This window comes from Stigmatopora argus, chromosome 12 (assembly GCF_051989625.1).
Source record: "Stigmatopora argus isolate UIUO_Sarg chromosome 12, RoL_Sarg_1.0, whole genome shotgun sequence".
Taxonomy (NCBI): Eukaryota; Metazoa; Chordata; class Actinopteri; order Syngnathiformes; family Syngnathidae; genus Stigmatopora; species Stigmatopora argus.
The window spans coordinates 851728-1132786 of record NC_135398.1 but is presented as its reverse complement, the minus strand read 5'-3'; the positions used below and the strand labels follow the sequence as shown (position 1 = coordinate 1132786).

Below are 281059 nucleotides of genomic sequence, written 5' to 3'. Positions count from 1 at the left end.
CAATTTGACACACGTGGTTTAACACTACTAGAAATGAATTGGATGGCTATTGGTGTTAATGGCTGGCCTTTAGATGAGTTCCAAAATCCCAATAACAAGTGCGTTGTCGGCCTCCCTCAGGCTTGCGACCGGCTCCTGGCCGCCCGTGTGGACAGCAAAATGAGGGGCAAGAAGGTGCACGACGTCCTCAACCGGCTCCACCTGGCCCTACCCGCCAAGAGGGACGACAAGGTGAGACCACTTGGGCAGCAGAGACCCCCTGAAAACGGCGGCGGCCACACTTAACCGCTGTTTTTCCTTCCGTAGGAGAGGCCGCCGTTCATCCCGGAGGGAGTTGAGATGCGCAGAAGAGCCATGGTTGTGGACGGTCCCAAACGCAAACTGGTAGGAACAATAGCCATCGCTTACATCGTTAACAATCCCATTTGACGGGGACGTTTGGCAGCGCCCGTTTGAAATGATACCCTATTTTCACGTTGTTAGTATTTAACTGAAAAGGCCGTGGAAAAGGTTATCGGAATAATCGGATTGGATAACTTTATTCATCCCGTATTCAGGAAATTTCGTTGTCACGGTAGCAAGAGGGTGAGAATACAGACACAGCAAAAGATATTTTAGACATAAATAGATAGGTAATAAGTAATTTAATAAATAAATACATGAATAAATATATAAATAAATAAGCGTGTTGCTTAGCACATATATACATACATACACATAAATGTAAATAATAATTGCATCATGTATTTTGCCCCTTGTTTCTAGATGGTTTTTCCCTATTTCTTTTTTCATCGCATTGACCTATAAAACGCTTCTATTTCCGTCAAAAGCTTGTCACTTTAAAATCTCAAATTCGACTTTTTTTTCCTCTTGTACTTGATCATGCTCTGATGTGGATCAGTACGTTTCCCTCCTTATTTTATAGACTGAGTTTGAACACAAACAAATATTTTCCGCTCGACTAGGACGCACAATCAAGGCATTTTTAGTTTAGCTTTTACTTTTAGTGGCAATTTTTCCTTTAGTTTGGACAAAGGAACATAAAATAATTGCAAGGCAGGAACAAAAAAAATGGTGACACGTAATCCCAAATCTTTTTTCCAGGAGAAAGATCTGGAGCAAGAGTTGGGCGACGACTACATTTTGGATCTTCAGAGTGAGCATCTTGATCACGCGTCGTCCTCGTCATAAGAGACGAACCGGTTCGCCTCGGTTTTAACCGGCGGCGTCTTTGTCCCCGTCAGAATATTGGGACCTGATGAATGCCGAGGAGAAGCAGGACAAGATCCCCGAGGTGTGGGAAGGCCACAACATCGCCGACTACATCGACCCCGCCATCATGAAGGTCAGTGGTCGCCCCGGGGACGGAACGCCGAGCGCCGCCGGCTCGGAGAAGTCAAACCGGCCTTCGGTCGACAGAAACTGGAGGACCTGGAGATGGAGGAGGAGCTGAAGGAGCGCGCCGGCGAGTACGACTCGGACGAGGAGAGCGAAGACGAGGAGATGCGGGAGATCCGAGCCATGGCCCGGCAGATCCGCGAGAAGAAGCACCTTCTCATCTTGAGGTCCAAAGAGAAGGACGTGCACCAGCCCCGCATGCCCAGGACCGCTGCCAAGGTGGGATAATCGGTGCCAAGCGACCACGACCAACAGCGGGTCGCAAACATACATAAAATCTGTGTGCGGTCGATTGTTCGCCGGTCTTTTGGTCGCTCCAACCGCGACAACGGGCGACCAAAAGACCGGCGACCAATCGACCGTGTACCCAAAATATCCGCTTTCCCCGCAGGTGGAGAGGAAGACGTTGGAGAAAGAGATGGGCGACCTCGGCCTGGACATGAGCGACAAAAGCGACGTGAGCGTCTGCGGCGACGGCCGTCTTTACAGGGCTCGCCAATCGGCGCTCCGTTTCTGTTCTTATTTTTTTCTCTTTTTTTGCAGAGTCACTACGCTCAGCAGGCCCGCCGCTCTCGCAGCGTCACCAGGAAACGAAAACGTGAAACTTCGCTGGCGGCGCCGGCGCTTTCCAAGACGCGCAGCCAGAGCGCCTCGCGACCTCCTCGAGACCAGTCCGGATTGCGAGACGCCAAGGTACGTTTCCTGTCGCCGCTGATGGGGGTGGGAGGAGTCAGTATATATATATATATATATATATATATATATATATATATTTTTTTTTTAAAAGGCTGCGAATTGAATTAAAAAAAATCAATGTGCACAATATTTAAGCACTGCCGGTAGCAAAACATTATGCTAGCTGTCACAGGAAGCTAACGTTAAGCTAGCATCATTGAAGCCTGATTCCATTAGCAACTAAAACTTTAAACCTCATTATACCTGTATAATGACAATAAAAGCATGCAATTCAATAATGTATGACAAATGGAAATATTTCACATTTAAATGTGCTTTTTTTCCCCCTCAAAAAGTGCCGCAGTTTCGGCATTCTTTATTAACATATCCTCAAATTTAGTTGAATTGAACCAGAATTTTGAAATCAACATGTTTGTGAGCGCAACCAATCTTGAAGCGAAAACGCCCATCCTGACAGAGCAAAAAAAAATGAAAACTAGCACTCCTATTCTTCATCCTCTGCGAAGAATGACTAAAATTGCGGGGTCAAGCACAACCATTGAAACTTTGTCATTAGTGAGAGTTGAAGCGAGCGTCTTTGCTGGCGTTTCAGATGGTGAAGAAGACCAAAAAGATGATGAAGAACTCTCAGAGAGGAATGAACCGCGAAGGCAAGAAGGGCGAGGCCGACCGTCACGTCTTCGACCTGAAGCCCAAACACCTGCTGGCGGGAAAGAGGAAGTCGGGATCCACCAGTCGCCGGTAAACGGGAGGTTAGAAGACCCCAGCGCCAGGCCGGACCACTTTTTCAATTCCATATGGCCATCCTGGGTGCCCAAATTTATTGAATATATCACCACAGAAAACACTAGGGGAATACATCATGAGATAACAAAAATAGTACTATAAAAAAGGAATATTGGATTACAGTAAACAAAGAAATTGGAAAAAAATATAGGAAATTCCTCATTTGGAAAAATTGCCATATGAATATTTTTTTTGTTTCTATTGTTTATGCTTTCTTGTTTTTTTTCCATTTTGTGTTTTGCGATTTAATTTTTTAGTTTTTTTTCTCGGGGGGCTAGTCATCCAATCCAGATAGGATTGGACGTCTATCATAAATCTCTCATCATAAATTGAGTACTATTTTTATTCATTTGTGTATTCCCCAATGCTTTATCTGGAGTGTATTTAAATTGAAATACAGGCATCAAATGGTTAAATTTTATTGTCGTTGTTGGGTTTTTTTGTTCAACAACTTGAGGATGTTCACGGTTGCTTTTCTTCACGTTGTTTCTACAAATGTGAAAAATATGACAATGACAATACAGCAAATCCCACTCCATCTTGTGTATTCCCATGATTTCTTTATTTCTTATTTTTGATAATGACAATTTGGTTAAAAAATGCCTAAAATGTTTCACAAGCTATTTCACGAAATATATAATCTATCAAATATTTTATTCTAGATACATCTATCATCTAAACTAGGATAATATGGAAGATATTTTCCTTATTCAATTGGATGCCGAGGCTATTCCCAGGCTGTCCTAAAGGTGGCGACAGAGCACAGCAGAAGCGACTGCCTCCCAAATGGAGCGTCAATTTAAAACAAAACATTTTAAAAACCTCTTTTTCACCCGATTCCAATCTTGAAAAATGGATCGAACATGATTGGGCTCAATTTCCCATCACGTGATCGAACATCCCTATTATTATTAACCCAAAAGAAAAATACAAACCGAATTATTGACTTATTATTGATGTATTTTCATTCAAATAATTGTACTGATTCATATCAATGGCTGTACTTTTTTATGTTAAAAATGGACTTTTGAAGCTTAACCAATCATGATTCAGAACTTTGATTTAAAATAAAAAAAAGTTGAAAAAGTTGGAACCCTCGTGTACAGGAACAATCATGATAATTAGCCTCGGGATTAATGCGTAAGGGTTGTTTGGCCGTATTTCACGGTCAAATTAAGGGCCTATTGAATACCTTTACACCCTGAAATATTCATTTGCCGGCAGGGTTGAAATCCCAGTAGGCGCACCAGATGGGCGATTATAGCCGCTATCGGCTCGCGAGGACCACCGACCGACCTTCTTTTCATTAGCGTACGTCCAAATTTGGGCCGGCGGGATCCCAACCGCGCCTCCCCCGCGCGGCCAATTAGGACCAAGTGTTTTGGAAAAGTGTATTTAGCTCAAAACCAGATAAAGCAGATTGTTAATCAAGGGTGTGCAAACTTTTTTTTTCTCCGAGGGCTGCTTTCCACACCAAAATAATCAGAGGATGCATGAAATTCTTCCACTTTTTTTGTTAAACGGCAGATTAGAAGGTAAACAAATAAATCTGTGCGTCGTTAGAATTGGCGGAATTAGCTTTCTTTTGGTATTGACTGTAATAGCTCGAAAATACACATTTTTGGTTGTGGAAACTGCAAAAAATGTTTTTTTCTTTGCAAAAACCAGTGAAAAATTGTGGTGGCACAAAAATGTGAATATGTGAAAAATGTATATCAGCAAGAAATGCAAATTGGATTGGACATCAACTCATGATGAACATATTTAGAGCGTTTTGAATTAGTTTTTAAGAGTCACCTGATTAGTACAGTCATAGCTCTACTTACAAATGCCTCTTGGGACGAAATTTATATGCAAATAAGTGACTCGAGATATGATAGAACGGGCTCTTGCCGCCACCTGGCGGACAAACGTGGGTATCACATCCCATTATAACGACGCAGAGGGAACCATTTCAGCAGCGCAGGGCACATTATTATATGCTTTATTTATTCTAAGACATTAATAAATCATTTCCCTATAATTTTCTCTCATTTTTGTGTGTTTCCTCGCATATTTCATATAAAATTGGGACACTTTGACCAATTTCAACGGGTTTAGTTGGTAATTGTGTAAGGACCGTGGAAGGAATGAGAGAATTTACATATAAAGTACACCTCTACTTACGAAATTTTCAAGTTACGAAAATGTTCTGGAACCAATTAATTTCATAAATTGAGCTTTGACTGTATATAATTTCCAATGGCGCTGAAAAAACAAGGTTTTAAAAACTGATTTCTGTCATTCTTAATGAATCAAAATGTGCTTTTCTTTGAACAACAATACACTTAAATATTATTTATAGTCCAACGAGTTGCCCTTTTTTATTCCCAATGCACATTTCCAGCTTGAAAAAAAACACAAATAGCGCCAAATTTATCAACGAGGTGCCGAGTGGACTGGTGGCAAAAATAAGCCGTGATTAACCGGCTATCAAAATAATGCTTTGTGGCATATGGACACACACACGCGTGTACGCGTGTATTATCTCCCCCTGCAGACGCGGATGACTCGTGACATTTCAACGTGGAAAAATTGAGATTTTATTTGACCAGTAAAACCAGCACATACGAACCCCCCTTCCCTCCACTAAACCCACACACCCACCCACACACACACACACACTCAATTAACCCCAGTCAAGTGCCGCCTGAGGGGAATGGAAAAAAATAAAATAAAAAAGCGAGCTAATGCTAGCCCGCAGCGTGTTTGTCCAAGATGCGTTTTGCTTCATTTTGCAGCCATTTTTCATTTTTCAATCTGCACATTTTCAATCACAACCAGCGTTTATTCCCAAAAGTGCATTGGCTGTCTAATATTGTCCAAAATTGAAGAAAAAATACATTTGAAAGGGCCATCTTATTTTTTTTTTACCCAATTCCGATGCTCTCAAAATGAGAAGATCCGTTTGATGTCCAATTATAGTCATATTGTTGCCCACACTTATTTTGCAATGGTAAAAAAACACTAAATCTGATATTAATAAAATATTTTTTTCTAGAAGCCATGAGAAATTAAATAGAAATAAAAGTCCTTAAAAAGCAGAAATGCTGCTAATACAACAGGCTTAATATTGCAATGGACAATAGAAAAAAAATGAATAAAGTTGAAAGGATACATTTAAAAATATCATAAATAAAATATAATTTTCCAAAGCGATGATAACAAAAATCTTAAAAATAATTTTGCAAAAAAAATCCCAAAAATACAAATCATGAGCAAAAAAAATACAAAGAAAGTACCATGTATTGTTTTGGAAATGTTATACATTTATTAATTCATTTTTTATAATTTTAAATCTCCTATCTCAACTCTTTGGACGCCATTTACGGCAATAGACGTCTAATCCGTTTTAACTTAAGCTTCCACAATAGATTTTATTTTTATTTAATTTTAAGAGCTACATTATTTGATGTATATCATCCCCCATGGTGCTTAAAGAGCTAAATAAATAAAAATATTTTTTTTTGACTAAATTTATAACATCCAGACAACTTTTGTGTGGAAAAAAAACATCCTGCTGGCACTTAAGGGCGAAAGCTTTCTCCTGTCGCCGGGTGTCAAAATGCGTCCGAAAAGAAAGCGTAAACAGAAACGGCGCTCATAAAATGCGGGATATAAAAAGGCGCCGTTTGCCTTGAGACATTTTTTACCTTTTGACGCTCCATTTCGCTGACCTTCCGCTTTTTGTTCCCCCTTTTCTTTTTTAACGTTCGCCTTGTAACGGCTCAATCTGGAGCCCCCGATGGCTTTTGATTGAAAAGTTCCGGAAGGTGACGAACGGCGGCGACCTTGGTCGCCCGGCCGCCGTTGGACTACGGCGGATGTCTTTATAGCTTATTTGGCGACGGCGGGCGAGACTTCCCGCCAGGCCATCTTTAACGCAAAATCAATAGGCTTATCGCTCAAGTCGTAAAAGCGGGAATGAGCACTTTTGACGGCGTAAAAACGGGGTTTGCTGGTTGCTCGTTCTTTTGTCTTTAGCTCGAGAACCTTCCACGAGTGGGTTTATGCGGGGTACTCCGATTTCCATGTACCAAAAAACATGCATGCTAGGCTAATTGGATGCTAACTTGTCCCTGGCCATGAGTCTGATTGGTTGTTTGTCTTGTTGTGGCTTCCGATTGGCTGACCACCGATTGAGGGTGTCGCCCATAGTTGAGTGGGATGAGCTCCAGCACCCCCCGCGGTCCTTGTACCAAAAAATATGCATGCTAGGCTAATTGGATGCTAACCTGTCCCTGGACATGAGTCTGATTGGTTGTTTTTCTCGTTGTGGCCTGCGATTGGGTGACCACCGATTCAGGGTGTCCCCCATAGTTGAGTGGGATGAGCTCCGGCACCCCCCGCGGCCCTTGTGACGATTCGTTGTGGCTTAATTGATCAATGTACTGAATCAGATCGACGTATCATTACACAATAGCTGTATATGTAATTAAGTCTTATATATATTGTCTTAATTTTTTATGTATATACGTATATATCGTCTTAATTTTTTATGCATATACGTATATATTGTCTTCATTTTTTATGCATATACGTATATATCGTCTTAATTTTTTATGCATATACGTATATATTGTCTTCATTTTTTATGCATTAGTTTTTCTTCCTTCTTATACATATGGCATATTTACTCAAAAAGTGAATGTTTGTTATTGTAATCATATGTAAAATCTCAGATTTGTCTTTTAAAAGTCTTCTACATGATGTGTAATAATCATAAATCTGGTTTTGAGCAGTCAACACTAAGTGCGTTTAGAATATGAACCATAATATTTACATAAATACATATTTACACGTAAAATTTGGTAGGTATTTAAAAAAAAAAAAAATTGCCATATTTACTGAGCATTTCCAAGACACACAACAGGCACAAAATATGTCTTAATCTCATTTTTAAATCCATTTTTTATTTATTTTTTGTTTCTAAATGTACTGGAATGTAATGAAGAAACCCGACCGCCATTTTCCCGTTTTGCACCAAAGTTAATTGATTCCCAAGTCTCCATTCATATCTTCCTTAATGGATGCAGCTTGTGAAGCTAATTAATGAGCAATTATGAGCTAACTGGGTTCATTGACGAGCCCCGTTAGCGCTTGCTAGCCTCCAATAAATGCTTATTAGCCACTGTGCGTTGCTAAGGAGCGCGACGCTTGTTAAGAAATCTGTAATGAGCTTCATCTCGTTTACAGTATCGGGATCACGTTGCCTCGTGGCTGCCATTTAAAGCGCTAAGCGTCTAAATCAGCTAAAGTGGAAGGCTTGGCAACAAATATACGCCGTCGGCTGTCGTCAATTTGCTGTTCGCCAAAAACGCCAGCATTTTCCGCCTCCCAATTACCTATCCGATACGTAGTACCTTTTTAGCATGTAGCATTAGCATTTACACAATAAACACAAAATCAAATCAAGTTGTATTTACATCTCATTGACTGAATTGTGTTCATTTGCTGCCACGCTACCACGCCTAAAAAAATGGACCTCTCTGAGGGATAAACATCACAAACATGATTGGTCACAGGGTAAATCTTGTCCTGAAGCACTAAATCTAAACTTAATTTTTATGATCATTTTCCTTATTTACATTAGCATGTGGCATTAGCATATCTCACCCCAAAATTAATGATGACAAACATTAGTTTTGAACTGATTGGCTGCCTTTACATCACAAACATGATTGGTCACTGGGTGCATCTCACCCAGAAGAAAAGGAAAACTTAATTTTTATGATAATTTTCCATATTCACGTTAGCATGTGGCATTAGCGTGATTGGTCACAGGGTAAATCTCCTCCAGAAGAAAAGCTAAAGTATATAATTTTTTCTAATCTTTTCCCTATTCACGTTAGCATGCAGCATTAGCATATCCCACCCCAAAAAAATAATTATGACAAACATTAGTTTTGAACTGATTGGCTGCCATTGAAACACAAATGACAAATGTCAACCAATCCGGGTCGTCCCCGGTGCCCGGCCCGATTGGGAGCTCCGCCCTCCCTTTGATGGATGTTTCTCATATGATGGCCATTAAACATATGGAAAATTTCCAATGACAAAATCCATAATGTGATTTTGCGGCATGTCAGCTGGCGTGGGCGTATCGATCCTCACAGGTAACTAAATCCCCCCCTTGGTGGAAGGCCCCGAGCGCGGGCGGCGCTCAGATATATCGCTCTCCGTCGGGTGGCTTGAGCTTCCTGTTTAGCCCGCCTGTCACATGAATCAAGCCAATTGTGCCACGGCGGCGGCGACGGCGGCGGCCTCGTAAACGCAAGGTCGCCCGGCGCCGACGCCCGATGGATGGACGGAGATATAAAGGCCTCGTATAGATGGCGGCGAGGCCTCGGATCAGCGCAAACATCACCTTGAGCTGGCTCCGGCACCCCCGCCCTCTCTTTTATCACTTGTTGCCATGTCGGTGACGGACTGACGCTTTACGCTAACGCTAAAACACTCAAAATAGTGAAGAAAATGGGCACGCAATATTGTTGACGTCCTCTCTCTGTAAACTCATTGGCTGCCATCGACGGCATTAGATGTCCAATCTATTTTAACCGAGTTACTACTTCAATGCGCACTATTTGCAGACAATCCTGCCAGTTTAAATGAATTAAAAGTCGATTAGAAGTGACCCGGATGAACCCCAAAATCATCAGAAAGCCACTCAAAAATCAACCAAAATGATCATATAAGAGGCCGGGAATTGAACCTAAATTAACAGGATGTGAGCCGTGAGAGCAAAGCATCCCCACCAATGTTCCCTCTAAGCTGCGCGTGTGCGCAATTGCGCACTACTCTCGTCTTCTCTGCGCACAGCAAATCATATGGAGCGCACAAAATAAAATCCCAATTTTTATTTTTTTATTTTTAATGTTTTTATTTTATTTTTTTTAGCTGTGAGGACGACGCTTGAACCACTCATCCGCGGGGCCGCCCATTCATAGATATTAATCATTACATTTAATTATTACTAAATCATTTATGTGTAGTAGACATGCACCAAAATGGCACTTTATCAATGTATATTTTATAATGTATATTTTGTTTTCCTCCTGAAAATGTTTCTTAAAAATTGTATTTCTTCTATAATTGATCAATATTATTACAAAATGGAGAAATAATGTCTGATGAAATTGAATTGAATGCTTTTATTGTCATTATCTTATGGTACCAATATAAATGGAATTTTGAAAAAGAAACCATTATTGATTCAATGATTTCCTACTATGGGCCGACTATGGGTTGCCAGCCAATCACAGGGCACGAAGAGAACAACAACTACGCAGCTCATTAAGTTCAACTGACTTCAGGTGCTCGGGCTGAGCGCACTGTATCTCGGACCCACTGCTCGTCAGTCAGGTAAAACAATGATTATAACATTTATTTTAATATCTTACGAGTTGCTTACTTGTTATAATGAACAAGTGCGCGTTTATTTTGAAGTGATGAGTTGTGCGTTTATTTTGAGGAAGAGCTGTGGTCGCCACGTTGTGCTCCGGTAAGCAAGCAAGCAAGCAAGCAAGGGTTAAGGCTAAACCTCAATGCTAAATTATAATGTTATTTCGCTAAATTATGTCTTGTTCGCGTATTCAAAAGAACGCTCTTAACGTGATGATTATTGTTATGGGGTTTAAACCGTCTTTTTTGTGTAAATATCACGCTAATTAGTGATTAACACGAGGCTAGCGCTAGCCGCGAGTTGCTAATCGCTACGCTAGCAGAGTTCACATAGTGCGACTAACTGTAGTTATGCTTTATTGTTGAGACTAAATGAGCGGCTAGTTCAGGTAATGTTCTTACTCCTATCATTTTGTTTGTTTAAAACACTTATTTGTCGGTGCGAATGGGCTAACCGCCATTTCAAGTGTTTTGCTCAATTATGTTCAATGCGAATTTTATTGAATGACACATTCATTGTATGGCCTGCACACGTTGTAGTGTATGTACATCACTAGTGTCAAAGTGGCGGCCCGGGGGCCAAATCTGGCCCGCCGCATCATTTTGTTTGGCCCGGGAAAGTAAATCACGAGTGCTGACTTTCTGTTTTAGGATCAAATTATAATGTAGTATAGATGTATATTAAATTTCCTGATTTACACCCTTTTAAATCAATAATTGTATTTTTTTTGTCCAGTTTTTAGTTCAAAAATCATTTTGTAAAATCTAAAAATATAAAAAAAGCTAAAATAAACATTGTTTTTGATCTATAAAAAACTGAATATTCAGGGATTTTAATCCATTTATTTAAAAAAATCTAAATATTATATCTAAAATGGTCCGGCCCACGTGAAATCAAGTTGACATCAAATCGGCCCGCGAACCAACCCGAGTCTGACACCCTTGATGTACATGATGGAAATAAGGTTGTAAGTCAGGGGTGGCCAAACCGGTCCTGGGGGGCCGCTGTGGGTTCAGGTTTTTCTTCCAACTGATCTAGAACGGGCACTTTGACCCATGAGATTTCTGCAGAAAAAGAGAAGCACCTGACTGCAGTTCACTGATTGCACTTGTAGGACACCAGATTGGTTAAAAGGTGTCCTCTTGATGGGTTGGAATGAAAACCCGCACCCACTGCGGCCCACAGTGGAATAGTTTGGACACCCCTGCTGTAAGTGTTTGTTTAGAGAGGAGACCAAACCCTGTCCCTATGTGTCTTTTCAGCTTTGGCCCAAAAGTTCACGCATGGACATCTTCTTCCTGGTGGACAGCGGCTTGACTCGGAGCGTCCTGCGGATTTCTGGACACTTTTTCCCCCACCGGGTTTTGGACCTCTTTTTTCCCCCCGGCAGATTTTTGGACACTATTTTTCTTTCCCTGTGGACTTTTGGACACTATTTTTCCCTGTGGATTTGTGGACACTTTTTGGACACTTTTTCTTTCCTTGCAGACTTTTGGACACTTTTTGGACACTTTGGACACTATTTGGACACTATTTTTCTTTCCCTGCGGACTTTTGGACACTTTTTCCCTGTGGAATTTTGGACAATTTTTCCTGTGGATTTTTGGACACTTTTTGGACACTTTTCCCTTGCGGAATTTTGGACAATTTTTGGACACTATTTTTCGTTCCCTGTGGATTTTTGGACACTTTTTTCCCCTGTGGATTTTTGGACACTATTTCTTTCCCTGGGGAATTTTGGACACTTTTTCCCCTGTGGATTTTTGGACACTTAAGGACACTTTTTTGGGGTGGGGTGGGCGCCGGGGATGTGGCGGCGGTCACGGGACGCGGCGGAGGTTACGGAATGTGGCGGAGGCCACGGGACGCGGCGGAGGCCACGGGACGCGGCGGAGGTCACGGGACGCGGCGGAGGTCACCGAATTTTTCCTGTGGATTTTTGGACACGATTTTTCTTGCCCTGGGGAATTTTGGACACTTTTTCCCCTGTGGATTTTTGGACACTTATTGGACACTTTTTGGACACTTTTTGGACATCATTTGGACACTTGGGCTATTTTTCTTTCCCTGTGGACTTTTGGACACTTTTTGGACACTATTTTTTCCCCTGTGGATTTTTGGACACTATTTTTCTTTCCCTGGGGAATTTTGGACACTTTTTCCCCTGTGGATTTTTGGACACGATTTTTCTTTCCCTGGGGAATTTTGGACACTTTTTCCCCTGTGGATTTTTGGACACTTTTTCCCTGCAGATTTTTGGACACTTTTTCCCCTGTGGATTTTTGGACACTTTAGGACACTTTTTTGGGGTGGGGTGGGCGCCGGGGATGTGGCGGCGGTCACGGTACGCGGCGGAGGTTACGAGACGTGGCGGAGGCCACGGGACGCGGCGGAGGTCACGGGACGCGGCGGAGGTCACCGTATTTTTCCTGTGGATTTTTGGACACGATTTTTCTTGCCCTGGGGAATTTTGGACACTTTTTGGACACTTTTTCCCCTGTGGATTTTTGGACACTTTTTGGACACTTTTTGGACACTTTGGACACTATTTTTCTTTACCTGCGGATTTTTGGACACTTTTTGGACATCATTTGGACACTTGGGCTATTTTTCTTTCCCTGTGGACTTTTGGACACTTTTTGGACACTATTTTTTCCCCTGTGGATTTTTGGACACTATTTTTCTTTCCCTGGGGAATTTTGGACACTTTTTCCCCTGTGGATTTTTGGACACGATTTTTCTTTCCCTGGGGAATTTTGGACACTTTTTCCCCTGTGGATTTTTGGACACTTTTTCCCGGCAGATTTTTGGACACTTTTTCCCCTGTGGATTTTTGGACACTTTTTCCCTGCAGATTTTTGGACACTTTTTCCCCTGTGGATTTTTGGACACTTTTTCCCTGCAGATTTTTGGACACTTTTTCCCCTGTGGATTTTTGGACACTTTTTCCCCTGTGGATTTTTGGACACTTTTTCCCGGCAGATTTTTGGACACTTTTTCCCCTGTGGATTTTTGGACACTTTTTCCCTGCAGATTTTTGGACACTTTTTCCCCTGTGGATTTTTGGACACTTTTTCCCGGCAGATTTTTGGACACTTTTTCCCGGCAGATTTTTGGACACTTTTTCCCCTGTGGATTTTTGGACACTTTTCCCCGGCAGATTTTTGGACACTTTTTCCCCTGTGGATTTTTGGACACTTTTTCCCTGCAGATTTTTGGACACTTTTTCCCCTGTGGATTTTTGGACACTTTTTCCCGGCAGATTTTTGGACACTTTTTTCCCCTGTGGATTTTTGGACACTTTTTCCCGGCAGATTTTTGGACACTTTTTCCCCTGTGGATTTTTGGACACTTTTTCCCGGCAGATTTTTGGACACTTTTTACCCGGCAGATTTTTGGACACTTTTTCCCCTGTGGATTTTTGGACACTTTTTCCCCTGTGGATTTTTGGACACTTTTTTTTCCCGGCAGATTTTTGGACACTTTTTCCCCTGTGGATTTTTGGACACTTTTTCCCTGCAGATTTTTGGACACTTTTTCCCCTGTGGATTTTTGGACACTTTTTCCCCTGTGGATTTTTGGACACTTTTTCCCCTGTGGATTTTTGGACACTTTAGGACACTTTTTTGGGGTGGGGTGGGCGCCGGGGATGTGGCGGCGGTCACGGGACGAGTTGGAGGTTACGAGACGTGGCGGAGGCCACGGGACGCGGCGGAGGTCACGGGACGCGGCGGAGGTCACCGTATTTTTCCTGTGGATTTTTGGACACGATTTTTCTTGCCCTGGGGAATTTTGGACACTTTTTGGACACTTTTTCCCCCTGTGGATTTTTGGACACTTTTTGGACACTTTTTGGACATCTTTTGGACACTTTTTGGACACTTTTTGGACATCATTTGGACACTTGGGCTATTTTTCTTTCCCTGTGGACTTTTGGACACATTTTGGACACTATTTTTTCCCCTGTGGATTTTTGGACACTTTTTGGACAGTATTTTTCTTCCCCTGCGGACTTTTGGACACTTTTCCCCTGCGGAATTTTGAACAATTTTTCCTGTGGATTTTTGGACACAATTTTCTTTCCGTGTGGAATTTTGGACACTTTCCCCTATGGATTTTTGGACACTATTTTTGTTTACTTGCGGACTTTTAGACACTTTTTGGCCGGGATTCTTGGGTGGGGTGGGTGCCTGGGATGTGGCGGCGGTCACGGGACGCGGCGGAGGTTACGAGACGTGGCGGAGGCCACGGGATGTGGCGGAGGCCACGGGACGCGACGGAGGTCACCGGACGCGGCGGAGGTCACGGGACGCGGCGGAGGTCACGGCCAGAAGGTGAGAAGGCTGGCGGGCGGTTCCCGCCTGCCATCACCACGGTGTCGACCAAGGTGCGTTTGTCGTTACAGGGGCAACCGGGAGATCCAGAGGTCACCGGACGAGGCGGAAGCCATGGGACGTGGCGGAGGTCACCGGACGCGGCGGAGGTCACCGGACGCGGCGGAGGTCAAGGCCAGAAGGTGAGAAGGCCAGCGGGCGGGTGGTTCCCGCCTGCCATCACTACGTTGTCGACCAAAGTGCGTTTGTCGTCACAGGGGCAACCGGGAGATCCGGAGGTTACCGGACGCGGCGGAGGCCACGGGATGCGGCGGAGGTCACCGGATGCGGCAGAGATCAAGGCCAGAAGGTGAGAAGGCCGGCGGACGTGCGGTTCCCGCCTGCCATCACCACGGTGTCGACCAAGGTGCGTTTGTCGTTACAGGGGCAACCGGGAGATCCGGGCTCACGAGGCGCGAAGAGGACGCCAGTGAGTTTTTAATATTTTCCCTCTTTCCCTTCTTATGCCGTGGTCCATTCACGATTGGACGTCTATGGTTGTCGATGGCACTAAAGGCGTACTTACGCCGTTGTGTGTTTTTCTAGGGAGATCCAGGCTTCCCCGGTTATCCTGGGATCACGGTGGGTGCTTTCTTTGGCTTTGGCCCAGAGGAAGTCCCGCCTTTTGACAAAATAGTGACAACGGTGAGGGCCACGCCTACTTTTTTGCTCCCAGGGCAAGAGCGGCGCACAGGGTTCCTAAGGGATGCCGGGACGCAAAGGCAACTGAGGTCGCGAGGTGAGCGTGCGCTCAAAAAGGCTGATCTTCGCCTTGATTGTATCTGGCCGTGCGCCCCCTGCAGGGTAACTCGGGGAACACCACACTTCCACGAGGACCGGCGCAGCTCGCCGCTGCTGGAGGCCGTGGGCTGCCTGGCACTGGAGCGCAACGACAACCGCCAGCGCCTGGGCGGCGCCAAGGCCGCCGTCTTCTTCTCCGCCGGTTCCACCGAAGACGCGAAAGAAGTGCCGATGGCTGTCATGGAGTTCCGCGAGCTGGACGCGGTGCTCGCTGAGGCAAGTAGGCAAGCCTGTTGGCAAGCCCCGCCCAGCATTGGCGTTTGACCGTCCACCCGCTCGAATGGCGTTTTGCTTTCAGCTGGACGAAAGCGGGAAGTCGGTCTTCACCGTGCTGGGGAGGGACGTGGCCGCCGACTTGAGGAAGTTGAAGATCTGCGTCATCTGTTACGGTAAGTAGCCGCGTGAGATTTGGCCTGCTTTTGGTGGGGAAAGGGGCCGCCTGAGTCCACTGTCTTAAGATGGCCGCTTGTAGGGACTTTTTTTTTACATTTATCGCTCTATTCGGTGGATGTCCATAAGCCACGCATTGAAAAGTGAGAAGAGTCAGATGGCCGTGTGTAGTAAGGCCTTTTTTCTTAACAAAAAGACCATGTATTGTAAGGCTTTTTTCTTTTAAAAATGACCATGTATAGTTAGGCTTTTTTTTTTTTTTAAAACGACCATGTATAGTAAGGCTTTTTTATTAAAAAAAAAACATAGTATAGTAAGGCTTTAAAAAAACCCGACATAGTATAATAGTAAGGCTTTTTTCTTAAAAAACGACCATGTATAGTAAGGCTTTTTTCTTAAAAAATGACATAGTATAGTAAGCCTTTTTCCCCTAAAAAACGACATAGTATAGTAAGGATTTTTTTCTTAAAAAAACGACATAGTATAGTAAGGCTTTTTTCTTAAAGAAACGACATAGTATAGTAAGGCTTTTTTCTTAAAGAAACGACATAGTATAGTAAGGCTTTTTTCCCTAAAAACGACATAGTATAGTAAGGGTTTTTTCTTAAAGAAAAGACATAGTATAGTAAGGCATTTTTTTTTAAAAACGACATAGTATAGTGAGGTTTTTTTCTTAAAAAAACGACATAGTATAGTAAGGCTTTTTTCTTAAAAAACAACATAGTATAGTAAGGCTTTTTTCCCTAAAAAACGACATAGTATAGTAAGGCATTTTTTTATAAAAACGACATAGTATAGTAAGGCTTTTTTCTTAAAAAAACGACATAGTATAGTAAGGCTTTTTTCTTAAAGAAACGACATAGTAAGGCTTTTTTCCCTAAAAACGACATAGTATAGTAAGGCTTTTTTCTTAAAAAACGACATAGTATAGTAAGGCTTTAAAAAAAACGACAGTATAGTAAGTAAACAACTTAAACTTAAACCTAAACTTAATCTTAAAGTTAAACTTAGTATAGTAAGGCTTTTTTTCTTAAAAAACGACATAGTATAGTAAGTAAACAACTTAAACTTAAACCTAAACTTAATCTTAAAGTTAAACTTAGTATAGTAAGGCTTTTTTTCTTAAAAAACGACATAGTATAGTAAGGCTTTTTTTCCTAAAAAACGACATGGTATAGTAAGGCGTTTAAAAAAAAAAAAAAAAAAGACATAGTATAGTAAGGCTTTTTTATTGAAAAAATGACATAGTATAGTAAGGATTTAAACAAAAATGACATAGTATAGTAAGGCTTTTAAAAAAAAAAAAAAACGGACAGTATCATAAGGCTTTAAAAAAACGACATAGTATAGTAAGGCTTTAAAAAAAAACGACATAGTATAGTAAGTAAACAACTTAAACTTAAACCTAAACTTAATCTTAAAGTTAAACTTAGTATAGTAAGGCTTTTTTCTTAAAAAACGACATAGTATAGTAAGGCGTTTTTTTCCCCCCCAAAAAAGACAGTATAGTAAGGCTTTTTTATTGAAAAAATGACATAGTATAGTAAGGATTTTAAAAAAAATGACATAGTATAGTAAGGCTTTTTTTAAAAAAAAGGAGAGTATCGAAGGCTTTAAAAAAACGACATAGTATAGTAAGGCTTTAAAAAAAACGACATAGTATAGTAAGTAAACTACTTAAACCTAAACTTAATCTTAAAGTTAAACTTAGTATAGTAAGGCTTTTTTCTAAAAAAACGACATAGTATAGTAAGGCTTTTTTTCCTAAAAAACGACATAGTATAGTAAGTAAACAACTTAAACTTAAAGTTAAATTTAGTATAGTAAGGCTTTTTTCTTAAAAAACGACATAGTATAGTAAGTAAACAACTTAAACCTAAACTTAATCTTAAAGTTAAACTTAGTATAGTAAGGCTTTTTTCAAAAAAAACGACATAGTATAGTAAGGCTTTTTTTCCTAAAAAACGACATAGTATAGTAAGTAAACAACTTAAACTTAAAGTTAAATTTAGTATAGTAAGGCTTTTTTCTTAAAAAACGACATAGTATAGTAAGGCTTTTTCCCCTAAAAAACGACATAGTATAGTAAGGCTTTTTTCTTTAAAAAACGACGTAGTATAGTAAGGCTTTTTTCCGTAATAAACAACATAGTATAGTAAGGCTTTTTTTTTTAAAAAAACGTCATAGTATAGTAAGACTTTTTTTCCTAAAAAACAACATAGTATAGTAAGGTGTTTTTTTCCCCCCCAAAAAAGACATAGTATAGTAAGGCTTTTTTATTGAAAAAATGACATAGTATAGTAAGCCTTTTTCCCCTAAAAAACGACATAGTATAGTAAGGTTTTTTTCTTAAAAAAACGACATAGTATAGTAAGGCTTTTTTTCCTAAAAAACGACATAGTATAGTAAGTAAACAACTTAAACCTAAACTTAATCTTAAAGTTAAACTTAGTATAGTAAGGCTTTTTTCTAAAAAAACGACATAGTATAGTAAGGCTTTTTTTCCTAAAAAACGACATAGTATAGTAAGTAAACAACTTAAACTTAAAGTTAAATTTAGTATAGTAAGGCTTTATTCTTAAAAAACGACATAGTATAGTAAGGCTTTTTCCCCTAAAAAACGACATAGTATAGTAAGGCTTTTTTCTTTAAAAAACGACGTAGTATAGTAAGGCTTTTTTCCGTAATAAACAACATAGTATAGTAAGGCTTTTTAAAAAAAAAAAACGTCATAGTATAGTAAGACTTTTTTTCCTAAAAAACAACATAGTATAGTAAGGCGTTTTTTCCCCCCCAAAAAAAGACATAGTATAGTAAGGCTTTTTTATTGAAAAAATGACATAGTATAGTAAGCCTTTTTCCCCTAAAAAACGACATAGTATAGTAAGGTTTTTTTCTTAAAAAAACGACATAGTATAGTAAGGCTTTTTTTTCCTAAAAAACGACATAGTATAGTAAGGCGTTTTTTTCAACAAAAAAAAAGACAGTATAGTAAGGCTTTTTTATTGAAAAAATGACATAGTATAGTAAGCCTTTTTCCCCTAAAAAACGACATAGTATAGTAAGGTTTTTTTCTTAAAAAAACGACATAGTATAGTAAGGCTTTTTTTCCTAAAAAACGACATAGTATAGTAAGGCGTTTAAAAAAAAAAAAAAAGACAGTATAGTAAGGCTTTTTTATTGAAAAAATGACATAGTATAGTAAGGATTTAAAAAAAAAAGACAGTATAGTAAGGCTTTTTTAAAAAAAAAGGACAGTATCGTAAGGCTTTAAAAAAATGACATGGTATAGTAAGGCTTTTAAAAAAAACGACATAGTATGGTAAGTAAACTACTTAAACCTAAACTTAATCTTAAAGTTAAACTTAGTATAGTAAGGCTTTTTTCTAAAAAAACGACATAGTATAGTAAGGCTTTTTTTCCTAAAAAACGACATAGTATAGTAAGTAAACAACTTAAACTTAAAGTTAAATTTAGTATAGTAAGGCTTTTTTCTTAAAAAACGACATAGTATAGTAAGTAAACAACTTAAACCTAAACTTAATCTTAAAGTTAAACTTAGTATAGTAAGGCTTTTTTAAAAAAAAACGACATAGTATAGTAAGGCTTTTTTTCCTAAAAAACGACATAGTATAGTAAGTAAACAACTTAAACTTAAAGTTAAATTTAGTATAGTAAGGCTTTTTTCTTAAAAAACGACATAGTATAGTAAGGCTTTTTCCCCTAAAAAACGACATAGTATAGTAAGGCTTTTTTCTTTAAAAAACGACGTAGTATAGTAAGGCTTTTTTCCGTAATAAACAACATAGTATAGTAAGGCTTTTTAAAAAAAAAAAACGTCATAGTATAGTAAGACTTTTTTTCCTAAAAAACAACATAGTATAGTAAGGCGTTTTTTCCCCCCCAAAAAAAGACATAGTATAGTAAGGCTTTTTTATTGAAAAAATGACATAGTATAGTAAGCCTTTTTCCCCTAAAAAACGACATAGTATAGTAAGGTTTTTTTCTTAAAAAAACGACATAGTATAGTAAGGCTTTTTTTCCTAAAAAACGACATAGTATAGTAAGTAAACAACTTAAACCTAAACTTAATCTTAAAGTTAAACTTAGTATAGTAAGGCTTTTTTCTAAAAAAACGACATAGTATAGTAAGGCTTTTTTTCCTAAAAAACGACATAGTATAGTAAGTAAACAACTTAAACTTAAAGTTAAATTTAGTATAGTAAGGCTTTTTTCTTAAAAAACGACATAGTATAGTAAGGCTTTTTCCCCTAAAAAACGACATAGTATAGTAAGGCTTTTTTCTTTAAAAAACGACGTAGTATAGTAAGGCTTTTTTCCGTAATAAACAACATAGTATAGTAAGGCTTTTTAAAAAAAAAAAAAACGTCATGGTATAGTAAGACTTTTTTTCCTAAAAAACAACATAGAATAGTAAGGCGTTTTTTCCCCCCCAAAAAAAGACATAGTATAGTAAGGCTTTTTTATTGAAAAAATGACATAGTATAGTAAGCCTTTTTCCCCTAAAAAACGACATAGTATAGTAAGGTTTTTTTCTTAAAAAAACGACATAGTATAGTAAGGCTTTTTTTCCTAAAAAACGACATAGTATAGTAAGTAAACAACTTAAACCTAAACTTAATCTTAAAGTTAAACTTAGTATAGTAAGGCTTTTTTCTAAAAAAACGACATAGTATAGTAAGGCTTTTTTTCCTAAAAAACGACATAGTATAGTAAGTAAACAACTTAAACTTAAAGTTAAATTTAGTATAGTAAGGCTTTTTTCTTAAAAAACGACATAGTATAGTAAGGCTTTTTCCCCTAAAAAACGACATAGTATAGTAAGGCTTTTTTCTTTAAAAAACGACGTAGTATAGTAAGGCTTTTTTCCGTAATAAACAACATAGTATAGTAAGGCTTTTTAAAAAAAAAAAACGTCATAGTATAGTAAGACTTTTTTTCCTAAAAAACAACATAGTATAGTAAGGCGTTTTTTCCCCCCCAAAAAAAGACATAGTATAGTAAGGCTTTTTTATTGAAAAAATGACATAGTATAGTAAGCCTTTTTCCCCTAAAAAACGACATAGTATAGTAAGGTTTTTTTCTTAAAAAAACGACATAGTATAGTAAGGCTTTTTTTCCTAAAAAACGACATAGTATAGTAAGTAAACAACTTAAACCTAAACTTAATCTTAAAGTTAAACTTAGTATAGTAAGGCTTTTTTCTAAAAAAACGACATAGTATAGTAAGGCTTTTTTTCCTAAAAAACGACATAGTATAGTAAGTAAACAACTTAAACTTAAAGTTAAATTTAGTATAGTAAGGCTTTTTTCTTAAAAAACGACATAGTATAGTAAGGCTTTTTCCCCTAAAAAACGACATAGTATAGTAAGGCTTTTTTCTTTAAAAAACGACGTAGTATAGTAAGGCTTTTTTCCGTAATAAACAACATAGTATAGTAAGGCTTTTTAAAAAAAAAAAAAACGTCATGGTATAGTAAGACTTTTTTTCCTAAAAAACAACATAGAATAGTAAGGCGTTTTTTCCCCCCCAAAAAAAGACATAGTATAGTAAGGCTTTTTTATTGAAAAAATGACATAGTATAGTAAGCCTTTTTCCCCTAAAAAACGACATAGTATAGTAAGGTTTTTTTCTTAAAAAAACGACATAGTATAGTAAGGCTTTTTTTCCTAAAAAACGACATAGTATAGTAAGTAAACAACTTAAACCTAAACTTAATCTTAAAGTTAAACTTAGTATAGTAAGGCTTTTTTCTAAAAAAACGACATAGTATAGTAAGGCTTTTTTTCCTAAAAAACGACATAGTATAGTAAGTAAACAACTTAAACTTAAAGTTAAATTTAGTATAGTAAGGCTTTTTTCTTAAAAAACGACATAGTATAGTAAGGCTTTTTCCCCTAAAAAACGACATAGTATAGTAAGGCTTTTTTCTTTAAAAAACGACGTAGTATAGTAAGGCTTTTTTCCGTAATAAACAACATAGTATAGTAAGGCTTTTTAAAAAAAAAAAAAACGTCATGGTATAGTAAGACTTTTTTTCCTAAAAAACAACATAGAATAGTAAGGCGTTTTTTCCCCCCCAAAAAAAGACATAGTATAGTAAGGCTTTTTTATTGAAAAAATGACATAGTATAGTAAGCCTTTTTCCCCTAAAAAACGACATAGTATAGTAAGGTTTTTTTCTTAAAAAAACGACATAGTATAGTAAGGCTTTTTTTCCTAAAAAACGACATAGTATAGTAAGTAAACAACTTAAACCTAAACTTAATCTTAAAGTTAAACTTAGTATAGTAAGGCTTTTTTCTAAAAAAACGACATAGTATAGTAAGGCTTTTTTTCCTAAAAAACGACATAGTATAGTAAGTAAACAACTTAAACTTAAAGTTAAATTTAGTATAGTAAGGCTTTTTTCTTAAAAAACGACATAGTATAGTAAGGCTTTTTCCCCTAAAAAACGACATAGTATAGTAAGGCTTTTTTCTTTAAAAAACGACGTAGTATAGTAAGGCTTTTTTCCGTAATAAACAACATAGTATAGTAAGGCTTTTTAAAAAAAAAAAACGTCATGGTATAGTAAGACTTTTTTTCCTAAAAAACAACATAGAATAGTAAGGCGTTTTTTCCCCCCCAAAAAAAGACATAGTATAGTAAGGCTTTTTTATTGAAAAAATGACATAGTATAGTAAGCCTTTTTCCCCTAAAAAACGACATAGTATAGTAAGGTTTTTTTCTTAAAAAAACGACATAGTATAGTAAGGCTTTTTTTCCTAAAAAACAACATAGTATAGTAAGGCGTTTTTTCCCCCCCCAAAAAAGACATAGTATAGTAAGGCTTTTTTATTGAAAAAATGACATAGTATAGTAAGCCTTTTTCCCCTAAAAAACGACATAGTATAGTAAGGTTTTTTTCTTAAAAAAACGACATAGTATAGTAAGGCTTTTTTTCCTAAAAAACGACATAGTATAGTAAGGCGTTTTTTTCAACAAAAAAAAAAAGACATAGTATAGTAAGGCTTTTTTATTGAAAAAATGACATAGTATAGTAAGCCTTTTTCCCCTAAAAAACGACATAGTATAGTAAGGTTTTTTTCTTAAAAAAACAACATAGTATAGTAAGGCTTTTTTTCCTAAAAAACGACATAGTATAGTAAGGTGTTTTTTTCAACAAAAAAAAAGACAGTATAGTAAGGCTTTTTTATTGAAAAAATGACATAGTATAGTAAGCCTTTTTCCCCTAAAAAACGACATAGTATAGTAAGGTTTTTTTCTTAAAAAAACGACATAGTATAGTAAGGCTTTTTTTCCTAAAAAACGACATAGTATAGTAAGGCGTTTAAAAAAAAAAAAAAAAGACATAGTATAGTAAGGCTTTTTTATTGAAAAAATGACATAGTATAGTAAGCCTTTTTCCCCTAAAAAACGACATAGTATAGTAAGCCTTTTTTCCCTAAAAAACGACATAGTATAGTAAGGCTTTTTTTTCCCTAAAAAACGACATAGTATAGTAAGGCGTTTTTTTCCCAAAAAAAAAGACATAGTATAGTAAGGCTTTTTTATTGAAAAAATGACATAGTATAGTAAGCCTTTTTCCCCTAAAAAACGACATAGTATAGTAAGGCTTTTTTTTCCCTAAAAAACGACATAGTATAGTAAGGCTTTTTTTTCCTAAAAAACGACATAGTATAGTAAGGCGGTTTTTCCCCAAAAAAAAGACATAGTATAGTAAGGCTTTTTTATTGAAAAAATGACATAGTATAGTAAGCCTTTTTCCCCTAAAAAACGACATAGTATAGTAAGGCTTTTTTTCCCCTAAAAAACGACATAGTATAGTAAGGCTTTTTTTCCTAAAAAACGACATAGTATAGTAAGGCTGTTTTTTCAAAAAAAAAAAGACATAGTATAGTAAGCCTTTTTCCCCTAAAAAACGACATAGTATAGTAAGGTTTTTTTCTTAAAAAAACGACATAGTATAGTAAGGCTTTTTTTCCTAAAAAACGACATAGTATAGTAAGGCGTTTTTTTTCCCAAAAAAAAGACATAGTATAGTAAGGCTTTTTTATTGAAAAAATGACATAGTATAGTAAGCCTTTTTCCCCTAAAAAACGAAATAGTATAGTAAGGTTTTTTTCTTAAAAAAACGACATAGTATAGTAAGGCTTTTTTTCCTAAAAAACGACATAGTATAGTAAGGCGGTTTTTTCAAAAAAAAAAAAGACATAGTATAGTAAGGCTTTTTTATTGAAAAAATGACATAGTATAGTAAGGATTTTAAAAAAAATGACAGTATAGTAAGGCTTTTTTTAAAAAAAAGGACAGTATCGTAAGGCTTTAAAAAAACGACATAGTATAGTAAGGCTTTAAAAAAAAACGACATAGTATAGTAAGTAAACAACTTAAACTTAAACCTAAACTTAATCTTAAAGTTAAACTTAGTATAGTAAGGCTTTTTTCTTAAAAAACGACATAGTATAGTAAGGCGTTTTTTCCCCAAAAAAAAGACATAGTATAGTAAGTAAACAACTTAAACTTAAAGTTAAATTTAGTATAGTAAGGCCTTTTTCTTAAAAAACGACATAGTATAGTAAGGCTTTTTCCCCTAAAAAACGACATAGTATAGTAAGGCTTTTTTCTTTAAAAAACTACGTAGTATAGTAAGGCTTTTTTTCCTAAAAAACAACATAGTATAGTAAGGCGTTTTTTTCCCCCCCAAAAAAGACATAGTATAGTAAGGCTTTTTTATTGAAAAAATGACATAGTATAGTAAGGATTTTAAAAAAAATGACATAGTATAGTAAGGCTTTTTTTAAAAAAAAGGACAGTATCGTAAGGCTTTAAAAAAACGACATAGTATAGTAAGGCGTTTTAAAAAAAAAAACGACATAGTATAGTAAGTAAACAACTTAAACCTAAACTTAATCTTAAAGTTAAACTTAGTATAGTAAGGCTTTTTTTCTTAAAAAACGACAGTATAGTAAGGCTATTTTTTCTTTAAAAAAACTACATAGTATAGTAAGGCTTTTTTCTGAAAAAATAACACAGTATAGTAAGGCTCTTTTCTTTTAAAAAAACTACATAGTATAGTAAGGCTTTAAAAAAAAAACGACATAGTATAGTAAGGCTTTTTTAAATGACCATGTGTAGTAAGGCTTTTTTAAAAAGCTGATCATTTTTGTGTTTTGACAGAGGGCGTCCTACCCACCGCCCATGAGAAATTGAGAAATCCTCACTGATCTGCAAGTTGTCGTCGCCATCGTCATCACTACGGTCACGCGACCTTTGTCATTCACGGCGTGCAGTCAGGAGTCCGTGGAAGAGCTTGCCGACCGACCGCGAGAGCACTCGGGACAGACGCACATCGTACCTACCTTCGTCCCAGGTTGCAATTCGTCTCGTAACGGTAAAGATATGAGCATTGCAGGATGAATATGTGACTGTCATCCTGATTGGGTAGCGCTGAGTAATAATTGTATTTATAAAAGACGCATTGGACAACGAGGAGGAGGAAGAGGATGGGGTGCAGTCGACCGACCGACGCCGACTCGTCAGGTAAAGGCCGATCGGCCCGCTCGCCACACCCTGTGACTGCCGTCGGTTTGAGCCCTGTCTCCGTCCCCCCGGCAGATGCGGACGAGGTAGACCGCCAGACCGACGTCACCACGTGGTTCTTCGATGGCCGGAAACGAAGCTGGTCCTGATGTAAAACGGCGCCCCACTCCATCTCTTCATCGTTTGGACGTCCATCACCGGCAACCAGTTGAAAAGGATCGGGACTGCCAAGTGGATCTTGATGTCGAAGTGGCGCAAATGGACTTTGGACCAATAAAACCACTTCGGTGGTTTAAACAAAATACTTTCAAATAGCTAAAGTTTTTGATTTTATTTTCATAGTACAAATGTGCATTTACTCCACAGGTATGTAGTACAGGGTGTTTCCAAAATGTTTGACCCCATTTTGTAGGCCAATTATTTTGACCATTTTACCTCAAATTTGCACAGCATGTGTAGAAACATTTCAAATTTTAGTTTGTAACGTTTGGCATTTCCATCTTTTCAGGTTAACAAATGCCGTTCACTTGAAAAGAAAAGACAATGCTCGGATTCGGTCACCCAAAATTGCAGCCCTTATTCATCAATTTTGCAAAGAAGGCAACAACTACAAAACAAATTAGGACTTGCCATCAAAAATGTCAAACATTTTGGAACACCCTGTATTTGTGGGCTAAACTCAATGAAAAATGTGCACTAAACAGGTAAAGGTTTGCTTTGTACTAAAATTATCACATCAGATCTCATGTCCTAATTGGCCTAATGACATTCTATCTTAAAAATGCCCGAAGTTAAGCAGGATCAGGCCTGGTTAGTGCATGGATGGGAGACTGACCACCTGGCAATACTACCTGTTGCTAAAACTTACTCTTATGTTACCATGTGCTCGCTTAGCCTGTGAGAAGCATTGAAATCTGTAATATACACAAAGTCTCTTAGAAGGCCGTGGCCTGACTGGTAAGTCATAACCCTTGGAACCTCACAACTTTGGCTGCGTGGGTTCAAATCCCGGTCGGGAGACATTTTCCCTTAATTGTTTCTATCTATTTGTAGTCAAGACCTTCCAATAATGACAATGTCAAGTGTGGCCAATGTGGCGTAGAGGTTTGTACACCTGACTGCCGTGTGGGCAAGCAGGGTTCGAATCTCGGTAGACGCTGAACCATTTTGTCATTAAATAAGACTAAGTCATCTTTCCTTAAATAAGAGCACCCAATGACCATGTATAGGCGGGCCGCCTCGTGGTGTAGTGGGTTAGTCACCTGCCTGCGACCAGGGTGTCGAGGGTTCACGTCCCGGTGTCGCCAGTCGACGACTGTATGGTGTCGGCAGTCGGCCGAAGGCCGACTGTCGAACACCACCAGGATCCCCCTCCCCCCAACTGTCTTCCGGTCAGCCGAAGGCTGACCGGAACATAATTGTTTTGCTGAAAAAAATGACTAAGTCTTTATTTTAATGAAAAAAGGTTCATCCATATACTGAACTACATAGTGTAGTGATCAGTCAAACGACACCGGGATTCGAACCCCGACTGCCCACACGGCAGTCAGGTGTACAAACCTCTACGCCACATTGGCCACACTTGATATGTCATTGTTGGAAGGTCTTGACTACAAATACATAGAAACAATTAAGTGAAAATGTCTCCCTACCGGGATTTGAACCCACGCGGCCAGAGTTGTGAGGTTCCAAGGGTAACGCCCTTACCACCTATGCCATGGGTCCCCAATAGAAATTGTATCTCTTAGAGATCCTACTGCTTCACAGGCTAAGTGAGCACTTTAGCACTTGCGCTGATTCCCCTTGGTAACATAAGAGCTTGCAGCACTTGGTATTGCCAAGCCAGGATGCGAACCCACGTGGTCATGGCTATGAGGCCAACGCTGTAACCACTCAGGCCACGGGGCCTGTCTTAGATCATTGAGTGCGAGCGAGCATACTCCAACACGCAAAATGCCTTTTCTTTTCAAGTAAACACCATCTGAAAAGATAGAAATGCCAAACGTTACACACAAAAACTTGAAACAGGGTCAAACATTTCGGAACACCCGTATAATGAAATTTAAAGGCGTTTTTTTTTTTTCAAAAAGGCTGAAAATGAAACATGGGCCAATAAATGTCTTAAGTTTGTACCTTTGGGATGCAGAATGTTTATTTACTACACAGTAGTGGCTCCAGAAAAAAGGCCAATTCTAAAAACTTTGTCCGTCTCGTCTTTTCGACCCCTTTAGCGTTGTTTTACCTCGGAGAGAGGAAATGAGCGTCTGTAAAGCTTTTTCCATAACAGCATCGGAGACACCTGTGCTCGTGTGTGTGTGTGTGTGTGTGTGTGTGAGTGAGTGAGTGTGTGTGTGTGTGTGTATGTTTGTGTTGAAGTTGACAAGGCCACTTGCGTAAGGCATTCAGAAAGTCAACAGTGCACTTTTCTTCCCTCTCGCTTTTGTTCGGACGCGTACAAAACAAAAGGAAAAGTGAAAGCGTCTTCGTCGTTAGCGCTTTGAGGCGAAACACCCCGACAAAAGGAAAGGCGGCGTTGTCACGGAAACAAACCGGGAGAAAACCTTTCGCTTTCCAAACGTCAACGCGAGCGCGAGCTCGGTCGATCGGGAACGCTGGAAAGAGACGTTTCAATCCAAAACGGAGTTTAACACGAGCGTCCAATCAAGTGAAGCGGGAGGGCTGGCAGCCAATCATTAAGGTTGGTTGGTTGGTGTTGAGTTAAGGGTCAGCGGATTTGGGGGAATTTTCAGGTCAAGTCCTATTGATAGAGGAAAAAAGATCTCATTAAAATTTTGCGCCAGCCCTCCCCAGTTGAAAAATCATTTTTTCACAAGACAAAAAAGGTATTTTGTGAAGAAATTTTTTGAATTTCTTTCCAGCGTCTCCCTCCCGTTCACTCTTTCACCATCTCCATCTTTTTTTTTTGCATTTTTTTCACACAAGCTACGTCATACATTGCACATTTATTAGCTGCACCCTCCCAAAAATGGAATAGAAAAACCCTCCTCCCTCCTGGATTTTTTTCTCTTTAATAAGCACGGGGCCGTAGTTCCACCTCCAGGCCTCTGGAGGGCGCCCAACAAACAAAAGGACCTTCCTCCGCTTCCCAGGCGTCCTTTTCATTCACTCGTCCACCATGCACGGCGCACTTTAGCAAACCAGCGCGGACGTCCGCAGTCCAAACACTCTGTCGTCGCCGCCCCCTGAAAAGTCCCAGGATCCTCCTGGGATGGCGCCGTACAAAAAGCGCGGCGGCGGCGCGCCATACGCCAAGCGCCGTCTTCTCCGGCCGGGACTTTGCGGAACATTCTCCGTCCGCTCCGGCGCGGCGAGGCGTCGGACGCGGTACGGCGTCAAACGAATAGCCCGCGTGGACTTCCTGCTTTTTGCCGCGCGGGTCGGGAAAGGTCCGGCCGACTGGTCCCGCGGGGCCTCCCGCGCCGCCACCCTAGACGTGCCGCTTCATGTGCAGAGCCAGGTGGTCCGAGCGGGAAAAACACCTGAGGAAAGAGGGCCAGAGTTAGTGCCGGCCCGCTAACATTTCCACTTGTTTGAGAGGTCACGTTAGCATGTTGCAGAACAAAGAGAATAACTTCTACATATGTTAACTCATTGGCTAACATTCGCAGTGATAGCCGTCCAATCCATTGGAAGTGGGAGGGTTGTCAACAAATGCTAGTCAGCGACTCATTTAGCATGTAGCATGACAAACGATGATGACAAAATAAGTTGTATTTTGTACGCTTTGACAGTCTATTCAAATGGATCGGAAAGCTACAAGTGATAAACTCATTTAGCATGTAGCAGTAGTATGTCACACAATAAATGAGTGGACAAAATAAAGTTGTATTTTGAACTCTTTGACGCTCTATTCAAATGGATCGGACGGCTAGCAGTGATAAACTCATTTAGCATGTAGCATTAGCATGTCGTGCAATAAACGAGTGGACAAAATAAAGTTGTATTTTGAATTCTTTGACAGTCTATTCAAATGAGTCGGACGGCTACCAGTGATAAACTCATTTAGCATGTAGCATTAGCATGTCGTACAATAAACAAGTGGTCAAAATAAAGTTGCATTTTGAACTCATGGCAACTTCAAATGGATCGGACATATCAGAGTGGAAAACTAATTGAGCATGTCGTCCAATAAACAAAGATGACAAACTAAAGTTGTACTTTGCTTTTTTTCAGCTTTTTTCAGCTAATTTTTTATCAGAACAAAAGTCGAGTATAGATGATTTCTGAAATGACACAAGTGAAATTTCCCAGCAGCCCAATTTTGTTGTTTAAAAAACAAAGTTGTTATTATGATTCTTATTTTGAATGAATGGCTTACCTGTCGCAATGGCTGCATTTGAATGGCTTGGCTCCGGTGTGCTTCCTGAAGTGGCGCGTCAACTCGTCGCTACGCGCAAAACGCCACTCGCAGCCTTCCCACGAGCATCTGTACGGTTTTTCACCTGTCCGGCAAAAAGAACCAAAATGGCATCAGACGAGACCGGACAAAATTGATATGATAATAAACTACGGCCCTTATAAATCACCACGTGATGCAAATGTCCAACAAACGCTTAATGTTAACGTCGTGAACCGCGTTCGCCGCACGCAAAACTACTAGCCAAGACATTACGTTTGTTATTATTAATTAGCATGACGATTGAAGAGCTAATAAGTTATCTGAAATATCAAAACTGAGATTTTTTTACTAGTGCGCTTCTAGCGACACTGTAGCTCCTCACAGGGGGTGCTGGAGCCTATCCCAGCCGACTTGGGATACCGTGAATGTGCCAACTAGCCAATCGCAGGGCAAAACAAAATAAACAACCAATCACTTATAGCTAGGGACGATTTAGAGTGCTAAATTAGCTTAGCATGCATGTTTTTGCAATGAGGGAGGAAACCAGAGAAACCGGAGAACCCGGAGAAAGCTCAAGTAAGCCCGGGGAATTCATGCAAAGTGAGGAGTGTCCTGGCATCGAACCCTCGAACCCAGAACTGCGAGGCCGAGGCGCCAACCACTCATCCTCCGAGCTGCCTCCTTTTTTTTTTTCAAGCTTCATGCAACGTCTATTTGGCCGCCGGTCGGAAAAACAAGCCGAGGCGCGGCGGTATGCGGCTTACGTAAGGCGCTTCTAGCGGTGGGGTTCACGTCGGGGGCCGAGCTCGCAAGGATGCCGGGAATGCCGCTTACTCCGCTAATGGGCGGCTCTAAACAGCTCGCTGGCGGGTCAAAGTTGACCAGTCTCACATATACAGAACGGCGGGCCGGCGCCCAAAGAAAAGGTTCTTCCTCCCCGCCGGCGAGCCGTGTTTGCACGATAAACATTGCGACTTTGGCAACACACAAAGGACGCTTTTGCGTCCAAACGTTGGAGTTGAACTTCAAAACAAAGCGGCCCAGCCAAAACAGCAGGTGACGCCGATTCCTTTGACGCGCTACTTTAGCATTTAGCATATAGCGTCGGAAGGCAGCAAAAGCGCTATTTTCGACGACGACGAATACGCGTAAGTCATTCGAAATTAGCATTAGCAAAATTTCAATTAGCAACAACCCTATAAACGTGTGGAGCGGAAGAACCAAAATGGCAGTTGACCCCTTTTTGACATGGACATTAGCATTAGCTTAACTTTCAAAATAATAGCCCAGCGTTTTTAAGCATGACATTGCGTTTCAAAATGTGTTGTCATGGTAAGTTAAATTGGTGACCCAAAAACGTCAAATTTCTACATTTTTTTCATGTAATGCGATGGGAATAAAACATTTCTTGCTAGTTTTGCTAATAAATAAATATTAAGTACTTAGGAAGCATAGGCATAGGAAGCTCCGCCCACAATTAAATGCAGGAACGTTTTTTTTTTCACGGCTAACTGTGGGTGCTAACTGGTGGGGTGAAATTTTTCCCCCCCGACGCAAACAAAATGGCGATTGACAGTCGCCAGATAAAAATAAAAAAATATATATTTACCCGTGTGGGTGCGCTGGTGGGCCTTGAGATGCGAGCTCTTGGTGTACACCTTCCTGCAGCCGTTGAAGAGACACCTGTGCACCCGCCTCCTGCCGTCGGGCGACGCCTCCCCGCCGGCGAGGCCGGCCTTCTCCGCCCGTCCTTTCCCCACGGGGCGCGCCGGCCCGCCCGGACCCTCCTTGGCCAGCTCGGGCGAGGAGGGCGGCGTCCCCATGATGGCGGCGCAGGCGGCCACGCTCAGGTCCTCGGGGCCGTCGCCCAGGAGGAGGTGGGCGCCAAAGTCGTCCGGGCCGGGCGAGACGGGCGAGAGCTCCCCGGAGCTGTCCGACGCCTCGCTGCCGGCGTCCGAGTGGAAGCAGCGGGCCACGGGCTGCTGCCGGCCCTCCCCGTCCGTGGCCGTTTTGTCGCCGCAGGCCAGCAGGAGTTTGCTCCAGAGCTCTTCCCGGCCTTCAAAGCGGAGCTCGGACGCGGACACGTACGGCTCGGCCTGGAGGTAGCGCTCCAGCTCCAAGCATGTCTAAAAAACAAAAACAAAATACAATAAAAAATCAATATTAAATAATAATACATCCACAAAAGCACAAATGTCAACACTCCAACATCATTGGACAGATGGGTCCTCGCTATGTGGAGTTTGCATGTTCTTCTCGGGCTTGCGTGGGTTTTCTCGGGGTACTCCCACATCCCAAAAACATGCATGCTAGGCTAATTTAGCACTCTAAATTGCCCCGAGCTATAGGATTGGTTGTCCTTGTGCCCTCCAATTGGCTGGCCATAAATTGAGTGTGTTCCTTACTGGGGTAAACCCATGTGAGGATAAGCGGTTCAGAAAATGAATGAATGTTAACTTATATTTATTTACAGAAGTCCAAAAAGTCAAAACTACAAGTCATCTTTATAGCTGTGTAAAAAGATTGAGTTTACAGTGCTGCTTTTGAAAAAAAAAATTGGTTAGTTTTAGGTTGCGGCACTACTTTACGCATTTAACATTTGGGGCAGGTCAGTTTAAACTAAATTTTTTTAGAAAGCCATTCATAATTTCTGTATTATTTTTCTGCAAATTATAAAAAATGTGCGATGGGAAGTTTTTCCCATATCGCTCCGTACGAGCAAAAAAAATAAAAATAAAAACAATAGCGCTAAAAGACGGAAAAGGGCCCGAAGATGTGGCGAATGTTTTCCCAAGCAGGAAATGATGTCGTCCCGCTTGACGAACGTTCCCGAGCGGCGTCCGCGGGCCGATGTAGATCTTTTAGCGCCATCAATTATTCAGCGTAATGTGGATTTAATAATGCATCGGGAAGCAGGGATAGAAATAACATGGAGACCACCGAGGATTTCAAAATGCCGTCCAATCATCTGTCAAGGCTGACTTTTCCAGGACGTCCTATCGTTCAACTAAAGGCGACTTTGTCACCGGTCGACGTCCAATCCATTCCAAGTGGGAGGGTGGCTGAGATTGAGCATTCCTTCAATAATAGCTAATGCTACACGCTAAATGCCTTTTTCGCTAGTTTATCTGTTGCAGAAGTCCGATTCATTTGAAGTGGCAGGACGGCAGCGGATGAACGTGCGGCACATCTAATTTTTTATTCATATTCATTAGGCATTTTAGTTTACTATTTATGTATGATGATTAAAAAAAGACAGAATTGTTCAAATGTAGGCTATGGGCTAGCTACCAATTTAGGATGTCTTTTCCAAAGTTGACCGGGATGGGCTCTAGCACCCCCGAGATCATTACCATGTTAAGCGGTTTGGAAAATGAACAAACGAGCGAAAAAAATGTAACATTAAAGTGTAACATTAAAAAGTGTAACGTTAAAAAGTGTAACGTTAAAAAGTGTAACATTAAAAAGTGTAACATTAAAGTGTATCGTTAAAAAGTGTAACATTAAAAAGTGTAACGTTAAAAAGTGTAACGTTAAAAAGTGTAACGTTAAAAAGTGTAACGTTAAAAAGTGTAACGTTAAAAAGTGTAACGTTAAAAAAGTGTAACATTAAAAAGTGTAACATAAAAAAGTGTAACATAAAAAAGTGTAACATTAAAAAGTGTAACATTAAAAAGTGTAACATTAAAAAGTGTAACATTAAAAAGTGTAACGTTAAAAAGTGTAACATTAAAAAGTGTACCATTAAAAAGTGTAACGTTAAAAAGTGTAACATTAAAAAGTGTAACATTAAAAAAAAGTTTTTAAATGACCAAAAAATAGTCACTTGGTGGAAAAGGTTAAAGGTCAACTTTGGAATTGCTATCAGAAAGGATGAATTTTTTTGTTGATTTGATTTGATTTTGAATGAAAACCAAATCAAACGGGAGTGCGTGACAACTCTGCACGGCCGTCTTTCCCAGGAACTTGGACGCCTGGTCGAAAAGTGGCAACTTTGATTGGCTTAAAGTGATGGACGGACGAGCGAGCGAGAGTGATGAGTGGAAAAGCGCGAGAACGGAGATTGCGAGTGCGACTTCCTTACCTGCTGCCAATACTCCTCCAGGGACGGCAAAGCGGAAAAATATCCCGTGTCGTGCACGATCTGCAGCTCCTGGAAGATGCTGCACATGGGGATGACGTCCATCTCGGCGCCGGCACCGGCCGGTTGCTTGTTGACGACGACGTGCGTGCGTGCTTGCGTGCGAGCGAGCGTCGGGAGCGTGCGCACGGACGGACGGACGGACGTGGCGTGGCGTGGCGCTGGATCCGGAGCGCGGCGCACTCTGACTCCACTTGGCTCCGGAGCGCCGACTCTCGCCCGCCTCTCTCTCTTTCTCTCGCTCTTCCCGGCGGAGGGCGCCGCACGTGACGGCGTGCGGCCAATGGGCGGCGGGGAGCGGCGGGCCGCCGCCGAGCCGGCCAATGGCGGCGCTCGGTGGGCCGCCGAACCCCGAGCGGCTCCCCGGAGCTATTTTTAGGAAGCTATATAAATGGAGGGAAGAGAAAAAGAGAGAAAGTGTGAGTGTGGAGACGGCGGCGGCGCAGGGCGAGCGGGACGAGCGGAGCCGGGATCGGACGCCGCGCTCTGTCCGGCTCGGCGGGAGATGGACGGCGCTCGGATTCCGACCGACGGTGGTCTCCGAATGTCCATTTTGGCGTGGAAAATTGACAAAACAAAAAGCGCTTTTAAGGGAAGCCAAATGAAAGAAAAGTCTTTCAAAACAAACCAATGTTATATTACATACACAAACACACACGTAACCATAATAAACATTCTCACAACATTGCAACGCTCGCCATGAAAAACAAACTGGAGAACATAAAAAGACTTTTCCTCCATTCTTTGCGATTTAAATGTTAAAAACAGTAAACAAATCACGAAATGTGGATTCTTTGAAATTTACTGATATTAGCGTCTCGTTTGATTTGGATCGACTATTCACGTTTGTTTCAACTGGGATGGCGAGCATTGAGAAATGACTGTCAAACCATCCCTGCCGACTCTCCCTGTCAAAATGGATTGGACTTATGTCACCATCAATAGAAGCCAATGAGCAAAACAAGGCTTTGGGAACCTTTTTGAAAGAAAGAGAGAGCCATAAACAATTGCTATTTTCAAATATTATTAATTGAGAGCTATAATCACAATTGAAAAGTCAAAACACATGAAAATGTGTGATTGTTTTTAGTCATTTTACAACTTTAAAAGTACAAAAAGTCTCTGAATTATTTTGACGACATTGTTAAGCTGTTGCTAATCAATGAATGTCAATGAGTTCAATGAGAATCAATGAGAGAATGAATGCAGAAAACTCAAATCAATGCCACAGTGCCGACGTGACGTTCCTATTGGTCCGTTTGGGACTCGGCTCCCTCACCACCGGTTTCCATATTTTAGCTCAGAGCCATATGCACCCATCAAAAGAGCCACATGTGGCTCCCGAGCCATAGGTTCCCTACCCCTGAGCTAAACGTTTCCTAATTGGACAGAAAACATCCCATCAATGTTATCCAAATACCATCCAATTTTAATCCATTACAGCTATCCAAATACTCTTCAATCAATAATATATAACAATAAATACTTTTAAATCCTTAATTTACGTTATCGCTGTTGAATCTACTCCAAATTTAAGATATTCCTGGCAAATAATCCAAATGTAGCGAATGCTTTTTACCCGAATATCAAAAAATAAACAAAAAATGTGATTTAATAAATAATCGACTTAATCAACGACGATCTTCACCGGTTGGCCGTTTTGACTTTGCCGACTTTGACTTTTTCCATTTGTAAGACGGTTAGACGTGCGTCCGCTCGCTAAATATTCATGAGAGGCCTCGCTGATTTATGTCGCAGATTTGCGTCTCGTTAGGACACGTCAAACGCGTTGGTGGGAAATGTCACGCGGCGGATTTAAGGAAGGCGCGCTTGACATTTTTTTTTTTTACACACTTTGATTTGGTACCGAACAAGACGGGAAAAGCAAACCGACCAAAACCACAAAAAAAAAACTAACAAAAAAATGCAACAGAAAAGCTAACCTAAGCATAACGAACCACTGCAATAATTGAAGACAAAAATGAGGGGTTTTTTTGGAGCCAATTACGTAAAACTAAACAAAAAAACTGCAGTTTATACAAATTTATTCATGAATTCGACTCAAGAATGACAGCATTTTATTGAGATTATTTTTAAAAGTATTTTTATCTTGGGGAAATAACTCAATTCCTCCAAATTGTATTCAATTCTACATAGTAAACTTAATGCTAGTGCTTTTTTTTCTCCACTAAAATTTTATTTTTTTAATTATTTTTGTTAGATCGGCGGACATCTTGGATTGCTAACTATCACCGAACAAAATCTCCATTTTTTGTGCTCACCAATTTTTTTTAAACGACGATTCAATAAGTTTTTCAAAATTATTTTTGTTCGATCGGCGGCCATCTTGGTGTGAATAAAATCTAAATTTTTGACGGTCGCACGTCGCAATATGGACGCCGACCGGCGTTCTTTGTTTTTATGACAAAAGTAGTAAAAGGCGCCACTTTTTTCCGCCGCGAACTTTACGACACTTTATCGTCTCGGAGTAATTAAGAGCGCATTAAGTTTAACGCGCGCTGCGCAGGGCGCGATTCGGCACCAAAATGCGCCGCAAAAATTGCCTCGTAAAACATGTTTACGTTTCAATAAATGCGCCGTCGAAAAAAAAAAAAAAAAAAAAGAATTATGGAAATCCGTATAGGTGGGCGGCGGCTTTTGCAACATTTTTTTCTTGTTCACATTTCCCATGTTTTTTTTATTATTATTATTTTTTTACATATTCGTTTTTTGGAACCGACAAGGGTCGCGGGGGGTGCTGGAGGCTATCCCAGCAAAGAATGTTTGTCCTGGATTGGACGTCTAGCGTCACCAATGGACGATAAAGGGTACAACAACAAAAAACACGCCATTTTTGACATGCAACGTATAATAACGGCAAATAGGACGGCGTTGTCCTTTTGTTTTAAAGTGAAAAAGGAGGGAAAGTGTTGTATAAATTGAAGTCATTTGTCTCAGGCGAGACAAGAAGAAGAAAAAGAAAAAGAAAAAGATGGCGACCCGCTGAACTTGACATTTAATATGGCTACGACAAGAAGGAGAAGACGTAGATAACTTTGTTGTGGCTATTAATAAACTGTCCGGCCGCCATTTCCCGTCAAGACTTCCTGTCCGCACCTCAACAACAGGATGGATGAACTGTGCTCGCGAGTGGCACAAAGTTGCATTTTTCACTCGCGAGTGGCCATCGGCGTCCAATCGCTTTGAAGCGGGAGGGATGGCGTCCCATTTCAAATGGATTTAAATGCGATCAACCTATTTAGCACGTAGCATTAGCGTGGTGCAGAAAAAACAATGGTGGCAACAGAAAGTTGTCTTTTGAACTCATCGGCCCTCGGCGTCCAATTGGCTCGAAGCGGGAAGGCTGACAGCCAATGACATCACGGCCAGTTCAATTACGCTAAGATATGTTGACTAGCGCAAGGATGTCAGACTCGGGTTGGTTGGCGGGCCGCTTTAACGTCAAATTGATTTCACGTGGGCCGGACCATTTTAGATAGAATATTTCGATTTTTTTTTTAAATAAATGGATTAAAAGAAGTGGATTAAAAGCCCTGAATATTCAGTTTTTATAGATCTAAAACAATGTTTATTTTAGCTTTTTTTATAAATATATTTTTAGATTTAACAAAATGATTTTTGAACTAAAAACACTGAAAAAATGGATTAAAAAATGACAATTATTGATTTAAAAGGGGGAACATTAGGAAATTTAATATACATCTATACACTTTATTTGAATTTGATCCTAAAACAGAAAGTTGGCACTCATGATTTACTTTCCCGGGCCGCACAAAATGATGCGGCGGGCCAGATTTGGCCCCCGGGCCGCCTCTTTAACACTTGTGGACTAGCGCTTAACTAATGATTGACTCGTTTAGCACGTAGCTTTAGCGTAACACGGAACAAATAAACCCGACAAAACCAAGTCAATCCGCCGTCCAATCCGTTTGAAGTGGCAGTTCGACGGCGTCAAAACGGCCGTCGGACTGCCCCACATCCAACGGATTGGACGTCTCGCCATTTCAATTCGCAGCGCGAGGATGACGGGACGCCACGCGATGTGTTCAAGCGGGAGGAGCGGCGGTGGGAAATCCCAGCGCTTTCCCACGCGCGGCAGCAGCTGCGAATGCGCTAACAAGTGCCAAAAGACCCCAAAGGACCCCAGAGGACCTCGGGCCCAACCCCCGGCCTTCCCACTACAAGCCTATTTTTTTTTCCCGTCTTCCTTCGCACTCCGGGGGGAATCCTCCATTTCCACATCCTGTCTAAGCGCTAAGACTTATATTTTTGGACTTTTTTCAAATCATTTTGTTCCCAATTATATGTACAAAATTGAGGAGAAATAACTGCCCTTAGATTTCCAGGCCTGGACGCCATTTTGGCTCAGCCATTTGGTATATATATGTACATTTCAATCAAAAGTAAACAAACAAAAAGTCAGGAGAGGACGCGAGTCTGCGATTTTTGCTTTAAAGCCGACATTTTTCAATTTTATTATCAAAGATTTTCATCCCAAATTTGTTTTTGAACGTGAAGACAATTGGACTAAGCAACATGGACTTTTGTAGACATGTCAATCAAGAAGAGACGCATTAAAAAAATCTGGAGAAGCCATGCTAAGTCCGCCATCTTGCTTTATAAGTGGACATTTTTTTGGGGGGCCTTTTTGAGGTGCTTCCAAAAGTTCCCTTCAAAGACGAACGAGAGCGAGTGAACGTAACCTTTGCGTGGAAACGGCGCCCTGGCGGGTCGCCTTCCTGACATGTGACTGACTTTGTGTCAAGAAACGGAGGCAGAATGAGCGACGTTTCGCCCGCCGCCATCCATCAGCGGGTGCAAATTACAGGACGACCTTGGCCCGGCGACAACCCGTCGCGCGTTCGCCGTTTGGCGGCGGCGACGACCCGGGCGCCGTTGGCCGCTCGATTCACGGTCGTTGTCAACATGGCGCTAGCCACGCCGCAATGCTAACTGTCGTTTTTTTAGGAGTCTGGTTACGTTGTTATTTTGTTATTTATGTTTGTGCTTGTATATATATTTTTTTTTTCTCCGTTTGTCAACGTTTGTAGTGATTTTTCCTGCGTCTTTGATTTTCTTTAACAACAAAGTTTATCTCATAAAAAAATATTTGGATCGTTTTGAAGCCTAACAGGCATTTAAAGTCATTAAAATTAAAAATAAGAATTGTATGAACTAATCTAAGTCAATAAATGAACTCATTGGCGACCAATCCCTCTGGAGTGGTTGTTTATTTGCTTCCCCTTTTAAATGGATTGGACATCTACGAATGATTAGCTAAGTTATTTAGCGTGTAGCATTAGCATGAAAATGAACAACTATGACTATGATGAATAACGTGACACCAGACAAAAACGACAAAACTCATTGGCCGTCCATTTCGCTTGAATTGAGACGACTGACAGCGAGCGAATCAACAAATGTACAGTCGCCGCCAACCGAGCGCTAATTAGCATCCCGATCACGCGCTAGCCTCGGAAAATTAATTTTCCAACTCCCGCCGTTGCGCTTCCAAGCGACGCCATTCGACGCCACGTCGCTGCCAAAGAGCCGACCGAGCGGCCGTCTGTCGCTCGCGGGACAAGCCGCGCCTCCAAAATGCCAGCGCACGCCGCTACCGCCGCCGCCGCGTTCGTCTGTCGCGCGCCGGTGGCCAAAAAGCCCGAGCGTCAAATTATTCCGAACGGCTTCCCGGATGCCAACTAATGGCTGGCCCTGGCAAAACTGGTCGCCGTCCACTCAAAATGCGCGAGCGACAAGCTGTCCTCGCACCTGCTTCCGATGATTTGACGATGGCGGACATTGTCATTGGCTGATTGGCTGGGATGGCGTCCAATCTGGGTCAAATTGGATGTCAATGGCAGGGAACGACTTCATGGGAAGTTTGGATAAAAAGCTTAAGAATATCAATAACAAAAGATTTGGAAAAAATTAGATAACAATTATGATAATTATGATTAATTATTATAACTACGTCACAGGTGCGCTTCAACTGGAAGACGATGCGATGGCGATGACGTCGGCGACGCCCCGGAGCGTCGTGAGCGGGAATGAACTTGGCGGCGGCGACTTGGGAAATCCCGTAAAAAGCCGCTCCTCCCACTTTCGCACGGCGCCCAAAACCACCTGACGCACGCCGTTGGAGGTCATAAAGCGACGAGTGTAGACGGGTTTTAGCTCATGATGCCAAGTTTGAATGAATATTATTATTAGTATTTACTATTTAATTAAATAATCATTCTATTGACTAAAAAACACAATCCATATTTTTCATCGCGTTATTTATGGTCGCATATTACCAACAAGAGTGTCATATTCCGACGAAAGCCATCATCGTAAATAACCGGCTCACGGCGTGACAGCGCCAATCAATTGGACAGCTATGAGCGTCCATCTCTGGGGAATTGCAGAGCGCGGGTGACAATGTTCGAATCCGGCAAAGAATGATATTAAAAACATGAAATGAGGTCGTAACAATTCTCCGGGAAAAGCTAAACAACGGAACGGTGATGCATGATGGGTAACGGCTAAGCCGCGATTGCCACATCAGCCGTGACAAAAAAGGACGATTTTGATGACTCGGACGCGCCGCAAATGCATCGTTTTAATCTCGGACGCGCCGCGAACGCATCATTTTAATCTCGCCCCCGTCCGTGCCGACGGGAAGTCATAAAAATTGGATGGAAAATAAAAGCGGGAGAGTCGATAATGGGGAAAGATGTAAAAAAAACAACAACAAACATTTGCATTTTTTCCACATTGAATTTGATATAAATAAATCGATATGTTGGCCGAGCATGCACGGAAACCAGAGTACCCAAAGAAAACCTAGACGCAAGCCCGGGGGAGAACATGCAGACTCCACACGGTGAGGACCCACCTGGCCATCGAACCCTCGACCCCAGAACTGCGAGGCCGATGTGCTAACCACTCTACCAACTGACATATATATATGTTTTTTTCCCTTATCCTATTCTCTCCATTCGCCGGCATCCCTCCCACTACAACAGGGGTGTCAAACTTGGTTCGCGGGCCGCGTTAACGTCAACTCGATTTCACGTGGGCCGGACCATTTTAGATATAATATTTAGATTTTTTTTAATAAATGGATTAAAAGAACTGTATTAAAAGCCCTGAATATTCCGTTTTTTATAGATCTAAAACAATGTTTATTTTAGCTTTTTTAAAATATATTTTTAGATTTTACAAAATAATTTTTGAACTAAAAACACAGAAAAATGGATTAAAAAATGACAATTTTTTATTTAAAAGGGGGAAAAATCAGGCAATTTAATATACATCTATACTCTTCATTTTAATTTGATCCTAAAATAAAAAGTCGGCACTCATGATTTACTGACCCGGGCCACACAAAATGATGCGGCGGGCCAGGTTTGGCCCCCGGGCCACCACTTTGACACTTGTGCACTACAAAAAGATGGGACGTCTACTCGCGATAAACTAAAAACGCTTAGACGGGTATCTCCGTCACTAAGAGTTACCACGGTACAGTCTCGTGCTACCGATCGACCGCCGGGGCGCTAGATAGCAAACCCCGCCCCCCTGTAAAGCGCCCCCGGGCCTAACGACAGTGACGGCAGGCCTTCAATAATCTGGCGCGTGCGGTGGCTTAATTATTAATGGCGTCTTAATGAAGTGTCCAAACTGACAAAACAGGTTCATAAGAGCGTCCGGGCTAATTGGCTTTTCCCTCAGCGGCCTGACGGGATGCATTTTTCTCATCTCGCGGCGACGGCGACCACCACGACGCCGTCATATTTTGGAACGCAATCAAGCTAAGATTTTAAGGTAGGGAGTTAAGCTAATGTTTGGCTAACCAATTAGCTGCCACCATTAATGAATGGAATGACCTGCAAGTGATTGTTTACTTGTTGACTACCTCCCATTTTTTTCTTATTTATTATTATTTTTTTGTATTCCCTATCTCAAATGGAAGAGGTCAAAGGTCAGGAAAAAAAATGACGATAACTTAGAAAGGAATGAAGGGATACTTTAGTCAAACGAAACGGCGGAAGAGGTGATGACGGTCATAAGAAAGAGGTCAAAGGTCGGAAAGGAATTTGGCCATCGCTCAAGAACTCATAAAGGGATTATTATAACATTTGCAGAAGGTTTTAATAATATGGAATCGGTGATTCGGCTTTACGGTCGTGGGGTCAAAGGTCACACGGATAAAAAACGAATGCGGAAAGGGTTATGAAATGTGAAGAATATGTTTGTAATATAAAACAGAAGGGGTCATGACACATAAAGGTAACGATATCAAAGGTGTCCAATCGCCCTTATGCTGTGAATTGAGCTGACAACCCTCCCACTTCAAATGGATTGGACGTCTATCAGCGTGAATGGCAGCCTGCCAGTTAAAAACGCCACTTTATTTTCACTCCATTGTTCATTCGGTGTCACGCTAACGCCGCAGGCTAACGCCGCAGGCTAACGCCGCAGGCTAACGCCGCAGGCTAACGCCGCAGGCTAACCCCGCAGGCTAACGCCACACGCTAACGCCACAGGCTAACGCCACAGGCTAACGCCACATGCTAACGCTACCGCTGCACGCTAACGCTGCAGGCTAACGCTACAGGCTAAATACATTCATCGCGGGTCGACGTCTAATCCATTTGAATGGGCAGGGTGGCTGCCAAAGGATTGGACGTCTATCACTGTCACTGGCAAAAAAATTGGTGGGAGTAGCGCGAAAGCTAAAAAAAATAAAGCACATTTGTAGCTAACGTGTAATACGCACAACAGTAATTAAGGTGATTTTTTTTTCTACGATCCGACGTGTCAACCGGGGCGCCAAAATGATCGTGGATTGGTCGGCTATGAAAATAATGATTGGCGTCAGTTTGAAAAATGCTTTGAAAATCTCCTCCAGTCGGGCTTGTTCTTTCTAAGCTCCAATTCTCCGCCAGACGCCGTCGCTATCAATCTCCCGCCAGCCGGCGACAAGCTAAACACCGGCAACATATTGGCGTCCAATCGCCCCCCCCACTCCCCCCTCGACATGTTTATTGAATTATATTTCTTGCGAGCGTCGGCGACGGCGGTGACAGCGGCGACCGATCGATACGCCGGCGAGCCGGGCTAACAAGCGCCCGGCTCCGCGGCCGGCGCGCGCTCGCGCTCGTCGGCGTCCGCTCTATTTACAGCCTGCTTTGTTTTAACATCCATTCAGGATGAGTGGAAATCAATTTTTCATTTGGACTTAATTGCGCGTGTGCGCGGCGGTCCGGGCCGAGCCGGACGGACGGGACCGGACGCCCCGCGAGGGCCTCGCACAGGCGCTATTTTACAGCTAATTACGCGTCTGCCGCTCGAGGCGAATGTCGCGGGGCTTCGGGGAGCGGTCGCCGGCGGCTGCAAGCGGGCACGGTCGTGCGATGCTAAAAAAAAGGGCCGCCACGGAACTACTGGAAACATTTATTCATTCGCTGCCAACCCTCTCGCTCCAAATGGATTGCACGTGTACTGATGAACTCATTTAGCATGTAGCATTAGCATGTGGCGGAATAAATCATTGCACAGTAAAGTTGTTTTTTCAGCTCGTCGAAGAATAAAGAAACATTACAAAATCGAGTTGTTTTGAACTCATTTAGCATGTAGCATTAGCATGTGGCGGAATAAATCATTGCACAGTAAAGTTGGTTTTTCAGATCATGTCGAAGAATAAAGAAACATTACAAAATCATGTTGTTTTGAACTCATTTAGCATGTAGCATTAGCATGTGGCGGTGAAACATTCTAAAAAATCAAGTTGTGTTTTAAACTCATTTAGCATGTAGCATTAGCAAGTGGCGGAGAAACATTCTAAAAAATCGAGTTGTGTTTTAAACTCATTTAGCTTGTAGCATTAGCATGTCGCGGAATAAATCATTGCACAGTAAAGTTGTTTTCAGCTCATTAATGACTATTACAAATGCAAGTTGTGTTTTGAACTCATCTAGCATGTAGCATTAGCATGCGGTCTAATAAACAGACATTATAAAATCAACTTGTGATTTGAGTTCATTTAGCATGTAGCATTAGAATGTCACGGAATAAATGATAGCATAGTAAAGTTTTGTTTTTTAGCTCATTAGTGGTAATAGGTGTCCAACCCAAGTGAACTAGGAGGACCGGCAGCAAAAGAAGGCCTACTAGCGTGAAACTCATTTGGCATGTATCGTTAGCTTGTCTCAGAATAAAAAACAACAATTTACACTATCAAGTTGTGTTTTCTACTCCTTTAGCATGTAGCATTAGCACGTCGTTGAATAAACAATCATTGCAAAATCAACTTACGTTTTGACTGCATTTAGCCTGTAGCATTAGCATGTCATGGAATAAACAATCATTACCAAATAAAGTTGTATTTTCAACTCATCGGTTAGCATTGAGGGCCATCGACGTCCAATCTATAGAAAGTGAGAGGGTTGGCAGCAAATGAACAAACACTCCCCTCCCCGTCCAACGAATTGGACGTCTACCAGTGCCAAAAATGCGAAACTATAGAACAAAACGATTTGTGGTTCTCGTATTGAAACGCTCCAAATGTTCTTTGTGTCCCAAATTAGCCAAAATGGAGGCCATATTTTGGGATGGAACCTTAAATGCAAACTCCATTGTATTTTTGGGCTCTCCCAGGGAAACGTTTAGGAGGCGCCGTAAAAGGCTGACGAGGAGCTAAGTAAGTATTTTGCCGGGAGCTCCCGAATGACGCTGCCGAGTCCCGTAAAACCGGCCGCGCTGGAAATGAACAACGTACATCTTCTTTACACTGAAACGCGGCGGCGTGCGTGCGTGCGGCGGCGGCGGCGTATGGACGGACGGCGGGCCGGCGCAATTATGTTTGCACACTTGAGCAATATAATCCCGGCGCCCTTTTATGATGTAATGCGGCGCAATAAGTCGGCTTTCCAATTAAAGGTCCAATCGCTCTCCCGACGCTCGCATCAACTAATATGTTCGGAGACCGACGGCCCCGCCGTCCAACAAGAGAGAGAGAAAAAAACGCCACTTTTCGTACCGCCGTGCGCGAGAAAAAATGTCAATAATAGCGTTTGAAATAAAGCAGAGCTGTCCAAGTCAGTTTGGTGGGCGGGCAACGTTCAAATCATTTTTTTGTTCATTCGATTATTTTCATTCGGGTATTTTGCTTTCCTCTCACATCCCAAAAACATGCACGCTAAGCTAATTTAGCGCTCTAAATCACATGTGTCAAAGTGGCGGCCCGGGGGCCAATTCTGGCCCGCCGGATCATTTTATGTGGCCCGGGAAAGTCAATCATGAGTGCCAATTTTGTGTTTTAGGATCAAATTCAAATGAAGAGTATAGATGTATATTACATTTCCTGATTTTCCCCCTTTAAATCAATCATTGTCATTTTTTAATCCATTTTTTCCGTGTTTTTAGTTCAAAAATCATTTTGTAAAATCTAAAAATATATATAAAAAAGGTCAAATAAACATTGTTTTAGATCAATAAAAAAACTGAATATTCAGGGCTTTTAATAATAATGAAAAAATGTCAATAATAGCGTTTGAAATAAAGCAGAGCCGTTAAGTTAAGTCGCTTGTTGCCATTAACGCCGCTAGACGTCTGATTGGCTGGGAGGGGGCCAATGAGTCAAAAGAGATTGGCGCTGAAAGATAAGTCTTTAAGTTAAAGCAACTTTAAATGAATTGGACATCTATCCTTGTCAAAGGCTGGCCGTTTTGCATGACTTTTAGGGTCATTTTAGGGCACTTGCAGGTCACTTCCTGTCGAGTGGAAATCCGGCACTTAAGTGAGTCACCCTCTGAAAGTTTGATATGATTAAGTGGGCCGGCCGCCATGATGTCATGGAGCGCCTGCCACGCGCAGCTCGATAAAAATCATATTTAAAACGCAAAGGCCGAGGAGGATGATGTCACGCTCTAAATTAGACTTGTCCCGATCGCATACTTTGCTAATTCTTACTTATTTATGACAAAACAGTCACTTGTGGATCATTCGTTCATTTGCCGAAGAAGCGCTTATCGCGGGGGGTGCCGGAGCCTATCCCAGCTGACGGGGGACACCCCGCCCGACTGGGTGAACAGCCAATCGCAGGGCAGAAGGGGACAAAGGACGACCAATTGTAGCTAAGGTTAGGCAATTTAGATTATTATTGCCTGAATATAAAGTCGACGCATTGACATTAAAACACAGGTGTCAAAGTGGCGGCCCGGGGGCCAAATCTGGCCCGCCGCATCATTTTGTGCGGCCCGGGAAAGTCAATCATGAGTGCTGACTTTCTGTTTTAGGATCAAATTAAAATGGAGTATAGAGGTATATTAAATTTCCTGATTTTCCCCCTTCTAAATCAAATTGTATTTTTTTAAATCCATTTTTTTTTGTTTTTAGTTCAAAAATCGTTTTGTAAAATCTAAAAATATAAAAAAAAAGCTAAAATAAACATTGTTTTAGATCTATAAAAAACGGAATATTCAGGGCTTTTAATCCAGTTCTTTTAATCCATTTATACACAAAAATTCTAAATATTATATGTAAAATGGTCCGGCCCACGTGAAATTAAGTTGACGTTAAAGCGGCCCTCGAACCAACTCGAGTCTGACACCCTTGATTTAGAGTCTTCAACTAGCTATCTTAGCCTAGCATCCATGTTTGTGGAGTGGAGTCGTAATTTAAATCATTTAAATATCCTATTATCCGTTTGTTTTGGCGACCAGTCAGCTGAACAACATCTTGTGACTTAGACAGTCGTCTCATTCAAGCGCACAAACACAAAGTGAGCTTTATGGCGGCGCTCTGTTTTCCGACGGCCTTAAATGTCCCGCCGAGAGCGGCGAAAGTCAAAGATGGCGCCCACGAGCGGGAGGGTTTTCTAGAAAGAAATGCCGTCAATGTTCCGATTGTCGCATGGGAGAATCGGGCCGGGGGGGCCAGGGAGGGTGGTTTTGTGGTCAGGGGGGAGGGGGGGGGGCATCTGGACTTCTTTTTCAGTCAAGTCATCCGGCCAAAAGTGGAGAATGCTTTCATTCAAAGTCGGCTCAAAGAGCGCAACCACAACGTGGAATAAAGCCGTCCGTCCGGGGTCATCCTCAACGACGCGCCGTCGAGGATGACCGCCGATCGAAGATTTGGGGGGGGGAGGACGGACGGGTTGACGCCAGAACGGGAAAAACGTGTGGTTGTAGTGTCAGGTCAAATTTGAACTCATGAATCCATTTCTACTGGTAAATTCCTAAGTTATCGCCAAATTCCTTTTCTGAACTCTGTGACCTTTGACCTCTCAAATTGGAACCACTTCACTCGTCACATATTACAAACATGTCCTGAAAATTTCATAATACCCCAGTATTCATACTTGAGTTATTGCCAAATTCCTTTACTGACCTCTGACCTCCTCTCAAAAATGTAAACACATCATCCGTCACATATTACAAACATCCTGAAAGTTTTAAGCATTTATATTTTACTTAAGTTATCACCAAGTTCCTCGTCTGGCCTCTGTGACCTTTGACCTCCTCTCAAAAATGTAAACACCTAATCTGTTACATATTACAAACATCCTGAAAGTTTAAGATGAATAACCCCAGCATTTATACTTTACTTGAGTTATCACCAAATTCCTTGTCTGACCTCTGTGACCTTTGACCTCTCAAAATGGAACCGCTTCATTCATCACATATTACAAACATTTCCTGAAAGTTTCGTAATAACCTTAACATTCATACTTGAGTTATCACCAAATTCCTTGTCTGACCTCTGTGACCTTTGACCTCCTCTCCAAAATGTAAACACCTCATCCGTTACATATAACAAACATCTCCTCAAAATGTGACAACAACCCCAATATTCCTACTCGCGTGATCGCCAAGTTCCTTTTCCTGACCTCTGTGACCTTTGACCCCAAAGGACAAACATCCAAAAAGTTTAAAAATCCCCGCCTTTAGTCATGATTTTCTACAAAATCCCTTTTCTTCTAAACTCTTTTTTATCCCCCCCGTTCCAGCCCGGCGCCCAAACGGCGCCGTTTTTCTTCGGGATCTTCGGCGACGGTGCCAGAGATGCGGAGAAGACAAAAAAAAAGGGGGCACAAGAAGCCCGGCTGTGTCGTTTGGCAAGAATGCCGCCTCGGAACTGCATGACACGCACACGCAACAATGTGCGCGTGTGTGTGTGTGTGCGGGTGTGTGTTTGTGTGTGTGTGCGGCGGGGTGATTAAATTGAAGCTTTGTGGTGCAAGGATGCGCCGTCGGCGTGCGCGCGCTAAAAATGCTAGCTAGCTACAGCATGAAACGGCATGATTTGGGAAAGAGTTGCACATATTTCTTCCTGGAATAAAGTATGGACGGGGAATAAAAGGTTGTCCCACAATGTATGGGTGTCACAATCAGATCCCAAGTAGGCAGGACCAGTTTATTTTTTGGTCCAAAAGTTCACTGATTTGCCGCTACTAGACGTCAATGGCACTGATAGTTTTGCATCCGGTCAGTTGAAATGAATTGGACGTCTATTATTGTCAATTGCAGGAAATGACTTCATTTTGTGTCACGTTCTTGTCATTTTAGGCGACTTCCAGAGCACTTTGGGCAAATTTTGGATCATTTTCTATTCCATATTCTTCTTGTAGACTTCCTGTGTGGCTCCAGTTTTTTTTTACCTAGGTCTACAATGTCTTCTGTGTCTTCGGAAATTTCCTGAATACAGGATGAAATAAAATTCTAATCCAATCTAATCTAATCTATTGATTGAGAGGTACTTCTTGTTTGTCACTTCCTACTGATTTTTGGGCATTTCCTGTTGCTTTGTGAGGCATTTTGTTTTAAAAAATAGAACATTTTTAAATCATTTTAAGAAGTGAGGTTAAAGACACGTCCAAAGACACTTCCATTGACGGCCTCACTTCCATTTTAGGGTGCTCACGGGTCACTTCCGGCAAATTTGGGATCATTTCCTATTCCATATTCCTCTTGTGGACTTCCTGTGTGGCTCCAATTTTTTTTTACCTAGGTCTACAATGTCTTCTGTGTCTGTCTTGCTACGGCAACCAAGGAAATTTCCCAATAAAGTTCTAATCCAATCTAATCTATTGATTGAGAGGTACTTTTTGTTTGTTTGTGACTTCCTACTAATTTTTGGGCATTTCCTGTTGACTTCCTGTTGCTTTGTGAGGCATTTTAAGGTCCCTTATTACCTCACTTCCTTTTTAGGGTGCTCCCGTACATTTTGAATAATTTCCTATTGAACTTGAGGGATTTTACCGGATGCTTCTTGTTCGTTTGTTGGTTGCGGATGATTTCTGGGCATTTCCTGTTGGTTTTGAGGCATATTTAGGTACTTTCTTAACTGATTGGCTGCTGTTTGTTGTCAGAATGAACAATTGCGATGGCGGATAGGAAACGGAGCAAAGTGCAGGAAGCGTTTGATGATGAGCGCATGATGTCGGGGTGCTACGTGTCCCCTCCCCCGTCCCTATCACCCCCCCCACGACACCCCCGGCGCACTCTTCTGAATGAATTCACCAGAGCAATAGAGGCATTGTGCGGGCCGGATACGTACTGTCAGCTCGTGCGCCAGCCGCAGGCTTGTCCGTGGATGTGTGTGTGTGCCAGAGTGTGTGTGTGTGTGTGTGCGCCAGTGTGTGTGTGTGCGTGTGTGCACTGTACGCCGCATGTTGTTTTCCCAAAACGCGCCGCTTAAACGAGAAACGAAACTTAAGGCAGTGAGACCACATCACAGTCTTTCTATTCAAATAATATTCCGATTCAGAAATTTCTGCAACGGACTGACCTGCTGGATTCGAACCCAGAACCCCAGAAAGGTGAGACCAACGTCCTAACCACTCGGACCGTCGTACATACTTAAATATAAAGAAATATTTGTTGAATTGATTTTTCTTTCTATTTTGTTTTCAAAAATAGAACATTTTAAAATCATTTTCCGAAGTGAGGTCAAAGACACGTTCAAAGACACTTGCATTGACGGCACCAAACGCCATTGGCAACGGGAGGGAGGGGCCGAGACTAGCGAGAGCGATGGGCAAACGTCAACGTGGGCGCAAAACAAATGAAAAGACGGGAAAAAGCATCCAATTGGCGAGCAGATGAAATGCAAATGAGATTGACTTTTTGGTGGCGAAGACGTGCACGCCACCACCGCAGTAATCAAAGTCTCGACGCTCGTTCTCATCATCAAAGCCGCACGCACGCTCGCTCAAAGCGGGAAAAATTTCATCTCCAGATAAAGATGGCGAAAAAAAAGACCATCGACCGGTAAATCCCCCAAATATAATAATACATATGAAATATAAGATATTTGTAGAGAGTCTCATTTAGTTTTTCAGACCCACGCGATTCAACGTCAATGGCAAAGAAAGAGCCACGGCGCCCCCGACGTACAAATACTCAGCGAAACCCCCCCCCAAAAAACAAAGACGACTTCCCGTTCCTCATTTCCATTGACGGCAAATTCATCATTGGCGCAAACGCCTTTGATTGACGACGACGTCGTCGGTCGTGGCCCGGATTTACGATCATTTTGTATTCATTTTGCCACACGGATTATTTATCAAGCCTCGTGTTTTATACGCGCGACGCGATAACGTCCGTTTACAAGACTCAAACACAAATCTACTCCCCGTCGAGCCAACTAGATTTCAAGGGGACCCAAAACGGTCAAAAACTTGCCGCCATTGACGGCGCTAGACGTCCAATCCAAGTTGTTTCGTTCATTTTCCAAACTGCTTATCCTCACAAGGGGGTGCTAGAGCCTATCCCTGCTAACTACAGGCTCGGTGGCCAGCCAATCGCAGGGCACGAGGAGACAAACAACCAATCACACATAGCTAAGAGCAATTTAGCATTTAATTAGGCTAGCATGGATGTTTTTGGTATGTGGGAGGAACCCAGAGTACCTGGAGAAAACCCACGCGAGCCCGATGACAACAAGCAAAATTTACACAGTAAGGACCGCCCTGGAATCGAACTCTCGACCCAAGAACTGCGAGGCCGAGCCGCCCTATTTGATGTTTGTCCCTTTAAAGCCCCCCCAAAAACTGTCACCTTCAACACCGCTGATCCTTGTCAAGGACAGGGGTGCCGGAGCCTATCCCAGCTGACTTCAGTGGACTACATCGCAACATCACCACCGCATGGAAATCGAACCCCCAATTATTCGGATATCCTGGATTACCAGGTTAGTCCGTTCGGCGTTCATTCCAGCGCTGTCGCCGGTCGTCGCCAAGGCGACGACGTCAAGCCGCCGAATCGATCGGCCCGTTTTTATGTCCTCCCGGCGGGTCGCCGACAAAAAACAAGACGGCTCAGACCCAGGGTGGCCAGCTCATCGTCCATCGATTGACGCCGCAAATCCCCAGGCGACACTCAACGCCTCGCCCCGACATGTGACCTGACAAGTGTGCGTGTCTGCAGGGGGGGGTCGGGGGGGTGTCGGGGGGGCTACCAATGTCTAACGTGAAGGTATCCAAACAACGGTCCGCGGTCCAACTCCGTCCCGCCGCCCAGGTTTTTTTTAAAATATCACTCAATACGACCCCAGCAAGAAGCTTAAATCCAGCCTACGTTTCACTTCTCATCTTTAACACTAGAGGGAGCTAGTCAATTTAGTCAAAACCTGACAATATGATAAATCAAAAACGTGTAAAACCTCCTCGGTAGGAGCGGGCTGGCGGACGAGTGGTTAGCGCGTCGGCCTCGCGGTTCTAGGGTCGAGGGTTCGATCCCAGCTGGGTTCTCACTGTGTGGGGTTTGCATGTTCTCTTCGGGCTTGCGTGGGTTTTCTCCGGGTACTCTGCTTCCCTCCCAGATCCCCAAAACATGCATGCTAAGCTAATTTAGCACTCTAAAAGGTCCCTCGCGATTGGATGTTCGTCCAGAAAATGAATGAATTTTCAGTCGTGTAAATATTCATTCATTTTCCGTTCCTCACGTGCGTCGCAGGGGTGCTAGAGCCTATCCCAGTCGACTGAATGGGTGTCCAGCCAATCGCACACACTATGTATATAAACATACATACACGTGATAAGGCAATATTAACAGCGATAGTGATAAACATCAAATCCATTTGTTAGCTACGTTAGCCGCCAATAACGGCCATCGATGACAGTGCCAGACATTCAATCCAAAAATGGCGCCGGACCACGGAAGCATCGCTAACAAAGAGCCTTACGGTACGTTGCAAACGGCTAAAGCTAGCGTCCGAGCGGGTACGGGCGCGAAACGCCTCAAACGGCGCCTCGTATATCACGCGCAGAAAAAGTCATTAGCCTCAGCGGAAATCGATAGCCGGTGCGGCGCAGATGAAGAGACCCCCCGTGTGCTCTTCTGGGTCAGCTTACGAGAGAAGCGCATGTCGCAAATGATATCATTTTTTCTCTCCACCCCCGCCGGTCAACCACGGGGCCGCCGGGTCGACGGCCCGACGCGTTTCGAGGGCGACCGCTCGTCAAGCGAGGTTGTCCTATATAAGTCGAGCGTAAAGTAACGGTTTATCGTCTGAAAATGACGTCCACTGGGGCAATGTTATTTTTGGGGGAGAAAAATCTAATGGAGGCGGATGGCGCAAACGAGAATGAATGCTAACAGAAGAACCCTTACCGTCGTTTCCATGGCGGCGCCGCAATATCGCGGGTTGTTTGTCCAGCTCTCGGAGAAGACGGGGTCATCGTTTTCTGGCGATCCGTCGGGACGCCAGTTGGCTTCTTCTTCTTCTTCTTCTTTTTCTTCCCCGAGGAAATCTGAGGGTGAAGCCAGAACAATTGGTTACACTTTTAGCCGCACTATTCCATTTTGGCCGAGGTGAAATTGCTTCCCCGACAACGTGCCGGCAAACAAATTCAAAGTTTTCTGATGGAAATTCACGGTCGACAATCACGATCGATTTATGCAGTAACACATGAAATTTGGGAAGTCTATAGTGAGGAAAAGTTTGCAATTTTGAGCATTGCATTAAAAAAACATCTTGGTAAGACATGCTACGAAATGAAATATCATATAGAAAATGAAAAATGTGGTAGTTAGTTTTATAATTAAGCCATATAAAAAAATGCCCACTTATTTCAGCAATTCTGGTTGTGACATCACAACCAGAATTGATGATCATACCTCACCGTGACCGGACGTTTGGTCTCCCAGAAAAACGCTTGTGACTGGTCACCCACACTTTGACACTGGCGGACACACCCACAGTCGCGCATTCTTGAAGGAATCTCCCGAATGTGGGAGTGGGTGCAGATGTTGGAAAAATGCAAACACACCCAAACAAGTCCCGAGTGACGCTCTACTTGCGAGAAACTAGATTAAGAGATGGAAAAAAAAGGAAAAAGACCCACGTTTATCATCGCCGACGCCCCTGCAAGAGTTGACGGTGACTGTAAAAGTGATTGTGTGGAGGGGGAGGGGCACTCTGGAGGAAATGAGATACCCTCTGGCCATGTTGGGGCAATTTAAGCCACTATTGGATGGATTTCATTTAGCTTCTCCGCTGAGTAGCCGGTTAGCCGGGTCAGCGGGGAGGAGCCGGGAAGACCGGCGAGTCGACTCATGGGCTGATGGATGACCAACGTAAGGAGGGGCGGGAATTGGACAGCGGGCGGGCATGTGGAGACCCTTCCTTTCCCCCAGGGCCACCGTTGGGATGAGTGTCGTCAAGATCGCCGGGCGTGGGCGTATCGCGGGCTGAACACGCGCTAACGAAGCAAAAAGTCGGAAAATTAGGACCAACGGACCCAAGGGTTATGCTATTATGCACACACAAAGGACGCACCGTTTTTAAAGACGCAGCCAGGCATGGCAGAACATACACCAGCTTAAACATACGGACACACGCTAAAAACACGTTTTTAAAAAGGCAATGGAAGCAAAACTGAGTTGGGTTGTACTTTATGTAGCCATTTTACAACGTACTCACGTCATCATCACCCATTTTATGGTGATAACAATTTTAGTATTGGATCCATATATAAAGCGCACTGGATTATAAGGCGCCCTGTCTATTTTGGAGGAAATTAAAGACTTTTATGTGCGCCTTATAGTCGTGAAAATACAGTAGTTTTTTAAAAAAATATTTAATTTGGGTTTTAAGTATTAACTCATTGCATGGGATTCTAGTCATCCCATTTTTCTTCTGCATGGCCCCCGTATACGCTCACACATGGCGTGGGCACATCAGCTGATAAATGCCAGTTAACCACAGACGGCGACAGGCGTCCAATCCGATCGGAAGTAGGAGAGGCTCAATGTGATCAAACAAAAGGCATAAAAAGGGGCCAGAAAAGACCTTCTACAAAGGATCCATCACGTTATTTACGGGGCAAATTCAATTAGCGCGCCTCCTCCGCCGCCGCCGCGCCCGCCCTAATTCACGGCGCGCAAGGTCGAGGGGCGCGGTGCGGCGCCGCCCCCCGCCCCCGCCGTTAGCCCGCGCCCTTTGACCTGGCGGCCAAACATCTGGTCGCGATCCGCCTCCCGTCGCGGCGGCTGGAAGGCCAGGGGGAGGCGGCTTGGCGTAGATAACTCACGCCGCAATCAAAGCGCCGTCGAGCACTTGAACGTGTTAGCCGCCGCTGTCGACGGCGAACGACGCTTCCACTGCCGCGCCAATCGTTCATTTTCCAAACCGCTTATCCTTACAAGGGTCCCTTGGGGTGCCGGAGCCTATCCCAGTTAGCTTCCGACACCCCGAATCAGTGGCCAGCCAATCGCAGGGCACGAGGAGACAAAGAACCATTCACTCATAGGTGGGGAGAGTTTAGCAAACAACTAGCCTAGCATGCTTGTTTTTGGGATGTGGGAGGAAACTGCAGTACCCGGAGAAAACCCACGCAAGTCTGGGGAGAATATGCAAACTCCACACGGTCAGGATCGAACCCTCGACCCCAGAACAGTGAGGCCGATGTGCTAACCACCATCCTCCATCACCTAAAAGTGTTTGGAATAAGTGATTATGGACATGCTAATGCTACATGCTAAATGAGTCGACCACTCGTTTATCGCTAGTAGCCGGATTTAACTGGGAGGGTGGCAGCCAATGAAAAACGTTCAAATTCCCGCCATGACAACAAATTTCAGATGGAAAAACAAGCCAATGATTGCCTACGTTAATGCTACGTGCCCAAATGAGATGATCGCTAATTTATCGCTAGCACATGTCCAATCTATTTGAAGTGGGAGGTTGGCAGCAAATGAAAAAACATTACATTTTCCTCCATGATAAAAAAAAGAATCACATGAACAAAAAAAAAAAGGGAATAACTACCCACAGGCTAATGCTACACGAGCCGCTAGTTTAGCGCTAATGGACAAGCAATCCTTTTTAAGTGATGCTAAATGATTTCCAGACATACAAAAAAATGTCAGGGCGATTATTACGGAGTGGCACGCCGGCGCGCGGCGTCGTTAGCGCGAGCTAAGATTGCTCGTTTGTTGCGCGATAAAAGCGTGGCGCGCGTAGTAAAAGCAGATTGATGGCGATTAAAGGCGCTGCCGCGTAATGTCTTACGCTGGAAATGAGCGCAACACCTGCTCAAAGTCCGGGAAAGCCACTTTTTACTGGGCGCTAAATCAACAAGACGCTTCGTCAAGGTCGGGCAAAGCATGGGCAGCTCATTTATAATGAACATGTGGAATCAAATACTTAAGATTTTCTGCTTTTACCAATTTTGCATTCACATTTTCATTCGCTGAAATGGCCGCAACCCGGATGTGATCCAAAATGGACCTTTAAGTTAACTCATTGCCTTCCATTGACAATGACAGATGTCCAATTCACTTCAACTTGCCGTGGAGGCTCATCTTTCAGTCAAAATGAATTGGACGTCTACTGCTGTCAATGGCAGCCAGTAGGCAATTTTTTTTGGCCCTCCCCAAAAAACGGGTCAGACTCACATGATATCTGCATGGCATTCCATATATTCATTCATTCGTTTCTGCCCTACCGTTTATCCTCAGAAGGGTGGCGGGGGTGCTGAAGCCAGCCAACTACAGGCAGTATCCTGAACGGGTTGCCAGCCAATCACAGCAGTTTGACCTAAAACAGAAAGAAACAACATGAATATTTTCAGCGTCAGCAAGGGAAATTTTGAAAATGGCGTCTAACGTTGTTGGAAATGATAAGTTGGACAATTCTAATCATGTTGAAAATACATTTTTTGCAATGACTCCATCCCAACATATAGGTCACATATACATATTTACGTTCCTATTTCTATACATCGGCGAGGCCTCGGGGCGAAATGTCCGCGCGGGGGTCCGGCGCCCGTGTGACGCCCCCTTAAGTGCGGGGCATCTCGCCAGCGTCGGACCGGCAAACTGACGCTTCTCCGGCCGCCGGGCCTCCCTGGCGTACACGCGATGGGATTTGTGTCTGAAAACATTTACGTAAAACTTCCGGCGTCCAACAAAAGTTTACGTCTTGCGGCCAAAGATGACTTCAAGAAAAATAAGGAAACACAAACAAAGTGTTACGAAATGTAAATGAAAAACTCGCTAGGATTTCCCAAAAAACAAAAATATAATAATTCAAATATGAAATGGTTCGAGGCAGCACGTTGCACAAGTGGTTCGCGCATCGGCCTCACCGTCCTGAATTCGTGGGTTCGATCCCAGGTGGGTCCGCACTCTGACGGAGTTTGCATGCTCTCCCTGGGCTGACGTGGGTTTTCTCCGGGTACTCCCGCATCCCAAAAACATACATGCTAGGCTAATTTAGCACTCTAATTGTCCTTATCTATTACTGATTGTTTGTTTATCTCATCGTGCCCTGCGATTGGCTGATTTTGGGTGTCCCCCAATAGTGAGCTGGGACAGGCTCCAGCACCCCCCTCCCACGTGACAGAAAATGAAGGAATTAATGATTGAAATGGTTCATTTCTAGGTACCAACGGGACTACTTCGCAACGTTGCTAACAAGGCTAACCACTAATAAGAGCTAGCATTGGCATTGGCTGTTGATTTGTCAAGCCCCTCCCCCTCCGATGATGAAGGAGATTGTCTGGACTATCGACAAAGCGTAAGGCGATCGTCACAAATTGCGTCTGCGCGGCGTCATTAGCGTGTCGCGTTTCGGCGGGTGGGGCCACCAGACAAATGACAACCACAGAAGAAGAAAATCCATCCGGCCATTAAGTGAGGGAAGGGGGCGTGGCAACTCATCGACCCGGGCCGTTAACTCGTTGGCCGCCATTGACGGCGATTGACGTTTGAGTCGTTCAAGCTAGGAGCTCGTTAAAAATCATCGAGAAAAATATCCCAAAATGTGGGCCGGACCATTTTAGATATAATATTTAGATTTTTTTTAAATAAATGGATTAAAAGAACTGGAGTAAAAGCTTTGAATATTCAGTTTTTTTATAGATAAAAAATAATGTTTATTTTTACCTTTTTTTAAATATATTTTTTAGATTTTACAAAAATATTTTTGAACTAAAAACACAGAAAAAATGGATTAAAAAATTAAAATTATTGATTTAAAAGGGGGAAAATCAGGACATTTGATATACATCTATACTCTTCATTTTAATTTGATCCTAAAACAGAAAGTCGGCACTCATCATTGACTTTCACGGGCCACACAAAATGATGCGGCGGGCCAGATTTGGCCCCCGGGCCGCCACTTTGATATGTGCTCTATATGGTGAGGACCCATCTGGCATCGAACCCTCGACCCCGGGACCACGAGGCCGATAACTCGACCGCTCGATTTGAATCCGCAGCGAGAAATATTCCGATTCCGATATGGTATTGGAAGGTATTTCAACGTACGCGTTTGCGCGGGTGGAACACGTCGCCACGGCAACCACGTCTGGACAAACAAAGGGATTAAGTCATCGAAGACGATTCCCGGCGTTATTATTAAAAAGACTGTCTCGTATTCCCCGTCCGCTCGCTCTCATTGTACCGGTTATTAACTTCACATTATTACATACATATGTCCAATCTACACAACACACAGGAGGTCGGCCACCGCGGACGGACGGACGGACGGACGGCGCCGGCGCTCTCCGGGTCCAAGTCCCGAAAGCGTCGGCTCGTCAAAAGTCGTCGCGCCGGCCGCCGCTGACTCGGCGGCGTCCGGGCGCTCCCCTCGCCGCGAGCGTCGTATAACGGAGGGGAGGCGTTGGGTGGCCTCCCGCCATCGCGCTTTACGACGGCGTCCCAAGTCGGGCGGCGTTTCGGTGGCGCTGGAAATGGCCGGCCCCCTCCCCCGCGCCCGTAAACAATCGGGCGGGGTAATGGAGGCGTTAATGCTAATCTTTACGGCCCAGCGCGACCCCCGACGCCGATTTAATTAGCTGCGTCCTCTATACGTGGCTTTCCCGCCGCGCGCCTCTCGGCCGCCCTATCCGCGCTTAACGAGCTTTTTGGGCAATTTAGCTCCGACACCCCTCAAATTGCGGTGCCGGAGGCCGCCGTGCTACGTCGACAGAAAATAGCGTTTGCGGGGGTAGCGAGAGCCTCGGTGGCCGTTGACGTGCAATGCCCTTTTACCATTTGCGGCTCTTTAAAAAAAAGTGAACAACTTTGTTTATCTTATTGGTTGATTTTGCATTCATCTTTCACTAGGCATGCAATCTTTTTTGAACGCGAATCAACTTTACATGAGTTGGACGTAAAAAAATGGCCAGTGAATGAATGTTAATTCAATTGATTGGATGTTTAGTGCTGCCAATCAGCGGCCTACAAAGATGTACAGTAATCCCTTGAATATCGTGGTTAATATAGTGCAGACATGGTCGCGATAATCGAAAAATCGCGAGGTACGGTCACCCTTATTAAAAAAAAAAAAAAACAGTCCTAGTAGCAAGAGTGGACTTTAACACTTTAAAATACAAAAATATAAAAAACTTGCCAATCTTGCTACTAGGACTCAAGTCAAATAATAAATTAAACAATTATAATTAATAATAGAAAAAAAATCACGAAGTAGTGAATTCGTAATAAGAGAAATCGTGCTAATTGAGCGATTACTGTACCAGTAAAATAAATAAATATATATATACATACATATATATACATATACATACATATTCATACATACACATATATACATATATATATACATATATACATATACACATATATACATATACACAAATACACACATATACACATATATATATACATACATATATATATATTTATGTATTCATATACTTATATATACATATACATATGTATACATATATATATACAGACATACATATATACATACATATATTTATATATACATATGTATACATATATATGTATATATATGTGTGTATATGTATATATATACACACACACACATATATATACATATATATACATGTGTATATATATATGTATATATATATATAGATTTATTTATTTATTTATTCCCACAGAATGTGGAGCGCCAAATGTCATCCGTATTAAAGGTCCGGCGCCCCGCCGCTTTCCGTCCCAGAGTGGGCGCCGTGCCTTTTGGGCGAGCAGGTCAGCGTGTCAATAGTGTGCAAAGTAGCTCGTTAGCATTTAGCGCGCAGGCTTCAGGTTCACTTAGCGGCAAACGTCGCACCGGGATCGGCGGGTGTGTAAAAACATAGGTCACGTCACGTCACATTGGAGCATTTTTAATCTGCAAGTACCCTAAAAGCGCCGAGGAAGTGACCCAAAATGGCCGCCTGCCACTGACAACGATGGCCGTCCAATTGGATTCAAAAGGCGACTTGTCGTCAAAGTGAACCAGAGTAGCCCCAAAATAAAATCTGCCAAAACAGTCACATTTCCTTAGTTTTAGCGTTGCTAGCCCCAAATGGATGGGACGTCTATGGCCGTCGATGGCACCCCACGAGTTATGCGGGCGGCGACTGCTTTGGTTTGGCACGTCCTGGAGCTAAATCAGCTCGTTTAGCGTCATATGCCATAATACTCCATAATATGCAATAACACGCTACGCCACATTATGTTTATGGCGGCAATAACGTAAGGAGAGCCCAAATGATCCGAGAGACGTTAGCCGCCGCCGCTAATGGCTCCGTGCGTCCTCACCCGCAAATTGCGGCTATTGACGTCGGCCGGGACATGGGACAAATTTGTCATGAATTGCCAGAATACCGTATTTTTCAGAATATACGTGGCAGGCCAAATTATGAAAAAAAAGTGTGACCTATAATCCGGAAAATACGGTAATCTATTTTAAAAAATTCTGAAAAATTGGTGAGAAATTGTGATTTTTTTTTTTTTACAAATTTGTAAATTAATTGCACATTCAGGCATTTAAAAAAAATCTTATTTGGGTGTTAGCACAACAAATTTGAAAAAATTATCACACAATAACTCTATTTTTTTTGGGAGTTGGCCTTTAGAAAAAGCAACATTTACAATTAATCGCCGGACAAAATTGCCAATTATTTTATTAAAAAGACGTCCATACATCTAGCCGTCCCTCCCAGTCCAAACGAATTAGCCCCGCCCATGTCAGCCATCCCCAATATCGACGGTATCCCGACACGGTGACCCCCAAAATTGCCCTTTCTCGTCTCAAAACGCCACTTTCATTTTTTTTCCCACAATTGAACTTCCTGTTTAGCCAACAAAGCGTTTTGCCTTAACACAAAATCGTCTCGAAGAAAGGTCAGCAAAAAAATGGACGTCAAATTTAAAGCCATTAATTAGGCGCGGCGGCGGCGGCGGCGGCGGCGGCGGCCACCTTGGCGGCAGACGTCCTGATTTACGGCGCCATTTCGCGTAAATGACAAAAGATCAAAGCTCACCCGATAAAAGCGCCGAAAATGTCACAAATGATGGCAGAGGACGGACGTTCTCGTCTTGGCCGCCGCCCACTTCCTGTCAGGTGTCCGCCGCCTCGCAAGTCTCGTAGCGGCGCCGAAATCCGTGGGCTGCCATTGACGGAGATCCACGTCCCAACATCCTTTTCCCCTGGGAGATGGACAAAAAAAAAACGTCACTTCCTCTTGTTTTGAAGGCATTTATAGGTCACTTCCTGTTAATTTGGGGTCGTGGTCCCAGCATTCTTTATCAAATCTTTTTGTTTTGCTTTCTTTTAGTATTAAAATGTATAATAATGGCTATTATGAGCCAGATAACAATCAAGCCTACAATATTTTACCGTATTTTCACGACTATAAGGCGCACTTAAGTCTTAAATTCTGTCCAAAATAGACAGGGCGCCTTATAATCCACTGCGCAGTGACTGCTGGGATATGTAGTTCTGTATACATCGACATCAACACAGCTTTACGAAGCGTGGCAGGCAGCGCCGGGCTAGTTACGCTAGCTACTAGCTAGCTACTATTTGCGCTAACTGAAAATTGCTTGCTTTGACGGGCTTTGGCCTTTAGTGATGTATAGTCTGTCAGTGGAAAAGTGCCTTTGTCGTAATATTAAGAGGCATTAGGAGAATAAAAAGTTGTAAAAATGATGAGAGTAAAGTCACTTCTACTTTACGCCAACTCTTTGAGTCGTTTGGGCGGACAAAACAAAAGACGACGTCGCAATTAGCGGGACTCATTAGCTCTCAGGAGTCTTCGTAAACAACGGCCAATGGGATTTTCTCTCTCCTCTTTTTTTGCATTATTGATTGGGAATTAATGGCGGAAGCGGCCGTGGCTAAAAGCTTGAGGGACGCGACGGCCTCCATTTCCACGTCGCCCGGATGGACATTTAACCACGGCGAGAGACGCCCGTCTTTTTTCAACCGTTTTTGAACTGCGTGTGCTACAATTTTGTACCCAATTTTTTTCTTAAAGCACAGCACTAGGTAAAAAATGGATTGGATTGGATAAGAAAAGGGGGGGGGGGGGGGGAGCTTTGGCTTTTTCTCCCCTTTTCACGCGCGCTGGAAACAATCTGGCAAAACAAAAGAAACGAGAAGGAAAACTTTCAAGGGCGCCGGAGCACGCAAGCGCGCCAACAACGCGTGCCATTCTCCAACGTGGGGGGAAAAAAAATAGAAAATATCCAGGACTATTGTTTATTTTCCTGAAGGACTTTTTGTGAGTGCCTGAGTGTGTGTGTGTGTTTTATTGTTTGTTTGCTAGCATCAAAGCTAACAATTCCTGACCCCAACACTTCTAAAAAATAATAACATCCGGCAGTCAAAATTTTTGATCCAAACAATACAAGTCTGACAGATTGGATGCCATTTAGAAAGCTAAATTAGCCTAGCATGGATCTTTTTGGGGATGTGGGAGGAAACCAGAGTCCCTGGAGAAAACCCACGCAAGCCTGGGAAGAACATGCAAACTGCACACAGTGAGGACCATTCATTTTCTGAAATGCTTTATCCTTACAATAGTCGCAGCCAGGGGGTGCTGGAGCCTATCCCCGCTGACTTCGGGCCAAAAACCACGAATTGGCGGCCAGCCAATCGCAGCCCACGAGGAGACACAACCCATTCGCGCTCACACTCATACCTAGGGGCAATTTAGAGTGTTAGCCATCTAGCCTAGCATGCATGTTTTTGGGATGTGGGAGGAAACCCGAGTCCCCGGAGAAAACCCACGCAAGCCTGGCAAGAACATGCAAACTGCAAACAGTGAGGAGCAGCCTGGGAAAATGTATTTAACCTGGAAACAACATGTATTTTGAATTCATTTGGAGTATTTTATCTGCTATCAAATTGCCTTATGTGGATATTTACTTATTGTTAATATTGTACATCTGCTGCCGGACTCCCACTCCCAACCGATTGGACGTAAAGCGACACTACGGCAAGTCTCTGGGCTTCGACATCGTCCGCCTCGACCAAACGAATGGTCTCCTCGCCAGCCAATCAAAGGACGGCGCCATTAAAGCCCGTGTGCAAATGAGTCCAAACGAGACGGCCTCATTTCCTGCGCCATTAGATGAGGATCTCCTCCCATACAAACATCTTTTTATGATCTCCCCGCCTTTGTTTCGGAATAACGCCGACTTGCGACGCAATGACAATAAACACGTGAAAATGCCTGCTTGCTTTTGGATGACGTCACTTCCTGTTAATGGCAAAACAGTGTTCTAACCAATGGCGATATGCGATGAAAACGGTGTTTTGCGCTTTTTCAGATCATTTTTTTAAAGGAGAAGATTATGCAGCTGCCAAAGTAAAAAAATGTAGTTTGTAGTGGCAGAAGAGAATTTTCTGATATTTGTAAGCTTTTTTTTGAAGATGCGTATTAAAATGAAGCTCAATATTTTCAAAACGTTTCAGTTTTCAATAAAAACCCGCACAGCAAATCAACGACGACTCGCCATTTCGTTTTAGCCGACACACGTCGACGCCGTTTGGGAAAAAGTCGTTGAAAAGGAAGTGAGCGTGCTACTTTCAAAATAAAACAAAATGCAAAACTCAAGTGACTCATTTTCAAAAGTACTCGTCACGGTAACTTACATTTGAATATTTTTCCATGTAAATTCCTGAAAAACAAAAACAAAAAAACGTTTTGATACCAAATGCGTATTTTTGTAGTTTGATAAAAACTACGGAATGAATTGGCAGCTTTGGGATTACAAACGTGTACTCGGTCAACTCCAATTGGATGATCATATTCAAAAGTAAGATATTTCTAGTACTGAGATTGTAAAAAAAGGTTGTAAAAAAACATGTTCAGGGACAACGGCTGTCTTCTATTTTGGTTGCAAACGCAAAAGTCTCTTTTCTTCAAATGTCACCGTGATAAATTGCTTCACTCTTTGGTTATGTATCGCTAGTTATTACAAATGGAAGCGGGTCCTTTGGGAGGGATGTTATTCCCTCAAAAAATGCTACATTTTTAGGTACACCTGCGGAGTTGTAAACTTTTGCCCTTCGAATTTTTTGTGGCTTCCACTTGGCGGCTGCGACAAATGTTTCTTTCCAAGTCTGCGGAATCCATTAAACCTTGTTTCCGTCAAACGGGGGGAAAAGGGACGTATTTTCATCGTGGCGGAAAACAGGGAAACCGCTTTACACTTCACACGCTATGTACGTTTCACTTTTAGTTTGAAAGTAGTGCCTGTTTGGCACTTAGCCACTGTCAACTGGGGCTAGCTAGCCTTGTGCTTATCGATAATTAGCATGATATTTACTGATTGTTATTTTTATATGAATTCTAGAACAAGGCCTGTTTTAGAAAATTAACATATTACTAGAGGAGAATTTAGCATAACAATGAACCTAGGGAATGTAACGCATGAACTCTAATTGCTAGCATAGCGACTGTCAACACGTGCTAGCTTATGGATAATTAGCATGATACTTACTGATTTGTATTTTTAGATGAATTCTTGAACGAGGTATATTTTAGAAATGTAACATATTCAAGTAAAATTTAGTATTGCAATGCATCAAAGTTTATTTGCTAGCATAGCGATGAGTCACTCTCGACTGCTAATTAGCATGCTATTGTTGCGATAGTTTTTTAAATGAATTCTCGCAAAAGGCATATTTTTGAAAAGTAACATATTAGAGTACAATTTAGCAATCCACAACGCAGTGGATGAAGTCTATTTGCTAGCATAGCAATTATCCTGGTGAAAACCGCTAATTAGCATGCTATTTACCGATTGTTTTTTAAATGAATTCTCGCAAAAGGCATATTTTCGAAAAGTAACATATTAGAGTACAATTTAGCAATCCACTACGCAGTGGATGAAGTCTATTTGCTAGCATAGCGATTAGCCTGGTGAAAAACTGCTAATTAGCATGATATTTACCTCAGACATTCAGCCAATCCAAACGGATTGGCCGCCCTGGCGCCGTCCGCGGCGTCCAATCCGTCACGACTCGTCGTCGCCTGTCGCCGTGACATTTTCCAAACGCGCCTTTTGTGTTTGGACCCAAAAATAGAAGAAGGCCAGTTTCCTGCAGCGTCATGAGAAGAAAAAAATGGAAATGTCAGAGTCGATAGCGGGCGGGCGGGCGCGTTCCGACTTTTACACGTGTTCCACGCCGTTTCCCGGCAGCGTCTCGGCAGATTGCGTTTCGCCGCCACGCGGATCTACTTGCATTGATCGGCGACTAAATTCAGAATCCGAGCATGCACGCCGCATTTTTCAGCCGACGGCCAACAATCCCCGGGGGATCGGCGGCGCTTCTGATTGCTTCATTTTTGACTTTCCCGCTCCTTAATTTGTCTCCGGGGTAGGGGGAGCGCATTCGAGTTTTGGGTTTGAACCCAAGGGGGTTTGTGGGAAAGCGCTCCTTCTTCACACCAATAGCGAGCGGCGTCCGATAACACAATGTCATGCGCTTAAGCGTGTTCACGAATTTAAAAGGTAGAATATAGAAATATGTATTTGGAACACAAAGGATCAAATTCAAATGAAGAGTATAAATGCATATGAAATTTCCTGATTTTTCCCTTTTTAAATCAATCATTGTTATTTTTTTAATCCATTTTTTCTGTGTCTTTAGTTCAAAAATCATTTTGTAAAATCTAAAAATATATTTTAAAAAAGCTAAAACAAACATTGTTTTAGATCTATAAAAAACTGAATATTCAGGGGTTTTAATCCAGTTCTTTTAATCCATTTATTAAAAAAAATCTAAATATTATATCTAAAATGGTCTGGCCCACGTGAAATCAAGTTGACGTTAAGTCTGAGTCTGACACCCTTGATCTATACTCTTCATTTGAATTTGATCCTAAAACAGAAAGTCATTTACTTTCCCGGGCCACACAAAATGATACGGCGGGCCAGATTTGGCCCCCGGGCTGCCACTTTGACACACGTGCTGTAAAGGGTTAACCTCAATGACGAGTGACGAGTTAATAGTAACGTAAACGGCAGGAGTGCTCGTAAACGCCCCCCCCTTTTTTTTTATACTCTTTTTGACGAGGCGCTTTGGCTTGGCCCGGAATCTCGGCGACGACGGATTGATGGATTTTTCGCCGGAGGCGGGGAGGGGAGGGGAGGGGGAAGGAGAAGGAGAAGGGGAGGGGCATCTTTTTCAATCTGCGTGACGTGGAATCCCGGAATCAGACGCGAAGCCGATACGAATCTCACAGGTCTGGCTTCTCGGGTTTCGCGCCAGAACTAAACGCGGATGCGGAGAAGCCGGCCCCCGAGGCCCGACCGCCGCGGGAGACGGCGCCCCCTAGAGCGGGCGAGTTTGCGGAATGTTACGCAAGCGGCGCACCACGCAGATGTCCCGACGCTTCACGCTGAAGCGAAATTTGATCTTCCCCCCCCCCCCCCCCCCCCCCCCCCCGTCGGTGTCCAAGGCACAAAGCGCGTGTCCTTGAACGCACCGTGGCGGCGGCGGCAGACAAACGAACGCCTTTCGTTCAATAGCGTTTCTGTTTATTAATAGAGCGCGTTTCGTGAGTCATGTAATATTGGACAAGAACAACGGATTAACCCCGTCATGCCCCAATTTAACAAATAAAGCGTTAGCCGGATAAATATATATATATACGTTTTTGTTTTTGGGAAAATGAATCTGAAAAATACCACTAAACCTAACCCTCCTAAGCCCCAAAAAATGAAAATATTAAATGACAAAAATGAATACAAAAAATGGCCATTTTAAAAATGAATACAAAAAAATGGCCATTTTAAAAATGAATACAAAAATGGCAATTTTAAAAATGAAAGACTATTTGATTAACAAATAAAATGGAAAAAAATCCTCTAGTTGTATTTTAGAAATGTTAAACAATTTTTAAAAAGTTTTTTTTTTTACATTTTCTTGTTTTTCTTTTTTTTGTTTTAATTATTCAATCTATATAAATATATCATTTTTTTAATAATTTTACACAAATTCAAACACAATGCTCACAAATCAATTTTCCCCATTCATGGATTGACATGTAATGCTAAATGACTTTTAGGTTTTTTATTTTGGTACAGTTAAGATATTTAGAGTGACAGTTTAGCATTATCATTTCCACATAAAATAAAATGTTTAAAAAGCCACCATTCAATGAGCCTGCAAAAAAATCCACCGCATTACGGCGATATAATAACTACATTTCCCTCATCCTACCACGACGGAAAAAAACGAACATGCCATCCTCGACAGTAAACCCAACAAAAAAGAAAGACAGAAAACAAAATTCAAGCGAGTATCCGTCGCAATGCTGACTGCGCAGAAAACGGCGCCGGCGAACCAAACGTCTCGTCTGCATTCCTGCGGCCGGCAGGCCGGCAGCATCTTCGGGAATGTTTTCGCCAAAAGCGGAGGGGGAAAAAAAAAACGGAAAAAAAAAAAACAACAACAGCCGCGGCCTCCTAATGAGATCAAGATGGATTAGGCGGCGCTGTGGCGTAAAAGGGCGCATTTTAATCTGGTTTCCCACCTGGCGCGGGGCATTAAAGTCACGGCGTTAGCCATCAACCTCCGCGCTCCGCCGCATTACTGACACACGGGGAACTTAACCCCGCGCGCCGGGCGATAAAACAGAACCGTCGTCGACGAGTAATCTAGGCGGAAGAGAGAGAACGTTCTCGCCGGACGACGTACGGAATCCAGTCAAAGGGAACGCTGCGGTCCATCTTTAATACCAAGCCTGATGGAGCATTAGAGCGCGCCGCCATTTCCATCAATAAAAGTGGCAATTCGAGTGTTAATGTTGACAAATTTTGAAGGGGGGGGGGGCTATTTGGGGTATGTCGCCGCTTTGACTTGTCATTTGTCAGACAGAACCGCCGGTGGAAAAAAATAATAATAAATCTGGTCCTCAAAATGATTGCAAAATATTTCGCTTGCAGGTAGTATTGTAGTTTTTTTTTTTTTTTAAATGCTTATTAGGGGTGGGCGATATGCTCTTGAAATTATATCACGGTATTTTTCTAAGACATTTTGAGACGATGATGCTGAAAAATGTCATTTCTGCAGCAGTTTTGTGCAATTATGAAAGGATTGGACGTCTCATGCCGTTAATGGCGTTGAGAGTTATGGGGGAAATAAACACTGTGTTTCTGTTGTTATTCATTTCAATGCTATTAATATTGCTTCAATGACATTTGATAACATTACATTGAATAATCATTTTGTTTAGATTGAAATGAAGTAGATCAGAAATCAACATCACATTAAGCTACACGTTTATATCAAATACAGAAATGTAAACTTTAAAAAAATGAAATAATTAAAAATCGCAGTGAATTCGCGATAATCGAGGGATTACTGTATTAACATTGTGGCCCAAAATGAAGAATTAATTTTTGTACTTACCAAAGCGAGTCTCTTTCCCAAGCTGTCCCAATACTTCTGACCAACTCAATACTTGGCTTTTTTTCCCGTTTTTAATCACCATCATGGCCCTTAAACCTGCAAACACACACAAACAAACTCGTTTTTTTCCACCTTTTACATTTTGCCCTCGTCCCAATACTTTTGTTCACCTCCACTTCCTCAAATGTTAGCAACACGTCATTCCAGTTGCATTATTTTATCGTCTAAAAATATGCAACGGCTATTAATCGTTGCCCTCTAGTGTCTGGGAGTGGATTTTTTTTGCCCTTTTTTTTTTAATCTCCCCGAAAAAGTGGGTTGTCGTTTTTGTACGGTTGACGATTGAAAAGGAAGACGCGAGCAACCTCGCCATCCACGTGACGTCAGCCGTCCCTCCCGTAAATATTTATTGTTGTCCGTGGTCTCAAACCATTGCGATGGAATTAGCATAATGGAGCATTATCTATGCTAATGTCCATCTGTGAGTACGCGGGTGCGTCAGTCGTAATGTAATGCCTATCCTAATTGCGTTGCGGTGCGTTGCGGGGAAGCGAAGATGCGCCTTGGAAAATGTTGCCGTTTGGACGTGGGAGCCAAAACGGAAATGTGACAAGGTCAAATGGACGTGTGTTGGTCTCTTAGGCTTTCCTTTCCAAGTCCCAAAAAAAAGTGTCCAATGACACAGGCTTACGCTTTAAAAAAATGTGGCCGCCAATTTTTTTTTTAATTCCTCAAAATTCGCCAACGTTCCAAATGATTGGACATCCGGCGCCGTCAATGGCAGCCCAGTAATTTGATTTTATGCTAATTTAATATACAGTCACAACCACTAAGACGACTCTATAGATAATTAGATATATTGATATTTGAGCACAAAAAATGCATGCTGTTTAATGTCAAATCAAAAATTAAATGGAGTGGGAGGGGCATCCTAATTATTGCATTATTTTTAGAGAACACAATTTTTCTGGAACAAAAAAGTAAGTCAATAAATGTTTGAAAATATCTCCATTTAATTATTAGATCGACTTAATAAAGGAGTAAAGAAAATGAACCTTTTTAAAATTGAGAAAAAAATTGAAAAAAAATGGATATACGCTTTTATTTTTATTTTTTTAAGTTTAAAAATATATATTTTACATAAAGACCATGAAAAACATAAGTCTTTTTAATACGTGTATTATTTAGAGGCTCAGAAGCAGCATTTTTGAATGTGAATATATTATAGATTGACTATATTAAGAGCAATAGATGTGGAATCCATTGGGGGGCGGGGCCAGCAACATTTTTCTCCTTTTAGTACACGCCCACACGGTGGCACTTCCCCAGCTAATTTTCTCTTTAATTGCGTATCAACCCGACCAACCCCACGCACGCACGCACGCGCGTGCACAAAAACGGCGAGGCGCCGGCGTTCCCTATAAAGTGTGGCCTTCGGGGACAATCTGGAAATCACGCCTTTCCTTTTCCCAAACGATCGGGGGGCCCGTTAAACGGCAAAATCAATGCATCAATTGCGGCGTCGCCTTCGGGAACCATTGGGAATCCGAGCGCCGCCGCTGTCATCGTCGTCGATCCCGGGCATTTTTCCGCCCCGACGATCGTCGGCGCCGACGCCGTTGAATATACTTCTTTACGGGTTTAGCTCAATTATCTGGCGACAGTCGGTCGGAAATCACGCCGCGTCTTTCCCGCCGGCGGGCGGGATGTTTTACGGTCCAACCGGCGGGAAGGAATTACGACCGCGGCCATTTTCCTTCGCAACCCGGAGTGAGACGGCGTGGGTTGGGGTACTTCAATCAACCTTTTATAGGTAGAGCAATCATTCAATTACTATTTTTCTTTTTAAAATCAACTTATTGGGGAGAAAAAACTGTTTTGTCCTGAAATTCAACAGGAAGTGACCATAAAATGATCAATAAAACCAAAGATAAACAACAAAGGGACTGAAATGAATAGGTAGTCATCCAAATTTATGTCTAAAATGTATTTTTCTGTGTCTGTATTCTCACCCTCTTGCTACTGTGACAACAAAATTTCCCGAATACGGGATGCATTTTCCAACGCGCGCGGGGGTGCCGGGGCCTATCCCGGCTGACTATGGACACCAGGCGGGGGATGCCCTGAATCGGTGGCCAGCCAATCACGGGCTACGAAGAGACAAAGAACGACTTAGAGGTAATTTAGCATACAATTAGCCTAGCATGCATGTTTTTTTGGGATGTGGGAGGAAAAGGGAGTACCCGGAGAAAACCCACGCAAGCTCGGGGAGAATATGCAAACTCCAGGCCCACCTGGAATCTAACCCTCGACCTCAGAGTTGCGAGGCCGATGCACTAACCGCTTAGCCATCGCGCCACCATTTTGGTTCTACTTTTTTTTTTTTTAATTCTGTGGGGCAAATCCTTAAAAAAATAATAATAATAAAGTTACAAAGTGGCCTTTCCTTCCACTTAGCGCAAGAAATGTCCCGTGCCGTTTCGCCATAAATCAAAAGGAATCGGAAATCCGACGGCGGCGTTTTATAAAGCGGGTTAAGAAGAGGCCGTAAAACGACGTGAGGCTAATGGAGCGGACGCCGCAAAAGACGAAAGGAACAATAACAATAAAAACATGAACGTTCCCACAAACGAGGTGCGTAAAAAAGGCCGCCGGTATTTTACGGCCGCCGCTTTCAACGCTCCACCGGCCAACGTGGGAGACGTCGGATTAGACGCCCGTCCACGTCGAAGATTGAGTTCAAAGTTTTGCGGCTTCAAAGTCAGGAAAAAAAGGTCTGAAAAGGTGAACAACGTTTTGAGGTTAAAAATAATGTTTTTTTTTTGTGGAGGCTGGTGTCATTATTTGATTGACTTGAAGGTTCCAACAAGGCACCGTGTCACTGGCTACATATTTGAACTTTAGGAAAACAAGCCTGGGGGGTCAACACGGCACCCCCAAATATCCCATAAAGCCTCAATACTGACCTTTTCTTTACGTTTTGAAACACTTTGGATTGACGGTCAAATCTTGGAAGAAATCTACCGTCAAAAAAAAACTGGGAAACTGTCTGTCAAATTTACCAAGCGGAAAGAGAACAATAAAAGTAAAATGATTATTTGACTGGTTATTTGTGCACTTCCCTACTTATGTTGTGACTACTTTTTATTTCATTTTTTTATTATTACTTATTTTATATATAGTAGGGACGTCAAGTTTAGTAGTAGCATAGAAAATAACTATGAAAATGTACCATTTAAAAAAAAAAAAAAAAGATGTTTACTATAATTTAAAAATAGATATATATATATATATTTTTGGGGGGAATTTTCCAATTGAACGTAAGATTGACTATTTTTTTAGGAACATAAAAATGTAATTTTAATTTAAATATATATATATTTTGGGGGGGGGGGGGGGGGGGGATGGGGGATTTTCCAAGTAAACGTAAGATTTACTATTTTCTTTGGGAACACAAAAATGTAATTTTAATTTTAAAAAATATATTTGGTCGGTTCCAATTGAACGTAAGATTGACTATTTTCTTTAGGAACATAAAAATGTAATTTCTTGTCATATTTTTCGGCGCCTGCTTAATGGCCGACGCTGATAAAGGAAGTAAGTTTGTTCTGGTCGAGGCGGATTTCATTGGAGCCCCGACGCTAAAGATTGGCCCGCTAAAGTATCCTTTGGTCGGCTTTAATTGGCGGGATAAATTCCTGGCGCCCCCCACCCCCACCGAGGAGACCCCGAGAGTTCAAGTCTGTAATTGAGACACATTAACGCGGAACACCTAACAGACCGCCTCAATTAACACGACGGCTAATAAAATTATATTGGAGCGGGAGGGAGGGTTGTCTTTTCTTTTTTTTTTTGCATCGGAGAGAGGGCTGCAATTTTTATTGCTATTTTTTTTCATTCTTTACGGGAATCCACCTTCCTTCCATTTTTTCACTATTCACACAAATAAAAGCGATTGGACGCCATCAAAAAACGTCAGCTGCGATTTCTGCACGGGGCGAAACAAAACTAGTCAAATATTGGAACTTAATTTTAAAAAAATATTTTTTAATATTTTTTAATATTTTTAATTTATTTTATTTTATTTTATTTTTTTACATATTTTGCGCTTTGGAATGAGCATTTTCAGGTTATAAAGTCTGAATTGAATTTAGAGGAATTTATCACAAGTAGGCATCCATTTCATTCCAACACAATGTTCGTTTCCCTCAAATATTTTATATTCAAGTTTTACAGATATACAATTTTGTATTATGAAATGAGTATTTGTGGTTATTACAGGGCCACTAAATTGAAGTGAATCTAAATGAGTTTAAGTCCAATTCAAATCTATGGCTAATGTCTAGGGCGGCTATTGAGTTAACATCTAATCAATAAAATATAAGCGATTGGATAGAAAAGCACCACAATGGCATCTAAACTAATAAATGTTTCGTGACGGCAATTTTGAAGAGTCCACTTGTGGCAAGTAGCATCGATTTGGCGAGTCACTCCGTCCAAATAAAGTCAGAAAAAAAGAGTTTTAGGAGGCTTTTGTTAGATTGTGGCGCCCTCTGCTGTTCGACTACAATAAAGCATCATTGGACAGAAATATCACTACTTTCGAATTTTACCATTCTTCATGCTTTTAAACTTTTTCATTCACCAACAAAATATCTCTATCAGTAAAAAAAAATCCATTATATACTAAATGGTTTATTTTGTATATTTTATATTAATTTTTTTATGACCGAGGCAATAACGACGACATCTGGATGTATCTCAATAACTAAAAGTTGTGTTTAGAATGAAGCAAATTTGAATTTGAAAAATGATATACATCATAATAGATGCGATCAGCTGATCGGAAATGGCCGGGCCTGAGCTCTAGGGGGCGCCATCATACCACGACATTTTAGAAGTGACCTTTGGAGCAAATCCCAGCTACCGGCCAATCACAGGGCACGAGGAGACAAATGACCTGTCATGCTATGCACAATTTAGCGCAGCAATTAGCCTCGCATGCATGCGTGTGGAGACAAAGGTCAACCAATCATAGCTAGGGTTAGGCAATTTAAACTGTTCATACCTGTTCTTGGGATGAGGGAGGAAACCGGAGCACCCGAAGAAAACCCACACAGGGGCTGCTCAACCTCCACGCAGGAAGGCCAAAATCCTCAATCCCAAAACTGTGTGGCGCACATGCTAACCACTGTACCAGTGTGCTGTCTGAAATGAAAATGATGACATCATTACATTTTGACATGGTTTGGCATGCATTTCAAAAAAAAAAAAATTGAGTTTAAACTGACCTGCCCCAAATTTAAATGTGTCAAGTAGTGCCGCAACCTAAAACTAAACTTTAAAAAAAAAAAAAAAGCAGCACTGGTAAACTCAATCTTTTTACGCACATAAAGATGACTTGTAGTTTTGACTTTTTGAACTTCTGTAAATAAGTATAAGTTAACATTCATTCATTTTCTGAACCGCTTCTCCTCACAAGGGGGGTGCCGGAGCTAATCACAGGGCACGGGGAGACAGATAACCAGTCATGCTAGGGCAGGGGTGTCAAAGTCATTTTTTTGTCGCGCGCCACGTGGTAGTTTCGATGACATCCGGAGGGCCGTTATGTCACCACTTTGACACATATGTGCAAGGGACAGTTTAGCCTACTATTAGCCTAGCGTGCATGTTTTGGGGACGTGGGAGGAAAGCGGAGTACCCAGAGAAAACCCCCGGGGGAGAACAACATGCAAACTCAACGCAGCGTGGACCCACCCGGGATCGAACCCTCGACCCCAGAACTGCGAGGCCGCCATTTCCACCCGCACACCCATGGGAATCTGTCCCATCACTCTTGCACGAAAGCAAAAGGGCGAATATACGGGCGACAGCCGATGTTTACACGCGCGTTGGCTGCGTTTATTTGGAAACAAATTTGCGGCGGGCGCAAATCAAAGCCGACGGCCCGGTCGGGTCCGAGACGGACGGCGTCCCTCCCCGCCCCGTCGTCCTCGCCGACCGCAAAAGCCGTCCCGAAAAGCCCGGCCTTGTCATTAGGGCGCCGCGGCGACGGGCCTCGGGGACACGGCAGGCTGGCGCAAATGTCAGCGGGGCGTCCAAACGCACTTTATGGAAAAGTTGTTGGACTCGAAAGCCAACATTACGTGGCAAACGCCGCCCAACTGGGGATCGGTCGGGGACAAACGCAAACGTCTGCGTGCCACTCGGGGATCGGGGAAGGACTTGTGTGACCTCGTAAAGTCCCGGAATAGAAAGAAGCGCTTCCAGGGTCCAAGTGATGTCACCCAAAAACAACATTTGGGTGAAGTCATCTTTCATGGGCGCATTTTTGGGTGGTGCCGTCGAAAAGCACTTTGTTTATTTGTTTGACGACGCGAGACCAAAGTATGTGCGCAAAATGGCTGCCTGGCCACGATTTTGCCGCTCTAATATGCTCATTTATTTTACTTGTATATATTTGACCAATTCTTTCAACCTAAACGGTCCCCCAGAACAAAAAGACTACCAAATTTCAACTATACCGTATTTTCACGACTATATGGTGCATCATATTTTTAGCCACAGTGTCTGTAACGAGTGCTATTTCTGTATTTTAAACACACAAAGGACGCACCGTTTTTTTTAGACGCATATGTTATATATTATATATGAATATCGAACCGCAATAGCACTGGCTACCGGAACTCTATTTCCGGTTTCCGGTGCGCAATGACTGCTGGGATATATAGTTCTTGCACGCTACACCCACACGCTAAACCACGTTTTTAAAAAGGCAACAGAAGCAAAAGTGAGTTGGGTTGTACTTCATTTAGCCATTTTACAACGTACTCACGTCATCATCACCCACAAATCCATCAAAGTCCTCATTTTCTGTGTCCGAATTGAACAATTGTCCAAATGTGTCATCGAAAACGCCGAGTTTTATACGTTCGTCCAGGCGGCCACAATCCATTCGCCAATAGTAGCTAGCTAGTAGCTAGCGTAACTATTCCAATTCTGCCTTCCATGCTTCGTAAAACTGTGTTGATGTCAATGTATACAGGCCACAATCCATTGGGTGTATTGACAAAAGAACTACATATCCCAGCAGTCACTGCGCAGTACTTTTTCGACAGGGAAGATAGTAGAGTTGGGGGCTGCTTGCTATAATTGTGAGAGATGGTGTACCCTATCGACTGATTTATTTGATTTTATCGTGATAACAATTTTAGTATTGGTCCATATATAAGGCGCACTGGATTATAAGGCACCCTGTCTATTTTGGAGAAAATTTAAGACTTTTAAGTGCGCCTTATAGTCGTAAAAATATGGTAGTTTGTCAAATATTTCTATTACAATAAGACCAATTATTTAACGGTGTTTGCCAATTGGAGGGTATTTGATACATTCATTTTTAGCTGATTGATAGCAAACTGCTTAAAATGTATGTATCAAATAGCCTCCAATTGGTGAATACCGTTAAATAATTGAAACAAAAACATAAAATAATACGTTCAAAAAATGTCACTAATATGAGTTTTGACTTTTATTTGAAATGTATGGCCACTGTTTTGGCACGCTATCTCCGGAAGCAAAACTGCCAACAACAAAAAATGTCCTTTCCGTTTGACTTGATCCCAAAAAACGTTATCGCATTTGAAAGAGTTTTTCAAACTTTGCCGGCTTGTCGGCGATAACCAACGAGATGCGGGGAGACAAACGGCGGAGATAAAGCGGCAGCCGGCCGGCTTTTTGTCGCGTTTTTGTTTACATACCCGACTGACGAATGGCCGAGACGAGAAGGCGGGCGGGAACGCCGACGGGATGCGGCAACTCATCTTCTGCCAGCCGTCACCCCCACCAGGAAGTCACCTGCGTAGGTATTCATTTTTTTCTTAAAAAAAATCCATTTATTATTATTTTTTAATCAGATAACTCACATTTCTTGAAGAGTCGTGCCCTCTCCGAGCCCTCGAACGCATCGTTGGGCGAAGCCACGCTCCAAAATGCCTGTAAAGTACAAAACGTTGAAGAAGAGACGATGTTTACAGGGTCGAAATCACAATGTTACACACCAATTAAATCTCAAGTCAAATATCATAACTCTTGAAATAGTGCAATTCAAAAATATGACTCAATGGAAAACAGGAGTGGAGACTCGTTGAGTTTATCGTGCGACGAGACACGATACGAAATTTAAAAGTGGGCCGGAGGAGGAAGTCCCGAAGAACACGACCCTGGGGAGATTATGGTGACATTTTATTTATTTATATACTTATTTATTTATTTATTCATTGACTTATTATTTATGTATTTATTTATTTATACATGTATTTATTTATTTATATACTTATTTATATACCTATTTATTAATTTATTCATTGACTTATTATTTATGTATTTATTTATTTATACATTTATTTATATACTTATTTATTAATTTATTCATTGACTTATTATTTATGTATTTATTTATACATGTATTTATTTATACTTATTTATATACCTATTTATTAATTTATTCATTGACTTATTATTTATGTATTTATTTATTTATACATGTATTTATTTATACACTTATTTATATATTTATATACTTATTTATTAATTGACTTATTATTTATGTATTTATTTATTTATATGGATATCTATTTATATATTTATACTTATTTATTTGTATATTTATTTATATATATATTTTTGGTGTTAACTTATTCATTACCTATTTATGTCTAAAATGTCTTTTCCTGTGTCTGTATTCTCACCCGCTTGCTACTGTGACAATGACATTTCCAGAATACGGGATGAATAAAGTTATCTCATCTAATCAAATTGACCCCGCTGAAATACGGCAATCCAATATTGCCGCAGGGGACGATGACGCAATTAAATGAGTGCGCACGTATGTAGAAAACCAGTTGCAAAAATCATCTCCGCTTGATTTGAGTCACAACGGCAGCTGCTTTCGTTGTCGTGTGTGTGGGTACGTGTGTATGTGTCCCCGAATTTCCCTCAATGGGTACCTGGAAAAAAAAAAAGAGCGGGAAGTGTGGGCGAGCGCCCGCCGCCCGCTCGACACCCAATACGCAGGAAATGCGAACAGCTGCCGCTCGCTCGAGAGATGCCTTCCAGCGGGAGGGAAAAAGGGGGAGGGGCTGAGAGGGGGGGGGGGGGGTGTCGTACTTCCTGCTCGGTAACAGCGCTTTATATTTTGACAAAAGTTGCTGCTGTCACGAGACTAAATTTCACATTACGAGCATTTTTTTTATATGAGTTAGCAAGGAAAGTGCAAAAAAAATGTCCTCCATTAGCATTACAAGAAAAATCAAAAAAATCCAGAAAATATTTCTAATGACTTGTGGGAATGCATTTTAGTATTTGGATACTTTAATCAATTTTGTCAGTTCTGTGTACTTTGCGCAATTTCTTATCCGCAGTCATATTCGTTCTTTCAGCCCCTGCCCTAAGATGGCCGCCAATGAGTTTGTAGGTAATTTTAAAATGCCTTAAAACACCTGGAAATGTCCCCCAAATCAGCAAAACGTGAGCAACACACAGGAAGTAGCCCGGAATTGTATAAGCAACCTAAACTATATAGATAAAGTAATCCCTCGAATATCGCGGTTAAATGGCCGCGATAATCGAAAAATTGCATAGTTGGGTCACCCCTATTATAACGTTTTTTTTCTCCAGCGCTGAGTCCTAGTGACAAGAGTGCCTTACTCGTTTTAGCATGGATTTTCACATTTTTATGAACTTTAATATATATTTTTTAATAATAGCAGAACAAAATTGCAGCAAAATGAATTCCCGATAAGTGAAGTCGCGATAATCGAGGGACGACTGTATTTTTTAAATTAAAATTCAGGTGTTGCAGCAACACATGTACACAGTCAAGTATGGGAAGTATAAAGTATACAAAAATATGTTTTAAAAGACATACAATGTATATGCATATAAGTGGAAAACTATTTTTTATTTTTTTTTAAACGTTCCCATTTGATTGTAATATCCAATCACGTGATGGAATTTGGGACGTGACTAGTTTGACTTAAAAAGCAGTTTTGGCGGCTAAAAAAGACCCCTAAACGTTAGCGTACGCGGTCGAGTGCGCTCGCTGGCGGTTTAGCATTTCCTGTCCGCGTGAATGACTTTTTTTTTTCCATCCACCTTCGCGTGTGGCCTTCGATGGCTTCCGGACATTGGACCACCGGCCAAACGGCAGCGGAGCGTCCGAACGGCTCGTAGCGGACGGACGCCTTCCGAGTGAAGGAATTTGAAAGAGAGATAAAAAAAAAAAACGTGTCTGCCTTTTGTTTTGTTTTTGTGACTTTCAAGCGCGAGGATGAATTCGGTGAGCCGTGAAAGCGCCGACTTGTCTTCCCCCGGCTGTTTACATGGCGGCTTCCTGTATCCCACTTAATCAGCGGGATCTGGGTGTCTGCCCGGTCTGGCGCTGGCTGCAAAGGAGGCGCAGACTAAACTCCCGGACGGACGCAAAGGTCCGAGGGGGGGAGGCTAGAGAGGGGGAATAGCCAGACTTTTTGTTCTTTTGCTCGGTCGGGGGCGGGGCTATAGGGGAAGGAAAAAATCTTTTTGTGCGCGTTAGCATCGGCGGATCCAAGAAAAGGCCGTTTGTGGCCAAGACGTGCGCAGACTCGCCCCCGTCGCCCTTCTCTCGCCATGTTAGCAATTTCGCGCCATGGCGCGCGTGCCGATAAGCATCGGCCGTCATTCCAGCGTTTGTTTACTCCACGCCTCCGCGCCGGCTTCCTGGAGGGGCTTCCAGAATGTTTTCAATGGCATCGTCTTCATTCAACAGGATGTCCGCCTCCCGTTCTCGTCATTGACGGCGATAGACGTCCAATCGAGCGACCGTTTTCGTTCTGGCCAACGGCGTCCGCATTATCGGCTCAAACCAGCGCGGTCGCGTTATCCGCCAGCCGCGCGCGGTGGATTAATTAGCCGCTAATTCCGAGTCGCGGTAGATTAATTAGCCGCTAATTCAGCGTCGTGGGCGATTTTCACGCTAAAAACCCCGCGGCACCTTAACGGGGTTGGCCCGAAGCGGGAGAGGGGAAAAAACGGCGAAGATGGGGGTGGGCGGGGCCTATCAATTTAATTCAATTGAGGCGCCCAAAGAATTCGTCGTTTCACCATTTCATCGTCAAATTCCAGGCACGACTGTCAGCCTTTCCGCGCGCTAATCATATTTAATGGCTTTTTTCCCCTCTCTTTTTGTCGGTGACGATTTGGCTTTTTGTGGGCGTGGCCCGCCCCCTTTTCTTTAGCCAGCTCATTAGCGCCGCTTATTATCGCTCGGGCTCAGCCGGGCCACAAAAGCCGGGCTCGGCCTTCTCGCGCTCCTCCGGACGGCTTCGACGAACGTCAAAGCCCCCCGAGAGCGCGGCGTGTATGCTAATCACCCCAGAGACCACCGCCAATTGACGCTAATTGGTTAGCTTCCAATGGTGCGGGGGGCGCAGAGGCTTATCCCGCACACAATGATGCACGCAGGAAAAGTCTTCTCTTTCCTGGGGGCTCTCAGGTTGAATGAGCGGGGGGAGGGGGGCTCACTGGAGGGGTCCGCATAATGGACGTGACTCATGAATGAGTCTATGACACAAAGCTACAAGAGTTTGGGGACAAAGCCGCTAACTTTGAGCTACTCGCCCGTTAGCTAGCGTTTGACCCGTGACGCGCCGCTACGTTTTGGGCGGAGACGTGACTCCAAAGCGGCTCGGCGGCGTCGCAGCTCTGAGGTCCTGGGTTCGAATCCAGGTCGGTCCACTTGTGCAGAGTTTGCCTGCATGGGTTTTCTTTGGGTACTCCAGTTTCCTCCCACATTCCAAAAACATGTATCCTAGGCTGATTGGACACTCGAAAATTGCCCCTAGCGACGAGTGATTGGTTGTCTGTCTCCTTGTGGTCTGCGATTGGCTAGTCACCATTTCAGGGTGTGCCCGCCTGGTGCTCAGTGTCAGCTGGGATAGGCTCCAACACCCCCCGCGACCTTAGTGAGGATAAAGCGGTTCAGAAAATGAATGAATGAACTTGACTCCAATAGAGATTGACTGGGAGGGCTGGCGCCAAGCCACGATCGTGTCAAGAAAGCCACAAACCAGATGGCGAGTCATTTTCTGAACCGGGGTGCTGGAGTCCATCCCAGCCAACAATGGCAGACACCCTGAATGGGTGGCCAGCCAATCACAAGACACGAGGAAACAAACAACCAATCACAATCACACCTAGGGGCAATTTAGCTTACAATTAGCCTAGCATGCATGTTTTTGGGGATGTGGAAGAAAATCGGGAGTACCCAGAGAAAACCCGGGGAGAACATGCTAATTTCACACAGTCAGGATCGAACCCTGGACCCCAGAACGGCGAGGCCGACGTCTCCCGCCGTCGCTTCGGCCTTGAGAAAAAAACCCACGGCGAGCGCGGTTAAGAACATTGCGTCCGTGTGGCGTCCGTACGGCGCTCGAGGCCAAAACCCAACAAAGCCCTCATTGACGGGCAACGCAAAAAAAAAAGCAGCAAAGTTGATCCCCGGGGTTTGTTCCAGACGACTCCCTCTTTCTGGCCGCTCCGGTTTCCCCGCTTCCATCGGAAGGCCCGGCGTATCGCCTTTCGCCAACCGAGGCGCAGGTGCCCCTCCGGCTTCGATTTCAGGGCCCCCCCCTATTTTTTTCTTGGTCCGCTTTAAATACGCTCCACTTGCCATCTGCCCGATCCGGTCGCTAACGCGGCCGGCGGCGCCCGTCTTGGGCGCTGGGAAGCCTCCGCTTTCAGTCGCTTTGTGTAAAAGCAGACAGAAGTTGGCGGCGGGCAGGAGCCTCGGAAACGGTGTCCCATGACATGACACAAAAAGTGTCAGAATGAGGGGGGGGGTATTCTGGCTTGACGTTGTAACTCATTCATTATGTATATACAGAATTAAAATTTTGTCAATTCTGTGTACTTCTGTGCGCAATTTCTTATCCGCCCGCAGTCATATTCGTTCTTTCGGCCCCTGCCCTAAGATGGCCGCCAATGAGTTGATAGGTAACCTTAGAATGGCCTAAAACACCTGGAAATACCCCAAAAATCAGCTAAAAGTCATCAACACACAGGAAGTAGCCTGGAAATCAATGGGAAATGACCCAATGTTCCCTTTTGACACCCCTGAAATAGCCATGCGTAAACATTCCTAAACAACTACTAGCAAAAACAAAACAAAAACTTAAGATGCAAAAGCATCTTGGGCAATGAATGAGCAAATACAGGGACGGTGGGACAAAGCGGGTGACAATTTGGGAGGGCGGCGGTGGGAAGAGGTCTTATGGCAGGCGGGGGGTCTTTTGTGGCTGGCGCATACTTGCCATTCTGCTAGCTAACTTGATTCTCCGACCGCAAGTAGCCACTTAACGTTCACACAATAGACGAGCTGTTGTCATTCCGCTCCTGGAGAGCCGCCGTCCAACGGAAGGAAGGAAGGCAGGAAGGCAGTGGCTGTTTATTTGGCAGCCAACATTGACATTTGGCTTCTCTTCAACCTTGGAACGGAGGGCCAGCTTTTATTGACCTATATTCAAATGAGTGTCCCGTCCAATTAAATAGCTGATTATTTGACCTTCTTCCTTTCTAGTGGTCAAACAAAGGGGTGTCAAATTCCATTGGTGATGAGGGCCACATTCAGGTTTATTTTTCCCCAAAAAAGTTCCCTTACTGCTCGCTGTTGACGGCGTTTGACGTCAATGGCGCTGAAAAATGAGCATCCACTAGTTTAATTAAATTAGAGATCTAATAGTGGGCAGTGAGTTCAATTTGTGTCACTTCCTTGCCGTTTTAGGGTACTCACAGGTCACTTCCTGTCAATTTTGGAACATTTCCTATTGATTTGGAAGGACGCTTCTTGTTTGTTTGTCACTTCCTGCTGATTTTTGGGCACTTCCTGTTTCTTTTGGGGGATGTTAAGGTTCCTTATTACCTTGCATCCATGTTTGGGTACTCACAGGTCACTTCCTGTCAATTTTGGATCATTTCCTATTGATTTTGAAGGACGCTTCTTGTTTGTTTGTCACTTCCTGCTGATTTTTTGGCACTTCCTGTTTCTTTTGGGGGGTTTTAAGGTTCCTTATTACCTCGCTTCCATGTTTGGGTACTCACAGGTCACTTCCGGTAATTTTTGGATCATTTCCAGTTGATTTTGAAGGATGCTACTTTTTCGTTTGTCACTTCCTGTTGATTTTTGGGCACTTCCTGTCGCTTTTGGCCCATTTTAAGGGTTCCTTGTTTACTCATTGGCAGCCATTGGTCGCTCGGTCAGTCGGGCTGGCACATGTGGCGCCCGCGATTGCGCCACTGTGCAAGAATTCACGCTAGCGGACAGCTGCACTTTTAATCAGAGCGACGGGATTAGATTACGAGCCTCGGGCCTCATCAGCTGGGACGCGCGGGAAATGGCCGCGTGAAAAAGAAAAACAAAAAAACTGGCACGGAACGCGCCACTTTTTACAGGGAGGGGGGGCCGGGATTGGCTCATGTTGAGCGGGGGAGTTTCCGTGTTGAAAACAAGCAATCCGTCTTCATCAGTGCCATCGGCGTGACATCGGAACAATCCGGCGCTAATGCGCTCGCCGCTATTCCGTTTCCCCTCAGCTGCCATTTTGTTTTGCTGTCGATCGCAGCGGAAATTTCTTCCTTTTTTTTTTATTTGACTGATAATTAGCCTCATTGACGAATGAAACTTTTTATGCGCAAATGATGATGGTGAATGGGAGGGGCCAATGAATGAATGTTCATTTGTTGCTAGCCTTCTAAATTCATTCATTACATTTAATGATGAAAAACAAAAATAAAATGCAAAAAAAATGCTATACATTTACATATGTACAAGTATATGTGTTATTATTTATGTATTTAGTATATGCATCATACTATATATCAACGGTGTCAAGGGTTGGTTCGTGGGCCGCTTTAACGTCAACTTGATTTCACGTGGGCCGGACCTTTTTAGATAGAATATTTAGATTTTTTTTTTTAATAAATGGATTAAAAGAACTGGATTAAAAGCCCTGAATATTCCGTTTTTTATAGATCTTAAACAATGTTTATTTTAGCTTTTTTTATATATATTTTTAGATTTTACAAAATGATTTTTGAACTAAAAAAACAGAAAAAAAAAGATTAAAAAATGACAATAATTGATTTAAAAGGGGAAAATCAAGAAATTTCATATACATCTATACTCTTCATTTTAATTCGATCCTAAAACAGAAAGTCGGCACTTATCAGTTACTTTCCTGGGCCACACAAAATGATCCAACGGGCCAGATTTGGCCCCCGGGCCGCCACTTTGACACATTCTATATATGTACACTAGGTTTTGGCATGTATATACAGATATAGATGACATATTATATTAATTCATGGACTACATTTATAAAACGAGCTGCAGATTGGACGTCTATCGGAGTCAACGGCGGCCAAAAAAATTCAAGCGTGTGCACGTGGGCCAGGAAACAATCAGCACAATTTAATAACGCCGCGAACCCTTTTGGAGGCCGGTTTGTTTTCTTTGTATCATCTTGCGTTGGGGTTTCTCATTTTGAAGGCCAAGTGGACCTCCGTGATTGCCAAAAAAGAAAACACCTTTGACCCCGCCCCCTTCGGCCCCGATTCCTCAAAGGTCACGTCGCTCTCACGAGAGCCGCGTTAGCGCGTCTGACCCAATATTTATTGATTCGGGCGTCCTCTCACTTCCTCTCGACTTCCCGTGGCGTCCGTCTCCGGATAACGTTCGTTCCCGGCCGGGCTCCCGTTTTAATTGGCTTGGACGTCTACCACTGGTAAACGCGTCGGTGGCCAGAAGAAGAATGGAGCCATTTTTTTTGTTTTTAACACATTGGCTGACGACGGACATGCTATATAGCATCCAATTAGCCTAGCGTGCATGTTTTTGGGAAGTGGGAGGAAATCCGAGTACCCGGAGAAAACCCACACGAGCCCGGGGAGAACACGCAAACTCCACACGCTGAGCACGCGCCCGGGATCGAACCCAGAACGGCGAGGGCGACGCGCTAACCGCCGTGTTATCGTTTTCAAATGTAACTTTTCCAGATGTTCGGATGGAAAAGGCGCACAGTCGTCGTTAGGAATTTTGACAGCTCGGGAGTGACGAGGCCAAGGTGACAGCCGTCTGTCAGTCAGCGGCACGTGGGCGCTCCGCGGGGCGCCACCCGCAGCTCGCACGCGCGCTCTCCGCCGTGATTGACAGCCGACGCGTTGGCGCGCTTATCGTCATCTTCAAACGGGAAGATTTTTCACAGGTGACGGAGTTCGCGACGACGCTTCTTATAGCCGGTCCAAAACGGGGTTTCGAAACGACAAACGCGCGGGAAAAAAATGTGGCGACACGTTGTAGCGCCGGCCGGTTGGTGTCAAAGTGACGGCCCGGGGGCCTTTGTCCGGCCCCACGCATCGCGTTGTGTGGCCCAAAGGAAAGGCAAGTATCGATTTTAATGTGTCGCGCTAAAATTTGAATGAGAATTATAAATAGAGGGAGAATATTATTTGCTTTTTTTTCAGTATTTTGCGGAAAATTAAATTAATTTAAAAATATTGACAGTTATTTTTCTGTTAGTTTTGAAATACAAAAATGTAAAAAAATATTTCCTGTTTTCCCTTTTCATTTTATAATGCACATAACATTAACTAATATTTGTGTAAAAATGTACTCACTGATGATGTAGTGGTTCATCTGCCTGACTTGGGCCCAAGTGGCGTGGGCTCGATTTCCGCCCCGTGCCGGAGTGATTGCCACTCAGACTGGCGACCGGTCGACGTGGGGGTAGGCTCCGGCACCCCGTGACCCTGACAAGGATAAGCGACATTGAAAATCAATGATTCAAAGATTAAAAGGCAATAATTCATATTTTATATTACTATTAAAATACTGTTTTTTAAGTTTTTTATTTCCACCTTTTTTACTAGAAAAAAAGTTGAAATAAAAAAATAAAAACAGTATTTCTTCACTTCTCTAACTAAAAATCAAACAATGTTGACTCGATTCCCCTTTTGTTTTTAAATGGAAGTACATTTTTAAACACAACAAAAAATGACTTCAAGATAAGAAATACTTCATTTTCCCCCGTTTTTGACAGAAAAAACATGTACATAAGGGGAATACAAATCAAACAAATACAATGCCACGCAACACGGTCAGCAAAAAAAAAAGTGTAACGCAAAGAAATGACGTTCTACAACTTTGTATTTACGCACGGCTGGCTGTGGCATCTCGGTTTTTGAGGGATTTTGGGCTGGGGGGGACGGACGGCCGTTTCCTCTGGCGTTTCCTCGCGTCCTTCCGTCGGATGATTTGTGCTTTTAGCGTTTTAGCAGGCGCGCGGGTCGTTACGCAAATGAATTGACGGATGGCGTGATGAGAAAGACAGTCGGAGGAGGCCTGCCGGGATTTGGCCGGCTCTGCCAAAGTCTTTACCGTCGGTCGGCCTCGACAGCGGCGCCGTCGTCGGCCCGGGTCGGGTCGCGCAAACCCTGCGCTTTGCCACCTGCGAAGGCGGCCGTCCTATCTGGACTCGGGGGGAGGAGCTCGTTTCAAATTCTGGGGATTGAACGGTACGACAGCATAGCAACACAGAAAATATGACGAGAAAAACCCCTGGCGACCCCTGATAAATTGTTCCAAGGTTAAACGCTAGACCAGACAAAGTGCGTAGCGTTAGCGATAACAGGCTAGCTAATCGTGTCCTCGTAGGAAGGCGGCAGATTTCACGGAACGGAACGATACTATTGGAACAATGTTAAATCGATCTCACGAAAGAGTCCGGTAATCCCTCGAATATCGCGGTTCACGTAGACCAAACATGGCCGAGATCATTGAAAAATCGCCAAACACGGTCACCCAGATTAGAACTTTTTTTTCCTTCAATGCTGAGTCCTAGTAGTAAGAGTGGCTTCCGCTTACAACTTTCAGCGTGGATTTTCACATTTTTATAAACTTTAAAAATAAAAATAAAAATTAAATAGCAGAAAAAAATCAAAAATTGAATTATAGCTGAAAAAAAAATCAAAATTAAATAATAGCAGAAAAAAAATCACAAATTAAATAATAGCAGAAAAAAACACAAATTAAATAATAGCAGAAAAATATCTAAAATTAAATAATAGCAGAAAAAAACTAAAACATTAATAATAGCAGAAAAAAATAAAAACAAAAATAATAGCAGAAAAATAAAAATAAAAAAAATATAATAGCAGAAAAAAATTAAAAAAAATAGCTGAAAAAAATAAAATAAATAGCAGAAAAAAATAACAAATTAAATAAGAGCAGAAAAAAATTAAAATTAAAATAACTGAAAAAAAAAAATACATAATAGCAAAAAAAATTAAATAATAGCAGAAAAAAAAAATTATAGCAAAAAAATAAAAATTAAATAGCAGGAATAAAAAAAACTCGAGCAGTAGTGAATTTGCGATAATCGAGGGATTACTGTCGGTCACGTTTCAGAAGGCTAATTGCTATTGGCAGGACCGGCGAGAGGCGGAGCTTATGTCTTGACAGGGGTTTCTTCGGGATAACTCAAGAACGAATAAAGGTAAGGTTATCAGACTTTCAGGATGTGTTTGTAATGTGAAAGGGGGGAGGTGATTTCATTTGGGGGTTGTGAGGTCAAAGGTCAGACAAGTCCAAAAAGGAATTTCCCGGTGAGCTCAAATGTTCTGGATAGGCGATACAAGAGAAAGGGTCAAAGGTCACACGGGACAAAAACCACGGCCATGCATTGAATTGAATTATGTCACAAAGATGCTGCTCTGCTATTGGTCGGGGTCACCAAGACACCCAGTTCACAACCTGCCATGCTTAATTCAATCGTTAATTCTATAAGAATAATGTATTTTGCACGCTGTAATTGGACGGGAAGAAATATGGCAAAGCAACAATTGGTTATTTATTTGTTTAGTGTTGTTTTTCTCTAAAGTGTGGATTTCTTGCGAGCGCAAATCCCGCCAAGTTTGAGTCACGAGTCGCGCTGCGTGAGACTTTCGCGACTCGGAATCAAAAGGACATCTTTGACGGCGACACGCTCGGCTCCTTGTTGAAATTTCCGTGCTAATAATAAAGATCAGCAGGCGGCAAACTGCCACTTTAAGGCGGCTCAGCGGTGAAAAAGGGGAAAGAAAAAAAAAGAAGGGGGCCACGTGGATCGGCGTCTCTGCCTCCTCCGTCGAATTTGTGTCATCTTCAAGACGTGGGGTACCGTCGTCGTCGTCGCGGCGGCGTCTCATCCGAGCGAGGAAGGCGTGCGTCTCCGCCCACTCGCCACGGCAAATTTTCCCTGGGCTCACGCCTTCGCTCCTTTCAATGTACTCTCGTTAAGGAGGTGATTGACAGCTGACAAGCTTTTGCATGATTCGCCGCCATCAAGGCAGACCGGTTCGGGGCGGAAAAGTCACTTTCATCAAACAATTCCTATTTGAATAGCATCAAAAAAGGGAGACGTGAAAGAAGAAAAAAATATATATGATGATGTCTTTGCTTTTTTAGCGCTGTTGACGATGACGGGCGTCCGATGCTACGCTACTTAAAAATGAAAATCATGTCAATTTGGAGCGGAATTAAAAATGGATTCAACGTCCATCCCTGTCAACGGAAGGAAATCTATTTTTTTTTTTTTAATGTAATTTTTCTTCTGCCAAAGTTAACCGACCAATGTGTGAATCCCGTGAGATGAATTGCCATTAATCACGTCATCATTAACAAGTTCAAAAGGGTTCATTCGACGTGTTCATTTCAAATTAAGAGCCCTGAAATTAACATCAAGTCACCTGAAATACTGAAATCAACAGGAAGGCACATAAAATTGCCCAAAAAAGACAGCAAGTGACCCACTATTGCCTGGAAATCAACAGGAATTGAGCCAAAATCAACATCAAATCACTTGAAATTAACATCAAGTCACCTGAAATGCTGAAATCAACAGGAAGACACATAAAATTACCCAAAAAAGATAGCAAGTGACCCACTATTGCCCGGAAATCAACAGGAATTGAGCCCAAATCAGCCAAAATCAATATCAAGTCACCTGAAATCAACAGGAAGGCCCATCAAATTGCACATAAATGGACAGGAAGTGACCCCAAATTGCAATTGGCCATGTCTAGTATTGTTCAAGATGTGTGTGTGTTTGATTGATGGGTGGGGTGTGTGTGGGAACCAGCACCCCCGCAAAGCCCCCCACCCGCCCAGAGTCAATTTGCAATGCAGATAAATATGGAGTGGACAAAAGATGCTGGTCTGATGGCAAATGTCATTCCCATTTTGATTCTCCGCCTCCCCAAAGCCGGCCCTCCTCGACCCATTAGCGGAAGAAAGAGAGAAAATAAAAGAAAGAAATAGGGAGCTCCTTTCACCATTGTCGTTGACGCGGACGGAGGGTCGGCATGAGAAAGGGAAGAAAAGGAGCCTTGGAAATTCCCCGAGAAGTCGGCGTTGTTACGCGCGCTCACGCCGAGTTTCAATTTGTCACATTAGCTCCGCTGGTGGCGGCTAAATAAACACGCGCACACACAATCATTGGTTACAAAAGACGGGGAAAAGGCTTTCAAATTGGACTTTCTGGAATGGAGGAAAAAAAGCGGTGCCCAATTCCTTTGGGTGAGAACGCAACCAAAAATACGTACACTAATACCCCAATAGTCTTTAGAAAAAGAACATGGTGGAATATTCTAGTTGAAAAGCTCAAAAATGGAACATGCTCTCCAACGTCGACGGCGCTAGGCGTCAATGGCGCTGAAGGATGAGCCTCGGCAGCCAGTTTAAGTCAATTGGACAGTCAATAGTGGGCAATGACTTCATTTTGTGTTCCTTCCTCGCCATTTTGGGGTACTTCCGGGTCACTTCCGGTCAATTTTGGCTCATTTCCTGTTGATTTTGGGGGGACCGTGCCGCTTCCTGCCGATTTTTGGCCATTTCCCGCTGACTTCCTGTTGCTTTTGGGGCATTTCAAGGTTGCGTATTACCTTGAAATGCCGCAAAAGCAACAGGAAGTCAGCGGGAAATGGCCAAAAATCGTCAGGAAGCGGCAAGGTCCCCCCAGAATCAACAGGAAATGAGCCAAAATTGACCGGAAGTGACCTGGAAGTAAAAAAAGGTGTTGCTTATTCATTTTTGCTCACTGGTTAGCAAAAGTTAGCATTAGCTTGCGCTATGCTAGGCCATAAGAAATTGAAATCATTTTAATTGGGTCAAACTCAAATACGTCATCCTTCTCCCTATATACGTTCCATATTTTACTTTTAATACACATTTTTCCTGCTTTATATAGAAATAAATTGAATTTATTTTCCTTCATTGGTCGCCGCCCACTCGGTTCAAACGGATCGGACTCGTTCCCAGCCGACGTCGACGGCGACCGGTCGTGCTTTGAGTGGATTTATTTTCTCGGCGATACGAGAAGGCTCCGTTTTTGTTCCCACCAAACCGACGTTTATTTTCGTCTCGACCGATCTGCGCCAAGTAAATCGTCTCAAAATGAGATCCGCGAGACGAGACGCGTTCCGTCGGCGTGACGACTGCGCGCGCGTCCTCGTTATAAGGCCAAACGATGATTGACGGCCGGAGTTTGGCAAAGAGATGTGAGACGAGGCGCGCCGCTTGTTCGTCGACTCCCTCGTCGCGGCGGCTCGGTCGAACGGAGTTCAGCTTGTCACTCACTCAATGTCGCTTTCGGCAGAAATAAATGACGCTTTACGTGGAATAACAATAAGAATAGTTTGGTATGGCGGCGACGATCCGGTCACGAATGGAGGCTTTCCACTTTAGAAGAAGCCGGGAAATGAGAATCAATGACAAGTGGCAAAATGGCTGACTTCCTGTTCTGTTTTGGCCATCTAGACTTTTCTGTGTATTCTGTTATCTTAGATTTTCGACCCAAAAACTTTGGTGAAGGACAGATTTTTTGGGGGGAGGGGTTTCCGTGAATAAGATTCTATTCCATCCAGGGGGGAGAAACTAAGGTATGGATTTGAGCCGTGTTCAGGCAAGGTTCCTTCAAGTCCAGGGCTGGGCTTACAAAAAAAAAGGCTTTGGTTTGAAAGCACGCTTTTTAAGATGGAAAATTCCACACGAGATTTAAAAAAGGTTAACGACTCAAAAATTAATCTATAAACCTTTTAATCTATAATTTAAAAATTAATCTATAGCAGTTAATCTATAGTTAACATTTGCCATTAATATCATGTTAACTGTTAACAATGGTGGAAAAAAGGTGACAATGGTAAGATGGTGTTTAACAAATAAAAATGGGCAATTAATCACTAATTAACTCATTAAAAAGTGCAATTAATCTATAGACCAAGCCATTTGACCTGGGACGGGCGAATATATGTATAAAGCACACACTTCATATACATGTTCAAGTGAAAAGATAAATATAATTACACTAGTGAGACAAGTTTTGCATAAATGGAAAAAAAAAACAATTTTGCAGAAATAAATCACAACCAAGGGAGCTCCAATTATCACTATTTTTAAATACATTGACCTAAATTTACGAGAACTAAATCACTAAGTCACTGGTAGACAGCCTTAATATGAACCCCGAAAAAAACCCACCTTATTTTTGTTTCGTCGTGTATTTTGTACCTCGGAATTGTAAAAGATTTTACGTGTCATTCAATGAAGGAAAATGGAGGCGCGTTGGAGAAGAACAATGGAGCGTAATGGGGACGCTGACACGGCGACAAAGGGGTTAATGACTTTTTACGCGTTCCGGGGATTCGCTCTAAATGTAAATAAGCCGGGTCGCGGCCCTAATTAGCCCGCGGGGGGCGACGTCGTTCGCTCGGCCGCCGCGTGGAGGGGAAAAAAGAAAAAGAAGATGAGGAAGAAAGCAAGGAAGCCGATTGGACGATAAGAAAAGTCACGGCAAAGTGCCAATATGTTGCTCATGCCTGATCATTTGCACTCTTGGAAAAGTGGGTGGCAAATTTAATCGCACATTTGCAGAATATGTTTGTCATTGGAAATGGGAAAAAGTGAGGTCAAAGGTCAGAAAAGGAATTTTCCCTCCCATATTTAGTCACTGATTAGCTTATTGACATTTCCTGGCCGGATCGATGCGTGATTGGTTTTGGAATGGCAGCGGCGGCAGGCCTGTTCATTAACTCCTTAACGGAAACACGTGGCGGCGCCCAAAAAAATGGATGCTCAGGAATTGTGGGAAAAGCATTTAACGGCAGTCCCACGGCGGGCGCACAACGCGGCCCCGCTTCTCGGCTAATCGCATTAAGCGTCCCCGACTGGCCGGCGATTTGGACGGAATCTCCCGGGGAAGGAGCTCCTTCCTGCTCAATGCGCCGTTTGTTTGTTTGGTCGCGTGGAGGAGGAACCTTTCCACGTGGGACGCCGCCGCCGCCACCGCAGATGTTACCGTCATCATCGAGGTTTTGGTCGGAAGCAAGGAAGGAAGGAAAGACGGCAGCTACAGCCGCCGTTTGCGCAAAAGGTTGAATGGAGAAGATCGCCTCTTTTTTTGCTTACTTTTGTGAGGTCATTTACGTTTTATATTACAGATGTTTTAAAAGTAGAAATTTAAGAAATAAAATATATTTTTTTTCTATTACAATAAATCAATGGGCTCATCTTTTTTGTCTATTAGTCAACTCATTCATTGGTTCATATAAGTTATATCTGTTATGTAGTGTTTAATATTAGAAACATCTGGGAATTCTTTTTTTTCCTCATTAAAAAGGCATTAGAAAATTAAAATAATAAAAATACAATAATTATTTAAATTGAATATTTGAAGAATTTAAAAATTAAATATTTTTTAAAGGAAGATTTTTGGTGTTTGATTTATTCATTTTTTATTTGGTTTATAAATTTCATATTTTTTGTTTTAAAAGTAGAAATTTAAATTTGCTATTAATAGCAAATGTTTTTTATTCATTTATTTTGTATTTTGTTTATAAATGTCTTAATATTTTTATTTCTTTATTTAATTTTTATTTTGTTTATAAATTTCTTAATTTTTTTTGTTTTTTAAAATGTCTTCATTTTTTATGTATTTATTTATTATTTTGCTTATAAATGTCTTAATATTTTTATTTATTTATTATTTTGTTTATAAATTTCTTACTATTTTTTATTTATTTTTTATTTCGTTTATAAATTTCTTGATCCTTTTTTAAATTTCGTTTATAAATTTCTTGATCCTTTTTTAAATTTCGTTTATAAATTTCTTAATATTTTTTATTTATTTATTTTGTTTATAAATTTCTTAATATTTTTATTTGTTTATAAATTTCTTAAATTTTCATTTATTTATTTTTTCCCAGCCTGGATACTTTTTTGCACGTCGTTACAAGAAATGAGTTTCACGTCTTTTCTGCCAATGAAAAGGCTGCTAAAACAAAAATGGCTGACTTCCTGTTCAGTTTTGGAGACTTTTCATTTCAAATGTCATTTTACTGGTGTCAGGGGCTGAATTGTTTTCTAAATGGCCACGTCGCAAATTTTCTCCAAGCAAAACGACCCAATTCCTGTCAAGTGCAATGAATTTTCAAAGTCAAAACAATAACAATAACTCAAAAAGCCAAAGAGAGGTCACATGACTGCACTTTGCTTTTGTCCGGGAACATTTCTGGCCACTTTGTGTCCTACATGAGAACGCGCACCCCGCCAGAGGATGGGGGCGGCGTGGGGTCGCTCCCGTATTCATGCGCTTTTTCCCGCCGCCGCGTTCGCGGCCGACCCGCGGCCTCGCCGTCAATGGCGGGCAGCCCAGGCTGTTGACTAATGGCCCGCATTCAGCGCTAACAAAAGACAAAGTCGACGCGCCTTGTCGGCAGGAGCGTGGGCAGCGGGGACGGCGGGTCGGGGGCGGCGCCTATTGTGCTCTTTGACTGACGGCGGGTCGGCGAGGGGGGAGGGCCGGTCACGGGCCGTCGATTGCCCCTGAGAACCAAGACTTTTCTACCTCCAACCGCCATTTACGCGAGAGTACGCCAGCTAACTTTGGTACTACGCATCAACGCCATTGTACTATTTACGAGACTACAGAAAAAAACCAAATTACTGAACGATTTCGATGGTTTCTCCATTGGGTGTCATTATTTGGGATCAAAAAACTTCTTAGAATTGCCCTAAAACTCACCGGATTGGATCCAAATGTGCAGGAATCCCTCAAAATGAACGTATAGTAACCCCCAATCAACTGGAAGTGACCCAACAGGAAATGACCCGGGAAAACCAGACTAGAACCGAGTCGTCAATCATTAGCAAGTAAGCCAAAATCAACAAAGTGACAGAAAACGACCCAAAATGAACAGAATGCGACTTGAAATCAACAGGAAGCGACCTGGAAACCATGGCAAATGAACAAGGAAGTGCCCAAACGCATAGAAAGTGATGCCCATCAACAGGAAGTGACCCGTAAAATGAAGGGAACGACCCAAAAGGAACTCAATGTCGACCGGCTCAAATGGGAAGGGACGTGAATGACAGGCAAAATGACCTAGCTTGTAGCCAAAGTGCAAAACTGGAAGGCTCCCCATTGGAGGGATTAGGACGCCATTGAATGGGGAGCGACCAGAAAGTGGGAGGGATTTGCGTCTAAGTATCTGCTTACATTGGGCCCAATTAGCGGCACAATGGCGGAGGGATTTGCCCAGAATCAAGTGGCGCAAATTGTCAACACACGTGTTAATTACGGTTGAAGATGAGGTCCCAAACCGTCGTTATCGGCTTCGAGCGAAGGAAGGAAGGAAGGAAGGAAGGAAGGAGCCTTAATTGTCTTCAAGAGGATGACGAGAGCAATTAGGCCGTTGGCAGATGGCTACCAAGGACCACCATGGACCACCCTGGGGCGGACCGATAAACTCGTATACTTCTCATTAAGCATTATTGGCAACTTTGACAAAAAAAGGGAACAACTGAAGAAAGAAAACTTGCTCTTTTAACCTCTGCGTTGGGGATTTCCGATTAACTTCCTGTTGATTTTGGGGGCGTTCCCGAGTCACTTCCTGTTGATTTGGAGGGAGTTTCAGAGTCACTTCCTGTTGATTTTGGGGGCATTTGCGGGTCACTTCCTGTTGTTTTGGGGGCGTTCCTGTTGATTTGGAGGGAGTTTCAGAGTCACTTCCTGTTGATTTTGGGCGGCATTTGCGGGTTGCTTCCTGTTGACTATGGGGGCGTTTCTGGGTCACATAATCTTAATTTGGAGGGCGTTTTCGGGTCACTCCATCCATGTTGATTTGGGGGTCCTTTCCAGGTCACTTCCTGTTGATTTCGGGTCATTTCCTATTATTTTTAAGCAATTTAAGTTTACTTTTGTTTAAAATAACGAGTGCCCAGAGTTGAAATTTAAGCGTCACAGAAAATGAATGAATGAACAATGGCCGCTAATGGAAACCTTTAAAAAAAGTTTTAAATAATAAAATAACAGTCCAAATGAATGGAAACGTCTATTCTCATCCCTGGAAGGCAATTAAGTTAAATTTGGGACACTGGGTTGTCAATTTTTGAGTATACTTGGTGTTTATTTGGGGAGTTGGTTGATTGCCAGGTCACTTCTTGTTTATTTGGGGTCACTTACTGACATTTTTTAGGACATTCCGGCTCATTTCCTATTCATTTTTTCAACTCGTGTGGAATTTATTTGTTTTCTCATCAGAAATAACGACCACCATTGAAGAAAAAAAAGGAACAATCCGAGTGAATGGCGTTCAAAATGAGCGTTTTGAGTGTCTGCTAGGCTTTCACAGTAGAATTCCAAACCAGGTTGAGATCTTGAAATTAGATAGAGGATTTCAGAAGAAGGTTTTCAAGCTGCCCTGCCTATGTGTGTGTGTGTGTGTGTGTGTTTTGTGTGTGTATTGTGTGTGTATTGGACAATGGCAACACTTCCTTTTGAGTCCTAATAGGACCGGCACCACCGCACCCTTATTAGGACCTCCTTTCAGACCCCTCCTTTAGACTACTGTAAAACTTGCCAGGACACAATGGCCGCCCGGAGGAGGCTCGAGCCCGGAGCCCCCCGTGAATGGACACTTCAACCCCCCACCCACCTCATTCCAAAGCCCCCCTTTTGTCCTTGGGAGCAGGGCCAGGGGAAATAAAAATGTTTTTATTGAAGTCATAATGAGGCCCCTTAGAAAGGCAAAAAGAAGAGCGGCAAGAAAGAAGTGCAGGTACAAAAAAAGGGAAAAGGAGGTAAAGAAAAACACCTCGGCCGTGAAAAGGGGGGGGGGGGGGGGACACCACGGGACTTTCTTCTGGGGTGGACTTTGTTCTGGCCTGGGCAGGACGTGGGAAACAAGATAGCGCTTCACTCTAACGGAAAGGTTTTGGTTCGCTAATCGGCCATTTTGTGGGTACCGTATTTTCTCGCGTATTAGCCGCCTCCGCGTATAAGCCGCAAACTTAAAATGGTTGAATTTGACAATTTCTCTGGTATAAGACGCTCACTGATTCACAATTTTTACCTAAATATTCATGGTTTTAATAGGAAGTACAAATGTGTTACTTTGAAGGGAAAATATTAAGAGAAATCAATGCACGTGGTAATTCTAAGATACTGTAAAAATCGATTTCTGGATTGCAAATTCCGAAAAGGTGTTGCCAGCATGTAGACAAATTTAAAAAGGAAGTCATGTGAGCATTACAACCAGGAAGTGCGTCCGTAGCGGTCTAGTTTGTCATCCCTAGCTAAGATGGCGGCGCCCTGAGCGAGCAATGGCAGACTTTTTTCACGTTTTATGCAGGCTCTTTAACCAAAAAAAAATGGCTGAGTGTTAAGACTTACCATATGCATGCATATACATCTGTGTATGTATGTATGTATATATGTGTATATGTATGTATATATGTGTATGTGTATATGTATGTATATATATAAATATATATATGTATGTATATATGTGTATGTATATGTATATATGTGTATATGTATGTATATATATGTATGTATATGTGTATATATATATATCACTAACACGCTTATTTATTTATATATTTATTCAAGTATTTATTAACTTACTTATTACCTTTCTATTTATGTCTAAAATGTATTTTTCTGTGTCTGTATTCTCACCCTCTTGCTACTGTGACAACGAAATTTACCGAATACGGGATGAAAAAAGTTATCCAATCCAAGATACATTTTACACACCCAATAAAAGTATAAGCATTGAACTTTAGTCCCATTGTTCCTCACCCAAGCAAAGCAAAGCAAACACTGTCAAATGTCAATTGGCACTTTCTAACATCGTCCCGTTCGGCTTTTAAAAGTTGACACTTTTTACACAAATAAAACAATTTCCAACCCGCTTGAAATATCAGCATGAAATTTGGTAGACACGTCACCTAATTTGTAGGCCCACAAAAAAGTCAAGTAAAGTTAATGAGTTAAAATAACAAGAGAATGAGTATAAACAAGTATAATGCAAACATTTATTGCTATATAGCATATTTGATCATATTTCTATTTGCATTGACACTATTGAAAGAAGCATTGCCGTAAAAAAAAGGAAATGTTCAACAAATTACGACTAAAATAGCTCAATTTATTTGCTGTATAGGTTTATTTATGGAAAATAAATGTTTGAAATCATTTTAATTAGTTTGCAACCTTATTTTGGTGCTTCACAACTTAGAAAGGGGATTTGTTATTTTGATATTTATTACGAGTAAACAGTTGCGATAGCTTTATATAAATTGGGTGGACAAAAGACATTTAGTTTTAAGAAGGTGTCGAATGTTTCAATGTTTAGAAAGTTAAAAATTGTTCCTTTCTCACTCGTTAAAGCCCACCGATAGCGGCAAAGTGTTTTCAAGTGCTTCCACGCCTTTTCCAATAATCATTATCCGGAGTTTAGGAAGGTGTTTAGCTATTAGCTTCCCGACGGGTCAAACATTGACATCTCGTAGCGCTTCGTCTTTTGCGTTCGTCTGCCAAAATTGAACCTGAAACTGCTCGGATGACAACAACTAAGCCATAAATCCAACACTATCGGATAGTAAATTGCACTATTAGGTCACCTGTTATATAGCGTCATGTGGTATAGTATGAAATAATAAAATAGTGTGATAATGCTAGCAAGCGTCGATCCTGAAAGGGTGAAACGCATGTCAATCTTCAACTCATATTTTTATAATGCAATGGAATTTTTAGTGGGGGTGCAAAGGTCTACAGCGACTCTTTCGATGGGATTGAAGGTCATTTTCTGGTGTGCTATAATGTCATGGTTGATTTTATGACCCGGTGGACAAGCCCTCTAATTGCTTTAACTCTTTATAGGGCAGTTTAGCATTGTAGATTATTTGTATTTTATTTTTTTCTCATGAATTAGAAACGGCAAACTACATTACAAAATATTCCAGGGAACGTAGCTCCATGATTTACTTCTTTAATAATATAATAATTCATTCTATAATGATCAATGGGTGACTATTTTAGGCCTTTTTTATGACAATATGCCAAAAATGAACCAACACCAGAGTTTAAAAACACAGATGAGCGCTAAGCTAAAGTGCAAAAGACAAAATGGCGAAGAGGACGGAAAGTCCGACATGGTAACCCGAGGACGATGGCGCGATGAACGTAAAAACGGTCGATTTGTCACCGTTAATGGCAGTCAATGAGTCAAAGGCGTAGCGAGGACGCTAGCTCGCGCTGGAAGGGAATTTCTATTCAAGCGGTTTGTTGTTTCCGCTGTGTCAGTCAAAGTAAACGGAGAAGCAGATGCGAGGGAGTGTTTACGAATCTTCTGGCTGTTTATCCCAATCAATCTTGTTCTTAATTGGTGCCACGCAAACAAACAAGAGTAAATATTTGCGAAGACTCCTCTTTTCCTGTCCAAAGTGAGGCCCAGACCAGGTGCGTTTAAAGTAAGTATTTTCCGGACTTTAAGGCGCACCTTCAATGAATCGCTTATTATAAAATGTGTTTCATATATGAGGCGCACTAGATTATAAAACGGAGTAGTAGTACGGTAATCCCTCGAATATCACGGGTAATGTAGAGCAGACATGGCCGCCATAAAAAAATTTAAATTGCGATGTAGGGTCACCCCATTATAACTTTTTTATTGATTTAGAGTTTTAGTGTGGATTTTCAAGTTTTATGAATTTAAAAAAATGTTTTTCGACAGAGCCATCTAGTGAATCTATAACACAATCCCCTACTACTAGTACTACTACTACTACCACCACCACCATCATTACTACTACAGTAATCCCTTGATTATCGCGACTTCACTTTATAGTAAATCACCACCTTGCAATTTTTTTCTTCAATTAATTATTAAAAGATGTTGTTTTTAATTTTATTAAAAAAAAATTTATATTTTTTTTTTACTTCAGTGCTGAGTCCTAGAAGCAAGAGTGGCTTCTGCTTACGAGTTTCAGCGTGGATTTTCACATTTTTATCAACTTTAAAATATATATATATATTTTTAAATGTTTTTTTTTTTTTTATTCATAAAAATGCTGAAACTCGTAAGCGAAAACCACTCTTGCCACTAGGACTCAGCACTAAAGTAAAAAAATTAAAATAAAAATATTTAAAAGCTATTTTTTAAAAAGTATTTAATAGGAGAAAAAAATCGCGAGATGGTGATTTTGCCATAAGTGAAGTCGCGATAATCGAGGGATTACTGTAGTAGAAAATTTAAGTCTTTTAGCTGCGCCTCAGTGCGTAAAATATATAAATGTCCACTTTAACGGCAAAATCTGCCTTGTTTCCGGTTACTTTGGCAGTACAGGAACGTGACTATTAATTGTCCGAGCAGAAGGCGAAGAGAAGTTCGGACTCTTTAAGAACACTGCGGGCTTTCTCCTCTCGTCGTCATTTTCTAAGCTTTCCTCTGCTTCGGCCCGAGCGCCTCGTAAAAACAAAAAATAATAATAATAATGAATGAGAGGAAAAAAAGCAAAGCAGACGTCCCGAGCGTGTTTCATGCCGACGGCGCGTCACGGTCGCCCGAAGAAAGAAGTTAATTATAACGCGGGCTGGCACGCTCTGGGCTTGACGACGCCCCGAGAACAAGCGCTAATTTACAAGGCTGGCCTTAACACCCCAAAAGCAGCACCACCCAGTCTGCCACACGTCAAGGTCTAGTCCCGCTTCACCCACAAAATATGCTCCGAGTTTCTTTACGATGGAAATAGGGCGCGTTTTGCTTTCATTTAAAAACAATAATAAACAAGTAAACATATTCGGAATACAAAAGCTGGAAAAAAATATATCCTTTTTGGGAGGGATCGGATTATATTTTTTCAATGTTCATTTTCTCATTAAATATAATACATTTTTAGTTATTTCATTATATTTGGCATTATTTTTTGTTTAAATAGGAAAAAAAAAAACTTGAATCAAAAAGTAGTAAAAAGCAGTACATATTCTCTTTCTGAGCTAATATTTAAAAAGCCTATTAAAAGCGTATTTTTAATTCCCAAAAATATTTTAAATAAAAAACGGTAGTGTTCTAATTTTTCATGTTTTAATTATGACAGCATATGTAAATAGTCATTTTTTTTATTTAATCAGAAATTTTTTTTTATATCAAACCAAGCAAAACAAATTTAAATAAAAGGGAAATAATTATACCAATCTATAATAAATTCTGAAATTAATATTTTAAATAAAAAAGGGTACTGTTCTAATTTTTCACATTTTAATTATGAAAGCATATGTAAATAGTCATTTTTTAAAATCATGGGAAACACTCTTACCAATCTATATTTAATTCTGAAGAAAAAAAAATGGAATACAGACACCTAAATATGTATTTTTTTTGTTTTATCTCAAAAACCAAAGGCAAATGTTCGGTCATTTCATTTAACATTTAAAATATTTTTTTCTGTTTATCGCTACCAGACGCCCTATCGATTTGAACGGGGAGAACTGGCAACAAAAGAACATTGGCCGCCAACCCTCCCACTTCAAATGGATTGGCCATCTACGGCTAGGTGGCCAATGGCAGCCAGCAAATGAAATATCAACAAGCACAAAAACACAATCATTTGATCCATATCTTTGTGAACATTTTTCATTTCCCCCGCATAAAAATCCCCACATTTCCCACGCGGTCCAACCTTTTTCCGCTCACGTTTTCTGTCAAATGTTTCCATTTGGGGAGACAATCGGTCGCGCTTGTTGCGCGTGTCCGTGCCAATGTTTACTTTGGTTATTGAGCGGAAGGAAGGTGAAGCAATACGCGCGGGTTGTCTCGGGTTAGCCGCAAAACTCACCTCCGTTGATTGCGGGTCCCGCCTTGAGTAAACACACGCACGCACGCACGCACCCATGCACGCACGCCGCCACGGCTCGGCGGGCGCCAATCCAACCTGCGGAAAGTTAAAGGCAAGTTGTAGTAGGCGAAAACCAAAGTCAAAGCAATAATAATATACAGTGGTACCTCGTCATACGACCGCTCGTCATACAAAATGCTCGTCTTACGGGGGAAATCTCGATCGAATAATTCGCCCGTGATGCGGTCAAAATTTCGTGACGCGACCAAGCCAGGTGGCAGTGGCATTTTTTTTTTGCATATCTTTCGTGTATAACAGATATCTACGAGCACGGAACGATTAATTCAGACGAGTTTAAAATCAGTATAAAATCAATAAAGCAATAGTAGGGACGGACAGGAGGAAAAAAAAACATTTACTGTACAAAACATGTCTGGTTTATGGAAAATAGCCTGCCATTGACAGTGATAGATGTCCAATTCATTTGAATTCTTCCCACTTCAAATGAATTGGACGTCATTGGCACACTGACCGACGTGGAAACTCTTCAAAGAATGTCTCGGTTTTTGTCCGAGGACCCGGCGGTCAAATGGCCATTTATTATTGTTATCATCACTATTATTGCTTCATTCGTGGCTGTTATTATTTCCAGGAAATTTCAAAACGTGAACGTCTCCAGAAGCCGTGAGAATACAAGCACCCCCCCACCCCCCCAACCGATGTGAACTTTGAGAGTCCTGGGAGAAACCAAGTGGGTTCAGGAGGGGTGGGGAGTTCTGGTATATGAACGTGGAAGTGGAAGTCCATTTCCAGACAAGGTATGGTGGTATGCGAGGGGAGGGGGTGGCAACATGTAACCCGAACTCCCGCAGGATGCAGAGTGTCGGGTTGGATTCCCAGTCGGCCTCCGGACCTGGTCTATCAGCCTTGTTCATCAAAAATGGCTTTCCTTCCCTGAACTTGAAGGCAAACTACTTTTTCTTTGGAACTGGAGGAATTTGCTTGTTAGATCCACTTCCAGTCCAGGTTCTGCCAGTTCTTGGTATTGGTCAGGGTCTTGGACAATCTCTTGTCGGGTGGATTAAGTCCTGATTCTGGTTGTGTAGCTCGTTTTGCTAACCTGTCTGATTTCCTAAAAAGATTTAGCGTTATCTAATAACGGATGTTCGGGGTTCCGAGTCGCTTCCTTTTGATTTTGGAGCATATCCAGGTTATTTCCTGTTGTTGGCTTTTTGACTCTGGCAGTTGGTTTTGGAGGTTTTTGGGGTCACTTCCTGGTTAGCTCATTGGCCGGGATTGACGGGACCATTTTGACTGGGTGGGGTGAACAGGGGACTGTGATTGGGGGTGCAAAACTGAGCAAAACGCTGTAGAGCGGGAAGTCCACTGAGAAAGAAAATCTGGTTTTGAGGGCCAGATTGGAGCAGCGAGTGGGCCGCATATGGCCCGCGAGCCATACGGTGAAACGTAGCTGATTAACAGAAGCAGTTAAGGGTCTCGGGTTTCCGGCACGAGTTCCATTCGGTGAAACACTAGTCAGATACGGGGAAATTGTCTAAATGTACTGGTCCCAGTCCATTTAAACCCCTGAAGAAAACATGTTAAACCTGTCAGAGAAAGTGGAAGTTATTGAAATGCAATTAAAATGCTGACATGAACAAAAGCCAACATTCACTCCAGCCACATACATTAACTCAAGCTAATATTAGCCCCAGAGGCGCGTGGCTAAATAGCATTAAATCGCAAAGACCGTTACCAGACACTCTGGCGTCTGACAGATAGCAGCTAATTAGCATTAGCCCTATTTTGATCGTTATAACGATGACTCATGATCATCTTATAGTTTTGCCGCAAAGCGCCGTTGTCGTTGCGCGAGCGCCACGGAACGAAAATTGCGCGTTGAGTGGCGTGGGGATTCCAGCGCGGCGGAAGCGATTGCGCCGGAACAAGCGCAGAACATTAGCGTGACGCCACGTGTTCCGCTTCCATCAAGACGGAGCTGATAAAACGTGGTCACGAGTGCCACGCCGCTCGTGGAGGAATGCCTGCTCGCCTCTGCCGTCTAATTATCTTCATGGGCTGCTGATAGCCTAACTTCATCGAGAATATTCATTTTTATTTGATTAAAAAAAAAAATCCTTGATTTTCTGGCTAAAAGCCATCTAAATATGATGGAATATTAGACTTTGTAGATGCTAACGGTGCCACTAGGAACCTAGGACAAGGTACTTGAAGTAGTACTACGATATTTCTCATATTGTTCCAAGTGCAATGTTGGTTTAGTTTTACAATAAAGGTTCAAATCAGAAATATGCTCCAAAGATTTCATGCATTTGGGCAACATTTTGGTCTCGTGGACATTTTTTTGTTGATTCCTTTACAAAACAATGCCATATTTCTCAAACGATACATCGATTATTGGCGGCAACATATCGCTAAACGATTAGGATACAAAGTATCGTGATATTTACTACACCATATCGGTATATATATTCACCTAGTAGATGTTATCAACATCCTTAAGTACCGAGTACTTGTTGTACTTGCTCAAAATACTTTGTAGTAACTTTGTAGGAACTTCTCAATGCCATATTCTAGCTAGTACTTGCAAGGAGTGGTTTTAGTTCTTTGCCCGCCATTCATGTCCATCGGCGTCCAATTTATGCCATTTGAAGTCTACAAATGTGGTCCTGAGTGCGAATGACTTTAATTAGTTCTTATCTGTTTGTTTTCTGTTAGAATTATTATGGAATATTCTATATGTGTTGTAAGCATTTTTCAATAAGTAGTAAAGCTATAAATCAAGTCATGAACCATGGACACTTTTCCTCCACATCGTCTCCTCAAGGCCCCACAGCTCGAGGACACATTGTTTTCACACACGCTTTTCGGCAGAACACAACGGGACTGTTTTGACGGGACTCCAGCAGAAGATGGCGATAATCGCATTATTGTTTGAAAATACGGCTTTGCTTTGTTTACCTTGAAAGCATTCCTCACACTTGTTTTTCTAACCAGCGAGGGTGTTATTGTACTGATTACATAACCATGTTTTTCGAGTGTCGCGATTAAATACAATGATTCAGTTACTGCAATTCAGAATGCACTGGGGGCTAAGACGACGCCACATTGTATCTCCTTGCAAGTTCGCCGCAGAGTTTGTTGAAAGATGTTTTTCCTTTTTTAATTAAACATTACTAATAATGATTTAAAAGGTTTGAATCATTATTCCAACATTTGGTCCTTCGAGTAGCCGGGGTCAACAAACCGATAGGGAATCCAGACGCTGCGGTTTAATATCTGGAGTGACCGTGCACGGCGAGAATCCCTTTTCCAGGCTGGACTATTTCTCAGCAGCGCCTGTTTTCTAATCGGTTGACGACTATCCTCTTGGTAAGCATCTTTCGACATTTCTGCCGAGTCCGCGTGTGATGGCTGCATATTGTTGACGGGTTCCGAGTGCGTGAAGGGCATCACACGCGAAGGCCTTATTTTGAGAAGTAAGGCTCGCATCCTGGGGATAGCGATTTTAAAAAACCCTGTGGATACTAGTCACTAGCAGGTAGACACGGTGTGGTCTATAAACGTCTGCCGTGTACAAAAAACAGGTACTACGGGGGCACACAAATCCGCTCCAAAAATGGGTAGTGGAAACAGTAAAACGGCTATTGACGATCCAAAGATGCGTCTGCCGTGTAAAGATTGGAAATTTGTTGAAAATCAAAGCGCTACAAGGGTTAAACACCTAAACTTATGGATAAATAAATATGGATTTGCTGGCCAGCTTAATATGCATAAGATATTGATACTGCAGGATAAAATACGTGCTAAGCATGGGGGAAACCTTAGCAAAATGGAGCAGGAGGGATATAATGATACCTATTATTGGTTTATGATACATGGGTTAAATCAGTTGATAACGGTGGGACTGGAGACACAGAGGCTGTGTTATTCCACAGAAAAGAGGACGGGGAGACTGGCCCGGTGGGGAAGAAATGTGTTGTTGTTGTTGGTAAAAAGGAGGGCCCCCTCCGACAAATATGACCAGGTCGGGAGGGCCCGTGGGGGACATGGGGAGAAAACGCTATCTCCCCAGCCTGGGGCGCCGCCAATGAGTGATGTGTTTATTGAACAATATCCCATGATCGAAGTTGCTGATACTAATAGGGGCAAGGAGCAGGCTCCTACTAAATTTGGATGTTCGAATCCAAAAGCTGATGGTGGCCCGTTGTGTCATGACGGTCGTAATTTGAATTTGAGAAGTGCATGAACTGATTGATCGGGTTACGGGGAAGTTTAAAACAAAAGTTAATTATACCGTGATCAGCAGAGCTAAGCAGAGGAATGGTGAGCCTTTTGCAGAATGTCAAATCAGGATGACGGCTTGTTTTAAGGCCAACAGCGGCCTCGCTGAAGACCACGCGGTGGGCAGCATTTATCAGGAGCAGCTAAAAAAATGTGTTGCATGCTCATTCAAATGTGTTGCATGCTCATTCAAATTATACTTATATATATTACATATATCGCGTGATTGCCTGGACAAAAATGTCTCTAAAAACAAGGCAGGCCTGCTCAAAATGATTTGAATGAGGATTTTGAACATGAGGATGTTGAGCAAATTTTAAACCAGATATCACATTCTTTGGGATTGAATTCAATTGGATTTTTTTTGTGTGATGCTGAAAGTTGTAAAATGGCAATTAAAATGGTTATTTCAAAGAATGAAATGGCTTATTGTGGCTTATCCTGGTTTCGTTCCCGTCTGCTAGCGGGAATATTTTGGTTAACAGAAATACAAAACAGCAAATTAAATGTTTAGCGGGGTTGCCAAAACTGCGTTTTGGTCAGACTCTAAACTTGCCGAATAATGCTTTGATTGCGGGGGGAGCGCTCTGTTTTGGTGCGGCTGAATATTACAATAATTGGCCTTGGGGGTGCTGAAGCAAACTTGAGGGCAGAAATGGGTTTTGCTATGATATAGTTGTGCTTGCAGCATATTGTAATTTAGTCTTCTCTAAAAAATAATTGCTCACAGGAGGCACAGGAGGGGGACACAAAGAAAAGAGAGCACTTTGGAATTTGTAAACAAAAGATAAGGCTGCTGCTTCTGCAGCGAGCGTGAAGGTCACAGTCAGCGGGTAAGGGCGCGCTTCCGTTTAAACATTTCAGAATAAGAACAAAACATGGTCTGCAAGGGATGCAGAGTTCCGCGATTATCTTCGCATTTATTTTTGGGATTTAATCAGAAATGTCTTTCGAGGTGATAGAAATTCTGTTTGGCAAAGATTGATTTGGGAAAAGCTTTGGAATTAGGAATAATACTGTTATTATTATTTTCTTTTTACTTTAATATAGGTGATTGGCTGGGTTAAAGAAAAATGAATGGATTTTTTTACAATATTATGGCATATTGGTTACAATTTGTGGGTCCTTTATTAAGCATTGAAAATTGTAATTAGGAAATGCCTAGTAAAAGGTGGATTTCTCTAGTTTAATTATTGTAGATTTTTCTTGTGGTAACAGGGAGCTATAAGAAATGGCTCTTATCTTAAGTAAACATAGTATGGGGTGATTTGCAATTTATGTCTTAGGTATTAAGGGTTATTTGGTTGTTAAAGAAATCAGACATGAAATTAACAATGCGGAAATGAGAAATTTCATGGCATTCGTCCAAATTGTTAGGTAAATTGAACCTGGCTGGGGTAGATAAGATAATTGGTTAAGGATAGGCATAGTTTCCCTAGAAGAAACATGGAGCGTCTTTAGGTGCACAAAAGACTTTCCTTGTTTGACCTGAAGGGGGCGTATGCTTTGCTGTAGGTCATATTGATGACTATTGGGACGTTATTACTGTCTATTGCTTTAGGGGCATACAAATTAAGCATTGCAATTATGGGGTTAATACACCTGAATGTTACGGTGATAACGATTGGCAATAACAAGCTTAGATAAAGGGGATTATCTACAACAAATTCAGGTGGGGCCTTTCATAGTGTGAAACGAGTGATGAAATAATGTCTATGTTTTAAAAATAACATCTCCAAATTATAAAATATCAACCTTGGAGAAATGCTTTGAGTAGATGGGTTGACTAGAATGGGCAAAATTCGATAACATTGAAAGGGGGTGAGATAAAGTTTTTACAAACGGTTAAAATACAAAAAGGGGGTGTGTGTGTGTTTCAATGTGTCACAACTTTTCCGTTATTACATTATTGGCGAATAGATGGTTAATCACAGCCACTCGCAGGGCAGTCCACATGCTAACTGACTGGGATAAGGGGCGGTGGCAATTGAACAAATTTCTATTTTTAGATATGTGGCATGTGAAACTAATACATTAATTATCTAGTTTCTTCAGGCAGCAATCTTGCGGTTCGAGGATCTACTAATGCGGAGTGGATCCAGACCTTCCGGAGTGTGGAGTATTCCTGGTGTCCTCAAGAATTCGTAGGTTTTCTCTGGGTACTCCAGTTTTACTCCAACAAACCAAAATTGTGGATGATTGGGGGAGCACTCAAAGCAAATTCCTTGATTATGAGTGCCAGCGTGGATGAGTGTCTGTCTTTTGTGTTTCAATTGGCTAGCCACCAAGATATATCAATATTCTAATATCAAGGTGGAATATTTCTGAAATCGCTGATAAGCCTTTCGAGGACGGCGGTGGCAGAGTAGGACAGAAACAAAAAGAAAAGAATTTCGCCAAATGAAATTTTTTGATTTCTGCAATGGGAAATTTTGGGAACCTGGGGGACTAAACAAAAACAAAAGACTTATCTGGGAGGGCTGCCATTTTGAGTCATGGTAAATTTCATGCCTCAAAAAAGGGGGAGGTTATATATATTCAATCTATATGCAGATATATGGCAAAAACACGGGCGATTCCCCCTTATGTCAAGCTACAAAAGCTACGTATCTAATTCAAAGGATACACATGGAATATGTGTGGTACATAACAGTCCTAAAACAGATTGGGGAAACCTTGTTGCAGAAACTGGTCTAGATTGGCATGCTTGGATGACACACGTGTGCGAAAAACCATCAGGCCTTCGATAAAATTAACCCATACGGTGGGGGCATTACAAATCATAATTCAGACTGACAAATTAACTTGTGGATCTTTGTCTGACGTTTTTCCTAAGTCCATGGGTAAGAAGGTCGTCGGAGATGGAAACACCCGGATCCGCCATAGTAAAATTAAAATCTGAGATGACCAGAGAATTCATTTCTGCAACGGGGAGTTCCCAAACGGGAGGCGGTAAGAAATAATTGGTTATTGTTGATGGAAAATGCAGCTATTATAAATCAAACCTGTATCAAACCTGTATAACATGTATGGGGGGCCGACCTCTCTTAAGAGTAGTACCCGCGCAAATTACCCCTGATTGTGTAAAGGAGATAATGCAAAATTTTTAGTGTTATATAAAGGTCTCATACTACAAGTTCTGTTTAGAAGTGTTACACAAAAGAGGAAATAATTTATAATTAGAATTATACCAATATTTATTACAATAATTTATACCAATTATTGTGGCATAAAGGCTCATTGAACTGTACTCATATATTGATCTTGGATTGAATCGAATTTTGCCAGACTGTAATATCTGTACATACTGTATCGTTTTTCAAAGAATTGATATTGACAAAAGATGTAAGCCCAAAATGTATGAAATGGAATAATGTCTACCCAGTTACAACGGCAGCAAAGGACAAGCCTAACTTTTCAACACATGTCGCGTTTAATCATTTTACCTGCTTAGTCCTCACAGGGCACGGACCGGCACTGGGAGCGATAAATGTGACGTGGTGTGCCCACGTCCTAAAACAGACTACACCCCTGATTCCACGTTCTGACCTATGGTGGTGGTGGGGTCAAAACAAATTATACGACTCCTGCCAAAATGACAGCAGGACTTTGTGCCTTGGTCTCACTGCTATTACCAGTGTCTGTTTTTCCATCTACAGTAGAGGAGATACAATTGGCTGCACAGAAATCCGGTATGATGGCGGGCCCCTCGCGACGGCGTCGCATGGAGAGAGGGTGATACATTGATGCGATTGGCATCCACGAGGATGAGTATAAGTTGGCTAATCAGATCGCAGCAGGTTGGGAGTATATTTTTCTTTTAATTACTCCAAACAAAAATGTTGATTGGATAAATTACCTGCATTACAATGTCCAAAAACTTGGAAATTATACTGAACAGGGATTTGTGGCGATAAAGGAACAACTAGCAGCCACCAGCCTAATGACGTTCCAGAATAGCATAGCAGTGGATATGCTGCTCGCGGAGAAAGGGGGCGTGTGTGCAATGTTCGGAGATGAGTGTTGCACCTACATACCGAACAACACGTCACCCGAGGGGTCCCTCACCGACGCCATTGATGGCCTGCAGACCCTCAACCGCAATATGAAGAAGCATTCTGGAGTCAGTGAATCCGTCTGGCAGCGCTGGTGGCGGGATATGTTTGGAGAATATCGGAATTTGGCTCAATCCGTTGCAGTTTCCGTAGCCCTTTTTGCTACGATTTTGACATTGTGTGGGTGTTGTATTATTCCCTGCTTAAGATCTTTGATAAGCCGACTTATAACCACTGCGATTGCCCCTACAAATTCCAAATTGCATGAATTATATCCCCTACTGAGACGTGCTGACACTAACAGTGAATTTCAGGAGCATGGTAATTACGAGGATGGATTGGACGAAAATGATCTTATTTTCTGTTTTTCAGACCTGCCGAACGAGTAGAGCCTAAGCGGGTAAAATTAAAACAGCCAACGGTGATATCCCTGTTATTTTGAAATTGTCATAAAATGAATAACAAACATATAGTAAAAGGAGGGAATGTTAGAATTATTATGGAATATTCTATATGTGTTGTAAGCATTTTTCAATAAGTAGTAAAGCTATAAATCAAGTCATGAACCATGGACACTTTTCCTCCACATCGTCTCCTCAAGGCCCCACAGCTCGAGGACACATTGTTTTCACACACGCTTTTCGGCAGAACACAACGGGACTGTTTTGACGGGACTCCAGCAGAAGATGGCGATAATCGCATTATTGTTTGAAAATACGGCTTTGCTTTGTTTACCTTGAAAGCATTCCTCACACTTGTTTTTCTAACCAGCGAGGGTGTTATTGTACTGATTACATAACCATGTTTTTCGAGTGTCGCGATTAAATACAATGATTCAGTTACTGCAATTCAGAATGCACTGGGGGCTAAGACGACGCCACATTGTATCTCCTTGCAAGTTCGCCGCAGAGTTTGTTGAAAGATGTTTTTCCTTTTTTAATTAAACATTACTAATAATGATTTAAAAGGTTTGAATCATTATTCCAACATTTTCTTTCGGGCGAGGTCGGGAAACTCTTTAAACACACTCACGCGCATTTGGGGTGGGCCATGTCGGCGTAATCATCTCGCCCAGCGTGCGACCAATCAAACAATTTGCTCGGCAGTTAAGACAAACAGCGGATTCCCTTTGCAGCGAGACCAACCCCTGCGGTGGGTTAACAAGAGCACATTAACCTCATGCACACACATTGTAAATCAGGCTGTAACTTGATGTCAAAATCAGCTTGATTGTGACTGTAAGCTGCAAATTTTAGATAAGACACAAACACAAAACTATATAATTGTTAGACTACTTTTACTCTGAACAAGCCCTGATGTTTCTTTTAGGGGCGCAACTATAGATTATTTAAGTAATGGATCAAACTATCGAAAATATTTAATATTAGGCAATGTTAGGAGATGTAAAACAAATATTAGTACCAAGATTTCATTTATAAAAGAGCTTTACATCCAAAATAATACAATACAAATTAAAACATTACTGTGTATCTTCAAACTCTAATCTCATGGCGCTCAGACAAACACTGGACAATAAATTTTACGTAAAATATGAATAAATTATACAGCGTGTCAAAGGTTAGCACATTACCTTAACTTAGCCGTACATTTAGCATACACAATGTACGTAACTACAGCATCTGCTATCGTAACGATTAGCCCCTGTCAACTAGCGATAGCCAGGTGCAGGTAAACAAAAAAAGATTCGTAACCCCTACAATAACAAACACTAGAACTCCAATTAATTTCTATTCTCGAACAAGACGTGGGTTGACACAATAGCACACAAGAGCAGAATTTAGCACTGAGCCTTGTTTAAATTATACAGCGTGTCAAAGATTAGCACATTCGATGAGCCCGTCGCGACTAGCGATAGCTTCGTACAACTTGCTAATTAGCATATGTATGTAAATAAGAAAGATTCCGTAACCCCTACAATAACAAATACTAGAACTCCAATTCATTTCTATTCTCGAATAAGACATAGGTTGAGAAAATAGCATGTAAAAGCAGAATTTAGCATTGTGGCGTATGCTTAAATTATACGGGGTATCAAAGGTTAGCACATTCCTTTAATCTTGCCGCCCATTCAGAATGTAGTTACAGCATCGGCTAGCATAGCGATTAGCCTCTCGCGGCTAGCGATAGCCTCACGCAAATTGCTAATTAGCGTCATATGTTATGCACATCGTTGATTCCATAACCCCTACATGAATATAAACACTTCCAGAACACCAGTTGACTTATATTCTCGAATAAGACCCAGTTTGACAAAATAGCATGTGATAGCAGAATTTAGCATCGAGGCGTAAGCTAATAACGTGGCTTACTTACCTGCGCTTGACTCGCCAACCTCAGCCGTCACATCAACGTAAATGAGCTCTTCTTTGTCTGAATGAGTAAACAACTCGTTAGACATTCATATGTATTCAATAATCATTGTTTTATACGATATTAGCGTGGCATTTCGTACCGGAAGCTTGCTTTGTTGGTTCGTCGTGTTCACGGAAGAAGCGACGCAAGGCCAAGTTCGACGAGAAGCCACTTCCGGTCCATCCCTGGACGAAAATGGGATTGGACGTGTATAGCTGTCGCTGGCAATGATGCATAATCATTCAATGCCAATCGAAAATGATTTGAGGCTTATCACTGACAATGGCAGTGAACTAGTTGAACACAATCTAATTTCACCACACAATAAAAGTCCGTCAGAATAAGTCGTCGAAACAGGAAGTAGCGCTGTAAACATAAATACAACATGTTCTAAACAACGCTTCTTGAGGAAAAACAAATATTCCCTGAGATTTATTTTCTCTTTTTAAACAATGGAGGGGAAGGGGAATTGTCCACCCCCTGGAAAAAAACAAACAAAGCCAAAACAGTCCGATACTTAGTTTTCCGATTGTTCGTGAATGCATCCTTTCTGCATTTGTCGCGCGTGAGTTTGTAGAAGTCTTATCCTTTTTTAACGACTGTTGACTTTGCTAATGACATTCCAGGCTAATAGGCCGATTGTATTCATTGCGCGTGTGTATTGGACCTCCGAAGCTGCAGTTTGATTGACACGGCCGGGACCCTCCTCGGTGATGTCTCCGCCTTCCCGACCCCCTAAGTCCGTCCCCCTAGCAGGAGCTCCCCCCCATCCCTAACTTCCCTTAGTCCCTCCCTCCGGCTGGCCCATGTATAAAGCTCCGTTGCCCGCCCACCGAACTCCCACACTCGCTCGGCGAACTTCGCCATGCACGTCCGTTCTCCATCCGACTGAGGCGCATTCGCCCACCCGCCCGCCCGGCCATGTCCCGGGGGCGGCTCCCCCGGCCCAGCCGCTCGCTCTTCTTCCCCTTGTTGTACCTCCTGACCCTGGCGGTTCCCCGGTCGCGGTGTTGGGGCGCCAAGCCGCTGCAGTGCCAGGAGATCTCGGTGCCCATGTGCAAGGGCATCGGCTACAACCACACGTACATGCCCAACCAGTTCCACCACGACACGCAGGACGAAGCCGGCCTGGAGGTGCACCAGTTCCTGGCGCTGGTGGAGATCAAGTGCTCGTCGGACCTGCGCTTCTTCCTCTGCAGCCTCTACACGCCCATCTGCCTGGAGGACTACAAGAAGCCGCTGCCGCCCTGCCGGAGCGTCTGCGAGCGCGCGCGCGCCGGCTGCGCGCCCCTCATGAGGCAGTTCGGCTTCCCGTGGCCGGACCGGATGAGCTGCGAGCTGCTGCCGGAGCAGGGCCGCCAGGACCAGCTGTGCATGGACTACCAGCAGGATTCGGCCAGGAGGAGCAGCCCGGCGCCGGCCACCGAGCGCCCGCTCAAGCCCTGGAGGAAGCCGGGCTACAAGCCGGGATACAAGCAGCACAAGGTGCCCGCGGTGTCCAAGTGCGCGCCGTCGGGCGACCCGGCCTGCGCCGCCGCCGACGCCTGCCACAGCCCCTTCTTCACGGCGGAGGAGCGCGCCTTCACCAACTTCTGGATCGGCCTGTGGGCCGCCTTGTGCTTCGCCTCCACGCTGACCACGGTGGCCACCTTCCTGGTGGACATGGAGCGCTTCAAGTACCCCGAGCGACCCATCATCTTCATGGCTGCCTGCTACCTGTGCGTGTCCACCGGGTTCCTGCTGCGGCTGGCGGCCGGGCACGAGCGCGTGGCCTGCACCCGCGACCCGCAGGCGCCCCGGGCCAACGCCAACGCCATCGCCAACGGCAACGGCGGCTCTGCGCTCTGCACCCTGGTCTTCCTGCTGGTCTACTTCTTCGGCATGGCCGCCTCCATCTGGTGGGTGATCCTCTCCGTGGCCTGGTTCCTGGCTGCCGCGCTCAAGTGGGGCAGCGAGGCGGTGGCGGGCTACGCCCCTTACTTCCACCTGGCCGCCTGGCTCCTGCCCAGCACCAAGACCATCGCGGCGCTGGCGCTGGGCTCGGTGGACGGCGACCCGGTGGCCGGCGTCTGCTACGTGGGCAACCGGGACCTGAACGACCTGCGGGGCCTGGTCCTGGCCCCGCTGCTGGTCTACCTGCTGGTGGGCTCCCTGTTCCTCCTGGCCGGCTTCGTCTCCCTCTTCCGCATCCGCCGCGTCATCCGGCGGCAGGTGGGCGGGGGCGTGGCCAAGGCGGACAAGCTGGAGCGCCTGATGCTGCGCATCGGGGTCTTCACCGTGCTCTACACGGTCCCGGCCGCCGTCATCGTGGCCTGCTACTTCTACGAGCAGCACAACCGGCGGGCCTGGGAGGCGGGCTACCGTTGCGGCTGCCCCGCCCCCTCGGCGGCCGAGGCCCCGCGGCCGGACTACGCCGTCTTCATGCTCAAGTACTTCATGGGCCTGCTGGGGGGCGTGACGTCGGGCGTGTGGGTCTGGTCCCGCAAGACCCTGGACTCGTGGAGGACCTGGTGCACGCGCTGCTGCTGGCGGAGCAAGGCGTCCTCGGCGGGAGGCGGTTCCATGTACAGCGACGTCAGCACGGGCCTCACCTGGAGGTCCGGCACCGGGAGTTCCGTGTCCTTCCCCAAGCAGGTGCCCCTGTCGCGGGTTTGAGGCGGAACCAGATCCGCTTGGACCTCACTACCTTTTATTTAAGGGTTAGGTGGGCACCTAGCTGCTGCCTTTCCCTCTACTCGGGTCCACGTTGCCTTAAAAACGGACTCGTTACGGGTTTGCCAAAAAAATGAGGGTATTTATATAATTATTGTGTACAGATCATGTAAATATTGACACTTTGAGTGAAGAATCTATTTTGAATAAAGAAACATTTGTATTGAATTCTCTCACCCACTGACCTAATCATTTGATTGGCCCCAGGCCGGATTATGTGGTCCATCATGGGATGGCATACGGTCATAAGATTCTATTTTGATGTCCTTGTAACACTTATGCTGATTTTTATTAGCGTGCTTTTAAGAGACATGTTTCAAGGTAAATATAAACGTTATTTTAAAACAAAAAAGCACTTGAATCCAATCCAAAAAGATCACTATTTCGTTCTCCATGAGCTATCTATAGTGTTTTTGTTGTGTGACATACAGCAAAGTCATCAACAAAGATAAGTTTCATACAAAAATAGCAGCACTGCTACAACTATGGCATTTAAATTCATGACATTTCTTTAAGCACAACTTTAAACATTTGCATTGAGTTAGCTGAGATTGAAAAACCCGTCCAAATGCCTACAGGACAACTAAAACAGGATCAAATCCAGTTGCTATAACCAAGATTGAGTTTTACTGCCCTCTGGCGGACACAATCAGGTGCCTTCTAATTTCAACGCACTGGCTACCATTGACAACAGCAAGCGAACAATGTATTCCAATAGAAACTGCTAAACTGGCTCACAAATGATGACTTGGGCAAAAAGAAATGAAACCATCAAAACTTTAATATTGTGTACACACACACACACAAAGTACACACTAGTGTCATGTACAGCCATTGACACCCAATTGTGACATTTTAGCAACAACAAAGCAAGAAGATGACGCTACATTTGCGGTGATCATTAGGAGTGCACTTTTAATTGTTATGTATTAGAATCTGCAATAAGTTAGAGGAACGACGTGTGACTTTTTTTTTTAGAGTTAAATGTTAAATCGACCTATGGGCTTTTTGGGGTCCTCAAATGGCGGCCATGGCGTCTCCCTCCTTGGCCCGCCGGAAGCTGCCCACGTGCTCCAGCTGACCCGAGTCGGATACGTCGTAGCTGGTCTTGTACTTGGCCAGGATTTTCATCAGGGGGCGGAGCTTTAACCACCATTGCTCCTTGGGGATCCGGTGCCTGGGGACAACAAATATGACAAGAGGTCAAACTTTTTGGACTTCCAGTCCATTTTTAGGCATGCCTTTATTAAATGAAGTTTTTCGGGGTTGATTCCCTCCCCCAAAATAAATGTTGACTATGGAAAAGTACACACCACTGGGATCAGCGAGTGATAAATTCCTGTAAATTTACAGCGGAAGAATGAAAATAGCCACCCGATTAGACATTTAAGGAAGATTGGAAGAGTTAAACCGGCTTAAAGAACTGAATTTTCGATTCGGTAAGTTCTTACTCAAAGTCAGTCTCATCTTTCAGCTGCGCCACAGGTTGGAAGACCATGGCTCGCCGTCTCATGCCCAACAGACAGGCGCTGTCCTCGGAATCGGCGAACACCCGGCCTGCGGACCGAGCGTCCAATCGTCAAAGCGTCCAATCGTCAAACCTCTTCGACGTTTCAGCCGCCCTTTACCTCCTTTGTAGGACTCCTTCAATGTCTTTGTGATCCACTGGACAGCTTTCGCCGCCACTTTGGTGCCAAAGTTTCTGTCGAAGGGAGACGGAGCGCCACCCTGTGGAACATAGGGAGAACATTTGGTTGACCCCGTGCCTGCGGAAAGTCTCAAATGTCAGCTTTTTCCCATATTACAACCACCAGTATACTATTCCACGCTGAAGGCTGCCCTCTGCTGGCTAACTCCTAATCTACAGGCAACAAGAAGTCTATTTTTTTTTTCATGTTGATTTGACGTCTTGCCATCCAATCTATTTTGAAATCAATAAAATTCATGCTAAAAATAATGTAACCTGTGAATAACACACATTTTTTACTATATCTTCAAAGTTAGTGTGCACAAGAAGAAGAACAACGACTTGACAGGCTTTGAGCCAGTGAAAACAAAATCTGAAGAAAAGAGTGGCAGCCCCAGAGGAATTGTTAGCAAAAAATCCGCTAGGCTAACCTGCTGCATGTGTCCCAGAATGTTCTTCCTGCAGTCAAAGACCCCTCGACCCTCTTCTGTGTAAAGCTGGTAGATGAAGTCAGTAGTGAAGTTCACGTTGCAGTTCTCGTTCCTGCACGCACGCATTTTTTACAGCCACGTCCCAACAGAGCAGCCATTTTTTTTGCCTTTCTCACCTGAGGACCAGACCTCGTTGGATGGTGGTCTTCATCTTTTGTGTCAGATGTTCCACATTACCCTGAAAAGAACAAAAAACAGTGAGTACACCCTTAAAAGTCAACAATTTCAAGTGGTTATTTTGCATTTTTTTTAGGCCGTGACTAATCTAAAAAAAAGAAGCCTACATAGGTGGACATCAAATTTTGGGTGCAATATTTGGCATACATGATCCAAAATATGAGGTCTACATTCTATATGAACGCCAGGCTTCAATTCTAAAGAATTTAGCCTAAGAAGCCAAATTCAAAGCATCCCACAAAGATGACCAGAAACAGAAACAAAGTTTGCCAATTGCATTTAAATTGCTCGTTATAAGGATTTTTAGGACTATTCAATCAAATGAACCCCTTCAGCCTGTTTGCGTATCATCTGAAAATCCAGTCAGGAAATCTACCGTGACCAGTCCCACTCAAAAAGTCTCACAAATCCTGAATAGTAGCCTTAAACGTACCTGCAGGTCTCGGATGTCGAAGGGTTCCTCGTAGATGTAGACGGTGTCGGCCCCGGCCGCCAGCCCTCCCACGGTGGCCAAGTAGCCGCAGTAGCCCCCCATGGTCTCGATGATGAAGACCCTCCGCTTGGTTCCGCTGGCCGACTGCTTGATGCGGTCGCACGTCTGCCGACCACCACGCCGCCCGCTTTAAAAGTCGGCGGCGTGACCGAGCGGCGGCGACGACGACGAATCACCGTTCGCGTGACAAAGCGGCGGGCGTGCGGCGACGTGGGGGGTGGCTTACCTCCACCAGGGCGTTGAGCGAGGTGTCGGCCCCGAGGCTGAGGTCGGTGCCCGGCACATTGTTGCTAATGGTGGCGGGAAGCACGCAGAGCGGCACGCAAAATTCCTCAAAGTGCCCTCGGGCCTCAAAAAGCTGCAGGACCGACTCAAAGGCCTGGCGGACCACGCGGGGCATTACACTTGGACACCGGGTCCTTTTGTGGGCTCTCTGTTCATTGGCTCTCTCCACTTGACAAGTAAGCCCATTCGCGGGCTAAAAACGCGAGTTGGCCAAATTTCAGTCAAATTCAAACGACTTCCAATTTAGATTAGCTAGAAGGCCAGGTAACCTATCGGGTTGCACGTATGCTTCATGAGTTCGTTGTGTTGAGTTCGGAGCTTTCTGGGGGTGTCCCTAAACGCACCGCGTACATAGCTGACTGAATTTTAATGCAATAACGCATTAAAATGTGCATGGTTTTGTGTTCTTAATGTAAAGAAGTTATACTCTACCGAAATGTAAAAAAAACTGAAAACACGGACAATTTTACGGTCAACATTTTCTCTTAAATAATCGGCCCACTATCAAAATAGACGCCGATTCATCTGGTAATCCATTCATTATGGATTACTGTTTTTTATATCATGGCGCAGCCAGTTGTCTGTCAACACGTTTCAGTGCTGAAGTGAGCTGATAAAGTTGCACTCTCGGTTTGGCCGCTCCTTAAACGTCAAATTCCACTCACTCACCCCCACACACCCACGAAGTGGAAAACTACAAGGACCTTCCTTCAACCTGCAACTTCTCCGTCCACTGTTGACCAAACAAGAGCGAAGCGTAGCAAAAAGACACGACAACAAACCACTTCATGCCAAACACTTACCTGAGGTTAGCTTAGCGCCACATGATCCTATTTGGGACTAATTTGACTAACAAATGACATTTTGGGGCACTTTTCTAGTTCATTTTTCCCTTTAAAAAGGTGCTATGAACTGTCAATCAATAAAAATGCACTATATTATTATTATTTTTTCAAATTTGGCACTCAAATCTAGCTCCTTTTGACCATTTTCTAGTTATTCCACTGCAGAAATGGCATCATTTCCGCAATTCTGGTTGTGATGTCACAACCAGAATTGACAACGATGGCTAGCTTTACAGTGCTGCGCTAGCTAGCTAGCTAGCACATGTTGACTGAACGACATTAAGGCCATGACAGAAGCACCTATTGCGGGCGACCGCCGCTTTGTCACGCGACACACGCATGCACATGCGCACACACAAGCATGCACGTGCACGGCCATCACGACTTACGTCCGTGATGGCGTTGAGCGCCGTGTCGGAACCGATGCTGAGGTCCGAGCCCGGTATATTGTTGGACACCGTGGCGGGGACCATCACCATGGGCACGCACAGCTCGTCGTATTTGTCCCGGGCCGACGAAAGTTCCAGTAATCCCATGTAGGCCTGAAACGGTCAGAGCCGGAATTCCATTGGTCGTTAGGTATCAACGGGGCGGGGCCAAGGGGACGCTTTACGATTCGAGGCTCGTCCTTGCTATTTACCAAATGTTGAACGTTTGTATTTGAAGGCAAAAAAAATGGCCGGATTGAGTCTATTTGATGGAAATTTGTGGGAGGTCAGTTTATAAAATAAAAAAAAGATTCTATTATCTCGAATGGGGGTTTAAGGCACACACACACACACACAAAATAAAATGTGGGAGAACATTCCAAAAGGAGTCAAAGAAATAGCTGAAAAGCTAATGTTAGCCGAACAACGTTAGCCTCTGCTAACACACAAGACGTCAACATGTAGGAGAAACAAACTAATGAACGAGTGGCATCGATGCAAAAATAAACAATGGCGGTTGGGCTGAAGTCATGGGAGGAGCCAAAGGGAGAGAGCCAATCACAATGCACACACACAAACTCGGGAAAAAAACGCACTATCTATGATGATGTTGTGTGATTGACAGAATTTAAATGAACACATTTCAAGACAACATCATACACGCAAAATGTAGTGTTTTTTTAAATCTATCTTTAGCATTAGCGCTATGCTAGATGTGATATATACTATGAATGTATTTGTGATGCGTTTGAGTTACCTCAAATCCGCCGATAACGAGCAAGGCGTTGATGTTGTGGATCTTCATCTGTTCGGCGATCTTCTCCAAATGTTTGCCGGGAAGGGTTCTACGCCGACGAGTCACAAAATAACCAATGAGTCAAGACTACCGTGAAAAAAGGGAGACAATTAGGATCTATTTCATTTCATTAAAATGTCTTTTCTGTCACTTTTTATTTAGATGGATTTGTCTCAAAAATGGCCTGCTATCATTTTAACCCTTTCAACCACTAAATCATTGAGGGCAAATTAATCAAATTAAGTAGTTAATGGTCCATACAAAGTACAACATTCATCATATTTATACTATATTTGTAGGATACATCAGTTTTTTTATTAAAAATATATCACATTGCTCAAAATGTACATATGGAATTTGATACATTTGGCCATATAGGGTTTTAAAAAAATCACTTGTAGTCCTTTGTAGCAACTTGGAATTCAATTGGGAATGACCTAATTTTGTGTAGTGTGCCATTGACGGCAATAGACGTCCAATCCATTTGGACCAGGATGGGTTGGGAGTGATTAAATGATCATTCTGGGTGATGTCACCATCGTTTAGGAGATTTTTTTTCCCCGTTGCAGAACATTTGGCACAACATTTGGCACAACATTTGGGCATGAATCCAAATTTGAACCAAATCTTAAACAGCCATAGCGTGAACGCTTCCAAAACGACATCCAAAAATACACGATTCCACTTGATGTGTACCTTTTTGTGCCGAGGAGCGAGCCGCCTTGTCCCGTCCAGCCTCCGACGTCGCCCCATTTGATCTCCTTAATCTGATTGATGAAGGTGCAAAGAACACAAGAAAAACAAAAAATAACGTTTAATCTTTGATACAAATTAGGTCACGTGAATGCAAATGGCGACAGTTTCATTTGGTGTCTTCATCAGCCAATTGGCGTCAGGTGCCGCTTTTTTTTTTCCGGAGAAAGCTCCTGGCTCAAACACTCCATGCTGGATCCGTCGGATCGAAACCCTGCCCCCGCTGCGGTGGCCCTTTGCCCAATCGTTTGGACACCCCCGCTTAATTGATAATTAACATTCCAGAGCTCCCAAATGCTATTTCATAGTGGGTAAAGAGAATCTTCACATTTAGTGAGCCTTTTTTTCCTAGACGTGTTCAAAAATAAAAGGCCGATATTTGTTTTTATTTTTATTACTTTATATTTTTTCAATATAACTTTCAAAACTATAACAAAACTTTCAAAATAAGAGATTAGTATAGTATGACACTGCGTTTCTAAATGAATGATTCAAATGTCAAAAGGAAAACATTGTTTTTTTGTAGTTTTGATACAGAAAGTGCATTTGTAGTTTGGCAAAAAGTGGCTTGGGCAGATTGTTAGTACTTCATTTTATTTATCTTATTACATACATGTACATACTCTCTCTCTTTCATACGTAGTTCAGTACTGTACGTATTCTCTCCATTTTATTAAATGATTTTTTTCAGTACAAACCAATACAGGTTACTTATACAAGCCTTAAACATACTTATATAAACCTTCAATATACTTATATAGGCCTTAAACATAAATTATAATACAAAATGTAGCACTGAAGCAACTTACGAACGATCATTCGGAACGTAACTCGTTCGTAAGTTAGGGAGCGTCTGTATTTGGCAGCGGCCACTCGCTCCCCCGCTTATCTCAACTTGACGCCTGTTGTCAATTGTCCTACTGACCTGGCAGGAATGTCTCTTTCCATCCCCTTGAATTGAGCCACGCCCACTTCTCATTAACACCGACACCAGCTCGCCCGGTTTACCCCCAATCTTGTTCCGCGGAGGACCTACTCTCAGAAAATCCCTCCCCCGCTCCCATTTTCTAACCACGGATTTTGCCTTTTCCCGACTCTAAGTCGCACCAGCCAAAGAACACACAAGGGCAAAATTTCTTATCAAGGTCTACAATATCTTGTGTCTGTCTTGCTACTGCAAACAAGAAATTTCCTGAATACGGCATGAAATAAAGTTCTAAACTAACCTAACCTAAAACTAAAAAAAAAACCTAACCCAGAAACCAAGAACAAGAGTCAAATGGAAATCAACAGGCTAAATAGACATCTGTTAAGACAAGAGTTTTTCAGATAACCCTAGCCTAAAATAACTGTCGGTGGTCAGTGAGAGAAACGTGCCACCCCCACGCTGCCATTTGGGCCGCCCAGCTGTTCCTCATATCTCGTTAAGCAATTTGATCATTTTGCACCACATCACGATCGCCGTTAACGTCGCTCGTATTCTTCTAGTCTTCTAGTTACTTTTGATACGCTAGCTTTTAGCCTAGTTCAAGGGCATACCTGTCAACCTCTGCCGATAACTGCCCTTATAAATGATTATGATTCCCCTTACAAACCCCCCAAAAACCTTACAAACACCGTACGACTCGTACGGTGTTTGTAAGGTTTTTTGGTCAACTAGATTAAAAAATTGTGACTTTCCACCCCCCTGCCTGGCCCCCGTTTCCCCGCATTTGGGTACATCCCAAAATTCTGGGCTGCCCCTCCCCCGCCAAACACACACTTTGTGCGTGCCTGTCAATTAACCGTCTGAACGAGGTCGTACCGGCAAAGACAAAAGTCCAACGGGTTCCTCACCTGGCCCTTGTAGAATCCCTCGAAGCCGTCGCTCACCGCGAACATTTTGTGGCCTTGCGTGATCCCCACCCGGACGGCGGAACGCACGGCGGCGTTCATCCCGGCGGCGGGCGCCCCCACGTTCAGCACGGCCACGTTGAAGGAACTCTGAGGAGGAGCCAAAAGAGCACATTACTTCCGGGACCTTCGCCTAGACCGGGACTCTCGGCCTAGCCACGAGCGGTCCCCGGAAAGCCCATTCGGCCATGCGAGAAGCCGCATGCTGCCACCGAGCTGCGCCGTCGCCCGCTGGTTACCGTGGCAACCGGACGGCGAGTTGAGCAAAAGACAAAAAAAAAACAGTCCGTTCGGGTTGCGGCAAAATCTCCTCAAGCCGGAGAAAAAGATCGACAAGCCGCCGTCTTTGCATGTTCGCCGTTTAACCCTTTGTAGAGCGGGTGATTATGCTAGGCTGATTTAAGAAAAGTTATCAATTAGCAATTATTAGCGAAGTTGTGCCAATCACATATTTTTGCAGTTTTTTTTACATTTTATTTTGAACATCTCCCAGTACAAACCCTAGATCAAGGGTGTCAGACTCGGGTTGGTTCGCGGGCCACGTTAACGTCAACTCGATTTCATGTGGGCCGGACAATTTTAGATATAATATTTAGAATTTTTTTATAAATGGATTAAAAGAACTGGATTAAAAGCCCTGGATATTCAGTTTTTTATAGATCTAAAACAATGTTTATTTGAGCTTTTTTATATATTTTTAGATTTTACAAAATGACTTTTGAACTAAAAACACAGAAAAAATGGATTAAAAAATGACAATTATTGATTTAAAAGGGGGAAAATCAGGAAATGTAATGTACATAATCTATACTCTCCATTTTAATTTGATCCTAAAACAGAAAGTCGGCACTCATCATTGACTTTCCCGGGCCACACAAAATGATGCGGCGGGCCAGATTTGGCCCCCGGGCCGCCACTTTGACACGTGTGCCCTAGATTGTTTTGGTTTCTTTTGACAAGGTCTTATTTTGTGGCTTTGTAGGACTTACATTTGAAAAAATAAATAAATGATGGCTCCGATCGGATGGAGACGTCCCTATTTGTTATAATCCTCCATTTTTTTTTCCTCGTAGGCGTACGCTCATTTAATGCCATTTGAACTGCTATTGACGTCCAATTTGACTGGGAGGAGCCATCTCGTGAAATTGGAATAGATGTCTAACGCTGTCAATGGCAGCCAATGAATGCCCTGTAAAGGGTTAACCATGCAAAGGCAAAACAGGAATTGAGCAGCACTAACAACTAGCATCTATGCTGATATAGTGGAGCCTCCAAAATTAGCGATACATTTTGAATTAAATGACTCAAGGCATTTCTTAAAGGGGCAGAACATGCTGATTTAAAAAGTCAAAAAAATAAATAAAGTTAGGATGTTTTTTTGAAAAAGAAAGCTAAATAAAAGTAAAGTAGCCAAAAACCAATACTAAAATGAAGAATAAATAACAAAATATTAAGATTAAATAACCAACACCAAATGCCAAAAAGGTCAACAATTACCCAAAAGTATTAAAAAAAACAATACAAACACTAGTAGGAAAACGGCATTACATAAAAAAGAAAACCACCAAAGAGAAGTAACATCTATACATAAAAAAAGATTTTTAAAAATAATGCAGTTTTTGCTTTTGGAGGTTCCGCAAAATCAGCTCAAATTTAGTTCCAAAATTTGACCTTAATCTAAAATCCAACACACACCAAAAAATAAAACAAAACAAAACCGTGCAGTAGCTCCACCCCCTCTCTCTGATTGGCTCGTTAGAGCCAGCGCCCATAATGCATCAGTGCAGCGAGTACCTTGATAGGCTAACGTTTCAGAGCGGCTATAAGGAGAGACACATTTGTTTTTTAATGGTCAATTATTTGTTGATGTAACGTAGAAGTGTGTGGGTCTTACGTGGGGCAGCTCCGAGTCGGCCTTGCGGTTGCACAGGATTTTGTACGTGGTCAGGTTGTTCTCAAAACTCCTGAAAATGAAGGAAAAATGCACAAAAATGATCGTTTGGCCTCAAAATAGAGAGAGCAAGAGGATAAAGAAGATAGGCCCGTTGCCTAAAGCGTGATACATAGCCGTGGCATTTTCAGCTGGGATAGGCTCCAGCCCCCCCTGCGACCCTGGTGGTTCAGAAATAGTTTGGTAAAAATAAATACCGTCCACGCAGTTTGACCGCATCTTCAAACTTCTTCTCATCCATGGCCTTCTGCACTTCCTGCGTCTAAAATAAACGTCAGGATTGGAGATAAACATTCTCACAATTGAATTCAAGTTCATATACGAGTAGGTAAATAAATGTGTATATCAATTTGTAAACAATAAAAGTGGAGTTGTGTTGAAAAGTCATTTTGAACAAAAAATGCTGCTTCTTCTTACCATCTGCACGCACTCCATGAGGGGCAATCGCACGGCCTGGTTGCCCACCAGCGACACCACGCAGGCGGGGGTGCCGGGCGAGGCCTCCAGCAAGGCCAGCACCGCCTCCACGCCCATGCGGCTGGCCTAAGGAAGGGAAGGAAAGCGGCCATGTTTAGCGGGAAACCTAACCTCGCCCTCTTCCCCAGACCACCTCCCCACTTCCTCAGCCCACCTCATCCTCTTCCCCAACCTACCTCACCCTCTTCCCCAGCCCACCTCCCCGTTCCCAACCCACCTCCCTGTTCCCCAACCCACCTCACTCACTTCCTCAGCCATCCTCATCCTCTTCCCCAACCCACCTCATCCTCTTGCCCAGCCGACCACACCATCTTCCCCAGCCCACCTCCCCGTTCCCCAACCCACCTCGCTCACTTCCTCAGCCATCCTCATCCTCTTCCCCAACCCACCTCACCCTCTTCCCCAACCCACCTCATCCTGTTGCCCAGCCCACCTCCCCCTCTTCCCCAGCCCACCTCACCCTCTACCCCCAACCCACCTCCCTCTTTGCCCAGACGCTTACCAGGATCCTATCAAAGGCGGAGGGGGTTCCGCCTCGCTGCACGTGGCCCAGGATGGTCACCCTGGTGTCCAAGCCCAGGTTGCGCACCACCAGCTGTCCGGCAGGAAAGAAATCAGCGGCCATCCTCCATCCACGTGGGCTCGGGGGGACTCACGTCTTTGATGTAGTCGGGGGTGATGGACTTGTTCTGGCGGTCGATGGCGCCTTCGGCCACGATGATGATGTTCAGGCGCTTCTTGTCTGCGCGGTTCTGCCGACCAAAGACAACTTTTACCATTTTTACCATCTACTACGAGTGCTTGGACAGCTTCTAACAATGCTTTGCGGGCAAATGGAGGCCAAATGGACAGCGGGTTCGACTTCCAAGGGAATTGCCGAGATGCAATTCAAACTTCCGAGGCTGTTGTGAGGCTCTGTGGCGCAATGGACAGCGCATTGGACTTCTAAGTGCTGGTCTGTGAAGACATTCAAAGGTTGTGGGTTCGAGTCCCATCAGAGTCGTATTTGTGTCTTTAATTTCCCAGAAAAAGTTTTCTGTTTTCTGGATACTATAGCGATATTTCTATGGGATTTTAGTTAAGTGTAAATATAAAATTCTGAAAAAAAATCAGATGCTTTTTATTAATCATGTGGCTCTGTGGCGCAATGGACAGCGCATTGGACTTCTAAAGGCTGGTCTGTGAAGGCATTCAAAGGTTGTGGGTTGAGTCCCACCAGAGTCGTAATTGTCTCTTTTTTTCCCAGAAAAAGATTCTGAAAGTTTTCCGTTTTCTGGACACTATAGTGATATTCCTATGGGAATTTAGTACAGTAGATATAACATTTAGAAAAAAGATTCAAATGCTTTTACTTTTTGTCAAGTGGCACTGTGGCGCAATGGACAGCGCATTGGACTTCTAAGTGCTGGTGTCAGAAGCCATTCAAAGGTTGTGGGTTCGAGTCCCACCAGAGTCATATTTGTGTCTTTTTTCCCAGAAAAAGATTCTGAAAGTTTTCTGGATAGGATAATGATATTTCTATGGGATTTTGGTTAAGTGTAGATATAAAATTTGGAAAAAAATTAGATGATTTTTATTAATCATGTGGCTCTGTGGCGCGACGGACAGCGCATTGGACTTCTAAATACTGGTCTATGAAGGTATTCAAAGGTTGTGGGTTCGAGTCCCACCAGAGTCGTATTTGTGTCTCTTTTTTCCCAGAAAAAGATTCAGAAAGTTTTCTGGATACGAAATGATATTTCTATGAGATTTTGGCTTAGTGTAGATATAAAATTTGGAGAAAAAAAATTAGATGCTTTTTATTAATCATGTGGCTCTGTGGCGCAATGGACAGCGCATTGGACTTCTAAAGGCTAGTTTGCGAAGGCATTCAAAGGTTGTGGGTTCGAGTCCCATCAGAGTCGTATTTGTGTCTTTAATTTCCCAGAAAAAGTTTTCAGTTTTCTGGATACTATAGCGATATTTCTATGGGATTTTAGTTAAGTGTAGATATAAAATTTGGAGAAAAAAAATTAGATGCTTTTTATTAATCATGTGGCTCTGTGGCGCAACGGACAGCGCATTGGACTTCTAAAGGCTGGTCTGTGAAGGCATTCAAAGGTTGTGGGTTCGAGTCCCACCAGAGTCGTATTTGTGTCTCTTTTCCCCCCAAAAAAGATTCAGAAAGTTTTCTGGATATGATAATGATATTTCTATGGGATTTTGGTTAAGTGTAGATATAAAATTTGGAGAAAAAAAAATAGATGCTTTTTATTAATCATGTGGCTCTGTGGCGCAACGGACAGCGCATTGGACTTCTAAAGGCTAGTGTACGAAGGCATTCAAAGGTTGTGGGTTCGAGTCCCACCAGAGTCATATTTGTGTCTCTTTTTTCCCCAAAAAAGATTCTGAAAGTTTACAGGATACGATAATGATATTTCTATGGGATTTTGGTTACGCGTAGATATAAAATTTGGAAAAAAAATGTAGATGCTTTTTGTTAAACATGTGGCTCTGTGGCGCAATGGACAGCGCATTGGACTTCTAAAGGCTAGTTTGCGAAGGCATTCAAAGGTTGTGGGTTCGAGTCCCACCAGAGTCGTATTTGTGTCTCTTTTTTCCCAGAAAAAGATTCGGAAAGTTTTCTGGATACGATAATGATATTTCTATGGGATTTTGGTTAAGTGTAGATATAAAATTTGGGAAAAAAATAGATGTTTTTTTACTAACCATGTGGCTCTGTGGCGCAACGGACAGCGCATTGGACTTCTAAAGGCTGGTCTATGAAGGCATTCAAAGGTTGTGGGTTCGAGTCCCACCAGAGTCTATTAGCTTTAAAAATGGGTCTAAAATTGACTTGACCTGAAACATTCGCATTTTTTTTCAAAATGTTTATCTAATCTCTGTGGGAGGTCGTCCTGTAGGCAACAAATTTAAAACCAACACGTGCTTGTAAAAACCCTCTCGGTCATATCAGATTGGACGTCTAGCGCCGTCAATGGCGACCAGCATGCGTACCTCGGACAGCTTCTGGCACATGTCGTCCTCCCAACCGTCTTCGGGAGGCATTTCGGGGAAGAAAACCCAGTCGGCTCCGCACGCCAGAGCGCTGACGAGCGCCAAATATCTATGCAGACCACATTTCGTTCAAAATATTGACAGTATATATTAGGGCTGCCATATTTAATCGATACTTAATCGTTCCTAGCATAGTATAGTGTATAGTGAGGCTTATTTAAAAAATAAAAAACGCCCATGTACATTGAGGCTTTCTTTCCTCGCAAAAAAGGTCAAATTTTGAAAAATAATTTGACCTTGAGAGCCAAATGACCTTAAAATTTTTGACCTTGAGACCCAAATGACATGGAAGGAAAAAAATTGACCTTGAAAAGAAAAATAATAAGAAATAAAAGATTGGTGAATACAAATGAGAATACCTTGCATTACTCTCAACTGTATTTTCAAGCCCATAACAAGTTTATCTGACTGCATGTAAAAGTGGTTAAAGCAGTTACAAACTGCAAATAAATTCAAGCAAACAAAATGAGGGCTTCTCATTTACAACAAGACATTTGACCTAAAAACAGATTGTTATGCTAGTCTATTTTTTGAGGACGTACGTACCCGCAATGGCGACCCATGACCTCCAGCACGAAGGTCCTCTGGTGGCTAAAAAGCGGAAGCGAGCGTCAGAGGCGGACGTCTCTCCGACGAAGCCGCGAACGAGCGACGGCCGGTCAACCTCTGAGCGGTGGTCATGATGGCGTCCACCACCTCGATGATGCGGTGCAGCGCCGAGTCGGTGCCGATGGTCATGTCGGTGCCGCAGAAGTCGTTGTCGATGGAGCCCACCATGCCAACGATGTGCAGCGTCGAGTTGCCCTGCGCCGCCTCCTCGCTGATGGTGCCTGAGGGGACCGAAACCATTTAGAATTACAGTAATCCCTCAAATATCGCAGTTAATGTTAATGTAGACTAAACATGGGCGCAATCATCGAAAAATCGTCAGGTAGGGTCACTCCTATCATAACTTTTTGTTCCTTCTGTACTGAATCATAGTAGGAAGTGTGGCTTCTGCTTACGAGTTTCAGAGTGGATTTTCACATTTTTTTGAACATGTTTTTTCTGCAATTAATTATTATTATTTTTTAAATAATTAATTGCAGAAAAAAATCACAAACTAGTGAATTCGCGATAAGTGAAGACGTGATAATTGAGGGATTATTCTATATACCATGTATTAGTTTCAAGGGGATTTAGCTCAAGTGGTAGAGCGCTCGCTTCGCATGTGAGAGGTAATGGGATCGATGCCCATATTCTCCAAATGACTGCTCGGTTTTGGCAAATGTTTCAAAAACTACTGTCCGTCTAATTATATGTCATAGTCCACTTTGGCCTTAATTGTGGTGTTCTTGAAGAGCATGATAACGGTGGGATTTCTCTGCCCACAGTCTCCAAATGGATAGTCTAGCCCTCAAGTATGAGTTGAACTATTTACACTTTAAATTATAGTTATAGCATTTCCATCAGTAGCTATGGGAGGGGAATTAGCTCAAGTGGTAGAGCGCTCGCTTCGCATGTGAGAGGTAACGGGATCGATGCCCGTATTCTCCACATGGCTGGTCACTTATGACAAATTCCTCAAAAACTGCCATCTTTGGGGTCCTAGTCTACTTTAACTATTTAGTAGTATTCCGGAGTAGCATGGAAACGGTTGGATTTCTCAGCCCACAGTCTCCATATGGGTAACTGTGCCCAGAAATAAAAGTTGAACCATTTAAATTATAATTATATACCATTCTTGTATAATTTTCTGAAGGGGAATTAGCTCAAGTGGTAGAGCGCTCGCTTCGCATGTGAGAGGTAATGGGATCGATGCCCATATTCTCCAAATGACTGCCCAATTTTGGCAAATGTTTCAAAAACTACTGCCCGTCTAATTATATGTCATTGTCGACTTTGGCCTTAAGTGTGGTGTCCCTCAGGTATTAGTTGAACCATTTACACTTTAAATTATAGTTATAGCATTTCCATCAGGAATTCTGGAAGGGGAATTAGCTCAAGTGGTAGAGCGCTCGCTTCGCATGTGAGAGGTAATGGGATCGATGCCCATATTCTCCAGAGAGAACAATTCATTCTCGTTTCTCTGTTAAGCAGGGATTTCCAAAGCATTATGTTTGCTGCTTACTAGTGGATGAGAGTGGAAGTTCAGCCACCTATTCTTTATTTCCACCCAAAATACATATCTCAGAATGGACATGAAAATCGTGTGATGTAAGACGCCAGGCGATGTATCACAGAACAGACTTTTGAAACGTCTCGAGCGAAAGATTGCCGGTTCCGCTCACCCTGGCGCAAGAGCTCGTCCAGGAGTCCGCTCCACTCCTCTCTGAAGAGGTTGGCTCCGGTCAAGCTGCCGTCGCCGCCGATGACGCAGAGGTTGGTGATGTTCCTTTGGACCAGGTTGCACGCCGCCCGCAGGCGACCGTCGCGCTCCCGAAACGCTTTGCAGCGAGCGCTGCCGATGACCGTGCCGCCCTGCCGGGAGCAAAGGTCAACGGGGGCTCTTTTTGCCGTGGGTCGTCGCCGGGCCGTTTACGGCGCTCACCACTTGTAACATGCTGGAGACGCTTTCCCACGAGGCCTCCTGGATGTTTTCGCCACCGTCCACCATGCCTTGGTAGCCCTGAAGGACGCCAACATGTTATTGTTATATTTGATTCTTATTACTAACTCTTGTTACATTTTTTAATTAGGCATTAACCCTATTGTCAGTCTTTCTTTTCACGTTTATATTTATTTTGCTTTCATTCATTTTGATTGAACTTTTTTGTCCATCTTTTAGACGAAATGGAAAAATAATCCATTAGGAATATATTCCACCTTTCATATTTATGACTGAAATCGTGGTCTTTTATTTTGTTTTCTTTTTTTATTACAAGAAAAGGGATTTTTTTTACTTTTTCCCACCATCACAATTTTAAATTAAATTTTATAAGGGCAGTTATCGGCAGAGGTTGACAGGTATGCGACATGATGTGGATTTCAACCGAGAACAATTTGAGTCAATTTGTCCATCCAAATGTTGTTCATTTTAATTAGTAGGGAAAGGTGAACCCCCTTAATGGGGGTAATCATGTTGTAGTTCAGGCTAATCAAATCACTCTTTTGAATCGTCATCACCCAAAAAAACCTGGAGGTTGTTTTGACGTAGCCTCCAAAGAAAAAGCAGGAGGAAAAAAGTGTGAACGAGCGAGCGCACGTGAGGAGAACGTGGTGACCACGAGGATCAACGCGTTGATCCAATTAGCAATTAACTCCAAGCACCTCCTCACTTGACTCGTTTTGAAACCCCAAACTGGTTTTCAAGGCGTTCGGGGGTGGGGATGTTTTGGGTGAGAGGAGAGCATACAATAAATTTGGCCCACGGTGCAAATTGCATTCTCATCTATCTTTTATTACAAAGGCAATTTTCCTCTTTTTCTGCATTTGCATGTGTCGTGTTGTGTTTTTGGTTGACCTCGTGTATAAAGTAGACTTTGGCTCCCACGTAAATGCCCATGCGGACCACCGCTCGGACCGCAGCGTTCATCCCTGCAAAGACAAGCAGATCATTTCAGCGGACGGAAATGGACGTCCAATCCATTTGGACTGCCGGGCACTCCCTGGGGCAAATGGATTAGCCCTCTACTGCCGTCAATGGCAGCCGACGTGATAACATTAATCAAAGCATTGTCTACAAGCTATCGTGTTATGTAAACATTTCCTGTTATTTTTATGTATATACGTGTATAAACGGGGAGTTAAACATGAACAGTGCGCGTGCGCGAGGGACACTTGCTGCTCCTCACGTAGGCGCTGCGACGCGAGCGTGCGTCAAGCTCCCGAAAGTCATTTCCGAAAAACACGCTGTCCTTTCAAAGTAAAAGCAAGAACAAGTGCAAGCGAACGGGACTAATGTTGCTTTGAAAGTCACATGGCAGAAGTGTGTGTTTCCACAGTCACGATTCCATGTTCGTGGTAGTTATTGAGAAATAAGGAAATATAAATAAAATAATCATAAAATAAGTATCATTTTGCAAAAGATTTCAAAGGACTAAGAGGAAATTTTTGGTGCAGTTCCACAACCACTTGCTGCACAGAGGGAGTGATTCCATTTTCGGACAAGTTCTGTATTCGTAGAATTGATGCTATTTACGTCTTTTGTTTTATTAAACCAATATTAGTAATACCGTGCCGAAAAGATGCAACAGCGTCATTATGATGGTCCAAACGATAGGAAGAATAATGTTGTGAATATAAAATAAGCGCCCCGCCCACCCGAATTGAAGAACCATAGTCACTGTCCGATAATGGAAAGCCAGCATCGCAGTCGTTACCTTGGGCATCTCCGCCGCTGGTGAGCACCGCGATGGACTTGCCGGTGCCAGACAGGTTCTCGAAGAGCTTCCGGGTATCCTGGCGCTTCGGAGCCGACATGTCGTCTTCTCGAGTTGTGCCTTCTTCTCGCTTCTCCTGCGCACTCCTTCGGGTTTTTCTACTACGCAGGTTCCCGTGTGCCCGTCGGGGAATGACCGCCAGGCCCGCTTGGATGGAGTGAGCGGAGCCGACTGCAGTGGTTGCCGCCCCCTTTTGCCGAACCTAAAAAACACCGCGAAGATGTGTCACTACAGGATGATGAGGTGCACCAAAAATTATTTGAAATTAAAGAGCTTCCAAAGTTGATTAAAAACAAGCCTTTCGTCTTCTAATAACGAAGACACATTTGTCTTTTGAGTAAATATTGCTTATATTTACGTGAAATTCAGAGAACAAAATAAAACAGAGTGAGACGTCTTCTCTTTTAACTTTGTGCTCTCGTGCCGGCGGATTTACACAAAGATCCTACTGACCAATGACGTCAATGCTTGCTTTTGAGTGACAGCTATGCTAGCCGACAGAGGGGAAGAATCAATTGTGGGCTTTTTATGTCTGATTATGAGTGTTTTTTTTTGCTTGGGTGCCAAAGACAAACATGGGACATCTCATTATCGCCCTCCACTACATTTTGAGATGCAGATCCTGGTAGCGATATGTAAAACTGACTTTTTTGACATGTATTCTGCTCTTGTGTCGTCCATTTTGCTGCCATTCTACAGGGGTCCAATTCACCTGAAATGGGATGGTGGCAAAGATTGTTTCTCCCATCACTGCAGAAGTATTAAAAGTCACAAGAGTGGACGTCTATCATTGTGCAAAAGTAGTTTTTCAGAGTGGATTGGACGTCTATCTCAAGGTGAAAAATTGCGTCAGTTGGACAATGTTGCGTAATGGCGAGCGCCGTCCTAATCTCAAGTTTGTGACGGCAACAATAGGAAATAGGGAGCGTGTCGTATCTCGCATTGGGCCACACCGCTTTAAAAGGTTATGAGGTCACACAGAGGTCACGCAAATGGAAGACGTTTGAATCTCGGGAAGGCCTGGTCATGTTTTTATATGTTTTTTTTATGACTTACTTTTATTGTCAAAATGTAGTTTTGTTTTTAGGAAAAAATCCTCTAAACCTGGTCATTTATTTTAAAGAAAATGGTCTTGTTTTTTAAGAAAAAAAAGAAATACTTTACCATACTACGTTGGTTTTCAATTGTTTTTTTTCGTGGTTGTTTTCGAGGAAACAAAGCTTTGGTACACTTTTTTTTCGATAAAAGGAGTTTTATAATTTACTCTCCAGTCTAGAAAGAGCCACTATAATTTAATTACAAAAAACGTCGCTTCAAACAAACATAGTTTTAGTTTTTGACTGTTTTCAAAGTTTCCTCACCTTTGGCTCAATGTATGGTCGGTGTCGTCCGTCTTTTTCAACCGTGGGATTGTGTCGTTCTTCTTAAGTGCCATTTACAACATTAAAGTCGACTATTCAAGTCAGTGTCATTGTTTTTGTCTGAAAATAAGTTTTAAATACCGTTTTATATGACAGAAGAAAGAACTTAAATCGGTGTTGTCATGTCTCCGGGCAGAAGGGGGCGGGCGCTCCGACTGAAATTTCCCGCCGCACAGCGTGATTCGCTGACACGTCTGTGACGTACGAGGCCTCCTTGGCCATGGTCACGTGATTTGCGCCGGTCTGACGCAGGGCTCGGAACGTTTTGACACGCCTCGAATTGGATTCCAGCAAAAAACATTTCTATTTGGACATCCAAAAAGATTCACAAGCGCCAAAGTGACGAGGACAAACTTTGCTTTCGTAACCGGAAACCGAATTTGAGAAGACGAACGATCGTCGACATGTAAGGTGGAGTGGATTCTTTTTTCAATATTTTGTGTGTGCTAAGTTCACTTTCTGCGCTCTTGACCACACGCCGAACACTTAAAAACAGCTTTTTCACGTGACTAACTGTCCTCAAGTAAAACAAAAGTGAATTCCGTAAAAAAGATGACTTAATGTCGCAAATATGTGAAGAGCGCTACTAAAAATAACCGTCCAGTTTGCTAAATAATACCGATTTCCGGAGGGCTTTTAAATTTAAACGTTTAAGCTTCATGCGGAGACTTTACATGGCACTTTTAATGAAAACAAACGGATAATTTGAGTTATCTTTCATCTTTTTTCCTGGCTTTTTCATTGGCTTCATTCACATCCGGTGACGCAATTGGTTCCTGCATCAGCAGCTCGCCGCAATGCCTGCTGGGAATTTGCCCGATACATCGAGAAAGAGACAGACAGATACATAAACAGGAAGTGAAGCGCAAGTAAACAATACATCAAATTAATTTATAGAAATTTGACAGGCGGGCCGGGTCAGCACAAGATACGATACATATAAAAAACTGCATCCGTTAACAGTACATATGAAACATAAACAGAAAAAAAGGACTAAAGTATGAACATACTCATCACTCATCTGGGATTTATGGGGTGCTTTCTTGGTTTTCATCAGACTAAAGGTCTGTTCACACACATGTCGAGCCAAATAATACCAGAATCCTCTATGCCATCTTCTGGATGTTTGGAAATTTGGCTTCACTTAATGAAGCCTAAAACTCAGAGACTTTTAGGGAGTTGAACTTGTCACATTGGAGATCAATCCGTTCCAACTGCAACTCCTGTGGAACCCTTTCCGGCTCTTGTGAGAAAGGACATGACAAAAGCTGTCAATTTTTCCAAAATCACAAAACCGACAGCAGAATTGCTCATGCAGGTCATCCAATGATTTCCTGTATTTTGACCGAAAAAAAAAATAATAATAATAATAATAATTTGGACAATGTCGGCGGGCCGGATTAAAAGGCCTAACGGGCCGTATATGGCCCGCGGGCCATAGTTTGCCCATGTCTGTAATAGACCCTGCTTGTTTTTCCCGTTAGTGAGCAGCCATGCGAAGATCGGACGCCATCACCCCCTCGATCGGGTCTGACTAGAGAGCGACAAGTTCCTGGAGTTCAATGTCGCTCTTCTTCTCTGGAGCGGCGACCAGTACGTCCATCTTTTGTCTTCCTCCTCACCCGGTAGCGGGACGCAAATGTGGTCTAACGCGGCTTCTGTGTTCAGGTTCGCCCATAAGACGATGGCTGAGGTCTAGCCCCGCCCACCGGAGGTAAGTCCGCCGTTCCCGAACGGCGCCACGGAGGCCGCGGCGCCATTAACGGCGTTTCGCTCTCAGCCCGGACGCGTCCCTGTTGTCTCCCGACTCCTCCTACGTATGCTACGCGGCGGAGGACGGCGCCCCATCCGTCTGGCGCCGCCTCTCGCCCCGCCTCCTCACCAACGGCTACTACGCCGTGACCGACGACAGCTTCCTGCGGGACGACGACGGGAACGTGTCGCTGGGGCCGTGCGCCGCCGTCGTGTCCTACAAGGAGAATCTTTTCAGGTGGGCTCGCGTGTCCGTCCATGCCCGCCATTGCAAAACCACGCATCAAGCCCCTGGATTTGGACTCCCGTGCTTTCAGAGTTTTCCGGAGGCGGCGGCGTAAAAGCGGTGGCGCCTCGTTGACGCGCCCGCTGAGCGACGTGGACGAGAGCCACCAGACCTGGACGGACGAGTCCATTTTGGCCGGCGTCTTGCGTCGAGACCAAGAGCCGTGGACGAAAGAACCGATTTGGCCGGTGGACGACGATGGCGGCTGCGACTTCTTTGCTTACGGTGAACGCCGTTTCCCAGCTTCCCAAAAATCGCAATCCGTCTTCCGTGTTGACATTTTGACTTTTCAGACCCCTGCCGAAAGGACCACCCTGGCGACAAGGAGGCCCCGCCCCCTAAAAGGATGATCCAGGAGGAGATCGGATCGGAAATCTGCCAAGGAATCAAACGCCCGAGTCCGTCCCTAGACGGACTGTCGGAGGTCCCGCCTCCTCCCGTCTTTCACGGCGCCGCTTGGCGGCATCCGCGTCGGCACACGCAATCCTCAGGTTAATTTCAAAATAAAGCAACGGAAATAGTGGATATATATTTACGTTTGGGGGATTTGGTCACTAGGATTTTTTTTTTGTATATCGGAACGGTCATTTGCATATAAAAGTGTTTTGCAACCTTAAGATTTCGTAAGTAGAGGTACCCCTGCATATCCAAACTGGTGTTGAATCGCAAATTTTAATTTGACAGAAGAAAACGTCTTCTTTGACATTAACATTGCCATCCAATGAATGATGCATTTGTTTCTCAGGCAGCTTCTTGCTACTGACTTTCCTCGTCCTGGTCTCGGCCGCGTTTGTGTCCGCCGGGTAAGCCTTGCTCTTTTCAAGTCCATGACAATCCTCCCAAATAACGTCAGCTGTGCGTGGCTTCCTTTCAGGGGTGCGACGGGAATTGCCGTCAGCATGCTGACGGCAATTTGCGGCGTGGTGGCGGTGGCGTGCCTTTGTGAGTGTTGCCCCGGCCGGCATTTGGTGACGTTTGAACCGAGCTGCTGTCATATTTCAACTCCTTGTCGTTTCAGGCGATCGTGGCAGGACTCGGCGCACCAAGACCGAGGTTAGATGCACTTTTTTTTCCTTCTTTAATACATTTATTTTAAAAAGTGTTTGTATTCCTTTTCAGGACATCACTTCACGCAACGAGTGACCGATTGCACCGGACCACGCCATTTATTTTTATTTGCATAACTTTGAAAAGATGTTTTTTAAAATGAGTTTGTTGCTAGTGAGCGTCCAATCCATTTCAAGTAGGAGGGTGGATTGGACGTAGACGTCCAATCCATCTAAAGTGGGAGTTTGGCTGAGAATGAATGTTCATGCACCATGTTTTAAAGCACTTATTATGTAGTAATATTTGTATTTATATCAGTTAATATAAATTGAGTAGCACCTGTATTTTAAGGCACTTATTCATATATTAATAATGTTTACTCATTAATATTGTTAGTGTTTAATAAGCTCTTCACATTGGCACATTGCTTTGATACTTTTATACTCTTATACTCTTACATAATAAAAGCCTGTTCAGACTTTTTTCTTGTCAACAGAAACACCTTGAAAGATTAGCATTTAGCAATAGAGCCGATCCGAATTAATTTAACATTGATATCACAAAATACTAATTACGTACAGTAATGGTTCTGTCGTAAAGTTTTCATACGGTGTGGTCACGTGTTATCACACCATCCAATCCGAACAAGGTTATGTATAGTAGCATTCGCATACCTTGAGGTCATGTGATCTCACGCCCTCCAATCACAACGGCCGGTTGGCGATGTCAACATCCAACATGGCTGCCTCCTTGACCCCACTGCGGAGTTGCGTTTTTTGTAGTTTTCTTTTGACATTATGGAGTTTAAAAAGAGTTGTGAATGCGTATAAATGAAGAACTTGGAAAAGGGAAGACATTTGGTTAATTCTGAAGAACGTACTCACAAAAAACGGACTTCATGGCACAAATGGAAGTAATATTTAATAAGACGGGGGATTTTGCAACAATTGACCTTCGTTATCATCACACCTGCACTGGTGAGTCATTTTTGAAATTATAAGAGATGATTTACTTGTTTAGTGTCATGCACCATTAACAGGTGCTCAATGCACGTGAACATTTTGTCACGTGAGAAGGAAATCACGTTTAAACGTGATTTTTATCTTGAAGCAGCAGTCCGCTTCCATATTTATTTGTCTTTGGATACATATTAGTATAGTATATATAACGCTAGATGTCTTAAAGGGGAATTGTAAGTAACTAGAGGCCATCTTGTGTAGGAGATTCTTTGCCGGGTACTATTTTAGCATACGGATTGCCAGCATAAAATGATCATTGACCGACGTCCAATCCATTTGGACAGGGGGGGTTGGCAGCGACCGAAAGATCAAATGCTCAATTTAACAAGAGAATAAAAAGAAACAAAAGAAAATAAGATGTTTAAAAAAAGTTCATTAGTAATGCAAAAAGGACCAAATTTGAACTAAGTCCTCTTTATTTGGAAATGTTTAAATATTTGGATTTAATTTTCAATTTTTATTTTTCTATCATTTTTTATTTGATATTTTTAGCGTCCTAATACTATTTGAAAGTACTATGTATTCTTCCAAAATGCTTCATGTCCATTTAAATGCAAATTCAGGGATCAAAGAGTTAATCATATATAAATTAATATTCTTAGTAGAACAAATTGCGTTTTTTTGAATGATTATATTTGTCGATACTTTACAATTGTCTTGCATGGAGTGCACGTATACTTGCGTAACGGGGGGCCTACTTGCTATCTATAGGGACATCGAAAGGCCGATAGGTGGTATTACCATAGCATTTAGAATCCCACGAATATAGCAAATCTGGCGCCACCTACTGGGCAAAATACACATCGCAAGAACAGGTCAGTTTATAGCGAAAAGAGACATGCAAAATGTCAATAGAAGGTTCGCTGCGGTTTGGGCGATATATATCGTACGTCTGCCTACCGAACGACGCTAACGCAAAATGGCCGCCGTCGGCGCGTTTAAGACATCTAGCCTCACATATAGCGAGCGAGCGTCCGGGCTACGGCGGCGGCCGGCGTTCAGTTGATTTTGGCCAGCGGTCGGCGAAAGAGTTGGCGGAAAGGCTTGGCGAGAACCTTGCCCACATTGGAGAAGAATTTGCCGGACGGCGGGGGGGCGCCTCCCCCGCCGCTCAGCGCCTGGAGCTGGAACTTGAGATGGGTGAACAGGGTGTCGTCAAAGTCCGGGTCCTGGACCAGCGAGGGCATCTCCAGGGACTCAAAGTCCTTGCAGAGCTCCCGGGCCACCGCCTGGATGACGCCGTCGTAGGTGTCCAAGTCGCCGAGGGCGGCGGCCATCTTGGGGCTGATCTCGTCCACCGCCCGCTCCGACAGCCGCTTGATGACGGGCAGGATGGCGGTGATCTTGGTGGCCGAGCGGCACTTCCAGGACAGGCGCATGAGCAGGGTGACCACCAGGGCGCTGAGCAGGCTCCTCATGTGGGCCTGGTGGAGGCTCCCGGTGGGGGAGGGGAGCGAGGGGGCGGGGCCGGCCAGACCGGCGCGCCCGCCACGCGATGCTCGCGAGGCGGCGGCGGCCGAGGCCGAGGCGGGGCCCTCGCCGCCGTCCTCGTCCCCGGGGCTCTTGCTCAGGTCGGAGATGAGCGAGTCGATCTCGTTGAGGGCCCCCGACACCTCCACCCGGCTCTTGGCGTTGACGCGCAGAACCTTGAGCCACAGGTGCAACTGCTGCATGTACTTCTTGATGGTGTCGTCGGTGATGGCGTAGAGCACGTTGCAGTAGGCGTGCTGCTTGACCGACATGCCGCCGTCCTCCTGCGCCGCCATCAGGTGCTCGTAGACGGTGTCGGTCAGCTGGCGGCGCTCCTCCTCCGTGCACGTCTCGGGCTCCCAGTCCACCAGGTTGGAGGTCAAGCTGTCGAACTTGCTGCTCAGCTCGTCCTCGGAGAGCGGGCGCGAGGCCGAGCGCGAGGTCTTGCGCCCGCTGCCGGTGGCGCGCCGGCGCCCCGAGCTGCAGGTGGGCAGGCTGACCACGAAGGGCGGCTCCGACTTGGTGAACATGCTCTTCAGGCCCGCCATCATCTTCTGGAAGCGCGAGCGCCCCACCGTGTTGAGCGAGCTGCGCACCACCAGCTCGTCGCTGCGGGCCGACGACTTGGGCCGCGAGGAGAAGAAGCGCTTGACCTTGGCCAGCACGGCGCTCATGTCGATGCAGGGGTTGGCGAAGACCCGCGAGGAGGCCCCGTCGGCCGCCCGCCGCTGCAGCTGCACCATGGTCTGCACGATGTCCTCGGCGGCGGCGCTGGCGTCCTGCGAGCGCCGCGCCGCCTCCTCGCCCGGCTCCTCCCGGCCCTCCTTGGCCCACTTGAGCAGGATGGCGGCCACCGAGCGGGCGGCCGCCTCGGCGTCCACCGGCGTCAGGCCGCTCATGCGGTAGAAGCGCTGCGTCATCTTGCTCAGGTAGGACAGGCACTTGTGGGCGTGGTTGACCATCTCGTAGAGCGTGTTGACGTTGGACATGGAGGCGTTGACGTAGAGCTCCGACTGGCCCTCGTTGCCGCTCAGCGCCGAGCTCAGCACCGAGTTCATGCGCACGCTGGCCTCCTTCTCCACCAGCGCCGTGAAGGGCCGGGCGCCCACGAACTCCACCTCGGGGACGTCGGCGGCGGCGGCGAAGGTGCTCATCAGGCTGTCGCCCAGCTGCGGCGTGCAGCGCTCGATGGCGCTGCTCATCTCGTCGGGCGAGGCCCGCCCCTCCAGGTGCTCCACCAGCACCGGCACCACCAGCCGCAGCACCTCGGTGGCCACCGTCTGCACGATCTCGCCGCACATGTCGGCCAGGATCATGTCCACGGCCGGGTCGCGCACGCCCGCCGCCAGCAGGGCCCAGTGGGCCGGCGTGATCTTCAAAAAGTGTTTCTCCGTCAGGGACAGCAGGACCTGGCTGGAGATGTACGTGGAGTCGCTGTCCATCTCGACGCGAGCCGCTGGGCGTCCGCTCGGGCGGAGGCGGGGTCGGGCTCGGGGTCGGGGCGGCTGTCTCCCCCCCAAAAAACTGAAAAGGTTAAAAAAAAAACACAGCCGATCGAGCGCCGCCCCGCCAGGGCGCCTTCCGCCGCGATGTCGTGTTTGATGTCGACGTGACGTCGCTTCTCGATTAAACGTGATGTCGTGTTTGTGACAAACGCGCCTTTGAGGGGGCGGGTCCCCCCGAGGTCTGCCGTTGTAACGGATGCCGCCCTTATTTTCTTTTTTTTAACCGACGTTAACGGGAGCTGGCCCCCGAATGGGGCAAGTAGCGCCGCAACCTAAAAACGTCCAGTGTAAAGGCTGTGTGTATTTTTTCTTTTTTTAGGTTTCCAATGATCTGTTCGCACTTGCGAAAAGTGAGTTTGAAGACGCAGCCATCTACGTCCATCCCCATCAATGGCGGTGAAACGTGTGTTTTACTGGATCTGTTGAGTTAAATGCGGAAAAAGCAACCTGTCGCTAGTAGTTTCGGGACATGGACCAACCATCCCCGGGGTCCACCGGGGGTGCGGGAGCCACTACAGGGAGCGCCTTGACCACGAGCCAAAAATACAAAATAAATTCAAATGAACACTAGAAAAAAGCAACGCAATTTCCAGTCCAACACGAATGTTTATGTTTGGTGGCTGTATCTATCCTGCGCATGCGCCAGTCACCGGCCGGCTTCAATGGCAAAGTACGACAGATTCAAGGAGAAAAATTGCAGCCTTTTCTTAAGAACTTTTAATGAAAAAAATGGAAACGTTTTTACCATGTATTGACAAGTGTACAACATTTAAAGAAAAAAATGGGAAGAATATCACACAGAGAAATAAAACACATGTTGTTCTCCATTTGTCCACAAGGGCGCGCCAATGTTCCGCAGCAAGCCCAAGCGGATGGAGGCCGACCTCTCCAAACCTCTCCCCGGCCATGACAGCTTCCTGCCGGGCTGGGCCGGGCCGGGCCGGGGCGAGGCTTGGCCCCTCCACACTCACATCGGGATGAGCCCAGTCGCCGAGGGGGAGTCGAGCTGGTCGGCATGACGACTACCGCACGTCCTCGCTGCTCCATTTGAGGTCGTTGAAGAGCGAATGCGCATTCTGGTAAGTGTGACGCATTTGTTTTTTACTCGCAAGAAGTTCAACCTTGCTGTGTTTTTTTTCTTTTTCCGTGCTCGTTCGCTAAGTCCTTCAACGTGTCACTTATGTGGAATAACGTCATGACGTAGGTACTGCCATGGAAATTTTGGCTAGTTTTACGTGTGCACGCCTTTTAGTCAATGCCAGACTTTTGGTGATAAACACTCGCCCACTCATTTTATTTACTAGAAGGTCATGTTTCATTTGGCATAGGTGCAAAAGTGGGGCTTTGCAGAGGATTAAAGGCTGGGTTTCGAACATGACGTGATGTCGGTTCCAGAATTGTGGCTACATACCACAAGGAGCTTGACGTCACTTTCTAAAGTGAAATAAGAGCGATTAGTCAACGTTTTGGAGTGCAGCGGAATTTATAGTTTGGTTTCAGACCGCTTTAATCGTGTGTTAATCGAGGAAAAGTTGCTAGTTTTGTTCGTAAAGCGTGGAATGGCGATGCAAGTTGAATGACGTCGCAAGTTAAATGACGTCACTGGAAATGGGAATTCGGCTTTTTATTTTGAAAAAATAAAAATAAATGACAACGTCCGCAGTATCACTTTTTAGCTGTTGTTGTTTAAGTTTTATGCAATTGCAATACTTCCATGACTTTTTTTCGTTGCTATTTCCTTACAAGGAGGGATTTTTTCCCCCTCCAAGGATTCATGAGTCATATTTTTTTGTTTAGTTATTTGGGTCATGTCACGTGATTTAAACCAGCCTTTTCTAAGACGAAAACATGTATTTTACTGTCATCGGGAGAATTATGTTGCAAGATTAAGTCAAAGTTTAAAGAGGGGAGAAAAGCAACAACTGAGTTTTCCCATTTTGGGATGAACACATCACGTAAACAAATTAGTGGGAGAGACATTTTTTTTAACTCTTCATGTGCCATTGACGTCCAATTTGTATGAAGTCGGGATGTTCCTGATCAGAAATTGAATCGGAATCAGGTCCAAAAAAAGATGGGGTTCTTTATATGTTTTGCTATGACAGTTAATGTAACCAAATGATCCATAAATATAATAAAAAAATGTATAAATAAATAGATTATTTTGACACTATTGAAACAAACCTTGAAGTAAAAAAAAAAAGTCCAACAAATCACCCCTAAAAAGCTTTATTACATTACTTGTTATTACTAGTTTAACCATTTCTGTAAAATACATGATTTACATGCTTTTTTGCAACCATATTTTGGTGTTGCACATGATTTTTTTCTCAGAATCACCCTTTAACATGATAATAATTTTGCAAAAGCTCTATTTAAATTGGGTGGACAACTACTTATACTACTTAATACATTCATTGGCTGCCGCCTTCCACTTGGACGTCAGCTAATGATAAACTTATGTGCTACATTAGCGAATACGATTCACTTACTGGTTTTGTGCCAGCCTATGGGCTAAATGCTTCCTGTTTTTCAAAGTAAAAGTGGTCGGGAATGAGGTAGGCAGAATGGCCTTGTCGGTAAATGTGTTGTTTTGTCTTCGCAAAGGGGAGATGAGTAACAGCGGGACGCCAGCCCCGGATGGACGGGCCCCGACGCCCCAAAGGGCGCCCTCGCCCTCGGCCGGCCCCCCGCCGGAAGAGCCCTCGGCCGGGCTCGGCCCGTCCCTGACGGACGTGGCGGAGATGTGGATGAAGTTCGGCAAGACCTTCGCCACCATCCTGCCCATCTACATCCTGGGCTACTTGGAGTTTAGCTTCAGCTGGGTCCTCATCGGACTGGCCGCCCTTTTCTACTGGCGGCGAGCCCACGGCGACCGGGACCACCATGTCAATCGTGCGCTGGCCTTCCTGGAGCACCGGGACGTCGACGTCAAGAAGGTCCTGCCCACCACCGAGCTGCCGCCGTGGGTGAGTCGTCTTTTGCCATCTGTCCGCTTCCTGTTCATCCGAGAATGTTTTTTTCCAGCTTCCTGTTATGATAGGTGGCCCCGCCCCATTCTCAACGAGTAACCGGCGAGTTATTTTATCAGATTGAATCAAAATGGCCGACTTCCTGTTAAATTCTGGGCATATCGCGTTCATCCCGATGTCTCCGCCCTTTTTCCTGTCCGTCAATTTTGGAATTTTCCCTAAAGCCGCAGCTGGGGCACATTTTGGTGCATTCTGTTGTTTTTGGTATACGTTCGGGACCGCCCACTTTGGTTTTCATCAATTCAACGAGCGTCAGGGGCTACCGTTTTAATTTTACAGCCTAAAATAATAATAATAATAATAATAATCGGACATAGGCCCTGTCGTCATTATCAACAACCAAAAAGCCTACTTGTCATCACACCCAGAAACTGCATGTGACGAAATTGGTGGTGCTTCTCCATGAGCTCCATAAGCTGCTTTTACTCGGCAAAAGACCTAAATAAGTGATATATACGGAATGGTTGACTTACTTTTAAATTTGGGTCAGATTTTGTGCATCCTGTCGTGTTTGACTTTGGTTTGCTCCGCCCACTTTCAATTCCTTCAATTAAACTAGTGCTAGGGTTAGTTTTAATTGTAAGACTTTGGAATTCATCTTAAAAGGGCTGGCTTACTTAAAAATGTCAGATTTTCTGTAAATTTTGTTGCAAATTTTGGTGCATTCTGTTGTTTTTGGTATACGTTTGGGACCGCCCACTTTGGTTTTTGTCAATTCAATTTGCGTGGGCGGGGCTACGACGCCCGTCTCGTGAGGCCACGGGCGGGGCGAGAATGGCAACAATGCAGAGGAACGTAACAGCGAGAGGGCAACGAGTGTACGATCTTCAAAGCTGTCAAACAAATAATAATTGGCCTTTCGTGTCGTTGAGCGGGCTTTTTTGGCATAAGCTAGTTTCATTGAAAATGGAGAAATGACTTTGAATGTAGTGTTCAATTGAGTGTTAAGACCTACTGTATGCATGCATGTACATCTATGTGTATGTATATATGTGCTAATGTGTGTGTGTGTGTATGTATATGTATAGGTGTATGTACACGTATGTGTATATGTATGTATTTATATATATATATGTATGTACGTATGTATGTATGTATGTGTGTATGTATGTATGTATGTACTTAATGATGTTGATAACATCTACTAGGTGAATATATATATATATATATATATATATATATATATATATATATATATATATATATATATATATATATATATATATACACACCAATATGGTGTAGTAAATATCACGATACTTTGTATCCTAATCGTTTAGTGATATGTTTCCGCCAAAAATCAATTTATCGTTTGATAAATATAGCATTGTTTTGTAAAGGAATCAATAGAAAATTTCCACGAGACCAAAATGTTGACCAAATGCATGACATCTTTGGAGCATATCTCTGATTTGAACCTTTATTTTAAAACTAAAGCAACATTAACTTACTTATTACCTATCTATTTATGTCTGAAATGCCTTTCCTATTCCTGCATCCTCACCCTCTTGCTACTGTGACAACGAAATTTCCCAAATACGGGATGAATAAATTTATCCAATCCAATCCAAGTCCATAAGAACAACAACAACGGGAACACTCAAAAGGACCCAAAATCACGACCCCATTTCTGACGGCGGACCTCCCCAGTAAAACGAACTTTGACTTTGTCCTCACAGGTTCATTATCCGGACGTGGAGAGAGTGGAGTGGCTCAATAAGGTAACTCGCTCGTCATTTTTTGTAGTCCCCGTACGGCAGGAAGTGGAAATGGAGGTCGTGTCATTTCCTGGCAGACGGTGAAGCAGATGTGGCCGTTCATCTGCCAGTTTGTGGACAAGTTGTTCCGGGACAGCATCGAGCCGGCGGTCCGGGGGGCCAGCCCCTACCTGGCCTCCTTCAGCTTCTCCAAGATCGACATGGGGGACAAGGTGGGCGTCGGCCGGCGGCGTCGACCAATGCTGTCGCTTGCCCTGAGCGCTCATCTTTTTTTTCCGCAGCCTATCCGGGTGAACGGCGTCAAGGTTTACACGGAGAATGTGGACAAGAGGCAGGTTATCATGGACTTGCAGATCAGGTGGGACATTCACGTTAGCGTCCAAAAATCCTATTGGCTAGTGGCGTACAAAAGTAAAGCTCAATATGATTTCATATTTAAAAAAAAAAAAAATTTTTTTTCCATTGTTCAATCTCGCCAGGAAATACAAAACAGGAAATCAACTATTAGTCACGTGTTGCTTTTAGCTAACCGCTTGGAACAACTGACGTATCGTTGAAAAGGAAGTGAGCGCGCGCTACTTTCAAAATGATTGAGCGTTATGACAACGTGCAAAATGTCAATATTATTTATATTTTGTAAAAGGAATCGTCATGGGAAGTTAAAAAGAAAAATCCTTTGGTGGTTTTATTTTCTCAGTATCATTTACATTTTTGATCAAATCAGGTTTTTACAGTAATCCCTCGAATATTGCGATTAATGTAAACCCTAACCCCTGCCTGCGATAATCGAAAAATCGCCAAGTAGAGTCACCCCTATTATAAAATAATCCTTTTTTGGGGGCATAATTAATAGTGGGAAAAAATCGTAGTGAATTCGCAATAATCAAGGGATTACTGTACTTTTTTTTGCAGTTTTGCGGGCAACACGGAGATCGATGTAGACGTCAAGAAGTACTACTGCAGGGGGGGAATCAAGAGCATCCAGGTAAGCAGCCATCTGGTCTTCTGGCCACTTTTTTGTCTTTGAAAACGCAAAATGACAGCGCCTTGTCTTGCAGCTTCACGGCGTGATGCGGGTGGTGATGGAGCCTCTCCTGGGAGACATGCCGCTGATCGGGGCGCTCTCCGTCTTCTTCCTCCAAAAACCCGTAAGTCCCACGTTGATGATGTCAACCCGTAAGTCCCACGTTGATGATGTCATTCCATCGAGTTCGTTGCCAGATATACAGATGTGAGATGTCAATTCCACAGTTAAAATGGCCAGCCAAAAATAAGAGCTTTCAACATTTTTATTTTTATTTCATGTTAATTGCTGAAAAAAAACATTGCTTTTAAAAAAAATAATTTTGATACAAAATGCATATGAAGTAGTTTGGTAAAAACGGACATAGTCAACTATGGAAGATCCGTACTATTTGGCAGCTCTTTTTTTTCTAGCATAGAGCTGTAATTTGAGCCAATCACGGCTCTGATCGATATCGACATGAGAATGTGCAAAAGATGAGTCACAGATGTTCTCCAAATGTGTCTTTCAGCTATTGGACATCAACTGGACGGGTCTAACCAACATACTAGACATTCCTGGGCTCAAGTATGTGATTCTTTTTGTTTTTGTTTTTGTTTTGTTCCCTTGTCGCCACTTGCTTAGCTGGAATTTACCATTTATTTTGAACTCTGACGGCCCTGAGAGATGTCCAATCGCGTGGGCATTTCATTTAAAGTGGTAGAGCTAACAACCTTGGAGGGCTGACACTGAGAAATAAGCGCCCGCGAGGAGACGAGCGGCGTTTCCCGCTGGCTTCCTGTTTGTTTTCACCCCAGAGCGACCGGCCGCTCCTGCCGTTCTTCTCTGGAAATGTCGCCTTCCCCGTCTGACGGGTTTTTTTTGGGGCTTCGGTGGCGCGCGCAGACGAGCGTGCGCGCGGTCGGGCGGTTGACTTGCCCCGGCCACGCCCTTTTTTTCACTTTCAGACTTGGCGTGGCGCGAGTAAGTGTGATTGTGGGCGTTTCCCTTGTGGAATGCGCGTTCTCGTGCCAAGGGAACACACCTAGCATAGAATGAATGTACGTGCCGACTCTTGATTGCGGTAGGGAGAGAATTTGGAATAACCGCGCTGCCCCCTGCTGGACATTGGGTGCCACTTCAGAGGCAGAAAATCCATAGCTTTCGTTTTTGGGAGGAATGAGAAACGGTGACGCACAATCTGCTGAAATGTCAGCTAACTATTGAGTAGTCTTTATTCCGGTTGATATTGGGTCACCGCAATACATTTCTGGGCCACTTCCTGTTTATTGACGCAAAATGTAATAAGAAGCGACCTGCGCGTGCCCCAAAATCAACAGGAAGGGACCCAGAATGGACAAAAATCAACAGGAAATGACCTGCAATGCTTCAAAATTGACCGCCATGATCCGTTTGAAGTGGGAGGGATGGCAGCAAATGAACAAATCTTCATGATAAACTTGTTTCAAATCACAAAAAGCTGAAAAGAGCTTCTTAAAAAAAATCTAGTTATTGTTATATTCAGTCAATTGGACGCCCTCTGTTGGTTTGAAGTGGGAGGGATGGCAGCAAATGAACAAATCTTCATGATAAACTCGTTTCAAATCACAAAAGAAGGTTGAAGAGCTTTAAAAAAAATCTGGTTATTGTTATATTAGGTCAATTGGACGCCCTCTGTTGGTTTGAAGTGGGAGGGATGGCAGCAAATGAACAAATCTTCATGATAAACTCGTTTCAAATCACAAAAGAAAGTTGAAAAGAGCTGAAAAAAATCTGGTTATTGTTATATTAGGTCAATTTGACGCCCTCTGTCGGCCACACTGCGAATTGCATGGAAAAGGTCTGTTTACGGTGATGACGGCGTTCAAAATGTAAAACGTTTCAAGCGCTGTATTGCTTCTCCCGTCCAGCGGCCTGTGCGACAACCTGATCCAGGACATCATCGCCGGCATCCTGGTGCTCCCCAACCGCATCAGCATCCCGCTGGTGGGCGAGGCCCAGCTGGAGCAGCTCCTCTTCCCCATCCCCCAAGTACGACAAAAGCCCCCACACTCCTATGATCTCCCACGCTAACCCGCCGCCTCCTTCAGGGCATCTTGCGTATCCACTTCCTGGAGGGCCAGGACCTCCTGGGCAAGGACAAGTTCCTGGGCGGTCTCATCAAGGGCAAGTCGGACCCCTACGGCGTCATCCGGGTGGGAACCGAGCTTTTCCAGAGCAAAGTCATCCACGACACGGTCAACCCCAGGTGGAACGCCGTCTACGAGGTGAGGCCACGGCGAAGGGGCGGGCTTTGGGGCGGCGCCGCCGCTCACCCCCCCCGGCTGGCGCCTGGCAGGCCAAAGTGATGGACCCCGACGGGCAGAATGTGGAGGTGCAACTGTACGACGAAGACACCGACAAAGACGACAAGCTGGGGAGGTAACGCTACGTTTGTCGCGAGGAGACGTCCAATGAGAGGGAGGCTGATTTGCTTCCGTTTCCATCCTTCCAGCGTCACCATCGACGTGGACGAGGTGGCCAAGGAGCGTAAAGTGGACGAGGTGAGTGGGCTGATGCATCTATAAATGGATGAAGTCATTACAGTGGTACCTCGAGATACGAGCTTAATCCGTTCCGGAACTGAGCTCGTATGACGAGATTCTCGTAACTCCAGCGGACGTTTTCCATTGAAATGAATGGAAAACAAATGAATTGGTTCAAGCCCTCTGAAAAAACACCAAAAACAGGATATTGGATTGGAAAAATGTTTTATTTCTTCTCATTCGCCATCTATGAACAAAGTAACACATAACTAGTGGTTTAATAGTAATAAAATGTGTTTAATCTAACTAAAATTGGGCAGATTTCGCCGACGGGAGACAGAGACGTTTGGGGGTGGTGGGGGTGGGTCGTTTAATTTCCAGGACAACGCACTCGTAAACGGAACAAACACATTTAAATTAACTTGGATTAATATATACAGACACTCAAACATACGTTTCATGTAAGTTTACACAAAACTGAATTCTAATTTTGTCGTAATCTTTTGTTACCTTGGTTTTCCGGGTTGGCGGTTTGCCATGCCTCCACCCACCCTCACGTTTGCTATCGATGGGCTGTTTGCTGTTGTACTATTCCCTTCAAAATATTCCCAAAATGATGCACACAAATGTCCTCACAATAGGATAACGCACGACCACTTGCCAACGACAAATAGTCTTTAAAGAACGATCGCGGGAGCTTCTTTCCTTAGAAAAAATAACAGTAAATACAATAGTTGCGCTTACCCACATATTGATTGTGGGTAATGAAGTTTTATTCTGAGAAAGGTTGCCATTGCCTATGGGTGTTGTGTGCACGAGTGTACTTCATTACCCAGAAAGCCCTCTTTTTGCCCGCGCATGCGCGTTGTGCGTTTCCTGGTCTTAGGAGAAACTCGTATGAATTAATCGTTCCGTGCTCGTAAATATTGTTATACACGAAAGATATGCAAAAAAGACCTGGCTTGGTCGCATCACGAAATTTTGATCGCATGACGGGCGAATTGTTCGATCGAAATTTCCACCGTAAGACGAGAATTTTGTATGACGAGCGGTCGTATGACGAGGTACCACTGTACTTATTTAAGTCACGATATGCAAATATTTCCCATTTTCTGTATGTTGTGTTTTCTTGCCCAGTGGTTCAGTCTGGACGACGTCGCCACCGGGAAGTTGCACCTGAGGCTGGAGTGGTTGTCTCTTTTGGCCACGCCCGACAAGCTGGACCAGGTGACATTTGGGGGTGACGTGTCACTTGAATTTCCCAAATACGGGATGAAAAAAGTTATCTCATCCAATCTAATCCGACCTCCCGACAGGCTCTGGCCGCCATTCGAACCAACCGCGGCAAGGCCAACGAGGGCCCCTCCTCGGCGCTGTTGGTGGTCTTCTTGGACTCGGCCAAACACCTCCCCGTGAGTGAAAAACCGCAAACGCTCAGAAAGAGAAATCTCCAATCTGACCTCTGTTGTTGTCGTTGATGGATTTCTGGCCATCGTTGGCGCTTTTGTAAAGCTTTTTTTGTTGTTGTTGTTGACGCAGGCCGGGAAGAAAGTGACCAGCGATCCCAGTCCTTTCGTCGAGCTTCGAGTGGGTCACAAGTCGGAAGAGAGCAAGGTGAGCCGAAAATATGATTTTTTTTCTTCTTCCAAAATCGGATCCGAATGCTTTATCTTGGACTTCTCGTGCCAGGAAAAAAACCCCAAATAAAACAAACCAAAAAAGGCCATTTAAAGGGTCACAGGTGCCCTGACCAATCGGGCGCGGCACCATTTTGACCCAATTGGCCCCGCCCCGTGCTCAATGCGCTTCCAGAAATAAATGCATCGATATATACTTTTATGTCCTTTTATATTTGTGATGTACAAAAAACGGGTACACGGTTGATTGGTCGCCGATCTTTTGGTCGCCGGTCTTTTGGTCGCCCGGAAGGTTATTGATAATTACCATTTAAAATCGTTGCTCAAATTCCCTAAATACAAACTGCAAATTATTATTTAGTCAGACTTAATGCCCTATTAATTATTAGGCTAAAGAAAAGCTCCAAATTTCCCGGACTTTTATTGTTTTTTGTTGGAGAACTTGTTAAGACCCTGACGGACGTATCTTCTTAAAGGGACAGCGCATGTACATACAAACTCTTATACTACAATCACATGTCAGCTCAGTGAAACTGCTCAGGGCCATTGTTGCCTTTTATTCATGCGTAGACCGTGTTGTTTTACCTTGTTTTGTCGCCGGTCTTTTGGTTGCCAGTTGTCGCGGTCGGGGCGACCAAAAGACCGGCGACCAAAAGACCGGCGACCAAAAGACCGGCGACCAAAAGACCGGCGACCAAAAGACCGGCGACCAAAAGACCGGCGACCAAAAGACAGTGACCAAAAGACCGGCGACCAATCGACCGCACACGCAAAAACCGCAATCATGATCTTAAAGTGGAAGCGCGTCAAAAACCCGTTTAGCTCCGAAACAAAGAAAGCCAACGACGGACTTTGCACATTTTGGTCTTTGGGAATGAAAGATGATGTGAGCGGGCGCGTTTGAATTGCAGACGCGCTACAAGACCGACGAGCCCGTGTGGGAAGAAGCCTTCACCTTCTTGATCCACAATCCCAGGATTCAAGATCTGGAAGTGGAGGTAAGGAAGGAGGATGGGTGGGAGGAAGGAAGGAAGGAAGGAGTTCAGCTCCCCTAACCTGTCCTTCCGTCCGTCAGGTGAAAGACGCCAAGCACGACGACTGCTCCTTGGGGACGCTCGTCGTACCCCTGAGCCGCCTGCTGGAGGCGCCGGACATGACGCTGCAGCAGCAGTTTCCCCTGCGCAACTCGGGACCCAGCAGCTGCCTCAAGATGAAGATGGCTCTGCGGGTACGGCCCATCCCAAATACTACCGCGTGATAAATTCTATGCTAGACGGATTGGACTTTTGCTCGGTGAAATTCGCGACAAAAGAATGTGTGAATAAACTCCCACGCAAGAAACTTTCATTTAGATTGGATTGAGTTTGTCACTGGTAGACTGTCCAATCCATTTGAACCGGGAAATTTGGCGCTTCGTTCATCCGCTGCCATCCCTCCCGCTTCCAATCCTTTGGACATCTATTAACGATAAACTCAGAAAAATTCACAGTAAAAGCAACTTGTGGCTTTCCATCTCGGTTCAAATGGATCGGACGTCTACTCGGTGGAATTCACGTGAACGTTTCTGACATTCACACATTCATTTGATGTGGTGTGGCTCCCACGAGATCGGACGTCCGTGACCGTCCTTGCGCTTTCAGGTGTTATGTCTGGAAGAAGAAGGAGAAGGCGGGGTCGCCCCCGGGGCCCAGCGGGACCGGACGCCGGCCCGGGGCGACCCCACGGAGCCGGCCGCCGACGCCATCCCGCGCTCGGCCTCCCAGGACGTCCTGAGGCGGCGGCAGCAGCAGCGGGACGGCGACGAGGGAACGCGGCAGAGGGAGCCCAGCTGGTCCCACTCGGGCTCGCAGCTTTTCCCGGAAGGGGCCGCCAAGGAGGCCACGCCCAGCATCGCCTCGGACATCTCCAACCCGTTGGCCGCTCAGGAGCTGCAACAGAGACTCCAGCAGATGAACAAGTAAGCGGGCGCTTTCTCCAAAATGGCGGTCCCTTCGAAGGGACCGCCATTTTGGACCCTCGGCGATGTACAAAAATCTCCTAAGCGGGGTGCCGTAGTTTAACGAGGAATTCGCAGTGCCATCAAAGACAGTGCACTGGCAAAATTGTCAGAATTGGTCGGAAATCGGGTTAAAAAAAGATTGTAAAAAAAGTTGTTGTGCGGCACCAAAATAAGGTTCGTAACAAATTGTTTAAATGTATTTTATTTCATCTATACTCTACTATCCAGCTAGTTCAGATTTTTTTTTTTTTAATATACCGCAAAGGTTTTGGCCCTTTTAAATATATATATATATATATATATATATATATATATATATATATATATATATATATATATATACTTCAAGGTTTCTTTCAAATGTGTCTAAATTGTCTCTATATTTTTTTATTTATGGATTATTTTGCTACCTTAACTCATCAAATAACAGCCAAAAAAAAGGGAAAACGCCATCTATGTTTACCCAATTCCGATCCTCCGAAAAAGACGCGATCGGGCCGAATTTCCGATCAATTCCCATCTAATCGTGGACGTCCCTGAAAATAATGACAGGAGTCTTTAAAAAGTCAACAATTGTCAGTCATTGGCTACGTGTCCTCTTTAAAAATCACCTGGCTATTTTGTTCATGTTTTAGTGGCTCTGGGCTCAACTACTTCCCCCTGGGTGAGATTCAACTGACTGTGGTACACAGCTCCCAGAAGAACAAGTTGGTGGTGACGGTGCACGCTTGCAGGTACCCCGCAACCACACGCAAACCACATCAAATCTGACCGTTTTCAAAATACACTGATACCCCTACTTACGAAATAGGACCCAACCATGACTTGTTCTGTAAGTTGGATTTTTCTTCCTTCTGCCGGCGTCCAGGAACCTGATCTCGTTCAGCGATCACGGCTCGGACCCGTACGTCCGCCTCTACTTGCTCCCTGACAAGCGGCGATCGGGACGTAGGAAATCTCACACGCTCAAGAAAACGCTCAACCCCGTTTACGAGCAGACGTGAGTGGCAGGTGGCGCCCTCTGGTGGCCGGAGGGTTTGGATACATTGTTTTTTTTGCTTGCGCTGGCCAGTTTCGAGTTCAGCGTGTCGTTGGTGGAGCTCCACAGGAGGACGCTGGACGTGGCCGTCAAGAACGGCGGAGGCCTGCTGTCCAGGCACAAAGGCCTTCTGGGAAAGGTATTTTTCTTTTTCTTTTTTGGCCTTCTGGGAAAGGTATTTTTCTTTTTCTTTTTTTCTCCCTACCAAAATTGTGCCACTCTAATGTTTGACGAAATGACGTTTTTGTCCGTCAGGCGTTGGTGAGTTTGAATCCCGAGGACACGGCCAAGGGTTGGACGCAATGGTCAGTTGGCATCCCGTCATCTCTCACAAAAGACAAAGAATTGTCATTATTTAGCTCATTAAATTTCAAATGTTAAATTAATTTTTTGATTGTGAACTCCAGGTATGATCTGAGTGAAGATGGCCACAGGAAGCCTCACCATCTTTAAAGTCTTAATCGTCCATCCATCCTGGAGCAGCCTGAAGAGCGCCCCTAGCGACCAAAAAAGGGAAATACCCATCTTTAGAAAAGATTTCAAAAATGAATATCATTTTTTGTAGATGTGTGCCATTGTGCTTAAAGAAGATTCCTTTTTATTTATTTTTTTATTTCTTTCGCGCGCCAGCCATCGAATTAGTTTTCGATACAAAATTTGTATTTTTCAATTTTCTTGGATGGGGAAACAAAAGCTGACATTTTGACCTTATTTTTGCCAATATTATGATTTGGATAAAAGTCATGAAGCCATAGAAACCAAAGATTTATTTTTCATGGATATAGCAATTTTGTTTAGCTTTAATTTGCAACGCTTGCCAAAGTTGTTCTGTCTTTGAAAATATCACAAAATGTTTTCCTACCGCATTTATTAGGAATAACACAATATATACATATAAACATTATAGCCAACTTGCATCCATCTGTAGATTTTGTCAAAATATGAATATGTATCATCATATTTAATGGCGATTTATATTTTTTTGTATTTCTTTTTTCATATATGTTCGAAGTAATATTAAGTTACTCATTGGCTGCCGTTTATCGCGATAGACGTCCAATCCATTTTGCGTAGGAGGGTCAAATTTAATTCATTCCCATCTTCCCATTCAAAATGGATTGGACGTGTATCGTCGTCACTGGCTTTAACGTTTTAAAGTTTAGATATTTACATGGTTTACTCACAGTCTTAACTTAAGTCAAGGTCATCATTAGTGTCTTATACTGAAATTTAGATTCTGTTGGAAACACTTTTCAAAGTAAGCCTGAACTCTGCTTTTATTTGAACGGGTCACTAAAAACGCTCCTTCCTTTTGTGCCTTAATAAGTTGCTGTGACCCACAAACAGCTTCCTTGTACTATAGACTTAAGAATGTTTTTTTTGTTTTTGGAATAAAGACAAGAAAATGACAATTTCTCTTTTATTTTCAGCTTGTGTTTTGTTATGGTGGCCAAATGAGTTCCATATTTCTGTAGATAACCTGACAGAAAAGCCTATAACTATAACGGCGTCTTCCTGTTTGACTTTTATTTTGACAGCTAGCTCCGGATGTGGTGCGCGTGGAGACACGGGCGCTTTCCGGCGAGGTCCAAACGGGAGGAAGAAGAGGAATAAAACGCCCCACCGAGCGAGGAGCCCTTCCGCCCCCACGCCCGCCTGCCTGCCTCCCTCAATCCATCCATCCATCCATCCATCCGCCCCACCGACTCCACAAGCCGCGTAGGCGCCGACCAAACGTAGCCTTCAGGCGGTGAACATGGCCTTTTCACGCGCCGACTAGACTCCGAGGCGGGATAGACATGTTGCCGCTTTCCTCCTTCCTCCACCTGCTCCTTTTCCTCCTCCTGCGGACCTCCTCCTCCCCCGCCTCGGCCGACAGGCGCTTCGGTGAGTCGGTTCGGCTCGTTCGGCTCGTTCGGAGCCACTTAGTGTGGTTCTGACGGGTTCCATTTTAGCATTCGCACACGTCCAATCAATTTATCAACGTAGAAAAAGAAGAAAAATGAACGTCCTAGTGCAAAACGAACACACAAACGATGATTATTAAAAGAGCACGGTAGCGAGAGCTTCCATTGCAACCAACGAGTCTTTAATTAGTCCTCATTACAGTAAACACTGAAAAAGGCCGTCGTGCGTCACACACCTTGTTTTATTTTTTAACTATAATCATATTTCACATGTTAATAAGTCCGAAAATACACGTATCATCATATTTCACATGTTAATAAGTCCAAAAATACACATTTACTCCTCAAATGTGTGTATTTCAGCAATGTACGACAACGTAAGTACATTTAGCACTTAAGCTAGCAAGTTTCCACACAAACATTTGGATTCGATACACGTTGTAGACTTAAAATCAATAGAAAAATAGGAACATGAATGAATTAATCTATACATTTCTAGATACAAATGTTTAACTAATGGAATAAAACCTAATAATGCAATTTGTCAGAACAGTCTCGAAGCTAGCAAGACACAATCACATGCCCCACTCAAACATAAATCTAATTGTCCTCATATACATATAAATTAAGTCCAAAATAAATGACAATATCCTATTTCAATACCATTTAATGCGTTCAATTTGGCTCTATTAATATGTCACTACATTTATAATAAGGGTGTGCTAAATGCTACTTATGAAGTCATGATTACACAGAACGTGATTAATCGTAATTTATCCTAGTTAAATAGTTTAACTGCTTATTAAGTCATTATCTCTAGTAAAAAAATGGAGGCTGTGTGCCGTAAGTCAGTCTTAATATTAATTAGCACAGTTAATTTTGTGGCGCGTTTACTTTCATTTTGTGAGTTAGCATAGATGAACATTAATGTGACTGTACTACTTTTGAATTCATTTTTAAACCGAATGCGCTGACTCATACTTCATCTCACAGTCAATTATTTTAACTCCATTTTATCTCATTTAATTTCATTTTATCTTTATTTCTGTCGACCCTCCAACTTCAAATGTATCTGGAGTCTTTCGCCATTAGTGCCAGCCAATGAGCTTTACATATTTAAAATAAGTGTGCTAATTTCTAATTCTGATCCATCCAGAATGCGATTAATCGGAATTAATTTCACATTTTTTTTCAACCCGTGGTTATTTCAGGTTGTCTGTTTGAGGCCGAACTGTGCACGCCGTTGGAGTTGTGCGTCAACGGTAAGATGCCGTCCTTCCGATCGAGTCCAATTCCGAGTGCAATGCGTCGTCTCATTACTTTTATCCCTTTTTTAGATGGGATGTTCGGAAGGTGCCGCTCCGCTCCCGTCCAGGACGCTTACTCGTACGACGTCACCCTGCCCGTCGTCCAACACTTTAGACTGCTGCTGGACAAGATGGCCGCCGCGGGTAAACCCACACGCACGCAAAGTGGAAATGTATTTTTTGTCTCTTTCAATGCGATTGGAAATGATGGGCGTCCAATCATTTACCTGTTGAAAATTAAATTGAAGCTCTTTAAACGAGTTTATGGCTAGTGGACGTCCAATCCATTTGAAATGGAAAGGCTGACAGGAAATTCGTTCATTCATTATATAAATAATTCTCTCAAGCCATTTGCATTCTGTATTGTGAGGATAGACGATGGCACCCTCTAGTGGACGTACGTGTTAGCTGCACTTTGTATTGTTTGATCATGCAAACACATTTATAGTACCACATAATAAAATGTTATATGAACGTATATGTATAAAAAAATTAAACATTTGAATAATATTAATATTGCTACTAAAAATGTCCATTTTGCCTACTTTATCTACCGTAACTGTAAAAAAAATGGTAATAATGATAATAAAAATAATCACATTATTTGTTCAGTGATAATAAATAAATAAAAACATAACAATCACTAAATAAAATAACATAAAGCTCAGTTTCTTCCACACGAGGAAAACATGACCAAAACTTGGCATGTTGGATTAAGTGGCACTTCCTGTTCTCCGCCATGATAAAATTTGGAGGTGTGTGCGCAGGTTTGACGTGGGAGGACGACACCAGCCAGCACATCCTGGCCAAAGAACTTTCCAAAGTCAGAAGGATTCCTCAGCAGCGCTCGCCCTCAAACGCCCGGTAAGAAATACAACATGAGAGATGAGAATGTGCACGGTCCATCAACGGCGCGTGGTGACAGGCCAGGGGCAGCCCCGGTGGAGGCGGAGCTCAGCAGGAACCTGCAGGCCTATCTGCGGCGCGTCGGACTCCTCCCGAAGGTGGGCGGGGCTGAATATTTCCAATCCCGTTAGAACTTTAAACTGTATTTTTGCGTTTTGTTTGTCAAATTGTTCTTCTAAATTCCATCCAGCCCGGCCCCTCCGTCCCCGAGACGTCTCCGTCCTTCAAAGTCCAGCGGAAGCCGTCGGCCGACGAATTGCGGGTCCTGCTGGGCTACCTGAGACTCGCGCTTAGACCGGTCTCGGCCCCCGGGAGCTCCCGGTCCAGACCCGACGCCCCGGGACCTCCCGCCAAGGACCCTCTTACGTCGGTGGACGGTAAATGCATGTTAAATGTAAAGCGTTGTACCCAGAAAAAAACCATGCAAACTCCACACATTGAGGACCCACCTGGGATCCAACCCTCGACCCCTGAAGTGTGAGGCCACCTCATTTGAATAGCATTCGGATCATATAAAAGGGTTATTTCAGCACATTGCAAGATGGCGCGAATGCCGCGTGCTGCCACGCAGTGGACGGGAGTGGAAGCGCGGCCAGCTATTTGACAACAAAGCCTTAAAACATTTCCTGTCTCTGTTTCTGCCCAATCAGAAAAGTTCATCCAGAAGGTGCTGAGGAACATGGGCCGGCAGCACCTGGACGTGGAGCGCCTGACGCCTCACGACGTGGACCAGCTGTCCGATTTCATCGTGGACGCCCTGCAAGTGGTGGATAAAAACGGGCACGGGGTCCGAGCCCGGGACTCGGAAGGCGGGGAAGAAGAAGGAGGAAGGAAGGAGGATGGGGACGGGGACACGGAGACCAGCTCTCCTCATCCGCCTGCAGGTGACGCTGTAATAAAAGTGTGATACTTAAAAATTCAGATCATTGTCGCTTGGTTTGAACTGACGGGAAGGTTGCCCCTACCAACATGGCCGACCTGAAGCCATGTTGTTTTCAAAGCTCAGTTTATCTTTAGGAGGCCTCGAATCCATTCCGTTTTTTCTGCCAACAGGCGTCCAGTCACTGACCAACGATGACAAAGTGAAGGAAAAGGTACGCCGTCTGATATTCTTCAATGATCATGTCCCAACTTATAGAAAATATGCAAATACAGGTGTGTTTTGTTTCAATTATAAAAAGAAAATAACCTTTTCTATTTTCCTTTTCATTTTTTTAATTAAAAATAGCAAACAAAATCAATTAAACAAAAATATTTAAAAAATATATATGCTCTCTTAATCTTAAAATAACTAACCAAGTAAGTAATAAAGAAAGTATAAATATAGACTTTCTTTTTGTAATTAGAAAAAGGGAAACAACCATTATTAGTAAGCCCTTTCCTATTTTGATTTTATTTGAATTTTCTTTTAATTTATTAAAAAAGCACCGAAAATATGAACAAATATAATACATGAATACGTCAAAAGCAAAAAAAAAATATAACATTTATTTCAGTACAAACAAAAATATAAAAAATATATATTTTATGAGAATGTTGTCTTAATCTTAAAAAAAACTAACCAAAAACCATATGCATTTTATTTTTCTCCATTTAAAAAAAATGAATGTTATAAAATAATGATAATAAATAATAAATAAATACTAACACCAAGATTTTTACCGCTACTTTAGGCTGGCGATGAAAACGTATTTGGCAAACTGCTGAGTTACCTGGACCAAAAAGCCTCAGGCTCCTCCTCCACGCCACCGCCGGCGCCGCCCCCCCATGACGGACGCCAAGACCCGGAGAACGTGTCGCTGCAGAAGAAGGACGCGGCGCAGTCGTTGGAGGAGGTCTCGGCGGTGGCGGCCTGGCTGAGGGAGACGGGACCCCCAGCGCCCCCTCGGCCCCCCGCCGTCGTGGCCAAATACCAGCACGCGGGTCGGAAGGCGCCCGAGGAACTGCAGCTGGACGTCAAGGCCGGCGGGAAGGCGGCGGCGGCGGCCGACGACGACGTCTTCGGATACGTCATCACCGACACCGAGTGAGTACCAGTCGCCGCCCAAAGACAAAAATCATACAAACATTAAAATAGTCATTGTTAAAATTGGCAAATCTGTCCTTAAAACATCATAATTAAGGGCATTTTTGGAAAGCAATTCTATTGGGGCAATTTCAAAATAAAAGACCAGAAGCGTATTTCCGTTTTGGGGATGTTTGGATTGTTTTCGTATCTTGGAACAAAGGCTTGCTTTTCCCAACCTGAATATTTGGGTCATAAAAGACGTGCTGCCGTATTGGCCACGCCCCCTAAGATGGCCCGCCCTCTTGTTGTCCTCAGCGTTCTTCCGACGGACCAAGGTCTGCACTTGATGGAGGTTTTGGCCGGCTTGGCGCGAATCCGGATCACCGACATCGCCGAGTTGTCGTACGTTCGTTCCATTGTTTCCTTCGTGGAAAAAAATATGGAATATGGTAACGTTGAACAATTGGAGTCATTGCACCCTTTTTTTTGTTTCAGGGTGGTGGGCCCGGCCGTCACCTTCAAGGTCAGCCCCAACCGGCAAAACGTCACCACGGCGGATGTGGCTCGAGTGGCTGGTAAGTACTTCTTTTGTTTTTATTTTGCTTGAGTCCAAAGTAAAAGAATTAGTGTCACTAAACTGGATCCAAGATGGAGGCTATATTCCAAATGTCCAACTTTCGTCCTAGTTATGCAGAAAATGTGGAGCCAAAATGGCATTATTTTTCGTATTCCAGGTCCAACTAAGGGATAGTAATCCCTCAATTATCGCGGTTTCACTACATCGCGTTTTTTTCCCTGGGGGAATTTTTTTTTATAAGTTCATAAAAATGGGAAAATCCACGCTGAAACTCACACGCAAAAGCCACTCCCCTTTCCTACGCTTGCTACTAGAACTCAGCACCCAAGTAAAAATAATAATAATAAAAAAAAATAATAATAAAATAAAATAAAAAAAATACATTTAAAATATATATTTTTTAAATCTATTTATTTTATTTTATTATTATTATTATTATTTTTTATTATTATTTATATATATATATATATATATATATATATATATATACATTTTTTAAAAATTAATTTTATTTTTAAATAGGGGTGACCCTACTTTGCGTTTTTTTTCGTTTATCACGGCCATGTCTGCTCTACATTAACCGCAATAATCGAGGGATTACTGTACACACATTAAAAATAAAAGTGAGTGAGTGTCTTGCAACCCCTGGGGTCAAAGTTCACAGCCAGCCTGCGTTAAGACGGGAGTCGTCGCGCGCCGCCGTCATCTCGGCACAAAGCCACCGGGGTCGCTGACCTTTTGTTTATTACGCAAGGGGGAGGCCGGGGGTCCAAGTGCAACGGGGCGTCGCGGCCGTGAGAACGGGCACTCGCAAAGGGGGCGGAGGTCAGAGGTCGCGATAGCCGGCACTTCAATAAGGACCTTAGCTAGCTGGCTAATGATGATGAAAATATTTGAGTTTGATTTATTTAATAAAGGGACAATACATATTGATGATATGGAAATGTATTAAATTATAGCTGAAAGCTCATTTCCATCTTTAGTCCCTTGAAGATAAAATATCCTCATTTTTTGCGGGTATTGTTCCCGTTGCAGAGGCGGAAAAAACGACGCTGGAGAAGGAAGCCGAACTCAGCATTTTGGAGGCCGGAGTCGCCGACGTAAGTTGTTTTTTCTCTTCATATCGATACGGAGCGTGATTACCATTTGCAAAACCGATATTCCCGTGACGTTCCCGCCGACTCTCGCCGTTTCAAACTCGACCTGCGTCGCCATCAAACGGGGTTCCAAAAACTAAGCGAAGCCATGTATTTTTGCAACGCGTCGATACTCCGAGGAATTCGCCGGGAAGAGACCAGGGAGGACGGCACCCCCGCGCGCACTAAAACGCGTCCTTGAAACCCGCAATTGGCCGCAGGTGCTCCGACCTCAGCTGCGTTTATCCGACCGCCAACGTTGCAAAAAAGATTGCTTGATTTTATTTTTAGGAACATTATTTTTCGCTCCGGGCCAAAAAAAACGACGGGGAAAAAAAAGAGATAATTGGGTTGAGATGGCAATAGCGATGGTAAGTTTTATCTCGCTTTTTTTTTTAAAACTCATTGACCGATAGCGGAAGCGGATCTGCCATAAAAATCAACTCTTTTTAAAGCGCCTTTTGCTACATCTTTAGTGTTATTTCGTCCATAGAGGTCCAATCCGGGAGAGGCCAATGAATGAGCGGAGGTTCGAAATGGATCGGACGTCTACAAACGTTAATGGCCCTCAAATAGTAGCATATAAAAGCCTATTATTGTGACTCCGCCCCTGATTTAGACTGTGATTGCGCAATCTTCTTTCATTTTATCATCCTGCTAGCTCCTAATTCTGTCTGTCAATCAAAATGCGTTTTTATTTTCCAGCCAATTGGCGTTAAGCTCTCAATTTTCATGGCGGGAGGCAGGGTGCGAGTAAAAAAAAAAGGGAAAAAAAAGAAAGTAAAAAGGCCGCATAATTATTCATGATTAGCTGCACCCCAGCGGTCCTGACTAGCGTCATCGCCATGGCGACCGACCCGCTGCTGCCCCCGCCCCATCCAAGTTCACTCTTTTAACCCCTTCCCTGCCATTCCAAATGATGGCATTTCGTCGCCATCGACGACGATAGACGTCCAATCGCTTTGTAGAGCTTTTCATAGGTCGCCTGGGTTTATTATGAATTTCAAACTTTGCCATTTCTTTGCAAAGGTCACTTTTTTTTTAGGTGGATTCGGCAATGTTTCCAAAAAAAAAGATTTTTAAATTCTATATTAAAGTAATAATTTATTGACTGCCATTGGCGTCCATTTTGACAGAAGGAGCCAATGAACGTTTTTTATTCTTAACATTAACCCTTAAAAGGCAATCGTTTCAACTTATGGGCTATTCCTCATCACTACAAAAAATACAAAGAAAGTGGTTTTTTAAAGTTTTTTAAAGTTTTGTAACCCTTTTTTGTAAGTTCGGCGTTCGCCTCGCGCCAAAGATCGGCCATTTGTTAAAGGGGATGTCTGGCGGCGGGTTGTTTGGTAGCGTATGAGTTAACGGAATGACAAGTTGGTGGACCGCCGTGCTAGCGTCAACGTATTACTTTGAGCAAAGTGAAAAATGGACGCCGCGTGGGGCTCGGGGGAGGCGGCGTGGGGGTCGAGGGGAGAATTAGCGACATCTCGCGCCTCGAGTGGCTGCCTGACACCTCCAGCTGTCGCAAAGGGGGCGGGCGGGCACAAAGGGAGGTGCGGGGGTGCTGTCTTTGGCTTTGAGGTGAGGGGAGGGGAGGGAGGAGGGGCTCAGCTCACTTGAATAGAAAGATAAAGGCAAGAGTCGGAGACGCAAACACTCCAAGAAAGAGCTCGTCGTCGTCGTCATCTGCTCCGGGCGCCGTTGACGCTCGTCCGTCTACGTCGGGAGACGCGCCATTTTCTTTTGCTTCCAACTCGTTCATTTGCATATTCATCATCCCCAATATTTCATTTTGGAGAAACTCGGTGAACTCCGCCATTGACCACGATATATTCATCTCGCTAATACCTAATACAGTCATCCCTCGATTATCACTTATGGTGAATTCACTACTTTTCAATTTTTTCCCCACTATTTATTATTTTAAAAAAAATAATTTCTTTTTTAAAAGTTCATAAAAATGTGAAAATCCAGAAGCCACTTTTGCGACTATGACTCAGCACTAAAGAAAAAAAAATTACAATAGGTCTGACCCTACTTTGCAATTTTTCGATTATCTGGTCCACATTAACCGTGATATTCGAGGGATTACTGTATATTTTATAGGCTTATTATTAACTTATTTGGCTGCCATTAGCGGTTATACTCAAATTGTACGTACAAACACTCACCTCAGAAACTTTTGCTGTGAATTTAAATGAGTTAATTGGACATAGATTGGACGTTTGTTACTGTCAGTGGCAGAAAAATATCATTTTTAGAATGATCAGATTTTGTTCCCAGGTACCATTCAAGAATTTAAAATTGCTATCAATTATTGATTTAATAGGGTTAACTGTGGCCCTCCAAATAAAAAAAAAACGTGAAAAAGATTCCGAATTCCTTAGAACAATGCTAAATATATATTTTTTATGGTTATTGTGCTTAACGTCTTTTTCCTTCTAGTTATGAATTTATCGTCATAAAATGCGTAAATTCCCGCCCTTCGTCAAAACACATTAAGGAAGTGAAGAAACAGAATCTTGCGTTCAAACGTGTCAGGACATTTTCAAATTTATAATTTTTTATTCCCGCACCGTTGACAATCATTTTGCACGGAACGCGCTCGTCTTTGTCATCGCCCTCCTGTCGACAACATGTGGAGTCGTCGCCATGGCGACCGGGGAGGGGAGACCGACGACATGTGCGGGAGACGGGCGGGCGACCAGCGGGCCGAGGGCGGGGCTACCCATAAAAGGGGGATGTGTGTGTGTGTGCACTCCGCTGGCCAAGAAAGACTCGCTGGCTGGCTGGCTGGCTCGCTTGCGCTTCGTCCTCCACGCCTCGCCATCCCTGGAAAAATGACTTTTTTTGCCGGAACGCGCCGGAAAACGAGGATGAGGACCGTGAGGTGGGTGCTTTCCGTCGCCCTCTTCGTCGCTTCGTGGCCGCGTCTTGGTAAATAGCCGTTCCATCTCGGCGCGACGTGCAGGCGTACCAAAAAAGTTGATTGGGAAAGTGGAAATCATCATTTTTCTGGGAGCATTTTTATGCCGTCGTTTTAGGCCAAAGCGCGGTTGAAATATGACGTCACATTTGAAACGGGACAATTCCATCAGCGTGGCGTTCTCATTCAAAAACACTTGCGTCCGACAAAAGTTGACACTTTAACAAGTAACGTCATAAAAAAATGTCATAAAGCTTTATTTTTTTAAAGCTTTATGACATTTTTTTTCTTCATTTTTTAGGATTTAGGTGTTCAATTTTCCAATTTTCTTGGTGATAAATTCTCCGTTGCAACGTTCAAGCCTTCAGATCATTCTTATTCCAAATGATGTTTAAAGTTTCAAAATAAAAGCGTACAATTTAAATGTGCTTCAAATGAATACCTATTTTGACCAATTGAACCTTTAACAGTTTTGGCCACTCCAATTCTAAATGTAGTTAAAAGTTTCAAAATAAAAGCATGAATGGGGGAATTTTGTTCAATTTTTTGTTTTTTAATTTTTGGACCAATTGAACTCTTCTAATTTCAAACTCTTCATCTATTTTGGCTAAAAGTGTCAAAATAAAAGACAAGATGCGCAACCATGTGACATTTGAACCAAATGACAACACCCTAAATGTGTTTATCATTGGTAGATAGATGTCCAATCCATTTGAAGCATCTGCCAACCCTTCTATTTCAAATGGATTGGACGTCTGTCGCTGTCAATGGCAGCCAATGAGTCAACCAGGAAACTGGTGCCAGCAGATGGACAATGGAGGATGGGGGCCACTCGTCTTTTTCCTTTTATTTTACCCATCCTTCGCGCGCTCCTCGTTTCATTCGGAGAACAAATGCGTTTTATTTTGGCGGAGAAGAGAAGGCAAGGGAAGCTAGTTTTTTTGAGGGGGGGACGTTTCTCAGCATCCAGATGGCGCTCCCAATCCAACGTGGAAGAATTGTTCTGCCATTTTTTTTCTTAAAGAGTCTCCGCGGAATGATTGACACGCACGTCTGATTGACAGCCAGCTTAACAGCTGCCGGGCTTCCCGTGCATTGAGCGCTTTGCCCCCCTCACCCCCAAAATTCTTTTCATCTACAGTGAATAGGAGGCGATGGACCTCCAATTCATTTTGACAGAATAGATTGGACGCCCATCGCTGTCAATGGCGCTCAAACTCGTTCATATTATTTGTCGTTTTTTTTAGCTGGCGATGTTTTGATATCGGCCGATTTATAAAAAAATAAAAAAAAAAAAAAATTTAAAAAAATTAAAAAAAATAAAACAATAAATAAATTTAAAAAAATGGTCTAAATGACATGAAATTGTAATACCATTGAACATAACAATAATAATATTATTTAAAAATATTTCAAATAATTGTTATCACGACTTGGTCAGACATTGGCAGCGCTGAACGTCCAATCTATTTGAAGTGGGAAGATTGGCGGCAAGTGGACAAATGTTTGTACTGTGCCACCCTCCCGCTTCAATTGGATTGGACGTCTACTAGCGAGGAAGTCGTTGGGTCGATTTTTGGAACTCATTGGCCGCCCTAGCCGCCCCATCCATTCAAAGGGCGAGAGTCGGCGTCCTATCCGTTGGTGTGGCGCTCCGTCTTGACCTTTTGGTTTTCTCTCCCGTCTCCCTGTCTTTCCAGGGCAAGGAGATCTTGGCCATCCCGGGCAAATACAGCCAGGCCGAGTCCACCAAGTTCCTGGCCCTGACCGTGGCGTCCGTCTCGTGCATGGCCGGCGTGTTGCTGGCGTCCAGCGTGGTCTACTGCCTCCGACACCGCTCGCACCACAAACTCAAGGAAAAGCTCAGCAACCTGGGAGCGGACGCCGGACAGGACGCCACCGCCGCCTACCAGGTGAGCGCCAGCTGATTGGACAGCTACGGTTGTTGTTGGAAGAGTGAAATATATCAAAGTGACCGCTGTGCCGTCCGTGGCTAACGCTAAGCTAACCGGTCCGCACAGGAGCTCTGCCGTCAGCGAATGTCGGGCAAACCCCCCGCGGAGCGTCCGGAGCCCGGCTCGTCCCGCATCAACAGCGTGTCGTCGCAATTCAGCGACGGCGGCGGTGGCGGCGGGGGCGGGGCTTCGGCCGTCAGCCCGTCAACCCGCGGAAGCCTGTCGTCCTGGAGCGAGGAGCCCGCTCAGCCCAGCATGGACATCTCCACCGGCCACATGATCTTGGTAAGTTAGTGGCTTTTCTACTTTTTGGGGGGGTGAAGGGGCGGGGCCAGTTGCCTTCATAGTTTTGTCATAAACAGCCAGCATTATAACTCTATTTTTTTATTGATTTATATATTTGACTAGTTCGCCCTGTGAAGCAGGTGTACTTTGATTGTTTTTTTATTCATTGATATACTTTTTTGGAACATTTATTGAGCAATTATGCAACTTTAAACCCTTTGTCTCATTCCAATGACACTTTTCTAATATCAAAGTATTGCGTTTTAACTTTCAGCAAATGTATTAATAATAAAAAGAGCAGTTAGTCATCCAAATTTAAACCCTATGTCATTCCACTACTATTTCTTCAAATTTTCAAAATAAAAGCATGACATTTCAATTTCCATTTTTTTTACCAAATCCAAAATGTCTTGAAATTCCAAAATAAACATCTTACATTCATTTTTCTAGGCAATTTCCATACACTCTTAAAAACATTTTTTGACCAGTTTGAAGTATTCCAACAGTTCATCTCATCCCAATTCCAAACTGTATTCCAAATTTCAAAATAAAAGAATTTGCGCGGAGATAGCTGTCATTTCCATCTGACAGTAAACATTATTTAGTTATTTCGCCTCCCCCAAAAATGCAAAAGTACCTTAACTTGACCAAATGTATCTGCTAACCCGTCGCAAATGCAAGTGGCGACCGCTCACCCGCCCGGGCACGCTTGACCCGCGCAAGATGGCGCCGCAGCTGGCCAAGCGCAAACAAAAAAATGTGAAAAGACCAGGGGGCTAATCTGTGCCCGCCGACTATAATCTCTAAGACTCGCCTGGGCGGCAACAAAGGACAAGATAATGTGCTTTATGGAGAGAGTCCGCTAATCCTCTTAAAACACAGGCGGAGAGGATGTGGGGGGGGGGGGCGTTGGCCAAGGGACGGAGGGACAGGGCGGGTCGGCGGGGGTCACATGAGAGCCGGTCATACCACATTAAAATAAAATAAACTGCTCGAGATGAAAAAGCAGTGGAAGTCCTCCATAAATCAAAGTGGGCGCCGCCTCGCAAAATCAAAGGCCACCATTAGCGCTCATACACGCCCCAAAACATTTGGATAAAAAAATGGACTTGGGTGTCATTTTACCACAACCACATATGTGTCATTGTGTGTACTTTACTTACTACAAGCTTTATTTACTGCTTGTTTGGAACCAAAAGACAATTCTTGCGCTATTCAAAAAATTCTCTTTTGAAAAATGGGTGTTTATCAAATAAAAGATTGGGTTTACACACTTAGAGAAGGTTAAGAAATGTATCTATTAGGACCCGACAGCCGTTTCTGGCCACCATAAAAAAAATTCAACTCTCTACATTGCACGGTTTGGACAAACGTTGCGAGAGAATCTTAACATACACACTCACACACCCATAAATCAAGCTTTATAAGGATTATAGACAAGTGGATGTACATTTACTTGTCTGTACAATGCAAAAATAGCTATATCTACATGGGGATCAGCTCTCGTCGGGTTTCCTTCCAGATGCTTTGATGGTTTGTGTTATTAGCTCGAAGACCCCGCCCCCCCATTGCCTACTCCCCCCTCCCCCACAAGGGGTTTTATTGAGTGTTTACGCGACACATGGTGATCTCAGCACCTCCTGATTGGATTGCGGTAATCCCTTTAGGCCGCCGCAAAACCCTATTACTCTGGCATTAGAGCGGCTGTGGGCGGGCGTGGCTTGACGGGACGCTGGTGGATGCCGCGAGGTGTGTCACGTTGTCCCAATAGGGAGGGGGGGGCGGTCGTGTGGTCATCGGGAAGGAAACCGAGGGCCGCCTTTAACCGTAGACGCTCCAAAATAAAGAGCTTAGACCTCCGTGACCTTTGACCTTGTAGACACCACATCTGTTTCCCTTCAGGATCAAAATAATAATAAAAATGCTACCCAGCATTTTGTCATCCTATTTGACTTGATGTCATAATGAACGTGTTGAATTGTAAAAAAAAAAATAGAGACGACCCGTGTGCAAATGAATGAATTGTCTTTCCTGGCAGTCGTACATGGAAGACCACCTGAAGAACAAGAACCGCCTGGAGAAGGAGTGGGAGGCCTTGTGCGCGTACCAGGCCGAGCCCAACGCGTGCACGGCGGGCCTGAAGGACGGCAACGCCAAGAAGAACCGATCGCCCGCCGTGGTGGCCTGTAAGACAACAACAACAAAAATCCATTATTTAACCCATTGAGATTTGACGTCTATTACGGCGACCATTTAAGCCGATTCCACAATTTTCCTTGCAGACGATCATTCCCGCATCACATTGCGACTGGAAAACAGTCAAGGCAACTCGGACTACATCAATGCCAGCCCTATTGTAAGTACAGTCTATAAACTCTATGCAGTAATCCCTCAATTATCGCAAATTCACTAATTCACATTTTTTTCTGCTATTATTATTATTTTAATTATATATGTATACATACCGTATTTTCACGACTTTTCTCCAAAATAGACAGGGCGCCTTATAATCCAGTGTGCTTTATATATGGAAAAAAATTAAAATGTGTCATTCATTGAGGGTGCGCCTTATAATGCGGTGCGCCTTATAGTCGTGAAAATACTGTATATTTATATACAGTCGTACCTCTACTTACGGAATTAATTGTTTCCAAGACTTTTTTCATAGCTTGAAAATTTCGTAAGTAGAGTTGTACTTTATATGTAAATTCTCAAATTCATTCCACAGGCCTCACGCAACTACCAACTAAACCCTTTAAATTGGTCAAAGTGTCCCAATTTTCTATGAAAAATGAACACACAAAATGAGAGAAAATCATTTCAAAGGGAATCATTTATTAATGTCTTAAAATAAATAAAGCATATGAAAATGTGCCCTGCGCCGCTAAATATTTCTGAGAGTTGTTGTATGTTAAGTGTCGAAATGACAAAAAAAGCACACATTTTCATGTATTTGGACTTTTAAATTCAGAGTATGGCTCTGAAAGAATAACATTTAAAAATAGGAATTGTTTCCGGCCCCTGTGCTACATGAAGCTGTGCTAAAGGGAATTTCACCCAAAGATGAACCAATATTAATCCATTTTTAAGGCAGATTGGGTTATAAGGCACACTGAACTTTTGAGAAAATGGAATATACTATAGTTGTGCGCAAAATACGGTACATGATGATTACCCCAGACAACTATCACGAGTGTTTCTAGCTAGCAAATTGACTACGATGCTACACATTGCAATATTACTCACCTGGACCGCCGGCCGCCATTTGCAGATGGACCACGACCCTCGAAACCCCGCCTACATCGTCACGCAAGGACCGCTGCCGTCCACCGTGGCTGACTTCTGGCAGGTGAAGCCTCGCTCCGACGGGGACCCCGAAAGACGGGAGGGACGGCGCCCCCTTGACGACGTTCATTTTTTTTCCAGATGGTTTGGGAGAACGGCTGCGTGGTGATCGTCATGCTAACGCCGTTGGTGGAGAACGGCGTCAAACAGTGCTACCACTACTGGCCCGACGAGGGCTCCAATCTCTACCACGTTTACGAGGTGCGTAGAGGTCACGGGGGAGCGTCAAAATGGCGAGCGGTCGGTCCAGTGAGACTTTTTGGCGGCGTCGCAGGTCAATCTGGTGTCGGAGCACGTCTGGTGCGACGACTTCCTGGTGCGGAGCTTCTACCTGAAGAACATGCAGACCAACGAAACCCGCACCGTCACGCAGTTCCACTTCCTGACGTGGCTCAACCAGAACGTCCCCGAGACCAGTCGCACTCTCCTGGACTTTCGCAGGTAGGGAACCGCGCACCCACGGAAAGGCCGGAAAGTTGAGAATTTGCGTGTTCCAACCAAAATGGCCACCTTCTCGTATTGGGGTTAACGAATGAACCAATTGAAACTGCTTTAGAAGGCTGGATTTTCCAAGCTTACGGATCCTTCTTAGAGCCAAAATGGCCGACTTTGACAGTATTTTTGAGACTTTTTGCTGGTGTGGTCACACCGCGCCAATGTTCTCTCTAAGATGCGCGCATGTGCAATTGCGCACTACTCTCGCCTTCTCTGCGCACAGCAAATCATATGGAGCGCACGAAATAAAATCCCTTTTTTATTATTATTTTTATTTATTTAATTAATTTATTTATTTTAGCTGTGAGGCCGACGCGCGAACCACTCATTCGCTGGGCCGCCCATTCATAGATATTAATCATTACGTTCTATTATTACTAAATCATTTATATGTAGTAGACATGTGATACTGGTGGTGTGTGCCCATAGCGAGCAATGATGATGTTGCTCACACCGGTACTCAGTGTGCTCAGGGAGGTTGTCTTTCTGCCCAGACAAACAAAAAATTTGAGGGAACATTGCACCGCGGAACTTGTAACGCCACATTTTGTTGCTAACGCTATGCCCCTCGCCAAATACTCTTTTGTGCTTCACGTGTCCAAAAACTGAAGCCGAACAAAATCCGCCCAACGTCAAAACAATTGACTTTTTTCCTCCGAATACGAACACAACGACCACTCTCGCGATTACACGAGGCCATGCCGAAAGCAAAATGGTTGTCACGGTTACCGCGAGCGACTCCCCTTCCCGTCCAAATCATGCCCCCACCCTCCTTGTTAGCGGCTAACTAGCGGTTGCCAGTGTCATTTTTGTGATGTTGCAGCTAGTAATATGAGCCCAGTTGCATAGTCACAAAAGTGATCATTGGAGACTGCCATTATACAACTGAGGGGGCCGTACGGACCCCCCCACCCCGACCTCACCGACACCTAACCTTCCTCCAGCCCGGAAACTAACCCCGCCTCCATAGTCACCCCCGCGACTTTACCAACTTAATTCTCCCCGCCGAGCTAAGACGAGCATGCGCCATCATTTTTCCGCCATCCTCGTGCTTGGCCACACCCACACGTGACCCCGCCCCCTTCACGCTCTCTGTCAACGGCACGCGGAATCGGACGTGGCGCTCGGCCGCTCCCTTCCGCCTCTGACGCGTCGATTCGGCACGCCCGCCGCCGAGTCGCGGTCCCGCGTTTAGCCTGCCGGCTGTTTCCATGGCAACGTGACTTTTGACTGCGGCGAGCGCCGGCCGGAAGCGCGCGGGGGCGAGAGACGCAACCCCCCCTGGGACCCCCACCCGCCTGCAAACGCGCGCCACTTTTACGCAGGCATTTTCTCGAAAGCGGGCGCTCTTTTCCTATTTAAAACAAAGATCAATTCAGGAATAACAAAGATTATTTCTTTTAGAATTTTTTTTTCAAATTTAGATTTTTTTCCTCCCTATTTTTATATCATTAGGCATTTTTCAATTTCTCCTATTCATTCAATGTAAATTCAGGTATTAAGGCATTAGTTCATTTTTTCGTAAAAACTGATCCATTATTTCAAGAGTGTCAGACTCGGGTTGGTTCGCGGGCCGCTTTAACGTCACTTAATTTCACGTGGGCCGGACCATTTTAGATATAATATTTAGATTTTTTTAATAAATGGATTAAAAGAACTGGATTAAAAGCCCTGAATATTCAGTTTTTTTTATAGATCTAAAACCATGTTTATGAGCTTTTTTTATATATATATATTTAGATTTTACAAAATGATTTTTAAACTAAAAAAACTGAAAAAAATGATGAAAAAATTACAATTATTGATTCAAAAGGGGGAAATCAGGAAATGTAATGTACATCTATACTCTTCATTTTAATTTGATCCTAAAACAGAAAGTCGGCACTCATGATTGACTTTCCTGGGCCACACAAAATGATGCGGCGGGCCCGATTTGGCCCCCGGGCCGCCACTTTGACACGTGCATTATTTAATATTAAAGTTAGGGCGCGCCTTCTTATGTTTTTTGTTTTTGCAGGAAGGTCAACAAGTGCTACCGCGGACGCGCCTGTCCCATCATTGTTCACTGCAGGTGAGTAGTACCACCAAGTCTGCAGTGATGGCTATAGACGTCCAAATTCATGAAATCACGGTTTTGTGTTGCGCAGCGACGGCGCCGGCCGCAGCGGGACGTACGTCCTGGTCGACATGGTCCTCAACAAGATGGCCAAAGGTGAGCGTCAAAGGCCTTCCTCCCATTTTTCGATTATCGCAGCCATGTCTGGTCTATATTACCCACGATATTCGAGGGATTACTGTAACATCTTCCACTATTGTCTTTTATTTTGAAGGGGCTAAGGAGATCGACATCGCGGCCACTTTGGAGCACCTGCGAGACCAACGTCCCGGGATGGTCAACACCAAGGTGAATGAATCCCTTATGTACATTAAAAAATGAATCAAAATATATGTGGTTTTTAGCTTTTTTTAAAGAAAAAGTTAAGAATAATTTTTATAAACAAGTGAATTGGATTGGATAACTTTATTCATCCCGTATTCGGGAAATTTCGTGGTCACAGTAGCAAGAGGGTGTGAATACAGACACAGAAAAATACATATTAGACATGAATAGATAGGTCATAAGTAAGTTAATAAATAAATGAATAAATATATAAATAAATAAGCGTGTTGCTGAAATATATATATATATACATACATCTATATATATGTATATGTACATGTATGTATATATATATGTATATGTGTATATATATGTATATATATGTATATATATATATATATATATATATATATATATATGTGTATATATATATGTATATATATGTGAATATATATGTATGTATGTGTGTGTATATGTATATATATATACATACATATATATACATATATATATATACATATATATACATATATATATATATATATACATATATATATATATATATATATATATATATATATATATATAAGCACACATACATACATATAGATGTACATGCATGCATATGGTAGGTCTTAACACAGCCATTTTTTGTTAAAGAGCCTGACAGCTGAATATTTATTGCTAAATGAGTCTCTATTGCTCACACGGACTCATTAAATGGAATGTTAGGAATATTTACGATCAAGAGGGTCCATTTTTTTGTCTCCCATAAAATATGGCCTTTCAAAATAATTGTGGAACGCCATTGGTTGACCTCGTCCCTGTCGTCTTCAGGATCAGTTCGAGTTCGCGTTGACGACGGTGGCCGAAGAAGTCAACGCCATCCTCAAATCGCTTCCTCAGTAGGGCGGAGTCACCACCGGGCCGGCGACCAATCTTCCCCCTCTTCCCCGTCATCCATCCGGATCTTGCGCTGAATCAAGCGCGAGCGCCTTTGACGGCGACGCCCGTCCGACCCGGCCCGGCAGGATCGGACGTCCGCCGCCGTCGATGGCGGCCGATGAGTTTGTAGTGCTTCGCCCCTTTTGACGCCGTTTCCCATTCCAGTGCATGATAGCCGTAAAAACGGAGGTTGTGAGTCAAGATAAATGGAGATGTTTCCGTATGTAGCATTTATTAGCTATCCTTTTTTTTCGATTGCTCTTATTTTGAAAGGATCACTTGTGCTCCGGACTGTTCTGACTTGACATCCCATCGTAGCTGTACCGTTTTTGCCATGGAAAGCTGAGGTAAGCCTGTTTTGGATGCTGCTATTAACTGTCACTTGTTTATATTTTGTCGTATTAGCCATTAGTCATCAAGTTAGCTTAAAACTTAGTTGAGTGCTTGTTTGTGCATGGCCAATCATCGCGCTGTCAGTCATCACTCGGGCGGAAAAGAACGAGAGGTACGGAAAGGTCTAACGGTGGATTTTAAAGCGCAAACGAGTTGGAGAATTTGTGTTTAAAAAACGACCGGGCCACTTTAGCACATTGTACAGAAAAGCAAAAGAAGCTATTTTGTTCTATCGGTGTCAATAAAGTTGTTTCGTAAATGTCAAATGTGCCTTTTGTGTGTGTACATGACAATTTTTAGCTTAATGCAAATAGACCAATGAAAGTATAAAACAGTATAAAAGCTGCTAGTTTAAAAAAAAGATTTAAATTGAAAACAAAAATCATTAAAACATGACACCATTGGACATCCAATCCTTATGAAATTGTCCTTTCAAAATATATTGACGTGTACACATGATAACCGAATTTCAATACACATTGATGAAATGTAAATAAATATCGGGCAAAGTATAATATTAATACCTAAAATTCGCCTTTTAAGCCATTGGCATTTAGCAAACATTGGCCCCACCAAGCGTCCATTTTGCGTAACCACAGTTTTATTGTGAAGGCGACTCCCAACCAGGAAGTAAACAATCGCCGCGTGTTTCCGGTGAACTTGGCTAGGTTAGCATGTTTTCCCTGCTGGCGTTTTAGCCTCGTCGTCGTCGTCGTCGTCGTCGTTGTCGTGCTTTCGTTTGGTTTGTTTGTTTCTCCGTTTGGATTAAATGAAGACGCCATGAGTGCCTTCATCCCCCGAATCGAGCAGCTCTCCGCCCGAGTGGTGCGGGTCTTGGGTTGTAATCCGGGACCGATGACTCTGCAGGGGACCAACACGTACCTGGTCGGGACCGGTAGCAGGTGAAGGACGCCTCAATTGGTTTCACACACACACACCAGTTCGTAATTGGGACCACACTAGTGCGACCATTTGGCTACAATCTTATACATTTACATATATATGTTGATTAACAGAATATAAATATGTTCATTAATATGTGCTGTCCCTTATATTAAATAAATCAAACTCAATAAACGCCCGCGAGAAAATGGCTCCTCAATTTTGATAGTCGCTCAACTATTTAGTTTTTTTTTAGACTCTTTGTCGACCTCAAGATTATCTAAATCCTAATTTAGCCCCTTTCTCATTTACTTGTTTAAATTCAAATATGAATGTTTTATAAAATGGTTGGAAAAGACCAACATCTATTCTCTTTTAATGTATTTGTTCAAATATGCCATGTCATTTACAATACATAGCAAACTAAAATATTCGAAATCATTTTTCCACCCCACCTCCCATTTTTTGATTCAATTAAAAACGAAATCAGAATGAATCAATAAATATTCTCTTTTTATATATTAATGCATCCATTTAATTTTCATTATTTAAAAGAACAATGTTTAGCAAAAAAAGGAAAAATAGGAAAATATAAACATTCTATTTACCATTTCTTAAAAATTATGTCAATTTGTGAAGTTTTCTTTTTTCACTTCTTTTCAATGTTTAATAAAAAATATTTTAGGATCATATTTTGATTTCATACATAGGCAAACAACAGTAAACATGGTATTTTCAGTTTAATGGAACAACACAACTAAAAATATTAAGGCTCATTCTTTTTTTTCCATTTTTGGATGTATGTACATGTTCTATTTTAGGAGAAAAAAACGTAAAAATGCTACAATTCTTGTTGCTCGTGACTTAAAATCCTGACCGTCCGTCCACAGACGAGTCCTGATCGACACCGGAGAGTCAGCGGTCCCGGAGTACATCGGCAATCTGAAAGAAGCTCTGCGCGTGTTCCAGGGCGCCATTCAGGAGATCCTCGTCACGCACTGGCATCACGACCACGCCGGCGGCCTGGACGACATTTGCCGCGACATCACGGGTGAGACCAACCGCCCCAAAAAGTGTCCACGGCGGCAAAAATCCAAGGCGCTCACGCGTACGTACCTACGTATTACCTCAGGTCCCGAGGTCCGAGTCAGCAAACTGCCCCGACCCGGGCCGGTGAGCAGCGACAGGTACACCTACTTGAAAGATGGAGATGTGGTCCGAACGGAAGGAGCCACGCTCAAGTGAGTAGAGCCTTGTCATTGTCTAGTATTGTACAGTAACAGTCTAATTTCACTGACGCCCTCTGCTGGTCAAGGTTGGAATTACCTAAACCTAAATAGAGTATTCCCTCGATTTTTGCGGTCCTTTCACACCAATTTCACCTCATGACATGAAATTTGGTTGACATGTCAATCATAACAATCTGGAGGATCCGTGCCCAAAACGGAACAGGCATTCGGCCATTTTGGTCTCAAGCTGGCGTTTTGTATTAAGTTTCATTCCTTGGACAGTTAGGGAAAAATAGTCAGCTCCTGAAATCAGTTTTGCTTAACATGAAATTTGGTAAATATGTGTATCATGGATATTATGGTATAAACGCTGCTAGTTAAAAAAAAAAATCTATTTGAATTGAAAAAAAAATCATTAAAAAATTAGACATCCAAGACGTGCCGTGCCAAAAAGTCTGAAGGATCTGTGCCTGAAATTGAACGGGAAGTCAGCCATTTTGGCTCGACGTGGACATTTCTTATTGAGTTTACTCCTTTATTAAATAAAAATAATTCATCCCCTGAACCCGGTTTCGCCAGATGTCAAATTTAGATGGATATGTCCATCATAAGATAACACGCGTAAAACTCTCTTGAACAGGAAGTCGGCCATTTTGGGTTTTTTTTCGGGTCAATTGGACACCTAGCATTTTGGACACAAAAACGTGATGATTGACAGCCAGTAAGCCCCTCCACTAAATACCGGGTTTGCCCCGCCGTCCGTCAAGGGTTCTGTTCACGCCGGGCCACACGGACGACCACATGTCCTTACTCCTGGAGGAGGAGGGGGCGCTGTTTTCGGGCGACTGCGTCCTGGGCGAAGGCACGGCCGTCTTCGAGGACCTGCGCGATTACATGAGCTCGCTGGCCAGGTTGACGCAAGCCGGCCCTCGTCTCATCTACCCCGGTGAGTTCGCCGTCCCGTCCCCGTTCCGACCTGACCCGGCCGGAACCCGTCACCCAATCGGACGCTCCGGCCCCGCAGGTCACGGTCCCGTGGTGGAGGACGCCTGCGCCAAAATCCGCGAGTACGTCAGCCACCGCCAGGAGAGGGAACGCCAGATCCTGGCGGCCGTTCGGGCGCGAGCGGGAAATCGTTTTTCATCCATGGAACTGGTGAAGATCATCTACAAGGTCAGTGTCTAACCCCAAATACCTTCAGGGTACCCCATTTTTAGCCAGAGCTCGTAATTAGCATCTTATTAGCATAGAGTGCATGTTTTTTGGGATGTGGGAGGGAACCAGAGTACCTTGGAGAAAACCCACGCAAGCTTGGGGATGAACACAGACAGTAAGGACCCACATGGGATCAAACCCTCGACCCCAGATCTGTAAGGCTGACGCGCTAACCACTGGTCCACCGCATTGGAGTATAAATTGCATTTTTAATAGGATATTTTTTAAATTTCATCAGAAACATTATACCTTAAATAATTAAAATGGGGATGGACACGCAAAAATCGTGTGCGGTCGATTGGTCGCCGCTGGCTAAATAGTAATTCGCAGTTTGTATTTAGGGAATTTGAGCAAAGATTTAAATGGTAATTATCAATAACCTTCCGGGCGACCAAAAGACCGGCGACCAAAAGACCGGCGACCAAAAGACCGGCGACCAAAAGACCGGCGACCAAAAGACCGGCGACCAAAAGATCGGCGACCAAAAGATCGGCGACCAAAAGACTGGCGACCAATCAACCGTGTACCCACAAAAATAGGCACCCATTATTGTAACATTCACTTTTTTTGCGCCAATGACGGCAATAGATGTCCAATCCATTTTCAGCCACTGAGTGAAAACAAAATAACTTTGTAAGTGTAATTTTTAAACGTAAACTCTTTTAAAACTTAATCACTTTAATGCTGACTTAATTTGGATATGACTTTGCTATTTTCCTAACATTCTAATGATTCAAAACACAGGACACCCCTGAACATTTGCATCCAGCGGCCAACGTCAACTTGGGGCACCACTTGAAGAAACTGGAGAAAGAAGGAAAGATAAGTCAAGGTGAGGAGGGGTCTTCTTCTAGGGTGCGCGCGGGGGGAGGGTGCCGGAATCTACCACAAAAAAACAAAACTCCAATGTCTCCTCAGTGACGGCGGAATGGGCACAGGACAAAATGTGGAAAAGCAACCTCTGAGACGATGAGTTCAAGGAACGCTCGTACTGTTGGTCTTTACAACACTGAGGATGTCCCGTGCTGATTTTGTTTGTGACTTCCGATCCAATTATTTGTTTCTAAATAGGATTTAGCCAATCTCCAAATTGTCCAATAATCGACGCCGATCCAAATGCAATATATTTTTGAAAAAGGGAATTAAAAGGCGATTAAAAGTCAATATTTTGTAATCGAAACTTAAATTGTTGCGTTCACTCGCGGCCTTCATTTTGATGATCGCAATTTATATCATTTTTCGATGCGCGTGTCCAAAATAGCTAAATAATATAGAAAGTTGAAGAGTGCATTTCAGACAGGCAGGCCGACGGGCAGCCTCCACTCTGTCAAAAATCTACCTGGCAACCTCCAGGCAAGGTCAAAGTTCACCAGAGGAAGGGTCACATAAGCGCTGGAAATAATCATTGATTTTTTAAAATGTTTTTTGTACTCAGTGGTCCAAATACAATACAACTCTCAGTAATATTATCACGATAACCAAAAGACAAGATAACTTAACCCTTTATTGACAAGCCCCATGTAAATTCTGAAAATATCCTTGAAAATGGCCCACACAAGAAGCTCCCGTTCAGCCTACATTGTTGTAATTCTCAGCTCAGACGCTAGATGGAGCGAGTCAATTAAACTAGCATCTCTTTGCGTTCAAAATCTGAAAAACTGTTGAAATCTGTAAAGAAAATAGTGTCGAATTTCAAGATTTTGTTTTTCACAAATGTGTAATATATACATATAATTTATTGACCCGCTGTTAACCCTCTCAGTCTAGATGGATTAAAACCTGATCTTTATTACCTGATTCTGATTTAACCCATACAATTGGAAAAAGGATTTCAAATTGGCCCTTGCAATATTTTAATTTGTTTTGCAAGTTTTTTTTATTGTATTGTACATCTTTTTCTGAATTAAAATAAATCCAGAACGCCAGAAAAAAATGTTTTTTGGGTTTCGTCGTGCCCTGCGATTGGCTGCTAAAAAATGGTGTACCCCGCCTACTGCTCATAGTCAGCCGGGATAGGCTCCGGCACCCCCGCTTGAAGATAAGAATAGAGGAAAATGACTAAATGCGATGATTTTTAAATAATTCCTAAATATGATGCTCAAGCAAAACACGGACGTTTTTAACATTTCTTCATTCGCTGCCATCCGTCCCACTTTAAACCGATTTGGACATCTATCGCCGTCAACGACTCCGAACCCGAAATATCGTTTTGTGGTAAAAAAAAAACACCTTTATTAGGGGGTAAATGGAGTGCGTGAAAGGGAAGAAGGCGAATCCCTGGACCGGCGCCGCGTGGGCCCCTCGTCCACGGGACCCTGGTCCACGGGACCCGGGCCTCCGGGCCTCGGGGCCCCCGGCACCTGCCGAGTGTGGGAAACGCAACAGGTTGCGCTCGTTGTTATCCTAAGCTCGGGTGCCGGAGTTTAGCTCGGGGAAAGCTTTTCACACGCCGTCTTTGTTTCCCGCCGTTAGCAAAAGAGTTCAAGGTTTTGTCGTCCAATTTTGACCCCAAAAAAGTCACGAATTCAACAAACGTTCCGTCCTGAAATAAACAACATAAAACAGCTATTAAACAAAATCAACAAAAAAAAGTTCTTAAAATTATACATCAATTTAGAGTCGTATAAGTTAAAAATAAAATTTGATAGTTAGCGGGCATAGGCTCCAGCACCCCCCCCCCCACATCCCTTGTGAGGATAAGGATAATAATAAACAAAAATAGAGGTTCAGTCCTGATGTAATGAACAATTAAAAGATAAAGACAAATAAATTAAAACATAAAACGTCAAGAAAAAAAAAACGTACTCTAGAGAAATGGAATTAATAATGTTATGCCAGTTTAAATGTAAACTTTTTTTCATCAAATTGCGTGATCAACTACTGTGATTATTTGCCCAAAGACATGGAAATGTACTTTTTTTAACAGAAATAATATTTACTGTAATAACTGCTATTAATAAACCTAAACAGTTTTTATACTTAATTATTAAACATGAATGACTGTAATAACAGTAAATGTTATTACAGTAAATATTATTTCTGCTAAAAAAGTTCATTTCAATGTCTTTTGCCAAATAATCACAGTAGTTGATTACACAATTTGATTAAGATTTTTTTTAATTTAAACTCTTATAACCTTTCCTCTTCTTACAGTTATTACAGTATCATAACAATTACAGACGCAAAATTGAATGTAAAATAACCGCGTGTATAAATCTATCTATAAAGTCAGTCTTTGCAGGAATTGGGATAAACTACAATAACATGCGTTTATTACAGTGTAATAAGCAAATGAGTAAAAAGGGATTGTTGTTTTGGCCAATAAAAAGGGGAGGGAAGCTCTCACACTGCCTGAGCTAAAGTAAGCAAGGAGCGTGCGAGCGTGCGTGCGAGCGTGCGTGCGTGCGTGTGCACGATGGGCGGAGCATGTGACCCAGCGTGATGGGGGAGGGTTGCCAGAGCGCCGTGTAGGATTTGCGCCGGCTAGTTTGTCAGCTGTCATTAGTGGGGATGACACCCCGTGCTAATCGGCCACAGCGGACGCAGCCACCCGTTCGCCCCCGACCGGTCGCCTCCGGCCGGACCGGTCGCGGAGCGCTCGCAGCCCACCGCAGGTGAGCTCCGTCCGACCCGCTCTTTTCCCCGATGGCCAAACTTGGCGTTACCGCGCGGGCGTCAACGCGCCCGGCTTTCTCGTTTTCCCTTTTCGTGAGAGAATGGCGCGTGTGGCGACTTTGTGCAAGACTTGAGCCGGACTTTGAGCTTCCCAGCGCACGCGTGTGCGGATAACGCACACGTGTAGCGGCGTTGCAATAACGGCATACGCGCAGACTAATTAACTTAACTTGAAATCGCTGGGCTCGTCGACGTGGATTCGGACGTTAAATGCGGAGGTTGCGTTGATGACATGTCTCGTTTGGCAAATGAGTTGATGAAATATTGTTAAAATTGTGGTTTAGGTGCTCATATGTGAAAGTTAATGTAGGGATGATGGAAAAGCGGTTTATTTTTATAGCAGGCCTGGTTGGGCCATCTGCAACACACCGTCAATGGGACAGAAAGTGCTGCTTTTGAGACTTTCTGTTTGGTTTTGGTTATGGGTCCTTGAGACTTTTTTGTGCGTCCGGTTTTTGTAGACATGTCCATTAAATTTCACGTCAGTGGGTAAAGCAGGTGTCGGGGGCTGAATTTTTTAGCAACTGTACCAGTAATGAGACAATGTAGAAACTTTGGCTTTAAATCAACATGGCTGACTTCCTGTTTGGTTTTGATTATGGGTCCTTGAGACTTTTTTGTGCGTCTGGTTCTTGTAGACATGTCCACTAAATTTCACGTCAGTGGGTAAAACGAGGGTCGGGGGCTGAATTTTTTAGCAACTGTACCAGTAATGAGACAATGTAGAAACTTTGGCTTTAAATCAACATGGCTGACTTCCTGTTTGGTTTTGATTAGGGGTTCTTGAGACTTTTTTGTGCATCTGGCTTTTGTAGACATGTCTACCAAATTTCATGTCAGTGGGTATAACGGGCTGAATTTTTTTAGTAATTGTCCTGGAAATTAGACAATGTTGAAACTTTGGCTTCAATCCAACATGGCTGACTTCCTGTTCGGTTTTGGTTATAGGTCCTTGAGACTTTTTTGTGCGTCTGGTTGTCATAGATATGTCGAGTAAATTTCATGTCAGTGGGTAAAACAGGTGTCGGGGGCTGAATTTTTTTTTATTAATTGTCCTGGAAATTAGACGATGTTGAAACATTGGCTTCAAACCAACATGGCTGACTTCCTGTTCGGTTTTGTTTTTTTTGTTCATCCAGTTATGATAAAAAATTCAACCAAATTCTCTGTCATTAGGCGAAAACATTGTCTTATTTTTTTTAAACTGTCTAGCGAATAAGATTACAAACCAAAATGAAAAACAGGATTGGACGTTCATTCCTGTCAGTGGCAGGCAATTTCAGTGTTCTAACCGTGAATATACCAAAACTACTCCCATAAAACACGTCCCATTTTCTTTTAAAGGAAAGTTAGCACGTGTGCGGTCAATGTGCCCGCAAAGTCTCCCTTTACAATTTAACAGATTGGTTGTAACATCAAGTAAAACATTTTTATCAATGATTACAAACGTTTGGTAGTGATTAAAATGCGTTTTTTTTGCCTCAACTTGAGCACTTTTAGTTAAATGTAAATCTCCATCTTTATGTTTGGTTGTTTACATCCATTTAAAATGTATGTCTGTTTTTTTAGGGTGTGTGCGTGAATAAACAACACACTAATAATAATAATCTCGGCAGTCAGCAAAACAAGTGCCCCCAAAATTGATTCCCAGCAAAGCACAAAGGCGAAATTCCTCCACAAGTCTTTTAAAAAGGACTTTGCATGCTCGTATTTGTTTTGTTTTTTTGCCGCGGTCACATGTCCGTGGTTGAGAGACACCTTAAAGAGCTTAAAAGCTTCGCGCCGCTCTTTTCCTTCCCCGTCGGAGGCAGCGGACGCTCGGCGTCGACTCGCCGTCTCGGACGGAAAGTTTGCGCCCCCCGCCAGCTTTGACGCCAATTGGGCGGCCAGGTGGGGACAACAAAAGCCGCCGGCGATCCGCACCATCCGCTCACGTGTTAACTTTGCCACTTCCCGCTTTACTCGCGTGCCGCGTGACGTCATTTGAGCTTAGCGTACCAGACCGGCGTTTTATTTTTATTGCTTGGGGGCTGAATTTCTTTCAAAACGCTTTTGTAATGGAGTGCTGCGTAAGCTCCGCCCCCTCTTTTTTATTTACGGGCGCTTCGCGACTAACGGAGGGTTAAAAATATGTCAAAGTATTAAAAAATCTGGCGGCGGCGATCATCTATTGTAAGTTATCAATTAATCGATGGATTCGTTCATTGGAATCGTCGAAATTTACGTTACCTCGTCGCTTTAATAGAACTTTCGTGCGACTTAAAGCAAAGCAACTGCGAACAAAGGCATGAATTTTAATGAATTTTGCTAATAAATCGACCTTTAGTTTGACCTTATAGTGATGACATCCTGGTTATACTTCATATTCAAATAAGAGTAACTACAATTTTAATATAAGTTGTTGGGGGGGGGGGGAGTTTTTGAAATGATTCCAAAGAAATTCTTGTATCCAAAATGGCCGACTTGTATCTTTTCCGGCATAGCTTCTTGAAACTTTTTTGATAAACCATTCCACCAAATTTCCTATGCTCAAGTGCAACTGGCTTCAGGGGCTTGCTGTTGCGTATACATGCCTCGAACCAAAATGGCTGACTTCTTTGTATTGTATTGTTTTTATCTTTGTATTTGTATTGTTATTGTATCTTTTTGGGCATAGCTTCTTGAGACTTTTTTGTAGCTTTCCTCATGATAAACCATTCCACCAAATTTCATATGCTCAAGTGCAACTGGCCTCAGGGGCTGAATTTTCAAATCAATTGTTGTTGCCTGGATCCAAAATGGCCGTCTTTCTGTACTTTTCTCAACGGCAGTTTCCAGCGTCACAATTTATTGCTAAAAAAGTCTAGATAGACTGTAGATCACTCCATTCTACGATTGGGTGTCCCTCCCCCCCTGCCCTGTAGTTAGCTGGGATGGGCTCCAGCACCCCCCACGAGCCTCGTTAGCATAAACGGTTCATCAAACGAAGGAATGACTCCCTTCTAATTCCAGCGCTTGAACAGTGGGCCAAATTGACGCCATAGCAACGGGTTCCCACGTTCATATTTCATAGGTGAGCCCGTCCGTGTTCCCTCGGCCAATGGTTTACCGGCGAGCCAGTGTTCCCCGAGCCAATCGTTTACGGGCTCTTGAAATGATTCACCCCTCCCGGTTGGGACCGGAGCGCGTTGTCCACGGCAACGGCCGGCGGCTATAAAGCCAATGGCCGAGTGGCCCATAAAGCGGCCCAGACGGATTGTTACGACTGGACGCGCACGCACTTTGTGGACGTTTGCGTTTCCTGACGCTCCATTGGCCCGTATTAATCCCCTTGATTCAATCTTCTTTATGTCCCCCGGCAGTCTCGATGCCAACACCAGGACGCTTCCATCATGTTCGCCATGCGTCTGATTGGTTGTTTGTCTTGTTGTGCCCTGCGATTGGCTGGCCACCAATTCAGGGTGTCCGAAGTCGGCTGGGATAGACTCTAGCACCCCCGCGACCCTTGTGAGGATACGTGGTACAGAAATTGAATGGCTTTCATTCCATGCAATTGTTTTTGTTTGTTTGTTTGTTTTTTTTGTGCTGTTTGCAGCGACAACTGAATTGAAGCTGTGAACAGAGACGGGCAATTTGAACCAAAATGGCCGACTTCCTGCCCCGTTTTGGGCATGGATGCACTTTGGTGCTTCCTCTTGACATCCATAAAAGTCAGGCTTAACAACAAACTTTGAATTAACCTTGCTTTCTCCAACTAACTTGGCCCCGCCCACTGAAAATGACAACATCTCCCACGCACAGTCCGTTAGCTAGCCCGCTAGCCACAGCCACGTTATTCTCTCAACCTGTACTAGCTAGCGTGGCGCTAGCAACCGACAAATAATCTCTCTGATCCATTTTGGATTGGACAGCTGGCGCCGTCCAACAATGAGCATTCGTGGCCAACCCTCCCACTTGAAACGGAGTGGACATCTCCGCTTTTGCTAGCATGGCTGAGACCACCTGTTGTTGTTTTTCTGACCTCTCCTCCGCCATGTTCCCTCCTCTCTCGTTCTCCATTTTCATTCCCGTCCTTCTTCTTAATGAGGCCGAGCTCCTCCTCTTCCTCCGGGCCTAATTATTCATTTAGAGTGACAGATGCCCCGCCCGCCAGCGCGACGTCTGCCGCGCTTGGCTCTCCGTTAGGGCACGTGCTATTTTTTTTTCTTCCTTTGCCGTCCATCCACCCCCTCCCCCGCGCTCTTGTTTTCGCCGCGGTCTCCTTATCCCGCCTTCCTTCACCCCGCCGGGTCGCCGATTATGTAACGGTCAGGTGACGCGGCGGCGGCGGCGAGTTCTTCTCGAGTGCGAGCGAACCAACAATGACCCTGGGAGGTGTTGATATAGTTTTTGGGGGGGCGTCGTTTGTCACTTTAACCCTTTTAAAGCCGTCACCGAACGACTTTGACGACCCATCCGTCCACTGTAAGAAAAGTCCCTTTTTTTTTTTTGATTCGTCGGATTTCTTAGCCAAACGGCGCACTTGATTTTTGTCCCAGAATGCTCATTTCTATGTTGGCGTGGTTCGGTCACCTGTCAGCATACTGTCCTATTCTTATCTCCTACACACTTGTTTTCTTGCTGTTTTGTCAAACATTTTGCTTACTTTCCCCCCAAATCCATAAGAAATGACCTGTAAATAGCCTAAAATGATAAGAAAGTGACATCAAATGAACTGCCATTGACACGGATAGATGTTCAATTGACTGAAACTGGCTGTGGATGCTCATCTTTCAGCGCCATTCACAGCAAGGCAGGGATTCGCCACTCCCGGTCAAAACCGATTGGTCTAGCGCCGTCAATGGCGCGCACACAATTTTCACCCTTAATAAACGGGTCCGGCCCACTTGAGATTGAGCTAGCATGCGTTTGACCCCCAGCAATAGAAGCAGGCAAGTTGATTAGCATGTTAGCAAAAAAAGGCTAGTACGTCCCTTAACGTACACGTCACCCTCATTCAGGCTGCGCTGAGATCCGCCAACGATGAACAGCGGCCACGCCAGCATCGAGCCCGACCCGGGAATGGAGTCCCACAAGAGGAAGGAGCGCCCCCCCGAAATCCTCGGACCAAGGTCGGCCACCATTTTTGATGATGTCAATATTATTGTTGTTATTCAAAGGGATTGGACTTGTACTAATGATAAACGCATGACAATGTCTTTGGCTAAGTCAATGTCTATTATTGTCAATCAGGATAATAATCTATCAATCATTTTTGGGAAAAAATCAGAGTTAAATCCTATCGATGAGTAATATTAACTTAGTTTTTGCTTTTTCTGTGCTTTAACTGTCTATATTTAGTCATTTTCATCTGTACTAATTTGGATGTACCGTATGTATTTTTGTCCACTGGCCCCCGGGCGCCATTGACGGCAACGGACGTCCAATCCACCACGCCCGACCGCAGCCCCAAGAGGAGCGCCGGCGAGCGTCCCAACCGCGAGCGGGAGAACAAATACGTGTCGGAATTGGCCGAGCTCATCTTCGCCAACATCAACGACATGGACGACCTCCACGTCAAGCCCGACAAGTGCGTCATCCTCAAGGAGACGGTCAAGCAGATCCGACACATCAAAGAGCACGGTACGAGAGGACCGGACCGGACGCCCGGCGCCGGCAAAAAAAAGCGCTCGGCCAATCAGCGGCTCTGAATTTGTCTTTGGTAGAGAAAGCTCCGGCCGACCAAGTGCAGATGGCCGACGTGTCGTCCAGCGGGCGCGCCGTCATCGACAAGGACGCGCTGGGGCCCATGATGCTGGAGGTGAGGCGGCGGGCGGCGGGCGGCGGGCGGCGGGCGGCGGGCGGCGGGCGGCGAGCGGATCGGTCCGCCAGCGAACGTGCTACGCGCGAGCGACCACGTGGCGCTCGGCCCCGAGCTAGTCTAAATAAAAAGATCCGCCGGAAGCCGATTACGAGCGGGTGTCACGGAATGTGTGCGCGTGGGGGGAAGAAAAAAAAAAAGACATTGCTTTGTGTGTATGTTAGCGATAGCGTATATCGGCTAAATGTCAACAGGCGAATTATTGCTTGTTAAAAACTCATTCATTTATATTCCGTGTCGCTTATCCTCACAAGGGTTGCAGGGGTGCAGTGGTTGCGGGAAACCCTTATAATTAATCTAACAAAAAGTTTTTAAAAAAGTAAATTATTATATTTTTTATTTATTTATAAATATATTATATATATATATATAATATAAATATGTATAAATATGTATATATATGTATATATATGTATATATATGTATATATATGTATATATATGTATATATGTGTGTATATATATATGTATATATATAGATTTAATTCTAAAAAATATTTATTTATTAATTAACTTATTTATTACCTATTTATTTAAGTCTAAAATGATACGGGATGAATAAAGTAATCTAATTTAATCTAAATTAAAAGCATTATACAGTGATGCCTCTACTTACGAAATGAACAGATTTCGTGACTTGGATTTTTCGTAAGTAGAGCAGTACTTTATATGAATAAATTCTCAAATTTGTTCCACGGCCTTCAAAGAAACTTTTTAAAAAACGATCAAAGTGCCCCAGTTTTGTGAGAAACCCACAAGGATGAGATATGACTAGAAAATTAAGAATGAATGTCGTAAAACGAATAAGAAACGTGCAGAAACATTTTCTATTCCTGTAAGGAGGAAGCTAACGTTAACACACGATCACACGCACAATAATTTTGTACGTAGAAGTCAGCATTTGTAAGTAGAGGTGCCGCTGAAGAGTTCTCGCCCAATCTCAACAAGGTCTTGTCATTTGTTGCCGGGCAGGCTCTGGACGGCTTCTTCTTCGTGGTGAACGCGGAGGGCGACGTGGTCTTCGTGTCGGAGAACGTCAGCCATTACTTGCGCTACCGGCAGGAGGAGCTGATCCGCACTAGCGTCTACCACGTCCTGCACCCGGATGACCACCACCAATTTGTCAGAAACCTGCTCCCCAAAAGCCTCAGTGCGTACCCACAAGCAACAAAAAAGATGTCCAGAACGTTGAAATTGAATAATTGATTAACCCCCCCCCCCCCCCCTTTACATGTGAAATTGGAAAATGTATTCTCACCTTTTTTTTAAACCACGCTAAAATACCATTTTAGTCTAGGAAAAAATAATCTTTAAAATCTGTTAGTGACTTGATCTTGTAAGATTAGCATTTTTTTTTAGTAAATAGTATGAATTATGTTCAAACATATTTCAACTGATTAAAATAAATATATAATATATATATAATAATAAAAATAGGGTACAAATTCCCCCCAATATTAAATTTTTCGTAATTCATTTTTTTCATAATACTTACATAATAATTTCATAATTTTTTATAATAATTACATGTTGAAAATGAATGAATATGTACAATATTATGATTATTATCGGACCAGCGCTGCCACCCCTCTCAGTCCAGAGGAATTGGACAGCTGGACAAAAAAAAGCTTTCTTTATTCTGGCTCTTTGTAATTATTATTATTTTTTGGTTTGTTCTTGATGTCCAGTTAACCAGTGCGCTGGCGGCGACCCATCCAGCAGGAACAGTCACGCATTCACCTGCCGGATGTTGGTCAAACCGTCGCTGTCGCCGGCGGACGGCGAGGACGCCGACGGGCAGGAAGCCACGCCGCAGCGGGAGTACGAAAGCATGCAATGCTTCGCCGTCTCCCAGCCCAAAAGCATGAGGGAAGAAGGGGAAGGTAAGCGCAATCTCTCGCTAAAAGACCACCCTAGTACGGATTTAAAAAAAAAAAATCCTCTCTCAGTCAATGTTCCCTCAAATTTTTGGTTTGTCTGGGCAGAAAGACAACCTCCCTGAGCACACTGAGTACCGACCAGTGTGAGCAACATCGTCATTGCTCGCTATGGGCACACACCAGTATCATGTCTACTACACATAAATGATTTAGTCATAATAAAATGTAATGATTAATATCTATGAATTTGCGGCCCGGCGGACGAGTGGTTCGCGCGTCGGCCTCACAGCAAAAAAGAAAAAAGTGATTTTATTTTGTGCGCTCCATATGATTTGCTGTGCGCAGAGAAGACGAGAGTAGTGCGCATTTGCGCACGCGCGCAGCTTCGAGGGAACATTGCTCTCAGTTCTTCCGTCCTCTGGCGTCTCGTCCCCGTTCCGTCACCGCTCGTCCTTTGGGAAATCCCGATTAGCCGATGACACGTGGCGCTAATTTGAGACGTCTGCCGGGGAAATAAATGGCTTGTAGACATTTTTTTAAATTTTTTTTTACATGGTTTAACCCAGGGGTGGCCACGTGTGGCTCTCGAGCCGCATGCGGCTCCCGGCCAAATTGAATGCAGCTCTTTGCTTCTCGTCATAATTTGTACATACGGTGCCTCGTTTCATATTTCTCTTATTTTTGACTTTCTCTTAAAACACGCTCAAATTCATCACGGCTGTTTCAAAACAAATCATAGATTCTATTTCAAAAATATCATTTGGCAGATTTGATTTTTTTATGCTGCTTCTGGCGTAAGGCTTGGCTCATTTAACTCCCACGGTTTAACATTTTGGCTCTTTATGTCGAACTTCGTTCTGCTAAACAAGCCCCGCCCCGCACCGGATTGGTCAAAAAGTGTGGCGACGAAATCCGACGGCCAAAATGTCTCTTTGGCGCCCCCTAGATCTGCAGTCGTGCCTCATTTGCGTGGCCAGAAGAGTCTCGGCGGCGAAGGAGCGGGAAGCGGCGGCGCCGTCCTACGAGAGCTTCACCACGCGACAGGACCTCCAGGGTGAGGCAAAAAAGCCTGGAAATGGTGCCCTCTCGCCCCCTCACCCCCTCACCCCCTCACCCCCTCACCCGTCCACCACAGGCAAAATCACCTCTCTGGACGTGGCCTCGCTCCGGGCCTCCACCAAGGCCGGCTGGGAGGATCTGGTGCGGCGCTGCATCCGCCGCTTCCACCTGCAGAACGACGGCGACGTCTCCTTCGCCAAGCGCCACCAGCAAGACGGTGAGGAAAGATCACGTCTCGCCGCCGCGGCCGCCGCCGCGCTTTCTTCCGGTCTCATTTTTCTTGTCTGTTTTTGTTTGGGTTTGGCGTCAGTCTTGAGGAACGGGCACGCCCTCAGCCCCCTTTACCGCTTCTCGCTGTCCGACGGCACAGCGGTGTGGGCGCACACCAAAAGCGAGCTGGTGCGCTCGCCCGCCACCGACGAGCCGCAGCGCTACCTGTCGCTGCACGTGCTACAGAGGTAACCACTCCTTTACTTCCTTCCTTCCACAATTGGAGGACAATTTGCCTTCAAATTTGTGCGTATTGATTAGCAAGTAGCCATACTTAGTCATCAATACGTACAAGGATGTCCGATGCCTCATTTGTAACGATGGTGTTGGCGGGGGGGACCGGCCAATCAGAGGGCACAAGGAGACAAACAACCAATCACACTCATACCTAAGAGCAATTTTTGGATTGGATAACTTTATTAATATACTGTATTCGGGAAATTTCATTGTGGCAGTAGCAAGAGGGTGGGTGATTAGACAGAACAACAAAGCAAAAGCACAAAGTACAAAGCAAATCAAAGTGAATGGGATCATTTAGAATCACCAAGTCAAATCATTAAGACAGAAAAACAGCAAGCACACAAAACGAGCAAGAGTGGACGGAGATACCGCCGCCGGCTGCCACTTGTACGGCGCCATCTTTAATTTAGCATATAATTAGCCTAGCATGCATGTTTCTGAGATGTGGGAGGAAACTGGAGTACCCGGAAAAAAACCACTCGTCCACCAGGTCGCCCTGTTTGAACACTTAATAACATATTTTTCTTTTTCTTTCATTTTTTCACAGAATTTGGCGGCTAAATGTTTGTTGAAAATAATTCTAATCATTTTTATTTATTTTTTCTCAGGGAGACCATGGACCCAGTGGACGTCACCGTGAGCCCCTCCCCGGACGCCGGCGCCCCCGAAATCTCCGGGAACCACTTGGGCGTGTCTTCACCGCAGTCCGATGGCCACGCACCGGCGGGCGGCCTTTCGCCCCGGGGGAGCCCTGACGTCACCTCGGCGTTCCGGGGGTCCCATCTGTCCCCCCGCCATCAGCGCAGCCCCAGCACGGCGGCGAGCGTCGACGACAGCCCTCCCGCGCCCGCTTCCTCCTCGCCGCTCGGCGGCCTCCGTTCCCCGCCGTCTATCGGCGACGACGACCTCGGCCCCGACGCTTCGGGAGCCCTCCCGGACCCGGTCGGGGCCCCGTCCCCCGAGACGACGCGCTCGCCGTTAACGTCCGGGGACGAGGCGGACGAGCCCGAGCGCCGTTTGAGCGGCGAGGGCCGCACGCAGCTCCTGCGGCTCCTCACCGCCAAGCCGGACGGCGGCGAGCCCCCCGCCTCGCTCGGGGCGCCGGCCGAGGAGCGCGACGCCGACGACGGCAATCCGGGGGCGGCGCACGCCGACCACTCGGCCTCGCTGAAGGAGAAGCACAAAATCTTGCACCGGCTGCTTCAGAACGGCAGCTCGCCGTCGCCGGTGGAAATGGCCAAGCTGACGGCCCAGGCCACGGGCAAGGAGCCCCCCGGCCCCGGTGGGGGGGAGCAAGGGGCCAGGCGGGGGGAGCCCCAGAGCCCCAAGAAGAAGGACAACGTGCTGCTGCGCTACCTGCTGGACCGCGACGACAACCTGGTGCCCGACAAGGCCGTGAAGATGGAGGCCGGGGACGGCGCCGTCAAGACGGAGAAGCAGGACGCCCTTTTCGATCAGGTGGGTGCCCGGTACACGGTCGATTGGTCGCCGGTCTTTTGGTCGCCCGGAAGGTTATCGATAATTACCATTGAAATGGTTGCTCAAATTCCCTAAATACAAACTGTGAATTCTTATTTAGTCATACTTAATGCCCTATGAATTATTAGGCTAAAGAAAAGCTCCAAATTTCCCAGACTTTTATTGTTTTTTTGTTGGAGAACTTGACGTCGCTTCTTAAAGGGACAGCGCATGTACATACAAACTCTTATACTACACTCCCACGTGGGCTCAGTGAAACTGCTCATGGCCATTGTTGCCTTTTATTCATGCGTAGACCGTCTTGTTTTACCTTGTTTTGTCGCCGGTCTAAGCTAATTGCATGCTAAACGGTCCCTATTTATGCGGGATTGGTTGTTTGTCTCATTGTGCCCTGCGATTGGCCAGTCACCGATTCAGGGTGTCTCCCGTCTAGTGAGCTTGGGTAGGCTCCAGCACCCCCTGCAACCCGGTTCAGAAAATGAATGAAAAACAATTCTTTGTTCACATTTATATTTTGAATTAATTCCCGAAGGTCTTTTTTAAATTGAGGGTTTTCCAGTTTTTAAAACTCAATTTTCAATATTATTATTCGTTTCCATGTGTATTTTTTTCCTAATGCTTTCCCATGTAAATTTAGCATCAAGGGGTTCAAAACTAATAATAGTTTTAAAATCCTCATTATTATTGCATTTCTATATGTTTTGTGTATTTTGTATGAATAAATGAAACGTTTGTCTCCAGAATGATTTGGAAGAGCTCCTGGACAACAGCGGCCTTCTTCATCATCACGACTCGACGGACTCGTCGCTCCCGCGAGGACTTCCGCCTCCTTTGTCGGCTTCCCCGGTTGTCGTGGCGCCGGATGTCCCGCACGAGGTGGGCGGGACCCACGGGGAGCAGCGCCGCCCCTTTCCTCCCCCGGCCCCGCCCATCAGGAGCCTGTCGCAGGAGGGCCTCCGGAACGACGGCCCCTATCCGTTACTGCGGCCGCCGCAAAGCGTCATGGGAAACCCCGTCAAGCACACGGGTGAGAACACGTGAGACTGGCGTCCGTGAACGCCACGTCCCCCTAAAACGCCGTCTTTCCCCGTCAGCCTTTTTGTCGGCTGGCCCGGCGCAGCACGGCTGGGGGTCCGCGGGGGTGCCGTGGGCGGCTCGGACCATGCCCGACGCCGTCCCCGCCCGCTCCCTCGTCGGCGCTCACCTGATGGCCGGCGGAGGTGAGCCGAGCGAAGTTTAGCCGACGACCAAGCACACCCGCCCGCGTTGACCTTCTCGGCCTTCTTGCCCAATCAGAGATGGAGTTGGCGAACCCGGGCTACCAGCGGCACGCGCCGCCCAATCAGACGGCCCCGTGGCCCGACGGGATGACGCTGGAGCTCTACGGCGGTCAACGCGGGTACGGAACCAGAGAAGCCAAAACCGGAGTTCCCTCAAACTAAATCCAACCCGTGATCCCAACGCCCCGCCCCCGTCTTAGGTCGCCGTACGGGGTCGACGGCGTGGGGTGCTGCGGGGGGGCGGCGCCCGAGGGCCCGGCCGACGAGGGGGCGCTCCTCAACCAGCTGTGCTCCGTGCTGAAGAACTACGAGGGCCTGGAGGAACTGGACAAGATGCTCGGGATCCCGAGCATGGCCGGGCAGGTGAGCCAGAACTCCGCCCACTTTTACTACAGGAAGTACTAAACAAATACGCACTTGATCAAATTGTCTCAGGGTGCCGTGTCGGAGCAGCTTTTCGCCCCCTCGGATCCGATGCCCGACGTCAAGCCCCCCGCGTGCGTTCAGCACTACGGCTACGGGCCCTCGGACGCCTCCTTCCTCTGCCATTCGGTGGGCGGTGTCGCCGGCCACCTCGGGCAGCAGCGGGTGCCCGGCTACCCGCCCGTCATGAGGATGCCCGGCGCGCAGGGGCAACGAGCGGGCGGCGCCCGGTCCGGCGCCGGGCTGCCGTTGCCGTCGCAGCCCAACAACCTCCGGATGCAGCTGCAACACCGATTGCAGCTTCAGGTACGAGTGCAAACCCACAAATATCTTACGCTAAACATCTGATGTGTGCTGTGAGTGCTTTGTCAGCCATCTTGGGACAGAAAGAGTTCTTCTTCCTGACCTTGAAGTCCCGTATTTAAGTGGCTTTTATGGTGACCTATTCTGTCCCAAGATGGCTGCCATCTCTCGACTCAGCTTTCTTTTTTTCTCGAACTTTCATCAACTACTTCTCCGGTTTTTCCCTTGTAGAACCGTCAGCCAATCATGAACCGGATGACTGGTGTGCCCGCCCTCAATCTACCTCTCAGGTCCAACCTTCCCAACCAGGTCAGACTCGTTAATATTTCACAATTAGCTAGCATTCGCGCAGTTAACACGAGGCTTTTATCCGTTTTAAAATGGTCACGTAAAGCTCTCGCGAGCGCTGGCTTCCTGTGGAATTTCACAATAAAAGCGGCTGTCTCTCCAGGCCTCGTTCAACGCGCAGATGTTAGCGCAACGTCACCGCGAGTACCTCAGCAACCACCTGCGACAACGTCAACAACAACAACAACAACACGGCGCCGTGATGGCTGTCCACATGGCTTCCGTGGGGGGCGGGCCCAACTCGCGCCTGGGTCAACACTACGGCTACGCCGCGCACGGCTACGGTAGTCGTACGTCGCTTGCTAGCTTGTACTAATCATACCGCTAACGAAATGACTCTAGATTCACCATCCAAATATTATATTATTATATATTAATCATATTTTTGCCAAATTCCCAGGAGGCCTCAGCCATCCTCCTCCTCATCCTCATTTGGACTCGGCGTCCATGTTGTCACCCGGCATGCAAATGCAGGGAGGGGCGGCGCCCGCCTACTCCGACCTTGGCGCGTGGATGCAACCCGCCAACAAGTGAGTTCATTTCGGCCCCGCCCCCCCATCGAGCGTTGGTCTTTGGGATGTTCACGTGGTTGCGTTTGTCTTTTCCAGCGTGTTCCAAGTGCAGCAGGCATCGTTTTCTGGCGCTAATGCCTACGACCACCTCAACGGCAACATGTCCGCCCACGTCAGCAACGTCGTGCACCCGGAACAGGTAGGGTCGATTTCATCCGCTTTAAAGCTTTATTATACATGGTCGTTTTTTTAAAGAAAAAAAGCCTTACTATATGGTCATTGTTTTAAGAAAAAAGCTTTATTATACATGGTCGTTTTTTTAACAAAAAAAAGCCTTACTATACATGGTCATTTTTAAAGAAAAAAGCCTTACTATAGTCATTTTTTAAGAAAAAAGGCTCACTATACTATGTCGTTTTTTTAAGACAAAAAACCTTACTATACTATGTCGTTGTTGTTTTTTTTACAAAAAAGCCTTACTATACTATGTTGTTTTTTTTTACAAAAAAGCCTTACTATACTATGTCGTTTTTTAAGAAAAAAAAGCCTTACTATACTGTCGTTTTTTTAAACAAAAAAGCCTTCCTATACTATAACGTTTTTTATGAAAAAAAGCCTTACTATACTATGTCGTTTTCTACGAAAAAAAAGCCTTACTATACTATATTGTTTTTTTAAAACAAAAAGTCTTACTATAGAATGTCGTTTTTTTTTTATGAAAAAAAGCCTTACTATACTATGTCGTTTTTTAACGAAATAAAGCCTTACTATACTATGTCGTTTTTTTAACAAAAAAAGCCTTACTATACTATGTCGTAGTAAGGCTTTTCTCTTAAAAAAACAACAGTATAGTATGGATTTTTTTTGTAAAAATCGACATAGTATAGTAAGGCTTTTTTCTTTAAAAAATGACATAGTATAGTAAGACTTTTTTCTTTAAAAAACGACATAGTATAGTAAGGCTTTTTTCTTTAAAAAAAACACATAATATAGTAAGCCTTTTTTTCATCGAAAAACGACTTAGTATAGTAAGGCTTTTTTCGTAGAAAACGACCATGTATATAGTAAGGCTTTTTTCTTAAAAAAATGACCTAGTATAGTAAGGCTTTTTTCTTTAAAAAAAACACATAATATAGTAAGCCTTTTTTTCATCAAAAAACGACTTAGTATAGTAAGGCTTTTTTCGTAGAAAATGACATGGTATATTAAGGCTTTTTTCTTAAAAAACGACATTCTATAGTAAGGCTTCTTTTGTTGTAAAAAAACAATATAGTATAGTAAGGCTTTTTTCTTAAAAAACGACAAAGTATAGTAAGGCTTTTTTCTTAAAAAAACGACAAAGTATAGCAAGGCTTTTTTCTTAAAAAACGACATAGTATAGTAAGGCTTTTTTCTTTAAAAAACGACATAGTATAGTAAGGCTTTTTTCTTTTAAAAACGACATAGTATAGTAAGGCTTTTTTTCTTAAAAAAACGACATGTATAGTAAGGCTTTTTTTCTTATAAAAAGACAACTTTTTTTTTTTACAAAAAAAGCCTTACTATACTATGTCGTTTATTTGAAGAAAAAATGCCTTACTATACATGGTCATTTTTTAAAGAAAAAAAGCTATATTATACATGGTCATTTTTTAAAGAAAAAAAGCCATACTATACATGTTAAATGAATTCTTGTCATTTTATTTGTGTCCAAGTTGGGTGACGGCAATCTGGTCCTGGATCAGCTGGCGGGAATGGACATGCTAGCACAAGATGGCGACATCAACTCTGTGAGTAAGACCTGGACAATTCTATCAATATCACCCCAGCCTTTATTCATTATTCTATTTGGAAAAATAACAACATTAAGAACATAACAGTCAATAATAATCCAAATAAAGACCGTAATTGTGATTGTGGACATCACAATTTGTTTGTTAAGACCTAAATTAGTAGCCTACAAAATCCAAAATGTGATGTCCACACCAGGTCTTTTTGATTTATTTGCACTGACAGTGATTGAATGTACCCAAACCCAAATGTTTTCTAGAACTTCTGCTGCTGACCCCATTGGACCATTCGGGAGATGTCCTGGAAGCTTTTGATCCAAGCCGATTTGTTTGAACTACTTGGCTGCCATCGACGGAGACTGACCAACTGGAGACAGATGCTTTAAAAACAAGTCGATAGTAAGTTGAAGGAGTAATATTTGCAGGCCAAACTCAATGAGAGATGTGCACTAACCTTTGTTTTTGCTAAATTTATAGCTGCTACTCACCATATGGGATCTCATGTCTTATTTGGGCTTGTGGCATACTACCCTGAAAATGCCCAAAGTTAAGCAGGGTTAGGCCTGGTTAGTACTTGGATGGGAGACCAACCGACCGGCATTACTACCAGCTTCTGTAACTTATACTTATGTTCCTCATTTGGCCTGTGAGAAGCAGTGACATCTCTAATATACACAAAGTCTCTTAGAGGGCTGTGGCCTGGCTGGTAAGTCATAACCCTTGGAGCCACACAACTCTGGCCGCGTGGGTTCAAATCCCGGTCGGGAGACATTTTCCCTTAGTTGTTTCTATGTATTTGTAGTCAAGAACTTCCAATAATGACAAAATCAAGTGTGGCCAATGTGGCGTAGAGGTTTGTACACCTGACTGGCGTGTGGGCAGTTGGGGTTCGAATCCCGGTGTCGTTTGACTGATCACTACACTATGTAGTTCAGTAAATGGATGATTCTTTTTTCATTAATATAAACACTTAGTCATTTTTTTCAGCAAAACAATTATGTTCCGGTCAGCCTTCGGCTGACCGGAAGACAGTTGGGGGGAGGGGGTTCCTGGTGGTGTTCGACAGTCGGCCTTCGGCCGACTGCCGACACCATACAGTCGTCGACTGGCGACACCGGGACGTGAACCATCGACACCCACGTCGCAGGCAGGTGACTAACCCACTACACCACGAAGCGGCCCGCCTATACATGGTCATTGGGTGCTCTTATTTAAGGAAAGATGACATAGTCTTTTTTAATGGCAAAATAGTTCAGCGTCCACTGAGATTCGAACCCTGCCTGGCCACACTTTACTTTGTCATTATTGGAAGGTCTTGACTACAAATAGATAGAAACAATTAAGGGAAAATGTCTCCCGACCGGGATTTGAACCCACGCGGTCAGAGTTGTGAGGCTCCAAGGGTTATGACTTACCAATCAGGCCACGGGTCCCTAGTAGAATATATGTCAATTAGAGATGTCACTGCTTCTCACAGGCCAAATGAGCACTTGAGCTAATTGGGAACATAAGTATAAGTTAGAGCAGCTGGTAGTAATGCCAGGCAGTCGGTCGGTTGGTCTCCCATCCAAGTACTAAGCAGGCCTTACCCTGCTTAACTTTGGGCATTTTCAGGGTAGTATACCATTAGGCCAACAAGGACATGAGATCCTGATCTTTGAGTAGCACCTATAATTTCATCAAAAACAAAGGTTAGTGCACATTTTTCTTTGAGTTGGGCTTGTAAATACGACATCTTACTCCGTAACAAAGTCAAGCATTAAAACTAAGAAAACACACTAACAATTTCCTTACTGCCAAAAGTGTTTATTGAATTTCATAAATTAACATTTGGTGGAGTCTACTTCTATCATCACACAAATGTATTTGCCCTTAGCTGAGAATGTGTATTTCTGGGTATTTCTACATTTGGGGCGAATAGTCTTAACTTGGCTGACAAATATGAAAATAATTAATCAAATATATGAATACATATACTGCGTGATATTGTACATGACTTTTCTTACCTGCTAGATGGCTATTTTTATGTCTAACTGCAGAATGTCCCGTTTTGCCTTAGAAGTTGCATCAAGTATTTTTGGTCTTGGTCTTAATAATGCCATTTTATGATATTTAGGACATTTTAATCATGACTGGAAAAATTAGTCAATGTTCTTTTTGTTTGTGCACATTTACGGTATGGTTTTAAAGTTACGAGTTGTTTGAAGACTACCATAGAAATCATCTTATTTTGTCAAAAAACACTGCTTTTTTGGCGTCGGTCGCTCGCTGCTGTTTAATTTATCATTGATGGATTGTAAATAAATTATTTTTATTCGCACATCTCTGCGTTACGCGTCCTTTTTACGGGTCTTATGGACAAATATATTAAATGACGTGAATTTCTAGTTCCGAAATAGATGTTTAAAACGTTCAATCTGTCTATTGTTTGCTAGTTTTACTACTATTTAGGGTTGGGGGGGAAAAAATCCAAAAAAAGACCTTGCTGATGATGGTCTTTCCTCTTCTTTGAAGAATCCCTCGTTTTTTCCAGCAGGAGCTCCAGACAAGTCATTCAATTTGAGCGCAACAGTCGTTAGTTTCTCCATCCACGTGTCCAAATAACTGAGGAAAAAAAATGGAACATCTTAAAAAGTAGCATCGGACGTCCCCGCAATTCGGAAACAGCCTTTCAAAATAAAAGCCTCACCGCTCTGTATACTACGAAGGACTGTTTTAGCACTCTATCTTGACGGTGCTCTATTGTTTCCCACAAAGTAGTGCTTTGGAGGAGGAATAAAAGAAATATGAAAGCACCAAAATAACGAGTGCATTTCAAAAGATCCTTTATTTTGGGAATCCATTTTGGTCCCACTTGAAAAGCCCCGGCCCAAAAATATTCCGTCAGTCACTTTGTGCGTCCGCTCAGAACATGACTTGCGCGCGAAAGTGCTTCTGCCTGGTGGTGTTGTGATTCATGCCCATCTTCAGCATCCACTTGGACTTCATCATCTGCACGAACTGCATGTCGCGACGGACGCCGCGCACTCCCACCGGACCTGAACACAATCCAAACCAAATGAGACGGGACCGCCAGCTAACGTTGGGCGCGGTGTCCGCGTTTCGGCGAAAACTTGGCTTACCCGCGTGGCCGGTCCATCCCAACGCTTTGTAATGACGCAGGACGCGTCCCACGGCGCGGGAGTCGCGGCTCGGGACCAGCGTCCGCTCGGTGCCGAAGCGCTGCTTGTAGTAGCGCATGAGGGAGCGGTGGCCCACCCGCGAGCCTGCAAGCGCACAAAAACAACAACTTGTTAACATCTATAAAATAAAGTAACAGGTTTGTCATGATCCAAGAGTACGTACAGTATTTTCTGGCACATTTGCCGCCTCCGCGTATAAGGCGTACTCTTAAAATTGCCTTAACATGGTTGAATTTTTAAATCTCTCTGGTATAAGACGCCATCTGATTCACAATTTTCCCCTCCATATTCGTGGACGTTTTTTCTTGAATTTCATTCAGACGTCACAATCAATTTTGTGAAGCATTTTATCGGTTTATCTTTTCACTATTTTGAAATAAATAACCATATCGGCCGCATCCGGCCGTGGATGTCAAGTCTAATTTATGCGCATATAAGCCATACCCTCGATTTAGTCATCATTTTTTGGGTACCAAATACACTGCATATGCGAGTAAATACAGTACTTGACGATTGAACTTTTTTGTTTAAAAAGTGTCTTTGGGTTTAACAAAGTTTGAATATGAACATTAGCCAGATGGAAGCCATCCAAACCATGGTTTTATCATTATTAAGTAGAAATAATTAAAAAATGTAAAAAATGCTGACTGACCTGACGGCAGCACCAGTTCCATGGTCTCATCGTCATACTGTACGTCCTTGTCGTCGGGAAGCTCGTCGTCGCCGTCATCGTCGCCGCCTCTGTCTGGGTAGCTGCTCCTGCACCGTCAAATTCTTAGCGTTATTAATATTCCACACATTCCAGAAGTGTGGACCCCCCAAAAAATGTTCATTTGCCAGACTGGACATCAACGGCAGCCAATAAATTAGCGAGCGACAAGACCATTTACCGACCTAAAGTCGTAAAAGTCGGCGAACTCCAGCGCGGCATCCCCGTCCGTGAAGAGCTTGCGGTGACTCTTGTCGTCCATGTGAGCGCGCACGGCTTGGGTGGAGTAGAAGGAGCGCCCCTTCTGGTTGCACCACAGACACACGTTGCCCGCTCCCACCTTTTCGCCTGCCGGAAAAGCGTCGTCAAAAGAGTTAGAATTGGGTCATTTGACGGCGGTGGCGGTGGGCGGGACCAACCCAGGTAGCGGATTAGCCCCTGGAGGTCGGCTAGGTACGGCAGGTCCGGGATGAAGAAGCCGTGGACGCGCGTCATGTGGGCCACGTTGCGCACCAGCGTCTTGGAGCGTTGTGTGCAGAACAGGCACTCGGTGACGGGGATGGAGCCGGGGAGGGCGGAGCTCTGCCCCTTGCCGTCGCCTTCCCCTTTCTCCTCCTCTTCATCCTCATCCATGTTCTCCTCCTCCTCCTCCTCCTCCTCCTCCTCCTCCTCCTCCAACTCCTCCTCCTCTTCGTCATTGTCATCATCGTCCATGTCCTCCCACTCCCCTGGAAGCACAATGCGACACGCCACAATAACAACTGGACTTTTACATTCAGGGTGATATGATGCATTCTTGGCCGCCATTGACGGACATGGACGTCCGATGCATTCTGACTGGGAGGGCCCAGTGAACAAAGTGCTCTGGATTCTTACAAGTATTAAAAGCCAAGAAACCGCGAATGATCAACAATGCATTCTTTCTTAAATAAATGAAAAATATACAAATAATATTTTAACCGGGGAAACAGCCTTTTCAGAAAGTCAAGAAAATGATAGCTTCATTTTTCACATTGGACTAATAAAAGTTAATTCACGAGAAAAATGTCAACGCCATTTGTTCATGACCTTATTTTGTACTAAATTGCAAAAAAAGTTTTTCCTAACCATTTTAAACGGCATTACGGTTGGATAGCTTTGTTCAAATTGGGACAAAAAGACATTTGGATGTGCTATTTTCCCTTCTCTAATACATTTCCGAGGTATCGGATCAAGACCGAATTTGACTTGCGTGCAAAAATATGCCATGGAGACATCCCTAATTTGGACAAAAACGGCATTCCGGCCAATCGGAATTGGAAAGGTTTTACCTTCCTCCTCCTCCTCTTTTTCTTCTTTTTCTTCGTCTTCTTCGCGCTGCCTGCGCTTAGCCTGTTCTTCCAGCCATACTTGGCGTGGAGGTTTTTCCGGCATGCTCTTCAATGGCGGCGGCGGCGCCCCCGCCTCGTCCCCGCCCCCCTCGGGCGGCTCTTCCCTTCGTCCGCCCCCCAGGGCCCGGCGCAGAGCGGCGTTCCTGGCGTCCCTGTCGGCCTTGTCGTCGGCGCCGAGACCTTTTTCCAAATTCTTGCGGTTGATTTCTTCCACCCGTCGGCGCTCGGTCGCCAGGTGACGCTGAGAGCGCAGGTGGTCGTTGAAGGCGTTGGCGCTGGAGAACTTCTTGCGGCAGAGGGCGCAGACCTCGCCGGCGGCCTGGCGCACGCCGTCCTCGCCGACCCCGCGCTGCGAGAGGACGCGCGCCCGGAAGTCGTCGGCATTGACGGGCGGCATGTCGGCCACCTTTCGCTTCAGGTTGTAGCGGTGCCAGTCGCTCTTGTAGTGGGCCCGCTGAAGATCGCCGTCGGCGAACGCCACGCGGCAGCTGATGCAGGTGTAAGACGACATGGCGGCCTGAAAATAGAAACGGAAAGATTTTTTTTCTAAATTCTCGCCCACAACCCAAAAAATTCAACAAAAGATGACAATTTTTGCAGTCTGTTAGCTCGCATGCTATCCATAGGCATATGTTGTCATGTCCCGGCATTACGTCAACTTGCTAGCACAGCACTAGAAAAGTAGACACGATCCATTCTGATTTTGACATCACAACCAGAATTGCTAATGGGAAAAGTGGGGATTCTCTGATACACTGTTTAGGATGGAATAACTATAAGATGGTGAAAAATAGTCAGAATTGAGTGCCAAATTTCTGTCCACGAGTATGATGACAGCAGTGCAGTCATTTTTTTCCTTTCTCACCAATTCATAGCAGTTCATTCATTAGCTACCATTGACCACGATATGCGTGTAATGTTTGAACTGGGAGGGATGGCAGCGAAGGTACAATGGTTCAGAGTTCCAACGGATTGGACGTCTAATAGTAACAAACTAATTTCAATTCACAGCGGGATAAAAAAGCCAAATTATTGGGCGTCTATTGTCGTCAACGAGTGAATTTATGATGCAACATTAGATTCGAGCTAATAGTGGTAAGGTAATTGACGTGTTTCCTTAGGTTGAGTGACGTAAGTGGTAATATGTCAAAGTTAATGTGTGCTCAATGAAAAAATGATTTTTTTACGCTCGTCTACCCACTTGAATGGCTCCGGATGAGTTGTGGAAAAAATTAATCATACCTAAAATGCTTTGATTAACTTCCCCGAATGTATTGTTGGTAAATGTATTATTATGGCAGCAAGATATATAGCTAGTGTGTTTTATTTGCCAATTTAAAATGGTTTAAATGCGCACACGCACGTTTGGATCGTTAGCTTAGCATTGCACGGGACGTCAACATATCAAAAGAATCCCAAACAAAAGCGGTTAATTGATATTTAGCCTCGTTTTATAGTCATATTATAACATATTTTCGGTTCATACTTACTTGGGGCGTGGGGCGTTGACGTAAAAGGTGAAGCTTGCTGAAATAACGAATTTACGCGTGGCAGTATCGTACTATGTAACCCTTCAACTTCTTCTTCTTCTTCGTTGATTTCAAATGTTGACAGCGCCGAAAGTGGTGGGAGAAGGAATTGCAATATTAGATAGCAAACATCTAGTGAAGTGAAGTCAACTGTGCTCCACAGCAAGTTATTTTATCATGGGTAAAATTAGGTATTTTTTGTATCAAAGTAAGAAAAATATACTATTTCACTCTTAAACCATAGTAATTCATTCATTTTCCGATATGATAATCCTTACAAGGGTCGATAAAATAAAGAAAAGCATGACAAAACGCGTACATTTGGTTGATACGTTTATTTTCTCCATGTTAGCACATAAATTTATATACATATTGCTAGCTAGAGCGTAAAAACCCAAACGTCATTATCGAGCATGCGAGCTCTGCGACAGGAAGTGACGACGCAACTGGTAACATTTTTGCCCCGATATGATGATCTTTTTTCTTTTTTGAGGCAAAAACAAATATTGTTGTTTGCGTTTGTGTTTACGAGAACTCAGTGGAACAAAAAAAACAAAACTAGCCATGCACATACGCACTGGAATGAAATTTACTGGCTGTTAATTTTGAAAAAAAAAAGAATTCGCTTTTTTTTAATAAAGGTGATTTTTTTGTGAGTGAATCTTTGCCACTGAAACAAAAAGTTAAAAATCGTTTCATGGATCACAAAGTGCTATTGTAAAAAAAATGGACACAAAGTGGGGAATGTTTTTTTTTCTTAGAAAAAAGTTGTTATTTTTTGTTGAGAATTTACGGCAACAAATTTTAATTTTTATGGTAACGATGATGTGAAGAAAAATAAGTCCATCTTGTTTAAAGAGAGGAAAACAAGTTTATCCTCCTTTTAGGCCACGCCTTTTTGTCATCTCATTCCATATCTATCCGCATTTATTTTAATTTTCTTAACCCTCTTGATGCCTAAATTTAATAAACATGTAACAAATATACATCAAGCATTGCGGGAATACATAAAAATAATATTCGACAAACCACTAAATGTAGAAAAATCTAAATTTTAAAATGAAGAAACACTCAAAGAAGACCATCATTAAAATAAGGAATACAAAATTATAAAAAAATTCACCAAAATGTATAAATAAGTTTGTTTATGATGTTCGACTGCTCATAATAAAACAAAACAAAAAGGTGTAAACATATTTTTTATGATGAAAGATAGGAATTTAATCTTTCATGTTGTAAATGATTTAGAGATGTAACCATAAAAAAACAATATTCTGCGGACGAGGGTTGTAGGGGGTGCTGGAGCCAATCCCAGTCAAGTTCAATCGCAGATATTGATAATTTTTTAATCAGTCACATTTGTTCTATTTGTAACTTCAAATCAAAGAAAAATGAATACAAAAATATACCTTTCACTTAAAAACGTAAAAAAAGGGGAATTTAAAATGAGAAAAGTTTTTAAATGTATTTTGTGGGGGTGCCGGAGCTACGCTAAGCTACCTATAGATGGCATACGAGGTATAGTCGCAACTGATTTTTCATTTTAAAATGTTTTAACTCATTTCCTATATACATATAAATTTATATATACACATACACACTTTTTTATTATATATATGATTTTTTAATGACTATTTTAATGTCCTTACATATTCCCGCAATGCATTTTGACGTTTACGTGATCAGTTTAAATTGAGGCATCCGAGGTTTGAATCCCGTTCCCAGATTTAGTGGATTAAAAAGACAATCAAGGTGCACGAAAATTGAGACGATTTGTGTATTATGTACAAATGAGCCATAAAAATAGACATTTCCAACTCAATGAAGTAGTGTTCAGAAGTCAGAAGAACAATGTGCAGAATGATTGAAAAGTGGAAGGAAAGTTGCTTTAGTCAGCGTTGATGCTGCGACCCTGTCACCAATAATAAATCACCTCCAATGGGCTTCATTTTCTATTTTATATCATTATTTTTTTGGCCGGTTTAGGTAGGAAGAAATGAAAGATTGATTTGCTAAAAAAAATTGGTTAAAAAAAAGTTACGCGTGCGTCCTCATCAGTCATCCGGTCATTGTCGTCTTTTTCACATTATTTTTTTTCCCCCAAATCGCCGCATGCTCGTTGGGCTTTTCACCCGTTCGCTGCCATTGACGGCGGTCCATGTCAAATCTGCGTGAACTGGGAGGGTTGGCTTCGACAGAGAAAGACGGTCATCCGTGATTGGCCACGATAGATGCTCGAAATGCGAGTCTGAACGTATTGGACGTCGATGGCTGTCAAATTTTTAAGTGTTTACCAATTAAAAAACAAACAAACAGTAACGAACCCTGCACAAAAAAAGTAAATACGCCTTTAAAAAAATATGTTTTTAGCTCGAAATGCGAGTCCCAACAGATTGGACGTCTATGGCTGTCAAATTTTTAAGTGTTTACCAATTAAAAAACAAATTAACGGTAACGAACTCTGCACAAAAAAACTAAATACGCCTTTAAATGTTTTTTTTTTAAATTTCGAAAACCATCTTTCAAGAACAAAAAGGGCAAAAAAGTCTAATTTAAATGTCCACTTATTTAAATTTTACTTTGATAAAATAAGGCAAAAAAACGATTTCTGTATTATAAGCAGTGATTAAAAAGCCAAACTCATTTCTGGAATAAAACAATTCTCTTTCAAATTAGACGCCTATCGCTATCAATGGCAGTGAAGGAGTTAACCCCCCCAAATAATATTTTAAAAAACAGGTTAAATGTTTACGAATTCCGCACACGCTTAAATAACATTTTGTGACACAAGACGAGTCGCTGCCACTAAATTAAAAACAGCGTTAAATAATAAAAAGAAAGAAAAAGAGGGTGTGAAAAATAAAAACCTATAAAAAAAAAAAGAAAAAGAGAAAGAGAGGAGCCACAAAGAAAGGCCAGCTTGAAGACACTGACTGACTGACTGACAGGTGTAAGGAGGCGGGGCCACGTTGTTCATCTCTTCCTGCGACAGGTGCGCTTGTGGTCGGCGTGCCAGTGCTCCTGCTGGCACTTGATGGAACAGTACGACGTGTTCCAGCAGCAATGGTACATGGCCTCCTCCTCGCAGTTGTAACACTTTGGAGGAAAACCACAAGCTAGCAAAGGCAAACCAAATAAGCTAACTGGCTAGCCAGTTAGCTTGCTGCTAGCCACTCACCCACTGCTTCTTCTTGGTCTGCGAGACCAACTGTTTGTGCTGGGCCACCAGCTTCTTGACTTCGTCCACCAGCTCCTCCTTGCACTTGTCCTTCACTTGCTTGCACTTGCGCTCCATCTCGGCCTGAGCGCCGCCCAGCGCTTTGCTCACCGCCTGCTGCTTCTCCTCCTCCATCTCGCCGCGAAGCTGGCATGACACGGCGACATGTTTTTTTTTGTGTCAAAAAATTATGAAAAAGTGAATTTGCGATAAGTGAAGTCGCGATAATTGAAACTGAACGCCTTTTGATGGTTGCTAACCGTTAAGCTAAATCACAGGTGTCAAAGTGGCGGCCCGGGGGCCAGATCTGGCACGCCACATCATTTTGTGCGGCCCGAGAAAGTCAATCATGAGTGCCGAGTTTCTATTTTAGGATCAAATTAAAATGAAGAGTATAGATGTATATTAAATTTCCTGATTTTCCCCCTTTTAAATCAATAATTGTATTTTTTTACTCCATTTTTTCTGTGTTTTTAGTTCAAAAATCATTTGGTAAAATCTAAAAATATATTAAAAAAGCTCAAATAAACATTGTTTTAGATCTAAAAGAAAAACTGAATATTCAGGGACTTTAATCCAGTTCTTTTAATCCATTTATTTTAAAAAAATCTAAATATTATATCTACAATGGTCTGGCCCACGTGAAATCAAGTTGACGTTAAAGCGGCCCGCGAACCAACCCGAGTCTGACACACTTGTGGTAAGCTAAAGTGTGGTGGTTGAGCTGAGTTCCGAACGCACCAATAAGAGCGTCGCGTGTTCGCGACACTACTTTGAGCGCCGCTACGTCGGCCAATGGGAGCCTCGCGTTGGCACATCAGTGGCGCCGATGCTAACTCTAGCTATGGTGTCTCTACCAATGGCAGCCTCCTGTCGGCAATTTAGTGACGCCGGCGCTAACGCTAGCGCCGCTAAATCGACCAATGGTCCTCATAAATTTTACGATTAGAATTAAGTGCAATAAGTATCTAAAAAGTGTAAAAATGGCAAAAACAACCTTTAAAAGCCTTAAAAACCTTCATAGGAATTGTTTACGGCTGTGGGTTAGTGTGTAAAAAAAGGGGGTGGGGCTCACTCAGACCTTCTCCAGAGCTTCTCGGACCACGCGCTCCGTCTCCCGTTTGTTGTCGGCCTTCATCATCTCCTTCACGTCGTTGAAGACCTTGGTGTACTTCTCGTGGCACATGTTCTGGCAGGTAGCGGCGGCGTCCGAGGCCGTCTGGGTGGCGCGGTGGAGCGTGCGGGGCGACCCGCCGCCGGCCTTCTTGGTCTGCGTCGACACCGACTGCTTCTCGGGGGCCGGCGGCGGGCACGACGCCGCGATCTCCTGGCTGGAGCTCACCGCCTCCATCTCGGGCTCGGGGTCCTGAGAAGAAAATAGCGTCACGCTAACCATTTCAATCAAACAATTTCCCCATCCGATTCGACGGTCAGAATTATTTGGGAGCATTCCCAGGTCACTTCCTGTGGCATTTGGGTCCTTCCTGGTGTATTTGATGGCGTACCGGGGTCACTTCCTGTTGATTTGAGGGCCTTTGTGGGGCGCTTTATCATGATTTTGGTTTGTTTGTTCAGTTTTGTGACTTTAGGGCACATGTGTCAAAGTGGCAGCCCGGGGGCCAAATATGGCCCCCGGGCCGCATCATTTTGTGTGGCCCCGGGAAAGTAAATCATGAGTGCCGATTTTCTGTTTTAGGATCAAGTATAGATGTATATTAAATTTCCTGATTTTCCCCCCTTTTAAATCAAAAATTGTCATTTTTTAATCCATTTTTTCTGTGTTTTTAGTTCAAAAATCATTTTGTAAAATCTAAAAATATATAAAAAAAACTAAAATAAACATTGTTTTAGATCTATAAAAAAACTGAATATTCAGGGCTTTTAATCCATTAATAAAAAAATAAAAAATATATAAATATTAAATGGTCCGGCCCACGTGAAATGAAGTTGACGTTAAAGCAGCCCGCGAACTAACCCGAGTCTGACACCCTTGCTTTTGGGGGATTCTGGGATCACTTCCTGTACGTTTGAGATCATTGCTCGCTTCCTGTTGATTCCCGGGTCACTTCCTGTTGCCCTTTGTGCCACTTCCGGTAAATTTCAGAGCAATTTCGGGTCTCTTCCTGATTATTAGTCACTTTCTCTTGACTTTGGGGCATTTTGGGGTGACTTCTTGTTCATTTCAAGTTACTTTTTGTCAGTTCCGGGGATTTGCGGGAGGCGGCCAAACTTACGCTGGCTTCTTCTTTAAGCTCCGCCTGTTGAGCGCGGCGGATTTTCTTGGCTTTGGGCTCCTGGCTGCCTTTCATCTGCCGACAGAAAAGGACGCCACGTTACGTCAAAATCTTACGTGTCCGTGTTTACAATGAATCTTGTGTTAAATATTTTATTAAAATGTTTAAAATTTGAGATGAATTGTAAGTTATAAAACTATTAAAGAAGATGACGAAGGGCAACCAATAGAAACATTAAACTAATTTGGCTGCCACTGACGGCGCTAGACGTCCAATTCATTTTGACTGGGAGGGGCAAATAGAGGAATGTTAGTTGAAAATGAATCATTTTGGCTTAATTAACGAGCGTGGCGGACGAGTTAAGACACCGACCTGTCGGACTTGCTCGTTGCTGGTGGACGAAATGCCGGACTCGGCTTCTTCGCTCCTCTCCGCCCGCTTGGACGCTTGCGTCCTCTCGGAGGCGTCCGAGATCTGCGCCTTCTCCGTCTTGTCCGTCCGCTGGTCGGCGTCCTTCTGGATCTTTCGCGGGCCGGGAAGGCGACCCTGCCCACCGCCGCCGGCGCCATCGTCGTCTTGGTCGCGTTCGTCGTCGTCTTGGTCGCGGCGGTGTTGGTCTTCGTCTTCCTCCGGCTTGATCTTCCACGAGCGTCCTTCCTTGGAGTAGCGCTGGTAGACCTCCAGTTCGTCGCAGGCTTTCTTCCAGCCGGTGCTCCGCTTCACCTGCAGCTTCTGGACGCTCACTTTGATGTCCTGGATGTTGTCGGAGGGAATCCACGCCCTGAGGAACGCCGCACACACGTGAGCCACTTGGTCATCTTAAACGACCCAAAATGAAGGGTGTAAACAAACAGTCAACAGAACAGAAAGTGAGCCGAAAATTCCCTTGAACCAACATGAAATGATACAAAAGGTCCAGACAGTGAGCCAAAATCAACAGGAAGTTATCCAAAATATCCAGGAAGTAACCCAAAATCAACAGGAAGGGGCCTGAAAATGCCAGCAGATCAGCTTGAGGAACAGGAAGTGGCTAGCAAAAAGCCTAGAATCAACAAATCTTTTCAAAATCAGCAGGAAGTGGCCCTGAAATGATCTAGAATCAACAGGAAGTCACCCCAAATTTACAGGAAGTGACCAACCAACCAACTAATAAAAAAAAATTCTGGAAAATGTCCTAGAATCGACTGGAAAGGATTCCAAATTTACAGGAAATAAACAAATGAACTCATTGGCGGTCCCTCCCAGTCCTAAATCAATTGGACGTTTAGTCCTTTTTGTCGTCCGTGACGACAAGAAAAATGCAAAACCAAAACAATGCCCCGTTAAAATCCAATTTACCCCACGAGCACAAGTTCCTGACATTTTTAGCATTGATACTTCTCAATACTCTCGAGGACTGGGCGGGACTTTTGGGCGTTTAACCCCGCCTTAAAGGTCTCCCATCTATACCAGGCAAACATCTGGGCGAACTCTGACCTTTGGTGCTGGTGGCCGAAGAAGCGGACGTCCACCTGGTTGTCTTCCCTCTGCAGAACTTTGGCCGGCCAGTAGCCGAAACCTTTCATTTTGGCCCAAACCAGATCGTGGCTCGGACTCTGTGGACAATAAAATAAAAATAAGTTACGAAATGACGTCCCTGGCGCATGCGTGGACGCCCCGGGCGGGTTTGGACTCACGCAAGGGTAGCAGAACCAGTTGTCGGGGCGGGCGTTGGACAGGTAGAAACAGTTCTTACACAGCAACAACTCGTTCAACTGGAAGAAGAGAAGAAGAAGATAGAGACGCCATCGCTGGCTCAAAACCAATCGGGTTCGAGTACCTCGTGACAGGTGTCGCTGAACAGAAGACGGGCCATCTCCGCCTGGTCGCTGTGAACTGGCCCAAAAAAACATCTTTCAATACATAATAATCTCTGAAATATTAGATTAGAACTTTATTTCATCCCGTATTTGGGAAATTTCTTGGTTGCAGTAGCAAGACAGACACAAGAAACACAAGACATTGTAGACCTAGGTAAGAAATGGGGGGTTATGTAGACCAGACATGGTACTAAATGTCTTTTGTCCACCCAATTTATATGGGGCTACTGCAACACTATAATCATAATAAATCCCCCCGGTAGCTCTGTCCACTCTTCCTCGTTTTGTGTTTTTGCTGCTTTTCTGTCTTAATGATTTGATTTGGTGATTCTCAATAATCCCATTTACTTTGATTTGCTTTGTACTTCGTGCTTTTGCTTTGTTGTTCTGTCTAATCACCCTCTTGCTACTGTCACAATGAAATTTCCCGAATACGGGATGAATAAAGTTATCCAATCCAATCCAGTCCAAAAATAAATTTTCCAAGTGAAGCTCTAAATCTTGTTCTACTCGTATAATGACGATAAAAGCGTGGATTCCTTTAATTGCGAAAAAAGTCAAAGAGCCACCCACCTCCGTACAAGATGGCCGTGTTGTGAACGATGAGCTGGACGTCGGCTTTGAACTCCTCAAAGTTCTTGTACTTGCCCTCGGTGAGATTCTGCGGGCCGAAGGAGAGGAGGGGTCAACCCAATCCAAACCCCCTGACCCCCGAGTCTAGATGTCCCGATGGGCGGCGTGCGCCAGCGAGGGTCACCTCTTGGATGTCGCCCACGTCCAGCGCCGTGTGGACGAGCCGCCTGTACATGGGATGTTTGGTTTCTTTGCCTTTCTTGTTCAGGTCCACGGCCTGCCAAGAGCGCATGGAGAAATTACCATGGATAAAGTAACATGGATAAATCATTTCCTTATCATTATCTCTCATTTTTGTGTGTTTCCTCGCATCTTTCATACAAAATTGGGACACTTTGACCCATTTAAAAAAGGGATGAGTTGGTAATTGTGTGAGGACTGTGGAACCAAAGATAATTTACATATAAAGTACACCTCTACTTACGAAATTTTCAAGTAACAAAAAAAGTTCTGGAACCAGTTAATTTCGTAAGTAGATGTACGATTCTATTAATATAAACGGATTCTTTTACATGTACATATGAAATGCAGAGCTAAATTGGTAATTGTGTGAGGACCGTGGAACCAATGAGAGAATTTACATATAAAGTACACCTCCACTTACGAAATTTTCAAGTCACGAAAAAAGTTCCGGAACCAGTTAATTTCGTAAGTAGAGGTACGACTGAATTAATATAAACGGATTCGTTTACATGTACATATGAAATGCAGAGCTAACCGTAAAATTAAAATATGTGGGTGGTTTCATTTTGATTGCACGTAATGTGGGCGTGTTGTAATCGTGCTTGGACGCACGAGAGCGCTGTTTGACAGCATATGCTAAATTGGAAACGACGCAAGTCGAGTTCTTAACCCGGGGCGATAGAAAAATCAATTTCTCACCCTCTCTTTCATCCGCTGGACGATATAGCACAGGTATTTGCACATCTCCTGTTTGCTGAGGTTCTTCTTTTTACTCCCCTGCGTGCGGGAGGACACAGTGTGAGCGGCGCAGCTCGGCGAGGGAAAGTCGGACGACGGACGGACGACGGACGGACGACGGGCGACCCACCCTGCAGAAGACGCATTGCCAGTGGGAGCCGGCGTCGCGGGGCCGCCCGTCCTCCGCCAGACACTTGAGGTGAAAGACGCGGAAGCAGTTGTCGCAGGGCAGCACGTCGCCCGGCAGGTGGCACTGGAAGCAGTACCAGTCGTGACTCTCGGCTTCCCACTCCGGAGGAGGACACGCGGGGGAGCACACGTTGGCATCGCTCTGCTCCCCCTCCTGGCAGCACGGGAGGAATGCACAAATCACGGTTAAATACAGTCATACCTCGACTTACAAATGCCTCTAGGTATGACATTTTTATATGCAAATGAGTGACTCGAGATATGGTGGAACTACTTTTTTTTTTTTTTTAAACAGCTTTTTTTCTTACATTTTTCAATGAAAAAAACTTTTTAATCTGTTTTACATATATTAAATGAAATATATATAGAGAAGTCCTTTTTTAATCTCTTTTAAAATGTGTTCTAGTGGAATATATAACTACATGTGAAGCAATAAAAAAAATGATGGGTGGACTATGCAAACAATAATTTACAGCAGCCCTAGTTGTGTCGCAGTCACAGATTTGTTGACTTTGTGTACAAACTTAAATTTGATGCACGTTAACTTCTTTTGAATAAAAAGGAGCACCAATTGTGTCTAATGTTCCAGGTTTTTTTCTTGTTTGTGTGGTACATCGCCGCCAAAATGTGTGACTACGCGACACCCGGCGCTTTTGTGTTAGTGGCGCTAATGGGGGATGGTAAGAATAAAAATTAAAAAATAAAATAAAACAAAAAAGAAGCAAATACGTACCTTGCTTCCCTCTGCTTGAGGTTCCTGTGATGACAATGAATCAAAGAGAAAGTCTTTAACTCATTCACTGCCATTGACAGCGATAGACATCAAATCCATTTTGGGCGAATATACGCCAAAACACGCAAAAAAAGCCTCATTTTTTTTAGGCACTTAAGAGTAAATATTAGCTCATTATTTATTGAAAAACACAATGGAAGAGTTAATATTCTCTTTATTAAATTGTAGCTATGTTTTTATCCTTTTGAACTGGTTTTAATTCGAAAAATCATGTTTTTTATTATCTATTATTTGCAATATTTTGCATATAAAAATATGTGTGGGTTAATCTTAGTTCTAATTTTTACATTTGTAATAAAACAAAAAATGTAGAAAATCTAATATTCTATTCCAACCAAATATTTTAATACTAAAAATGTATATAATGTAAATAGTTTCAGTCTAATATTACCGGATAAATATTCTCTTTTTTATCTGACTTTATTTTCTTTTTTTAATTGACTAAGAAAAAAATGAAAAACTGGGAAAAAAACAAGTGCATGTATTTTCCGCACTATAAGGCGCACCTTCAATGAATGGACTCGTAAAATCTGATTCATATATAAGGCCCTCCGGATTATAAAACGTAGTAGTAGTAGTAGAGGATCGTGTTATATATCCACTAGATGCCGCCCTGCCGACTTTTGGTAAAATTGAAAAAGTTTGCGGGGACTCACCATCTCGTCCCCGGGCAGCCAGTATCCCTCCTGCTCGATGCCCGCCTTGGAGCCCTTGCAGCCCACCGTCAGCGTCTCCACCACCAAGCCGTCCTTGACGGCCAGGCCCAGCTGGCGGGCCGTCTCCTTCGGGTGCATGCCAAAAACGCGGCTAAGGTACCTAGCGGCGGCGGCGGGAGCCAAACGGATAAAAATGACCACGGAATCTTGACTTTTCGTCAATACTGCGCGGGGGTCGTCTTACTTGGAAATGCGGTCCATGTTGGCGATTTGCTTTTGGTTGCGGATGACCTCGATGGCCGCCCAAACATACTGGACCGCCTTGGGGTCAGCCAACCTCTTCTTCTCCACGCGGGACATCACTTCCTTATTCATCTCAACTGTAAAGACGACAATGACACATAAAATGGATCTTTACTCAAAAAATAAGCCGATTGGATCCCCATGCGAGTAAAGCATACAAGACAATTGGAAATAGCAGCGCGTATAATGCATGCAAAACATTCCTTCATTTTCTGCTTACGTTTACATGGGCCGTGAGGGGTGCCGGAGCACGACCCATGGCCCTATGGGCACCAGGCGGGGAATTCCGTGAATTGGTTGCCAGCCAATCGCGGGGCCCGGGGAGATGGATAACCAATAATAGTTGGAGGCAATTTATAGGGGTACACTAGAGTTGACATTTGTGGCAGGTCAATTTGGTGCATGTAGCTATGCTTTAAATCGTATTATTTTTCACCAAAAATACAAAAATATACATATATCCTGGCATGCAACAGATTGGCAAACGGTTCAGGGTAAATTCAACTAGTTAGTTGTGATACACTCCAGCACCCCTACGACCCTCGTGAGATGGACGTATATTATGGCATGTGAATATTATCACGATATTCATATTAAATGACCCGTATCGTGATCATATTTTTGCCACAGCACTAAGGGCGTGTTTTGCATGCAAATTTGGGCGGCGATATTCGGGTTACATCACGACAATTATCATCTGAGCCTGGTGATATTCTATTAAATAGTTGTTATGGAAAATATTCGGCGTTCGAATGAGTGGCTTCTGCTTAAAAGACAGAACCAAACCAGGAAGACAAACACACACGCAGGCCACGAATACTGCAGCACGCACGAGACAGGCGGCTAGCAGCTAGCTAGCACGCTACCTAGCTGACGTGCGACACCATTTGCTTGAACAAAACAGTTCAATGGCGTCCCAACTTAATACATTTGAACATTTATTTATCTCGCGTGTGAATTTAGCTCCCCGCTAGACAAACACCGACGAGCTAGTTCCGTTCGGTACGCTAAAATGTAGCATTGCTACGTCTAGCTAGCCAGCACGAATAGAGACTACAAATATGTGTATAATTACAAACAAAAGACAATGTGTGACCTTTTAAACTATGCTTTTCTTTGTATTTTGGTGGGGGCGTAATGTGGTTAAGCGGTTGTTAATTGAGACAGACAGGCTGGTCTGTCGGGTTTGTTTTGAAGGGCGCCATATTGAGTTAGCCGCCGAGCACTTCACGTCGCCGGCCAGTCGAGAGGAGCCGTCGCGTCGTCCCCTCGTCTGCCGATAGAAGCCCGCTGGGAGCGCGACTCACCTCCGGGCACGAAGTCGCCAGCACACGGGCGAGGCGACGACGAGGATCCACGCGGTTTTCACACCCGTTGCGGGCGAGGCGGGGCGGCTTTGCGTGTCTAGCCGACCGCTGGGGAGCGGAGCGCGCTTGGGAGGTAAACACAGCGACGGGCGGATGCGCTCGTTGCAGCCCTAGTGGCGAAAATTGGAACTGCACCAGCGGGGAGGGGGCGGGCCTTTTTCTTTTTCCCCCAAACATTGTTTATATTTTTTTCAAGGGCAGTGGACAGCTATTCAAAATTCCATTATGTAAAACTTTAATATTACATTTTTTTTTAAATTATTAAACATCATCTTAAATATATTTGTATTACTCATTGTTGTGTTTGATATAGAATTATAAATAAATGTATAAATTATACAATATTGGTTCAAGTAAATCAATGACATTAAAATTAATAAAGGAAAAAAAATATAATTTGCATTTTCTCCTGCAGTAGTGCTTAAATTTCTTGTGCCATTGACGGCAGTGGACGTCCAATCCGTTTTTGACTGTCTATATATATGTTGATTCATTTTATGCACCGCTTATCCTCACAATGGCGGCAGGGGTGCTGGAGTCGACCTCAGCTAACTGTGAGCACCCAAAATTGGTTGATTTCCTCGATATTCATATATTTTTCTTCCGTCTGTCCTCCCTTTTTTTGCTCCAGCCTCCTTCTTCTTTCCCTTCTTTTGCACAGGCAAGAAAACAAAGAGTGACAGAAAACAGCATGAAAAATTGCAACGTTTTAATCATGTGTCGGCATAAAAAAAAATACAAAACAGAAAAAGACGAATGGCGGCCGGGGTTGGGGGGAGGTCAAAGGTCACACCAAAATAGAAGGCTACAAAGGGCAGGCTCGTCGTCGAGGCGCGACGAGAGAATCCGGCATCAAGCCTGTTTTGGGAGCAGTGGGGATCAATGGTAGAGCAGACAAAGAGGTTCTGGGTTCGATTCCCCACCCTGGTGACCTTGTCTAGGGATCCTCGAGCTAAATATCACGTTGTTCCCGATGCTGTGTCATCAGTAACGAAATATGGATTTAATGTCCAAGCGCTTTGAGTACCCCCGTACGTAGAAAAGCGCTCTCCCATCCAAATACAAAGTATGCCAGTTCATGGATTGGACCGTTCCGGTTCTCCCGCATCGTTTCATTTTCTTTGTTTTTTTAGGCAAACTCCCATCACAAATACATTTTTGAAGCGCCCACACACACATTTCACACGAAATACACACGTGGGATTTTTATATGAAGTCGTCCCATATCAAAAACCCGGGCAACATCATAAAATTGGGAATATGGGGGCGTTCACGTGCAATTTTGGACTGGACACGTGGGAGAATGAGCACAACCCTTGAAGGCGGTGTCATACTCTGTTGTAACTTTTGATTGCTGTGATAAACAACAACAGCAACAACAACAACAACAAAATATTTCCTTTCTGAAACAACGAACCGTTATTGAGACAATCAGGGGTGTCAAAACCCGGGTTGGTGGTGGCCCACATTCGTGCCAACCAGTTTAAGTGAATTGAGCAGTCAATTGGAGGCTGAAAGGAGTCCATTTTGGCTCACCGGGGTCCATTTTGGGTCGTTTCCTATTGCTTTTAAGGGATGTTTATGTTTGTTTGTCAGTTCCCGCTACTTTTTGGGGCATTTCCAAGTGACTTCCTGTTGCTTTTGGGACATTTCAAGGTTCCCAATCAACTCATCGACCGCCATTGGAGGCGCCGTTTGGGGGCGAGAGAACCAATGGAAACGCTGCAAAGTGCAGTTAATCACACAACTCGCAAACATCTACTTTTGCGGCACCCTTGTCAAAAAAAAGAAGAAAATATTTATGTACGTCCAGTACGAAAGTGCCCGTCAGGCAGAATAACCTTACTAGCGGGCCGGATCGGACCACCTGGCGGGCCACTCTTCCGGCCTGCGGGCCGCACCTTTGACACGGCTGCCCCGTGTCGAATCGCTCCATCGGGGCATTTTACGCACTTTTACGCCCGGGGCAGTTTGGACACGCCTCCGCTCCAATTCGGTCCAACGGGATGGCGTTTACGGGGGCCCCCCGGACGGCCTCCCGGAAATTCCCCGCCGCCGTTCCTGGGACGGTTCCCGCCCGGCCGGCCGGCCGCCCGCCCGCCTCAGGACGCGTCGCTCTTGTCGGAGACGTCGGCGTGGTGCGCGGCGCCGGCCCCGTCGTTGGCCAGCAGCGTCCGGCGTCCGTAGTGGTGGTGGTGGTGGTGGTGATGGTGGTGGTGGTGCGCCTTGATGATGGCCGAGTTGTTGTTGTCGTTGAGGATCTGCTTCTGCTTCTGGCGGTTGAGCGACTGCACCAGGCCCAGCACCACGGCGGCCAGCGAGTACTGGCCCGTCATCTTGCGCGGCTGCAGGATGAGCGGGTTGGGCAGCACGCGGCCCGACAGGAAGTGCGTGCGGATCTTGCCCTCCTGCTCGCTGATGCCCTTGACGTAGATCTCGCCGCGGTACTCGAAGGCGAAGCCGCGCTGCTCCAGGATGACGAAGGTCTCCTCGGGGACTTGGATCTTGCCGCTCACGCCCGTGCTGTCCATGCGGCTGGCCAGGTTCACCGTCTTGCCCCAGATGTCGTACTGGGGCTTCTTGGCGCCGATCACGCCCGCCACCACCGAGCCCTGGGCCATGCCTGAGACAATCAATGGCCGCCACCACGGAATTATTATGAGCATCCATTTTGTGGGGAAAAATAATTTTTAAAGCCATGAGTAATACAAGTGATTTTCCAAAAATCTAATATATATATATATATATATATATATATATATATATATATATATATATATATATATAAAACTGCAGTCTAGGGGCCGATTGCGGCCTCCTTGAATGAATTAATGGGAGGATCCATTTTGGAAAAAAAATGTTTTTTAAGCCATAAGTCATAAAAAGAATCCCAAATAAATAAATGTAAAAAAAAACATAATAATAAAATAAATATATACGTTTTTTTGTCACATTCATATAAACCAGGGGTCTCAAACCTGCAGTCCAGGGGCCGATTGCGGCCTTCTATATAATGTTTGCGGCCTTCATTTGACATCTGATTATAGTATTAGAAAAGAAAATAATCAATGGAATTAATTTTTTAGAAGGATATGTTTTAGGATGAAGTTTTTTTTTAAGCTAAGCCACATTTTATTAAATCAAAATATATGTTGTAAAAAATGAAATATTATTATTATTATTATATTTTTTTAAATTTTGTTGCTTGTAGCTATTTTTTAGTTGTAAATACAAAATCAACTTGAATGGAGTGATCATGCCATCCCTCCCAGTCCAAAAAGACGACATCAACGGCAGCCAATGAGTCAACCCCGAATTCCAACCCCCGATTCCGATCCTCCGTTAAAAAAAACCCATCAAATTTCAATACGACGTCTTTTGCTGCCCAAGTTGGGACACCCAAAACGGCAAAAAAAACGTAAAGGCATGGTCGTACCTATTCTCAGTTCAAAGTTGTTGAAGGAGTGTTTGTTGATTTCTCGGATGCTTTCGTTGAGAGCGATGGCAAAGTCGGCCAGCGCGCACAGGTGCCCCCATTTGTCTTCGCCCTGCTGCCGACACACCCGCACAAACACCACGATGACTGCTAGCTAGGAACCGGGAACCGGTGACGGCCGAGGGCCGGCGACAACGTGGACGCTCACCTGCTTCTCGGGCGACAAACCCGACACGGCCATGTACGTGCTGCCGATGGTTTTGATCTTCTCGATATCCTGGAAACGTTCTTCGCCCAGCAACTGCGCGTGCAGAGGTCGAAAAATAGACGGTCGGCCTTCCACTCTGAACGGATCGGACATTTCACCTGGCTCTCACCTCGTCAAAGTCGGCGATGATCTCGTTGAGCAGCCGCAGGCATTCCACGCCCTGGTTGTTCATCTCCGTCTGCGAGTAGAAGTCGGCGAATCCCGGGATGGACGCGAACATCACGCCCACAGAGTCGTACGACTGCGAGTACAATTCCTGCCAGAGAAAAACAACAAAAAGTGCATGAAAGTCATCCCTCGAATATCGCGGTTCATTTTCACCTTTAAAAAAAAAAAATCATTAATAGCAGAAAAAAGTGAATTCGCGATAATCGAGTGAAGACTGTAATTAGAGAATTGACATATAAACATACCTGTCAACCTCTGCCGATAACTGCCCTTACGACTCGTACAGTGTTTGTAAGGTTTTTGGGGGGTTTGTAAGGGGAATCATAATCATTTATAAGGGCAGTTATCGGCAGAGGTTGACAGGTATGTATAGTTGGGTGACCGGATGTTTCGTCGAAACCTTACGTACGACTCGTACGGTGTTATTAAGGTTTTTGGGGGGTTTGTAAGGGGAATCATAATCATTTATAAGGGCAGTTATCGGCAGAGGTTGACAGGTATGAATGATACACCGCTCTGTACAATGAAATGGGTGAAATATCATTCAACAAAGGTGCTCTTAAATTGGTCAAAATGGTTAAAAGTCTGCACTTTGATGGTCAACGTTTTCAATAGGTCCAGAAAAAGTCTTGAATTGGCTCTTGACAGTTGATACCAGGCAGGGGTGACTTTGCAAAGGTGACAAAGGCACATACATAGGTGAAAAAGTTGAATCAACGGGGGTTGGGCCGCTGTAGGTGGGGAGGGAGCAGCTTTTGGTTCAAGACATCCAGCACCGACCGACCGAGCGACCGACCGAGCGACCGAGCTGACAAACTTTGAACCAGCGGGGGTTGGGCTGAAACGAGAAGCACCTGACGCCAATCCACTGATTGCACTCGCAGCACACTAGTATTGTGGAAAGCTTGCTCTTGATGAAAACCTACATTTTGTGGAATAGTTCCATGAAATGCGTCTAATTTTAGTATTACTTTAGTATTATTTTAGTATTACTATTAAACCACTAGTTATGTGTTACTTTGTTGATAGATGGCGAATGAGAAGAAATAAAACATTTTTTCCAATCCAATATCCTGTTTTTGGTGTTTTTTCAGAGGGTTGGAACCAATTCATTTGTTTTTAGTTCATTTCAATGGGAAACGTTCGTTCGAGTTACGAAAAGCTCGACATATGAGCTCAGTCCCGGAACCGCTGGTACCACTGTATATACATCATTGTGGATGGAGCAGGTGCTAAGTTTGCTAGCTTCCGCCACACGGGGGCGCTAAAAGGCCAACACAAAAGACCAGTTTGGATTGATCATTTGTTTTGGTTTAAAAATAATTTGTATACATTTAAGAATGAACTGTAAACAAAAATGAAAACAATCTTGAAATAAACAGAATTTTAGAAATATTTTCATGGAAAATGGAGCTAATAGAACTTCATATGAATATAAATACATACAATTAAAATTAAGAAAAATAAAAAAATACTAACACAATAGCTCAACTATGCAAAACAGTGACTATAATTTTATCAATGAATAAATAATTTTAAATAAACAAAACGTCCTCATTGATTTTGCTTTGGGAGTGATTTTTTTGGACTTTTATAGTGTAAAAACCGTTGCTATGTTTTATGTGGGTTGCTGTTCGGCTCACCTCGTTGTCGCGGTCCTTCTCCAGGAAGTGCCTGGCCACGTGGCTGGGCAGGATGTTCCTCAGCATGTTCTCGTTGTGTTCCCGCAGCTCCTTCATCTCGTTGATTTCCTCTTTGGCCTGAACTCGCCACAGGAAGTCCAGCCGCGCCGTGTACTCCAACTGGGGACCACAATTGAAGTATAAAACCACCATTTAAAAAGATTTTTTTAAAAAAAAGAAGACCGCCAAAAGGCCAGAGTCGAACCTGCTGTCCGTGGTAGAAGACGGCCAGGAGAAACATGGCCATCAGGAGCAGCGACGTCTCCTTGGTGCCTAGAAAGTTCCTGTCAAACGCCACAAAACTTTGTCTCCATGACCCAACAAGCGTTGCCGTGGAAACCACAGCAATGTTTTTTATACTTGAGGAAAAAAAAGCCTATTGAGCTTTTGCTTTGAAAAATACAAGAGCAAAATTGAACGTTGAAGGTCAAAAAAAGACCATAATTGACCCCTAAAAAAGCCCATGGAGCTTTTTGCTTGAAAAAAAATCATTGTATGTTAATAGTGTCGGCAAAAAAATCGAGTCAGAAAAGAAGTGGAATGTTTGCATGCAGAAAATGTTTGAGCGAAAAAGGCCACTGACTGGTTGCGGTGGAGAAGGTCGTAACGCAGGAAGAGCGCGGCGTACAAGGCTTGGGTGAGCAGCGAGTAGACGGCCACCATCAGCAGCAGGACGGCCAACTTCACCAAGGAGTTGAGGCGCAGGAACACGGCGCACGTCACCATGGCCAGGACGCCCGTCAACACAAAGTACTGCCGGAAAAAAACCCGCAAAAAATTAAAAACAAACAAACTAGTTACGTTAGTCAAGGAGGGAACATTATATTGAAAACGAGAACAGATGTCTGATGGCTCCAAGTTAAAATAGTTAGAAGTCTAGGGATGGTCAAAAAAAATGTGTTGCCTCTATTTACATTTTTTTTGCCACTTAGGATTTTCGTGGCTTGATTGGATAACTTTATTCATCCCGTATTCAGGAAATTTCGTTGTCACAGTAGAAAGAGGGTGAGGATGCAAAAATAGGAAAGGCATTTTAGACATAAATAGATAGGTCATAAGTTAGTTAATAAATAAATAAATAAATAAATACATGAATAAATATATAAATAAATAAGCGTGTTGCTGAAATATATGTGTGTGTGTGTGTGTATGTGTATATGTATATGTGTGTATATGTGTATGTGTGTATGTATGTATATATGTATATATATATGTACATATATATATATGTATATATGTATATATGTATATATGTATATATATATATATATATATATATATATATATATATATATATATATATATATGTATATATATGTATATATATGTATATATATGTATATATATATATATATATATATATATATATATATGTATATATATATATATATATATATATATATACACACACATACATATACATACGTATTTACATTCAAGTTCTGCAATCTTTGTCAATGGTCAAAGAGACTACAAATAAATATAAAATAAATCATACTTGAGTATTAGTTGCAGACCTAATCAAACTATGTAAAAAGTATGACTTATAGTTTGAAAAATTCTGTATTTATGAAGCAAAATTTGGAGTAAAGAATATCTACTGCAAGGGTGTCAGACTCGGGTTGGTTCGCGGGCCGCGTTAACGTCAACTCGATTTCATGTGGGCCGGACCATTTTAGATATAATATTTAGATTTTTTAAATTATAAATGAATTAAAAGAACTGGATTAAAAGCCTTGAATATTCCGTTTTTTATAGATCTAAAACAATGTTTATTTTAGTTTTTTTAAATATATTTTTAGATTTTACAACATGATTTTTGAACTAAAAACTAAAAAAAAAGGATTTAAAAAATTACAATTATTGATTTAAAAGGCGGAAAATCAGGAAATTTAATATACATCTATACTCTTCATTTGAAATTGATCCTAAAACAGAAAGTCGGCACTCATCATTGACTTTCCCGGGCCACACAAAATGATGCGGCGGGCCATATTTGGCCCCCGGGCCGCGACTTTAACACCCTTGATCTACTGCGTGCTTAAGTTGTGGTACTCCCGGTTTTGGGCGGCCGGCGTACCTCCGGGTAGAAGCAGATGTCAGCCATGTTTTGGTCCTGGTCTTCTGAGGTGCTGTTCCTCAAGGTGGTGGGCGGGCCCACGTCGCACCACAGCTGACGCCACGGCAACCGGCCAGGCAACAAACAAACGGAGTCAATTCGACGGGACGCGAACGAGTCACGAGCGGACGTCGGTCCACTCACGATGTTGACGGTGGCCGCCAGGAAGTTGATGAAGATGGAGAGGAAGACCAGGACGTTGCGGGCGGCGTAGGTCTCGTTGATCCAGCAGCAGGCCCGGCGTAGGAGGAGCGGCAGACACTTGTAGTCCTCGGCCGTGGTGGCCGCCACCAGCGCCGCGTGCAGCGCGATCAGCGTGGAGAACTGCGCCGCCGCGGCCGCCGGCCTGCCCGCGTCACGGGGAGTCGGCGTCAGGCGACGGCGAGGACGACGGCGTCTCCGGCGAACGTTTCACCTGGCTGACGGCAGCAGACTTTGGATGGTGGTGATGAAGAGGAGCACGATGAAGGCGCAGACCAGGTTGGACTTGAAGACGTCGTCCCTCGTCTGCGAGTACTTGGAAAGAAGGACCAACGGAGACGGTGAGGGAAGGTCGGAGACACTCTGCGGCGTGGGGGCGTGTCAGGAAATGGGGGCGTGTCCAGCGCGTGGTCTATAGCTAGCCGTAGCTAGCGAGTTGGTTTTAGGAGTGCGATGACATAAGACAGCAAGTGACTTTAAAATGATAGCAGAGCATATTTTGGGCACGTATCCATGAGTCTGCCTTGGCCCCGCCCACCAAAAAATTCCAAACAAATCACAGCCGGAATGAACTGCAGATTTTTTGCAGTTAGCTAGCATGCTATCCATAGCCGCGCTTGGTCATTCTGTGAACATTTACTCTGTAGCGCAGCACTAAAAGTGACAAGCGATTCTGGTTGTGACGTCACAACCAGAAAAGTGGGCGTTGTTTTGGGTGGAATCATGATTAAATACATTTTTAAAAAAGACGGACTTGAGTGTCCAACTGGTTTTCTACTTGTTAAAAAAAAACTTTAAACAAGATACGCTTAGGATTCTTTTGCACTCTGCCTAGATCAGACACGCCCCCTTTTTCCAGACACGCCCCCCTGTGTCGCAAGCCCCACAGACAGATAGATACGATTGACAGCTGAGCACAAAAGTGGAGAAACGGGCGGGAGCGGCAAGCAAGCCAGCAAACGGGCGAGCAAACGGGCGAGCAAACGGGCGAGCAAGCGGGCGAGCAAACGGGCGAGCAAGCAGGCGAGCGACCACCTTTCAGCTAAACTACCGGCTTTCCGAATTTCAAAACAAAAGCCCAAATGGATTCATTTTCCGTATCACAAATGTCACGGGGGTGCTGGAGCCTAACCCAGCCGGCAGTATGCGGTTGAAAGCCAATCTCTCTCTTTACATACAATATGTATAGCAAACCCTATTTATGTATTCATATATCAAGACGCATTTTGTTTCTTTTTTTTTCTAAAAAATGAGTCTCAAGAGACAAAAGTTGGGACCCCCCCCGATCCAAGGTTCCAACGAGAACCCCACTACGCGACGATCAATCAAAACGTCGATCAATCTGACTGTGATTTTGGCCATAAAAACGCTCCCAGGTTCAAAATGTACGTTATTGAACGTAGGCAGTGAATGTTTCTGGGGTGGCTTTTAGTCAACTCGAGATGCTTCTTTGGCGAGAGGGAGGAAGGGAAAGGAAAGGAAAAGAAGACGAGGGGACGGATGGGTGAGGTCAAAGCAAGAGAAGAAGAAGAAGAAGGCAACTTGTCTTGGACCCGACCGACCGACCGACTACCTTGCGTTCCAGGCCGGAGTCTTTAAAGATGAGCGAGAACGCTCTGATTCGCTCTCTCCTCAACTTATGGGCAGTCCGCAAGTCGACGGCGCTCTCTATCATCGGCTTGTTAATTTCCTCGGGCCCGCTGTGGACATGCAACGCTTGCGCGAGGTGGTTTGGGAGCAGATTTATCGAATTTCTGGTTAGGGCGGCCAGGGTCTGAAGGGGGCAAGAGAGAACATGCACATACAATGAAGAACCCCGTGCCGGAGCACCCGGAAAGGAGGCCACGCCTGTGCTTGGGCGCGAGAACGGGCCGAAAGGCGCACGATTGGAGAGACGGGCGACCGTGCTGACGGAGGAGCACATGAAAGAGGCTTCAGAACTTCTGTCGGGCTCCTTTCATATGCCCGCCATCCCATTGTGGAGGGAGCGGGGAGGGCGGGGCCTACTATTGAAGACATTCAAAGGCGGCACGACGTTTCCCGATCGTCCTTCCGCCGTGAATTGATCGGCGCGACGCGACCGATCCGTTTGAAGTGGGAAGGAAGGGGCCGTCGTTCGGTCTCGAAAAATAAAACCGTACGAATGAACCCCCGCCGTAGAAACTTTCACTGTGACTTTATCCTTAGTGGACGTCCAATCCATTTCAACTCGGGTTAAAAACAGCATACAGGAATAAACTTTCACCTCAGAAAGTTTCACTCACACACACAAAGAGCGTGCACGGCGATGCCATGGGCGAAACGTGTCGAAGAAAGACCCCGGTTAACCTCCGAGGCCGAGCGGAGCGGTTCCCCGGCGTCCCCGGCGCTCCCCGGCGCCCCCTCCCCCCCGTCGGACTCACGTTGTGCTTTCCCACGATGTTGTCGAAGGGCAGCTCGGGGCTCCACGACGCCTCGTTGAAGGCGGCGGCGCTGGCGCGGCGGTCGGCCGGCCCTCCCGCTTCCTTGACGATGTCCTCGGGGAGCGCCAGCAGGCTGTCCTCGGGCTGCTTGATCAGGTACGTCTCGATGTTGTGCCGCCGCAGGAAGTCGTTGCGGTCGTTGCCGTGGCCCGCCTCCACCTCGTAGTCGCCGTTCAGGCAGTCCAGGGCCGCTTTGGAGATGTGGATGCGCCTGGGACCGAACGGGGACCGTTTTTAACTCCAGTGCGGTGCCGCCTCCTGGTGCTCCGCGGAATGACACCCGGGACAAAGTTGTTTTTTTTGTCGCGCTCACCCGGGAATGCCGCCAGACTCCAGCTTGTTGGCGATGTCCACGTCCCAGGACCAGACGTCGAACTGCCACTTCCTCAGGCCCAGCACGCCGCACAGGACCGAACCCGAGTGGATCCCGATGCGCATGTCGATGTCGTGTTTGGTCCGAGAGCGCACGTATCTGCCGGGGACACGCGATAAAAAGTCAGATGCGGGCGACTCAAAAATGGCAAAATGGCGAGGGAATTTGTTAATTTGAGGGTGAAAAGACCATTTTGAGCAAATAATTGAGGAGCGCTGAATTGGGCCATGACAGGAGATGGATGGAAACTAGCTAGCTAGTTAGCGCATCCATATCTTCAAAGCAGCTAGCTCATTCTTCTTATTGCGACATAAAATAATTGAGGATGACAGAAGATGGATTGAAGTTAGCTAGCTAACTTGCTAGCTAAGATGTGGATGTGCTAATTAGCCAGCTAGCTAGTTAGCACATCCATATTTCCAAAGCAGCTTGCTCATTCTTCTTATCGCGACATAAAATAATTGAGGATGACAGAAGATGGATGGAAACTAACAAAGCTAGCTAGCTAGCTAGCTAGCTAGTTAGCGCATCCACATCTCCAAAGCGGCTAGCTCGTTCTTCTTACATAGAATCATTGTGGATGACAGAAGATGGATTGAAGCTAGCTAGCTAGCACATCCACCTCTCCAAAGCAGCTAGGTAGCTACTTACCTGATGGTTTTGATCATGCTGAGTCCCATCTCCACGCAGCAGTGGGCGTGGTCCTGGCGCGGCTCGGGCAGCCCCGACACGCAGTAGTAGCAATCGCCCAGGATCTTGATGCGCAGACAGTGATGCTCCTGCCATTAAAGCGGCAACGGGAAGGTTGGCGGCGGAAACGGCGGGCGTAGACGGAGGAGGCGGGCTGGCGTCGGCCGGCGCTCACGTGCGCCAGGCGATCAAAACGTGCGAAAAGCTCGTTCAACATCCGCACCAGCTCCTGAGCCGACAGCGTGGTGGACAGGTTGGTGAAGCCCTTGACGTCTGCGAAAAGAATGCTGGATAAAAAGACGGACGGAGAGGTCACTGGGGGCGGGCCCGACCCGGGAAACGCCGACTCCGTCTCGCCGCGCCCTCTCACCTCACGTTCTCGTAGCGGTGGATGTAGATGCGGTGGAACTGGTGCTGCAGGTGCTCGTCCTCCACGTTGGACATGTCGTTGATCATCTCCAGGACCACGAAACGTGGCAGGACCGATAGAACCAGACGTTCCTGGGGGGGAGAAAGGGCGGAGCCCCACACCGGGATTTACGTTTTTTGTCAAATTTTGGACCTTCATCTCAATTTTTTGGCTCAACTTTAAGTTCCGCTTTGCGATCAATTGGGATTTTCATTCTGCTTTAGCCTGTATATTTAAAAGGGAGGCAGCACGGTGGGCACGTGGTTGGCCCGTCGGCCTCGCAGTTCCCAGGTCCGGACTTTGCCGTGTTCTCCCCAGGCTCCTGTGGGTTTTCTCTGGGTGCTCCGGTTTCCTCCCACACATCCCAAAAAGATGCACGCTATGCTACTGCGATGCTAACTTGTAGCTATTTATGAATTGTTTGTCTCTTTGTGCCCTGTGATTGGCTGGCAAACGATTCAGGGTGGCCCCCATAGTTAGCTGGGATAGGCGCCGGCACCCCCCGCGACGAAAACGAGTGAATTTGAACCGGAATTGTCCCCCAAAAATATTGGAGGAATACATAAGGACAAAAATACTACAACAAGTTCAATTAAAGCACTGCTAAAAATGAGGGGAAAAAATCATAGAAAATAAAAGTAAACGACCGTTCATTGCTAGACATCATTGGAAGTTGTAAAAAATGTAAAAAAAAATGTTTCAGTGGTGCTAGACGTCCATTTTGCTTTTTGGTTTGTTTTGATTTTTGGGTGTTTTTTAGGCCTTCTGACCTGTCTCTGGTTCTCCGTCTCCAGACGCAACCTGGCCTCGATGCAACGGCGCGTCTCCAAGAAGGCCTGGCGCTGGGCGCGGTCCGACAGGTAGTTGATGAAGATGCCCGCCGTGTTCATGCACGTGAACAGGACCGTTTGGGCCGCCACCTGACAAATCAAAAGGTCACGCAAACCATTAAAAAGGTCACGCAAACCATTAGACTGTGCTTGAAAATTTCTCTGAAGCCATGATGTAACAAAATGCAACCATAACACACACAAAAACACCCCAGGGTCATTAACAAGGTGGGCAAGTGCGGGCAAGTCAGTTTTCCCGATGCTACGTTAATTAATTTAAAAATAAAATCAATGGTAACTCAGTTTTAAATTCCTCAGATGGATCAAAATGAAGAAAATGTGACCCAAAATATGCAGAAAATGACTCAGAAATGGTGGAAAAATCCAAAAATGACAAAAATCCACTTAAAGTGACCAAGAAATCCCCTCAAATCAACAAAAAATTTACCAAATTTTATGGAACGTAAACTGAAAATAGATATTGATAAAAAAGTCAACATTCTAAAACTGATTTAGAAATATTAAAAGCACACCGATTATGAATGACAATTCAAACACCTACGTAAATGTAAGGTAAAAAAAAATTCAGCTCCTTTTGTAACACTGTCCACTAGGCGGTGCTAAAGATGACCCAAAAAGTGATTCTGACAGTTATTTAAATGTACAGGAAGTGACATATAAATGTCCCAAAATGTACATAAAGCGACCTAAATTCAACAAGAATTATAAATACCCTAAAACTGAAAAGTCACACACGTTTTCATTCATAAGCTGCATAATAATAAAAAAATCATAACCTAAATTCCCTCTGAATTCTCATCTTCCAGCTCCATCAACGGTGCTAGACGTCCAATTTATTTGAAAATGACCGGCCAATGAACACCCTTCCCAGTTCAAATGGATTGGACGTCTGAGGCTGTCAATCAAAACCAATGAATTCACGAGTGCCTCGTGCACGCTCAAATTTTAGCAATATTTTTTGAAAAGTCCGTAAAATACGGTATTTTTTCCATGTACGATTTTCTTGCAAAATTCCAGTTTTAAGGACCTTATGTGCATTTTTGGTTTCCTGGCTCAACGTGTCCGCCTACTTTGGGTTATTGGCAAAGTCTCCCGGGCCGCCAGCCGCCAGATGTCAGAGGCCATTCAATTAATGGACCGCGCCCCCGAAAAGGTCCCGGCGGTCCCCAGCGGCCCCCGCCGACTCTCCCCGGGTCCCGCCGAGAAACAAATTAAAAAGCGTTTTGTTATTTTGGAGGCAGCCACCGAGTCCCCCCTGAGGGCAAAACAAACATGCTACATGGAAAACAAGCTAATAATAGCCACGTTGCTAACATGACGCGCTCGTCGGGGTCACCACGGGATTTTTGGGGGACAAAGAGCCGCTACTTTTTTTACGCGTTTCCAGCATCGCGGTTTACCGTATTTTCACGACTATACGGCGCATCGCATTTAAAGGCGCAGTGTCAGTAACGAGTGCTATTTCTGTATTTGGCACAAACAAAGGACGCACCGTTTTTAAAGACGCAGTGTCAAAAGACGAGTCGGGGGCTGCTTGCCGTAGTTGTGAGAGCTGTAGAGGATGGTGTACCCTATCCACTCATATATTTGATTTTATCGTGATAACAATTTTAGCATTGGTCCATATATAAGGCGCACTGGATTATAAGGCGCCCTGTCTATTTTGGAGAAAATTGAAGACTGTTAAGTGCGCCTTATAGTCGTGAAAATACGGTATATATTTCGCCGCGGCTCGTATGCGGACGTTCAAAAAAGTTTGGGATAGGCTCCAGCACTGCTCGCGACCCTTGTGAAGACAAGTGGTTCAGAAAATGAATGCATTTTTAAAGGTATTTAGGTTTTTTTTCCACATTTTTATTCATTTTCTTCATATCATCAATTGTTTTCATTAGCATTTTAAAAATAGATCTAAGAAAAACTAAATAAATCAAGCATACAAGTCCAATAAAATAGGCTCAAGGTATCAAACCATCGTTACGACTCCCGAGTGAACCGGTCGGGCGCCACGACGGACGGCTATAAATGTCCAATGGCAGTCCGCCAAGGAAGTAAGTCGCCTGTTGTATTATTTAGACGGACGCCTCCGCCGCAATTCTTTCTTTCTTTCTCACGTTTTCATCCGGGACGATCCGGAGCACATTGCCATGGCAACGGCGCCCGCACGGGCACGCGCATTGGCGCGCGCCAACGCCACGACTCCTCCGCCTGGCGACGATGCTCACGTCGCGAGGAATGTTCTTCAAAGCGGGCCACTTTTGAAAAAAAAACGCCGAGCCCGCAGATCGTGACTCACGCTGACGCCAGCGCACGCTAAAGATGCTAAGTGTTTGTTTTGGAGCCAGAGGCGGAGTCCGCATGACGGGGAAGCGACCCGCATCCCCCCCACAAAACCCTATGAAGCGTTCATCCGATGTCCACTTCACGTTCCCAAATAGCCATCGAGTCAACGTTCTAACTTTGCGTATAAATATATCCGTCGGCAAAGCGTATTAGGAATGGCGCCGTTCACTCGCTACCCTGAAGGTCACACTGTCAACCCTGTTAAAGTCCGGCCCTGGTTTTGCCCAACATAATCTACATGGCGACACAGTGGGCGAGTGGTCGGCGTGTCGGGCCCGCAGCTCTGGGGTCGAGGGTTCGATCCCAGGTGGAGGAGTTTGCCTGGTTTTATCCCCAAAACATGCTAGGCTAGCTGGTGGAACACTCTAAATTGCCTAATTTGGCCACCTATTCCTCCGCCTGCTGCCCGAACTTAGCTGGGATAGGCTCCGGCACCCCTTGCGACCCTCACGAGGATAAGCGACACAGAAAATGAATAAAGGAATAACCGCCATGTAAGAAACGAGAGGTTGGAGGGGTTTTTGACCCACTTTTGTGTGAATTCTTTAGCAGCGGCTAATGCTATTTTTTGTTAGCAGCTTCCGTAACGTAGCTTATTAGCTTTAGCCTCAGTACGAAGTATTTTCAAAACATTTCATGCACATTTTTTTTAGCATTTTTTTTTAATCATCCGCTTTGATTGACGGACAGCGCTGAAAAACCAACATTTTACGGTCGGCCCTCCCGTTTGAAGTGAATTGGACGCCCACGGCCTGGCGAGGAGTTTAACGGTACGGCGTGGGTCGTGGAAAGATAATTGATTCTCTGATGGTTTTGGAAGAAACGCCAGCGCTGATTTTTTGGCTTCCCGTTTGGAGGTCATCACGCCACCCGCGACTCCAAAGTCGGCCGAGCTGCCAAAAGGCGCCGCTTTCGGCGTGGCGGCGGCGGGCGGCGGCGGCGGGCGGCGGCAGCAGGCGACGCCCACGGAGGCAAGCTGCCACGCGGCGTGGCTTGGGGCCGAGCGCTCGCTCGCTCGCTCGCTCGCTCGCCCAATATGTTGCTTGACAGATGGACGCTTTGTGATCGGAACGAACGTCTTGGTGGCTTGACGTTTTTTTCTTACTTTCTGTTTGTCTCCCTGCACATTGTTTACATTTTCACTTTTGTTTGTGTCCCAATACTTTTGGTTTACATTTTTTACTTGATATTTGTATCCCAATACATTTGTCAACATTTTTAAACCTTGCTGTTTGGCTCTGTAGACTTTTGTTGACATTTTTTTGTCCGCGTACTTTGTATTCTAATCATTAAATTGACATTTTCGACACTTTCTGATTGTTGCGCAATACTTTTGTTGACATATTTTATGCTTGCAACTCTTTGGTCCATATCGTATTTTCTGAACTATAAGTTGCACCTTTTTTCCCCATAGTTTGGCCATAGTTTTATTTTTCCCACTCACCAACTTTTCATGTTTTTTAGGCTAAAGTTATCAGAAAAGACTAATATTTTAAATGAATAGTTGCCTAATTATGAAGTCATATATTGTACAACACTCAAATCCTAATCTGATGACAATCAAGTCATTTTCTTTGTTTATTTTTACGTTATGCGAAGTTGTTCGGTTTCACGGACTTGGACTCTGGTCCACATTACGTTTGCGCCAACGCAAAACTGCTTTTAGGAGATTGAAGACAAAAAAAATCCTAATATTAGGACATTATAGTTGTTTGTATGTTACAAGAAGCGGACATTGTCTGGTTTCAATTTACAAATATGACATGCCGCAAAAAAAAAAAAAAAACAGCTTGAGCTCCAACTTCCAAGAAAAGCTTCTGATGTCGCTTGTTTCCCGTTGCATGATGGGAGTTGTTTTTTTTCCCCAGCTGTCTCGGAATCAATTTCCCTTTCCCCGGACCGCCGGCTCCCACCAGGACGCACGTAAACACGTTACCCCGCCGTTAGCTTCTTCGGCATCCCCGAGGAGGCGTCGGCGGCGGCGTTAAAAATGCGCTGGCCGGCTCCCGGGGGACCCCGCGGCGCCGGCCGGCTGCCCGGCCGAGAGCGGTAATAGCAAAGCGGCAGACGCCCAAACCCCCCCCCCCCCCTCCATTAATGGACTGTATTCTGCGCCTTTTAGCGGCCTTTGGAGAGCCTCTTCCGATAAACATTTGTTCCCGCCCGCCTTTCAGGGCCAAAGAAAATCGACAACCGGGACAAGGCGAGCGCAAGACAAAGGCTAGACGTGAAATGAAAAACTCTCCCATGAGTTGATGGTATTGGACGTCTACCGCCGTCAATGGCACGAAGTCAACTCACTAAGCAAAGGCATCCAAAACCTTCTGACTCTCTCTACCAGTCTTAATGAATGCTTCACCGATATCAATACGTGGCAGACGATGCCAATTCTACGTTTAGTTTTATGATATATTTTACACACATTATTATATGATATAATATAGTAGATGATTGGATTGGATTGGATAACTTTATTCATCCCGTATTCGGGAAATTTGGTTGTCACAGTAGCAAGAGGGTGAGGATGCAGACACAGGAAAGGCATTTTGGATATAAATAGATAGGTAAAAAGTAGGTTAATAAATAAATACATGAATAAATATATAAATAAATAAGCGATATAAATAATATTATAGTAAATGGCCACAAATTCATCCTTGGAATGTGAATTCATGCAGGGGTGTCAGACTCGGGTTGGTTGGCGGGCCGCTTTAACGTCAACTTGATCTCACGTGGGCCGGACCATTTTAGATATATTATTTAGATTTTTTTTAAATAAATGGATTAGAAGAACTGGATTAAAATCCCTGAATATTTAGTTTTTTATAGATCCAAAACAATGTTTATTTAAGCTTTTTTAATATATTTTTAGATTTTACAAAATGATTTTTGAACCAAAAACACAGAAAAAATGGATTAAAAAATGACAATGATTGATTTAAAATGGGGAAGATCAGGACATTTAATATACATCCATACTCTTCATTTGAATTTGATCCTAAAACAGAAAGTCACCACTCATGATTGACTTTCCCGGGCCACACAAAATGATGCGGCGGGCCAGATTGGGCCCCCGGGCCGCCACTTTGATACATGTGAATTAATGACTATCACGGCTGGGTTGTATCCTGCTTAACAGATTGGCATCTTTGCTAGGCGTCCAATCAATTTAAAGTGGGAGGGTTGGCAGCAAAAGAACGGAACAGTGTCCAGAGAGTCAAGAGGATTGGTCGCCTGCCCCTGATAAAGTCGACGGGCCAAACCCTCGTTTTGGGTATTATGTCATTTCATAAACGGAAGTCATAAGCATCCATTTTTCAAGCGATTTTCAAAGACGATGGGTGGTTGCCAAAGACGGCAATGGACGTCCAATCCCTTTAAAGTGTCAAATTCCCCCTTCAAACATCCTTCCATGAGAAAAGCGCTGAAGCGGAAAGTGTCCAAATTGAAAAGGGAGAGAGGCACTGATCCATCATTGAGGATTACCTTACGCACACGCTGAGGTCAAGCACTGTGAGGGTGCTTTAGTTGAGGGGAAAAAAACACACAGAAAGGGGGGAGATAGCTTTTCAACTAAAAAGCCTCTCGAAATGAAGAAGACGACGCGACGGACGAAGAGCCCCCCCCCCCCAGACACACACACGTGGGCCCCCCCCAAACGAGGTGTCCGCATGTGGCGCAACAGCGCGCAGATGTTAGCCTGGCGCGGACGGCGACCTGCTGTTTTTCCGCATTTCAAAGAGATAAAGGTAATCCCGCCGTAATCTCATTAAACGCTGACCCGGACGGGCGCTATGAATAGATTACCGCTGGGAGATAATCCCGCTTGAAATCACGCCGCCAGAAGCCAGAAGCCAGAAGCACGCCGCCGCTGGCACCGCCACCGTCATCGCCATCGCCATCGTCGCCACCCACAAGACGCGTGGCGGAATGGCTGGCCTACGGTTGGCAATGGACGACGCTAGCTTGCCTTGGCTTTGAATATCAAAGCGCTTTGGCTGGATTAGCAAAGAAAACGGCTAGCAAAGACAACTAATCCTCCAGTTCTGGGGTGTCTAAACTATGGCCCGCAGCCAATGTGTGTAAATATCATGAAAGATGGCCGGCGCAAGAACCTGGCGTCCCACCTAGAATCGACTGCGCTTGCCATCTTCAACACCAGATGGAGCTAGTCTAAACTTGACAAATCAATGTCAAGTCAATGGAATCAATCCACAATTTCAGAATCCACAAACACACCCAGGACTTAGCGATCCGTTAGGTTTTAGCTTTTTAATTTTTTTTTTTATTTTACAAAATGATTTTTGAACTGAAATGACAATGATTGATTTAAAAGGGGGAAAATCAGGAAATTTAATATACATCTATACTCTTCATTTGAATTTGATCCTAAAACAGAAAGTCGCCACTCATCATTGACTTTTTCAGGCCGCACAAAATGAATGGGCGGGCCAGATTTGGCCACCGGGCCGCCACTTTGACACCTGAACACATTTCTAGCGAGCCGTCGTGGTAAATACTTTCCCGCCGACCCTTCCCACTCCAAATGGATTGGACGTCGGTCTGCGTCCGCTCTTAGTTCTTTCCGGCGGTGGTTTTTCAGCCACCGACGAGAACGGACGTTAATGAACATTTCCAAGCCTTCGATCGGCATTAGCGCGGCGGATTCATCAACGTAATAACAAAAGATTGGCGGCCGGCGGGATTATTTCCCCGCGGCCGAGGCTGACTAAAAGCATTTTTTTTTGGCCCCCCGTGGCCATTTTTGTCGGCGAGGTCACGGCACAGACGCTAAAAGCCTCATCAAACATTTAGCGCGGATGAGCGGCGGCGGCGCCCGATTCCCGCCACGTCTCAATGACGAGTGGAGGTTAAATATCAGCCAGGTGTCGGGCGACGCCTCGGGAACGCCGCCGCCTTTTATCCGTCGTCGGAGGACTTTCCGAGGAAGGAAAGCAAACGGAATCAAAACAAAACGGGCAATTAGCCTAGCTTCGGGGGGCCCAATTGTCCAAATTTCCAGGCGGAAAAAAATGGCAGCTTGTGGGAAAATAGTGGTCTTTTTGGGCAAGGCTGTCGTCTCTTTCAGATTTATTTCTTGATCGCCACTAAATCGACTAGTTTACTGGAATCGTGGCCGGATGTTTACGTTTTGCGTAGGTTTGTCTATTGAGAAAACCTGCTTAAAACCGTGACCGGATGATTCGCCGAAAGACGTTTCGCCGACGGACGTTTGACAGACGGACAGGTCGCCGAATGGACGTTTCGGCTGGATTTTCAAAATCTCTTGGACAGGTTTGTCTAGCTAGAAAACCTGCTTAAAGGAGACCAGAGGGGCACTTTGAAGCAAAATGGCTGACTTCCTGTGCTGTTTTAGGCATTGTTCCTTGAGACTTTTTTGTAGATCACCACTAAATAGAGTAGTCTGCCAAATTTCATGTGGCTAAATCAAAGTGTCATCAGGGGCTGGATTTTTCAAATCTCTTGGACAGGTTTGTCTATCTTGAAAACCTGGTTTAAAGAGAACAGAGTATCACTTTGGGGCAAAATGGCTGACTTTCTGTGTCCTTTTAGGCATGGGTCCTTGAGACTTTTTTGTAGACCACCACTAAATAGACAAGTCTACCAAGTTTCATGTGGCTCAGTCGAACTGGCTTGGGGGGCTGGATTATTCAAATCTCTTGGACAGGTTTGTCTATCTAGAAAACCTGCTTAAAAGAGACCAGAGGGGCACTTTGAAGCAAAATGGCTGACTTCCTGTGCTGTTTTAGGCATGGGTCCTTGAGACTTTTTTGTAGATCACCACTAAATAGAGTAGTCTGCCAAATTTCATGTTGCTAAATTAAAGTGTCTTCAGGGGCTGGATTTTCAAAATCTCTTGGACAGGTTTGTCTATCTTGAAAACCTGGTTTAAAGAGACCAGAGTGGCACTTTAGAGCAAAGTGGCTTCGGGGGCTGGATTTTCAAAATCTCTTGGACATGTCATCTTTCAAGACAACCTAGAGAAGAGGCCAGAGTGGCCACTTTGGAGCAAAATGGCTGACTTCCTGTGCCGTTTTCGGCATGGCTCCTTGAGCCTTTTTTTGTAGGTCGCCGCTAAATAGACAAGTGTGCCAAGTTTCATGTGGCTCAGTCGAACTGGCTTTTAGGGCTGGATTTTCCAAATCCCTCTCGGACAGGTTTGTGAAAACAAAACTTGTAATAAAACCGTGCCAGCGTGGTCACTTTGACCATAAATGAGCCACTTCCCGTGTCTTTGACTCCAAGAGACTCAGGTGACCCTGACACACATGCAAAAATAGGTTTTCAGAACATCCAAAAGGTGAACACATGTGGTCACGTAACACCAGCCAACAAAGCCTGCGCCATCACTCTCTTAAGTCATTGACTAAAATAAAAAAATAAAAAACATTTCCTTTTTAAAAGAATTGTTTTTGCACTAGCGACAAACCAGTTTTAACGGTACACGGTCGATTGGTCGCCGGTCTTTTGGTCGCCGATCTTTTGGTTGCCGGTCTTTTGGTTGCCGGTCTTTTGGTCGCCCGGAAGCTAAGTGATAATTACCATTTAAATCATTGCTCAAATTCCCTAAATACAAACTGCGAATGACTATTTAGTCATACCGGTCGATTGGTCGCCGATCTTTTGGTCGCCCAGAAGGTTATTGATAATTACCATTGAAATGGTTGCTCAAATTCCCTAAATATAAAGTGCGAATGACTATTTAGTCATACTTAATGCCCTAATCATTATTAGGCTAAAGAAAAGCTCCTAAATTTCCCGGACTTTTATTGTTTTTTGTTGGAGAACTTGTTCTTGACCCTGACTGACATCGCTTCTTAAAGGGACAGCGCATGTACATACAAACTCTTCTACACTCACACTTGGGCTCAGTGAAACTGCTCATGGCCATTGCTGCCTTTTATTCATGCGTACACCGTGTTGTTTTACCTTGTTTTGGCGCCGGTCTTTTGGTCGCCCGTTGTCGCGGTCGGAGCAACCAAAAGACCGGCGACCAATCGACCGCACACAGAAAGTAAGCAAACCCGTCAACCGGTCTTCTAACAGCTTGGACGTCATTTTACAAAAAAAAGTTTCACGTTTCAAAATGGGAGCCGCCCCATATGGGCCACGACGTCAACGGCTTTCGCGCACGTCTTTTTCTCCTCGCCGGCTCACTTGGCTTTGCTCACGGGGCTTTTCCGACCATTATCGCGTCGATAGCGCTTTCCATCTCGCTCTGGCGCACGCCCGCGTCTTCCCACACAAATCCCGAGCCGCGGCGCCGTCGATTAACCGCCGTTGCCGCCGCCGCCGCCGCTTCCCTTTTTCAAGGTCAAACTGGGCTTACCTGAAGCGCCGGCTGCGGCGCCGAGATAAAGCGTCGGCAAAACGGGGGGTAAACGGGGGCAAGTGGGCGAGTCGCGGTGTGAAAAATTGGAAGCGCCCCCGACGCGCAAAAAATGCCGGCGTGGCTTTGTGGGGCGCACAAAAGCGCCGGCGGCCCCCGGTGACCCGCTTTCTTTCGCAAATGCGTGGATGCCTTGTATCAGGGGGGTCCGATTTACGGTCCGCGGGCCAATGGTGCCCCACTTTTGGATTGGCTAGCGGCTAAGGAGGGAAATGTCGTGGAATATGGCGAGCGCAAGAAGCTGGAATTCAGCCTATGTTGCAATTCTCGGCTTTAAGACTAGGTGGAGCTAAAATAGTAGAATTTCATGACCTAGTTTCACGTACATGAAATTGTATAATAATAATAATTTAACGTGATATATTGGGCTATCTTGATTGGGATGTTTTTCATGCAAATGTTGCTTCAGTGGTGTAAATATAACGTAGAAATATGCAGTGTGTGTGTGTGTGTGTGTGTGTGTGCACATATACACATTTGTCAGAATGATCGTGTTTCACTGAGTTCATAATCAAAAATAAAAATTAATAAATACCCAATGGGGAGCCATCAGTTGGGGAAAAAAACTAAATGATTTGGAAAAATGATTTCATGAAAATGAAATGGGAGAATGCAGCTAAAAATAAGGAGTTCATGTATGAAATGAAATAAAAACGCCATATTAAAGATTGAAAGAAAAAGTACTTTTTGGGGGTGAAAATGCGCAATTCGTCACGCATTGAAAAATCACGTCATCAGAAATTACAGATCAGATTACTGCATTTTCGGACGATTGGAATCGAAAAAAAATAAGATTGGAGTTTATTTATTGATTTCTTTTTAATTATGAACTCATTGACTGCCGATGATAGACGATTAATCCATTCAAAATCCATCTAGCGGTACGAAAAGGAATTGCACCTCTAGTGTAATTTGCTTGGATTCAACTTTTTCCAGGCCGGTCCTCCCTACTGTTGACCTTTAACCTTTAGCAATTTTTCTCTTCATATGACATATTTGTATGATCATGAATAAATGGATAAACGAATACAATAGTAAGTCATCAAATGTAAAATGGTACAAAAGACAAATTGATGCCATATATATGTACATTTATATAAATATATACATATATATAAATATATACATATATATACATATATATGTATATATATATGTATATGTGTGTATATATATATACACACTTCAGAGACACGCTTATTTATTTATATATTTATTCATGTATTTATTTATGAACTTACTTATTACCTATCTATTTATGTCTAAAATGTCTTTTTCTGTGTCTGTATTCTCACCCTCTTGCTACTGCGACAACGAAATTTCCCGAATACGGGATGAATAAAGTTATCCAATCCAATCCAATCCAAGTGTATTTTTGTTTTGTTTTGCACGCCATTGCGCACGTCAATGATGACGTCCAATTCATTTGAACCGGGAGGATTGGTCGGGAAGTCTAATCTGAACGTTTGGCGCCGTCGATGGCGCTTGGTAAAAATAAAATTTATAACAAAGCAATGGACTCACCTGGTTGGCGGAGAGTGGCGGGCGGCGGGCGAGCAGAAGCCTGACGCTCAGGTGAAGGGCGGAGGCCAAGAGTCCCGCCAAGATGGCCCAGGCTAGGGGCAGCGGCAGCATGCCGTAGGTGGCGAAGAGCGCAAAGAGCACGTAGCCGGCGCCGTCGCCGTCGCCCTGTCCCAGCAGGCCGTAGCCCAGGCCGGCGGCCAGGATCTGCGCGGCCATGGCCGCCCAGGTGACGGCGCCGCCGTAGCGCAGGTAGCCGTGCGAGGCGGCGTCCTTGCGCGCCGCCACCAGGGCGCACACAAGCACCTCCACGCCGGCCAATAAGCCCAGCAGCGCGCCCTCCACCGGATCCACCGGCGCCGGCGCGGCGGCCAGGTGCAGCGCCAGCAGCGTCAGCTTGGCCACCAGGTCCAGGATGTTGGTGACCGCCACCGACTTGCGGCGCTGGCCCAGGAAGTAGCGTTGGTACAGGCGCTCCAGCTCGCGCGACTTGAAGGCGTTGCGCAGCGTGGGGAAGATCACGCCGCGGTATGCGTAGCCCCGGTTCAGGAAGAAGTCCGAGTTGGCCGGCGCGCAGGGGTCCAGCTGGAGGAAGCCCAGCTCGCCGTCTCCGGCGTTGGCGCCGTCGCCGCGCTCGGGGAAGACCTTGGTGCCGCCGTTGTTGTGCGTCGCCGCCGTGGCGTTCGCCGTCGTCGCCGCCGCCGAGGACGAGCGCTTGCGCGGCCGCTCGCCTCGGCTCTGGCTCTCGCCGTCGGGCTCGCCGCCCTGGTGGTGGATGAAGCGCTGCTCGGTGATGTGGCGCACGGCGTTCTGCCACAGCAGGCGCTTGCCTCCGCTGCCGCTGGGCTCCTCGCCGGCGCTCGAGCAGCGCACCTCGGACAGCTCCATGCCGTCTCCTGGCAGTTACCTCGCCGCGTGGCGTGCGCGCCGGTGGTGGCGGCGGCGGCGTGAAAGCGGGGGCGCGGGGCCGGGACGCTGCTGCTGCTGCTGCTGCTGAAGCTGAAGCTGATGTTGCTGATCCTGATGCTGATGCTGCTGGTGCTGGCGGCGGGCGCGGCGCGAGGCGGCTGCGCGGGGGGAGATCCTCGTCATCGTCCTCCTCACCCCCGTCCTCCTCCTCATCATCGTCCTCGTCACGCGAGGAGACGGCTCGTAAATCTGCCGCACCGGAGCGAGAAACGTGGATTAGCCGCGCGGATTAGCGTCCGCGCGCCCTCCTAAAAAAAACGCGCCGTCCGAGCGAGCGATGGTCCCTGCCCGCGCGCCAGCCACCCGACGGCGTCTCGCCTCGCTCCTCCTCGCCAGGGACGCAACACCTGGTGGAGGGAGGGAGGGAGGGAAGGAAGAAGGGGGAGGGGCGGCGGCGGCATCCGCCGCGATCCCTTCTTATTGCCTCGGCGAAAAGGGGGACAAACGTTAGCCTCCTTTTTTCTTTCCTCGCTTCCTTCCTCCGGACGGGCTGGCGCGTGACGTCGTCGTCGTCGCCGCCTCCGTCCACGTGGTGCCTTTTCCCACCCTCGTCCCCCCCCACCCCGTGATTGACATCCGAATGGCGCCGCCGCCCCGCGTTTCCAAAGACCTTGGGCGCTCGCCGTTTGACCTTGAGGGCCGGAACGCTGCGGGAATCGAATATCGCCGAGGCGCTCGGAGGCCCGTCGACGACCGATCCGTTCGGAGTGGGAGGCCCGGCGGCCGACGGGCGGTCGCCGCCGACGGATCGGCCGTCGGCAAGTGAGAAGCTCGCCGTGAAGGCGAAAGGGTTTCATAAGTGGGAAGGTGTATCTTGGCCAGGGGAAGAAAAAATGTTGACTTTGACCCCATTGGCTGCCCCATCAGTAGCTAGCCGCTCAATCCATTGGAATTGGCAGGATGGCAGCGAATGAACAACTTCCAAAATCGGACTGGCATAAACTGATTTCAATTCACGGGAGAAGCATGACAAAAAAACATTTCATGTCGCACTGGCGTTTAAATGACATCGTAACTAGCTTACTCCTCAAGCGCTTTTTAAAAGATCATTATCCGCTAATTACTCACCCGCCGTTGACGGCAATTTAGGCCAATTCATTTGCGCTAGTTAAAATGGCTCCCTCTGGTGGTACGCAAATGAAACAGGCACTTGAAAGTTGTAACTTCATCGGTTAAGTGACTACTTTTTGTCATTAAAAAAAGATATATTTATTTGGACACTTGGGATCCTTAACTCATTTTTGCCTGAATTGACATTTTACAAATTTAAACGTCAAAAAACATTGGGGAATGCACCACTGTAAATGGGCTTTAGTTAAAATGTACATATATAAAATGGGTGTGTAATTTATATGCACGCACAAATGTAAATTAGATGTCCAAACTACGGCCCGTGGGCCAAATACATTTTTTTTTTGCCTAATTTCGATAGACTATTTAACAAAAAAAAATGAAAGTGGCCATGAGAAAAAAAAGTTAGCCCAAAATTAAAAAATACACTTAAAAAAAATGATAGTGAAAGTCAAGATTGAAGCTATGAAAGAAAAAGGCATAAAATGCGTGCACGCGTGGATCCATCAGATCAGGTCTATTTTGGGAGACGGCGTTCTCCACGTGGCCGTCCCAAGTCGCATGAAGAGAGCGCAATTCCCTGCCCTACTTTATGCGCTTATGGTTGCGGCCATCAAGGCAAATGGGGGCGCGCGGGGGCGAAGGGGGGGTTTACAAGCCCCCAAGTCAGCTTAGGATGAGCTGAGTAGCGATGATTCTCTCGTAAACCTTGAGAAGAAACCCCCCTGCCAACCCCCCACCCACCCCCAACGCCGTGACTCACGCTCGCCCAGCGGCGGCGGGGAGGAAACTTGCCTCATTGCTATTCCGTCTATTTTTACCCGCCCGCCACCTCCTTTGTCACCCGAAAAGAAGATGCCTGCAAAGCTCCCCCCCAAAAAATATACAAAAAAAATGGGTGCCATGTTGACCGTTCCGGTCCGTCTGGCAGACGTCCAATTGGACGGGGACGTCGATCTCTGACGGTGAGACGTGATCACCTGCACGCCGGACTTGGATTTCATGTCTTTAACTGTCAAAGTCAATGAGTTAAGGACTACAAGGTAAACAAAAAAATATAATGATATATTTGCAAAAAAGAGAGAGAAAATGTCCATTGAGAAAAAAAAATAGGATCACTAGCAAGATTTCAATTGATCACATTCCCACAACACCAACTTCGTTTTCTATGAATGAAGTTATTTTTAAAAGAAGCATAAATGTCAAACTGTCAAAGGAAGTAAATGGCTACAAGCAAAAATAATAGCACCATCCACTCTTGCTCGTTTGGTGTTTTTGCTGCTTTTCTGTCTTAATGATCTGATTTGGTGATTCTTAATGATCCCATTGACTTTGATTTGCTTTGTACTTTGTGCTTTTGCTTTGTTGTTCTGTCTAATCACCCTCTGCTACTGTCACAATGAAATTTCCCGAATACGGGATGAATAAAGTTATCCAATCCAATCCAATCCAATCCAATATTTATATTTGCCAAAATAAAGAAAATATCCATCAACAGCAAAAAAAAAGCAAGATTTCTATTTATCTTTTCTTATCTATCTTTATTTTAATTACCCCTGTGGGGGACATTGGGCAGTATGGGCTTTGCGGTGGTTGAGCTTTTTCTTCTAACGGTCTAACTGGTCCAAGAAACACGGTTGAAGCAACGGGGGAGGGCTGAAAGTGGAAGCACCTGACTGCAATCCATTGATTGCACTTGTAGGACAACAGATTCCGTTTTGTGGACAGCTTTCCTCTTTAGAAGTTAGAACAAAACTCGCACTCGCTATACTTTGTGGAATAATTTGCACACCCCCGTTAAATTAATGCATTTGCTACGTCTTCATATGTCCAATGCTTCAATTCCATCAAGGAACTATTAAATGGGTCAAAAGTCTTTGTTTTGATTGCCAACATTTTAAATAGGTCCAAAAACGTCTTGGACTAGCTTTGAAAGTCTACACTAGGGGTGCGCAAAACGGTCCTGAAGGGCCGCTGCCTGCGGGTGCAGATTTTTGTTCCACAGATATTTAGTTGAAGCAACGGGGGTTGTGCTGAGACAAGAAGCACCTGACGCCAATCCACTGATTGCACGTGTAGGACACCAGATTTGTGGAAAGCTTTCCTCCTGAGAGTTTAGACCCAAAGCACCCCCGCCCTCATTGGCCCAGGAGGCCCACATTGGAATAGATCGACCATTTAATGCTATTCCGCCCCCTGTTCCATTTCCAAGGTATCAGATTGGGACACAAAATCAACCCAACTGGGACATATTTTCCAAAAGATGCAATTGGGAAAGATTCATTCATTTTCTGTCCCACTTCTCGTCACAATCAAAAAGAAGAAAAAAAACAATAACAACACGCTGGCCTCATTTTAAGCTCCCTTTAGTTCCACTTGGAATAAATGAGCCTAAATGTGTGTGAAGGTTGGAGGCAACGTTTCCTATTTCCATCTTCCCAGATGAAGACGGCATGCTGAAATTTTGCTCAGGATTAAGAATCCATGATAAACCCCGAGTAATCCTCTTCATTCTGTTCCAGAAACTAGATTTATATCCACGTGCAATTAAAGTCCATCCAGCCGCGCCTCCACGTAAAAAAAAATATTATTAAGAAACACATTTGTCCAGGCACGCCCAAATTCCAAAGTATAAAGTGTCCAAAATATGGCCCCGAAATTTATTGGCCGGGGGGCAAGGGGTGCTGGAGCCTATCCTAGCTAACTACAAGCACTAGGGTGGGGGATTCCCTGGATTGGTGGCCAGCCAATCACAGGATACGAGGAGACAAACAACCAATCACTCGTCGCTAAGTGAAATTTAGTTTTCAACCAACTCGCCTAGCATGGAGATGTGGGAGGAAACCGGATTACCCAGAAAAAACACACACAAGTGTGCTCAATACAATAATAAATAATAAAAAAAATATATATAATAATAATTGCTCAATTTTTTTTAATTACCAAAAAGTAAACCCAAAAAAACATTTCAGGCCATCTTTAAAAAGGATGTTGACTGTCATGACTACTTTCTGAAAGGGTTAAATACAACTGAATTCCTTGAGCATTTCATTTCATACCACTAGAGGGAGGCATATTTACTGGTTCATATAAATTGGATCACTGCCAACGTGTTAACGCTTTCAGTGCCACTGACGATGACTGCTGTCTAATCACGTGACTCTTTTTGGGATTTAGAGTTTGTCCCAAGTAGTCTCCCAACCTGTCTGAACTGGGGGGGTTGGCAGCAAATGAGCAAACGTTTAACAGCCAATGAGTAATTAGCAGCTGCTTTGACATGGATAAATCATCTTTTAAAAAGCTGTTCACAAATAGGCTAATTATGACTTCAGTTCAATGTGAATGCATTGGCCTTGACAGGAAAGTTGCCCCTACCAACATGGCCGCCCCGAGGCCGTTTTAAAAGGGGGCGTTGTCATTAGAAAAAAGGAAAGTCAGTAAGTAAAGTTAAGTTTCAAAAACTGTCCAATGTAGTGACTACTGTACCTGGATAGGTTAATTTCATTTTGTTTTTTAAATTGTGTTTTTCAATATACTTCCGTGCATTGAAAAATAGCTTGTTTAATGTCATCCAAAACAATCGGAAAATACAGTGATTAACTTTTGGCTAGCATACTTCCCTTAAAAAAACTTCCTGCTGTTGCTATTATTACGTTCAACTCAACACTTAAAACAACTTGCGTTACTTTTAGACAACTACTGTATCCATAAATGTATCACTAAAAGGATAAAAGTAAAGACAAAGTCGGTGTGCGGTACCATGTATATAATAACAAAAGTGACGTCATCTTACCGTTAGTCTCTCGTGGACGCGCGCACACCTGCGCAATTCGGCGTTCCTTCACGGTGCCTTCACGGACCCTCAGTTGTCAGAGTGTCTCTGAGCTAAGCTCAGCCCAGCGAAACTCAAGCAGACCCCGCCGGGGAGTTTCGTTTTCCCGCCACACTTCCGTTTGGCGCGGCCGCTTGCCGCCAGACGACGCCTGGCCTCTTTTCCATTTGTCTCCTGACCTTCGCCGGGCGTCCGCGCCGCGGCGAACCGCTCCTGTCGCGAGCCGAGCGTACTCTCATGGTGGCGCTCGGACGTTAGCTCCAGCGGCTAGTCGGCTGCCTGCCGCCTCGCGTCGTCGTCTTCTTCTTCGGCCCTCCTGGACGACGTTCGCTGGCCGTCGGGACGCGGAAGTGCTCGCCGAGCCGGTACCGTCGAAGCTAGCGGACGCCATTCCGATGCCAGTCGGCGGGAGGCAACCTCGAGGCTAAGTAGCAGCTGCCCACACAGTCACTGCGGCATTTGGACGCCGGCATGCCAGCAGGTACTCCCAACGCCCGCGGGACACCCTCTTTTCCCAACTCTCACCCTTTATAAACATGTCCGAATGTTAGTGGCAACAAACGTAAAAGCGGAGGTATGTGTGTCAACATGAAATCACAGGTGTCAAACTGACGGCCCGGGGACCACATCCGACTGGCCCGTCAAAGTAAATCGTGTTAATCAACTGCATGTGTGTCGCTAAAATAAAATGTAAATACATTTAAGAGGATTCCATGAATCAGATATTTACTCTTAAATCATTCCCATAATCTAGAGTGTTACGTAGGGCCCGTGACCAGAGTTTATTTATATTTTTAATCATTTTTTATTTTGTCATTATTACATTAATTTGATTTTGTTCTTTTATTTTCTTAACCATTTCAGAGACAGGCCAGCGTAGTGGGCAGCAAGTCAATGTTGACACTTAATTTAACCCTTGATTACTTTTGGTCTTTTAAAAAGTGTATTTTTTAAACTTAAGTCAGTTTAGCTAGGGCAAGGGAAAGTTTTTGGACATTAGAAAAACAAAAGTAAACATTAGAAATGATTATCTCATCTCATTTTCTGAACCGCTTTATCCTCATTAGGGTCGTGGGGGGTGCTGGAGCCTATCCCAGATGAGGCGGGGGACAAACACACTGAATCGGTGGCCAGCCAATCGCAGGCCACATGGAGACAGACAACCAATCACTCGTTGCTAGGGGCAGTTTTAGAGTGGAATACACACTGGTTACTTTACCAAATAACATTGTAAAATCGTTTTTTTCTTGATAGTCTTCAACTCTTTACCTGGGACATACACTCATATGCCCCTTCGTATTTTCCGCACTATAAGGCGCATCTAAAAGACTTAAATTTTGTCGAAAGTGTGCTTTACAATCCGATGCGCTTTATAGATTAAACATTTTTTTAAGATAGGCCATTCATTAAAGGCGCATATAATTTAGCAAAGACCGTTAGTCGACCCCAAAACCTTTTGCTAAACTAGCCGGGTGGCGCGATCGGAAATTGAACTCGCGGCTGTCCACGGCCGCCTTGCTAAAACGTGGCACGTGAGATGGCGGCCGCCCAAAAAGCGCACCTGCGCGAGCTCAGACGGCGTCAAGGAAGATTTGAACGTGGCGTTCTGATGCTTCGGGAAGAGGGATTAGCGTGTCGGAAAGCTGGCCGGCGGCTAAGTTTAGCGCAAGCTTTGAGAGGGAGGGCCGGCGTTGTCTCCGACTGCTCTTGGCTTCTCTCCTCTTGATCCTCTCTCAAAACTCAATGCAGATTTTAGGCTCAGTAGAAATATCAGTATTCCGTCCCAGGGTTCAACGGCTCGGTCTCGCAGTTCAGAGATCGAGGGTTCGATCCCATTCAGGGTGTCCACCATAGTTGGCTGGGATAGCCTCCAGCACCCTCGTGAGGATCAGCGCTACGGAAAACGGCAGAATGATTTTGGCCTAGATTTCGCTCAAGGCATATCGCGATTAGTAGTTTTTTTCCCGGGCGTGGTACCTAGCGAATGTGTGTACTGTTTTAATCATCCTGATGGAGTGCAATTATTGCGTGGGTAAACGATGGCTTTGCATCACCCCGCGGTTTCACCCGCGGCGTAGCGAACACCGCAAGGTCAGAGAGGGAGTGGGCGAGCGAGCCAGGGCGACACGCGCCAGAAAAAGAGACGTCAACGCTCGCAAGATGGACTCGGAGAGCAATGACTCGGGTACATAACAACGCGTCTTCGCTTTTCTCGCTCGTGTGTGTGTGTGTGTGCGTGTGTGTGTGTGCGTGCGTGTGTGCGTGCGTGTGTGTGTGCGCGTGTGTGCGTGTGTGTGAGTGTGTGTGCGCATCCGTTCTGCTTTGAAGCATTTAACCTCTCGACCTCGGCTGCCACAAACCATTGTTTTGATATTCAACGACCGTATTTTCTGGACTAAAAGTTGCGGGGTTTTTTTCATCGCTTGGCTAGGCCTCCTCATAATACTCAAATAGGATTCATGAAATTATTATTTTTTCCTCTATAGCCAACCGACAGCTTGTTATATTGTATTTTTTTTAGCTTGTAGTTATCTGTAAATGTTATGTTAACATGACTATTTAGGCTGTGTCGTCATTTGACAATTGTTACTTTAACAATTGTTTGTTATCTGATTCTGCAAAAAAAAAAAAAAAAAGAGCTGTGAATGTGCGTGTTTGAGTGCCATTGATGGTACTGGACGTCCAAGGCGTTCTGACTGATGTTCATTCGGACGTCAATGGCATACAATGAGCTGATTATTGATTTGGGTCGGCCCTCCGACATATAGATTCGTGAGAGCGTTGGCACGTTAGCTCTTGTGTTGACGCTGCGGGCTAGCAGATGTTTGATTGGCGGGAAGCCCGAAGCGTCGGAGGACATCGAGCTCGTCTTTTACGCATGGTTAAGTCCCGCCCACTGGCGTGCGGCTTCTCGGTCCGTTGAGGTTGAACGAGTTTGTCCGTCGCTCAATTCGATTGGCCAAAATGGATATATGCGTGTATGTGTGTGTGTACACTCATGTACATTTTGCTCACATTTAAAAAAAAAAATCAATGACCCCAAAAAAGTCAATTGCTTGATAAAGTTCTTAAATGTAAAACAACCCCCCCCAAAAAAACTTTTGAATAGCTGCCTTTCCCGAAAGGTTCTTTTTTTTATTGGATTGTTATTTGAATGAGATTATCTGCTTTGGAAATCATTAAGCCTAAACTTTAAACCCAGAGTCATATAACATGATAAAGAAAATGGATCAACAACGAAAATAACAATGGCGGCAACGTTAGCGACCGCCTCGTCGTAACGTGAGCCGCGTGAGTGTCATCTTACCCACAAGTAAGCAACCTGAGCCTCAAATTCGAGCCGCTTCGACCGAATCCGCCGTTGGTCGTAATCCACGTCCCCGACCGGTCGCCATGTCGTCGCTGCGGTTGCGCCGCGTCGCGTACGGGGTTATTCCCGGCGTCGAGGGGGGCGCTACCTCCACGTACCCGCGTTCCAGCCGCCCAATTCTGCCCAGTTGGGGTAAGCAGCGTCGAACCCGTGCTAGCATCGCTACCGTATCGGGAGCGCTAACAATCCGATGTTGCACAGTAGAGGTTATTTCCAAGCGCCCTACTCAAGATGGCCGCCCGTGTGGCGGCAATCGTCTTGTTTAGCATTAGCAGACGTCCAATCCACTTGAAGTGGAAGGGCGGTAGCGTATGAATCTTTGTTCATTCGCTACCAAACCCCAAAATACCAAAAATAATTGTTTTAATTTCATTTAAATGTATAAATGAATCAGATTTGATTGTGGCTTTGTCTCCTCAGGAGTTTGCGGTTGCTGCGGGCCGCTGAGGCCTCGTTACAAACGTCTGGTGGACAACATCTTCCCGGAGGACCCCAAGGTAAGACCGCCATTTGTTTTCAAAGCTCACCAGCCCGCCCACGTTCCCTATTGGACGGTCCCCAGGACGGTCTGAGCAAGTCGGACATGGAGAAGCTGACCTTCTACGCCGTGTCGGCTCCGGAGAAGCTGGACCGCATCGGGGCCTACCTGGCCGAGCGACTCAGCCGCGACGTGGTGCGCCACCGCTACGGGTGAGGGGAGCTGCTGGCGTAGACGGAGACTGCCGGGGGGTCCAAACTTGTGAATATGAAGGCCGCTTTCAGAAAAATCAAAGGATGGGCCAAGGCCAAGTTGGCAATAGCCTTTTAGGCTAAGGGGTTAGCAACAATTTTTGGTGATGGCATGAACGAGAAATAAATGCAATTTGAACATTTTTTTTATTATTTTTTATGTATTCATAGTTAGATTTCGATCATCACGAGCAGTTTCTGGGTGTGATGACAATTAGGCTTTTGTTCTTGATGATGACGACAGGGCCTATGTCCGATTATTATTATTATATTTTCAACTGACCACATTTTGGGCACCCTTGGTACGGCATGTTTTTTTTTTTAAATTTATTTAATTGTTTTATGTTTTTGTGTCAGGAATGTGGTGATTGCCATGGAGGCCCTGGACCAGCTACTCATGGCGTGCCACTCGCAGAGCATCAAACCCTTTGTGGAGAGCTTTCTGCACATGGTGGCCAAGCTCCTAGAGTCCCGAGAACCCGACCTACAGGTCCTGGGGACCAACTCGGTAAGCGCCGGCGACATAGCAGCGGAACATCTGCTTCGTTTCAAGTGATTGGACAGCGATAAAATCATTTCAGCAGAAGCCTGACGAGATCTTTCATCGCTGCTACCAAAATAGCCTCCGGTATATACTCAAAATTCGCGTACGCGGAGGCGGCTAATATGCGAGAAAATACGGAATTCCATCAAAGCATCTAATATTTACTCGTTGGGTGGCATTGATGGGACCCGACAGCCAATCGGTTTGATTTCTTCTTAGCCTCCGGCCCACGTGACGGTCATTTTAATGCCACCGCTCTCAACTGCCGGATTTACCATTGTTTTTATTTACCCTCATTCGTTCGTCTGTGAAATTTCGACGCGGGCAGCTCGGGGGCGGGTCTCGTTAATGTCATTTTCCTCGCCACGCGCGCTCGCCCATGCGTCAAAAGAGGCTCGTTAGACGCAAAGCCACAGCAATAATTCAAATGCCGCACGATTCAAACTGATTTATTTTGCTCCATTTTTTATTTGTTTGCCGCTATATAGTTTGCTGGTGGTGTAGTACCATGCTGTGCCACAGCGTGCTGGGTGGCAGCACTGAGCTGTTTTTCCACGCTTTTGTTTTTGAGAATAGAACTTCATATATATTTGCTTGGGGGCCGATAAATTTGGTCTATCCTTATTAAATGCAGTGGCGTGCCATCATGGCCTTCAAAGCCTTCTCTGCTGGCCTAAGAAATATCTGAATCAGACTGATGTTAATTATATTTTGTCCACGAATACTTATTAAATAATTCCAAATTGTCTGTTAGCTTCCTTTCATTGCCTTTCCCCCCTGTTTGTACTGTTTCCAGATGTGTGTTTTCATATTGAAGCATTTAACCAATCACATTTCAGCCATTATTTGTTGCCAGGGTCAGAAATCTGCCTCAAGGCCTTCACAATCAGTTATGCAGGCTCTGCTGCATTAAACAAGCGTCGATAAGACTGTTGCTTTAACCAATCAGAATTCGAGTTGGTGACACCAGGCCTTCTCGCAGGCGTAGGGATACGTCATCGCTTTCACCAACTATGATTGGCTAGTGATTAGCCAGAGCTACCAAACTGTACAGTGGTACCTCGAGATACGAGCTTAATCCGTTCCGGGACTGAGCTCGTATGACAAGTTACTCGTAACTCGAGGTAAAGTTTCCCATTGAAATGAATGGGAAACAATTTAATTCGTTCCAACTCTCTGAAAAAAACACCAGAAACAGGATATTGGATTGAAAAAAAATGTTTTATTTCTTATAATTCGCCATATATTGACAAAGTAATAAATAACGAGTGGTTTAATAGAAATAAAGTGTTTAATCTAACTAAAACTGGCCGGATTTCGCCGAGGGGAGAGGGGCTTCGTTTTTTTTTTTCCTCCACACAACGCACTCGTAAACAGAACAAACACTCCACCCTCACGTTCGCTATCGATGGGCTGTTTGCTGTCGTACTATTCCCTTCAAAATATTCCGAAAATGATGCACACAAATGTCCTCACAATCGGAGAACGCACGACCACTTGCCAACGAGCAGCAAGCAGTCTTATCAGCGATCGCCCCGCTGCTCATCTTCTTCTTCTTCTTCTTTTTCACCTCAGGCGCCTGAGGATTACCCTCAGCAGCGCTAGGGCTGCCACTGGAACACGGATAAGTTCATCCAGGGAGTTGCCCAAGCCGCGATGGTAGCGTTCGGTCATTAAGGCCGGACAGCGGAGCCATAAGTGTTCAGACGACTCTGTTTCCTCGTCGCACAGGCGGCAGCGATCCGAGTCGGATTTCTCATGGGAGCTACAGGGGCGCTGGCTAGCGGCTCCTTTTAGCTTGTAGCATCTGTGTTCGCGTCCCATCGAACGGCGCCTATGATAGAGTTGCTACCGGGGATACTTTTGCGAGCACGAGTATACTTCATTACCCAGAAAGCCCTCTTTTCACCGCGCATGCGCGTTGTGCGTTTCCTGGTCTGAATAGCTCATCCGGTGCTCGTAAATATTGTTATACACGAAAGATATGCCAAAAAAAATGCCATGGCAACCTGGCTTGGTCGCATCACGAAACTTTGACCGCATCACGGGCGAATTATTCGATCGAAATTTCCCCCGTAAGACGAGCATTCCGTATGACAAACGGTCGTATGACGAGGTACCACTGTATTTGGAAAGAGCTGCACAAGCAAAAAAAAAAGACTTTCAGCATTAGCTTCGATGGCGATAGAAAAGGAGGATGGATATTGTGTACAGTTAAAAATGATTTTTGGGGAGTAAAATATGGCTATATTCCTAAATAATATTTCAATTCTATGAGGTTATTATTGATTATTTTTTATGTGTCGCAGCTGTAGCTGCAGTAGAGGTTTTATAGCCATAAAATAGTTTTTGAGAGTTGGATAGATTCGTTGAAGGCACTACAAGAAAATACACGGAACGCCACTGATTAAATGTGAAATGGCATTGCACTGTATTGTACGTCTCGATACAATAGTTGTTTTGTTTCATCCAGTTTGTGAAATTCGCCAACATCGAAGAGGACACGCCGTCGTACCACCGCCGCTACGACTTCTTCGTGTCCCAGTTCAGCGCCATGTGCCACTCCACCCACGAGGACGCGGAAACCAGGAGCAGGTGGGCGTCCGCTCGTCGCCGTTTGCCGCCTCCTCGCCGTCTCATCGCCGTTTCTGGTCCCGCGGCAGGATCCGCGTGGCGGGGATCAAGGGCCTGCAGGGGGTGGTCCGCAAGACGGTCAACGACGAGCTCCAGGCCATCATCTGGGAGCCCCAGCACATGGACAAACTCATCCCCTCCATGCTCTTCAACATGCAGGATGCCGAGGACCTTGACAGGTAACTTTAAGACCTACATTTGGAAAGCCTGCTTACAAAAACATTGACAATTTAGTTAGTTATGACTTCATTTTAATGTCAATGCATTGGCTTTGTTGGGAACGAAAGGTCTTTTTGTGCTTCTGCCGTGAATTGAAATGAGTTTATCACGGGGAAGGAGAAAAAATCAATAAAAGCGGCGCTGCAAAAAGTCTTTCTCAAGTGGTTTCCATGTCAACAAAAAAAAGCTATTTTTAGAGCCGCTTCAGACATTTGTCCCGGTGTGCCAGTTTTTCTCGCTAAGGATGGCCATTGTGATGGCTTGGCTCTTTGGACCGACCCCAGCACCCCCGCGCGTTCCTCGCGTCCAATAATCCAGATGCCATCGGGCGGCATCGCCTCCGCCGCGTCTGGCGTCTTTCAGCGCCTTTTGTGGAAAAAAATAGTAGCAATTCACGCCAAAATAAAACATATAGCATTTTTGTAGTCCACAAATAGCGAATAATTATTTTTTCTCTTCATATAAATGAGATGAAAATGAAGTATTTCAATGTTCCCTTTTTTTTAAATATATAAAAATATATCAATAATATCTAAAATATATCTAATATCTAAAAATCTTTTTTTTAAATCAAGAACTTTTTTAAAGATATATTTTTACCAAATATTGCTGAATGTTCCGCATTAAAAAAGGAACAAATAAGAAAATTTTGACCAAGAATTTTCGCAATTCCACAATTTATTGACGTTCATTCAATCTTTTTGCTGCCATTGATAGCATTCAATGTCCAACCCAATCGACAAAGTATGGGATGTCCAACGCCAAACAAAATCCAAATTGTCTTTTGAACCCAATGAACATCCACGCCAACCCATGACAGTGTTTGCCTTTTTTTTGCGTGTGTTTGTCAGGGTGGGGGCGGGGCATCCCAGCACGCCGTGCGCGGTGGCTCAGGACGGCGACGAGAACCCGTCCACCTTGGCGGAGAGCTGCTTCCGGGAACTGCTGGGACGCGCCGCTTACGGAAACATGAACAATGCCGTCAGACCAGTGCTGGTGTGAGTACCAACAACAACATCACACACACGCACACATTATAAACGACGCCATATTTGTACCTAAACTAAACTCAGTACTGAAATCTAGTAGCAAGAGTGGCTTCTGCTTACGCGTTTCAGCCTGGATTCTCACATTTTTATGAACTTAAAAAAAAAAGTAATAATTAATAGCGGAAAAAATCTCAAAGTAGTGAATTCACGCTAAGTGAAGATGAGGGATTACTGTATGTCTTCAGGAAACCCTGAATACGAATAATTAACTTGTAAAACGCTTCAACGCCTGGAGTTGCCGTCTCCGCGATGTGACATCACAGAAGAAAGATTGTCTCATTTCTCTAAAAATATGAGCCATCCGAGCCCAGTCACTTTGTCAATACCTCTTTGATGGAATATCTGGTGGGAGGGGCCAAAAGGGGCGAGCAGGTTGCAATTAGAGACGCCAACTGAACCCGACGAACGTCAAGGTCGATCCCCCCATCGCCCCCACCGCCACTGGCGCCCTCCGGCGGTCCGCCTAACGAAGCGTGGGCGACCCTCGCTTCGACATTGTCGGCGATGCGGAGCGCCTTCCCGTTTTTAATGACTGCGCGGCATCTCTCTTTTCTCTTGTTTGGCTCTTCTGGTGTCACCGGCCAGCAGCCTTCATGTCTTCCCTCGGGGGTGGAGAGGGATTGTGGCTATAAATAGAAGCGGCGGGGTTCATCTCGGGGAGATGGGAAGGGATCGGGGGGGTTCGCATTGACGTCACGTTCCACTGCAGCTTGACTCCAGATCCTCCTTCTCTTCCTAAAATGGAGGGCTGCGCTGAAGAGCTTTCAAAAGTAATAGTTGATGCACTTGAGATTTCCGTGTATTTTCAGAGCTTCCGTTTTGTTTCGTGGATGGCGAACGGGGGATTTTTTTCAGTGGGCCGATATTACGGAATCGCAGCGGCGGTCCATGCATTTTCTAGCTACGCCAGCGACAAGGCATTGTGGTGTTGCCAACTCGAAATCTGATTGGTTAAAGCAAGTCTTATCGACACTTGTTTAATGCAGCAGAGCCCGCAGAACTGATTGTGAAGGCCTTGAGGCAGATTTCTGACCCTGGCAACAAATAATGGCTGAAATGTGATTGGTTAAATGCTTCAATATGAAAACACATCTAAAAGCAGTGCAACCAGGGGGAAAAGCAATGAAAGGAAGCTCACAGACTAATAAGTATTGATGGACAAAATATAATATATGATTCAGATATTTTTCAGGCCAGCAGAGAAGGCCTTGACGGCCCGCCACTGCGGAATCGTCTCAAAACGTTTCGAAACGGCTCCAACGACGTGACCGTCTGTTGATATCCAACAGATTGCCATTGCCAGTCCTCCCAGTTTAAATTAACTGGAGGTGCATCCTTGTAATGGCAGACATTATTATTCATATTTGAAGGGTTTTTTTGTTCCGTATGCATCGTCTGTTGCTACTTTCAATTGTCTCGCATGCGTTACTCGCGTACTGTTGGCCCGATATTGAGTGGAGATTGGAGACACCTGTAGGCCATTTGATGGTACTACTACATGCCATCGATGCAGTAACTCAATGCTGGAAATAACGACGTTGATTTAAAGTTTCATATGGTAAAGGCATTTTGAGAAGTCAAAGCTAATTTAGCCTTTAGCAGCCGGTCGTGACCATGGAGGTGGTCGTCCGCGACTCCCGGATGATTGACGGGTACACCGGCAGGCCGTCGGGGAGCGCGAGGCGTCGAGGCAGATGCCGCCCGGGCCCACGCGCCCGCTCGGCAGCTGCGCTCGGCAGACGCGGCGCCCCCCGGCGGGACCGGGGGTCGGCGGGCGGAGCCGTCCTCCGCCATCTGCCGTCCGTGACCTCGCGCGCCGCTTGAAGGAAGGAGCGCGTGCGTCCGAGACGTCGGCTAACGCCGCCTTTGTGTCCGCAGGCACCTGGACAACCATCACTTGTGGGAGCCCAACGAGTTTGCCGTCTCCTGCTTCAGGATCATCATGTACTCCATCCAGGTTAGCGTCACCGAGCGCGATGCGCGACAAATGTGAGCCCGCCGGGCTCGTGCGTCCAATGCGATTTACGTCCACTCTGTTTGAACAGGGAGGCCCGGCGGTGAGTGAATGAACACTCCAAAAAAAAAGAATTGGCAATGAATGCGTTAGCCGCAGCTAGCAGATAATTGTACATTTTTAGCAGGTTAGCCAGACCACCTACGATACCCTATTGTTTTTGTCTTCGCCTCACAAGATGGACGTGTATCACCCAAAAAAAGCCCCAAAAAAGCACTAATAAGTCACAAAAAAGTGCTAACGATAACGCGCACTGGTTGTGCCTTATAGAAATAGCTAAACAATGACCAAATTCTCACTAACTCAATTAAATCTCAATTGCCAAATAGCTTTCAAAATAGCTCCTTCTGAAAAGGAAGATTTGGTCAAAAATACCCCATATGAAACGCTTTTGATAAAACTAATAAATACAGTTTAATTAAAAACAGTTCAGAATTCCTCACAGTTGCTGCCGTTTATCTGTTGTGACTCCAAGTGAAATGGCGCCCTCTGCTGCCACGTCCACGCATTCACATCTAAAAATCGCTCTTTCGTGTTTTTTTAACAAGTGCGAATATAAATGATTGGCATTCCAGCCCTAACTAGACGTCCAGTCTGTTTTGATCCAACTAGAAGTTACCTGCTGTCACGCGTCAATCAGCGTGACGCCAAATGACGGCCTCCCTGTGGCGTGACGTTTTCAGGCGCAGCACTCCCACCACGTCATCCAGCAGGTGCTGGGCCACTTGGACACCCACAACAAGAACACCCCCAGGGTGCGCGCCGGCATCGTGCAGGTGCTGCTGGAGACGGTGGCCATCGCCGCCAAAGGCTCCGTGGGTGAGATTTAAATCAATTGGACGTCTACTAGCGATAAACTCATTGGTTCGGAGAGGGAGGGGGTGCGTCTTGGCCTGGGGAAGAACATATTGTGAGATCATTAGTATCGCTTGAGGTCTGGCGCGGTAAAGGTTCCCATCCTTGACATCACCGCTTGAGCGGTTCCCAGAATGCCATGCTCTCGTGTGTGTGTGTGTTTTAACGCCGACATATTTGGGAAATCAGGAACCATCCAAGAGTGCAAAGCGGGTGATGCGGCGGACAGCGAACAAGCCACGCCTCCCAACCTGTGGCTGGGTACGGTATCAAACCTGAGCTGGAAATACGTACATAGAGTAGATGAGCAGGGATGGGCAAAGAAAGGCCTGCCAGTCAATTCAAGTTTTCATATGATCATAATGCCCGCTATTGACGGCGACAGACGTCCAAAATCATTTGGAAGCGGCCCCTGCGGCCTCCAATGGATTGGACATCTATCGCCCGTGAGGGCCGATCACCAATGAGCTGGCCCCTTTGTGGCACGTTGCCCAGTCCTGGCGTAGTTGAGTGGCGTGACATGTTTCATCCCATGTGATACCCATTTTTTGACCCCCTAGAAACTCTTAACACTCCAAATGGATGTCAAATAATGGCCGCAATATATTCTCGTGTGGACGGCTATCAGCCCCTGGGCCGCAGGTTTGAAACCCCATACCGTATTCATGCTGTAATCCAAGAATATCAGGCAGAACGACCCGAGGGCCAGATCGGACCCTCCGGCGGGCCACTTCTGACCCGCGGGTCACGCATTTGACACCCACGATCTAGTTATTGATTATTAACGACGTCCTAACAGCCCCCCCCGATGGCGACGACGTCGTCCTAGTCGATTATTAGCTCAGTGTAATACTACCAGCGACGCGACAGGGTGCCGAAGCGAGTCGCCTGAGCCTCTCTCTCTCTCTCTCTCTCTCTCTCTCTCGCTCTCGCTCTCTCGCTCTCTCTCTCTCTCTCTCGCACGCACTCTCTCGTAAAATTGTCTCTCTCGCTTCAGGGCCGACCGTGCTGGAGGTGTTTGACACGCTGCTCAAGCACTTGAGGATGAGCGTGGACCTGGAGCTGGGCGAGAGCTCGCGCAGGAGCTCGGCCTGCAGCGCTTCGTCCGGCCGCGTCAAGGAGAGCGACGAGCGCATCGTGCAGAACGCCATCATCCGCACCGTCGGTACGACGTTTGGCTCCGACGGATTTTTTGGGGTCCGGCGTGTCGTCCGAGACGCGGACTTAACTCAGCGCTTGCTTTTTTTGTATCCGGGGCAGGATTCTTTGGCGGCAATCTGCCCGACTACCAGCGAGCTGAGGTGATGATGTTCATCATGGGCAAGGTGCCCGTCTACGGCACCCCCTGCCACGCGTTGGACACCGTCAAGATCGGGTGAGCCCTGCCGATGACAAGAACGACTGGCTTTTATTTTGCCGTTGGCCGTGGAGGTTTGTTTGGGATGTCCGTGATGGACAGTGACGCACTACCGGACAAAATGGATTGGACGTCAATGGCCAATGAGTGAACAAGAGGCTTAGGACGGTATCAAACCGGAGCTGGAAATACGTACATAGACTAGATGAGCAGGGATGGGCAAACAAAGGCAAAGAAAGGCCTGCCAGTCAATTCAAGTTTTCATATGATCATAATGCCCGCTATTGACGGCGACAGACGTCCGTTTGCCGTTGCTGACGTCGTCCTTTTGTGTCTCCTCGGTTCCCGGACCTCCCGGACTTGACGGTTCTCAGCCACATGGGCACCAAAAGGATCCAGACCATGCTTCTCAGCTCCCTCATCATGGTCCGTATTGTTCTCCTCCCGCCGGCGCCGCCAGAAAGTCCAGACGGAAAATTGTAATGTCCCGAAAATAAACCGGCCGCAGGTGACGTCGGGTTTCAAGTCCAAGTCCATGTCGGGCGCGCTGCCGTCCCCCTTCCTGGACCCGCTCTTGTCCATCTCGCTGATGGAGGACGGCGAGCTGCGGCAGCTGGTGCTGGAGATCTTGCACAACGTCATGGACCGTCACGACAACCGGGCCAAACTCCGAGGCATCAGGTGAGTCGGCCGGCCCTGCCTCCCGTCGCCGCCCCATCGTGACGACCCGGCGCCCCCCAGGATCATCCCCGACGTGGCCGCGCTGAAGATCAAGCGAGAAAAGATCTCCAAGCAAGACGTGGCCTTCATGAAGAAGGTGAGCCCAGGTCATTTTCATATTTTTTTAGGGGGGCGTGGCATTTAGTCGGTGTGGGCTTAAAAGTGGGCGTGTCCTCGTTTGCGGCAGCACGGCCAGCAGCTGTACCGCCACATCTACCTGGGCTGCAAGGAGGACGACAACGCGCACAAGAACTTTGAGCTGCTCTTCACCACGCTGGCCGTCCTCACCATCGAGCTGGCCAACGAGGACGTCGTGGTGGAGCTGGCGCGACTGGCCGTGGCGCTCCAGGTGGGGGGGTCGACTGCGATGGGACGATTTTCGGTAGTTCCAGTTGCCAGTTTTCAAAGTGCGCTTGTGTGTGCGTTTGCGTAGGAGATGGCCTTGTCCACCGAGGAGAATTTGTCCATGTGGCTACGCTGCAGCGTCCTGGCCCTGGTGGCGGCATACCTCAACTTCCTGGGCCAGATGATCGCCAACACCGCCTTCTGCCAGCACGTCAGCAAGGTTCTCTTTGAGCGCCATCATCCAGTTTTTACAATCGTGACCAAAGTCGTGAAAGAAGGAATCAAATGGGAACGGCTTCACTTTTCACTTTCAGGTCATCGAGCTGAGGAACATGGACGCTCCCTACCTTCTCCCGGAGCACGTCTTCAGGGACAAGTGCCGGTAGGTCCCGCCGTCCGTCCCCCCGCTTGCTCGCTGTGACTCCGCATTAACTCCGCCCCCTCCACCCAGGCTCCCCCAACAATTGGACAAGGATGACGCGGCGCTGTTTTTCCACAGCGCCGACATGGCCGACGGCCTGGCGGGGGCGGGCTACAACGCCGACAGACTCAACGTTCCTTACGTGCCGCAGGTCACAGGTAACGGCCGACCTTTGACCTCTGTCTTTCAAGACCACTCTTTTCGCTTTTTTTCTGTTCTCTCTCTTTTTTTTTTAAAATAATTTTGGCAATTCGTTCAACTCGTTCCAACACGCTATAGAAGGAATTCTGGTTTTTCTAACACTGACATTTTTTCAGCGTTAAATCCGCGGCTATGGGGTTGGGTTCGAGCTTTGACTTTTGGCTCCTTTTCTTCCTTTTCCTTCCTCCGTCAGTGCTTTACACGGTGGGCAAAATCCTGCACAGGTGCAAGCAGACGTCCAGAGGTAACCATAGCAACGCTAGCCGCCATAGCAACGAACGGCTCTCCTGCGTGACCTTTGCGCCGGCGCTTCTCCAACGTTTGGGCTCGGGTCGGGTCGGGGGAGAAATTCTCCTTTCCGTCATATTTTTTATTTTTATTTTATGAATTTATATTTGAAGTTAAAATGGGAGTAAATATTGAAAATTAAATTTAAAAAAAATCTTTTTATGTATTTTTTAATTACGATTTCTTACATTTTTTTAAATGTTTTAGTGTCACATTTTTAATTCATTTTTTACAATTATTTTGGTGTTTTTTATTTTATTTTCTGGCTAGTTGGAGAAGCGCTATCGTCGTCTTAGTAACTTCCCGTTTATGAAGCCATTTCTTCCCGTTTTACGTGGTGTTAGAAGGAAATCCCAAATCCTTGTGTTTGTTGGCATTAGATTCCCATCTCAGATTGAAAGGACGTGGTCGCGCATCCCCTTTTTCCAAATGTTTTCATTTATTCATGATTTCAAATGAAGGAACCAACGCATTGTCTAAGTGATTAGCTACCTCTAGCGGTGGAGCCGAGAGCTACGCTGACGTAGACTTTGACGTCAAGCTTGTGGTTCGCAGATGAAGAGCGTCTGACCAGGAGGAAGAGTTTGGTGGACACCGTCTCCCTGCAGGTGGACATCTTGGCCAGCAGCCTGCCCGACAAGGTGCGTCTGTTTTGGTGATAACCTTAGGGATGGCCTCGCATCTGGCCGGATCGCCGTTCGATCCCCGAGATTTTTGTCCACGGCAGGCAAAGAGTTGATTTTGAGATTTTTTTTCTTGTTTCTTTAGTCGCAGCTTGCCGAAGAGATCACCTTCGAGACCCTGAAGAAAGCTATTGGTGAGTTGCAAAAAAAATCGGAAAAATACCAATTCACTTCATTGGTTGACAAAATAAAATTGGGAATGTCATGCAAAGTTCATTATAGAGACAAAATTGAGTTGTTTGTTTCAAACATTTTTTTTTAGAAATGTTCATTTTCAAAGCGGTATATAACATTCTATACTATAAATGTCATAAGTGGGAAAAAAATTGAAAATGTGTTAAAAATAATAAAAAATATTATTTAGTTTTTCATTTTCAATATTATATTCCTATTAAAATGAAGAGGTTTTTGTACTTAGTCAATTTCAAAATGGTCTTAAATAATAAAAAAAAAAGTTTTTCTTCCATTTCTTTCCATAATGAACTTTTCCACAATACCTTCCATCTTTTGTCTTAACATCTCTAAATGGCATTTTCCCGTCAGACACGAGCGTCCTGGAGGATCAAGAACGCGAGCGTCGTCGTCAGGTGATGGAGAAATTCCAGAAGGCGCCCTTTGAGGAGATCGCCGCACACTGCGAGTCCAAGGTAGAGGCGGGAAAAAAACGAAAAACGCTAACACTGGCGCCAGTCACAGCCCTAATCCGTGTCCTCATCCACGTCTAGGCCAACATGCTGCACGAGCGTCTGGCGCACATCTTCCAACTCACCATCAGGTGAGGACGCACGCGTCGACCCCGCATTAGCCGTTAGCGTTAGCTAACAACTCTTCGCCCCCTCGCAGACCGCCCCCGAGTCCCTCCGGCGCGGCGTCCTCGGGACACGCCCAGCACCCATCGGTGCCCGTCTACGAAATGAAATTTCCCGACTTGTGCGTCTACTGAAGAAAGACTGGCTTTAAAAAAAATCTTCATCCCATCAAGGTATTTCCCGAAAAATGAGGGTGCCGTGAACTTAACACCGGAGGCGGCGTCTAAGCTTTTTTCTCTGAGAGCAGATTTTTTTTCTGTGCTACACGTCGTCCAGAAATGTGTCAGAGAAATTTAAAAAAAATGTTAAAAAATAAGAATGCTAGCATCACCATTTTTGTAATTATTATACTAGTTTAGATACATAACTATAAATATCGTCCCTATTGTAAGAGCGCTACCAATTCCTGGTTTCTTAATCACAAGATGAGAGCGCCCTCTGGCGGCTAATCATGTCATATTCTAGCAACACCTGAGGATAAGACAGAATAAAAAAAAATGTGATTTATAGGCTGGAAAATACAGTGTATATTACATAAAATGAGGACTTGTTTCTCATTCATCAACTGAAATTTGGCAGTAAGGAGCCACTGTTTAAATAACTAGCGCCATCTAGCGTTGAAGTGGAGAAGTGCGACAGAATTTAGGCTTAACTCCAGCTACTTGTGCGAGACATATTTAATAATATGTTCATCATTTGCCCGGGGGGCCGTAGTTTGTACAGCACCGATTTATCTGATTGTCAGTCGCCCCTCCCGGTCCAAATGGATCGGACGCCTAGCGCCTTTGACGCAAAAGAGTTTTAGCGTGGATGTCGCAAATGTATCATGTTTTTTTGTAAAGAGTGGTCTTAGTTGGTCAACGTGTCATTTTCACAGCAGATCATCTATTTTTCTAGTTTGTCACGCAATCTGAAATATTGTCACAAACCAATCAATCAATCATGACCGTCAAACAAGATCAATAAAGGTCTTTAAAATGGGCTTCTAGGCTTTCCTTTTCTTCTTTTTCCTCCCAAAATATATTCGGTTAGCAAAGGGTTAAAGTGCTTGTTTTGTGTCAATTAAGTATACTAAACAAAGACACCTGTTTGCTTTCACTTGCGTCTTTTATTATTATTATTAATAATAAGTGTCGCACTTGAAAAGAGAAGAGTTCTTTAAAAAAACAACAACAACAAAATCAGGTGATCGTAATGATAACAGTAATGACGATCATTTGCATATCATCAGCATATGGCGACAAGATAAACTTCAGCGAGGACACGTCAAGGTCACTTTTGGACGCGGGAACAAAATTGGAAGGCCGCCGAGTCGCTCGCTAAACGGCTAACCAAAGCGCTAGTTAGCAAACGCGTTGTCGTCGTCGTCGTCGTCTCGTTTGGCACAAAGTTTCCTTGCAATAAATATACGGATTATCCGAGTAGATATGAAGATAAATACGGGTTACATACGTGTGAGTTAACATGTGGTGACGGCTTTTTGTCCGGCGACTCGGCGGCTGGCGACAAATGAAAAAAAAAGACGTGAAAACGAGTGTGAAACAAGGCCAAGGCACAAATTATCGGTAGCCATCGAGAGGTCCTGAAAAGTTAGTCGGAACCAACGAAAAAAAAAACAAAAAAAAGCATCGTGACAATGGAACGCTTGATGGCTTTTTGGCTGAAAAAAAAAGATTTTATTGCCCGAATAAATGACAGTGTCCAATCGCATCCCAGGAAAAACGGATTGGACGTCCGGCGCCAAAACCTGATCCTTCGCTGTCAGCGGTTCAAAAGAATTGAGCGTGTACCACGGCTTTCCAAGGAAATAGTCCTTTTTTTTGTTGTTTCTTTTTACGTGTTGCTACTTTGAATTGTCTCGCATGCGTTTTAATTGTGAGATTCATTGTGACTTTGCATTTAGTCGGAATTCATCAGCATCGTTCACGTTGTGTAAAATAATGGAAATGGCGTTTCATTCGTAACAATGCATTTCAAAATAGTACATATTTGTGGGCCAAACTCAATGAAAAAATGTGCACTTAACAGGTCAAAGTTGGCTTTTGCTAAAATGATACCTGCTACACAGAATATTAGATCTCATGTCCTAATTGGCCTGATGGCATACTACCCTGAAAATGCCCAAAGTTAAGCAGGGTTAGGCCTGCTTAGTACTTGGATGGGAGACCAACCGACCAACTGCCTGGCATTACTACCAGCTGCTGTAACTTATACTTATGTTCCCAATTAGCTCAAGTGCTCACTTAGCCTGTGAGAAACAGTGACATCTCTAATATACACAAAGTCTCTTAGAGGGCCGTGGCCTGATTGGTAAGTCATAACCCTTGGAGCCTCACAACTCTGGCCGCGTGGGTTCAAATCCCGGTTGGGACACATTTTCCCTTAATTGTTCTATGTATTTGTAGTCAAGACCTTCCAATAATGACAAAGTGAAGTGTGGCCAATGTGGCGTAGAGGTTTGTACACCTGACTGTCGTGTGGGCAGTTGGGGTTCGAATCCCGGTGTCGTTTGACTGATCACTACACTATGTAGTTCAGTAAATGGATGATTCTTTTTTCATTAATATAAAGACTTAGTCATTTTTTTCAGCAAAACAATTATGTTCCGGTCAGCCTTCGGCTGACCGGAAGACAGTTGGGGGGAGGGGGTTCCTGGTGGTGTTCGACAGTCGGCCTTCGGCCGACTGCCGACACCATACAGTCGTCGACTGGCGACACCGGGACGTGAACCCTCGACACCCAGGTCGCAGGCAGGTGACTAACCCACTACACCACGAAGCGGCCCGCCTATACATGGTCATTGGGTGCTCTTATTTAAGGAAAGATGACATAGTCTTTTTTAATGGCAAAATGGTTCAGCGTCCACTGAGATTCGAACCCTGCCTGCCTACACGGCAGTCAGGTGAACAAACCTCTACACCACACAGTGGCCACACTTTACTTTGTCATTATTGGAAGGTCTTGACTACAAATAGATAGAAACAACTAAGGGAAAATGTCTCCCGACCGGGATTTGAACCCACGCGGCCAGAGTTGTGAGGCTTCAAGGGTTATGACTTACCAGTCAGGCCACGGCCCTCTAAGAGACTTTGTGTATATTACAGATGTCACTGCTTCTCACAGGCTAAGTGAGCACTTGAGCTAATTGGCAACATAAGTGTAAGTTACAGCAGCTGGTAGTAATGCCAGGCAGTTGGTTGGATGGTCTCCCATCCAAGTACTATGCAGGCCTTACCCTGCTTAACTTTGGGCATTTTCAGGGTAGTATGCCATTAGGCCAATTAGGACATGAGATCTAATAATCTGTGTAGCATGTATCATTTTAGCAAAAGCAAACTTTGACCTGTTTAGTGCACATTTTTCATTGTTCATTGAATTTGGCCCACAAATACAGGGTGTTCCAAAATGTTTGACATCTTTGATGGCAAGTCTTAATTAGTTTTGTAGTTGCTGCCTTGTTTGCAAAATTGGCAAAGAAGGCACGCCGGCCATGTTGAGTGACTGAGTGGGTCCGAGCATACTTTAACACTCAAAATGCCTTTTCTTTTCAAGTGAACGGCATCCGTTGTTAACCTGAAAAAGTAGAATTGTCAAACGTTACGCACAAAAACTTGAAACGTTTCGCACAAAAACTTGAAACGTTTCTACACACATGAAAGTTTGAGGTCATTCCAACAGAAATTCAACAAACATTTTGGAACATCCTGGATTTTGCTCATTTGTCAATTGCATCAACATAATGGCCGCCATCGACGGCGATATTCGTCACATCCGTTTGAACTGGGAGGCCCAACAATATGTAGGAATAAACGCTCACCTCAGAAACTTTCACAGTGCATTCCAATGAATGAATTAATCCATTCAAAAATCAGAAGTGGTGGCGCACGAATAAACTCTCACAGCAGAAACATTCACTGTTAATTTCCTTGAGTTTAACACGAGTAGTCGTCCCATGCATTTGAACTGGGATGAACGGACATTGGTCGCCGCCGCCCTCTCGCTTCAATTGGATTGGACGTCTAGAGCAGTCCATGGCAGAAAACAAACCTTAAAATGCGGAAATATTATTCCTATCTTCAAATAGAAAAAGAGTAAATGTTAATACGTAGCCGTATAAGGGGAGTCAATAATCAATATAGGAAGACTCCGTGGGTTTAACTCCTCGGCTGCCATGGACGGCCACTGACGTCCAATCCAAATGGATTGGACTCCCGTCGCCGTCCATGGCAGCGAAGGAGTTAAAAAAACAAAAACAAGGTTACAAGCGAGGACCCGCCTCTGACTTCCCGTCGTAGTGTTCGGCGCGCGTCACCGGGAGCCAATGAGAAAGCGCGCAGCAGGTCAGGTGACTAGAAAAGTCTGAAAAGTCGGCTAGAAAAAAAACTTTGGATTTGTTAGAAAATCTCCACAAAATTTCACCGATTTTCCAAAATTGGCGTCACGGCCGCCCGACATTTGGCACGTCGAAAAGTCCCCAGGCGACGGCGAGACGTTAGCGCCACGTGTTGAGAGTGCGGCGGCCGCTAGAGGGCGTCCTTTGCCATGCATACATGCAAAAATTCCAAATGGACGGAATGTGTGGCGCGCATGCGTGTGGCGTTTTAACATCATGTTTCGTTTCGTTTAGCGGTCCGTCTTTTCTTAGTTCAACTAGATAAACATGAGCGTTTCTTGGTCATTCGCTGCCAATCCTCCCAGTTCATATTGATTGGGCGTGGCCATCAGTGGGAGGAGTCAATAAACCGTTAAAAGAATTCATTTCAGATGAATCTCAATGCATGGCTTAATGTAACGCAATGCGTTCAAAAGGAGTATTTGTTTTTGCGTGACCAGGCGACCAATCCATGTGGACTGGGAGGGATGACAGCGTGATGAACCCTATCCTCAGAAACTTTCATCGGGAATTTTAGTCAAATTATCCAGAAAAATTCATTGCATTGTGTAAAGTACTATTAAGCGCAGGTTTATTTGAAATGAACTGTCATATCTTAATGAAATCTGAGTCTCTATTGCCTGATAATAGGTTATTGCGCAACAGTGAACCCAGGCCCCGCCTTCATCGACATAACTTGAGAGCGTGATATAGTTCACGTATTAATGGAACAATTTGCACGCTAAATTTCAGGTTTTGTCATTTCATTTTAACCTAACTATTTTGCTTGCGTACAAGTGGTCAACACGCGGGTGGCGCCAATGTGAAAAGGTCAACAAAATGGCCGACCGGCGTCCGCCGTGGACGCTGGCGAGCGTTCGTGAGTGGGGGTAAAGCTTCGGCGGGCGGACGTACCCGTTCAGGGCGGCGTGCTCCGGGCCGACGGGCCGCCGCCGCCGGGCGTCGAGGGGTCCGTGTTCGTGTCCGTGTCCGTGTCGGCCTCCGCCAGGTAGACGGGGGCGGACGGGGTCCGGGCGGCCGCCGAGCGTCCGTCCGCCGCCGTCGCCGAGCCTTCGCCGGAGAAGCTGAAGCCGCTGGGCGAGCGCTCCAGCTCCTCGTGGTTGACCGACAGCAGCGAGAGCGGCGAGTCGCCCCCCGTGGGGCCCCTCTTGGGGCCTCCCGCGGGACCCCCCGCGGTCCGGCCGCTGCCCCCGGGCGGGTCCTGCAGGGAGCTGACGGGCAGCACGGTGGGGCGCGCCACCTGCGGCGGGGAGCGACGGCTGCGCTCGGGGAAGACCCGGCGCACGTCTCCGAGTCCGCCCGCCGCCGCCGCCGAGGTCATGCGGGCGGCGCCCGCCGAGTCCACCTGCAGGTGCTCGCTGTGCTGAATGTGCATGTCCACCAGGAAGTCCAACTTCTTCTCCATGTCCTCCACCTGGAGAAAAGTCACCATGAAACGGGTGGGCGTGGCATGGTACACGGTCGATTGGTCGCCGGACGTTTGGTTGCCCGGAAGGTTATTGATAATTACCATTTAAATCTCTTGCTCAAATTCCCTAAACACAAACTGCGAATGACTATTTAGTCACACTTAATGCCCTATTAATTATTAGGCTAAAGAAAAGCTCCACATTTCCCGGACTTTGATTGTTTTTTGTTGGAGAACTTGTCAAGACCCTGACTGAACTGACGTCGCTTCTTAAAGGGACAGCGCATCTACATACAAACTCTTCTTCTACACTCACACGTGGGCTCAGTGAAACTGCTCATGGCCATTGTTGGCTTTTATTGATGAGTAAAACGTGTTGTTTTGTCGCCGGTCTTTTGGTCGCCCGTTGTCGCGGTCCGGGCGACCAAAAGACCGGCGACCAATCGACCGCACACGGCGTGGCGTGGCGTCCGCCCACTCACCTGTCGCTCCACGCGCACAAATCTCGCCATCATGCTTTGGTCCTCGGCTTCGGTCGCCGACGGAGGCTTGGACAGGAAGGACTCCAGCCTGCGCACGGTCAGTCGCTTTAGCGGGATGTCAAAGTTGGGGCGAGGTCAAGGGGGCGGGTCTTACCTGGGCGACTGGCTGATGGGGCAATTAAAGGGCGGCTTTGCGGCTTTCTTCTGTTTGGGGGTGAGGGGGACGCCGGGCGCCAGGATCATGTCCAACCTGAAAGGAGAACCCACGGAGAACCGTCGTACGGAAGCATGTGGACGTGGGCGCTCACTTGGTCTGCAGGTACTTGATCCGGCACAGCATGTCCAGATGTCCGGCCGAGTACTGCTCGATCACGTCCTTGACGTCGTAAGGCCTCAGCGTCTCCTTGAAGCGCTTCTTGTTCAGCAGGAAGCTCATGATCCTGAGAGGGAGGCTCCGGTTTGGGGGACGGCCTCGACGGCGTACACGGGACGCCGACGGATCATCGACGGCGCCAACCTGACGGCCCTGATGGCCAGCTTCAGCGCCGGGACCGTCTCCTCCGTCAGCACGTCGGCCGGGAAGCCTTCTTCGGGGACCGCCTCGCCGGACGCCGCGTCTGGACGGACACTTCCTTTCGGTCTTCTTCGGCCGGCCAAAAAACGGCGGCGCGATGGACCACGTACCTTCGGAGCTTTGGCGCAGCGTGGCTGCCCGCATGCGGAAGGCGGTGCGAAAGCGCTCGCGGTTGCTGAAGCCGGCCGGCTTGGACGGACTTTCCTCCGCCGACTCCACGTTGCCCGCCGTCTTCCTGCCGGACGCCGTCGTCGTGGTCGGGCGGGCGTTGGGCAGGCGCACGCGTTCCAACAGCGTGATCTTCTGGCCGCTGCTTGTCGTGGTAACAGAGGAGAGCGTCGTTGATTATTTCAACCGAGAAGGCGCGTACGTAGTGGCTTTCAGGGGAATTTGGTTCCCTCTAGAGTACATGTGTCAAAATGATGCGGCCCGGGGGCCAGATTTGGCCCCCGGGCCGCATCATTTTGTGTGGCCCGGGAAAGCCAATGTTTTAGGATCTAATTCAAATGAAGAGTATAGATGTATATGAAATTTCCTAATTTTCCCCCTTTTAAATCAATAATTGTCATTTTTAATCCATTTTTTTCTGTTGAACATCACATTTGGAACTAGCATTCTTAATACCAATTAAAAAGTACACGTTTGCCACTAAAAACGTGATGAATCACGAATCATTGGCAAAAGGTGTACTATTTTAAAAATGTAGTCATTCTGAGGCTTGACGCAGCCCACCTACCTGGCCGTCAGGTGGGGGTGGTCCGCCACTCACCTGAAGCAGGGGAGCGAGATGACGGTTTCGTAGAACCTCCACGTGGCGATGAGGTCTTCCCTGATGGGATTGGTGGAATAATAGCGCCACGCCGACTGCGGACGCACAAGCGCCTGCTGTTGCTCGGAGGCGTCGGGGAGGGGGAGGCGGGGCCCGCCCTCACCTGTATGAGGCCGGCCGCCGGGTGGCGCCTCTTCTCAAAGTGTTTCTGCCGGTGCTGCTCTTGAACCTTCAGGGCCAGGCCCGAACCCAGGATGCCCTGCGTGCCCACGTGGGAAAACGCCGTCACGTCCCATCCCTTCCAAGTGGGAGGGATGGCACGACGGCGCGGACGGCGACGTACCGCGGGCAGAGCGAAGAAGGAGACGCCAATCAGCGCAAAGGTGCCGGCCAGGAGCCTCCCCGCCCACGTCTTTGGCGTCTTGTCGCCGTAGCCGATGGTGGTCAGCGTGATCTGCCGGCAAAGACGAGGGTGGGATCTCGCCGCCTTTCCCGGTCCCGGGCGCCACCTACCAGCCCCCACCACAGCGCGTCGGCGTAGGTGTCAAAGTCCTGAGGTTCGAGTTGAGCGGCGGGGTGGTCCCGGCCGGACGCCTCGGCCGTCACGTCGTCCTTCTCCACCAGGTAGACCAGGAAGGACGCCAGGATCAGTGACAGGAAGCCGATGTACCAGGCCGTGATCAGCTCCTGCGTGGGGGGGGGGGGGGGGGGGGAGAGCGCAAAAGGGGGCGTGTCTGAAAACCACTAAGCCGTTAGCGCTCATTTTTTGGAACGGATATTTGGATTGGATTGGATAACTTTATTCCTCCCGTATTCGGGAAATTTCGTTGTCACAGTAGCAAGAGGGTGAGAATACAGACATAGAAAAATACATTTTAGACATAAATAGATAGGTCATAAGTAAGTTAATAAATAAATACATGGCTAAATATATACATAAATAAGCGTAAGTATATATATATATATATATATATATATATATATATATATATATATATATATATATATATATATATACATATATACACATATATACACATATATATACATATATATATACATATATACACATATATACACATATATACACATATATATACATATATATATATATACATATATACACATATATACCCATATATACCCATATATATACATATATACACATATATACACATATATATATATACACACACATATATATATATATACACACACATATATACATATATATACACACACACACACATATATATATACACACATATATACATATACACACACATATATATATATATACACACACACACACACATATATATATATATATATATATATATATATATATACACACACACATATACACATATATATATATATATATATAAACATACATATATACACATACACACGTGTACATACACACATACACATATCACATATATACACATACACATACGTGTACATACACCTGTACATACACACACACATTAGCACATATATACATACATGCACATAGATGTACATGTATTGATTGTGTGATTTAATAAAGTTCTATCTTTTGGTATCAACTGTTTGACACTATCAGCCTCCTCGAATGACTCATAATGGATATGATAGGTGGATCACGACGAGTGAAGCCCCGCCCCATTTCGGGACCATTGGCCTACTTTGTGGGGGGTTACCTTGCTGTGCGCGTAGATGGCGGAGCCCAGCAGCTTCCAGGTTCCCCCTCGCCGGTCCATGCGCAACATGCGCAGGATCTGCAGGAAGCGCAGGCTGCGCAGGGACGTGGCCAGCACGTTGCCTTGGTTGCGGACCGCCACCACCGGCACCGACGCCATCAGGACAAAAATGTCTGGCCCAATAACAGCGCGGAGCTTAGTTAGATGGATGCCATCACGTCATCGTCTTTTTAAAAACAGCTCGACAAATAGCATTTTCTTTCAATCTTTCAATGACTTTGACGGGGATGTCGCCCCTGCCAACATGGCCGCCCCGAGACGATAAAAGGGTTTTCCATGAGTTTATCACTAGTAGACGTCCAATCCATTTGAAGTGGGAGAGTGGCAGTGAAGGGACCAAATATTCAATGGCTGCGAATAACATTTTAAAAATTGGTACACAAGTGAGCAAAGACTTAGCTTGTCAATGTCAATGGGTTGACTTTGATGGGAACGCTGCCCCTCCCAACATGGCCGCCCGCAAGCCATTTTGGTAGTTTAGCAGTAGGTCTTTTGGAACTTTCTGAACTGTAAATTTATTACTAAGATTTCACCAGACTAGCGCCACCCATGGCCGTCAATGAATAACAAATAGCAAATTGTTTACATTGCAGTTACAAAAAAGTGTTATGCTGCAGTACCGGCGCTGGTCGATAGCAAAACACGCTAACGTTAGTCCTTACCCAGCATGCAGAGTGGTTTTCGAGCAAACTTGAGCCTCCCCCGCCATCCTTTGTAACGACAGCAGCACCCCGCGGCCCAAATGCGCAAGGCGAACTCGGAACCGAAGATGAAAATGGCGAAGGTCTCCTGCCAATCAAAAGAAAATCGTCATCCATCATTAGGCCAATTAGTGGCTGAACGTGCGCAAGTGCGTGTCATCTCACCAAAACCACCAGCCAATGAGCTGACGTCTTCTCGTGCTCTTTGAAGGTGGTCAACACGGCTAAAATCAAACATCCCAGCACGATCAGAAATCTACGCACAAACACACACAAACATGACTATACACACAAATACAGAAAATACAGTTGTAAAAAAAGGACATGTCAGTTCAGGGTTTAGCCACTGGAGGGCGTTAAACAGCGCAGGACGATCAGATATATTACTACATTAGGTCCGGTGAAAAAAAGGGCACGTCAAGTCAAGTTTTGACCACTTGAGGGCGCAAAAAAATCACTTGAGCGATTGCTGTAAAGTTGACGTGGCTCAGCAAAATGTCGTTGGACTTTTTTGCTGACTCAGCGGAATAAATGACATTTAGAAGAGGAAAAAATATAGCCAAAAAAAATGTACGAACCGCTAAGTCGATGAAATGTGAAATGGATGAATGATGACATTTGTGAGCTTTGGAAGCCTTTTTGGACCGATATATTGAGAAAGAACAACTTGACCTTTTCGTGGGCCAATAATGAGTTTAAACATGTCCAATCCATAACAATAAATGCTCACTTTGATTTGCAACCATTATCGGTCAAAAAAACGTCCAATCCATTTGAAGCGGGAAGGAACCTCCGTTCGTTGTCAAACGTCAAATAATGGAATGAATAAACTCTGACTTCAGAAACTTTCACTGCGAATTGAAATGAGTTCATCGCCAGCGGATGTGATGTGTCCAATTCATTAGAAGTGGGAGGGTGGCACCAAATGAACATTCGTTCATCGTCAAAATGGACTCACCCTCCCACTTCGAATGGATTGGACGCCTACGACTGCGCTAAGAAGTTTGAAGGTGAAGGTCGCTAAGTTTTGCGCTTTATGCTACTTCAGCGCCGACTGATTCTGACTGTCTGTGATGTTTTCCCAAGGTCGCGGGCGGCGCTAACAAAGACACAAAAAATCAAGAAAGCTGCGTGCCACTAATCCTGGGGGGCCGATGGGGGGGCCCCCCAGGATTCCTGGCGAGCAATTTACTGACAAGATCCACTAAGCAGATTGCTGACTCAACGTGGGAAAGAAACCGCATCACCAGCGGAAACTTTGCTAACGTCTCCCTCCGTCCACAGCACTCTCGCCCCAAATAAGTTGACAAAAACATCTTTAAAAATGTCGAGAAGCATCTGCACATGTGTCAAAGTGGCGGCCCGGGGGCCAAATCTGGCCCACCGCATCATTTTGTGTGGCCCGGGAAAGTCAATCATGAGTGCCGAAGTTCTGTTTTAGGATCAAATTCAAATGAAGAGTTTAGATGTATATTAAATTTCCTGATTTTTCCCCTTTTAAATCAATAATTGTCATTTTTTTATCCATTTTTTCTGTGTTTTTAGTTCAAAAATCATTTTGTAAAATCTAAAAATATATATAAAAAAACTAAAACAAATATTGTTTTAGATCAATAAAAAACGGAATATTCAGGGCTTTTAATCCAGTTCTTTTAATCCATTTATAAAAGTTAAGAAAATATCATTTTGTATATTTAGTCCAATGTTTTTGTATGTTTTTCATGCTTTGTCACAAGAATAACAGCATTTAAAATGAATTTCATCTTGCTGACACTACCAAATTTACAGTGAAAGTTTCTGAGATGAAAGTTTATTCTGTTTTTTCACGTAAAGTCCGTTCATTCGCTGCCATTACATTTTAAAAAAAAATTGCTATATTGTATTCCATTTTTTGGGGGTCGCTGAAATGTTTTGGAGTACTATAAAAGACAAATGGTATTTTGGTATGTTTTGAATCATTTCCTGAAGTGGGACGACACAAGAAGATGGTCAAAGCGAACGTTTGAGCGCGCTGACGCCGCACGTCTCGCTCTACTTTTTCGCTGACAAATGGCGAGTTCCCGCGAGGAAGATTAGCGCGGCAGCGGTGGCGGAATCCTGACGGCGGCGCTTCCCGCTTTTTCCGCTTCCCGCTCGCCCGATGGCGAACAAACGAGCCCGATTAGCGGCGCTAATTGGATTCATTAGCGCGCGTTAGGGAGTCGTAGCTGGCGGATAATGACTTTCCTCGCCGGGTCGCCGCCACGTCCCGGGGGACCGGATTGGTCGCCGATCTGATGGCCAAATTTGGATCCAAGCAGCCTGACCAGATCAACTCTCGACAAGGCCCCACTGTGTTTGGATTAAATTAGATTAGATTAGATTTGTGGCATGTTTAATTAGCCAGCGTCGGGAAATGACCGGAGAATTAGGAAAGCACGCTCTCGTTCAAAAAGAGGAATGGACGCCGATCGGTCGAGTGATCACTGGACGGAATTCAACTAACAGCCCGGCGACCAATCCGCTCCCCACGACGGGGGCTTACGCGCTTCCCGTTTCCGTGGCGACAGGCTCTCCCTGGGAAGATCCCTCGGTCGCCACGGCGACGGCGCTCGGCGCTCCGCCTTTGGACGCCCGCGCTGGAGCAGAGTAAACAAACGTGTCTGCCAGCGCCGCCAATAACGGAAAAACACGCGACCAATTTAACGGCATCAATCCGTACAAAGCGAATGAATTCCTAATCCGTGGTCAGAATAAACTCTCACCTCAGATACATTCCTTGTTCATTTGAATGAGTTTAACCTTAGTAGGAGTCCAATCCGTTTAAAGTGGGCGGGTGGCACCGAACGAGATTTCATTGATAGTCCATAGTCAAAATCTAGGGAGGAGTAAACCTTCACCTCAAAAACTTTCAGTAGTAATCATTCTGATGAATACAGGACGCCAAATTTTTCGTGTTAACACCAGAGGAAGAAAATGTCCGTTTTTCAGTACGTTGGCATCACGAAGACGCCGTTTGCGCCGTCTTTGTGCCGTGGAGACGTGATGTGCTAGCTTTAATATCCACCAGCTATTTTCAAGGAGATGTAAATAAGAGTGCGGCGAGAATCCCACTTAAAGCCTCGACCCCAGATTTATGTGGCTGCATTATTTCCCAGGAGAGACGCCACCGGCGTTCGTCTTCAAGAGGAAGACGGAAAACCAACAGAGGAGAGACGCCACCGCTTCTTGGACAAATTGGACACGCTGAAAAATGAAACACCCGCACACACACACACACACACACAAACAAAACCTACAAATGAAAAAGGAAAGTATGGGAGGAATGCGGGGAAAAAGTGAGCCAGTTGTCCCTCTTTTCAACTTTTCACACAATTAAAAAAAAGCTAACGAATGGCACGGCGACCAAGTTTCAAGAACGGAGGACTTCTTATTGTCAACAACAACAACAACAACAATAACTTGACTGCGCTCAGACTTGAAAAAGTCACAACTGCACTGAAATGATGCTTAGTGTGGTTTCCCAAGATGGCCGACATCTGCGGCGTGGAAAAAGTTTGTCCAAATGTTCTTAGAAGAGTAGAAAGGTTGTTTTCTTTGTCCTTACTCAATGTTACGTGCAAGAACAGAACAAACTCAAAGCGCCCCGGAGTTGCGAGGCGGAGCGGCTAGCCGCTAATCCGCCGCCGCCGCCTCAGCCAAATCCGAGTCGAAGGACGGCCTAATTAGGCAGCGTCTAATTAGCCCGTTGGCCAAAGGCGGCCGTGACCGCGCCGACCCTCGGCTGCTCGGGAAAAAAAGGAGAAAATTGTGGAGCGTGGGGGGTGGGGGGGCGTGGCTTTCGGAAAGCCCCGCCTACCGGTGTCGGTCGCATGGCAAAATGTGGCATTGTGAGAAGATGAGGTCATGGTGAACAGCTGATGAGGACTGGGGATGATGAAGATGAGGATGACTCAGGAGGTGATGACAATGTGCTTGATGATGATGGTGAGATGATGAAGATTCTCAGAATGAGTCATTATGAGTCAAAAGATGAGAATGATGATGATGATGATGATGATGATGATGATGAAGATTCTCAGAATGAGTCATTATGAGTCAAAAGATGAGAATGATGATGATGATGGAGGTCATGATGATGATGATGATAATATAAAGAAAAAGGGGGTGATCGTCTTCACTCATTGGCTGCCGTGAACTGCCATAGGCGTGCGTCCAAGCGAGTTGGGGGGCCGTCAGCGATGGATGGAAGGAGATGAGAAGAATGAAGATGGTGAGGAGGATGACTACGAAGTACGAAGATAGCCGTGCTGACGCTGGCAAAAATAATTCTGCTGCTGCTATTGCTGCTGCTTGCATTTTTTTTTGGTGTGTTATTGGGCAATTTTAGAAGTGGTTGCTAGGCAACTGAGACTCTTTGTGTCATCCTGCCACACACACACACACACACACACACACAATGGATGTCAACATGTTGAATGTATTAGCGTGTGACGGGTGCGTGTTTGCGGAGATCTAAAGAGATCAAGCACCCCGCTTGGCGGTCCTGCTCGGTTCCCATGGCAACGAGTCTCCCGGTTGCCACGGGAACCCCGCCACATCGCGGTGCTCGACAGGTGCAGCAGAGTGGCCGTCAAAGCGCTCCCGCTGGTTAAAAACCACGACGCCATCCGAAGAAACTTCAGGCAATTTTTATATCGCGCAATCGAAATATTACTGCCGTATGATTTGAAAATATATTCATATTTTTACTCCGTCAACAAAAACAAATTTGATGCCTTTGTGCTTTGCTTTGCTTTGACGTCAATTTTTGACACAAAGACTTTCGTCCCGGTGGAAAGTGGTTAGCAAGTCTGCCTCGCAGTTCTGAGATCGAGGGTTCGATCCCAGGTCGGAACCTTCCTGTGTGGAGTTTTCTCTGGGTACTACGCTTTCCTCTCACGTATCCAAAAACCTGCCACGCCAGGCTCATTTTAGGCTAAATTGCCCCTAGCTAGCTAGGAACGATGGGTTGTTTGTGCTCTGCCATTGGCTGGGATAGGCTCCGGCACCCTCGTGAGGATAAGCGGTAGGGAAAAGGAGTCGAGGAACATCTGGTCCCACAATTCTTCTCCCATTCGCATCAGTTAGGAGGTGGGAATTGAACCCGAGATGGAACATCCCATCCAAAATCGAGGCAGTACACACCAACGTAGTCGTTGACGTCAAGTGGCGTATTTCAAATACAATAAAAAAAATCCAAATGGAAAGAGCGAGCTAAGCCGCAAAGTGCCAGAGTAACTTTTGATGAGTTGACGAGGTGACTAATTAAGAGCTAATGGCTTTGCTTCGAGGGGACGAAGCGTCACGTGACCCAAGAAATAGCCGCAAAACACCTTCAAAATGATTTCAGTTCACTAGCGCCGTTGGTTAAAAACAATGGTCACGGCACCCCCCATGGCGAGATGCTTTCACAGGAAGTTGAAGGGCAAGCGACATTTTTTTGCGGTCACTCGGGCGCAAAAATAAAATGCTGCTTCGGTAAAAAAAAGGGGAACATTGGGACCTTTGCGAATAAATCCGAGTTGTAGCGTCAGCGATCTCCCGCGGACGACGCCCCCTGCTGCCCCCTGCCCCCCGTCGCGTCCTCCATCGTCCTTCAAACAGCGGCTTACGATTGGCCGCCCAATTAACGTGCTTATTAACATTTATATAATAAAATTATAATAAGAGAAAAATAATACAATTACAGATAAATAACAATAATTCAATGAATAGTCATATTATTTTAGTTTTAGTTTTAGATATTTCAAAATTATTATTTTTTGAAAATTAAATTTATTAATATTTTTAATATTTTTTAAATTAACTTTTTTTTTTAAAGTTCAAATTATTTTTTAGGTCAAAATATTTCACAAAATAGAATTGTTGGGCTCCGGCACCCCTCCCGACCCTTGTGAGGATAAGCGGTAGGGAAATGAATGTCGTCAATCGCAATGAGTTAAAATATCGATAAAGACATTTTTGTATTCACATACCAAACGATATGCGGCAAATCAAAGTGGCTGAAAAAGTTTAGATACGCCTGAATCGAAAACCTGATTTTTTTGGCGCCACGTGGACTTTTTGTCGGCACCCCCGGTGGTCTCACCCCCCCGGAAACCGATCCTCCTCTGGCAAGCGTCCGATTGGTAGCCGGCTAAAAAAAACGGGAGGCGGAAACCGGTCTCCATTAGGAAGGAAGCTGTTTTTTTTTTGCCGATTTATTTGCTGGAGCGAGTCGAGGCCATCATATGAATAAATGATGAGGCTTGCTCACGCGGGAGTGCGCAGTCAGCGTCCGCCGCGAAATTTGATGCTCGTCACGTTTGGCCGAGACCTTTAAAACGACAAACGCGTCCTCTAACCGGGACCGGTCGCATTCTGACACTCCCCCTAGTGGTACGCAAAGGATTGACAAGATTCCATGTTTTTAATCCCTTGAATTATTTTGACACTTCTTTTCAAATATTTCGGCATCATCTCTAGCATTTATCCTCGCCAGACTGGTGGGAGGGGGTGCTGGAGCCTATCCCAGCCAGCAACCTGAATGAGTGGCCGGCCACTCACAAAGCGCAAAAGAGACAAACAACCAATTGCGGATAGCTAGGGACAGTTTACCGTACAATTAGCTTAGCTAGCATGTTTTTAGAGTACCCGGAGAAAAGCCACACTGCCAACATACAAACTCTACACAGTGAGAACCCACCTGGGATCTAACCCACGACCCCCAAACTGTGAGGCGGAAGTGCTAACCACTGTCACACCGTGTCACCTTTTTAAATATATTTAGATTTTGAAGGGCTTCTTCAAGCGTCCAATCCGAGGCCGATGATTTTCAAAGGAGCAGAATAAAGGAGCACGTGGCATTTTTGGGGCGAGATCTCCTTTCTGCAGATGTGTAAGATCATCCTCCTCGGGGTCCTGGCCCCGCCCCCTCCCCCACGACACCCATTGATCGTCTTCCTTGAGGATCAAATTGTCCCCCAACGATGCTAGTGATGATGTGCACTAAAAGGTACACGTGATTCCAACCCACTGTTAAAAATAAATAAATAAATAACAACAACTTCTACTACAATTCAAATGATTTGGACGTCTACTAGCGACAAACCCATTCAAATGAAGCTAACCGCTAACAATCGGACGTTAATTAGCATCACTATTTACAATTTTTATTATGTTTCTTAAGTTTTTAAGGACAAAATATCATTACGTATATATTTTCCCCTTTTTTGACTACATTTTATATATATTTTTTAAAGTACAGGGGGACAAGTGGTTAGCACATCGTCTCACAGTTCTGGGGTCGTGGGTTTGATCCCAGGTCAGTCCTCACTGTCTGGCTGTTATCCTCGGGCTTGCATGGGTATTCTCTGGGTACTCTGGTGTTATCCGCAAAAGACGCATGCTAGGCTAATTGTATGCTAACTTGCTCTACTGTCACGTGCATCGTTACAAAAACGGCAATCCGGCGAATTCGGGATGCGAATGTCGGCAGTCAAAGGCGAGCGACGCGACAAAACGCCGGCGCGATGACACCCGCTGAGTCAGGCGTCAGCCGTCGTCTGGCGTCCGATCTTTCCCCGAGAGACGTGTGACACGCTCCCGATCGGAAACGGCGCCGCGACAACTGACGAGGGCCGAACGCCAGCGCCGTTTAGCGCCCGTTCGGGGGAAATCCCGCCCCCTCCCTCTCGACCCCGCCCCCCTCCTCCCGCGGGCCAAAGTAGCGGCCGACCTCGCCGAGAAGGACGGGGCCCGCAAGACGAGTCCCGACGGGACGGTAAAAACACGTCCGATACGTAGAAAGCCACCGAGCGGCTAATCGCCTCCATCGATCCCCACCAAAGTGTCAAACGGTGCGGCCGGACGGGGGTCGCTCGCGGGTCGAGCCTGTATTTCATCCGACGTTAACGATCGGCGACCGCTAACGACGCTCTTGAGCGCGTGTCCGCATCTTGGCCTTGATTACCCGCTCTTAAGTACACGTACTTAGGGCACTTTTAACTCGTTAGCCAAAGACGTCCAATCGCGAAGGCTCGTGGCCATACAAATGTGATTTTTTTTTGTTTTAATGACCAAAAACAGTGACTTGCCCTTTTTAAACTATATCAATTATATTTAAAAAACCCCGATATAAACTATATTTAAAAAAAAAAACGATATAAACTATATTTTAAAAAGTCTTAACGTTATCCTGACAGCGTTAAACGGCAGTAAATGAATTTGGCGATGAAAATAATGCTAAAATGATGAGCCAAATGGGATTGTGTGTTCTGGGACCCGACGGCGACCAATCGCGGGAAGAGAAGGCAACTCACACGAAGGCGTGGTAGAGCAGCGCCCACCCTCGGGGTCTCTCCAGGGCGTCGTAGAGCAGGTTCTGAATCCTCCTCCGCCGGGCGTTGTTCCTCTTGGCGGGCTGGCTGTAGTCCAGGGGGGTCTTGGCCAGCAGGCCGAAGGCGGCGCCCTGCCGGGACCCCCGCTTGGAGTCTCGATCCGCCAGCACCAGCGCCGCCGCCAGCGGCGCCAACGCCGTCTGGCCGCCCCGCTCCGGGGGGTCCGTCTTGCTAGCGCCGCTCCTGGCCCGCAGTCCCATGGTCGCTGCTGCTCGCCCGGGTGGGGCCGCGTGCCATGGTCGGCCTGGGCCCCTTCAAGGGTGGCCGCGGGGAAGGCGCCGGGACGCCGTCCTGCCCACGCAAACACAAGCGTCAGGTTTTAAAATGCCACTCAACTCACGTTCCTATCATTTTTCCGTGCGAGGGGGTGCCGGGGCCCGTTCTGACCGACGACGGCCACCGGGCCCCAATGGACGTCCCATCTATTTACAAACAATGCAATTGCGGTTGAAAACCATTTACTTTTCATAACGTATTGAGCTATTTTTACCGTCAAGGGGCTGCCTTTGATGGTCCAATCTGTTTTAACTGGGAGGGTGGGCACTTACTAAACAATCTTTGCATTTTTATTCATCGCGCATCAGTTAAAAAAGTGCGTTTTTTTGTTTTTGTTATGGAATTGAACCTGGCGTCCAATCCGTGATGACCGGAAGAGGTAGCAGCCCCGCCAGCCTTCCCAGGCAAATCGGAAAAAACATCGCTCAATGCCAGACTTCCCAGTTGATATGGATTTCAGTCAGTTATGGGCCAGAGATATACGGACAATGCAATGTATATAAATAATACACTCACATTTTTTTCCGTTTTTACGTCCAATTATATTTCCAAGAAAGGTTTCTTCACAGATTATTGTCAGATACTCACGCCTGAACTAAAACCAACTCCACCTAGTGGTAAACCCGAGCGTCGCCGTAAAAATCAAGCTTCTTGTGCGTGCCCTAACCCCCGAGATTTGCATCAAGTGCCGCGGGCCGGTAAAATCGCAGACGCGGACGGCCGGCGGGCCTCGCTTTGGACACCCCGAGATCATTTGTTTTCCTACGCGCTCGCTCGGCGCTCAAACAAGGCGGCCGCTTCTTTACGGCGACTCGGAGCAAAAGGCGCCCAAGACAAAGAGCCGGTGGGCCGGTCGGCGGCGGGGGTGCCGATCGTCAAAACTGTCTTTTTGGAGCGGCGGGGGTGGGCAGAAGAAAACAAAGCCGGGGTCTCACCGCCGTGCGCGGCTCGGCTCTGGCTGGCTTCCCGCATCCATGCCGTCGCCGCCGCCGCAGCGATGGAGACCAAGAAGAGGAAGAAGAAGAGGAGGAGGATGACGAGCAGGGTGGAGACGGACGCCGGAGGAGCAAGGATGCTGGAAAAGGAGGAGCGGGATGACGGATGGACGGAGCTCGCTTCCAAGTGAGGAGGATGCTGCTTATGACAAGAGAGACCAGCAACGTGGACGCGGCGGGCGGGCGGGCGCTTGGGCGCGCGCACGGCCGGCGCACGCGCTCCTGCGCGCTCGAGCAGGTACACCTCGTTCGCCGGGGCGCGCGCCAACGCACCACCGGGCGGACGCTGACAAATAAGAGACGCCGAAGAAAGAGCATTGAAAATGAATAGAATAGAATTAATAAGATATGAATAATATTGTACTGGCTGGGCGTGTTAACTCACGTTCTTTGACACTTCATTATTT

General features: G+C 44.5%; 15 protein-coding genes, 8 non-coding genes and 1 pseudogene across 39 annotated transcripts in view; 17 read left to right on the top strand and 7 right to left on the bottom strand.

The window, feature by feature from the left end:
- Positions 1-3418, top strand: part of gtpbp4 (GTP binding protein 4) — an 8153-nt gene extending 4735 nt beyond the window's left edge. Inside the window, exons 10-17 of the mRNA XM_077616119.1 lie at positions 121-231; positions 307-384; positions 1105-1156; positions 1245-1345; positions 1420-1617; positions 1790-1855; positions 1942-2091; positions 2687-3418. Coding sequence (XP_077472245.1) covers positions 121-231; positions 307-384; positions 1105-1156; positions 1245-1345; positions 1420-1617; positions 1790-1855; positions 1942-2091; positions 2687-2839 — 909 coding nt within the window. The 3' untranslated portion in view covers positions 2840-3418. The remainder of the gene's footprint in view (positions 1-120; positions 232-306; positions 385-1104; positions 1157-1244; positions 1346-1419; positions 1618-1789; positions 1856-1941; positions 2092-2686) is intronic.
- Positions 3419-14280: 10862 nt separating this feature from the next.
- LOC144086279 (uncharacterized) lies at positions 14281-26431 on the top strand. 2 transcript variants are annotated; one of them, XM_077616170.1, is made up of 11 exons: positions 14281-14655; positions 14727-14837; positions 14913-15004; positions 15080-15124; positions 15241-15276; positions 15371-15425; positions 15498-15711; positions 15794-15884; positions 25091-25304; positions 25387-25453; positions 25529-26431. In XM_077616170.1, exons 1-9 carry the CDS (start codon positions 14432-14434, stop codon positions 25135-25137), a joined length of 915 nt encoding a protein of 304 aa, XP_077472296.1. In that variant the 5' UTR covers positions 14281-14431; the 3' UTR covers positions 25138-25304; positions 25387-25453; positions 25529-26431. The 2 variants fall into 2 exon arrangements, with proteins under 2 accessions (XP_077472296.1, XP_077472295.1); XM_077616169.1 differs by having other exon boundaries at positions 15371-15711.
- A 1156-nt stretch (positions 26432-27587) lies between these two features.
- On the bottom strand, positions 27588-68189 carry LOC144086260 (Krueppel-like factor 6). Of its 2 annotated transcripts, XM_077616135.1 has the most exons (10): positions 68104-68189; positions 64638-64785; positions 63334-63359; positions 60716-60881; positions 55916-56007; positions 52578-52717; positions 33898-34337; positions 31423-31939; positions 29793-29916; positions 27588-28953 (listed from the first exon to the last, which is right to left on the bottom strand). In XM_077616135.1, the coding sequence occupies exons 7-10, from the start codon at positions 33997-33999 to the stop codon at positions 28902-28904; spliced, it is 795 nt and encodes a 264-aa protein (XP_077472261.1). In that variant the 5' UTR covers positions 34000-34337; positions 52578-52717; positions 55916-56007; positions 60716-60881; positions 63334-63359; positions 64638-64785; positions 68104-68189; the 3' UTR covers positions 27588-28901. The 2 variants fall into 2 exon arrangements, with proteins under 2 accessions (XP_077472261.1, XP_077472260.1); XM_077616134.1 differs by lacking the exon at positions 63334-63359.
- Positions 68190-75860: 7671 nt separating this feature from the next.
- On the bottom strand, positions 75861-111783 carry LOC144085718 (uncharacterized). The gene is made up of 6 exons (XM_077615295.1): positions 111179-111783; positions 111040-111096; positions 100346-100441; positions 84811-84942; positions 76026-76095; positions 75861-75957 (listed from the first exon to the last, which is right to left on the bottom strand). Exons 1-4 carry the CDS (start codon positions 111318-111320, stop codon positions 84893-84895), a joined length of 345 nt encoding a protein of 114 aa, XP_077471421.1. The 5' UTR covers positions 111321-111783; the 3' UTR covers positions 75861-75957; positions 76026-76095; positions 84811-84892.
- Positions 111784-111936: 153 nt separating this feature from the next.
- LOC144085717 (frizzled-8 pseudogene) lies at positions 111937-113962 on the top strand (annotated as a pseudogene).
- Positions 113963-114553: 591 nt separating this feature from the next.
- LOC144085658 (ATP-dependent 6-phosphofructokinase, platelet type-like) lies at positions 114554-133039 on the bottom strand. 3 transcript variants are annotated; one of them, XM_077615158.1, is made up of 24 exons: positions 132846-133039; positions 131425-131686; positions 130566-130639; positions 129654-129731; positions 129394-129583; positions 127788-127953; positions 127670-127714; positions 127064-127172; positions 124723-124818; positions 124569-124661; positions 124007-124132; positions 123787-123851; positions 123533-123602; positions 121582-121728; positions 119689-119759; positions 118954-119041; positions 118158-118310; positions 116865-117017; positions 116579-116743; positions 116085-116146; positions 115909-116020; positions 115419-115518; positions 115242-115347; positions 114554-114967 (listed from the first exon to the last, which is right to left on the bottom strand). In XM_077615158.1, exons 2-24 carry the CDS (start codon positions 131522-131524, stop codon positions 114808-114810), a joined length of 2529 nt encoding a protein of 842 aa, XP_077471284.1. In that variant the 5' UTR covers positions 131525-131686; positions 132846-133039; the 3' UTR covers positions 114554-114807. The 3 variants fall into 3 exon arrangements, with proteins under 3 accessions (XP_077471284.1, XP_077471283.1, XP_077471282.1); XM_077615157.1 differs by lacking the exon at positions 118158-118310; XM_077615156.1 differs by lacking the exon at positions 116865-117017 and having other exon boundaries at positions 132846-133038.
- trnar-ucu (transfer RNA arginine (anticodon UCU)) lies at positions 124978-125069 on the top strand. The gene is given in 2 exon segments: positions 124978-125014; positions 125034-125069. It is a non-coding gene; the product is annotated as a tRNA-Arg (tRNA).
- On the top strand, positions 125431-125522 carry trnar-ucu (transfer RNA arginine (anticodon UCU)). Its single transcript is given in 2 exon segments — positions 125431-125467; positions 125487-125522. It is a non-coding gene; the product is annotated as a tRNA-Arg (tRNA).
- On the top strand, positions 125653-125744 carry trnar-ucu (transfer RNA arginine (anticodon UCU)). The gene is given in 2 exon segments: positions 125653-125689; positions 125709-125744. It is a non-coding gene; the product is annotated as a tRNA-Arg (tRNA).
- trnar-ucu (transfer RNA arginine (anticodon UCU)) lies at positions 125879-125970 on the top strand. The gene is given in 2 exon segments: positions 125879-125915; positions 125935-125970. It is a non-coding gene; the product is annotated as a tRNA-Arg (tRNA).
- On the top strand, positions 126103-126194 carry trnar-ucu (transfer RNA arginine (anticodon UCU)). The gene is given in 2 exon segments: positions 126103-126139; positions 126159-126194. It is a non-coding gene; the product is annotated as a tRNA-Arg (tRNA).
- Positions 126330-126421, top strand: trnar-ucu (transfer RNA arginine (anticodon UCU)). The gene is given in 2 exon segments: positions 126330-126366; positions 126386-126421. It is a non-coding gene; the product is annotated as a tRNA-Arg (tRNA).
- On the top strand, positions 126556-126647 carry trnar-ucu (transfer RNA arginine (anticodon UCU)). Its single transcript is given in 2 exon segments — positions 126556-126592; positions 126612-126647. It is a non-coding gene; the product is annotated as a tRNA-Arg (tRNA).
- trnar-ucu (transfer RNA arginine (anticodon UCU)) lies at positions 126781-126872 on the top strand. The gene is given in 2 exon segments: positions 126781-126817; positions 126837-126872. It is a non-coding gene; the product is annotated as a tRNA-Arg (tRNA).
- A 75-nt stretch (positions 133040-133114) lies between the features above and the next one.
- tmem71 (transmembrane protein 71) lies at positions 133115-136472 on the top strand. Of its 2 annotated transcripts, none has more exons than XM_077615161.1 (9): positions 133115-133311; positions 134390-134498; positions 134574-134619; positions 134686-134895; positions 134975-135168; positions 135237-135434; positions 135689-135885; positions 135962-135996; positions 136063-136472. In XM_077615161.1, the coding sequence occupies exons 2-7, from the start codon at positions 134468-134470 to the stop codon at positions 135748-135750; spliced, it is 741 nt and encodes a 246-aa protein (XP_077471287.1). In that variant the 5' UTR covers positions 133115-133311; positions 134390-134467; the 3' UTR covers positions 135751-135885; positions 135962-135996; positions 136063-136472. The 2 variants fall into 2 exon arrangements, with proteins under 2 accessions (XP_077471287.1, XP_077471285.1); XM_077615159.1 differs by having other exon boundaries at positions 133115-133316.
- A 324-nt stretch (positions 136473-136796) lies between these two features.
- esyt2a (extended synaptotagmin-like protein 2a) lies at positions 136797-154349 on the top strand. The gene is made up of 24 exons (XM_077614883.1): positions 136797-136967; positions 140824-141063; positions 142592-142953; positions 144696-144737; positions 144812-144946; positions 145016-145092; positions 145647-145719; positions 145793-145882; positions 146270-146325; positions 147648-147768; positions 147828-148004; positions 148076-148158; positions 148232-148280; positions 149400-149489; positions 149579-149674; positions 149802-149876; positions 150811-150897; positions 150975-151127; positions 151540-151856; positions 152534-152632; positions 152767-152898; positions 152971-153076; positions 153193-153242; positions 153345-154349. The coding sequence occupies exons 3-24, from the start codon at positions 142597-142599 to the stop codon at positions 153388-153390; spliced, it is 2511 nt and encodes an 836-aa protein (XP_077471009.1). The 5' UTR covers positions 136797-136967; positions 140824-141063; positions 142592-142596; the 3' UTR covers positions 153391-154349.
- A 143-nt stretch (positions 154350-154492) lies between these two features.
- slco5a1b (solute carrier organic anion transporter family member 5A1b) lies at positions 154493-173771 on the top strand. Its single transcript, XM_077615471.1, has 23 exons — positions 154493-154824; positions 156056-156106; positions 156182-156295; positions 156919-157015; positions 157077-157155; positions 157248-157434; positions 157708-157941; positions 158111-158151; positions 158731-159083; positions 159381-159467; positions 159561-159640; positions 160678-160742; positions 165408-165620; positions 165729-165947; positions 167986-168133; positions 168230-168303; positions 169219-169296; positions 169374-169493; positions 169567-169733; positions 171805-171858; positions 171935-171999; positions 172118-172191; positions 173005-173771. Exons 1-23 carry the CDS (start codon positions 154737-154739, stop codon positions 173074-173076), a joined length of 2760 nt encoding a protein of 919 aa, XP_077471597.1. The 5' UTR covers positions 154493-154736; the 3' UTR covers positions 173077-173771.
- Positions 173772-174139: 368 nt separating this feature from the next.
- lactb2 (lactamase, beta 2) lies at positions 174140-186080 on the top strand. 2 transcript variants are annotated; one of them, XM_077615267.1, is made up of 8 exons: positions 174140-174407; positions 175278-175438; positions 175520-175628; positions 176384-176562; positions 176641-176789; positions 177576-177663; positions 185486-185596; positions 185932-186080. In XM_077615267.1, the coding sequence occupies exons 1-7, from the start codon at positions 174286-174288 to the stop codon at positions 185509-185511; spliced, it is 834 nt and encodes a 277-aa protein (XP_077471393.1). In that variant the 5' UTR covers positions 174140-174285; the 3' UTR covers positions 185512-185596; positions 185932-186080. The 2 variants fall into 2 exon arrangements, with proteins under 2 accessions (XP_077471393.1, XP_077471392.1); XM_077615266.1 differs by lacking the exons at positions 185486-185596; positions 185932-186080 and adding an exon at positions 177750-178669.
- Positions 185547-194175, top strand: LOC144085815 (nuclear receptor coactivator 2-like). The gene is made up of 17 exons (XM_077615470.1): positions 185547-185596; positions 185932-186107; positions 186191-186285; positions 187317-187494; positions 188033-188227; positions 189171-189278; positions 189360-189500; positions 189594-189741; positions 190402-191251; positions 192014-192299; positions 192367-192492; positions 192569-192671; positions 192753-192915; positions 192988-193281; positions 193510-193587; positions 193730-193910; positions 194027-194175. Exons 1-17 carry the CDS (start codon positions 185547-185549, stop codon positions 194158-194160), a joined length of 3306 nt encoding a protein of 1101 aa, XP_077471596.1. The 3' UTR covers positions 194161-194175.
- Positions 194176-198715: 4540 nt separating this feature from the next.
- znf622 (zinc finger protein 622) lies at positions 198716-202807 on the bottom strand. Its single transcript, XM_077616077.1, has 7 exons — positions 202659-202807; positions 201109-201685; positions 200218-200526; positions 199984-200146; positions 199742-199848; positions 199030-199173; positions 198716-198945 (listed from the first exon to the last, which is right to left on the bottom strand). The coding sequence occupies exons 2-7, from the start codon at positions 201677-201679 to the stop codon at positions 198812-198814; spliced, it is 1428 nt and encodes a 475-aa protein (XP_077472203.1). The 5' UTR covers positions 201680-201685; positions 202659-202807; the 3' UTR covers positions 198716-198811.
- Positions 202808-203017: 210 nt separating this feature from the next.
- Positions 203018-214977, bottom strand: zmynd11 (zinc finger, MYND-type containing 11). 2 transcript variants are annotated; one of them, XM_077615607.1, is made up of 16 exons: positions 214810-214977; positions 213444-213579; positions 213200-213359; positions 212484-212507; positions 211692-211904; positions 211523-211600; positions 210765-210857; positions 210581-210668; positions 209968-210023; positions 209825-209902; positions 209625-209743; positions 208521-208929; positions 208149-208223; positions 206996-207280; positions 205876-206061; positions 203018-205793 (listed from the first exon to the last, which is right to left on the bottom strand). In XM_077615607.1, the coding sequence occupies exons 2-16, from the start codon at positions 213572-213574 to the stop codon at positions 205671-205673; spliced, it is 2118 nt and encodes a 705-aa protein (XP_077471733.1). In that variant the 5' UTR covers positions 213575-213579; positions 214810-214977; the 3' UTR covers positions 203018-205670. The 2 variants fall into 2 exon arrangements, with proteins under 2 accessions (XP_077471733.1, XP_077471734.1); XM_077615608.1 differs by lacking the exon at positions 212484-212507.
- Positions 214978-216172: 1195 nt separating this feature from the next.
- On the bottom strand, positions 216173-240244 carry adcy8 (adenylate cyclase 8 (brain)). 3 transcript variants are annotated; one of them, XM_077614505.1, is made up of 18 exons: positions 238804-240243; positions 227448-227597; positions 226639-226769; positions 226444-226555; positions 226230-226357; positions 225519-225677; positions 225146-225416; positions 224317-224517; positions 222958-223058; positions 222687-222888; positions 222504-222596; positions 221007-221176; positions 220629-220707; positions 220385-220543; positions 218683-218829; positions 218514-218606; positions 218306-218420; positions 216173-217492 (listed from the first exon to the last, which is right to left on the bottom strand). In XM_077614505.1, exons 1-18 carry the CDS (start codon positions 239686-239688, stop codon positions 216972-216974), a joined length of 3717 nt encoding a protein of 1238 aa, XP_077470631.1. In that variant the 5' UTR covers positions 239689-240243; the 3' UTR covers positions 216173-216971. The 3 variants fall into 3 exon arrangements, with proteins under 3 accessions (XP_077470631.1, XP_077470629.1, XP_077470630.1); XM_077614503.1 differs by having other exon boundaries at positions 222504-222888; positions 238804-240244; XM_077614504.1 differs by having other exon boundaries at positions 218306-218417; positions 222504-222888; positions 238804-240244.
- A 4405-nt stretch (positions 240245-244649) lies between these two features.
- On the top strand, positions 244650-261892 carry efr3a (EFR3 homolog A (S. cerevisiae)). Of its 4 annotated transcripts, XM_077614506.1 has the most exons (25): positions 244650-245153; positions 248463-248539; positions 248605-248732; positions 249129-249279; positions 251789-251910; positions 251979-252128; positions 253020-253166; positions 255096-255174; positions 255915-256050; positions 256276-256347; positions 257084-257251; positions 257347-257461; positions 257818-257869; positions 257952-258124; positions 258185-258260; positions 258351-258512; positions 258597-258728; positions 258823-258890; positions 258960-259087; positions 259324-259374; positions 259974-260059; positions 260187-260235; positions 260645-260748; positions 260827-260876; positions 260945-261892. In XM_077614506.1, exons 1-25 carry the CDS (start codon positions 245144-245146, stop codon positions 261042-261044), a joined length of 2586 nt encoding a protein of 861 aa, XP_077470632.1. In that variant the 5' UTR covers positions 244650-245143; the 3' UTR covers positions 261045-261892. The 4 variants fall into 4 exon arrangements, with proteins under 4 accessions (XP_077470632.1, XP_077470634.1, XP_077470633.1 ...); XM_077614508.1 differs by lacking the exon at positions 256276-256347 and having other exon boundaries at positions 244651-245153; XM_077614507.1 differs by lacking the exon at positions 259324-259374 and having other exon boundaries at positions 244651-245153.
- A 3268-nt stretch (positions 261893-265160) lies between these two features.
- On the bottom strand, positions 265161-280852 carry kcnq3 (potassium voltage-gated channel, KQT-like subfamily, member 3). Of its 5 annotated transcripts, none has more exons than XM_077615676.1 (15): positions 280593-280852; positions 279304-279672; positions 271148-271238; positions 270944-271070; positions 270222-270394; positions 269050-269223; positions 268880-268990; positions 268700-268795; positions 268537-268631; positions 267878-268080; positions 267711-267810; positions 267502-267633; positions 267348-267443; positions 267194-267281; positions 265161-266717 (listed from the first exon to the last, which is right to left on the bottom strand). In XM_077615676.1, exons 2-15 carry the CDS (start codon positions 279579-279581, stop codon positions 266202-266204), a joined length of 2280 nt encoding a protein of 759 aa, XP_077471802.1. In that variant the 5' UTR covers positions 279582-279672; positions 280593-280852; the 3' UTR covers positions 265161-266201. The 5 variants fall into 5 exon arrangements, 3 of the variants coding, with proteins under 3 accessions (XP_077471802.1, XP_077471803.1, XP_077471804.1); XM_077615677.1 differs by having other exon boundaries at positions 267878-268077; XR_013304310.1 differs by having other exon boundaries at positions 266658-266717; positions 268537-268596.
- Positions 280853-281059: the final 207 nt, after the last annotated feature.

What these genes read in the sequence shown, in the direction of transcription:
- LOC144086260 (XM_077616135.1), bottom strand. Translation starts at nt 33,999, where the DNA reads ATGGACGTCATCCCCATGTGCAGCATCTTCCAGGAGCTGCAGATCGTG. An exon ending in CCACCAGCGCACCCACACGG is followed by an intron (nt 29,917 to 31,422) that starts GTAAATATATAT and finishes TTTGCCGGACAG; the next exon opens with GTGAAAAACCGTACAGATGC. An exon ending in AAATGCAGCCATTGCGACAG is followed by an intron (nt 28,954 to 29,792) that starts GTAAGCCATTCA and finishes CTCTTTCCTCAG; the next exon opens with GTGTTTTTCCCGCTCGGACC.
- adcy8 (XM_077614503.1), bottom strand. Translation starts at nt 239,688, where the DNA reads ATGGAGCTGTCCGAGGTGCGCTGCTCGAGCGCCGGCGAGGAGCCCAGC. An exon ending in AGTCTGCTGCCGTCAGCCAG is followed by an intron (nt 222,889 to 222,957) that starts GTGAAACGTTCG and finishes TGACGCGGGCAG; the next exon opens with GCCGGCGGCCGCGGCGGCGC. An exon ending in GTTTGTCGCCCGAGAAGCAG is followed by an intron (nt 218,421 to 218,513) that starts GTGAGCGTCCAC and finishes GTGTGTCGGCAG; the next exon opens with CAGGGCGAAGACAAATGGGG.
- efr3a (XM_077614506.1), top strand. An exon ending in GACGCGGAAACCAGGAGCAG is followed by an intron (nt 251,911 to 251,978) that starts GTGGGCGTCCGC and finishes GTCCCGCGGCAG; the next exon opens with GATCCGCGTGGCGGGGATCA. An exon ending in ATCTTCCAACTCACCATCAG is followed by an intron (nt 260,877 to 260,944) that starts GTGAGGACGCAC and finishes GCCCCCTCGCAG; the next exon opens with ACCGCCCCCGAGTCCCTCCG.
- tmem71 (XM_077615161.1), top strand. Translation starts at nt 134,468, where the DNA reads ATGTCGCTCTTCTTCTCTGGAGCGGCGACCA. An exon ending in TCTAGCCCCGCCCACCGGAG is followed by an intron (nt 134,620 to 134,685) that starts GTAAGTCCGCCG and finishes TTTCGCTCTCAG; the next exon opens with CCCGGACGCGTCCCTGTTGT. An exon ending in TACAAGGAGAATCTTTTCAG is followed by an intron (nt 134,896 to 134,974) that starts GTGGGCTCGCGT and finishes CCGTGCTTTCAG; the next exon opens with AGTTTTCCGGAGGCGGCGGC.
- zmynd11 (XM_077615607.1), bottom strand. Translation starts at nt 213,574, where the DNA reads ATGAATAAGGAAGTGATGTCCCGCGTGGAGAAGAAGAGGTTGGCTGAC. An exon ending in ACGTGGGCGACATCCAAGAG is followed by an intron (nt 210,669 to 210,764) that starts GTGACCCTCGCT and finishes TTCGGCCCGCAG; the next exon opens with AATCTCACCGAGGGCAAGTA. An exon ending in TCCGAGAAGCTCTGGAGAAG is followed by an intron (nt 206,062 to 206,995) that starts GTCTGAGTGAGC and finishes GTGTCATGCCAG; the next exon opens with CTTCGCGGCGAGATGGAGGA.
- kcnq3 (XM_077615676.1), bottom strand. Translation starts at nt 279,581, where the DNA reads ATGGGACTGCGGGCCAGGAGCGGCGCTAGCAAGACGGACCCCCCGGAG. An exon ending in CCATCTACGCGCACAGCAAG is followed by an intron (nt 269,224 to 270,221) that starts GTAACCCCCCAC and finishes CCCCCCACGCAG; the next exon opens with GAGCTGATCACGGCCTGGTA. An exon ending in CCTTCTTCGCTCTGCCCGCG is followed by an intron (nt 268,796 to 268,879) that starts GTACGTCGCCGT and finishes GTGGGCACGCAG; the next exon opens with GGCATCCTGGGTTCGGGCCT.
- lactb2 (XM_077615266.1), top strand. Translation starts at nt 174,286, where the DNA reads ATGAGTGCCTTCATCCCCCGAATCGAGCAGCTCTCCGCCCGAGTGGTG. An exon ending in TGGTGAAGATCATCTACAAG is followed by an intron (nt 176,790 to 177,575) that starts GTCAGTGTCTAA and finishes TTCAAAACACAG; the next exon opens with GACACCCCTGAACATTTGCA. An exon ending in AGAAGGAAAGATAAGTCAAG is followed by an intron (nt 177,664 to 177,749) that starts GTGAGGAGGGGT and finishes ATGTCTCCTCAG; the next exon opens with TGACGGCGGAATGGGCACAG.
- znf622 (XM_077616077.1), bottom strand. Translation starts at nt 201,679, where the DNA reads ATGTCGTCTTACACCTGCATCAGCTGCCGCGTGGCGTTCGCCGACGGC. An exon ending in GCCGACTTTTACGACTTTAG is followed by an intron (nt 199,849 to 199,983) that starts GTCGGTAAATGG and finishes TTGACGGTGCAG; the next exon opens with GAGCAGCTACCCAGACAGAG. An exon ending in GGAACTGGTGCTGCCGTCAG is followed by an intron (nt 199,174 to 199,741) that starts GTCAGTCAGCAT and finishes GTGCGCTTGCAG; the next exon opens with GCTCGCGGGTGGGCCACCGC.
- LOC144086279 (XM_077616169.1), top strand. Translation starts at nt 14,432, where the DNA reads ATGGATTTTTGGACACTATTTTTGTTTACTTGCGGACTTTTAGACACT. An exon ending in GCGGAGGTCAAGGCCAGAAG is followed by an intron (nt 14,838 to 14,912) that starts GTGAGAAGGCCA and finishes TTGTCGTCACAG; the next exon opens with GGGCAACCGGGAGATCCGGA. An exon ending in CCGGTTATCCTGGGATCACG is followed by an intron (nt 15,277 to 15,370) that starts GTGGGTGCTTTC and finishes TTTTGCTCCCAG; the next exon opens with GGCAAGAGCGGCGCACAGGG.
- slco5a1b (XM_077615471.1), top strand. Translation starts at nt 154,737, where the DNA reads ATGTTGCCGCTTTCCTCCTTCCTCCACCTGCTCCTTTTCCTCCTCCTG. An exon ending in ACCGACATCGCCGAGTTGTC is followed by an intron (nt 159,468 to 159,560) that starts GTACGTTCGTTC and finishes TTTTTGTTTCAG; the next exon opens with GGTGGTGGGCCCGGCCGTCA. An exon ending in ATCGCCCGCCGTGGTGGCCT is followed by an intron (nt 168,134 to 168,229) that starts GTAAGACAACAA and finishes TTTTCCTTGCAG; the next exon opens with ACGATCATTCCCGCATCACA.
- LOC144085815 (XM_077615470.1), top strand. Translation starts at nt 185,547, where the DNA reads ATGGAGTCCCACAAGAGGAAGGAGCGCCCCCCCGAAATCCTCGGACCA. An exon ending in CTCTACGGCGGTCAACGCGG is followed by an intron (nt 192,672 to 192,752) that starts GTACGGAACCAG and finishes CCCCCGTCTTAG; the next exon opens with GTCGCCGTACGGGGTCGACG. An exon ending in AACACCGATTGCAGCTTCAG is followed by an intron (nt 193,282 to 193,509) that starts GTACGAGTGCAA and finishes TTTCCCTTGTAG; the next exon opens with AACCGTCAGCCAATCATGAA.
- LOC144085658 (XM_077615158.1), bottom strand. Translation starts at nt 131,524, where the DNA reads ATGTCGGCTCCGAAGCGCCAGGATACCCGGAAGCTCTTCGAGAACCTG. An exon ending in GCGGTCAAACTGCGTGGACG is followed by an intron (nt 123,603 to 123,786) that starts GTATTTATTTTT and finishes CTTCATTTTCAG; the next exon opens with GAGTTTTGAGAACAACCTGA. An exon ending in TTCTGGGACACATGCAGCAG is followed by an intron (nt 115,519 to 115,908) that starts GTTAGCCTAGCG and finishes TATGTTCCACAG; the next exon opens with GGTGGCGCTCCGTCTCCCTT.
- LOC144085718 (XM_077615295.1), bottom strand. Translation starts at nt 111,320, where the DNA reads ATGATTATGCATCATTGCCAGCGACAGCTATACACGTCCAATCCCATT. An exon ending in ACCAACAAAGCAAGCTTCCG is followed by an intron (nt 111,097 to 111,178) that starts GTACGAAATGCC and finishes TTACTCATTCAG; the next exon opens with ACAAAGAAGAGCTCATTTAC. An exon ending in GGGACCCGCAATCAACGGAG is followed by an intron (nt 84,943 to 100,345) that starts GTGAGTTTTGCG and finishes TATCCTTGTCAG; the next exon opens with GGTCACGGGGTGCCGGAGCC.
- esyt2a (XM_077614883.1), top strand. Translation starts at nt 142,597, where the DNA reads ATGAGTAACAGCGGGACGCCAGCCCCGGATGGACGGGCCCCGACGCCC. An exon ending in AGATCGACATGGGGGACAAG is followed by an intron (nt 144,947 to 145,015) that starts GTGGGCGTCGGC and finishes TTTTTTCCGCAG; the next exon opens with CCTATCCGGGTGAACGGCGT. An exon ending in GGGGAATCAAGAGCATCCAG is followed by an intron (nt 145,720 to 145,792) that starts GTAAGCAGCCAT and finishes CTTGTCTTGCAG; the next exon opens with CTTCACGGCGTGATGCGGGT.